Consider the following 285,953-nt stretch of genomic DNA (forward strand, 5'->3'; position numbering starts at 1 on the left):
GCCAGGGGTGCAGGGTCAGAGGCCCTCCTCTGTGCGACGGGCTGCTGTGAATTTGTGAGCAAAAGTCGTGAGTTTTCAGAGGTCATACAAACCCCAGAGGGACAGATGGTGAAACGTCTCCTGTAAAGCGTGTTCTTTCTCTCGAGTTCCTCGGGGGCTGGAGAGGGTGGGAGGGGAGTCAGAGGCTCCTGAGGTCGGGGTCTGGGCGGCAGCCACCAGGGCTGGCAGGGTCCAGGCTTGGCCATCGGGGACGCTCTGTGGCTGGACTCAGGGGGTCGTCCTGACTGATTCCCTGCCCTGGGGAGACGCTGACCCACCGCGGAGCAGACGCGTGTCCTGGGGTCGCCGTGGGCTGTGGCCTCTGCTGCCGGACGGAATCGACAGCCGGCGCTTTGCCGACAGTGGGAACGCTCAGCCCCCATGAGGGAGCCGGGCGGGCTCCGAGGCTGGGCTCTGTGAGGCTGTCCTCGGCTTCGCAGAGAGCTTGGAGAGCACACGGACCCACAGGTTTTGGCCAGTGACTATCAGTAAGAGTAAAAGCCGCCCTGATTTTTGTTGGCGTGGACCAGCCATTCAGGAGATGCTAAGCCTGTGTCATTTTGAGTCTCTGGATAAAATGAGTGAGGCTGGGCCTGCCTGTAATTCCCACATTGCTCGGGGTCCACAGGGCGGGGGGCAGCCGGGCTGGGAAGGCACTGCCTGACCCCCTCGCTTTCTAAAGCCCTGTTTGTTTACCCTTCACACATGGGTCTGTGCTGAGGCAGCCAGAGTGCGGTCTCACTTCTTTTCGCTGGAGAGTAAAAAGGGCCGACCTCTCATGTTTATTATTGTGGAATTTTTCTCAGCAAAGCTGAAGAAATACATCAAGATAGTTTGCTCTCAGGGGACAGAGTTCAGACGTTTCACAACATATAAATAATTGTCCTTAACGCGAGCCACTTATTCTATGTCTTCTTTGTTTACGGAGAGTTTTCCTTATTGAATGATAAGACGACCAATGCTCAGCGTGTGGACTCCACGTCCAATCCTAGATTCTTGACCTCCCCTCCCGCGTCTCGGGGCTGAGAAAATTCCTTGAAGGTGGTGACAAGATCTTTGCTGAGCCCGCTGCGTGCCCACCACACACCGCAGGGCCCGGGTCAGGACAGGCCAGCGATGCCCACCTGGGCTGGCCCTCAGCACGTCCGGCCCCTGAACTCGGGTAACAGCTATTCCACTGTGCCACTTGAATTTGGAAGCCGAGGGGCCCCCAAGGAGTAGATGCCGTGAATTACTTTCTCCTGGAGACCCTTAATCCCAGGTCTTTTATAACTCACTGGCCATTTAGTCCCTGACTTGGAGCTTCTGTCAGCTTTTCTCACACTTTCTGGAAAAAGGCTGTTCCGTGGCCACTCCAGCCTCCCAGATTCCTGCGTCTCACAACGCCCAGAGGCGAGTCTGAACCGGCAGAGTCTCCGTGTCAGAGGCAGGCCGGTTCCCCCAGAACTCACATGTTCTCTCCGAAGATGTGCAGTATCTCTATGAGTCAGCAATTTTGCAAAAGTCGTGATTTAATTTAACAACATTGACTTTGGTTGCCCTGCCCACATAAAATGAACATTTTCTGAGCTCTGAAACGATTCTGGAGGTGGTTTCCTCTTTGCCTTATTTCACTAACCTTTCAGACTCAGATTTGGCACCGAGTAGGTTGCCCCGAAAGGCGGTGCTTCGGACAAGGAAACCCAGGAGGCATCCCTAAGCGCTTAGGGTCTACAGGCTCCAGGTTCTAAACAACCGATTACTTAGAAACGTTTCGGAACCGATCAGACTTGGTCCCACTGTCGCCAGCTCCCTGTCGTGTCCCTGTCTTATCCTGGTGTCCTCTGGAAACATGGAGCAAATCGCCCAACTCCCAGGACTGGTCTGCAGCACCACCTGGTGCACAGTAGGCGCTCAGCGTGGGCGCACGGTAGGCGCTCAGCGTGGGCGCAGGGTAGGCGCTCAGCGTGGGCGCACGGTAGGCGCTCGGCGTGGGCACAGGATAGGCGCTCGGCGTGTGCACAGGGTAGGTGCTCGGCGTGGGCACAGGATAGGCGCTCGGCGTGGGCGCACGGTAGGCGCTCGGCGTGGGCGCACGGTAGGCGCTCGGCGTGGGCGCACGGTAGGCGCTCGGCGTGGGCGCAGGGTAGGCGCTCGGCGTGGGCGCACGGTAGGCGCTCGGCGTGGGCGCAGGGTAGGCGCTCGGCGTGGGCGCACGGTAGGCGCTCGGCGTGGGCGCAGGGTAGGCGCTCAGCGTGGGCGCACGGTAGGCGCTCGGCGTGGGCGCAGGGTAGGCGCTCGGCGTGGGCGCACGGTAGGCGCTCGGCGTGGGCACAGGGTAGGCGCTCGGCGTGGGCGCACGGTAGGCGCTCAGCGTGGGCGCACAGTAGGCGCTCGGCGTGGGCACAGGATAGGCGCTCGGCGTGTGCACAGGGTAGGTGCTCGGCGTGGGCACAGGATAGGCGCTCGGCGTGGGCGCACGGTAGGCGCTCGGCGTGGGCGCAGGGTAGGTGCTCGGCGTGGGCGCACGGTAGGCGCTCGGCGTGGGCGCAGGGTAGGCGCTCGGCGTGGGCGCACGGTAGGCGCTCAGCGTGGGCACATGGTAGGCGCTCAGCGTGGGCACATGGTAGGCGCTCGGCGTGGGCACAGGATAGGCGCTCGGCATGGGCGCACGGTAGGCGCTCGGCGTGGGCGCACGGTAGGCGCTCGGCAGGGGCAATCTGACACGCTGCGCCGTTTACGCCCTGCCCTTTCTGCCCTCCCCGTGTTCCACCAGATCTAGGAAGTCGGATCCCTCCACCGTCAGTCCCAGCGTGCTCACAGTCAGCCGACTTTTCCTCCAAGAAGGAAGGGAGAACGGGGACAGTTGGAGCCCAAGGCTTGGGGCAAGGCTGCAGGGAGCAGAGCTGGGTCAGGCTGAATTTCCTGACGGGGCCACTGAGCAGGGGCCCTGCCCCTAATCCGCAGCCCGGGAAGTCGGGGGCTCTGAGGTCTGTGCCTGGCTGGCTGATCTGGGCACAGAAGCCGGCTGACGGCGAGAGAATGGGAGTGTCCGGCCCCCAGGCTTAATAGGAGCAAGGGGCTCCGAGGCTCAGGGGGCTGGAGGGTTGGGGGGGATTTGTCCTGAGAGACCCTGGGAAGGCCCAGAGACCTGCTTTCCCCACGACGTGAGGAGTGGGCTTGTGAGGGGACCCCAGCATCCTTGAAGTCCCCACGGTGGCTCCTCTCTAAGGCTGGATCTCGCAGAGGGGACTGCAGCCCCTCAATTGGGAAACCTACATGTACGGGAGAAACTGGACTGGGGACCTCGGGGCCAAGCGGGGTGCATCTCCCAGTGCAGTGGAGCCCAAGCAGCAGTCAGAGCAGGTGGAACCTGTGGGCCTGGGTGCCCTGAGCTTCTGGATGCGAACGGGGGGAGGGGGATGCCAACAGAACTGCCCCTGATCTATGTAGGCTTTCCCACTCGAGCAGGCCGGGCGCCCAGGCGCGCGGGGCCACCAGCCCTCTGGGCCACCCACGGTGGCCATGCTGCCACCCTGCCGTACGAGGCCCCTCCCGGCTCTGGCCCCCCTGCCCCCTCAGGGTGCCCCACGAGGTCACTTGTCCTGGGCTGGCTCTGACTGTGCACCTGCCCTCTGGGGGTCTCCTCCTTTCTCTTCTTGCCCCGTTATTTTCACAGCGGATGTCACCGTCTGACATGCTGGGCACGTTTCCTGGTACTGACCACAGACTCTATGCTCGAGGAAGGTAGAATTCTTGTTTTGTTCACTGCTCTAAACAGTGCCGGATACATTCAAGGTGTCCACGATTAAATGAAGAAATCCTCACCTGTAATGGTAATTCCTCTCAACCAGAGAACAAAGCCTCTTTCCTTTAAAAAAAATATCCCAGGCTTTTCCCTCGAGATGAGCTTCTTATGTAGGACAGTCTTTGTCTCTTTTCTTTCTTTGGCCTTTAGTAGGTCTTTGATCCCAGCTCTCAGGGAACCAAAATGCAGACATTGGCAAAGAAGGAGGGCACACAGGGCTCAGAATGGCTGTTATCTCAGAGTTGAGGGCTAGCAAGTGCTGGTGAGGATGTGGGCAAAGGTGAGCCCTGGGTGCTGCTGGTGGGAATGTCAGTGTTGCAGCCACTGTGGAAACAGTACGGAGGATCCTCAGAGAACTAGAACTAGAACCACCATATGACCCAGCAGTTCCACTCCTGAGTTATCCTAAGGAAATGAAAACACCCACTCAAAAATATATCTCTTCATCGCAGCATCATTTACAATAGTCAAGACAGGGAAACAACCTAAGTGTCATAAATAGATGAATCAATAAAGAAAATGTGATACACACACACACACACACACTGAAATATTACTCAGCCAGAAAAAGAATGAAATCTTGCCACTTGCGACATCGTGGTTGGACCTTGAGGGTGTGATGCTAAGTGAAATAAGTCAGACACAAAGACAAATACTATGTGATCTCACTTACATGTGGAATCTAAAAAGCAAACCAAACCAAAACCCCAAAACCACCAAAAAAAAAAAAAAAAAGAAGGAAAACCAAGCTGATAGAAAAAGAGATGAGACTGGGGGTCACCAGAGGCGGGGGAGGTGGAGGAAGGTGGTCCAAATGTACCAGCTTCAGTTCCAAGGTGAATAAGGACCAGGGATATGATGCCAGCATGGCGGCTACAGTTAGGGCTGCTCTGTGGTGTACAGGAAGGTGAGAGGGGAAACCCTAACAGTTCTTGCCACAAGGAGAAAGTATTATTTTCTTTTTCTTTTTTTGGTATCTCTATGAAATGATAGATGTTAAGTAATTGGTAATTATTTCCCAATATATGCACGTCATGTCACTACTCTGTGCACCTTAACCTTATATGGTGCTGTATGTCAGTCACATCTCACTAAAACTGGAAAAAAAAAATTCAAGATGAATATAGCAAAGCTTTGTAACTCTTTCTTTCTAGGGGTATTTCCTGGTGACACCTAACCTATTAACACTTGTTAAAAATCATCCCCATCGCACAAAGTTTCAGCTATGTCTCTATACACTAACAATAAACGATCTGCCAAGGAAATAAAGAAAATTCTATTTATAATAGCATCAGCAAGAATCAAATTACTTAGGGAAAACTTAAGTAAGGAGGAGAAAGTCTTGAACAGTGAAAACTACAAAATACTGTTAGAGGAAATTAAAGAACTCAGAAATAAATGGAAAGGTTCTGTGTTCGTGGGTTAGGAGACAATATTATTAAAGTAACAATTTATTGTTAGTAAGTCAAATAAAATATGTCAATTCTACCCAAAGTATACGATGCAATCTCTATCAAACTCCCAGTAACTCTGCAGAATGAATAAACAAAATGCGGTATATACACCTGCTGGACTATTATTCAGCCATGAAAAGGAATGAAATCCTGACATGTACCATGGCATGGATGAAGCTCGAAGACATTTTGTTGGGTGAAATAAGCTGATATTTGTACAAAACACAAATAGTTTATAATTTCATGTATAGGAAATATCTAGAAGAAACAAACTCACAGAGACAGAAAGTAGAGGGTGGGTGCCAGGGTCTGGAGAAGGGGGAGGGGGAGCTTGTGTTTACCGGGACAGAGGGTCAGTTTGGGAAGACGAGAAGTTCTGGAAATGGAGGTTGGTGACGGCTGCCCAACGCTGTGAGTGTGCTTCAGGCCCCTGAGCCGTGCACTTAAAAACTGTAAGTTTTCTGTGATGTGTGTTTGACCACAGTTAGAAAGAAATCATCTCGTCCCTGCATGGGAACCACGGGACCCGTGTGTGGGGAGTTCCACCCATGACCGCTGGGAAGTCGGTCCACATGGAGCCCCGCCACACGGGCTGCAGGGGAGCCCTGGGGCTGCTGGAGCCTCCGCCGTTCTAAATAAAGCAGATTCACTCAAGGGAAAAAAATGAGCTGCAATTGCAGAAAATTTTCCTGAACACACGATTACTGTATTAAGTTCCCCCCAACCATGAGCTCTTATTACGTGAGTCCTTTGCCCACGTCTGGAACTCTATCTTGTGGTCAAAAGGGGAAAATTTTGTTAAACGTTTGAGGCTATATATTGCATATAGGGAGAAAGAGGCCAACTTTTAAGAAGGGTCTCAAATCACTTAAAAAGTCACTATTCCTCACCCTCAGAGACACTGGGCAGAAATCGCCGAGTGGCTTTGACCGAGGCCCCCTCTTTCCCGGGGGGGCTCCGTTTTAAACCGCGTGGCCTCGGGGTTGCAGAGTGGGCGGGGCTTATAAACACCCACATTGCAGCGGCGCGTGCGTGAGGGAGCGCTTCCCCTCTGTGATAACAGCGGCGGGCCTGCTGTGAAGCCGGGCTCCGTAGGGGATTGGAAGTGCTTCTCACAGGGGAACCGCCTCCAGCCAGGGCCTTCGGAGTGCCATTCCCATGTACTCGCTGGAACCTTCCGGAAACCGCATTCCTCTTCGGTTGGGTTGAGCAATGTGATCTCTCCCAGCCAGAACGCTTCCCAGACCACCTCATCGCAGCCTGGGAACGGAATGTGACCAGGACGGGTTAACTCGCTGGGGCTCAGGGCTCCATTCCAGGCTGGGCCTGCAAGAGAGGAAAGGAAGGGTTTTTCTCCTGAGAGCAGTGTGGCAGGCCCCAGCGTATTTCAAAGGATTCAAACTCTAATCTGGGGACCAGGGGCTGAATTAGGAACACAATGACATCACCTCTCCCACAGCGTGGCTGGAGCTGGCCTGGATTTTAGGTGAGGCGGCATTTGACAAGTGTCAGAAAAATCCACAGGACTCTTACTGTCACTTTCGGAAAAGCTCAGACCAAAGGAAAGTAACTGTGAAAGAATGAGATGGTGACCCTGTGTTTTAAAATGCAATGGGAGAAAAAGGGAGGGAGGGAGGGAGGGAGAAAAAGAATACTCTTTGAGAAGCAAGGTAGGGATTTTGAATATCGCATGGTTTTGGATAAATGACTTTATTTATTTTAAACAATGCAGTGAAGCGAGGCTCCACCCCATCCCATGCCGCGGCAGACGAGGCCAGGCAGGGCCCGGCACCAGGCCAGGGGCTCGGTGGGCGAGCCTCTGATCCTGGGTTGTCCTCATGTACTTGGTTGAGGATACGTGGGGGTGTTCCATAAGATGGAGGAGGGACAGTTCAAAGCTGGGTGGTCTCTGAAGGTCAGAGGTCCCACAGGTTTTATTTTTTCAGGGTATATTTGATCCAACTTCTATATGGTGTCAATTACAATTATTTCTCCCTGGACTGAATCGTAAACTGAAATCATGTTGGCTGTCAAAGATTTCTAGCCCAGAAGCCATGGAGAAAGCCCCGTTAGGGCCCGACATCCCCTGCGGTTGGTACTTTGACTTTGCGATCCGCTTCCTAGAATAATAACTGGAGACAGACAGGACGTCTGTGTGTAGAGTGACCGAGTCCAGCATGAGCTGGAAAGAACATGGCAGAGGGCAGCTGCTTCAGCCGCCAGCTCGGTCGGGTTTCCGCACAGGTCTTCCTCTATGATTTGGAGTTAGCCATTACTTATATTTACTCATGTCTCTCGGCGTCTCGGTCAGGGATGCGTCCTGCGTTTTTCTCGCTTTATCTCTCAGCGTCTCGGTCAGGGATGCGCCCGGCGTGTTTCTCGCTTTATCTCTCAGCGTCTAGGTCAGGGATGCGTCCTGCGTTTTTCTCGCTTTATTTCCCATCTTTTGAATGTAAGTCCTTTGGCAGTCATTTCAGCGAAGGCCTGTAGCCTCGTCTGAAAAAGCCTGTATCTCGCCCTCACTCCTGAATAATAGTTTAGCTACGCATGGAATTCGGGCCGATCATTTTCTCACAACACCTTGAAGAGGTGACTCTGTCCACTTCCGGTGTCTTTCTTCTGAGGAATGTGCTTCTATTGCAGCATCTCTTCTCCGTGGCTACTTTGGACAATTTCTTCCTCTCCTTCGTCTTTTGAACATGGCGAAGCGTGGATTTCTTGTTCACCTTTCTGGGTGGATGTGGTGAGATTCTTCCCCCTGAGTGTTTTCCTTTGGAGTTGAAAGCTCTCGGGGACCTTCTCTGTAAAATACTGTCTTACCTCCACTCTCCGTGCCTTCCCCCCCGCCTCCTCTGATCTCGTTTTATCAGCGGAGAGATGGCATCCAGATGCGTCAGATGAAACACAGCCTGACTGCAGCCCGAATGAAGGAGAGGCAGTCATTCTTTCTCGTGGGACGGAGTGTCTGGGAGAGGCCAGGCCCATCCCGTTTCACTTTCTGCTTCGTCCTTCATGTGTTTGGAGACGCCAGCTCCGGCTGTGTCCACAGCCACATGGGAGGAGCTGGGAGGAGAATCCTGGGACCTTCGGCTGGCAGTCCTGCTTCTGCCTCATTGGACAGAGCTGGCCCCTGGGTCACCGCTTCGCTGAGGGAGGCTGGAGGGCATTTCCAGCTGGGCACATCGTGACCCCAACAAATGCGGACTCTGTGAGTAAGGACAGCAGAAGGGGAACTGTGTCTGCAACAAGCAAACCCTCCCAGGTGCATCAGGGTCTGGACTCCAACTCGGGGCTGACGACGCTGCTTTACATGACCGTCTCCTTCTGTCTCTCGGCCCTGGGTGACGTCCTCGGACATGCGTTCAAGCTCACCAATTCTTTCTTCACCTACCTCTAACGTGGTTTAACCATGAATTTTACATTTTAATGACTGTTTCCCCACCGCCCCCCAAGGTTCTATTCTTTTAAATCTACCTATTCTTCTTTTAAAGTATCTTGTTATTTCTCTGTGGCTTCTATTCTTTCTGTGAAATTTTAAAACTATTTTTAACATTTAAAATATTTATTCTATAAGTTACTTGAGAAGATTGTTCTATCACTTCAGGTCTGCTGACTTGCTGTGATAAATATCTTCTCGTGTGTCGTGAGACGCTCCCGACGGAGCTTCTCTCTGCTGCCACCTGTGTGGTCTCGACGGAAAGCTTGTCCTTCTGAGCAGTCTTGTGCTTCTCGAGTCCTCAGGTTCTTGGACGTGTGGACCCCAGACCACAAAGGCCCTGTCACGAGGCCTCGTGGAACACCCAGAGTCCAGGCTGCGGGTGGGGCTGGGCGGGATTGCAGCTCATTTTGGCCCCTGTGTGGGGGCCCCCGATCCCCTCACATTGCCGCTAGCCCGTGACGATCTGAGTCAGCTGGGGCACAGAGGCTGGGGGGTTCTCAGGGAGAAAAAGTGCCGCAGAACATGGATCCAGTGGTGTATTCTGGGGAACAAAGTGAAGATGAGGTGAGGGACACGGAGCTGCAAACCAAAGGGGGCCAGGACACTCCCTCGTTTAGGCCCTGCACTCGGGACCAAGTTCCTGAACCGTCTCCTGCAGGGAGACATCTCAGGGATGCACAAGTAAGGGTTAATGCCCAGAATGAAAAATGAGGAACGTTTCGTCACCGTGACTTCCCTGTGTCTCTCCGAGCCTGTGACGGGCCCTCACCCCTGCCTCTGCCCTCTGACCACCCCCATGTCTGAGGCACCTGCTGGTGTGCAAACACACAGCAAGTCAGCACGACACGACCAGAGGGCTTGGGGGCCTGGGAGGGGGCCTTGGCTTTCACAGAGCCCTTCATGGGGACGGGACCCGGGCTGTGTCTGCAAAGACAAGCTCTGCTCCCACATGCTTCCTTAGCCCCTGCTGGCCTCCAGCCTGGACATCTGCTGACTTCTTTTTTTTACAGAAAGGAGATACACAATCTTTTTCTTTTAATGTTTACACATAATATCTCCAGAATTTATCCTCTCTGTCTTGAATGACTTGCGAAGCAAAGCAGCTGTCCCTGGCGCCCTCCTGGGTTGTGTCACTCGCTCTGGCTCTCTTCACCAGAAGAACCTCTGAGTCACTCAGCTCATGTCGCTTTTGTTTTGTATCATGCAGATGTGGAAGCATCTTTGAGAGAGAGAGAGAGAGAGAAGGAAGGAAGAAAGAGAGAGAAAGAGAAAGGAAGGAAGAAAGGAGAGACGGAGGGAGGGAGGAAGTTTCCACATTCAGAACAGCTGAATCCTTCCCGCTCCCACCGTGCCTCTGTGTCCATCACGTAACTAAGAAACAAGGTGACGCTTAGATCCCTCACGATTTCCTAGAAGACAAAGCGGGCGTCCCTGTCAAGCACCGACCCCTGGGGGTAGCCCTGAGGGCCTTGCTAGCAGTGAGTACTGACTCTGCACGTGAGCAGGGGCCTCACTTTGTCACCCCACGTGTGTCTTCAGAAGCTGCTAGATCTGCAGTAGAGACGAGGGAAGTTCGAGGTGGAGACGAGGGGGATTTGAGCTGAGGTGTGGGCAATGCTCACGAGGCCCCAACGCTGCTCAGAGGGACCTGGTTCCGGGCGTCTGTCCCCAGGGGCGTCCTGGCTTCAGGAGACCAGGTGGGTTCCCTGGCTCATCGGAGAATCTGGTGGGACGTGGTCATTCGTGTGGCTCAAAGGCTCCATCGATCCCTCTGCCTGAGAAAAAACAAACCCACCCTAATCACCTGGACCTAGAAGCAGGAGCTCCCGGAAGGAGAAAAGCAAAAGGCTGGTGTCCTCCACTCCCAGGAGAAAATCGTGGTCAGTCCCTTTCTCCTCTTTCACTGTCTTTCTTCCCGGGATCGTCCGCAGGTGAGCACATTTTAGGTCCCCTTGGCCAGAGGGCAATGGGGCCTTTTCAGTGTGGCTGGGGGAGAAGCGGCAGCAGCTGAGTAAGCCTGGGAGTCTCTGCTGGTGGAGGAGCTGGAAACGAACACGGACGCGATGGCAGGTGCCCCTGCGTCTCCTCCCCACCTGTTCAACAACCCAACCAATTTGTTTAAAGGAATATTTGGCAATTCACAAAGGAAATGTTTTACTTTGTCTACAGCTTAAAATGTACCTTCCCCCTGCCCCGGGAATGTAAGGTTCAGAGCCATCTTTGCCCGATGTGCACGTGTCATGATGGGTTTCCTAGAAGACAAAGGGCAGGGGCTGTGTCGTCTTCTGGGAGAAGAAATAATTCACGCTCCTGCATCCACCTGGCTGGACCCGGCGGGCATCGTGCTCAGAGAAGTAAGTCAGACAGGAAGACAAGCGCCCTGTGATCTCACGTATACGTGGAACCTAAATCACACAGCAAACTGGCGAACGTGACAAATCAGAAGCAGACTCCCAGATATTTATTGTCCTTAGAGAATAAGCTAGTGGCTCCCAGCGGGGAGGAGGCGATGGGCAGTACGGGGCTAGGGCAGTTAAGAGCTGCAAACACTATGTACGAAATAAACAAGCTCCAAGGACACGCTGCACAACAACGTGGGGAATGCAGCCAGCATTTTATAATAACTGTACATGGAGTAAACCTTGAAAAGCTGTGAATCACTGTCTTGTACAGTGATAACTTACAGGACACTGTACGCCAACGACACGCCAATGAGAACCCTCACCCTCTAGCTCCTCGGCCTTGGGAGGGTGCAGAGCCCAGGCTTCACGGGAGGAGCGTCGCGATGTAAATGGGAGACACACGGCCGAGGTGACTCCCAGATGAAAGGAAGGCGAAACAGGAAATTCTAGCGCAAAGCTCTGTTCTCAAGCCCCATTGAAGGAAAACAGCCCAGTTAATGAGAGAGCTGAGCCTGCTTCATCCTGTATTTATCTTGGCCAGACACCAGTCCTCTTCTCTGCAGAGATCGGAGGAATCTGGGGAACTCCAATTACGGGCTGAGGCCCCGTCGGATGGCCGAGGCCACACTGGGCCCAGCCTCTGTTCACAGCTCATGAAACAATTTCTTCCACATTCAATATTTTCATTTCGTGGTCCTTGAAAATGAAGTATGTTTTAATATAATTCTAGGCCTCGAGTTCAACAGATATGTTCTCAGTCTACAATGAAGGGATTGGATTCTCCGTGGAGCTGGTTGTAAGCAAGCATGTCCTTTACTGCACTTTAAAAAATATGACTTCTCTCCACCGAAGGGTGGCGAGTAAGGCATCACTCCTGGTGATTCGATGAGCTGTCTTATCTACCACGATTTCAAAGTGCTCAGAAGTACCATGTTGAACCAAAGGAAAAGAAAACAATATTGTATCTTCGAAAAGTTTTTATATGCGATGCAACCTCATTCCAGCTGACCATCTCAAGGCTCCTGAAGTGCAGGTGGCAAACCGCGCTCCTACGATCCTATGATAAATGGGGCTGTGAGTTAGAGAGAACCAAAGAATTTTCCTGAAGTCACATAATGGGAGCTCTGCCACTAGAACTTCCTGTTTCATTTCACATATTTCAAGCCCAAGGGGAGAGCCAATCCCCAGCACACAGATGACTTGTGCAGAGGAAATTTTGTCTATAAATACGATCCTTTAGAATTTCCCTCTCAGTTCTTGGTTTCTGTGTTTTTGTTACCAAACAATATAGAGATCAGTGGACGGAAAGTGTTGGTGACAAGAAGGCTGATTTTGGTCGTGTGACGCAGCCCTGCACGGGCCCAGGCTGCCCGAGGCCAAAGGCCCGCTCGCAGGAACGCATGAACGGCCACAAGGCCACGCCCGGGGCGTCGGTGCAGGGGGCCGTCCTCTGACACTGGAGACAGCAGCACGTCGTGGGAGGCCCTGGGAGGCTGACGCCACAGAGGCAGTGGGGGACGAGACGAACAGGTCACAAGGTGCTTGTGCTCACGGGGCAGCCCAGGGGCCCCTGCCGTCCCTGTGCCCTTCGTGTCCCGGGGATGCTGGGCCCATCCTGCTTCCGTCCCAGCCTTCGTCCCCTTGTGAGCGCAGAAGGAGGGGTTAGCGATGACGGGGCAGAGCGCCAGCCCGGCCTCAGGGAGGCCCCTGCAGGACCGGAGGGCTGGGCAGGGCGGGTGGGTGTCCTGCAGAGGCGCTGGACAGTGGGCGGGCCGGGTGGGTGCCACAGGCGATCTGCTGGGGAAGCCGGGGTGCCCCAGCACTGTGGGTACTGGCCCCAATCCCCCAACTCAGAGCGAGGCCCTGGCTACCGGGGGCTGGCAGGAAACAGCGCGGCATTCTGGGGAGAGTCTGGGTTTGGACTTTGGCCGCTTTCAATCTGGTCTCTGCCGTGGCAGTCTGTCCAGGCCTCCTTTGTAAACGGGGCTGACGGTGACGACCCCACGGGGTCGCTTGGACTCGAAAGAGACGTGGGAAAGCCCAGCTTGCACAAGCGTCCTGTGAACGCTGGACCCTCCCCATGGTCGGGGTGGGGTCTGCCGGTGCTTGGCGAGGGTCTCGGCCTAGGGGGACCACAGTCCAGCAGGGCTGGGGGGTCAGGACCGACGTGGCCCGTGGGTGGTCCTTCCTGCCCTGACCTCCTTGCTAACCCTGCAAGGCCAGCATGGTCCTCGGGACCCGTGTGGAGGCTGTCCTGGTGGGGGAGGGCATGGGTGGCAGGAAATGCTGTGCTGGGGGCCGTGCGGTTAGGGCTGAGTGTGGAGCTGGGACCCTCCCGGGAACCGAAGGGCCCACGATCGGGGAGGGGAGGGGAGGGGAGGGTCCTGTCAGCCTTCCTTCTCGGTGCCTGGAAATGCTCAGAGGGGCTGGTCTCTGGGTCCACAGCCCATCACTCGTAGCGTCGTCTTTGGTGCAGACTCTCCCTGGAAGCGCACGACCCTTTTAAATGTCATGTGCGGTTTGTCCAGAGACGGGCTGAGCAATGCTCTTTCCAGCTAATGACCAGGTTGAAGATGCCATCGCATGGCACGAGGACACACCTGCTCGGCCCGCAGGGTGCGGCCTTCCCCTGCAGCCCGGGAGAGGAGCAGGTGGGGCCGGCTCCTCCCTCACCCGTCACATCCTCCTGTTTGTGCCCACACGGCCCTCTGTTCTGCACGTGTTTACTGTCTGCCCACCTCCACTGGGGCGCAAGCTCTGTCCCACGGCGTAAGCGACATTTTCTGTTGTATTCAATGCTCAGACAGGACCCTGTCCAAAGTAGGAGGTCGACAAATATGAGCTGCATTTAAATGGTTTATGATGACCACTGGACACACAGTGGTGACGTGCAGCAAGGCATCGATCACCTAGGTGTCTAGGTTCGGGAGCAAGTCCTCCGGAAGAGGCCTCTGAGTCTGGGAGTGAAAAGCGCTCAGTGTCTGAAGTTCAGGAAGATGCTCTGTGCACGTGAAGCTCGACAGTGGGCGACTGGCTTCCAGGGGCAGGAACGTGCTGCGGCAGGTGTTGGGTCTGCTCCAGATGGTGGACAAGTCGGCAGAGGAGTCTCCAAGACGCACAGGATTGGGGGGTGACTTCAGCTGCATTGGGGGGTGCCCTGGGCTCCTGGTTGGGAGGCCCGGCTGGACAGGACGTGAGGGTTGGCTTCCTCCCCCTCCCCCAGGGGCTGCTCAGCTCTTCCATTTTGTCCTGAAGAGGCAAAGTGGTGCTGCCTTCAAAGTCCCACAGGAATCGATTTCTTTTTTAATATTTCCATATTACACTTCCGCTAAGTTCCTTAGACAGCTCGTGTGGATTCTTTCCCGCTCATAGACGGTTGCACTGGGAATATGCCTGCCTTTCCAAGAGAGACCCACACGTTTTCATCTTGTCACAGGGCTCTGAGCGTCTGGCACGCACACGGCTGCTCTTAGTTTCAAGTGCTTTTGTGTGAGAACACGAAGCACAAATGCTACATGGAGAACAGGGTGTTTCGAGCCCGCTTCTACTGTGTTACCTAAACTGCACTTGCAGATCTCGTAAGAGAGTCATCGGAAGGTGTTGGGAGCATCAGACACGTACGTGATTCCGCTTTACTTCTGGTGACAGAGCAAAGTCGGAAACGCAGGTGACATTGGAGGAGGCGGCCGAGGTAGGTCACGTGCCATTGTGGGCCGGGTGACGGCTCTGACCTGGCGCAGACGGGTTAGTTCCGGGGTGTCTCCTAACCGTGCCACCCTGGTTTCCACATTCGTGACCCAGGGAAGCCGAGTGTCTGATTGTGACGCAGGGTGGCTGCAGTCAATTGAGGGGCTGGACGGAGAGACCCGGGACCGGCCCGTGTGACAGTTACTCACGTTTGTTCCTGGATTTTGACGTAAAGCACGTCCTCCCCTTTGATGCAATTGTGGCCACAACCCCGAGGGGCCCGCATCTCACTTCCAAAGCCAACTTGGTGGGAAGTGGATTTGGAACCCGCCCCTCAGAGCCCCTTTGAATCCTTCATTCTCAAAACACAGGCTTAAGGCACAAATTGAACGTGGTGCGGCCCAGGGCTGTCCCCTCAGAAGGACATAAATGCTCTCTTCATCAGAAGATGGCAAAGCCTAGGCTTCCTAGCACTCAGACGACATCCCGGACGTCGCACATCCCGGCTAGGACACGTCGGCACGAGGGGCGGGCTCCTCCGTGGGAGGGACGGGCTTTGCCAGCCTCGTGCCCACCCCGGGCCTCACGGTGCATCCAGGGAGCGGCTCCGACCCGACGGTGGACCCGCGAGAGGGACGCCCTGTTTTATCCCATGATGCACGTCTCCGTCTCGCTGCTCCCTCAGCCGACTCAGGAGGTTCACAGAGAGGGAACCGGATGTAACCTTCCTGATTTACCTGTGGAGCAAGCGTGGCTTCACCTCCTCTTCCAGGGAGCCCGTCCAGCAACAGGGCTGACGGAGGAGAGACGCCGGCCTGGCTGAGGTCCCGCTCCCCGCGCCCTGGGTGGCGCTGTCCTTCAGTCCCCTGGTCTGTGACAGGCCGTCAGGCAGGTGTGGGGCTGGTGAGTTTGGGCCTGCGGCACGTGCTCCGTTAACCTGGGCAGGTCACGGGCGAGGAAAGGGCTCAGGATGCGAAATGACGGCCAGAATCACAGACTGGGCAGCTGGGCCCCCATCCTTGTCTTAGCCGCGGTGCCAGGCTCCCGGCAGGAGGAGCCTGACGCTGCGAGCAGGACCCGCGGTCGCCGTGTCAGGGCTGTCGTTCATTCCGACCTCGGTCCTGGAGTCTTTGCAGCTGAGCCAGAGACAAAGGCAGACACAGATGGACGTGGTAAAGGGGGAAGTGCCTCCCTTTGTACCCCATATAAAACCCACCAAGATAAAACACGTTTATTAAAATCACATGTCTATATCTCTCCCTAAGCACTAACTCGCTCTGAGGGTGAGTTCACAGCTCCTCGGGCTCATGTCTGGAGGGTCTGGGCCCCTGCCCCGCCCCTCGAGGTGCACGGGGCTCCCGTCCGGGTCAGCGGGCCCGGCAGCTGGTTTCTCAGCCCCGAGGTCGTGGCCTCCACGCCGGTCTCTCCCTCCCTGGAAGCTATGAGGTCAGGGAAGGTCAAGGGGGGGGCTCGGCCCTGTGCTGGGAGCGCCCTGGCCTCCGCCCACCGGGTGCCGGCAGCACCCCCAGCCCTGGCGGGGACAAAATGTGTCCAGACTTTGCTAAGATTCCCGGGGCAAGGTCACCCAGAACTGAGAGCCCCGTGTTCAGAGTTTGGGGTCCCTGGCCTTTCCAGGGAGACTGGGGTGGAGGCCCAGCCTGTTGTGCAGGTGTGGGGAGGGTACAAGCGTGTATTTGAACATGAACAGAGCCCACGGCGCTGCGTTGCCTGCACGGTTGTTCACGTGGTCTGGAACACGGCTAACGTAGCGCGTTTGCAGCGGTCTTGCGCATCCACGGGCGTGTGGGACGCTGTTCTCACTTTTGTGTGTGATGCATCTAGTCCTTAGCCGTGTCCCCACCACCTCTCTAGAAAGAAGCTTCGCAGAAGGGGAAGATGACGGGTGTGAAGGAGGCCGCGTCCCTCACGGCCCCCAGCGCCCTGCTGTGGCTTCCCTGCAGCCTGGGGCATGTGTGCAGGGCTGGGCCCACCTCCCTCCACGGCTCCCGGGCACAAACAGGACGAGCAATGGGCACGAGGTGGGAAGGGGAGGAGGGCAGGTGCCCCAGAGTCAAAGCACTGCCCGGGGTCCCTGTGCCAGCGCTGGGCCTCTGGTATGTGTGTCCCTGTGTGTGCACGTGTGTCTATGTGTCTGTGTCGATGTGTGTGTGCGTCTGTGTGTGCGTGTCTGTGTCCGTGTGCGTCTGTATGTCTCTCTCAGTGTGTGTGTGTGTCCTTGTGTGTAGGTCTGTGTGTGTGTGTCCATGTGTCTATATGTGTGTGTGTCCGTGTGTGTGTGTACACGCGTGTGCATGGTTTGGACCTGGCTGTGTAGGTTCTGGGTGGGCCTTCCCGTGCCCTCTGGGATCCAGAACAGAAGAGTGCCCTTGGGAACCACACGTAACTCACTGGGAGGCAGAGCTGCTTTGTGGAGCTCCTTTCAAATGGGTTTTGTTTTGAATCTACAAGTTCATTCACATCCAATGACAGCAAATTCATAGATTGTGATGTCATGCGATTGAAACCAAAAGGCTGGAGAGGATGCTTCCTCCAGATGTGCTCCTGGCCGCAGGAGGCCCCTCCCCAGCTTCTTGGCTTTGCTCTTGGGCAGGGCTCCGGGCTGCACTGACAGCCTCACTTCCCTGGACGGGTTCTTCTCTATTTGACGGCCCTCCAGCCCAAGGCAGCCCTTGGTGACTACTCACACTGATAGCGTCAATTTATTTTCACACTGAAAAGGGAATGTGTCCTTCCAGTTCTAGAGACACGTACGTCGTCTGGGGCGGGCGGGGGGACGATGGGGGGAGCTGGTAGATCAGGAGCTCAGGGACGTGGCTCATCGCTTATGGTTTTAAAGTCTCTCTCAGCCTGCAGGGGCAGGCCCCCCCCAGCCTCGGCACTGACGTCCCCTGGCCCCTCAGCAGACTGCCGGCCTCTTCTCGTCACCGAGGATGGGGCTGTACTTCAGTGGCCCAGCGTCAGCATCCTTCATTCAGGCAGCTAAAGGAAGGATGTGCTTGAGGCCGATTTAGGGCTGGGGTGGGGGCACACTGGGCCTCGGGCCATTTTGCTACAAGAAGGGGACTTCGAACCCCGAGGACGGGAGGGCGTGCACCCCGCACCCCCGAGTCCACGGCTAGCCTGGCGTCCATGCTGCGCTCTGCGGACAGCACCACCCCCTCTCGGGCCTGCCTCGGGACCACGGTCACATCCAGTTTCCAGTGCGGAGTATTTTACGGCCAGAGAAAACCAGAGCCCGCCTCCCCCTGGTGTGATTCCCGAAGGACACCAACGTGTGGGTGTGTGAGCTCAACCACCAGACACGCGGGGTGGGATCTCATGATCCCATCAGGACACCAACAGAGAAGTGGCTTAGGAGTCAGACCCACTTCACGTGTGTCTCAGGGTGGACCCGGTGAGCTGAGTTCCCGGGAGGCCCAGCTGCACGCGCGCTCCGCACGCGGGGCCTCGCTGCCCGGAGCCCGCGGCCGGCTGGCCCCCTGCTTGCAGGCACCGCAGACGGCGTCCCTGTGCTTCTGCTCCGGTGCTGCCCGTCTGCACTAAACGGCTTGTCCTCCCGAAGGAAGACGGGACTTCTTGGGATCTGCCTGCACGTTCAGCTCTCGGACTGATGACGGACTCGATGACTTGCTGGTGAAAACCTGCTGAGAAAAGAATGAAGAGAGAAGCGAGGATGAGTCCCTCCCGTGAGAGCGTCCTGGCCGCTCCCGCCAGAGTCTCCGTGTGAAGAGCTGCGTGGTGATGAACCCGAGCAACCCGGGCACAGCGGAGATGCGGCGACTTCCAAACACAGAACGACACGATGGGTGACGGCGCCGTGGTCCAATCGGAGCACATCTTCCGCCTCGTCCTTTCCCCCCGGCTCCCGTTTTCCACTTCTTCCCGCAGGAAGGACGATGCTCCGCCTTTCGAGAACTCAGCTTTATTTAATGGACAGCTACTGCGCTCCTGCCGTGAGGTGCACACCACGTGCTCCGTGGGAGGCTGAACACCGTGCAGGCTTCGGAAAGTTGCACGAAGCTCGGCCTCAAGCTGTGTGCCCGCTCACTTGCTCACTCACACCTCCGACGCCCGTGTCAGCCGCCCGCTGGGCCAGGAGCTGTCACAGGCCCCGAAGACACACAGCTCCATGATTCGGGGCTCTGTCCGTTTTCCAGGCAGAAAGTCCTCTCCCCCGGGAGGCCAAGGCCGAGTCCACGAGGGCTGTTTGCAGGTCTGGGCCCGTTAGGAGAGCAGCAAGGGACAGCAGGGGCCCGGGGAGGTGGGGGCAGAGGACCCTCAGCCGGCAGCCCCCGGCCAGCAGGAGGACAGGAGCCCAGCTCCGGGAGTGGGGCGGGCGGGGCATTCAGAAGGGCACCCTGGTCACGGCAGCAGGGTGACTGGCCTGGGGACGTATACTTGCCAGTGCGGCCCTGGCCTGGTGACCCCAGAGGCAGAGGAGGTGGGACCGGGCTGAGGGGACGTCCGACTGGAGGATGGAGAAGAAGCTGCAGGGGTGCCCAGGTGTTTCATTTGGCTGAGAAGAGACCGAAAATAGTGGGGCGACAAAAGGATGGAGGGATTCTGAGGGCAAGCTCTTCAGTCTGCAGTGCCCTGAGATGTCGGGAGTCACGGCAGCTCAACGGGGCTGGAGTCCTGGGAGGGAAGGTGAGGCTCCCCCAGCTGCTACCGACAAGTGGGCGTGGGCCAGGGGTCCTTGGGGAGGCTGGGAGGTCACTGGGGAGGCTGGGGGCGTCCCTCAGGAGGCCGTGGGTCGCTGGGGAGGGCGATAGACTTGCTTTGATTTTAAGGTTTGCCTAGAATTTACCTACTGAGAACAGGGAGAAGTTTACGCCTCCATCTAGGAATCAGGATCCGTAGAAGGACCACTGTCCAGGGCAAGATCTCAGAGAGGCTGCCCCCCGGGACACGGGGTCCCCCCCAGGGCACAGAGTCCCCCCCCAGGGCACAGAGTCCCCCCCAAAACAAAGTGCCCCCAGGATACAGTCCCCCCAGGACACGGAGTCCCCCCCGAGGACACAGAGTCCCCCCCAAAACAAAGTGCCCCCAGGACACAGTCCCCCCAGGGCACAGAGTCCCCCCCCAGGACACGGAGTTCCCCCCCCAGGGCACAGAGTCCCCCCCCCAGGGCACGGGGTCCCCCCCAGGACACAGAGTCCCCCCCAGGGCACAGAATTCCCCCCCCAGGACATGGAGTCCCTCCCCAGGGCACAGAGTCCCCCCCCAGGGCACAGAATCCCCCCCCAGGGCACAGAGTCCCCCCCCAGCACACGGAGTTCCTCCCAGGGCACGGAGTCCCCCCCCAGGGCACAGAATCCCCCCCAGGGCACAGAGTCCCCCCCCAGGGCACAGAGTCCCCCCCCAGGACACAGAGTCCCCCTCAGGGCACAGAGTCCCCCCCAGGGCACAGAGTTCCCCCCAGGGCACAGAACCCCCCCCAGGACATGGGGTCCCCCCCCAGGGCACAGAACCCCCCGGGTCACAGGGTTCCTCCTGGAGCGGGGATCTGTCTGCAGGTGAGGCTGTGATGGACAGGCCGTGGTGCTGAGGCTGCAGTGGCCCCACATGTCTCAACCGTGGGCAGGGCTGCCGCCCAGAGGTCTGTGATGGAAATCAGAGCAGACCCCTGAGAAGAGGAGGGAGTTAACTGGCTCTGAGCCTCGGGTCTGTGTCCTGGAGAGAGTAGTGTCGGTAGCCACTGCAGGGTCCAGTGGGCTGAGTGAGCTGAGTTTGGGAAGGAAGAGAATGCATTTGCTTGTCAAGGTCCTGCCTTTGCAACGATGTCTCTTTGCACCTGGAATAAAGCACCTGGGGCCCCAGGAAATGTCAAGATCACAGCTTTAAGTTTAAAGTCTTCAGTGTGAGCGGTTACACAAGATAATTGTGGAAGAGGACCGTGTGAGGGGGACAGACACCAGGATCTTAGCCTCAGGGTACGGCCACCATCGGGCGGGAGGGGAGCGAGAACCTTTAAAGGAAGGGTTGGGCCCGCAGGAAGTGGCGTTGGGTAGAGACGGAGGTGGGGTGATGGCCAGCTCCGCACACAGAGACATAACAGGAGGCAGCACAGGCTTGCCAGCCGAAGTGCGGTGTTATGTTTGAGTCCTGACTTCGGAGGAGACACAATCATCCCCTGGGAACCCCGAGCTGTGGGCTAAGGCAGCAGAGCAGGCAGGGCAGACAGGGACCAGCTCACGGGATTCTCCCATGAGGCTCTCCGGTAACCTTTCCACCGATGGACTCCAGAGCTCTGTGTTAGGAAGGGAAAGTCCTGCTGCCTAAAGAGTTTTTACTCTTTAGTTTCTATCTCAGAAGAAGGCACAGATAGAAGCAAGTGCCTTTCTTTAACTTCCGGGGTAATCTTCGGGTGCCCCGGACACACGCATGGGGATGTTTTGGGCTGAGGGGTAGGGCCTGTTCTTGGTGGTTCTATGAGAATTCCTCATCTCTTGTCTGGCTTAATGTTATTTTAAAATAGTGTTTGTGTTTAATCATGTTTCTGAGCTCTTGCTACCAGATTTTAACAGTCTGCTGCTATGAGCCAAGATAATTTGCTCAGATAATTGTTTCTGAAGCAGATCTTGTGCAAGACAGTTTGTGCTGGTGAAGCTGAGCTGTGCCTCTGCTGACTCGTGGCCAGACACCAAGAAGGACCCCAGCTGATGAGCAAAGTTGCACCCTTGCCAGGGACTGGATCTGAGGCCCATGTGGCCGTCCTCATGACTCAGAGGAGGTGGGACTCAGCGCTCGTGGGCGGCAGGGCTGGCGGGGCGCCGGCTCTCTGCTGCTGAGATAAGCAGTTCCTCTCTGGCCGGCAACATGTGCCCCTGGTCCCCGGGAAGGGGGCCCAGCTTCCTCTCCGGCACCCCTCCTCCCGGGCCCACTTCGTGGAGGCTCTTCCCTGGAAGAAGCACCGTCCACCCTGGGCTTTTGCTGCAGCCTTACCACTGGGGCCGCCCTAACTCGTCACCATTGGGTTGAGTCTGGAGCAGGGACAATAAAATTACTGAAGGAGGCCTGGGGGGCTCACCCAGACCCATCTCAGCTTGTGATGTTACAAGTTCTTGGAGTCGTGAATCTGGCAAAAAGCAGGGGAAAAAAAGAGATTTTAATCGGAACTACCATCAAGTTAAAAACAGTTTTCACCAAGCATGGCCACAGTCTGCTTGAAGCTGGTGGCTGGTAGGGACTTGTGCGAAAAAGAAACGGGATCCTGTCTTCTTTTTATTACAACTCGGCAGCGAGGACTGTGTAGGCGGCCGGCGATCAGAAATAAATGTCTGACTTGGATTCCACACAACTGGGTCCGTCTCCAAAACACACTGCCTGCCCACTGGCCCAGCTCAGGTCCTGCAGGCACAGCAGAGGGGTGCAGTTTGGGGACTGGCCGCAGGGGCCCTCCAGGGCTGCGCTGGGAACCTGCTGGTGTGCAGGTCCCCTTGGTGAGCGGCGGCCTGCTCCGGTTCATTGTATTCCAGGAACACCACAACAGCACATCTAGTTTCTTTCATGTTTTTTCTGGGGCATTTTATTCTTTTATTCCTTCTGCTCCCCCTCTTTCTCTTTCCCTTGTTTTTACAATCTCCCTGTAATGACTAATTGGCAGTGTTTCCCGGCTTTTTTTTTTATGTTTCTCTTGCTCTGGTTACAAGTCGTACTAACCCAGCAATATCCGCAGGGACCAATAGACAGCCAACATTCCCGGTGATATACTGCTCTCCCTCTTCTTTAAAGTGTAGCACATTTACAAGGAAATGCACACGGCACGGGGCCCACTCCCGGGGTCGCCTGAGCTGCGCGCCCGCCGTCCCTGCTCTGCGCCCCCCTCCGCGCCCCCCTCCCCGCGCGCCCGCGGTCCCTCCTCCGCGCGCCGCCTCCGTGCGCCCGCGGGGCCGCCTCGGTGCCCGTTTACTGCGCGCGGCAGCCACTCTGGAGCCGCCGCACATCTGGATGAAGTCAGGCCCGCGCCCGGGCCGGCGCCCAGCCAGTCCCCACCCGCTGGATTTCCTGATGTAAACAGAGCGAGAGCACAGCAACTCTGCTGAATGTGTCATGCCGCGCGCTTTATCTGCTTGGGGTCAAAACGGAGACTTGGAAAAACAGAAGTGTTGCTTTGAATTTAAACAGCTAAGAGCCAGAGCCGAGACTGGTCTGCAGGGGGGAGGGCCAGCGCCTCCAGACCCCCCTCCCGCTTGTGTGCCTACTTGTTCCACTTTATGGTGATTTGGGGCTAATTTCATTATCTACAGCCAAATTGGAAACAAGATGCTGTTTCTGTTAATGGTGCCGAAGGCATGTGTGAATCTCTGTGCAGCGGGGAGAACTTTCCGACCGCCTCCCCAGCCCCACCCGCGGCCCCGGGAGCCCGCCGGCCCGCACTGCTCTGAAAGCGCGTTAAGACGCCGATTTTCCCAGACGGAAGCCCCCTGCCCCGTTTCTGAGAGAACGGCGTTGCTTTCTGTCGCTGAGCGCCGGCCAAGAATGCATTTCCTTCCTGGGTTCCCAGAAAGGCTCAGGGCTTGGGGCTGAAAGCACAGGTTTCCGACGCTGCACAGCGGGATGGGTGTGCTTCCTCTCCCGGTTTCTCCAGGAGGGAACTGCTCGCCTTATGCTGTTGTCTGCGCCAGCGTGTCTGGCTGGGGTCCTCATCTTCTCCCAGAGCTTTTGGTTCCTTCTCTCCTTCTCTGGCAGGGGATGAAGTCTTAAGGATTTGGGGTTCTGAACGTTCCTTAACTAGAAATCAGCCAACTGTGAACCAAGCCAAAGTCATTTTGAAAAGATGGTAAGGAGGGAAAATAGAGAACGATGGCGGAGCTTGTGTTGTCATCACCAGCAATTAAAATGAAATGCAGCCGGTTTCCACCTCAGTCCCGAACCATTTCAGCTGCAGCATAGGAAGATCTCCATCCCGGCCCTGAAGCAGGGACTCGTTTTGCAAAGTCTTTCGGTGGAACCGAGGAGGGGCCTGCTGGCATGTCTGAGGGCAGAGCGGGCGAGGCTGGGGCTGTCCAGGTAGGATTCCTCAGAGCAGCTTCGTGGGGAGGTTGGTCTAAATGTTTGAGGTCATCGGGACCCAGATGGCTGGACGTCAGGGCACCGGAATGTTGAAGGAGCCTCCGGTGCATCACTGTGCTTTGAGTAGGCTACCAGGGCGCTCCTTTTCCGCCCACAGACTGTATCTTGATGAAGTTGCCAGAAATTGGGCCAAGACTCGTGGAGAGAACCGAGGTCCAATTTGGCAAGGTGGCTGTTAGCGGCTCTGCCTGGTGGTTTGGTAAGGAGAAGGGGCCAAAACCCAGAGTGAAAACGAGGTTCGTTTAGAGCCTCCAAAGGCAAATGTAGGGTTTGCCCCACCCCTGTGCTCTCTTTATATGTTGAAATGCTGAGGGTAGGAATCTTCGGTGACTTCCTGCGATCACGGGGGTGTCCTGGGTTGAGGAGGTCTGGCCGGCAGTGCAGGACCTCTCAGTATAAAACAATTGCTTCTCCCTTTTCACACCGTTGGAGTTTTACAGAAGTACCACGGGACAGGCAGCAGGTTCAAAAGAGAAGAGACCAGCTTGGCCCCCCGGTTACCTACCTACTCCAGCCTCAGTTTGCTCATCTCTGATGTGGGATAACAAAATCTGCTTCTCCAGGCCAGTAGACGTTAAACTAGGTAATGCGTGTGAGGGCCTATATCAGTGCCTGTTAACCAGGGTTACCACACGAAGGCTTGCAGGGAGACTTCTATCCTGCAACTCTATTTTGTGTTTCTGTCTTTGTACTTCCTGACTATTACGGACACAGGACTTGAGAAGACATTTTGACCTCTTGTCCTTGAAGAGACTTCTTCCAAATCATTCCAAACACCCATCTTGCATTTTCTAGGAGCTCCTTGATTTCAGTTTGTTCCATCAACAAACCCGTCGTCAGACCGTCATCCTGATTCTTAGAGCCGGGACCCGTTCACTGTAAGCATAGCCTTGTCTGTGTGACGGGCTGGAGGTCCTCACCGAGCCCGTGGAGCTGCTGATCACGCTCGTCACACCCTCCTGCTGTGCACACGGGCCAGCAGGGACTGGTGTGTGCGGCGCCCGCGTGTGTGTGTGCCCGTCGAGGCCAATCGCACGGACACTCTCACGGCCACAGCTGTTTTTCTTTAATTGAATTTTTTATTAAGATGGTTGCAGACTCACGCGAAGCTGAGGGAGGCCACGTACTCTTTACCTGGTTTCCGCCAACGGTAACATTTTGCAAAACTACAGAAGGATACTCAGCTCGGACATGGATATCGACACAACTCACTTACTACACTCCTGTGACTTGCACTCAGCGTGTGTTTATTTGTGCTACACGTAGTTTTATCCTGTGTGTGGGTCCTGTGGACACCGCTGCAGTCTGGACGCTAAAACATTTCCATCAACACAGGGCCCCTCCCTCTCTCCCTGCCCCTCCCCTCCTCCTGTCCCAATCTTTGGCAACCACTAATCTGTTCTCTATTTCTAAAATTCTGCCATGTGTATGATCTTTTCGGGATTGCTTCTCTCACTCAGTGAGAATTCCTTGGAGATTCACCCAAGTTGTTACATGTATCAGTAGTTTGTTCCTTTTTGTTGCTGAAGAATATTCCATGGTATGACTGTTGTGCAGTTTTTTATCCATTCACCTGCTGAAGGACATCTGGGCTGATTCCAGTTTTGGGCTATTACAAATAAAACTGGTATAATATTTCTGTACAGGATTTTGTGTGAACGTAAGTTTTCATTTCTCTGGTAAAAATGTCCAAAAGGACCACTGATGACTTGTATGGTAGTTCAATGCTTAATTTCATAAGAAAGTACCACATTGTTCTCAGGACTGGCTGCACCATTTTACATCCCTGCCAGCAATGTATGAATGACTCTGAGTTTCTCCACGTCCTGGCCAACATTTTAGCGTTCTGATAAGTGTGCGTGACCTCACTGTGGTTTAAATGTTCATCTCCCTAATGGCTAGTGACGTTGACTATCTTTTCATGTGCTTGTTTGCCATGTGTATATGCTCTTCAGTGAAACGTCTCTATGCCTTGTGCTCATTTTCTAATTGCATTGTTAGTTTTTTACTGTTAGGTTTTGAAAATTCTTTCCATATTCTAGATACTGATCCTTTGTCACATGCCGGATTTGCCAATGCCTCAGCCCCATCTGTAGCTCAGCTTTCCATCCTCTTCACATGGACTTTCACAGAGCAAAAATTTTTAATTTTGATGAGGTCCAGTGTACCCAATCTTCCTTTCATGGCAGTGCTTTTGGTGTCAAGTCTAAGAACTCGTTGCCTAACCTTAGATCCTGAAGATTTTCTCCTATGTCTTTTTATGAAAGTTTTATAGTTGTGCCTTTTACACTTAGGTCTATGATCGAGTTGGAATTAACTTCTGTATAAGAATCCCCTCCCCTCCTGTCCAGTTTCATCAGTAGCACTTCTTGAGAAGGCCGGCTTTCCTTCATTGAATTACTTTTGCACCTTTGTCAAAACTCAGCTGAGAATATTTATCTGGCTCTATTTCTGTGCTCTCTCTTCTGGTCCATTGATCCACGCGTCTTTCCCTCTGCCAATACCACACTGTGATTTCTGTAGCTGTGTTATAAGACTTAATGTCAGATAAAGTGCTTCCTCCCTTCTTCTTCTTCTTTTTTAAGATTATTTTACCTTTGCCTGTGCCTTTCTATAACAATTTTAGAATAAGGTTGTCTATCTACAAAAAGTCTTGCTAGATTTGGATAGGAATTGCATTAAACCTGTGGACTCATTTGGGGACTTGACATCTTTGGTACGTTGAATTTTCCAATCCATGAACATGGTATGTCTCTCCATTTATTTATGTCTTCTTTTATTGGTTTCATTAGCATTTTTAATTTTTAGCATACCCTTTCTGTACATGTTTTGTTAAGTATATATCTAAGTGTTGCATTTTCTTTGCAGTGATTACAAATGGTAATTTGTTTTAAATTTAGTTAATTAATGTTCATTGTTACTATGTAGAAATGTGATTGCTTTTTGTGGGCTGATCTTGTATCCTGTAACCTTGCCGAAGTTATTTTTTACTTCTAGGTATTTTTTTGTAGATTCTTTTGGATTTCTACAATAGACAGTCATGTCATCTACAAATACAGTTTAACTCTTCCTTCCTAATATGTATATCTTTTATTTTTCTTGCTATTGCAGTGGCAGAACTTCCAGTGCTATGCTGAATGCAAGTGGTAGAGCCTTGCCTTAGTCCTGATTTTAGTGGGAAAACATTCATTCTTTCATCATTAAGAATGTTAGCTGTAGATGCTCTTTATCATGTTGAGATAATTTCCCTCTATTTCTAACTTTCCTCTATTTTTATCATAAATGAGTGTAATGTTTTATTGAATGCTTTCTCTGCATCAAGTAATATGATTGTTTTTCTTTTGCTTGTTGACATGGTAGAATATATTGATTGATTTTCAAATACTGACTAGCCTTGCATACTTGGAATGATCCCACTTAGTCACTTTGTATCATTCTTTCTATATATTATTGGATTTAATTTGCTGATATTTCAGTGAGGATTTTTTTGTGTCTAAGTTCATTAGATATACTGATCTATAGTCTTATTTTATTTTCACTGTCTTTGTCTAGTTTTGGTTTCAGGATAATACTGGTATCAGAAAATGAGTTGGGAAGTGTTTCTTCCTTTTTCATTGTCTGGAAGAGATTGTGTACGATTAGTTTTAATTTTTCTTTAAGTGTTTGGTAGAATTCCTCCTAGTGAAACCATTTGTGAGGGAGATTGCTTTTTTTGTGTGTGTGGGGTGCAGCTTTTTAATTGTGAATTCAGTCTTTAATGGTTATAAGATTATTCAGATTGCCTATTTTGTCTTGGATGGCTTTTGGTGGTTTATAGTTTTCAAGGTCTATTTCTTCAAAGTCATAGAATTTATTTATATAAATTTGTTTAACAGTATTCCCTTATTATCTTTTAAATGACCACAGAATCTGTATTAATATTCCCTGTTTGTGATTTGTGTCTTCACTCTATTTTTTGTCAGTCTTGCTATAGGTTTGTCAGTTTTATTAGTTTTTTTCAATCAAATTAACTTTTTGTTTCATTGATTTTCTCTGTGTTTTCCTATTTTCAATTTCATTGATTTCTGTTTTTATATTATTTCCTTCCTCTTCTTCCTTCCTTCCTTTCTTTTCTTTCTTTCTTTCTCTTTTTCTCTTTCTTTCTTTCTTTCTTTCTTTCCTTCCTTCCTTCCTTCCTTCTCTCTCTCTCTCTCTCTCTCTCTTCTTTCTTTCTTCTCTTTCCCTAGTTTCTTGAGGTAGACACTTAGGCATTTTCTGGTTTCTAATGTAAGTATTTAGTGCTATATATTTCCCTCTCATCACTGCCTTAACTGCACCCTACTGTTTTGAAATATTGTGTTTTTGTTTTCATTCTGTTCTACGGTTTTAAAAATAATTTCCTTTAAGACTTGTTTTGACCCATGGATTATTTAGAAGGTTTTTTTTTTGAGAGTTCCCTGTTGTCTTTGTGTTATTGATTTCTAGTTTGTTTCTATTGGGGTGAAAGAATAGACTCTGTATGATTTTAGTTCTAAATTTGTTTTTTTTTTTTTTCCCAACATATGGATTATCTTGGTGAATGTTCCATGTATATATAAAAATTTGTGTTCTACTGTTGTTATGTAGTTTGTTCTATAGAAGTCAGTTAGATCGTGGTAGACTTTATTGATCAGATCCTGTATATCCTTTCAGAATTTCTGCCCAGTGTTACTACCATCTGCTGAAACTGTCAACCATGTCTCTGGATTAGTGCATTTTCCCCGTCAGTTCTATCAACTGTTGTTTCATATATTTTGAGGCTCTGTTGTTTGCTGCAAATGTAATTAGTATTATTATTCTTTCCTGGTAGATTGATCTTCTTATCAATATATAGTGTCTTTGTCTCTAGTAACTTCCTTTGCTCTGAAGTCTACATTATCAGATATTAATAGAGCTACTACTGTTTTTTTTTAAAAAAATAATGTTTATATGTCTATTTTGATAGTTTTTGCTTTCAACCTGCCTATGTCGTTAAATAAGAGAGGTTTTTTGTTAAGCAGCATACAGTTGGAGCATGTTTATTTTTCCAGTCTGCTAATCTATATCTTTTGATTAGTGTATTTGGACAATTTACATTTAAGGTGGTTATTGGTATGTAAGTGCTTAAAAGGACCATTTTATTATTTGTTTTCTCCAGCTCTTGATCCTCTGTTTCTTTCTTCCTTTTTTTTTCTGGTACATTAGCACTGTTGTAGGATCCAAACTTGACTTATCTTTATTATTTTACTGCGCCTCTGTGTATAGTTTTTGTAGTGGTTGTTCTGGGTATTCAGATACACATATGTGACTTACAGTGCTCGACTGGTATCAATATTTTACCATTTTCAGTAGTGGAAACATCACTTCCATTTAGTCCCTTTTTCCTTCCTTGCTTTTAAATATTGTTTTCTTATGACTGAGAACGTGTTATGATTTCTGTTTTCTTATCAAACATCATTTATAAAACCCATTAGGAAAAGGATAATCTGTTGTTTGTACCCACTTCTACTCTTTCTGTTGCTCCTTCTTGCTTCCTGATCCTTTCTTCTGTCATTTCCTATCTGTGTGAAGTACCTTCTTTAGCCAGTTTTTAAGGGTAGGCCTGTTAATGACAAATTATTTAATTTTCCTATATTTGTTTTTATTTCTCTTCCATTCCTGAAGGAAAATTTTGCTGGGTACAGATTTAATGGTTGACAGTTCTTTTCTTTTGTCCTTTAAAAATATGATTTGAGGTTTGTTCAGCTTTTTGGATCTGTAGGCTTGTGTTCTTTGACAGATTTGTGAAGTTTTCAGTTATTATTTCTTGAAATATTCTTCAGCCACCTCCCTCCCTCCCCATCATTTTCCTGTGGGACTTTGTTGATACGAATGCTGGGTCTTTTGTCTCACAAGACCTTGAGGCTCTGTTCATTTTTTGTTTTTAAATCTGTTTTTTCTCTATTGTTCATTTTGGGTGAATTCTCTTGTTCTGTCCTAAAGTTACTGATTCAATCCTCTTTATCCCTGCTTTACTATTGAGCCCATCAAGCTAATTTTCATTTCTATTATTCTGTTTTTCAGTTGTATCATTTCCATTTGTTTTTTCTTTTTTATAACTGAATTATCAGTTTTTTTGGTTTTGTTTTGTTTTAATTTCTTTATTTTATTTATTTTTTGGCTGCGTTGGGTCTTCATTGCTGCAGGCAGGCTTTCTCTAGTTTAGCGCGCAGGGGCTACTCTTCGTTGTGGTGCACAGGCTTCTCATTGTGGTGGCTTCTCTTGTTGTGGAGCATGGGCTCTAGGTGTGCAGGCTTCAGTAGTTGCAGCATGTGGGCTCAGTAGTTGTGGCTCACGGGCTTAGTTGCCCTGTGGCATGTGGGATCTTCCCAGATCAGGGATTGAACCCGTGTCCCCTGCATTGGCAGGCAGATTCTTAACCACTGCGCCACCAGGGAATTCCATTTGGTTCTTTTTTATAACCTTTTTTCTTTTCCGAGATTTGTTTTTTCATTTGTTTCACGAGAATTTGTAATTGATTGTTGAAATAGTTTGACGACTGCTTTGAAGTCCTCGTCAGATGGTTCTATTTTCTGATTAATATCCTTGTTAGCGTCAGTCTACTGGTTTTTTCCCTTCAAGCTGTGTTTTCCTGGTTCTTGATGTGACAGGTGAGCTGCAGTTGCATCCCGGATGTTTTGTCTGTTACACAAGGAGTCTCTGGGCACCATTTAAGCCTTAGTTTCAGCAGACAATTGTGCTTTTAGGTTTGCCACAGAGTCTTACACTACCGTGGACTGAGGCTCCAATGGCAGCTTCATTTTCGCAGTCTTTGCAGTGTTGTTTGGCGAGGTGCATGGGGACCTGTTGGCAGGGCTGCCGTGAGGGGTCAAGGCATCACCCACGCTGAAGCCTCAGGACATGTCTCCTACTGTCATTATTGTGTGAATCTTTCTTCCAAAGTGTAATATGTTATATGTGTCCTACACTCAACCACCTATTAGATATTAAGAAAACTCTCTTTCCTCGTCTTGTTCAATAAAAAGAAATATAAACAAAAGTGCTAACCCTTCCTTCCATGCTCGACTGGACTTTCTGGTGGGAGAAGTCCCTGGGCTGGCTGGCCCTGAGGTTGGGAACCGGGGGTTTGAGGCTGACCGGTGAGCAGGGCCAGAAAAGGGGGAACGGACAACTGAGGATAACGTAACAGGACGACGCAGGGTGTGGGGTCCGCCTCTCCCCATTAACGCCTCACCTCGGAGGTTGTCCCGACGCTCTTGGATAAGGTGGGAGCCGGGTGGGACTCAGCTCAGGTACCTGGATGTTGGAGAAAGTTGGGAGAAAAATTGAAAATACGTACACTAGAACATGAGTTATAGTGGGTTGGCCATTCCATTCTTAGTTATGCCGTCTTATCTCTGTGCCAGGGAGACACAGAGGCCGTCCTACTGCTTCAAGCCCAGTGAATTACTAATTCTGCCTGGTGCAGAAAGATCAGAAACCACCGATCAGAAAATAACAAAGTTTAATGGAAGTAGTGGGAGATTAGATCAAATAGTAACAACTTCACATCCTGCCTAAGAGAAGTATTGACTGCAGCATCTTTTCTCATAGGTTCTGCTCTCAGAACCGTGTCCTGCCGGGCCCAGTGGACGGCGGGGGCCTGTCCTCAGGGGAGTGGAGGAAGGGGCTTCACACTGTGGCTTTGCCAGCAACAAGCCACGAGTGCGGGCAACTGGCATCTCACTAGAGGCAGGGCAGATGGGCATCTGAGAAAGGCGGCAGATTCCGCCCCTCTGGTAAGGATTCAGAATTTCTTTATTAAAAGTATTAGTAACAGCTAAACGAGGCCACATGTAAGGCTCTGACCCGAGATGCTCATTAGATGATGTAAGGTCCTCACTGTTACTGCTTTTGCTGGTGACTCAGCTGCTTCCCACGAGGAAGGAGGGGAGCTCTTCCGGCTGCGCCCGAGCAGGGGATGAGGAAGGGCCCTCGAGGCTCTGTGGCCATTCCCTGGAGGAAGGTGCTTCCTGCCCGATTGGTGACTGAAGCCTTGCAAATGCTCCCGCAGCCTGAGAGGCGGAGGCAGCGCAAGGGACTCCTCTGAGCCTCCTCGTCGTCACGATGAGATGACGTGTAGGTTTCAGACGCGAGCGTTCGGGCGCTGCGAGCGTTCGGGCGCTGCGAGCTCATGGAAGGGTGAGTGGGGCAGCCCCGACTCCACGGCTCCCCACGGCTCAGGGTGGACTCACTGGCTGTGTGCATTGGCCAAACCCGGAGGAGCCCTGGGTGGTCGAGGACAGGCCCATCCATGCGTCCCCGGGGCCGGCTCAGGTATGGCTCGAAACTCAGGAGAAGGCAGAAGACGCAGCTTGCCCTGGGGGTATCCCGGGGGGGCTGGCAACCACGATCTTCTCCCTGAAACCCGGAGGCTCCCAGGGTCGAACCCGAGGAGGAAGCGCCTCTCACCCTCGGGCTGCAGCCTGGCACGGGGCCCAGAGATGCTGCTTACAGCGTGAGGCGGGGGGCGCATAGCGGCGGCCGCCGGTCCCTGCGGCCCTGGGGCCGAGGGCCGTTGCCGGGGGCAGGGGTGCCGCATTCAGCAGCCCCACGTCCAGCCTGGTGAGGAAGGAGCCCTGGACTTACACACCGGGCCCACTGGCGGGCCTGGGCCACCCGGCTCGGGGTGTCCGTTCGGGTGACCCCTGCTCTACTCACTCAGCCAGCCTCTCCCTTTGTGGGCTCCTTGCATCTGGAGGTGGTTCTGGGACAGTGAGCTGGGTTCGGAGCACGAGTCCTGGGTCCTGGGTGTGGACCGAGGCCCCTCACTGCCTAACGGCCCCGCCTCGGAAACTCCAGCTTCAGCCGCCAGAAAGAGGAATTGGGGGGAAATTTGTAAAATTGTCTGACACTGAGGAAGTGCTCAATGAAAGCAAATTAATTGTTTTGACCCTGCCAACCCCCAGTGTTGCTACGAGGTCTTCTAGAAGTTTAATTCCCAACTCCTGTTAAATAGTATGTTTATCACCTTTATCATTATCATGTTATTTGTATGTTATTTACAACAGTTTCTTATTTGAGACGCTCCGCCCATACTGTCCGGACACAGAACTGAAGCCAGCATGATTTCGTGCTAGTCCTCTGATTTCACAGGATCATTTTATTTTTCCAGGAATCTCTTGCCCAAGCAAATGGCTTGACCATTCCTCCCGGGAACTTCCATGGAAGCGTCCACAGTCTCGCCCCGAGGGTCAGAGATCCGTCTCTGAAAGGCCTGGTCCTGCTGGGCCATTTATGGACAAATCCCACATGGTCTCTCATCCTCACCGTCCCTGACCTGGGGACCAGGTCACACCTTCATTCACACCTGGGGACCCGGCCCTCTGGCCAAAGGACTCAGCTGGACAGGCCAGGCCAGCCCACCTGTCACCCTTGGCCTCTTCACAGACACACGCCTCCCGGGCTAGGGTCTCAAGGGGTCTGCAGCCTCCTGCCCTGGACGGTGGGGAAGCTCTGGGGGCCAGGCCAGGGGCCCAGCCCGAGTCTGACTCGGGGTCTCCTCTCCTGGGCCTTCAGAGGCACCCCCTGCTGGCGCTCCGTCTTCCTGGTGACGGTGAGAGACTGTTGTCCATGGCTGTGACCCCAGAGCCCCCAGATCGAGGAAGGGCTGCTTCACAGCCTCCCTGAGGGTTTCTCATGAAGCTCGTGGGCTGCAGCCCCTTCTCAGGCTGGCTGCCACAGGGCAGGTGTCCTGTAGGTGCCGGCGTGTCCCATCCCCAATAGCCTGCTCTCAGGAAGTTTCTTTTCCATCAGGAAGGACGTGCTGGCCCCACAGAGGTTGCCCAGTCTTCCTCCTCATGGCTTCTCCCGAGGAAGCACCGCATCTTCGTGCCAGAGGACGTCTGCCAGCTCCTCGTGTCTCCTGAGTCCCTGAGGGGAGGTGTGGGTCGGGCTGGGATCCTTGGCGCCTGCCTGACATGACCTGATTCGCTGACACGTGTTCAGCTGTTACGCAGGTGGCCTTTCTTGCAATGATGAAAGCATCCACACTGTCCTTCCTCTGTCTGTCTCTCCGTCCCTCTCTTTCTCTGTATTTTCCCAAGTCTTGTGCCATCAGGTAGCTATTAGGAAATCTGCTTGAGGAAAGCAGGCCCTTCTCAACTGTCATGAGTTTTATTTGGGTTACGTAACTTTTACTTGGGTCTTGGCCAAAGATCGCTTTTATTGGGAATAAGTTATTACCGCTAAGTAGTGCTTTCCTAATGCTTTTGGATACTTAAGAATCTTTATCAGAAGCAAACAGGACACCAGTAACTTTTGGTCCTTTCCAAATAAAATAACTTTGTCCAATTGAAGCAAGAATTTATTTCAGTGTTAGGACAAATTTTAATTGTGTTCTTTATAATCCGCTTATTTGTCCCTCAGAAGGGGTGATGGCCTGCAAGGACGTGTCACTAAATCAGATGTGGAAAACGTCTCCAGGTTTCGGGACAAAGGCATTTCCCACCCTGTTGGCATCAGGACCAAGGTGGGAATTTCGAGACGGGGTGACAGCAGGGAGGTCCCTGCTGGGCTCCTGGGGATGTAGAGAAGGGCCGTGTGAGCTCACCAGCTGGGACTCGACACCACAAACAGCGCATCCACCCAACAAAAACAAATCTCTGCTTTTGGAAACATCCTAAGTTATAGAACCTCCGTGGCATTGAAAGCGAATAAAAATCCTTTAAAGAACAGAAGGAAATGAATTTTTTTCCAAATAATATCTCACATGATATCATCTAAACATGCTGGGTTGGGTTGTTCTCCTTGGCAATGGAGTTAATTTTAGTTTTTAAAATTCGTGGTTCATCTCCGGATCCCTTTCTGTCAGTTCAGGGTATCATCCCTTTGATTTCTACAGAATTTCTAAGATTCTTCATTTCCGATTCCAGGAGTTCTGGTTATATTGCTGTAGAACAAAACAGCATTTGATGGATTTTTTTTTTCAAGAAATGTACAACCCATACTACATTCTTCCCCCTCATGAGTACATTCTCAGTACTTTGAGTTCAATGGCTGGGACTCTCTGAGTTGGAGGGAGCGGGGGCCCAGGTCAGTTGTGCCCGGGGTCCCTCCGGTGCAGGGTCAGAGGCCTGTTTCCCCGCCCACGCACTCACCACCCCTGGGGGATTAGATGTGGTGTCTGGCCGAGGCCTTGGCTACACGCGCACAGCAGAGCCCCTGCGCTGGCTGCTAAATGGAGGGCACCCCGGAAGGTTTACACTGACTGTGTGACCATCACACACGAGGTGCGTTGCTGAGAGCGGGGTCTGACTCACCAGCAGAGGCGTGGAGTCGGAAGCCTTTTCTCGGCGGCTTTGGACGGTCGCTTCGAAGGCAGCGTGACTGGGCAGCGTTGAAAGGTGCAGCCCCAAATGGCCGGACTGCGAGTTTGAAAGTGCCGCCCCCGCGGGACGGTGCCTGTTCAGATACACTCGACTGCTCCGTGACTGTTTGTGGCCAGTGTTGGATGGACTGTACACACGTCCCTGTCTTTACCCACAGTCCCGTCGGGCACAGGCTGAAGTGATGCCCTGACTACAATTCTTTCCTGCTCCAGTGAAGGGGCAGATTCGGCCACGCTGCACACCTGGAGGTGAAGATGGAAAGGAAGTGCGCTGGCGCACAGCCCCTGAAACCCCGACTCCAGCAGGAGTGACGGGCGGAGGCTGGGTGTGCTGGGGCCTCTGCTGGGGCCACGTCCTTCCGGCTGTGGGTCAGGGTGCTTGGCTCTGCCGGGGTCTTTGCCCGGCAAGAGACCCCTGTGGCTCCGCGTCCCTCCCCGCTGGCGCCCCGGCAGCCCGAGAGGCGGCAGGTGGGGGCGGCCGGTGACTTCTGTCTGGGAGGACACAGCATAACTGCACAGCGGGACAGGCTTTCGGCAAAGCAGAGGGAGGGGTGGCGTGGAGGGGTGATCGCTTAGGACCAAACGTAGTGGAAAGGATGTGCTTATCACCCACACTTCACGGCCCCGACTGCCCCCTCACATCTAAGCTGGGGGCTGACAAACGCTCCATTGTGCGGGAATCTGGGTTAAGTCACCGCGGGCAGCTGACTTGGCTTCAGGACTTGGAGATGGCATTTCTCACCTCCTCCACACTGGTCTTTTCAGTTGCTTGCCAAGTTTAAGGGGGAAAAAAATCCCTTAATTCTGGTTAGAAGTGTTTCAAACGTTACATAAAGAGGCGCTTGGCTGGTTAACTGGCTAACTTCTGCCTAAGTTTCATCTCAGGAAGCATCTGAGCGAGCTCCCTAGGGCAGCGCTGCTAGGAAGCACTGAAGCCCCTCTGCACACTCAGGCCTCCGCAGGCCTGCTTTACGGCCTCGTTATTCTGCCTAAGAACCACCAGCATAAAAAATTACAAACACATTGTGTTTGCTGAAATATTCTGGTCTACGTTTGAAAAGGAGCAATAAATTCCAGTTTGCAAAATAAAGTTCTCTGAAGAGGATAGTTCTCTTCCTGTGTTTCAGGTTCCGCACTTTGGCCGCAAGTGAAGCTCAGAGTCGCGTTGGCGCGTGGGAAAAGCCAGCTCACGCCCGCGGTGCGACACTTCTGACCCTAACACGTGAGCTGTTTCCATTTGTCTGTGAAATTAGGAAGCACCGTGCCACTTTCTAATGGTTTTTTTTTGGCTTCATATTTATGATTGTGTAGACAGAGAGGACAAATTCTACTCTCCGCTAACCATCTAGAGACCACGTTGAGATTTTAAACTATGAAAGTAGCTTTCAGTTTAGCCTGGTACCTGCAATTTGCAGGAAGAGTTGTGTGCCCTGTTCTGGTGAATTCAGGGGGTGCCACGATGGTGGGGAACACGGTTCCACGCCCGGCCTCAGAGCACGAGTGGAGAAGTTCTGCCTATAAAGAGGGTGGTCCCCTTGGAGGATGCCGCGTGACTGCCTCAAGTCGCAGGGTGAGCTCACCAGGTGCTGGGGTGAACCGCGCTGTGTCGGGGGAACGCTCTCTGGCTGCTGGGGCTTCGTGTCTGGGGCAGAGCCTGCTCCCGGGTGACGATGCCGGGATGCTCTCGCTGTGACGGACCCCATGCTTTCTGATACTCCTGAGCGGGGGGCAGGGGGCCGCCGTGTTTACACTCGGGGCGCCTGTCTCTCGCGGACCTGCCCGGCCACGCCCCGGAAGCTGCTCTGGAGCCACACCCTCCCGAGGCGCCGACTTCACCAGAGACTGTGAGGCTGGGGTGCGGCTGGTCCTCAGCCCCGCCTGCCCCTCCCCTCCTCTCCCCTCCCCCTGCTCTCCCCTCCCCTCCCCTCCCCTCCCCCTCCTCTCCCCCTCCCCTCCCCTCCTCTCCCCCCTCCCCTCCTCTCCCCCCTCCCCTCCTCTCCCCCCTCCCCTCCTCTCCCCCCTCCCCTCCTCTCCCCCCTCCCCTCCCCTCCCCCCTCCCCTCCCCTCCTCTCCCCCTCCCCTCCCCCTCCTCTCCCCCCTCCCCTCCCCCTGCCCTGTTCACCCTCCCAGTCGGGAGTTCACTCCCTCTAACTCGTTTTCTTGCTCTTTCGTTTAAAGCATGATTTGTTTTCTTAAGAATTCCTTCTGTAATGCTTGCAGCCTTGCGGCTAAAGCATCAGGCAGTGACTGCCGTGTGGAAAACTAGCGAAGGTAATTAAAGGCACACGAGTTTGTATTCTTTCCTCATAAAGACCAAATTATCCAGGCCCCTCTCTTTGGAGTCCCTGCATTTTCCTGCGGAGCAGAATGTTACACTGCAGCTCCGCAGGGCCTTCCGGTGAGTCGGGCCTGGGCCGGGGCCTGGGCGGGTGGATGGACCCCTGGGCACCCGTGTCCTGTCAGTTCAGATAAACTGCTAGGTCCTGGTCCCAGACCCCGCATCTTCAAAGCGCAGTGTCGGGTTACATTTTATAAGTAGAAAGTCAGATTCAAAGACTTGCAGAAGATAGCCCAGTCTTAACTCGACACTTAAAGACAGCGCTTTTGATATGCTTCGTTTTCACAGGCGCTCTCTGTAGGTCAGGGATTTAAACCCGGGACGGTTCCCGCCGGAGCCAGCCTGGATTCTAGCTGGGGTCACGGGCTCGGCCTTGCCACCCTCAGGGGCCCTGGGTTGGCCTGGGGACCCTGCGACTCGGAGCCCGTCCCCTCGTGGGAGCCGCTGCAGGGCCTGCGGGGTGAGCTCGTCTGAGCAGAGGCGTCTGAGGCGTCTTTACTGAAAGCCCATTTCACCCCAGCCCCCGGCTGGCCTCTCCACGGGGACAGAGACTGTTCTGTGGCCGAAGGGTCTCCCAGGGCAGACTTCGTTCACTTGGACGGATTCGGACTCCAGCCCAGCCCCTCCTGTTGGATGCTTGAGCAGCGTAATGGGATTGGATTGTGTGGTCCATCCTCTTCCAGAGAATCATGAGGCATTTCCCAGAACACTTGCTAAGACGAGCTTCCCCCTTAGCACTGCCGTGGGCTAAGGACAGAACTGGGGGGGCCGGGCACCCCGCCAAGCCCCTCCTCCCGCGGGCCCAGCCGGCTCTGATGCCCAGGGAGCCTGCCCCGCCCTCTCCTCCCCCAGCCCCCGCCCTCATTAGGGAAATGCCGTGTTTTCTTTGCATTCCACCCCCCCCCACCTTGTCCATTTGAGCATTTTGGAAATCTGTCGGGGACTGTGGCAGATGGGGCTGAGGGCTGCGAGGGGAAGAAGAAGTAAAGGGAGTAAGTGTCAAGGAACTCATTGTCTGCTCTCCACCTGTTGTTACTCTGCTCCCAATCAACCTGCTCGCCAGGCTGGAGCCTGCGGCCATCTGGAAGCTCTGCTCTGTTTATAAACTTGGCACACGGCGAAGCACTCCCGGGCCTGACCTCCCACACGGATCTGGAAACAATTAGAGCAAAGATGACAGGCAGGCGGGGACGGCCCAGGGAGGGAGGGCGGCCGGAGGCCTAGGTCCCTGCGGAGCCGCCCGGGGCTGGGGAGAGGGGTGCTGGGGTGTGCGAGGCCAGGGTGGGTAGGGAGGCCTGGGTGGGGGAGGGAACCCGGGGCGGGGGCGGAGCTGGGAAGCCGCCGGCGGCTGTTTGCAGCCCCCCTGCCCCCAGCCCGCCCCTCACTGGGAGCTCGGAACCAGCCCATCGTGCAGGCAGAGCAGCAGGCCTTTCTGGTCCTCGTGAGAAAAACGTTGCACAGTCTCAGGTCATTTTTTAATTTCAGAAACACGTTCTTGAAAAGCACTTTTTAACCACAGGAAGTTTAAGCAGTGTGCAGTTTTGCCGCGGAAAAACTAAGAGATGCTCAAAGTGCAGGGGGCCGTTCTCTAACGGGCAGCCCTGGCAGGTCCCCTGTTGGGAGCTTCGAGTCCGGGAGCCGATTCAGGCCGGAGTCTGGGCCTCACGAGATGAATGAGTCTCTTCCTCTTCACTCAAGAAACACTTTTTTTCTCTCTCTTTCCCCCGCAGTTTTGAAATGTGATTCCGGCTCTGAGTGGATGCTCTTTTCACTCTCAGCTGGGTCTCTAACTCCTGAAACATTAATCTGTGGGAGCTGCTGGCAAACCAGTCACTGGCACAATTAACAAGCTCCTGGTTGGCCAGACGGCCTTGAGGAGGGGAGGTCCGGGCTGGGGGGCTCTGCCGAGCAGCGGGCACCAGGAGAGGTGGCCTCCCGCCTGGCCTCGGGGCCTGCTTCTGCAGCACCGGATCGCCTGGTCTCCCTGGATCCTGGGCCCCGAGGGCGTTCGCTAAGATCTCTGAAAATCGATCCATCCTGGAGGCCGTGTCAGCCCACGCCCAGGCCCCCCCTCTCCTCTCCACCTGCAGACCGTCCCCGCCATCCACGCTCCCTGCGCTGTCTTCTTTGCATAAGCGTGTTCTTTCGCACGCCCTGCTTCTGAACCGCTGTAGGACATGCACTGTCCCACGATGTGAAAAGACCATCCCGTGAGGCCCTGAGCGGAGTGCCCTGCTGCCCAAGGGCTGCCCCTCCGGGCAGGCTCCATGAGGCCCTGGAGACGGCCGATTTCATAAGCCAATTTTAGACTCTGAGTCTTGCTGCAAGTAGATTCATTGGAACTATAATATAAAATACTGTGTTTAGTTAACCCCTGTAAGCCGATCTCCTTGGTCTTTGTGAACTGGCTGGGCAGCTAAGGACCCACATTCCTTCCACAGTTAATAAAACTCCATATTTTTCTCTGTATTCATAAATTTAATCACACTCAGACCCACTTAATCTACGTTAGTTTTTGAAACTTTACCTAGATTAAAACACACAGAGCCGCCCTCACCCCACCATGCAACACAATCGTCATCTTTAGGGTAAAAGACATAAATTGGAAATTTTGCCAGTTTCTTCCTCCAGAAATCTTTGCAATTTTCTGACCTGGGGATCGTAGAGATGTAAATTGACCTGGTTACAATTCTTCCCAAGAAATACATTTACACTTTAAGTGCCTATATTTGTTCAACTTTATTAAAACAAAACAAAACACCCACCCCAACCAAAACAAACAAACAAAAAAACCAACCAACCAACCAAACATAAAACCCAAGCCAGATCTAACTAACTTCATGCAGGACCCTTTGTAAATTCTTTGTAAATTCTTCACGACGCTCGCGTGTACCTGGGGAGAAACACCTTCTCAGAGACTGGAGGAGGTGGGCTGCCCATGGCCACCACGATGCTTCTTTCTGCTTCCTCTGCCCTCTCGGGGTGGATTTTGAAAATTAATGACATTTCTGTAAATCGTTTTGCTCTTTTTGATAGAAATAAATGCGGCTTCTCAGCATGAGAGCCTGGTCACCCAGCCAGCAGCCGACACCCCCTGCACTGCGGCCTTTCCTTGTCTGGAATCTTCTCCAAACAACAGTTATTCAAATGGTGCCTTAAAACCATCTTCCTGCTTGTAATTAGGAACGCCAAGCGCCCTCTTCGTTAAAACGTTTATTTTCATTTCGAAGCGTGGTCGTCTGTCCTTCCCGTCTGAGCCCTTTGGGAGTCGGAGTCATTCCCGCTCACGGATGCGTTTGCCAGCCTCCCTCCTGGCTACATCTTCTTGCACTACTTGCCTTCACCGTCTTTTTTCCTGCCAAAATGAAAAACAAACAAACAACAGGAAACCCGGACATATATTCTAAAGAGTTACTTTTTTCAATTTGATTGTTTCTTCAAATTTATAATACATTCTTACGATAACACTTTCCTTGAATGTTTGGTCCAAGGAAACCTTTAAGAAAGAGAGAGTTTTTGCAGCTTTCTCCTCCGGAATTAGCTGGTTTTCAAGTATCTGCTGGATCTGCAGAGGGAAGTGGCTCTGAAGCGACATCTCTTCCCCAGACACGCAGGTGAGCAGTGGGGACTAAGCTTCTAGAGCTGCGACCAAGCTTCTGTCTAGAACCTGGACCACGTTCTGGGCCTGCCGCATTTTCCCAGAGACGTTGCAGGGAGAAAGGTGGGTCCCGTCCCCTGTGTGTCCTGCGTGGTCTCTAGGGAATGTTTAGCCTTGAGATCATTTGACAGAGGATAGTCGTGCGCTCATTCCTCGGCTGGGGTGTGAAGCGGTGACCGGGCCTCTGCCCGGATGGACTGGACGTGGCCTGGGTCATTGCCACGCCGGCCGTGCAGCCCCCTTAGACTTGCCTGTGATGCTGACGAAGACGTCCGAGGGCTCGTGTAAGGGTGGTCGGGGCCTGGCTGGCACCGAGCGCCAGGGACACCCCAGACGAGAGGGGGGCGCCGGTGGTTACAGCAGGTGCAGCAGAGCCGTGTGAAGATGCCGACACAATGACTAGTGTGTCTCCTTGTCTGCCCTTCCGGAGGGTCCACGTCACGTCCGTGTGTCTGCACCGCCTGTTGTGGTCCCAGCACATGACCTGGGGAACCGCAGGCACTTACTGGGTATATATATATATGCTCCAGGGACAAATGAATGGAGGCTCAGGTAACAGAAACTGGGGAGTATCTTACAGCTAAGGCAGCAGGGGAAGGCTGGCTGTCCTAGAGGGACCGTGCGTTCCAATAATAACCCCCTGCGCCAGCAAAGGAGCTGAAACACAGTCATGGATGCTACTTTCTTTGGAAGCAGAGTCAGGCCCACTGCTTGTGGTGGGCCTGAGGAGTTTTGTAACCGGGACAAGTTTCCCAGATATATTGTCATATCTACAAGCCTTACAACCTTAGAAGACGCTGCTTTAGATTCTGCAGGAAAAGAGCAGCCCCTGAACGAGAAGACGTCTTGTTTTTGACAGTCAAATCCAAGTTTTATTTGGCAACTTAATTTGCTGAAAGCCAAGCTTTGTGGAGCGCGTGGGGGTGGGGTTGGAATCCCATAAGTTCTAAGTGCCTCAGCGCATCAAGGGTGGACGGCTCGGAGCTCAGGGTGTTGCCCGCAGTGAGGACGGTCAGGGTGCGGCAGCTCCCAGGAAAAGAGGGACCTTGCCCGGAGGTGAGGTAGCCTGGAAGCCGTGGGCTGGGTTTTCCTTGGAGCCCAGGGCCTCCCTCGGGTCGGCGGCTTTGGACATCCCCCCACGAGCAGAAGCCGCACGGCACATCCACGGGGACATGGGTGCTGCCCCTGGCCTGGCTGAGTCTTGCTGGAGGAGGGAGGGAGGGAGAGGGGGCAAGACCAGAAGGACTGACACCCCTGCCCCGAGCCCCAGTCACCCAGTTGGGAATGTTTTGAACAGCCCTGGTGGAGGTGCGCGTCAGCGGTCACAGACAGTGCTGTCGGTACTTCCCTGCTCACTGCTCTGGCCTTGACACCTTCTCACCCAGAGGGTGGGTCTCGCAGGGCAGGGACGGGCCAGCACGTGGGGGGGCTGCTCAGAGAACAAAGGCCACATCCAAGCTCCTGGGGAAATGCTGGACGCATGTCTGTGGGAACCAGCGAGGCCCCGACCGGCCCAGCGATTCCCTTGGTCTGGTGCCCTTCTCGGGGCCGCAGTCAGGCTTCCAGCATCCTCGTGCATTTCCGGTCTGTTTTCCCTGCCCCTCCTTTATCAGGCCAGTCATGACTTAGATTATGTGTGTTTGAACTTCTGGAGTCGGGTGGGCGTCTGCTCAGAGCCTGCCTGTCTCACAAGCCACAGTCCCTTTGGGAGAAGCGGCTCCAGTTCGCTGCCCTCCCCGAGAAGGTGGCTGTACCACTTGCCGCGTGACTCTAGTTTTCCCACTGGACGGTGGATCTGTGTCCCCACTGTCTGCGTCTGGGCTGTCCAGTGACTTGCTTGGTCTAATAGAATGTGTGCAATGTCCCAGTTCCAGGCCCAGCCCTCAAGGGTCTTGCGTGCATCCGCTCTCTGTCTTGGGACCCTGCCTTTGCCGTGAAGAAAAGGCCAGGCTGACCCACTGGAGCACAGGAGGCTACGTGGAGCTGAGCTGAGCCTGCCCAGCCCAGGGGACCCTCAGCTGACCGGCAGTGACAACAGATCGTGAGCCCACATTGAATCAGCTGAGCTCTGCCCGTGTCAGCAGCGTTCCAGCCACTCTGTGCACCCGTGACAAATGTGACTTGTTGCCTTTTGAAAGCATGGCGTTTTGGGGTGGCTGTCAGGCAGCGATAGCTGGCCGGTACAGTCAATAAACATCTTGTGCGGCTAAATCAGAAGGATCCTTCTCTCAGTCCTTGTAGCAGAGACTGTTATGTGTGCCCTTTTCATCGCGACGGTACAGCAGACGTTTCTCTCACCTCCTGGGCCACGTGACTGGTTCCAGCTCGTGGGATGCAGGCAGGAGGAATGTGGGCTCACCCACGCTTTCGGCCCCTGGGCTGGATGGAGAGGACACGTGGAGGGCGGCTGCTCCTCGGGGCGTCTGCCGCGGGCGGGGTGCGGGCAGGACGCTCACTCGGGCTGTGTCAAGTCGCTGAGCCCCTGGGCTGGATGGAGAGGACACGTGGGGGGCGGCTGCTCCTCGGGGCGTCTGCCGCGGGCGGGGTGCGGGCAGGACGCTCACTCGGACTGTGTCAAGTCGCTGAGCCCCGGGCTCTGCTGAGCAGCTGGGGCTGCCCCTCCCCGGCCCTGACCTCCTGGAACCTTGGAAGGCTCCCCCTCCTTGGTCACCCCCCGCCCCCTTGTTTCCGGGCCCGTACGCTGCAGTTTCCCCCGACACACGTGCTGGTGTGTCTCCATCGCTCTCGAGGAGATGAGGTCCAGAGGCCTTCTCTCGCTTTCCTGGACCATTTCCTGACGGCCCGCCTGACCCTCTGGCCCCCGCAGCCCCCACACTCCGTGCGTTTACAGAAACGCCCTCCTTCACTCTGACGGGTTCCGTCCGCTGTTCTCTCTGCTGGAAATACTCTTTCCGCTTTTGCTACCACTTTGGGTCGGGTCTGTCACCCATTTCAAGAACGCTGGCCCCGAGGTCGGGTGAAGAGCTGCCCGCAGGCTCCTGTGTCTGCCCCCATCAGAAGACTTCCTGCCGTCACGGCCCCGATCTCTCAGCAGCCGACCCCGGGCTCTAGCTGGGTCAGCCCGTGTGCTCGCATGCGTCTAAGTGCACACACGGGCGCATCTTCGGCGGGGAGCCTTGTAAGAGTGGGGAGCGAGAGTGCGTGACGTCCAGAATCAAACTCACCTTCAATGCCTGTAACTAAGGAGGACGGCGACCGGAAGGGTGGCCTGGCTCGATCCTCCTCGGAGATTCTCGGCACTCGGCCCCTCTGACGATTAGCTACTGACGGTTACAGGTAGGGAACAGCCCTCCTTCCAACGATGTTTCCTTCTATTATCATTAGTGATGAAAACTGGGTCTATCTCGCATATCACAGTGCAGGATCTGATGCTGTTTTCATGTGCACATAACCGCTCCGCAAAGCCTCAAGCATTTTCTCTGCTCGAGTCGGCAGGTGAGAGGTTACATAAACTTGTGCCGGTGGAGAGGTTCCCAAAACAGCGTTGTTGACGCAGGGGGAACAGAGGGCAGGAGCGTGGGTGTCCGAGTTCCTTCTGCGGATGGAGTGGGCCCGCTGGTGTCTGGCCTTTATTACAGGCTGCTCTCCACCCGCAGGATAGCTCAGGAAGGTCCGGCGTTCTGCCCAAGGTCACACAGCAACTTGGGCCTGACTCTGTCTGAGAGCAGGTGTGGTGGTCTTTGCCAGGACCCCCCCCATCTCTTGCACACCCTGTGCTCCTGGACGTGGGGACAGATCCCTGCTCACTCACCCTGACCAGCCCGGTGGTGACCACATGCCCAGAGGGTCTGGAGGGAGAGCATGGGCGCCCATCCTGTGGGGGGACTGTCCGGGCATCTGCCTCCCTGTGTGAGCCTGTCCTGCCTGTGTGCCGCCGCCCTGATTTCTGACCCCGCGGGGAGTGTCCGGGCACAGGGAATGGGGGTGGGGCGGGGGTCCCGCCGTCTCCGATGACAACGAGAGCAGCGGGGACCGATTGAGGGCTTCCTGTGCTCCCAGCGCGTCACCCGAACGGCCTCATCTAATCCCTGGGGGCACCACCAGGCAGGGGCAGGGGGTACGGGGTTCCAGGACCCCCCAGAACCCCCGCCCTCCTGCTCCCCTCCGGGTACCTGTCCGGGGGGGCTGTACCAGCGTTGACCCCCAGGCGGGCCCTGTGCGCGGAGCCCGGCCCCTTCCGCCCCCTGACGCCGGCTACTTCAGCTCCTCTGGAGACCACGTCTCACACCCTGTTGGGGCGGGCGTGTCGGCTGGAAGACACAGCAGGAGGCGGGACTGATCACACGTGGAGTAAGGGACTCGTCCTCGTGACCACAGACACGTGTGCTGGTGTCCAGTCATTGGTTTTCACTCCTAAATTCCTCACCACGTGTCTGTGTTGGTCACAGGCAGCGAAGGGCTTGGGAAGCGGAGGGTGAAGAGGCAGGGCCGCCCCCGGACCACATCCATCCCGCACGGGGAGGGCATGACCCCACCGCCATCCTTCCACTCTCGGCAGGCGGCCCTACGCCCCACGCGTCCTGTGCAGAGTCAGCTGAGATCCTGCAGAGTTTTCCTCTGCTTTTCAGCCACAGAACGTGAGGCGGAGGCCAGGAGCTGCCTGTCGGCCCACGGGGTTGTGGGGAGGCCTGGCTGCTGTCTGCAGAGAGGGGAGGAGGCCGGGCCAGCCCTCGGGTTGCCCACCGCCTGCCCGGCCGCCCGGCCGCCCTGTGTGTGTGGCCGCGGCGGGCGAGTTACTGGAGCCGTGGTCCCGCGGGCACCTGGGCACCGGTCGTGCCCCTTGGGCCCGGCCGCCAGGCAGCGCTGCTCCCGGATGGGCCCGGCTCCTCCCTGGGGATGGGCCTGACCCGAGGTCTCTCATCAGGACAACCTAGTGGCTCCTCACACGGGCTCAGGGCCCCTGGGCACCAAGCGGGTGACCTCGAGGAGTGATGCTCTCCAAGACTGGGCTTGGTCCGAGCATCCACACCAGCTCTGGGTCACGGCGGGGTCCGCGGAGAGAGCAGGGGCCACGGCTACGAGGAGCCTGGACACGCTGGGCCTGGCTCCGCCCCCAAGAGGCCGCTGCGAGGGTCCGGGAGGGCGCAGCGGCGTTGTGCACGGGGGCTGTTGCTGGAGATGGCGAGGTGCCTGAACGATGCTTCTGGAAGATGTAGCTGGCGGACTTTGTCGATGGAGTCGTCGTGGAGGATGAGATGGGAGAAACCAGGGTGACCGGGGCGAGGCTGGGGGATGGGCCGTTCCCAGCAGGCTGCGTCAGGGCCCCAGTGAGAGCTTAGTAGGAATGGGGTACGTGGATCTGGGGTTTGGGGAGGGGTGGGGCTGGAGGTACCACGTTCACCATGGAATAGTTTTAAGGACGTGTAGACGGACTGGTAGGTGTGCGTCCTGCCTTTGCTCAGGCATCTCCAATCAATCATCAGTTCAACTGTCCAGTCATCGAGCACCTAGTACATGCAGTAATATTCCAGGAGCCCCCAAACTACTGTGGAATGAAGTTACATGCCAGTAACTTATAACGTAACTCTTCCGCTCATCAAAATAGCTTTACTTGGAACCCAGAAGTATCTCAGCAGTCTCAGTAAGGAGGGAAGTTTTCTCATCACGTAAACGTAGACACACAGGCGCGCAGGACAGCCCACCGCGAGGGCTTCCCGGCAGCCGGGGAGGTCGGGCGTGAACGGCACGACGAGCCACACGCACGGGACAAAGCGAGGGCCTGGGGTCGGGGGCGCTGCCTCGGGACCAACCTGGCACCAGTGGAGCTGGACTGGCCTGGCTCTGCCCCCTGCACTCGGATGCTCTTTACTGATAAAAAGAGAGGCTGGCCGACCCCATAGGAAGCTGGCCATCACGTGGGCATGAGCCCTGGGTCACAGATTTTTCCGCAAAGAATACGTTTTTAAACGTTTTATTTTGGGATAATTAAAGAGTCACGTGCAATTGTGAGATAAAAGGCAGAAAACCCGTGCACCAGGGTAACGCCCCGTGAAACTATGGCCCCACAACTCCACGTCACAACATAAATACTGAGCTGTGCAGCTACTGATGTGCCCATCACCAGGGTTTGTTTATCTCTTTGTTTATCCCGTCACCAGGATCCCCGGGCTTCCCTTTGGGGTCACCGCCACCCCTGTCCCTGGCAACGGCCATCGCTTCTCCGTCTCTGTACGTTATACAGCAGGCATGGGACGTGTCCTCACTGAGCGTGATTCCGTGAGGCCCGTCCTCTTTGCCTGGATCTGCGCATCCTTTTCGTCTGAGCGCCTTCCGCGGTCTGGATGGAGCATCTTTTCTGCAACCACCATCTGCTGAAGGACCCCTGAGTTTGCTCCTGTTTTAGGCTCTTACAAAGAAAGCCTCTGTAAACATTCACGTACCAGTTTTCGTGTGAACATAAGTTTTCTAGGATTGAAAAAAGAAATCCTTTAAAACTCCTGAATACATGGTGGACGGGGCCCCCAGGGCACTACGGGAGGAGCGTGGAACCTGCCCAGGAGGGTCTACCTGCAGAGCCGCCGTCACAGGGAGTGGCCCCGTGAGCGCGTGCCTCTCAGCTTCTCTTCCTGTTGCCGAGACACCGTCCCCGGTGTCAACTGCGGACAGTCGGCCTGCGCTCCCAGGGCCCACGCGGAGAGTCGGCGGCCGAAGAGGCTCTTATTTCTGACTGCTCTGAGCTGGCACTGTCTTCAGAATGCCCTCAGGGTGGCAGAATCAAGTTATCACCTGAGGAAATAGTTCCTCTTTCCTGTGGCTCAAAAGTTTGAAATGTACCAACTTGAGATAGTAGAACGTTGGGGACGTGGCCTTTCGGATTCTGCTATATTTGTAACAAAAGAGCCGTATTATTTTATTATATTATTTTATAGTCACACCTGAGGCAAACATCCTTCTCTTCCCTGACGATGGCATTCAGACGAGATGACCCTCACTGCTGCTCAGACCACGAGGTGAGTGTCAGCGTCATTCCCATTTCACAGGGGACGTGGAGTCACTTTCGGAGTCACAGAGCTGGAGCAGGTGGGGGTGAGCTGGACCTGGGCGGCTTAAGGAAGGTCCAGGGAAGCCTTCCGTCCATGTGATGCCGGCTAGGACTTGCCGTTTGGATCCAGTGGTGGGATTCGCTGTGTAGGCGCTGCTGGGTGGCTGGTGTGCACCCGGCAGCGGGATCAGCCCCCTCCTGCTTTAGGACCAGGTCACCTCTCAGTAGTGGTCCTGAAAGCACAGCTACTTACATACCTACTGATACACAGGGCTCTTTGTCTGCCGAAAGGATATGAAAGTCAAAATACTTTTCCTGGAGCCGTCTGGTGGGTCGGCGTGGAGCGCACTGTGTCTCAGGACACGGTTCAGAGTTGCTTCCTCTCCCCTCTTGCCCCCATGCTGACCGCACACTTTCCTTCTCACTCACAGGAGGGGCTTCCTTCATGACCCGCCACTGCCCGTGGCATCCCCACAGCGTCCTCCTCCCGAGAGGGTTGCGGGCCCCCCCCAGGGGACTGCTTTTCTTGGAAATGGCTTCCACCTCGATTCTTGCTTCCCTGTTCCTCTGCTGTGTTGAGAGGATGGTAAGGGAGCCCTGGAGGGTGGGGCTCTGCTCTTAGGATGCTGCACGGCCTCGGGTCCGTGGCCTCTGCGTTTTTGCTCATCTGTCTGGGGCACAGGTACCTCCGCCCTGACCCGCAGTACCTGGGGCGGCTTTTGGTAGCCACAGGCCAGTGCTTGCGAGCCCGGACATGGGCAGCGGGGACCACCCTCCCCTCGCCTCGTGGTCCAAGCACACACCCATGCAGCCTTTCCACGCTGCCCTTCACCTGGACACTCTCGCCCCTGGCTTCTGCACAGAGGTGAGTAAACGGTCTGTTAGTGTTTGTCGGTAGAAATTAGCTACTTTCCACCCTGAGATGTGGCCTCAGGAGAATAAATACCCTTTATCTCCAAATCGTAAGAGAATGGGTCCCTGCTGCGTGGGAGGAATTTAGGGCCCTGTCCTGGAGGACCAGGCGGTGAACAAGCCCCCATGCTGCCCTTCTCACGGTTTCTTGGAGGCTCTTTTATCCCTGACTGTCCCGGGTGTGTCAGCGCTGAGCCTGGACACGGTTCTAACGTGGAGAACATGAAAAAAAAAGTTCTTGGCCAGATTAGTTTCCCAAATCCCTCTTTCCATGATGGAGAATAGTTTTGCTTTAACAAGCATTCTTTGCTCACGGCTCTGCTTCTCATCTGGCCCAGCCTCCCATGAAGTCACAACGTTGCGATATGGCGGTGGTTACCAAGATGGAAATGATTATGATATTGCAGGGGCGGCGAGCGTGCCCGCAGCGGCCAAGGCCACTGCGCCCTCAGCCACATCCCTCCCGTCTTCCCAGCCTGCCTCTGTCCGGAGCAGCTCGGGAAAGTTGCTCAGCCTCCCTTGATTCGGTTCCTGCAGTTTGACGGTTGTGGCCTCAAAAGTTTGGACGACGGTTTCTGGACCAGCTGTTATCTGTCGTCTCTGGGGATTCTGGGCTCCCTCTGGGAACGGGATGAGACAAGCCTTTCTGGGACACCTTTCAAGTAGGGAAACTGGAGCACATGCTCTGAGGGAAGCCAGCTGCAGGGAATCTGGCAGAAGTGACCGTGTGCTTTGCTGAGAACAGGAACGGGGCCTGGCCGTGTGCTTGGATGAGTGGGAAAGGAAGGACAAGCAGGGAGAACGGAGGAGGGCGTTTCTATATTTAAGGTTAACCTTGGGGGAAAGGCCGCAGAGGAAGGAGACTGTGGCCACCGCACATTCAAGTCATTAAACTTTCTAGGAGATAGTTTAGCTCAACAAATTGAACCTGTTGGACGATAGTCCTTAAAAGAAAACAAAAGATGAGGTTTTCGTCATGAAGTAACAAGCAATGGAAGACGTTGCCGCTCTTACTGTTCTAACCCGATCTGTTCCCACACCGTTGTCAGCATCGCCCTGGGCGACCGAAAACCAAAGCGGGCTGCTCTTCTCCTGGCCCCTGGGGTCTCCTTGCTCGAAGCCCCTCCGGTGGGTCTCCCTCCCGCCTCCTGGGCGAGGGCGCTGGGCGCCCACGGCTGCCTGAGCTCACAGCGAGGCTGGTTGTCCCAGCTCCTGGTAGAGCCCCAGGGCCACCTTCACACGAGGCTATTGCCCTGTACACGCCCCGCAGCCGTCGGAGACTTTCACAGAAACATCCAACTTGTTATCGACTGCCTTCAGTTGGATGAGAGGGGGGTTGGGACCACTGTGGACACACATTTGCTTCTCAGGTGTCCACTGAAGGGAACGCACAACCTGCGAGTTTGAGCTATGTTTTATCCTGGGACCTTCCTGAGGACATAAGCCTGGGAAGCAGCCTCTCAGTAGGTGGGAAGGACGCTCCAAAGAGGTCAGGGAGGAGCCAGGATGTAGAGGAGTCTTTGGTGAAAGAAGTCTAGTCAGACAGCAAAAGATTTCTGCTAACCGCTGAAAACAGACATCCCCAGTTAATGATTTTAGTGCTTTTCTAGGTATGGGAAGGTGTGAGGGTCTGGGCTCATTGGAATTACTCTTGAGATGTGCCTCTTCACTTTCTAGGGCCAGTATCTGGAGCACAGAACGCTTCCTGTTTTTCTCCATCCTGGGTTCCCCTCGGGAATTCACGCACTTTGGGGACCCGACGGCAGGCGGCACGTGGTGTTTACTGGAAGGGCAGGCAACATTCTTTGTCCGCACAAGTAAAGGGACATCAACAAGACTGTAGGACAGGAGTTTTGGGGGCGTCAGGCCTGGTTCGGGATGTTCGATGACTGTCCCCGTGGAAGGTTCTTTAAACCATACCGTGAAGGCACGTGGGGAGAGTTCCACTCATTTCACCTCACATGAGAATGAGTTTGGAGAAAATAACAGCCCTGGCCTGAGAAAACTGAAACATTGCTCAAGGACGTGGCAGATCTGTTTTCTGCATTGTCCTGTTGGCATATTTTGGTTCACATAGGCGGGGTGTTAGGACTCTACCCTGTTGCCTGTGGGCTTGCGTTTATTGAGCCCACTGCCTTGGCACTGGGGGGCCTCGTGGGGTGCAGGAGGTCAGGGTCTGGGGGCTGTGAGTTGCGAGCCTTATTTCATGCTAACGGATCACTGGTAGCCTCCGTAGAGAAGACTCACGTTGTCCACGTGAGTGGACACAGCGGTGGCTCCACATCGCCGTTGGGCGGGAGAAGCTGACCAGGAGGCCAGCCCCCAGCGTGGCTCACAGGCCCGGCTACGTTTGGGAGCTGCTGATGGGGGCAGGCCGTGTCCATCCTGGAGCTGCTGGGGCGCGTGTGCTGAGGGAGCCTGACCGCTGCTATGGTTCACGTGCTTGGTGTCTTCCTGAATGTCCGTCTGCTACGAACAAGTGGATTTGACTTCCACTTTGCAAGACGCTCCCTGTGTCAAAAATCATTGCTGCTTCCCATTCGGTGGCCCCGAGGGTCAAACTGAATTTCTCCTGGGGGGGGAGAGTTTGAACCATCTGAATATTTTCTGCCCGGTGGTCCTGAAGCCTTCAAGGACAGGGATGCTGTGACGGCCAGCCTGTCCTTCCCAAGGCATGTTGATGGCCAGATGGGAGGTGGCCAGAGGTTGTGGAAAAGCCCCCAATGGCAGAAATGCAGTTGGGGGTCCGATCACGGTGGTGGGAGTGATTTCACAGCCAGTGGCCGGCCTCTCCTGCTCAGCTCTTCCCGTAGCCAGGTGGGGACACCTGGTGGGAACACGACACGGGCTGGTGTTGAGGCTAGGCTCTTCCCGAGTGAACAGAGAAGGGAGTGGATTTCGCCTTGAGTTCAGCCTCAAGGGGTGGGCTGGGCTCGGGGGCAGAGGTCCGGGCGTCAGCAGCGTCTGCCGGGCGGCCAGGGGCTGGACCTGCCATTCCTGCCCATGTGCAGTTCCCAAGGCTGCCCTTTATGCCTTCGGGGCATTTCTCCTTTCCCTCAGAGTAGCATGTGGCCACCCCGTGCTGCACCATTGGCCCGGGCCAAGCAGCCCCTGTGCCCGTGGGGGCTGGGCACTCGGAGAAGCCCAGCGGATGAGCCTGGCTTCTCTGAGGACCCAGGCTGCCGGCTGGCCGGACGCAGAGCCCGAGGTGAGTGTCGCTCCCTGGGGCTGGACACGCAGTTCAGTGTCCAGAGACGGAAAGCGCAAAGTGACCTGTTCTACGCAGCATGTAGTCCGCTGCTCAGGCTGAGGCGTTAGTGCTTTAATGCCTCACTGTTTTACACCATTCGATGTCCACCTTCCCAGTGAGAAGCCACGGCCTGTATTCAGCCATTTCTTCCCGTGGTCACAGGTGAGACGACCAGTTGACCGAGGACGGATGTGGTTAGAAGGGCTCGTCTGCCACGTGGCTTCTCGAGGAAGGCCGTGCGTTGCTCACCTCCGTGGGAGCGTTGGGACCCCAGACGGTAGGATCGCAGGCCCTCCAGCTCTCGTGCGTCCGCGGTGGTTGTGGAAGCCGCGCTGTGAGTCTCAGCCGCGCGCACGCTCTCTGGCCCTGCTCCAGGCCCACTTTTCTTCCATCCCTCCCCGTCCACATAGGCAAGTGCACAGATATGCAGTGGAGGTCGGCACCCGGCAATGACCTCTGATGCCATTTTAGTTAATCCCTGGCCTGGGAGGGTGCTGGTGCCTCACGTGGGTCCGTCTCCTGCCCGGAGCTCGGCCGAACCTGCTCAGGACAGTGTCCCACACGGGCTGTCTTTCCAGTTCTTTTTTTTCCCTAAAAATATATTTCAAGCATCTCCTCCTTCAAATCTAAGGGGAGTAGCAGTTACATTTTTTCACAGTGTGCACGTCTTAGTTGTGTTCCAGCTGTGGACGATCTCAGAAAAGAGCACCACGTCCTCCAGACGAGCCTGTGCCTTTGTCACCCCCTCCACCCACTGGTTGCTGTCCTGAAATTACTGCTCCGTGGGTGTCAGTTTCCCGCAGCACCAGGTCCGCACCCCCCTCTCGGCATCAGTCACCCTGGGAGGGGTGTGCCTTGTTTTCTCTCTTTTCAGAGGTGAGTTAAACACCCGGGAGCAGCTCACCAGGACGTTAAAGACCATCCTTCTGGGGTCATCAGCTCATCACCCGCCCACTACCACCTTTCTTGGTTTTCTTTCCTGGAAAGCAGCCAGGGGTGGGCAGCCAGCCACGGCCCCGCGAACGAGTGGGTGTCCACGCTGGGGTCCCGGCTGCCGGCACAGTCACCCTCCTGCAGCCTGTCCCCAGAGCCCCGTGTCCCCGGCAGGCGCCCACCTCTGTGCCTCCACTACATCAGATCTGACAGGGTCTCGGTCAGGTTCAGGGTCTCAGGGCCGACCCGAGGGCACCCGAGCGCGTTCGTGCGAGGGTCCGGACCAGGCGCTGGCGTGCGCACTGCCTGAGGAGGTGTGACGTGATGCCGGGAACCGTCGGTGCCTGCGTTGTTCCTGCTCGGCCCCTCCCCTGTCCTAACAGGCCGCACACACGCCCTGACTGCGTTGGCTGTCGGTCCCACTGGAAGTTCAGTCCCACTGGGGAGAGGCCTTGTCTCTGTGGCCACGGTGCCCAACAGCATGAGCCACGGCAGGCGCCCGGGACGGCTCTGGACAGAACAGATCCTGCCACATGGTACCAGGACCACTGGGAAGGACCAGGCGACTCTGAACAGGGTCCAGGCAGAGGCTGGAGGACGGTTTTCTCAGGCGAGGGCAGCGCCTGGATGTCGTAGGTTGTGTGTTGAGACTTCTGGGGATGGGCGGGGCCTGGGGGGCTTTTCAGAGTCAGTTCTGGGGGGACATTGGCAACACCTTTGGTGTTAGTTGGAGACACAGAAGCTGGACGAAAGTCCCCCCAGGAATTCACGCCTGAGAGGAGCCAAGGGTGCAGGCAGAGCGAGATCCCAGGAGAAAGATGTTGCTGTCCATTCAAACCTGCATTGCGTCTGTGGCTGGCACGGAGGTCACGGGGCTTAGACAGGGTGCCCCCCACCCCAGGTGCTTATGGCCGACGTGGGAGAAATAGGTCAGTCACAGCCAATGACTGAGACGCAGCTTGAGAAGAACGTCTCATAATTCTGCAAAAACTCTGCACCCTCCTCCCAGAAGATGCACCTGTGAATGTGGATTTGTAGGCTATACGGGATTTCAGGGCCTCGGCCACACCCTGAAGGGTGTCCGGGCAGCTCGGGGCTGTGACAATGCAGCTTAATTCACGCCCCAAAGGCTCAGAGCAGCCCTGGGTCTCAGAGCCTCCTCGGGGCAGAGGGAAGGCCTGGTCGGAAGAGCTCACTGCGACCAGATGACCGGCCAGGTGCCACCCTGGGGGTGGACACCGCAGGGCATCCGGGGGAAATGGCCTCTGGCAGGGGCTCCACCGTACACAAAGGACGCCTCTGCGGAGGGCAGTCTGCTGGGCCCACCTGGTTCTTGGGAGCTGCTCACCCGCGGTCTCCCCTTCCAGGCGCCGGGCTGGCTCCCTGGAGACCCCAGGGCAACATCTCAGGCCCGGGTGTCCCGCGCTGCCTCTGCTCACCCTGTGTTCCTGGCCTGGCTCACGTGCCCACTACGTGGAGGGGCCCAGCCAGGCGGCATCTAGAAGCCCCCGTTCGTCCCCTGCCATCCTCAGAGCCCACCCACAGCCCACCTGCCCTCTTGGCGTGTCCACCAGGACACCTGACGGGAATTTCAGAGGTGGTCCCCCCCCGGAATTCCCATTTCAGGAAATGAGACCACCATCCACTCAGTCCACTCGAGCAGAGACAATAGGGCAGACGTGAGCCCTTCCGTCCCCACCCTGCACGCCCAGCCGCTGACCGACCCGTTTCCTCTCCCTGCCGGTCCCCCCGCGCATCCTCACCGCCCGTCCGCTGCTGTCCGCGGGCTCACCCCGCCGGGCCTGGCCTGGCCGGCCCCCGCCCCCGCCCGGGGGTCTCCCTGCTTCCCTCCGGCCATCCACACCTCACGTCCGCACCCTGCAGAGGGACCTTCCGAAGCCCTCCCTGATCACAGACCCCGCAGTCGGCCCACGTTTCCTGACGGCACTCGGCCTCCTTGGTGGCCTTTGTCCTGGCTTCCGAGCTCGGCACAGCCCCCGCTTCCCTGCCCAACCGCACGCCCGTTTCCTTCCCCGGAGCATCAGCTGGTCCACCTCAGGCCCCGACGGCCCTGCTCTGCCCGGCCCTTCGTGTCCCCAGGAGCCGCCTCCTGGGAGCGCTGCTCCGAGCCCCCGGGGCCCCGTCCGTGCTCTGCCCGGCAGCTCAGCACGTTCTTGCTGACTCTGCTCCGTTAGCATCTGCTCCCCGACGAGCATCCGCGCACGCGGTCCTATGCCAGCCCGGCCCCAGGACGGCACCTGGCCTTTCTAGAAGGGATGGCGAACGCCCCCCAGAGGCCCACGTGCCCACCTGCTCGCCGGCTGCAGCAGGCTCCTCCCGTGGCTGGCCGGCTGGAGCCCGAGGCCTCTGAGGAACCGGTTCCAGGGCCCCCAGGCCCAGGCCCCACATGGCCATGTGGTGGTGGCTGGCGTGGGCTGCAGGGTCCACACTGCCACCAGTGGGTCTGGGGGTGGGGCAGGCAGTATCTGTCTCCTCTGGCCCCCAGCAGTCAGGACGCAGTCCAGAGAGCCCAGGAGAAGCCCCCCTGGCCCCAGTCCACTTTGTGAGCAGGCATTTACATCTGGGGCTTGTTCCCCACTGGGGTGAAGTGCTGACAAGGGAAGACCCGAGTTTGAAACTGGGCGCCAGCCCTGTGCGTGTGCTCCTGTGCACGTGTGCATGTGTGTGTGCATGTGTCCATGTGTGCTCGTGTGCATGCTTGTGTGCATGTGTGTGTCCATGTGTCCATGTGTGTATGCATGTGTGCTGGTGTGCATGCTTGTGTGCATGTGTGTGTCCATGTGTCCATGTGTGCTGGTGTGCATGCTTGTGTGCATGTGTGTGTCCATGTGTCCATGTGTGCTGGTGTGCATGCTTGTGTGCATGCTTGTGTGCATGTGTCCATGTGTGTATGCATGTGTGCTCGTGTGCATGCATGTGTGCATATGAGTGCGTCCATGTGTGTGCGCACATGTGCTCCTGTGTATGCATGTGTCTGAGTGTGAGCACGTGTGCCACGTGATGGGTGAGGACTGCGGGGAGGGAAGGGGAGTGGACAGCACAGGAAGCAGGGCTCTGGGCACTGAGGGAGGCCAGGCCTTGACGAGGGGCATCTGTGGGCGTCTGTGGGAGCCCGGGGGAGGACATAGGGGGCGGGGGAGGGAGGGGATGGCATAGACCCTGTCCTCCCCCCTCCCGCATGCCTGCCTCCAGCTTCTCCCCCTTCCCCCGGCTTCATGGTCCCCAGGCATGCTTCGTGCTTTTCTACCTCCTCCTCTCCGCCTCCATGGACTTCATTCGATTTTATTAATCACATCCCTGGAATGTAATTTTCAGTAACTCGTTGACTCAGATCTTATCAAACATGGCACATCCTAACTTCACAGCTGTTACAAGAAGGTGCAGTTTAGAGCCCGTGAGGTGGAGTGGAGAGGTCTGGGGTGGACGCCGGGGGCTGCCCACTCGCTCTGACCGGTGGTGAAGCCTCCAGGTGGGGTCTGCTGGCAGCGATGGACGGAAGGGCCCAGAATCTCGTAGGCGAAAGGCTTTTGCCACCAGTGAGCTCTTTAGAATGTCCAGTGAGCGGAGAAGGTTCCGGGGGCTCCCAGATTGTTCCAAGCAAGAGCAGGTTTCACCGTATCCCCTGGCATCTCCTGTCCACGTGGCTCTCGCACAGTCTGGTCGCTGAGCCACCCCCGGCGCCCTGCAGAGTCGTAGACGCAGCCGTCTCTCCAGCGAGCCCTGATCCTGTCCTGGAGATGGCATTTAAGGCCAAGGTCTGGGGCCACTGGGGGACCTCTGCTTCTAACCCCTCTGCCCCCAGAGCAGGAAGAGTTGTCCGCAGTGACCCACGTACACGTGCTTGTCTGTAGGTGTGGCTGTGGGTGACCAGCTGTATCGTAGCGAGCAGAATGGGAGCTGCTGCTGGCCTGTCCAATTCCCACCCCCGTCACCTGCAGCCTCCTGAGATCCGGGTTCCCACGGTCTGCCGCCGGGCTCCTTAGCTGTGCTCCCCACACTGGATCCACCAAACTCCTGCAGACGTTTCGGCCTCAGGGTTTGTGTCTTCCCAGCTCTTTCTCCTTCTCATTGGCCCTGATTCCAGCCTCTTTCAAATCAAGCACCTCACCCACTCGTGCTCCCCACGTTTCCCGCGACTCGCTCACGAGATGGCTCACTTCTCCAGCCTCTTTGACACTCCCTTCTGCCCCCCAGGCTGTGGCCCTGGAGCTCTCCGTCCAGTGCAGGCCCCCGGCCATGGCGCCTGCAGAGCCCTGACGCATAGCTGATCCAAACGGAGGTGCTCTGTGGGTGTAAAGATGGTAAAACGGCTCACCTGTAATCTTTCTATTGGTTACCTGTTGAAATGGTAACATTTTAGACACACGGGGTGAATAACACTTAAAGCGGATTTCACCTATTATGTTTTCGCTGTTTAGCGTGGCTACTGGAAAGCTTAGGTTACACCCGTGGCTTGTGTGTGGCTCACATGAGATTCTGCTGGACAGAACCGCGTCTATCAGGCCGGACACGTCGGCCACCTCCTCCTTCGACACTTCCATTCTCAGTACCCCCTCTGCTCGGAACACACTCCCAACCGTTATTTATTTATGTACTTTGGCCTGAATTGCTTATCTTCCTAGGTTAAGTCAAGTAACCCCGTCTGAGTTTCCAGAGGTTGTGTGCTTACCTTCATCGTACCACTTATAGCACAAAGTATTTTAACATGTTTGTCTTTCCTGTGAACAGGAACAGGGATTGTTTTGTTTATTTTTATCCCTCACACCTGCTGCACGCACCTGACAGGCAGCAGGACGTGTTGCAGAACTGAATTGTGGAGCACAGCCCCGGGTCTTAAGCAGGAAGCGGGCAGCCCGCTATCACTTTGAAGGTCGTAAAAGTTAAACACCGAAGCAATTGAACTTCACTATCGTATTAGCTCTGACGTGTAAATACATACTCGCAGACTCATGAAAACTCAGTGAGAATTGATGATCCAGTGCGTGAACTAAGGCGTAGGTCTTGTTGACTTAATAAGTAAGTCAGGCACCAGCCTTTGTTGAGAATCTACGCTGTACACGGGGCACTCACTGGCCCATTTCACCTACTTTTTGCAATCCTTCTGCTTAGAGCTGTAGTCAATTGTGTGGGCTGATTATTCCTTAAGATAATCTTAATTCCTTTATTATGTAAAGCCTAGTTGCTATTATTTAATAACTATGTAATAAAATTTGGAATTCTTGGTAAGGTAAATGTCCAAACATATGAAAAATATTTAAGCATACAAAGCTGGTATTTTGTTAAAAGTCGCAGACCGCTAGGTGCGCACGGGAGTCTGCTACAAGGTGGGCCTCGCTGCCATTGAGTCTCCTGTGAAGCACCTTTGCTTCTCTCCTGCCCGTCCTTCTGCCTGACCTTTGGACGAGCCCCTCCAGCTTTCTGACGGGGAGGCTGCCTTCCCCCACTCCTGTCCTTTTGGGGCCAGCCTTGACTTGGGGGGATAACAACCTCAGACCTCCCCCATCACCACACTTTGTTTGGGGATGGGCAGAGGGCTCGAGTGTGACTCGTACACACCTGACCCCGAACTGGCATCGCAAACTCTGAGGGTGAGCTTGGGGCACCTTCAGCTGCTGTCCTTGCTGTTTACGCCACCTTGAGTTGGGTTTCTGTCACGTGCATTCAAAGAAGGCCCGTGTCCTTCAAGCACAGGGACGGGGTCGCAGACAGACAGCAGAGCAGTCAAGTTTCAGGTCTCAGACTCGGGCAGTGTCCTCGTCTCTAAACGGGGAGCAATCACAGAAGCTGCTTCACAGGTTTTCCTGGGGGTTAAAGGAGCCGATGGGTGTAGGTGCTCAGCAATGCTGGCCGCAGAGGTGACGACGGTGGTGACGTTCTGATCACTCCTAGGGCCATTTCTAGGGTCTCTGAAGACCCCGAATTTCCTGGTCCAGCGTGGAGACTGTGGAAGCGTCAGGCGTGTCTTTTATAGTTTTTTGTCCCCAAGCACCCCCGTATGCCGCGAATCAAGGCCGACAGCCCGTCAGCACGTAGGTCTGGAAGTTCACGCGCACCGCGGGTCGAGGCTCAGATGGCGAACAGGACAATCTTTAAAGTCCCTATGATGATTCTCGCTGCAAAATCCAAGCCCAGAGCGATGTTTTGGTCATACGGACCACCTTCTGAAGACACTGAGTTGTAAAGTCTCACAAGTGACCGATGGTTCTGGCTTCTGTAACGAAAGGTTTATATATAAACTGCCGGGTGGGTTTTGGGGACGTGAAGTCCTTTCTCCTTTTGCAGGGTCCCACCCTGAAGACAGGCAGCCGCTCCCTGCCTGTGGATGGGTGACGGTTCGCATCTTCTTTGGGTGCAAGGTCTCTGCAGTACCGGGAGCTGGTGCAGCACAGGGATGAAGGACATTTTTGCTTTAAAACGTCCAGTTAGACAACAGCTGCCTTATCACAGGGGAGGGCCGGGGACTGACTGTGGGCAAGTAGCTGTGAAACGCGCCCTTTGGAGACAGAACCGTTGCATCATCCCTGCTGACGGCGACCTGAACGAAAGCTCTAGAAACCGCTTGGTTTGAGAAAGACCAGCCCCCTCCCCAAAGCTGCTGAACTGCCTCTTTGTCTTAAGTCTGTCGTCTTGATAAAGCTAAGCAGGAATTCAGACTTTTCGAGAGTTTCGTGTTTTTATCTTTCGAGTGATTGGAAGCCCTCTGGAGCGTATGCCTGGCCTTGCTCTTTGAAGGCTCCACGAAGCCTTTCCTCTGCTTATCTCCCTGGGAAATGTCAGCTGGATTTCTCTGGGCTCTGGGATCCCTCAACGTCCGCCAGGCACCAGGCAGAACGTCCAACGCTGCAGGCTCTGGGCTCTGCTCTTAATCCCGTGGGGCCGGGAGCGCCAGCCCCGAGGGGCCGTGGCAGCACCACGTGGCTCCGGGCCGTCCCCGGGTTTGGACCTGGGCTAACATGGCGGCATCGTCCTGTGACCCCCTCATTCCTCGGCCGCGAGGTGGGCGCCTGGCAGACGTGCTGGGCACAGCTCCCGATTTCAGGGCCAGCCCGCTCCCCGGACGAGGCTTTAGGGACGTTTCCTGATGAGCAGAAACAAAGGGGGACGGAAAGAAAATACACAAAGGGGAGTTGAGACTTTGGCAAAGGACAGATGCTCTTCGCAGAATGAGAAGGAGACAGCTACCATTTCCCCTTGAACCTGCAGTGGTGCGGACACTGGTGCCTCTTTCACTTTCCAGACCAGGAGTGCGTCTTCTCCCCCCGTGGACATGTGAGCAGAGAGCGGCCGGGCAGGAGTCCCCAGGTCCGCGCAGCCCCGCGTGTTTCTGTGTGCAGGACACAAGTTACCTTACTCCTATGCACCTCATGCTAAAAGTTAATTCACCTTATCAGATTCTGTTTTCTGCTTTTTTTTAAAATTATTATTAATACAGCTGTTGGGACAGAAATTACATTTGCTCAAGCTCTGAATTCATTTAAACTTCACGAAGAAAGTCTAGAACTAAAGTGAGAATAAAATTACAGTTTTAAAATTCTTAAGACGGTAGAGCAAATAGGGGATCTCCTGGAAGCTGGGCCCCTGGTTTCTGAGACAGAAACCAACTTAGGGAAGAATGAATGACAATTGTACATGATTCCGATGACCGGCCCTTGGTGTGAGAAGTCTGATGAATGAGCCGCGATTTCAGTGAGTGCCTAAGGCATGAATGAGGTCCGCTGGGTGAAGCCCCGAACGGAGGGGGTTTCACGTGCAGAGGGAAGGCTGCTGCTGTCTGTTTTACACTTGATTCCTCCCTGGTTTCCTTTTCTTTTTTTTTCCAAACCAGATTACTTTTGCATCCTTACTTGACTCTCGGTTATGGTAACAATGCTTGCAAAACTACAATTTTCATTTTATAGAATACTTCCACGTATATTATTTACTTAATTCTTACAGGGGTTGTATAATGCAGGTAGTTTAAATCTTATTTGACAGATTAAAAGCCAAATTCAAAGAAAAGCGCAGGTTAAAAGCCCAAGACACAGAGTCGTACACTCCTCACTTTCTGGGCTGGTCAGGGGATTCGGTTGTTCAAGACCTCCATTTCCGCATCCGTAAGGTGGGCGTCACAACACTGCTTCCATCCTGGGCAGCTTAGGGGCGGTGAACCAGACAAGCGGCTGCCTGGCTGTCCTTGTCCACACGCGTCACTGTCCTTTAAGCAGATGTGCTGCACGACTTCCAGGTCCAAGGCTGGGCTCCTTCTGGCGAGGTGCTTTCCCCCGACCCCCCGCTTCCCTGTCCTGGACCCTGGGGCTGACCTTCCTCTTCCTCTGCCCTGGGAGAGGGTGTGTGTGTCTGTGGCGGCCACACCCCTCTGGAGACCTTTGCTGCGAATAACTTGTGGGATAGACCCCACGGGCAGCAAGGCAGGGTTTTGAACACAGGCGGCGCTTTTAGGACTCGGGGTCCCTCCTGGGGCTTGGCTCGCCCTGTGGGTGGGTGGGCTTCCTGTCGCATCTGTGTCCTGGCCTTGGGGGGAACCCAGGCCTGGGTGGGGGGCAGAGACACCCCACCTGGACATGTTTATGTGGAGACGATTCAACTCCTATCCAGCGGCTTATGTCCTCACAGACGAGGACGGTGCACAGGGACACCTTAGCAGCTGAATGATCGCATTTCGCTCGGGGCCTGGTCTCAGAAGGGATCCGTTCCCGCTGACGTCAGAGGAGGAAGTTAGGGCAACGGGGAGCACATGACGCACACCCTGCCCGTCTGTCCCCCAGGGTCCTCGCGGGGATGGCACAAGGCTGTTCCCAGGACAGACGCAGCTCATCCGCGGTTTCTGGAACCTCCCCCGCCCCAGCCCATCTCTCCCAGGACTCAGCTCTGCGTGGGTGCTGTTTGCACAAGCTGCCCGCCTTCCACACGGAGGGAGGTTAAAGCCGGGTCACGGGAGGGGCTGGGCCTTAAACCCGCTTGCATCAGAGCAGTGCCGTCCCCGAAGTGTGGAGGAGAGCGGTCATCTGACCTTCCTGATGCCCAAGGAGAACGGCGGGAGGTGGAGGCTGGCGAGCCTCCCTCCTCCAGACTCGGCTCAGGCCCGTCCAGCCCCCGAGCAGGGGGCGTCGTGTGCCCAAGCTGGTGTGCGGGGTGAGATGCCCCAGGCCCCCTTCTCCTGCCCAGCCCTCGCCCCAGCCTGAACCCTTAGGCAGCGACGACGGCCCTCTGACCCTCTGTCCCTACATCGGTCCGCCTTGGTCCCAAGCCTGGGTGGGCAGCTTTGAACGTCCAGCTGTCGGCATGGTGCCCGGCCCACAGCTCGTCCTGGAAGGTGTGGACAGAAGGAGTGTGGCCAAGTGACCGACAGGTCGCCCAGGGGGATGAGGCCGCCTGGCTGGTGTGGCAGGTAAGAAGGGGCTGGCACAGGTGCAGCCATTCCTCTGGGGACCTGGTCCCCTCTTCCTCGGGAAGGTGACAAGAAGAAGGTGCGGCAGGTGCCCGTCGTTCGAGGTGTCCCTCCCGCCGCCCCCCCGGCCCACCACTAACCCCCACACAAACCCCTGTGAGCGTTGGTGACGCCCTGGCATCCTCAGGGCCGCATCTGGGCTGTGGGGAGTGCACGTGTGTGTACGTGCAGGGGTAGGTACACGAGGCGAGGCCATGGGACAAGGGGAAGGTCGCAAAACTGGTGAGTTTTCACTTCTCTTCTGATTCCTCCGCTTTCCTCTGACTCTGGGCCATTCTTGGGTGTGCAGGTGTCCCTCTGCCCTGGCGGGACTGTGGCCCCTGGAGCCTCAGGTCAGGCAGGTTCCCTGCCTCTCCTGGGTCTGGCCCACTCGGTGGCCTGGGGCGAGCTGTCCCCCCGACCTTCCCTCCGTCAGGGTTGACGTGTCCACCGCACGTGTGGTTCTGAGAACTCTGCCCTCCCCTGTGTAAGCAGCGACGTGCGGTGCACATTCACACAGAGAACCTGCACAAAGGCTTCAAGACCAGGCTCGGGTTTTGCACGTGAATTCTTTTCTGATGTTGTAGCATGTGACGTGTGCAGCTGCTGTTATATTTAGAAGGTGACGCCACGTTTGCAGGACCCTCTGCAATAGGGTGGCTGTAAGGAGGTACAGCCAGGGGGAGGTGGCGGCGCCTTAGGACGCGGGTGAGGACAGAGGGACACGCTGGCGGTGGTCCTGGGTCCTGAGGAAGCTGGTCCCCTCCTGTCCCTGACGGGACGCCCGAACCATCTTGACTCCAGTTTCAACTTCCGCTCTTTCTTGCTGGTTTCAGGTGGTCAATCGCAGAGATCCAAAATTCACCCCAGAAATGCCAGGAAAAAAGCTGGGGGGAGGCTCGCTGGCCAGTTCATCGCCGGCTGGTCATGGCAAGAATGTGGGCGAGGGGTGCAGTTCCAGGACTCTTTCAGACTTCAGGATTCATTGAAAAGTTTAAAATCACACGAGAAGCCTGCTTATGGGAAAAGCCTGTCTCACGCCGACGCCAGCTCCAGCCAGGAGCCGAGGGGAGCCGGGGATGGGGGGCGACTGCTCCTCTGTGTTCCGGGTCTTCCTCACACACACGCGGTGGGCAGGGGTGTCCCGGACACTGTGCTTCTGAGAACAGACACAGGAGGCAGGGCGGGTGCTGCGTGGCTGTGGAATCCAGAATACAGGCCGCTGTGTCGGCTGCTAAGTCTGTACACTGTGGTCCTGCAGGCGGGAAGGGCCGTCCTCCATCCCTGGTGGGGTTGGCGGGGGGGTCCACACCTTGTGATGATGGATGGAGCTGAGTATAAAGAGTTTCCCCCTCCTCCCTCCCTCCTGCCCGGAGCCCGGGGGCGGGTGGCCGGAGAGGGAGTCCCGGGCTGCAGGTGGTGGGACTTTATCTGCTTCCTGAGTCAAGGACAGCAGGTGGCCTCCTCCTGCACAGATACTGGAGCCCAAATATTTCTTTTTAAGGAAAGCTTTCAAAGCCAAGCCGATTTGCTTCCGTCCCCCCGAAGGCCGGCGCCCTGAGTGCGTTTGCTACAGACTTTAATCCCACAGCCTCACGACAGCAGCACAATCCCTCGATTTGTTTTGGCTCAAACGTCCCCCTCAGTCAATAGTCTGAATCTTGGCAAGGAAAAGGGAGCCGGAGTCCAAGCCCTACGATTCGTAGTTTGCCACGCGAGGAGATGTGAGGTCTGTGTGCACGCCATGTGCGTGCGAGTGTGCGTGCACGTGTGAGTGTGCCCACTTACCTGCCGCCTTTCAAACAGCTCTGGAAACTGGGTTAGAAAATGCCTACTTTGAATATCTTTGGGGGGACGTGGGGGACAGGATGAGGAAGGACCAGGTGTCTACACTGGCTGCAGCAGGAGTGACCCTTGCATCAGGCTGGTGGGACTGGGCCCCCCCGAGCAGGGGGACTGAGGCATCGAGGGGAGAGGAGGTCCACACCCTCTGGGGTCCTTCACTCCTGCCATCAGCTCTCCAAGTCCCGCTGTCACCTGCCGACCTCTGTGCCGGTCAGACTCTGATAGGGACACGATTGCAGCCGATACTGGATTAGTTCCCTGAGCACTCGATCCAGCCACCGGATCCAGGAGAGCAGAGACGCTGTGGATGCACTCGCCACTGGGATGGAAGTCAGGGACGCTGGTCCAGACCCACCTTCATGAGGACCAGCGGCTCAGCCAGACTCAGGGACCGAGGCCGCGCAGAAAGGCGTTTGATGGAGAATTGACGGTGTGACAATTACGATGGCCTTGGCTTTTTAGTGCCTCAAGTCATCAGCAAGCTTTTATTATCTGGACTGTTTGCACATGCCGAAGTACCTTTGACGGAGCAAAACAAAACTTGCAAAGGGCTGAGGTTTGGTGCGAAATTACTAAAAGTGAAAAATACTTGGGAATTTTAGAAGACCCGTCAGAAAGCGGTCCTGTAACAACTGGTTTTATAAACTACCTTTGATCAGAAAGAAATATAGAAATATAGTATATAGAAATCTCAAGAATAAATTCGTTATTTTGAAATAATTTAAGGTCTCCATACCTACTTCTAAAATGTATCCAAAGACAAGAAACAATGTCCTCCAGTGAGATGAGAGGGTCAGGAAGGATTTCAAAACACCCATGGCTGAGTAGACCCACTAAAATCAAAGTAAAGACTGAATAATAAAATCACTATTACTTGCATTCCACTTTAAAGTTAAACATTCTTTAACATGCAAGTAAACTTGGGTCCCGAAACCAAAATTAAGTGGCGGCCCCACTTCTCTCGCTTTGTGAAGCCGTTTTTGGTGGTGTTGTTCTTTCTGATTGTAAAGAAGTAACATGTGCTATTGAAAGTTTAGGAAAGGCAGCATCAAAAGTAAGTTCAAATTCACTTCATCATTTTGAGAAAATGCACATTAGTCACACTCGGGGGATATTAATTCTGGACACACACACACGCACATTTTATTTGTGCCGAAGCGTGAACAAGCGTGTGCGTGTCTAACTATGGAATAGGAGTCCCTGCTTTGTCCACTACATCAGGCACGGTGTTTCCCGGGTCACTAGGTCCTGCTGAAGGCTGGGAGTGGGAAGTGGAGAGTCAGGACTCTGGTTTGTGGTGAGACGGAGGCCAAGCCCCCCCTCCCCACCGCTCTGCGTCCCCTGCGTCCAGCGTCCTTGTGACGGGGCCTTGTCCGTGGAGGTTGGGGAGACGTGGTGCGGATGGGCATGAGAGGCTCAGACCAAGCCTTGGACACTTGGTCCGGACGCTTGGCTGCGGCGACAGGGTCGGGGGCTGCACAAGGCCTCCCGTGCTGCACGGGCGTCGCTCACTCTTCCTTCTCCAAACCCCTCTCGCTTTCTGATATTTTTCTCTAAAACAAACAACACGCTCGCTGCTTTGTTTCCTTTACTGACCCAGAATGGATTCTGACACAAACCCACCGCAGGGAATCATCTTCGCTGAGCGTCCTCAGGTCACCTGCGTGGACAGTTCTTGTGTGACGACCGACTCGGACTAGCCTGCTGCCTCCCGTTACATTCCTGACCCTGCGTTTTAACAGCCTCACCCCTCTTCCACAGGGCCTGCTGGGCTGCTAGGGCTACATTCCTGCGATTTACACCTGGTTTCAGAAGCCGTTGGTGAGTTTCCTAACCCTGTGGACACAACACCGAGTTGGGGTCAGAGGTTTGTCCCGAGGGGAGTGCTGTGACCCCGTGGAATGGGTTCTGCAGCCGTGAGGGAGACGCTTAAAGGCCTGACCCGACGTTTGTGCGCCATAACCTTGCACTTTACTTTCCAGACGAGGATTTCCGGGACGAAGGAAATCCAGTCAGTATCTACCATGACTTAACCCTTGGAACTGTGTCATCTGAAGAGATCCGAGTCTAGTATGAGATTCTCACTGATGGTGAAACAAACAAAGGCTGAAGCAAATAGATGCTTAATAATATTAACCAATTGATCATTATTAAGAATATTGATAAGAAATACTAAATAACAATAAATACAAAATAATTGATATTGGTAATAAATAACATGCTAAGCACTGTTCTTTTGAAAATAATTATTCTTTTCATAAATTTTTTATTTTAGAAAGGTCTAGTCTTAAGTTTACAGAAAAGTTTCCAGCTGGGTCTCGATGACCCCGTAGACCCTGCACGTGGCACCCCGTCACTAACACTGAGCTGATGTTGGCGCGTTCTTCTCTGAAGCCCGTACCTTATGCAGGTTCTCTTAGCTTTTGCGTAATGCCCTCCCGTCTACAAGACCCCAGTTGCTCAGACGCCCCTTGTTTGCTGGCAGCTCTGGGGAGGGCTAGTCAGGTATTTTTGTAGACTGTCCCTCTTTCTGGATTTGTCAGGTGTCTTTCTCATGATTAGGCTGGGGTTGTGGATTTTGGGAGGAAGACACAGCAGGAAAGGGTCCGTCTCGTCCCGTAACACCAAGGGCACACCTGCGGGATGACGGACAGGCCGCCCCTGAGGTTGAGCTGAGTGCATGGGGGGGCGTCTTTGTTGAGTTCTCTGCTGTGAGGTTAACTCCCCGAGTTCTGCACTTTCCATCCCGTGCTCTCTGGAGGGAACTCACTCTGCAAAGCCCCCGGGAAAGGACGGGGATCTACCCCACCCCACTGAGGGGGAGGTACCTGCATAAATTCCTGGCAGTTCTTGTCTATGAGGCGTCCATCTGTTCTCCACTTACTTAGACCTGCAACCACTTTTTTACATCATTGGGGGTCACGGACGTTTGGTTTCTGCTTTGAGTTGTTCTGTGGTTTGAATCGTTCTGGCCACTGGGACTGTCCACGGGCTCCTGTGTTTCTTTCTTCATAGCCCGTCATTGTGTCTTTTGTGCTGTCTTTTGTTGTTTTCTCACTTCGCATGTCCTTACTCTCTGGGACACAAGAAGCTCGTGGCCTCGAGGCAGCGTTTCTGACGATCTCTGGCTCTTTCACTGAGATGTGAGAAACCAAGGTCTAGGCTCTAGGTGCACCCGGTGCTCCTGGGAGGTTACTGCTTCCAAACCCTCAGCTGCAGAGTAAGGAAGTGTGAGTGTGTAGTAACCCATGTCTGCAGACACGCATATTTCTATATGAAAGGGTCTGCATCTCGTTAAGCTAAACATGAGCCCATACTTAGGTCTCAGTCGGTCATCCTTTACCGTATGGAACATTCTAGGCTTCTCCCCTTGCTTGTCCAGTGGTGAGAAACCAGCCCCACGTCTGCCACCCACACTGTTCAGCTCCAGGCTCTGTGTGTAGCGGTTTCAGAGCTGTTAACCCGTCTGGGCTTCACTTCATCAACCAGAGCTCAGTTCTGTAACCAGAGAGTGTCTTCTACATTTTGTCTTACGGTCTCCGCTCGTTAATTAGGTGAATTATGTGAGCGCCACTTTTTCCTAAGCTCCTTTCACTGAAGTTGTTTTATACGTTCATAAAACACTTAGATTTGGGGGTCACATTCTGTATTTTGCCCTGAGATTCCCTGACCTCCTAAAGAGATTTTTCAAACTTCGCATAAACATTGCCGTGTGAATGTTCACTCCTGGTGCTATGAAATTCTGTGGGTTTTGATAAGTGGAGAGGATCATACACCCGCCAACGTGGCACCATGGAGAATTCGTTCTCCACCTCACAGCACCCCTCCCAGGATCCACAGGCTCACCTTCCTACGGTTCCTCCTCCCAAACAGCTGGGATGACTGACTTGCTTTCCGGGGCTGTAGGATTACTGCCTTCGAATTGCATGTAAAAGGAACTCCAAAGTCTACAGAGTTTTCAAGCTGGCTTTTGTCACTTAGAAACTCGAGTTTCATCCATGCTGCCGTGTGGGTTGATACTCCGTTTCTTTTATCACAAGTAGTGTTCCCTCGGGTGTTTGCACCACGTCACTTTGAGGAGCATCTTGGCTGCCTCCATTTTTGGCGATTATGGTTAAAGCTGCTGTAAATGCTTGTGTGCACGTTTCTGTGGGCACAGGTTTCAGTTCAGTAGAACAGTTGCTGGATTGTCCATAACACTGTGTTTACGTTTATACGAAGTTGCCAACTGTCTTCCACCGTGGCTGCGTCGCTCGCATCTGTGACGTGTGACGTGGAATTCTTGTTGCTCCGCAACCTGACCCTGAGTTGTTACTGTTAGTTTTTGTTTCTTGTTTTTTTGGGGGTTTTAACCATTTAAATATGTGTGTAGTGGTGTTTCGTTCCTGCTTTAATTTTCAGTTTCCTAATGAGAAAAGATATAGAACATCTCTCCAGCACTTATTTGCCATTTGAGTATCTTCTTTGGTGAAGTGTTCAGTTGTTTGTTTGTTTATTGTTGAATTTTAAGAGTTCTTGGTGTACTTCGGGAACAGGCCTCTGTCAGACACGCATTTTGCAAAGATTTTCTCCTAGTCTGTGGCTTGACTTGTTATTCCCTTCACAGAGTATTTTGCAGAGAAAAGGTAATTAATGTTGATAAAGTCCAGTTTCAAAAATTTTTCTTTCATGAATCATCTTGCATGTCTATTGGGTTTTGTCTCATGTATGTTAAAGCCCTTTTACTAGGTCCGTAAGTATTTGGGATTGCAATGTTCCCTTGATGAACTGAGCGACTGAAGAACATTCTTTATCATTTCTTGTGAGGCAAGTTGGTTGGTGATGAGTTCTTTCAGCTTTTGTAGGCCTTAAAAGTCTTTGTTTAGCTTTTATTTTTGAAAGGCTGCCCTCCCCTCCCCTGAATAGAATTCTACGATGACAGTCTTTTGTTTCAGTATTTTAAATATGTTGCTTCACTGTCTTTTGCTTGCATTGCTTTTGGTTAGAAATCTGCTCTCATACTTATCTTTGGTCCTCAAAGTAACATGCCTTTTTTTTTTTCTTTCTCAGTGCTTTGAAGATTTTCTCTTTATCAGGCAGCTGGGGGGCAGGTGGCAGCTGGGCCTTGGTCCTAATGGCCACACATGGCCACGGGAGCTGGGGCATCTCGCGATCCATGGCCTTTAAATTCAGTGAGTCGTGGTGTGTGCAGTGCACGTGGGGCAGCAGCGGCATCTCCCTGCTTGGTCTCAAGGAGGAAACGCTCGCTCCCCCGGGACTGGAGAGGAGCCCGAGAGAACCGGGGGGTGAAGCTGCTGGGCTGCAGCGTGGGTGCAGAGCTGTGCCCTCTCTCCCCGTTTCTTCGCGTTGCCTCCAGGGATGCCATTTTGTTTAACTGTATGATTTTGGAAACTAAACATCCCATGTAAAATTGGAGTCTCTTTTATCCCTTTTAAAATATTGAATTTTGAACCTCTAGCATCCAGTCTGTGATCTGTAAATACTATTTCCTAACAAAGGAGACCAGAGTTTCTTGGAGGATCAGCTGATTCCAGGTCTGGGGCAGGAAGAGCATGAGGTGAGGCCAGAAGACGTTGTCACTGAGGAAATCAAGGACATAAAGTCCCCTGGGATTGTATTGAGGGGCCCAGGGTCCAACCTGAAGATGGATGGTCCTTGGGTGGTTAGGGGTAGTAACTGTGACAGATAGGACCTTACCAGGCACTGCTCACGCCTTCTCCCCGACACCTGGGCTGTGACAGAAAGTCCTACTTGTTCTCTCAGTGGCTGAGCTCACTCCCCATCCTCTCTTGCCACCTGTGTCCCCAGATCAGCCCAAGAGCCCTGAAGGCGGGGATCCATCACTGGACCCTACATAGTCACTCAGCATATATGAGCTGAATGATAAGTAAGGCACAGAATAAGCCAGGATGCCCTGAGATGGTGACACCGAAGGGTCGAGGGGCTCTCACCCTTCCTTCAGGTCAGGGGACCCCTGGAGAGTGTCAGGGAGAAGCAGTCCTTTCCCTGCAGAAACAGTCACACGTTCACAGCACAGACACGAAGCTCCCTCTGCACCCACGGAAGGGTCAGGACTCACTGTGATCCATTCCCAGCACGGACCCACCAGCCACTTTCATAAAGCAAGAGTCACTGTGGCAGAGCTCTGCTACCCAGTCAAGCTGACACGTTAAAAAATTACCAAAAGAGAAAGAACCTGTGGAAGCGAATCTCTTAGGGTACGATTAGAAAGCATCTGATAAAAATGTCCTACTTTACCTTACGTGGTCCATAGTTTTGTCACATTTTGATGGATAGGTTAAAACTTGGAGCCTCTTTAAGTAACAGAAATCCCCGCTGATCTAGTGTCTTTATTTTTTTGCGATAAGATTTACTTAATTAAGCCTAAAGTTAAAATATGAAGGCTTGTCCAGAAAGCTTAAGCACGTTCCGTTTCAGCGAGGTTTTTTAAGCTACAAAATGCTCATGTCTTAAGTACATTTGCAGCCAGCTTTTCAACACACACTTAGAAAAGGGTGTGGTGTAACCCCAAGAGAAGCAGACTCATTCAGTCTAAATACACACCATTCCTACTCTTTCACCCACATCTTGCCCAGCTTTTCCCGTTTTCTCTTGCATCCGATGGTTTACTGCTTAATTTTGATCTTGAGGTGTCAGCTGTGTCTGACAGCTGAGTCTTTCCATGTGCAAAACTGAAAGTGTATCTCGTTGCCAGGTTTGTACTCACAGAACTTTATCTATTGAATACATTCTAGCTGCTGTTAACTGCTATGGAAGTGACATCAGAGAGAAGGGGCTTATTCACATCGCAGAGACTCAAAGTAGGATGATTACACGAAGCCGGATGACCCTCTGGGTGTCTGTGCAACACCCAGCAGCTGGGCCCTCGGGTTGACATTTCATTTACATCAAAGGCCTAGCCAAACCCAGAGCGATGTTCCCGGGTGGATGGCTATCCTTTGATAAGGGCGTGTGGGGCGTGTCCTTGGCTGTTACAGAGTGTGTTTCAGGGTGGTTTTATGGAAGAAAATTGTATTAGAACGTTAGAGGACGTGGTTTCAAGTCACATTAGAAGATTGTGACTTTTCCCGTTAAAGCTGGTGAAGGCCTTGGGCGGCCCTGAACCCAGGTGGGAGGTGCTGCTTCGGTGACCCGTTCACACAGAACAGTGACCTTGACCTTCACCCACTCAGTATCCAGGTCACTTGTGTTCGGTTCTCTGTCACAGCGTCACCTACAGACAGTCCCGGGAAGACACACAATGTGTTGAAGGAGAAAACTCAGCACGGTGATGTCCCGTTGCTCTTTTGTTTGGGGGAGGGGCGGGGGTCAGACCAGCGAGACCCCCCGCCCCAGTGTCTGAGGCTGTCGTGTGTTGGGGGGAGGACGGAAGCCGGTATGAGACACCTACCTGCGCATGGCTGCCTTTGACAGAGGGGGAGGGTCTCCTGAGCCTCACGACCGTGCCTGGGCCTGGGGGTTACTCCCCCCCGTCCCCCGACTTGTCCGTCCTGCTCTTAGAGGCAAACTTTGAATCTGCACGAGATTAGCGACGTGCAGTCCGAGCGCTGAGCCTTGAGGGTTGTTTTCTGACTGTTTCTCTCATGCTGCACCTCCGTGCTGGGCCCAGCAGTGCGGCCCCTCACGTAGTGCCTCTGCCCTCCGGCCCTGCGATGCTATGGGGAAGAACCAACATTCTTCCCGTTATTTTAATTTTTTCTTTCATGTTCAGCATGAAGATTATGTTAGCTTTCGTTTTGCCTTTGCAAAATGAGCCTTTCTGTTTTCCTTCAAGGAAGATGTGTTACAGTTGGAAGTAAACTGATTTCTCATCATGTCGCCTTTCTTTTGAGAAGGGGGACTGTGGAAATTTTCAGTTATTTATTTGCTTGGGCAACTTTCAGTCTTTCCTCTTCCCCCCATGTCTCCCACAGAGAAGGCTGACAAACTCTAGGGAAAAGACACATAAAACTTTTAACATTAAATTTCTGAGTTTTTCCCCTGCACTTAACAATCTTAGGATTGTTGTTCTTCGTGGGTTGATGGCCAAATAGTTCTTTAAAATTATAGCCTTTGCTTCCTGTTTTCCAGGGTTATCTGAAATCAACTCCTCAAATATAGACCAGTTGCAAAACATAGGCTTAAATTAGTCGGCTCGGGGCCCAGGGACGATACTGTCCCAGGCAGGTGGCCCTGCTCGTGTGCGCAGATGCTGGACCACGTGGAACGGCCCGTGACCTGCCGAGGGCTGCGTCTCTGGTCCTGAAGCTGTAGCCGACTCCCCCCACCTGGAAGGGGGGCATCCCCTCCTTCCTTGACAGTCGTCCTGTCTGGTACAAAGAAGGAGGATGTGGGAGTCCCTTCCACGTGCTCCCTGTGACGTGACCCTCCCTGGGCTGGAGGCGTCCTGGGGGTCCCCTCCGTGATATGTGTTCGTGGGGCCTCCTGCTGTGTCGGTGCCACGGGCAGGACACATTTCCATGTCACTAGACGCCCCCAGGCACAGTCTCAGTCCCGTCCGAATACAGTAGCTGAACAAGTTCCTGTGCGGACGACGCCAGAGACGAGAGGGAGAAGCGGCCGCGTGCAGGGGAAGCCCGAGGACGCGGCTGGGGGTGAAGCCGTGCTCTGGCCTGCCTCTATAGCCAGACACCAAAGAGCCAGCCGGTTACCTTCCTCCATTGGACACGAGAGCACTGGCGGGCTGGCGGAGTGGATGGGCCCGCACCACTCGTGGCAGCTCCCTTCCCTGATCGCACGGCCACTGGTCCAGCTGCAGACGGACACCGCCGACCAGGGACGGAAATGCACCTGCGGCCTTGCGGGCTCCTCGCCGCTGGTCTGCAGCACTTTGCTGCTCTGCGTCACGGGCCGCGTGCACCTGGCTGGGTGGTCCTCACACCAGACCCCGCCTGCCGATCACCAGGCTCAGGGCTCGGCGTGATGTGTGGAGGGTCCACTGGGCCACTGCCTACCCAGCACCCCTCAGCTCGGACACCCCACCCCCAGAGGGGCGTCCGTGTCCCTCACGGTCACAGAGCTGCGTGTGTCACAATGAGCCATCCTCAGCGGGGCTCTCGGCTAATTCTGGGAGATGGCGCTCAGCTGGGGACTTTTGGCAAGGCCAGTGGCCGTGCCGGTGGCCCGATGGCCGTGTTGGTGACCCCATGGCCGTGCCGGGGGCCCGATGGCCGTGCCGGTGACCCGATACCCGTGTCGGTGACCTGGTGGCTTGATGGCCATGCTGGTGGCCCGATGGCCGTGCTGGTGGCCTGATGGCCGTGTTGGTGACCCCATGGCCGTGCCGGTGGCCCGATGGCCATGCCGGTGGCCCGATTGCCATGCCGGTGGCCGATGACCGGAGCGCCCCTGACTCTGCCCCTCGGTGCCCACTGGTGACATTTTCACTTATTTCCATGATCTTGGAATCTAGCAACGGAATGCTTGTGTCCAAGTCTTTGCTTCCGATCCCTGGTTCATTTCTAGCTGAAAGTCTCAGGCCAGGAAGCCAGCAATAAACTCTCATGGTTCTGGGGGCCGCTTGGCCATGGGCGTGCCTGGCCCACCCTGCAGATGTGGCCTCCCACGATGGGGGTCGTCAGGAGCTGGCTGCCCCCCGAGGGCTGCCGGGAGGAGGAGGCATCTCCTTCCCTCCATTTCCCTCTCACCTGCCGGCCTTTGTGCCGCCTCTCAGGTCCCAGCCCAGGGGGACTCGGAGCCTAGGGAGGTGAGGCTGGGAGGGCCTCGCAGAAGAATTAGGAAGCCCTTGTCACCTCTCATCACTTTTAAGTAGTCCATTTCCCTGGAAACCCACGCATGTTGGACCAGACAAGCTGTCAGCCTCTGAGGGGCCTTTCTCTGATGCACACGGCCTCTCCGCTGTTTACTTAGACCCTGCCCGACGGTCAGATTCTGTCAGACCCAGTGGTTCACGGGTTGTCTGCAAACCCTGCCACTCCCCTCAGGGGCATCACTGAAAGAAATAATGGTGAGAAAACACTCAAGGATGTGCAGGTTGACTGACCCCACAGCCGGGAGGGAAGGGGGCTGTGGCGTCCGGGACGAGCCGCCCTGCCACCCCGGGACCGGCCATCTTCTGCAGATGGAGGGGGGCATCCAGCGTCTGGGAGGAGAAGCAGGCCATTTGCCGTGTTTACATGGAGGCAGGAGGTCCACCTAAAGGAGCACGTGTGTCTGGAAAGAGAAGGAGTCGCTTCTGAGTACCACGGCAGCGTCACTATAGTTAAAATGTCTGGCAGAATTTCCACTATAAACTCATTTTCAGGGGTTTAGAACTCTGCCATAAAGACTTCAGGCTAGAGCTTGGCATCCCGGGTGCACCTGGGAACAAAGCTCGCTCCCTGCCGTGTCCTTGCAGCCCAGCTTCTGCTCTGCTCCCACCCTGTCTGCATCCTGGGGAGCCAGGGGCAGGCCAGAGTCCCCAGGGCAGTGAGAGGGCTCCGGTGCCCAGGAAGGAGAGTCTGGCCAGCAGCCCTTTACTGGATGTGAAGCTTGGTCTGCATACGACGCTTTCTCAGACAGTGTAAGTGGCTCCTGGGATCCCAGGGACTAAGGTCCAGATACCACTGGACACGGACATAGGTGGGAAAATGCAATTAGCCCCAAAGGCTGGTGTCTGGGAGCTGACACTTGGTACAGCCAGCGCCTCCGCGGCCCGTCCCCAGCAAGGCTGCCGCCCCGAGAGACTGAGCTCCCCGAGGAAAGAGCGGCGCTTTGTCTTTGATCCAGAAAGTGAACGATCAAAACAAAATTAGCAAATTCGGCACAGGGTTACAGGAAAATGGTCAGAATACGAGCAGAGCGCTTCCAGAGTTAGTCTGCAGACAATCTTAGGCTAACAGAGCAAATTTCAAGGGAAATGTTTTTCTCTCATTTAATAAGAGCAGCACGTGGGGAATTTAATCAGCAAACACTCACGTTTGATGGGCATCAGCCTAAACTGAGGGCCAGTCTGACGGTGAGCAAACCCTCGGCTGGTCTCCGGGACCAGCCCCCCCACCCCCGGGTGGGGCCCCTGAGGTGGTGCTAGTGTGTGAGACCGCATCTCTTCTGGTCCCAGCAGCTTCTGCTCTCCCACCATTAGATCGTCTCCGCTTCTGTTGCGTTCCCGCACCAGCTACAAATGGCGCCTTTTCCTTGAGTAATGGGCTGTCACCAGAGACATCCTGAGTAGTTACGGAAGAAGAAAGATTCTTCAGACAATACATCAGGAAGGTGAACAGAGCCTAGAAAATAGAGCCGAGGGCTTTGAAATTAGAAGAGAAAGCCACAGGGAACTCGAGGCCGTGCCCAGCTGGACGGACGTGCCCAGCTGGACGGAGTTGAGGGTCCCAGCCGTCCACGGGTTCAGCGGCCGTGGTGAGTGGTCGGGGTGAGTCCAGAGGTTAAGGAAGGGCCTCAGTCCTCAGTCACGGGTCGTGCTGGTCTCCAGCTAGTGTCACCTCAGCATCACCGTGTCGTTCCTACACTGGTCGATTGAATCTTACCAAAGGGAAAATGACTAGCCATCGCCACTTACTCAATTTTGTCAGAAACAGGCCTGGCCTGATGTGCAGGACACAGGCTGGGCTCCCTAAGGAAGCAAGTCGCTGAGGAAATTGGCCCTTCGGTCTCAGCGGAGCCCAGAGCCTAAGAAAGGAAGAAACAAGAGGCGGGTCTGCTCTCCACTGCCCCGGCCTCAGCGTGGATCCCAGGGAGCAGTGAGGGCTGGAGATGTTGTTTTAACTGCACGTTTACCTTCCTCCCAGGCCGTGTAAACCGGGTGAGCTTCAAAACAGTGACATTCACAGTTCCCTTCCAGGCCAGGGTGTGATAGTCGGATGAATCAGAATATTTTAAAAGAAAATTAAGTGCATTGAAACACCCTCCTTATCTCATCAGGCACAAGGCTTTCTGGAACAGTGAGACGTTGGTCGAGTGTCTGTTTAGTTTTGTTTTGGAGACGAGTAGACACCCAAGGGGGGGCCCTGGGGAGTTGGCCGGACCCTCCCCTCCGACGATGCCTCCCGCACAGGGGCAGCTTCCTGGCCCTTCTCTCTGCTCTGCAGGCCCCTCATCATCCCGTAGGCACCATGGGCAGCAAGACCCATAAAGGCCCAGTAACTGTTACTTACAAGTGAAACAACAAGCCAGTGGACGAGGAGACGCCAGGCCGCGCCGGGGTGCTCGGCCACTTTACAGCTTGAACTGTTTCCTTCCCCGGTGTTAGAGGCCTGGGACTTGAAGAGACCCAACAGTTTGCAGACGCTGCCCTGATTCGAAAAGACAGCATTGCTGCACTTCCTTTGCACGTAACGATTGGTTCAGAAGCTTGCGGCTCATTCTGAAGGAAGAGTCTTCAAGAGGGACATTAGAAACCTTTGATTTCATCTTTAAGTCCCACAGATTTATATCAGCTCCTTGCAGCCAGTAATCCTTCTCTCCCAGATTAAACGGGGCACGTGTGCGTTGCTCAGCAGAGCGGCCGAGAACACACAGAGCTCCTCCTATGAGCGGGAGATTAACAGCTTCCAAACAACGCCTGCATTGACTTTTCCTCTTATTGACGTTGCTGGTTAAGCTCAGTCACCGTTGGTTTCTTTTTCTGTTTGGCTTTAATCCTGAAGTGTCCAGGGCCTCAGGCCATCCACAGTGGGGAAGATCCACTCAGGACTTTTTTTTTTTTTTTGCAGTACGCAGGCCTCTCACCGTTGCGGCCTCTCCTGTTGCGGAGCACAGGCTCCGGACGCGCAGGCTCAGCGGCCATGGCTCACGGGCCCAGCTGCTCCGCGGCATGTGGGATCTTCCCGGACCAGGGCACAAACCCGTGTCCCCTGCATCAGCAGGCGGACTCTCAACCACTGCGCCACCAGGGAAGCCCAGGATGGTTTTTAAATACATTTTTTCTTGTTAAGTCACCAAGCTGGGCACAGGGTGGGTAGTTTCATCGGGGGTAAAGTTTTAGCAGTTGTACATCTGCACCCAGTCATGGGTAGTGACTTCTCTCCAAGTAGGATGACGGGGTGGGGAGAGCCGTCTTGCTTTCAGGTAGAACTGACTGACTTAGGGATTGGATAAGAGTCCACATTTTTCACCCAAGAGCTGGGAGGGTGAGGAGGGGACGGGTGGGACATCCCAGTGCTTGACCAGAGGGGGCTTGTGGGTGTCAAGTTCCCACTGTGTTTTCTTTTCAATTTTAATGATTCTTATTTCTACTACACAACACGTCCCGTTTCACTTTGAGAACCGACCTGTAATTCTGTAATAAAGTGAAGCCCTTGTCCCAGGAAGGTGGCCTTGATTCCCAGAGCCCACCCCAAGCCCCCAGGGGCTGTGTCCCCTGCTCAGGACCCCGGCCTGTAACACAAGGGTCGCGCCACCCCCCGCTCGGCAGGCGTGGCCCAGCACCATCCTGGATCCCCCTCGTGACACCCGTACGCTCTGGTCCCCACAGGGCACGTGGCCCTGCAGCACACTGGCTCCACCAAAGCCGCCATGCAGTTATCTCCAGGGGCAGGTCCCCGGTGCCCAGGGCATGGTTCTCACGCCGGTGCCAGTGCTTCCTTGTATCTGGACGGGACCGTCCGCCACTGTTCTCCCAGGCTCACCTCCCCCTGTCCCAGCGCTGACTGGTGGCCATGCCACCTGTTCGCCTGTCTCTCCCCGACACACAGGCTCCCAGGCACTGATGGCAACTTGGGCAGTCACAGTCCTGCCGCAGTTAATTTTGTGCGGGTTTCTCTCCATCGCTGCCACACAGCCATCCTGTGCCCAATGCTTTGTGGTCACTGTCACCTGTCCAAGACACAGCGTGCATTTGTGGAGCAGGTGCGGAAGGGACTTCTGGGCGGGACGGGATGTGGGAGCTGGGTCCCACGTCAGTGATGGAGGCGCTGGACCTGGAAGGTTGAGTTCAGGTGCTCAGGCCCTGGGGAGCTTTGTGCGGACGTTGTCGATAAATGTCTCAGCAGAGCTGGCCGCACCCGTGAGCTTCGTTTTCTCCTCTTCTCGGACCCAGGCCTAAGTAGGGCAGACGCTCGGTTGGTTCAGCTGCATCTCTAGGAAGAAATGGTCCACACACACCTATAGAAAATTACAACATAAATGCTTTAAGTTTTCAGATATGAAATGTAAATTGCTTCCCTGGGAATCAGAGTTGAGATTAAGGATTGCATATTGCTAAAATATTGTGTTGTACCACGAATGTTTAATAATAGCTAATAATAGTTATCATTTATTTAGCCCCCCTTTTTTTTTTGGTGCGGTGGGACTTTTTTCTTTATATAACATCTTTATTGGAGTATAATTGCTTTACAATGGTGTGTTAGTTTCTGCTTTATAACAAAGTTAATCAGTTATACATATACATATGTCCCCATATCTCTTCCCTCTTGCGTCTCCCTCCCTCCCACCCTCCCTATCCCACCCCTCTAGGTGGTCACAAAGCACCGAGCTGATCTCCCTGTGCTATGCGGCTGCTTCCCACTAGCTATCTATTTTACATTTGGTAGTGTATATATGTCCATGCCACTCTCTCACTTTGTCCCAGCTTATCCTTCCCCCTCCCCGTGTCCTCAAGTCCATTCTCTAGTAGGTCTGTGTCTTTATTCCCGTCTTGCCCCTAGGTTCTTCATGACCTTTTTTTTTTAGATTCCATATATATGTGTTAGCATACAGTATTTGTTTTTCTCTTTCTGACTTACTTCACTCTGTATGACAGACTCTAGGTCCATCCACCTCACTACAAATAACTCAATTTCGTTTCTTTTTATGGCTGAGTAATATTCCATTGTATATATGTGCCACATCTTCTTTATCCATTCATCTGTTGATGGACACTTAGGTTGCTTCCATGTCCTGGCTATTGTAAATAGAGCTGCAATGAACATTGTGGTACATGACTCGTTTTGAATTATGGTTTTCTCAGGGTATATGCCCAGTAGTGGGATTGCTGGGTCATATGGTAGTTCTATTTTTAGCTTTTTAAGGAACCTCCGTACTGTTCTCCACAGTGGCTGTATCAATTTACATTCCCACCAACAGTTCAAGAGGGTTCCCTTTTCTCCCCACCCTCTCCAGCATTTATTGTTTGTAGATTTTTTGGTGATGGCCATTCTGACCGGTGTGAGATGATATCTCATTGTAGTTTTGATTTGCATTTCTCTAATGATTAGTGATGTTGAGCATCCTTTCATGTGTTTGTTGGCAATCTGTATACCTTCTTTGGAGAAATGTCTATTTAGGTCTTCTGCCCATTTTTGGATTGGGTTGCTTGTTTTTTTGATATTGAGCTGCATGAGCTGCTTGTAAATTTTGGAGATTAATCCTTTGTCAGTTGCTTCATTTGCAAATATTTTCTCCCATTCTGAGGGTTGTCTTTTTGTCTTGTTTATGGTTTGCTATGCTGTGCAAAAGCGTTTAAGTTTCATTAGGTCCCATTTGTTTATTTTTGTTTTTATTTCCATTTCTCTAGGAGGTGGGAGGTGGTTCAAAAAGGATCTTGCTGTGATTTATGTCATACAGTGTTCTGCTATGTTTTCCTCTAAGAGTTTGATAGTGTCTGGCTTTACATTTAGGTCTTTAATCCATTTTGAGTTTACTTTTGTGTATGGTGTTAGGGAGTGTTCTAATTTCATTCTTTTACATGTAGCTGTTCAGTTTTCCCAGCACCATTTATTGAAGAGGCTCTCTTTTCTGCACTGAATATTCTTGCCTCTTTTATCAAAGATAAGGTGACCATATGTGCATGGGCTTATCTCTGGGCTTTCAATCCTGTTCCATTGATCTATGTTTCTGTTTTTGTGCCAGTACCATACTGTCTTGATTACTGTAGGTTTGAAGTATAGTCTGAAGTCAGGGAGCCTGATTCCTCCAGCTCCATTTTTCTTTTTCAAGATTACTTTGGCTATTCGGGGTCTTTTGTGTTTCCATACAAATTGTGAAATTTTTTGTTCTAGTTCTGTGAAAAATGCCATTGGTAGTTTGATATGGATTGCATTGAATCTGTAGATTGTTTTGGGTAGTAGAGTCATTTTCACAATGTTGATTCTTCCAATCCAAGAACATGGTATATCTCTCCATCTATTTGTATCATCTTTAATTTCTTTCATTGGTGTCTTATAATTTTCTGTATACAGGTCTTTTGACTCCTTAGGTAGGTTTATTCCTAGATATTTTATTCTTTTTGTTGTAATGGTAAACGGGAGTGTTTTCTTAATTTCAGATTCTTCATCCTTAGTGTATAGAAATGCAAGAGATTTCTGTGCATTAATTTTGTAACCTGCTACTTTACCAAATTCATCGATTAGCTCCAGTAGTTTTCTGGTAGCATCTTTAGGATTCTCTATGTATAGTATCATGTCATCTGCAAACAGTGACAGTTTTACTTCTTGTTTTCCGATTTGGATTCCTTTTATTTCTTTTTCTTCTCAGATTATTGTGGCTAAAACTTCCAAAACTATGTTGAATAATAGTGGTGAGAGTGGGCAACCTTGTCTTGTTCCTGATCTTAGTGGAAATGGTTTCAGTTTTTCACCATTGAGGATGATGTTGGCTGTGGATTTGTCATATATGGCCTTTATTATGTTGAGGAAAGTTCCCTCTATGCCTACTTTCTGGAGAGTTTTTATCATAAATGGGTGTTGAATTTTGTCAAAAGCTTTCTCTGCATCTGTTGAGATGATCATACAGTTTTTCTCCTTCAATTTGTTAATATGGTGTATCACATTGATTGATTTGTGTATATTGAAGAATCCTTGCATTCCTGGGATAAATCCCACTTGATCATGGTGTGTGATCCTTTTAATATGCTGTTGGATCCTGTTTGCTAGTATTTTGTTGCGGATTTTTGCATCTATGTTCATCAGGGATATTGGCCTGTAGTTTTCTTTCTTTGTGACATCCTTGTCTGGTTTTGGTATCAAGGTGATGGTGGCCTCGTAGAATGAGTTTGGGAGTGTTCCTCCCTCTGCTATATTTTGGAAGAGTTTGAGAACGATAGGTGTTAGATCTTCTCTAAAGTTTGATAGAATGCGCCTGTGAAGCCATCTGGTCCTGGGCTTTTGTTTGTTGGAAGATTTTTAATCACAGTTTCAATTTCAGTGCTGTGATTGGTCTGTTCATATTTTCTATTTCTTCCTGGTTCAGTCTCAGAAAGTTGTGCATTTCTAAGAATTTGTCCATTTTTTCCAGGTTGTCCATTTTATTGGCATATAGTTGCTTGTAGTAATCTCTCACGATTGTTTGTATTTTTGCAGTGTCAGTTGTTACTTCTCCTTTTTCATTTCTAATTCTATTGATTTGAGTCTTCTCTCTTTTTTCTTGATGATTCTGGGTAATGGTTTATCAATTTTGTTTATGCGTGTAGGTTACCTGAGGGCATCTGTTCTTCACTCAGACGGGACGGGGTTAAAGGAGCAGCTGCTTCGGGGGCTCTGGCTCACTCAGGCCGGGGGGAGGGAGGGGTGCGGATGCGGGGCAAACCTGCGTGACGTTGCACCAGCCTGAGGCTCACCGTGCGTCCTTCCGGGGAAGTTGTCCCTGGATCCCGGGACCCTGGCGGTGGCGGGCTGCTCAGGCTCCCCGGAAGAGGGGTGTGGAGAGTGACCTGTGCTCCCACACAGGCTTCTTGGTGGCGGCAGCAGCAGCCTTAGCATCTCATGCCCGTCTCTGGGGTCCGCGCTGTTAGCCGTGGCTCGCACCCCCCTCTGGAGCTCGTTTAGATGGTGCTCTGAACCCCCTCTCCTCCCGCACCCTGAAACAATTGTCTCTTGCCTATTTGGCAGGGCCAGACTTTTCCCTGGACTCCCTCCCGGCTAGCCGTGGTGCACTAACCCCTTCAGGCTATGTTCAAGCAGCCAACCCCAGTCCTCTCCCTGCGCTCCGACCGAAACCCGAGCCTCAGCTCCCAGCCCCGCCCACCCCGGCGGGTGAGCAGACAAGCCTCTCGGGCTGGTGAGTGCCGGTTGGCACCGATCCTCTGGGCGGGAATCTCTCCGCTTTGCCCTCCGCACCCCTGTGGCTGCACTCTCCTCCGCAGCCCCCAAACTCCCCACTCCGCCACCCTCAGTCTCTGCCCGCGAAGGGGCTCCTAGTGTGTGGAAACCTTACCTCCTTCACGGCTCCCTCCCAGAGGTGCAGGTCCCGTCCCTATCCTTTTGTCTCTGTTTATTCTTTTTTCTTTTGCCCTACCCAGGTATGGGGGGAGTTTCTTGCCTTTTGGGAGGTCTGAGGTCTTCTGCCAGTGTTCAGTAGTTGTTCTGTAGGAGTTGTTCCACGTGTAGATGTATTTCTGGTGTATCTGTGGGGAGGAAGGTGATCTCCGCGTCTTACTCTTCCACCATCTTGAAGCTCCTCTCCCAGGTGGGACTTTTAATCTCATTTTTACACAAGAAAATTGAAGCTTTTTCTGGGTAGAAACTGCTTAATCAACTTTTTGCCCAGAATGGTGCTTGACATACGTAAGGTGCTCAGTAAGGTAGTTAAACAAAGGATGGGATTTTTAATCACTGTTGATCCTGATGTACTGTAAGAATTGAATTTTTTTTCCCTTGAAGTCTGCCTGTGTCTCCAGATAGATGGCCTCTTTGTAACATCTCAGGCCCTAGTTCTTGGAGTAGAAATTCAGTATTGATCTTCAAGTTTTATGAAAGATATGTAAAAAGTAGAGAAGATTATCAAAGAAAATCATAAGGTAATACGAATATTAGTAATCTGAATATTGGAATGTAGGTTGAGCTAATTGGAGTTGTTTTAACCTAAAGGAGGAAAGGCTAAGGTTGCTTTCAAATATATGGATAACAAAGTAATTTATTTTTTGCAGAAAGTAGATTAAAAGAGAGAAGAACAGATCAAAAATTAAAACAGATTGTTTAAGAAAATCTGGTGGGGCTTCCCTGGTGGCGCAGTGGTTGAGAGTCCGCCTGCCGATGCAGGGGACGCGGGTTCGTGCCCTGGTCCGGGAAGATCCCACATGCCGCGGAGAGGCTGGGCCCGTGAGCCATGGCCGCTGAGCCTGCGCATCTGGAGTCTGTGCTCCACAACGGGAGAGGCCACAACAGTGAGAGGCCCGCATACTGCAAAAAAAAAAAAAAAGGAAAGTCTGGTGGAATCTTCAACCTGGGCCGTAAGAAGAGAAGATACGCGATGGTTTGTCATTCTGATGAGGCCTTTCTGAGGTCTGTTCCAACACTAGAATTTGAAGATAGTTTTTGGTAAAATATTTTTTCCAGAAGAACGAATACAGTTTTCTTACATGTGGGTCACAGGCGATGATAAGTATTTGGTGGTTTCAAGACACAACCACAGTTACATTAGTAATAGTGGAAAAGTACACTTTTCTTACCCGAGTCATAAAAGCTGGAAAACTGCCAAGTACCTGTTAGCTGAGGAGGGAAGCTGATCCCAGGGCTCACTTCCTGCCGCCGGTGCCGTTTCCTACAGAAACAGAGGGCGCTGCCGCCTGCACGGCTCCTGGGCTGTCACATCAAGTCCCGGGCGGAAACAAAGACGATGCGCTGTTTGTTGATTTCTCTCCACCATCAAATGGCCAGTGGCCAGAAGGCGGCCCTGGCGAGCACGAGGAAAGGTTTGTGGTAAATAGTCCCCTTCCCTGCCCTGTTCTGACAACAGCACTCGCTGGGTTAGCTGGGGACGCTCAGATGAATAAGGTGTGCGGTCCGAACCGCTTTGAGTTTGTCCGAGGAATGCCACAAAAGTAAACTCTTGCTTAGTTGTTGTTGCTGTTTTTTTTTTTTTTTTGCGGTACGCGGGCCTCTCACTGTTGTGGCCTCTCCCGCTGCGGAGCACAGGCTCCGGACGCGCAGGCTCAGCGGCCATGGCTCACGGGCCCGTGAGCTGCTCCGCGGCATGTGGGATCTTCCCGGACCGGGGCACAAACCCACATCCCCTGCATCGGCAGGCGGACTCTCAACCACTGCGCCACCAGGGAAGCCCATTGCTTAGTTTTTAAACATTTTAAAAATTGACAACAAAATTTAAAACATAATACCTACCTTAAAGTATACAGAAATCATCCACAATTTCAACATCCCATAACATTTTCTTTTTTTAAAACATTTTAATGTCAGATATTAAGTTCTGAAGAAAAAAGATAATAAAATAGCTCAATGTTGGAGAAAGATTGCATAGACATTCAATGGATATGGATGTGGAAGGTTCAGGGCAAGAGAGACTCTGGCCAGTGTTGTGTCCTGCTCTCAGCAGCTTCCCGGGCTGGGTGGGTGGCCACCCTCCAACCTCGGGTGCTGCTGGGCTCACCCAGGCGTCGGGGCCGTGACGGAACGTGAGCGGATGAGGAGCCGTCAGGGGACAGAGAGCCGTCCAGATCCAGGCTGGCCTAAGGCCACACTGAGGCTGCACAGCTGGCCCTCAGCATCTGTCCCAGGGGATTCACAGACCACCTTTGACTAAAGAAACAGGGGCAAGACGGAGCGCCTGGCACGTGGTGCTCGGGAGTGACTTACAAAGAGTATCACATGTAAGGAGAAAAACTCAAGGTCTCATACAAATACGTTTCCATTTAGGCTCAATTACTTTACATAATTGCCTTTCTTGTCGAGGCATGTGAAGAAGTCATTGGTTTTCTTTACCGTTTAGGGACCTGAAGTTACAATGAGTCAATAGCTTTCAGGGACAAGAATATTGTCTTGTGCTCCCTCCACTTCTCTCCTCCCTAAAAGCCAAAGCCCTCGAACAGATGTTACTCAGATTTTTCCAAAATGTAAATAAGTGACCCCTGGAGAAGGAGAAAATCATAGCATGGAAAGTTTTCAGGGAAAACGCTTTGTTTTTCAGAAAATTATACATGAAGGAAAATAATAAATGGGATTTAGGGTGAAAATATTTATGCAACTTTATAACATTCTCTTCCCGGCAGTACCGTAATAATGCTGATTTATCCTTTTGCCATTTTTGCTTTTGGTCACATCAGAAACTAGTCTGTGATCATTTGTTTCTGGCTTGAAACTCTGTTTTACTTTATATTAAAAGACTTGAAAAAACTCTCTTGCTTCTCACCATATTCCTGTTTCCATGACTACATCAGAGGTTTTTTTAAGAAGTACCAGAATTTCTGAAAGTTGCACAGGGTTTTCAGTTGCACACCTAGGAAGCAATTATTGTTTTGGGAGAGGATTTGAAGCTTAAACTACCTTAATATTTGCCAGTAGGCTTTAAAATCTATGAATTCACTAAAAACCTTAGATATTATTTCCTCCTTCCTGAACATATAATTTTATTTTATTATTAGTATTTTTTAAATATTTATTTGGCTGCACTGGGTCTTAGTTGCGGCCTGTGGGATTTTTTTTTTTTTTCAGTTGCGGCCTGCAGGATCTAGTTCCCCGACCGGGGATCGAACTGGGGCCCCCTGAATTGGGAGCATGGAGTCTTAACCACTAGCCCACCAGGTAAGTCCCCTGAACATATAACTTTAAACTGTAGTCAAACTCATGTTCTCTATAACCTGCCTGCATGTGTGTCAGCATCTTACCTGTGGAGAGATGCCGGCTTGTAATAGGGAAATAGGAACTCGGAAAGACAAGCCGTGGTGAGGGAACCTGTGACTAATCTGTAGCAAAGTGAGTCTGATGGTTTGAGCTAACTTGTGTCTGTCCTCCCACTGCCCCGAGAGTTGGGCCACCAGGAGACGAAGACAGTGGGTCCAATCAGGAGGCAGGAACTCGGCGCTGGACCCTGACCACGCTGCCCTCACGGTGGGTGGTGTGCGCCCCTCAGGGGGGAAGTTGGAGGGACGGAGGGGAAGTAAAAGAAAGACACAGAGATACAAGAAGGGAGGAACCAGTGCAAACGAGCTGCAGATCACGCTGGCCGTTCCGGGTCTCGCTGACCTCGGCAGACTCGGAGAGTCATATTTTATGTAGACGAACGTTTTCAACTTCTCCTGCGTCTCAGGAACAGGCAAATGTTTTTCCTTGAGGCTTGGTCAAGGCATTCTTTATATTCCTCAAAGTTTTATCATATTAATAGATGTCTTGTGGTGTGCTTGAGTTAATTGCGACGCTGTATTTTTCATTGTTAAAGAAAAAGGCATCTTTAGTTTTTGTCTGAACGTTTGACCCTCTGGCCTCTGATGCGGAAGCTTTCCTGACGCAGTCTGCACACAGCCCCGCTATATTTCAGAAGTAGAAGAGCATAACCAATTGAGTGGATGGGAAGTCACCGCGTCAAATATCATTATTAAACTGGATGGAGCGCCCTGCGTGCCCCTTTACTGGTGGATTCCTGTAGGGAGGGGGTCACCCTGGCGGTGAGTCCACATCTGCACCAGGCAGGCATCGTGGTGATACCCTTGTCCTGACCTCACTTTCCCAGTCCTTATTGAGGGTTTTATTGATTTAGAAAAGCACACTCAGATGGAGTTAAAGATAAAGCGAGGGGATGGAAACACACTGCTCAGAGCTGCTCTCGTGATGACGGGTGGGACGGGGCAGCTCCCCACACGTCGGGCGGCCCTGGGCCCTCGTCCCCCTGTGTGGCCCCGGGAGCCCCAGTGAGGTCGCAGGGACCCCGGTCACCTGCCTCTCAGGCTGAGAGCACTTGCCGGACAGTAACAGACAAAACCCGCAAATCTAAACACCGGCACCAAGCTCGGGCACCCAGCACGCGCAGGTCTCCGAGGCCCTGCAGGGTCATCTCACGGGGCAGTGGCCACATTTCATTCAATGACTGTGGTGTTTAAGTGGGACCAATAAAAAGAAAGTTTGATTACTTAAAGTCGGGCCAAAAGTAGAATTAACAACCTTCCCATGAAAACAACATGAAGGTATAGAAACAGTGTCGAAGGAACTAAAACAGCAGAGAAAATGATATCAGAAAAGGATACACTGCTAACATCAGTCGTAACACAGATGAGAGCTAACAGCAGGCGCTGTGCTGAGGACACACCAAACCACGTGTATCACTGACTCTCCCCACAAAACAATCCTGGCAGCTCAATTCCACCTTCCCCAAGGTGGAGGCCCTCGCGGGGAGAGGAGATGGGGGCGGAGGGAGGGTCCTGGAGACACGGCCTTGGGCCCGGGCAGCTGTTTCAAGGCTCTTTCCAGGTGTGTCACCTTCTTTCTGTCCTCAGGTAGGGGCTGCAACAGACCGTCCTCTGGTGCAAAGCTGGCCCTGCCAACGTGCTGGTTGTTAATATTTTGATGGTTATTTAATTTTTTTTATTGTGTTTGCTTATTTTTTAATTGATGTACTTCCAGAGTCTTCTTGAGTTCTGCAGGTTTTCTCAAGTTCCTGTCCCTCTTCCTGAGCTAAGAACGAGGTCCTTGGACTCCATTCCTGCCTAGATTTTCTTTTACGTCTCCACGTGGAAAAAAGAGCAAAGCATGGAAGCCAGGAACCCCTCACTAAGTCCGATTCTCCACGACGTGCTGCTGTGGAGCAACCCCCACCCCCCGTCCACTCCCGGGTGCCCCGTGTGGCAGCGGGTCTCAGCTCTGTTCAAACAGAATCTGCTCTCCTCTCGCGATTGTGGCAGGGTGTTTTTCACTTAAAAAAGCCTGGGAAGCGTTCGCTGCAGTTTTGGGGGAGATGCTCCTCTGCGCTGGCGGCTGTGAGAAGAGAAGCTGCTCTGAGTAAGCAGGCAGAGACTTTGTCAGGAGGACGGTTTCTGCAGAGAAGCCTCGTCTTCCAGGCCTCTCCTTCCAGCAGGCTGCTTAGTAAAGAGACAGGTGTGTGTGTGCACGTGTATAGGAAACAAACTGAGCCTTGGAGACCCCGCTTCCAGGAAACCTCCTTGCTGTGCTCGATGCCGAGAGAAAGTGACCGCTGATCACCTCTGCGGCGGATTTTTCAGCTCCCAGTGTCTGAGTGCTGGTAATAATGAAGCAGCCAGTTCTCAGCCTTGAACTCCCCACAGCCCTTTGAGTCTTCCTGGCTGCTCCTTGCCGGGCGGGAGAGAGGAATGCGGGCAGGCTGGTGCCTGCTCTGTGCGCTGAGGTCTGCGCAATGGCAGCCGCGCCGTGCAGCCCCTTCTCTGCGGCTTCCTGGTGGTGGCAGCAAGAAGCTGGACGGGCTTCTGGGCACATCTTGCGCTCCAGTCAAATGAGTGATTCCCTTCCAGCCCTGTAGGTTTTCAGGCAGCTCCCGACACCGGCTCTGGGTCTGGATGGGAGCTGTCCATCTGTGTGAAGCTGGGCAGCCCGTCCCTCTGCTCTGGGGGCAGCTCTGCCTGGTCCGTCCGGGAGCTGGGAGCGGGCGCCGTCTGCCCTGCTGCCCCGCCTCCCAGACACCTCCAGGCACCTGGGCTCTGGTGTCCTGGGACACATGGGGAGCGCTCCTGGCGGGAGCTGTTGCTGCTTTTGACGTGTCCTTGTGGCCCGGTGGGCCGATGGCCGGGAGACGTGACTTTATAACATCTGGTGTCGTCTCTGCCGGGTGGGAACTAATGGCCGTGCTGGAATTGTTAAGCCTTTGTACCGGAGCACACGCTGCACCATTAAAGCAAACCTGATGATCCAGCGCGCGTTCCCAAGCCCCTGTCGCCCCAGAAGCTGCGGCGCTCGGGGAGCCCTGTGTCTCTTGCCCTTGAGCCAGACCCCTCCCAGTGGCCTCCACGCTCCCACATGGTTGCCTGTGAATGTCGCGGATCCTACGAAGCTGCAGTGACTCCAGGCCAGCGCTGGGACCCTGTCCGTGGGCGCCTCCCCGCGTGGCCCTTGCAGCTGAGGTCTGACCTGTCCGTGCCTCGGTTTACTCACCATTAATCATACCGTCTGCCTGTCCACTTCTGGGAAGGCTGTAAGATCACACGAAGTCGTGGGTGTAAAAGTGATTTGCAAAGTATAAAAGTGCCACTCAAATAACAAAAACCCTGCAGGTGCTGGGGTCAGGGCACAGGGTCAGGGAACCAGCCCCGCCGACTGTGACTGAGTGTGTGGGGCCTCAGCGAGCACTTCGGGGAACAGGCTTGGTTTCCTGCTGGCCGAGGCACCTGTGTAAGGAGCGTAGGTGCAGGGTGCTTGGACCACAGCGTCCTCAGACCAGCAGCGGTGCGCCCTCCTCACCAACACACACTGGACGCCTGTTACCTGGACGGCAGGTGCCTGTCGGTGCTGAAGCTGGTGAATACCAGCCCCTCACAGCCCTGTGTCCACCAGGCAGTGCCAATCTGGGAGTCAGGACAAAGGTGGTGTCAGGGATGCAAAGGACGGAGAAGGGAATCCCTGCCCACTTTCACTTTCAGTTTTGGTTCTTACTGATGCCTCTAGGGCCGCGGACCGTATCTGACGCATACCGTCGCGGACGGGTCGACCCTCCGTGGACAGAGGGAAGGTGGGTGAGCTTGGAGGATGGCTCACTGCCAGTGCCGATGTGAGTCACACTTTGGGGTGTGCCCAGGACGCCCTATTGCTTTGCAGTGTGCTCTGTACCCATAGTGCATGAGATGCGCATGTGTGTTGACTGTCGTTGCGGGAAAACCCCAGATCAACCTTAGATGCAACGTGGTCTTCAGGGAGCTGGTGGCCGCCTTGCGCTGCAGGTAGACGTGGTGGAGGTGACTTCCTCACGCGCATCAGCTCCTGAACGAAGATGTGGCTGGTTCTCCCATTTGGAGTTTGAAGCCTGTAGGGAAGGACCCAAATGGGTTTGGTTTTCTTTAGATCATAGCAATACTCGGGGGGTCCGACTTTCCGAGGATCCAGACAACTCGCTACCGTCCGCGAGCCCTGCCAGGCTGCTTCTAGAACCTTCATACCAGGTGAGAGATTAACACAGTCACTTACCGGCCTGGGGTTGCAGGCGAATGAGGTACCTTTTGTCCTTGGGGAGCCTGTCTTTTGTCGGGTATGGGCACATACCAGCAAGAACTTGAACTCTGTCGGGTTGCTGGTGACGGGGTGATGGGGGCCCCCGGAGTTGCCTGAGAGACCCGGACAGAAGCAGGTCTGGGCATGAGATGGAGTGACGCAGGTGGAGCAAGGGCGAGGGAGGAAGAGAGTAGACGGTAAGGTCAGAACCAGCTGGTGACCTGGGAGAAAAGGAGGCAGCAGGATGCGGTAGCAGATGTATGTGCAGCGCGGAAGGTAAAGTGTAACGAGACGCGGTCTGAGAGGCAGGCCCTCCGGAGGCCGTGTGCGGAGGTTGAAACAGGTGAGGTGAAGACTCCGGAGGAGGGGTGGGGGCGCTGCTCCCCGAGAGGGCGAGAGACAGACCGTCCACACGAATGTCTGTCATTCTTGGGGCAGGAGATCTGGATTCTGGGAACATTGGGGGAAATGTTAGAGCCCCCCGGAGTCCGCGAGTTTGGTCTGAGAACAGTGTTCACGTATCCGTCACGTCACTGGGGGTGGCCACCCCCAGATGAGTGCGCTGCCGTGAGTTACGGGCCCAGGGAAGTCAGTTGGCAGACGAGGGCAAAGCTGAGGAGTGGGCCAGGCAGCGGCTCGGGGCTGACCCCTCTGCAGGACCGGGTAGGTCCACAGGGAGGGGGACCCCGGTGGGAAGGGAGGGGAGGAGGCGTGAGGCCCCGCAGGCCCGCAGGGGTGTCAGCTCCAGGGGCCCCTCGTCCTGGCAAAGCCCTGCCGGGTGGCCTCTCGGGTGCCCCAAGTTGCCGGAACACCTTCTAACCGGCCACAACAGTGCGTGTTTCTGAGAGAGTAACACACCCGCCAGGGAAGGGAGGCTGTTCTCAGGACGTGTGGCTTCTACCAGGTGATTTCGTATCTTGTTTACCTGCACATTCTCTGCCTTTAAAAGTTAAGATTTTGTGGCCAGCCGCGTGCTGAAAATGTGTGAGTTTGAAGCCCTTGACCTCATAACTTTACCCGGGGCCTGGCCAGTGGGATCGCCGCCCTGGCGGCATAAATCCTGCAGTGCCCTCCCGCCAGCGGCAAGGCCTTTAAGTTTCCTAAGGATGCTAGTTTCTTAGCAGATTGTCCTAGGTTGTTCTAGTCCATAGAATAATCTTTATTGAACTCAAGTCATACTTACTATGTACTTTACTTGGAGTCTATTTACTTTTGCTCCATTTGTGAAGATGTATTCCATGTAATAAACTTACACTGTGAACGTCAAATAAAGGCACTCAATCAGCTAGTATTCTTCTCTGGGCAAAGACATACATACTCATCCTAGTGAATTTTCCAGGTGCCCAAGTGTCCCTGGTTTACTGCTTTTTGTCTCTGAGGGACCATTTTTTAATAGATTAAAAAAATTTTATTTACTTATTTATTTATTTATGGCCGTGTTGGGTCTCCGTTGCTGTGCGTGGGCTTTCTCTAGTTGCAGTGAGCGGGGGCTACTCTTCGTTGCGGTGCACGGGCTTCTCATTGTGGTGGCTTCTCTTGTCATGGAGCACGGGCTCTAGGCACGTGGGCTTCAGTAGTTGTGGCACACGGGCTCAGTAGTTGTGGCTCGCGGGCTCTAGAGTGCAGGCTCAGTAGTTGTGGCTTGAAGGCTCTAGAGCACGGGCTCAGTAGTTGTGGTGCACGGGCTTAGTTGCTCCGTGGCATGTGGGATCTTCCCAGACCAGAGATAGAACCCATGTCCCCTGCATTGGCAGGTGGATTCTTAACCACTGTGCCACCAGGGAAGTCCACGAGTGACCATTTTTAATTTTGTTTGGTGACCACCATGAAAGGTCGCTGCTGACACCCCTGAAATGATGGGCAGAATTAACCACTGACCTCTGGTCCTGATCTCCCACAGTGAGTTGTGGGCTGTCAGGGCTGCCTTGGACCTCAGGGAGATAATTCTGTCATACTTTACGCTGTTGGGTATGTACTGGTGTCCCAACGACTTTCTCAGGAATCAGCGTCACCCTGGGCACACAAACTCACACAGAAAGAGGTTTTCCAACAACACAGGCCTTGGGATTCAGTCATCGACTCATTCAGCGATATTTATTAAGCGCCAACTCTCTGAAAAGCCAGGAGGACAAGAGTGAATAAGACTGGTGAGATCTATGTGTTCATGGACGTACATTCTTGTAGAATGAAAAAAACCGTCAGATAATTAAATAGGAAATTAGAGAAAAGCAGAGACGGGCGGTGCGGTGGTGTGCGGTGCACTAAGCCCTGGCTTCCCTTCGGGGCGCTGCGGGGGTTAGTAACTGGTGCAGCTGCAGCAAAGGGGTGGCTGATGGACACTGTCTTCCAGGCTTTCATCCCTCCACTTAGCGCCACGTCTCCCATTTTCTCGCAGCGTAACTGATGGAAATGGGAAATCCTGCCCGAGGGTCAAAGGCCTTTTGGAGGCAGCAGAGGACTGGATGCGCATGTGCGTCAGGAGCACGGGTCTCTGTCTGGTGTCTGATGTCACATCAGGGAGAGGAGAGCCCTCCCAGAGGGCTGAGCGGCCCTTCAACAAAGAACCACGACTCCCCCCCCAGGGTGGGTGGGTGTGAACACGCGGTGGCTCCTGGGTCCGCCAAGGGGACTCGGGTGGCAGCTGGAGGCTCTGGGGCTTCTGAGCACGGGGCCGGGAGGCTGGGGGAGCCGCGTGCCCAGGGATGGCCGAGGGTGGACGGGAGGGTGCCGGTGCGAGGGCTGGGCGGGCAGCGCCGGGGGTCCGGAGAGGCCTCTGCCGAGAGGAGCCCCGGGCACGCCTCCGCCCACGCCCCGTCCCGGAGCCGCCGCGGGCGTCACCCCCGCTGCACCCCGGGACCTGCGGGCGGAGGGCGCTCGGCTGTTCGGCAGCCGCGTGGCTTTCCTGCAGAGCCAGGACGTGTCCCGACCGCACCTGCAGGGCTCCCGTCCCGGGGCCGCGGCACTGGCTGCGCTGCACCTGCCGTGGGCGCGCCTGCCGCGGGGCCGCATACCTGGCGCTGGGCTGCAGGCCCCGGCCTGCTCTGCATCCTGCTGTGCCCGCGGTGGCGAGACTCTGCACGGCCAGGATTTCCTAGCCGGCACGGAAGCGAGGGGGGGGGGGGGCTCCCCCTCTGCCTCCCCCCGTGCATGGCCCATCGTGACCTCACCTTCGTCCTTCTGCTGCTGTCAGCTCCTCTGCTTATCGCGGCTTCTCAAGAGCGAACTGCTCAGACCCTAGAGGGTGGCCCTGGAGGAGGGGACACCAATCGCCAGGGAAGCAGGGCTTTGCTGAGGCTCTTTGGGGGCAGCTAGTCGTGCTTTCCTATCAGAACCCACACACAAGCTTTATGCAAAGTCAAGTGCTGTTTGCTCCTGGACCTTGAACGTTTTGGTAGTTTTTCTGGGCTCTGAGAGACATCTCCAGGCATGGGCTTGTTCGGGGCGACCGGGGGAGGGGTGCTGAGATGGAAGGAACAGCACACACCCGGGGGCAGCGTGCATGGCCGGAGGGGAGCGGGGACGCCGCTGAGGCTCCGAGGCCACTCCGAGCGCCTGCCCCGTGGACCAGGATTTGGCTGCAGGGTTTTCTGTCGTCCTGCTTCTGTGATGTGCCACAGTGACAGAGCAGCGGGAAGGCTTTCTGCTGAGGACAGAGCACCTGCCACTAGCTCTTCTGACCACAGCGGTGACTGCCTTGCACACAGTATTCGCCAGTGGTGGGAGTTTAACATCTCGTTTCCTGGTTGCAATTTTCCATGTGGGCATTTGTATGTCCTTCGTGCTCGTTGGATTTGTGGGGGCTGCAGGGCGCTAGAGCCCGCGGAGGCTGGGCGGGAGCTGGGGCGGAGCCGTGGAGGAAGCGTCCTATTTCACCCCTTTCTCCAAACGTCCTCTTGCTGGTAACCCCTCACACAGGGACCCTGTGTGTGTGTGTGTGTGTTTGTGTGTGTGTGTGCTGTGTGTGTGCATGCGTGTGCGTGTGTGCGTGTGTGGCTGGGCCATGTGGTGGGGACCGTGCAGGCCGATGAGGCTGGAGGGGGTGAAAGTTGACACCATGATGTGTGTCTTGGGGGAGGAGCATTTTCTTGCGGGATTAAATCTCGGCTGGAGGACACAGCAAACGCAGGGCCCTGTGGCTCGGCTCCCAGGGGAGGTCGGGACAGTGTGGGGACGTCAAGACACACGAGGGGTTTCTGGGGCGTGTGCAGAGGCCCCAGCATCTCCGTGCTCTTCTGTGGCTGCACCTGCGGGTGAGTGGCCGCCGGGCCACCTCGTCCATGTGGTGCTCTATTGGGGTGAAGCTTCCCAGTGTCGGGTTTACTGGCAGCCCCTCGAGGGCACAGCAGCTCCACCCTCCCCCGTCATAAGCCCCCATCCCCCCACCTTCCAGTCCATCAGGACCATTCTCTTCGCTGTGTCTTTATTTTTGGCTGCGTTGGGTCTTTGTTGCTGTGCACGGGCTTTCTCTAGTTGCGGCGAGCGGGGGCTACTCTTTGTTGCGGTCCACGGGCTTCTCATTGCGGTGGCTTCTCTTGTTGCGGAGCACAGGCTCTAGGCTCACAGGTTTCAGTAGTTGTGGCACACGGGCTCAGTAGTTGTGGCACGTGGGCTCAGTAGTTGTGGCTCACGGGCTCAGTAGTTGTGGCTCATGGGCTCTAGAGCACAGGCTCAGTAGTTGTGGCACACGGGCTTAGTTGCTCTGTGGCATGTGGGATCTTCCTGGACCAGGGCTCAAATCCGTGTCCCCTGCATTGGCAGGCGGATTCTTAACCACCGTGCAGGGAAGTCCCCTCGCTGTGTCTTGACATAATTTCTGGCTGCAATCGATGCCGTTTTGCTTTTCAGAAAACGCCTTTGCGTGTGTGTACACTTAGGTTAACGTCTGGATGACTGTCCCCCGCCCACATTTTCTTGTTGCTGTTCTTTTAGGGCCCCTGCGATCAAATCAAACCTCAGTTTTCACTTCTCCAGGCCAAATACGTGATTCCTTTTGCCGCCTGTGGTGTGTTGTGAAATCCCCCCGGGGCCCCACTGGTCTCCAGGCGTGAAGCCGAGCGAGCTGCCCACACCTCGTGCGTCACTGTGGGACCAGCCCGGCGCGGCCGCGCGTCTGCATCCTAAGCAGCTTCCTGAGCTGTGGCCGCACCGGGGGCCATGCAGATGCTCTGCGGCCTCATTCCCCTTGCAGGCAGAGGGGCCGCCTCCCTCAGACCGGCGTTCGCTGGACCCTGGATGAGCCCCCGGGCCCCACACATGGCTCCCCGCACGGCCAGGCGCTCTGTCGTGCTTACCTGGGCCACTGCCCGTCACTCCTGCTGGCGCCGAGGGAGGGGCACGTCCACCCGAGAGATCTGTGCCACCTGCCCTGGGTTATAAGACGTGTGCCCGGGCTGGGGGGCCTGGGACCCCACTGAGCCAGGTGGCCCCGTCCTGCTCCCCGGAGCCTGTGCTCAGCTGCCCCTTCATGTCCCCCAGGACACGCATGTCCTCAACTGCCTGGCGGCCCCTTCCCCCGTTGTTCTCATCACTCAGTCCTTCCCTCCTGCCTCCCCCTCCCCCCATTCATCCTGCCCGCTGTGGGCTCTGGGGGATGGCTGTGCCCCCCCACCCCGGACCTGTTCACACTTTTCAGGGCTGAGGATTCTTCCAAGCAGAGGAATTCAAGGGACCAGCTCAGGACGACCCTGCTTGTGAGCCTCACTGCACGGGGTTGCCTTGTCCGTCCTCTCTGAGATCGGCAGCTCTGGGTCCTCGCGGGGCGGGACCTCCACCCGGGGGTAGAGCCGCTTCCGCGGGATGGCCTTGAGGGCGGAGGCTGAGCCCCAGCCCCCTCGCCCTCACCCTCTCCTGGGGGGACACAGAGAAAGGCGGGAGGGGATGCCTCTCCTCACACCTGGAGGTGCCCCCAGGACGCCAGGCGAGGGCACAGCAGGCGGGGCCGAGGGCGAGCGTGCCAGCGTCTGAGGGAGGAGGCCTGCTGGGGGGCGCAGGTGCACGTGCGTGAACAGGCATGCCTGCACACACAAACACGCATACACACAGACACATGCACACACGCATACGCAAGGCCACAGCTCACACTGGGACCAGAGACAAGCGCTCAGACCCACTCAGCAGTGACAGGGTCGGAGGTCAACGGCAGGTGCAGGAGGTTGTCCCTGGACGTCACCTGTCACCTGTGTGCTCCTGGGACGTGGCAGTGCTGAGGAGGGAGCTTGGGGAAGGAGAGTGTATCACCGTGTCGCCGAGTCACGTGCGGGGAAGGCATTTTCCATCCTGTCCGAGGATCCCACTGCCCCCGACACCGGCTCCTCCAGGCACCCCCCCGAGACGCCCACCCCTGCGGGGGCCCCTGCGAGTGGGTCTGCCTGCTGAGGGTGACCGAGGAGCCCCGGCCTCACTGCCCCTCCCGAGAGCCCGGCGGGTCCAAGTCCCGCGTGGCTGAGTCCAGGGCCGACCTGGATGGAGCGTCTGTCCTGTGCCCGGTGCTCTCCAGGTACACCCCATCTGCCCCCTCCCTGGGTATCCACGCCCTGCGGGCGGGCATCCCTGTGGCCCAAATGCGTGCGTGGGGTGAAGTGAGGCCCGGAGGGACCTGGGGCCCTGGGACCGGGTGCGCAGAGGGGCTCCTGCCCGGTGCCCGACCAGAAGCGCATCTGCTGACCCTGGGGACGCAGGGGAGCCCCGGAGCTGGCAGGGCGGGGGCTCAGTGCCCCTCCAGCTCACCTGCACACCCCCCCCCTCCCAGGCCCAGGCGCAGGGCTGCACCGCCTGCAGCTCTGTGTACTCCGGGAGAAAAGCCTCAGATCACAACCTCTGGATCCCGGGTCCCAGAATCGTCCCGATTTTGCTTTTCTGTGACTACTCACCCCATCTGTACCTGAGGGACGTGACCGCCTGGCATTCCTCCCCTGCAGCAGCAGGTCCCGACAGGGCTCGCCTGTAGCAGCCGCCCGGGTGGACCGCGGGCACCAAGATCACAGGGGGCGGGTGGGGCTGCCGGGAGACAGTCACCCGGCGGGGATGCAGCCCACCACCCCCGCCCTCTGGGGGTGCCGCTCTGCCCAGCTGCCCAGGTGCAGCCCGCCGCCGGGAGCTCAAGGGAGGCGTAGCGTCAGAGGAGAGACCCAAGAGGAGCGTGAGGCCTCCCCGGCCAGCGGGCCGCAGGGCGCGGGGCCTGTGAGGGGCCGGCTCTGCCCCCCCTCCTGCAGGCCCCCTCTGCCCAGCAGGCCTGCCCCTCTCCTGGACCTCTCCCGACACGGCAGACACAGGGCTCTGGGGCCCCGAGCTGGGCCACTCGGGTGGTTTGAAGGCCCGGCGGCTCCTGCCGCCTCGTCGTCACTCGCTGCCGTTGGGCGCCTTCTTTGCGCCCACACTTCCCTTCCCAGCCACTCCGTCCTGCCGGGGCCCTGGACCCAGCCCTGGAGCAGTTCCGCAGCCTCAGAGCCCCGTGGGATTTTTGACGGTGTAAGGTGCCCTGGCCATGCCCGCACCCTGCCCTTAGAGTCTAGCAGCCTCACCCCGGGGGGCTGGGAGCCCCCCTTCCAAGCGCTGGGGGTCTGAAGACGTCCCGCGCCTCCATTTCTGCCTCCTGTCCCCAGCTGTACTCGGTAGTTGCTTGTTTGCAAAACGGCCTCTGATTACAGGTCGGGATCAGGGCTGAGCGGCCCTTCAACAAAGAACCACGACTCCCCCCCCAGGGTGGGTGGGTGTGAACACGCGGTGGCTCCTGGGTCCGCCAAGGGGACTCGGGTGGCAGCTGGAGGCTCTGGGGCTTCTGAGCACGGGGCCGGGAGGCTGGGGGAGCCGCGTGCCCAGGGATGGCCGAGGGTGGATGGGAGGGTGCCGGTGCGAGGGCTGGGCGGGCAGCGCCGGGGGTCCGGAGAGGCCTCTGCCGAGAGGAGCCCCGGGCACCCCTCCGCCCACGCCCCGTCCCGGAGCCGCCGCGGGCGTCACCCCCGCTGCACCCCGGGACCTGCGGGCGGAGGGCGCTCGGCTGTTCGGCAGCCGCGTGGCTTTCCTGCAGAGCCGGGACGTGTCCCGACCGCACCTGCAGGGCTCCCGTCCCGGGGCCGCGGCACTGGCTGCGCTGCACCTGCCGTGGGCGCGCCTGCCGCGGGGCCGCATACCTGGCGCTGGGCTGCAGGCCCCGGCCTGCTCTGCATCCTGCTGTGCCCGCGGTGGCGAGACTCTGCACGGCCAGGATTTCCTAGCCGGCACGGAGGGGGGGGGGGGGACGTGCCGCCCCTTAACTCTCCATCTTACCTGTTTTCTTTAAAACAAATTCACGCGGTGAAAACGGTGCTCCCAGTCAGGGAATGCCCTCCCCCAGCCCCTTCCTCCTGGCCCTCCTATCCCTCCATCGCCCCCTCCCCTCCTCCTTCTTTCTGAGACAACAGAGGCTCCGATTTCCTGGACTCTGTGCTCCCTGCAGGTGGGACAGTGGGACTCTTCTCACCGGGCTTGTGGTCTGCAGACACCGGACCTGGGGCACCGTGCCCAAATCCAGCAGGATGGTTTTCAGAGTCCTCGGCAAGAAGGAGGTGCATCCGCTTCCCAGCTGATGACTGACCCTAGTTTCTAGGGCTGCTGTGTTCTTTCCTGAATTTTACGAGTCAGAATCAGCATCAAGTCATATTTAGAAACGCAAGGAGGCAAGAAGCCTGTTCTGCACTTAATCAAACTTACCCTGTCCCAGTTAGGAACGTGGCAAGCAGCCCCAGGTGTGAACTTGGCCGGCTCGAGCTCACATAACTTGGACGCAGCTCGTGTTTACTCAGTGGGCTTTTGGGCTCTTGTGCTTTCATGCAGACCTACAGCCTGTTAGTTCCTCTGTGATATCAGCACCTTAGAGCCGGCACCACAAGCACACTGAGCGCTGAGTGCGGTTTGTCAGGAAGAGACGTTAGCCGGACAGTGCTTGCTGTTTGGGGCTGGTGGCGTCTTGGGGTGAGAGGAAAATTCAAGGGGCTCGAATGTTCCTCTTGAAGGGAATGAAGTGCTGTATGTTTCTGTGAGTCTGTGATGAGGGTGGTGTGTGTGTGTGTGTTAATGGGGGGCAGTTTCGTTAAAACAGACTCCAAGCGTGTCATGTTCGTGAAAATCCTAGTGACGCTTCCTCTGGAGTTTTATCCTGGCTCCATGAGATTCATTTCTCTAAATACGTTAGATTATTGAAGGCATTTCTAGAGACATCCTTCATCTGCCTTTGGCTCCGTCACTTAAGCGATGCCCCACATTTGTCCACAGGGAGGACCCAGAGCTGGGTTCTTCAAGTCAAGGCTGCCTGTATTTTTTTTTTTTATAAACTTATTTATTTATTTGTTTTTATTTTTGGCTGTGTTGGGTCTTTGTTGCTGTGCGCGGGCTTTCTCTCCTTGTGGCGAGCAGGGGCTACTCTTCGTTGTGGTGCACGGGCTTCTCATTGCAGTGGCTTCTCTTGTTGCAGAACACGGGCTCTAGGCGCGCGGGCTTCAGTAGTTGTGGCTGACGGGCTCAGTACGTGTGGCTCGCGGGCTCAGTACTTGTGGCGCACAGGCTTAGTTGCTCCGCGGCATGTGGGATCTTCCCGGACCAGGGCTAGAACCCGTCTCCCCTGCGTTGGCAGGCGGATTCTTAACCACTGCGCCACCAGGGAAGCCCTGCCTGTGCTCTTATTTATTCATCACCTACGAGCCCCTGGTGAGAACACTGGCCCTCATGTCCACCACATACCTTTATTAACCTCGTATTCATATCACACTTTACAGTTTACAGAACGGCACTGTAGGCTGATCCTTACTCATTCTCAAAGACCCTGTGAGGTGAAATGGAGGCAGAGAGAGTAGGCGCTGCTCCCGCTTTACCTGAGATGCACTTGTGGGGTAATCTGTAGCCTGAGATGCACCTGTGGGGTAATCTGTAGCCTGTGGGTCGGGAGACCGTGGGCCCAGCTTTGCAGGACAGCCCCAATCACACGGGCCTGATAGGACCACAGCTTCCCCTCTCAGTCTCGATACATGGTGCACACTCTGGCCCCACCGTCCACAAACCACTCTGCGCTTCTGTCAGACGTTCAAGTCCACGTGGCCCGTGTCGGGCCGTCAGAGCATGACCGCAGGCGGGGCCTGGCGCAAACCCGCCCTTCCCCACAGCTGGGGTCCTTGGGCTGCTTCCCGGCCCTTGGCGAGAGCCACGTCACCACGTCTGCGTTTGCTGCTGGGTCCCGTGGCCTCGGCTCCTGACATCTGCTTCTCCGGATGGAAACCTCTCTACGCTGCCCTGGCCTCCGTGAGGGGCCCAGCCCCCCCATCCCACAGGACTTCTGCCATCCCCCCCAGCAGCCCACAGTGGCCTCACCTCTCCTCCCACCCCGCCTTGTGCGTGGCTGCCCTCGTGACTGGGCGGGGCCCAGCCTAGTGTCCTGACTGCTCTTTGTTCCGGAAACGGGTGCCTTTACATGTAAATTGGAAATTCAACGAAAGAAAGAACATTCCCAGGTGTTTCTGACGTGAAGAGCCCTGGAAAGGCCCAGCGGCCCCCTCTGCGCGCATAAACCACGTGGCGGCCCGGCCGCCAGGAAGGGAAGCAGGAAGCCCCTGCAGGGAGCTGTCCTCGGTCACCCTGAGCAGCAAGGAGAGTGGACGTCCCCTTCCGCGACCGTGAGGGAAGGTTTACCCTTAGATCCAGGCAAGGGCTGAGTGTGGCCTGGCTCTATATCACTTCGGTGCGCGGAGGAAGTTTCTTGATTTCCCTAAACCCTGACTCCCTCCATTGGAGGGACAGTGGATCTCGGATGAGACGGGAGGTCATGCCCTTGGTTGCCCCCAGGACTGAGTGGGAAGCGTGGGGTGATCGCGTAGCATGTAGCGTGACACCTCAAGCGAAAGTGCTCGTTGGGGTTTTGTGTGACGTGTCACTGAGATCACAGGGGCTGTTACTCCTCTTCTGACCCCGTTGTATTCTAAAGGTTATTAAGGGCCAGATGGTTTCCATTAGCCTCTGGACGGGCCTGAGCTCCAGGCTGACCGCTCCCACTAGGAGGCGGTGGCTCGGCCCCTGCTGCCACTGGAGACAGGACGTGCCCATCTTTCTGCCTGCTCCGTCCCTGCTTGCCGCCCTGGGCTCTGAGCCACTGTGCCGTCGTCCACACCGAGACTTGGGGGTGGGGACAGGAAACGGGTGCACAAGGTCCAGGGCAGGATGACCTGGACGCCACCCAATTTTGTCAAATGCCCTCTGGGTGGACAGCCTCTCCCGCAGGGGTGCCGAGTCCGGCCAGGCAGCAGGAAGTGGAGACAGACAGGGGATGCGGGTCTCGGGGGAGGAGCGTTTTCCTGGCGGATTCAGTGGGCGGCACAGGGCACAGGAAGCCACGCTTGGGATGCAGGGACCTTGAGCGCTGCATGCCTTGGGGATGCGATGTGGAGTCCCCAGCCCGTCCCCAGCCCGTCCCCAGCCCGGCCGCCCCTCCTCTTGCTGGGAAGTAGGCACCTCCTGGCTGGCTCTCAGGTGTGTTTGGGGACGGCTCCTCCTTCAGGGGTGACCGAGACTGGCGACGCTCCGGGAGGTCCTGTGCTCCACCTGGATGGAGCGCGGCCCCTGAGGTGGGGGACACATGCGACTTCAGCCCTTCTGGGCATTGCCAGGCGATTGCACAGTCAGTGCGTCGTAATGAGCGCTAGTCTGGGGACAAGCCTATTCCGTTGTGTATCTTTTACGGCAGCTGCATGTGAACCTTGACAACTGGGAGGGTTGGGGGCGGTGAGAAAACACATCAGGAAAGATACACTTGGAGGAACCTTCTCTAGACGCGGCTGTCTTCACAGTTTCCGAGCGTATGCGGTGGGAATTCCCTTGAACAATCTCCTTTCATTCAGTGACATAACTCGTGCTGGGCCGGGGGGAGGGGCTGTCGCAGGGATGCCTGGTGCTGTGGGGGCGGCAGGGGCGGCGCAGGGCGCGGAGCCCTCGTCGACACTGTGGACCGGGCGAGGCCAGGGGCTGACTTAGTCTTAGGCTGGGTTACCCCCCTTCCCGGCTTAGCCCGAGGTGGGACTCGCAGGCAATTGCAGGCTTGACTTCTCACAAGTGCAATCTTGTTCCCAAAGATATTTGCAGGTTAAGAATGCAGGACTACCAGTTTTCAGTGATAGCTTTCAAATCCTGTAGTTGAAAAACAAAAGGATTGTTTCCCAAACAGAATCTCTCTGTGCTGCGTGGAGGCCACGCAGCCCCCCAGAGGGGCCTCCCACGGGCGCGGGGGGCTGGTGGGAGGGGAGGGAAGCCCCACTCAGAGGAGCCAGTGAGAGGAAGTCTGCGTTCAGCTCTCCAGGTTATGACCGCTTCCCGCAGCCCGACCCTGCCGCCCGAGGCAGGCGCCGTGCCGAGCGGGCAGGATGGGCTGAGCCAGGGCGGAGGTCGGCAGCGGGGCCCAGCGCAGAGCTCGAGGACACAGGGGTCCTCAGAGGGACGTGGGTACTCGGATGAGCTGCCCCGGAGTCGAGTGACTCCTTGGTGCTAAACTCCTCTGAGTTACCACAGTGGTGGCATGAAGAGAGGCCGGGACTCTCGAGCAAGGTGCAGGGGGAGGCGACTGGGGCACATCTTGAAGAGGGGTTCAGGAGGCAGGGCATGCTCTGAGCTGCCCGGGGAGGCTGTGGCTTCTCCCTCAGGTGCTGGCATCCTCTTCAGTTCCACCACAGTTACGGAGAATTGTTTTAAAGGTTTTTTTAGTTTTAAATAAAGTCAAGTAATAAAACAGGGTTATCCACGTGGAAGTCAATTTGTACCCAACCTACAACACGATGTTTAGGGACAGACGCAAAGCATTAGTTCTTTGCATCATGAGTTCAAATCACGGTCAGTTAGGGCCCACGCGTTGGCAAAGAAGTTAAAAGACAGTGCGGCACAGGGACGGGATCTGTCCTCACGCGTTGGCCCAGCCGGCCTTCCCGGAGGGTGTGAGGTCACATGTGCTGGAAATCTCAAAATGATGCAGGCCTGAAAGCCAGCATTCCTACTTCTACAAAGTTACCCCAAGTAAGTAAGCGACGATGCACGTGAAGAGATTTATCTACAAGGACAGTTCATTTCGGGAAGTATCTGTAACAGCAAAAATGTGGCCATATCCAAGCGCGAAGGGCAGGGAAAGAGCCTCACAAGCCCTTCTTTCTCAAGCTGCTACCTGACGCCCAGGGGCACCTGCTGGAGAGTGGGGGGCAGGGGGAAGGCAGGGCTGTCTCCAGGGCTTCCTGGCCAGTGGGTGCAGTGGGATGTGACCCCAGACGAGGGGCTGCACAAGGGGAGTCCCAGGTGTGGGGGGAATGCACTGAGGGGCAGGGCGGGGGATGGGGACCAAGAATGGGGTCCAGGTGGAGACACAGCGGAGCCAGACAGAGAGCGAGCTCCTCATCCGCTGGCAAGGGCGGCCTCCGGCTGACTCCAGAGGGAAGCTGAGAGCCGCACCCGGGCCTCACCCCTCAGGTCCAGGGAAGAGCACTCTTGCCTCTGCCCACCCACAGGTGGGTTTGCCTCCTGGTGCCTCGTGGTACTGTGCATCCCTGGTGTTTACCCAGGGCCGCTCTGGGCAGCGGGCTGTGCCCTCAGACGCCTCAAACAGTAACACAGATCGTATGCACACAGGCTCCGTGTCTCTGAGTCTCCCTCAGGGCCCAGCAGAAAGACGTTTCAACGCTAAATGCCAGAACCGTTGTGCTCTGGGTGCCACCTTGATCATTTCCTGCTCCAGAGGAAACTCAGTAGTTTCAGTGATTTTGTTTTAACATCTTTATTGGAGTATAATTGCTTTACAATGGTGTGTTCGCTTCTGCTTTATAACAGAGTGAATCAGCTGTACGTATACATATGTCTCCGTGGGACAGGGAGGGTGGGAGGAAGACACAGAGTTTCAGTGATTTTTAAACGCGTGCCCAGCATCTTTCTGACGTGAGGAAAATAACTCATGATGATATAGTCTCTCTATTCATTTCATTCATACAAACATTTTATGACAGTTATGTGTCAACAGACAGTCTAGGTGATACCTTGTCTCCGCAGTGTTCACTCGTCTGGCCAAACCCAACCACAGCTAATAAGGAACCCCTTGTCTTCGTCTATCTTAGTGGCGTCTTACGCCAAAGTTGAATGATACACGTTAGTCAGCCCTGACCCCTCTCACCAAACACGCAATTCACAACCACGTTCCGAGCTAAGCAGGAAAAATACACAACACGGATGAGGCTCCTTTTCTACTCACTTGAGACAACAAGACATTTAGGAATTCACACCTCGTTGAACTCGTTTGGATCTTTGAATACTTGGGCTTCAAATTCTTTCTGGTTCTGCAAAATGAAAGTGTTCAAATTAGTACAGACTTTCAAAAAAATAAACAAAAAATGTTCCTTAGGCCTCCTAACATCCAAAGAGACGGGCAGTGACCGAGGAGGAGTGGGGTCGGGGACCTGGGAGGGGCTGCGTGTTCACCCGCAGGCGTGGACTCTGCTCCAGCCCAGCGCTGGTTCTGGGCCCACAGGGTGGGCGAGACCACATGGCCTGGCTCCCAGGAGCCCCTGCCATGAGCTTAGGCTCTCAGCCAGGAGCCGGGAGCTCAGCTCACTGCAGTGGGGGCTGCAGGAGTGTGAGCGCATCAGGGGTCCAGGGGGCTCAGCACGAAAGGGAGATGCCTCCTGGCTCGGGAGGCTCTGGATGGAGAGCAGGGGGTGGGGGAGGGACGAGGTCGAGCGAGACAAGAACCCAAGGGCCTACCGCCTGGGCTTTCTCAGCAAGGTGGGGGTGACCTTGGCAAGAGCAGTTGCAAGAGGGGACGGGAAGAAGCGATGGTCGTGTAGGTCATAAACATGGACAATTCTTCCAAGACGCTTGGCTGTGACAAACCAAGCCTTGGGCAGGAAATAGAAGCAGGTGTGGAACTAGGGGAAGTTCTCTCCTTTGCTTCCCTCCCTCCCTCCCTTCCTTCCCTTTTGTTTGTCACATGTGACAGGTTTAGGTCTGTTTAAATTCTGATGGGAAGGTTTTAGTAGTGAGGAAGGAGGTTGAAGATGTAGGGTAAAGATGAAGGTAAATGATGGAGTTTCTGAGGAGATGGAAGGACATAGATCCAGGACTCTCCCTCAGGCACTTCTGAGATCTCTCCACCCATCCATCCACCCACCTTCCATCCAACTATCCACCTGTCCATCCACCCATCCACCCACCCATCCACCCACCCGTCCACCCATCCACCCATCCATCCATCCACCCACCCTTCCATCCAGCTATCCATCTGTCCATCCACCCATCCACCCATCCATCCATCCATCCACGCATCCATCCATCCACCCATCCACCCACCCGTCCATCCATCCACCCCTCCACCCACCCGTCCATCCATCCACCCGTCTATCCATCCACCCATCCACCCATCCACCCATCCACCCATCCACCCATCCACCCGTCCACCCATCCACGCACCCGTCCACCCATCCACCCATCCATCCATCCACCCACCCTTCCATCCAGCTATCCATCTGTCCATCCACCCATCCACCCATCCATCCATCCATCCACGCATCCATCCATCCACCCATCCACCCACCCGTCCATCCATCCACCCGTCTATCCATCCACCCATCCACCCATCCACCCATCCACCCATCCACCCATCCACCCGTCCACCCATCCACGCACCCGTCCATCCATCCACCCGTCCACCCATCCACACACCCGTCCATCCATCCACCCATCCACCCGTCCACCCACCCACCCGTCCATCCATCCACCCGTCCACCCACCCACCCATCCACCCGTCCACCCACCTACCCACCCGTCCATCCATCCACCCATCCATCCATCCATCCACCCACCCCTCCATCCATCCACCCATCCATCCATCCACCCATCCACCCGTCCATCCATCCACCCACCCGTCCATCCACCCACCCGTCCATCCACCCACCCGTCCATCCATCCACCCATCCACCCGTCCATCCACCCACCTGTCCATCCATCCATCCACTCAACATTTACTAGGGACCCACCATGTGCTACACACTACATGTGAGGAAATATGGTGAAAACCTCCCAAGTTCCTGCTTTAGGGACCTTACATCTACATGTCAAGACAGACAATAAGTGAGTAAATATATTCTGTGTGACGATAAGAACTGTGAAGAGAAAGAAGCAGGGTCGGGGATGGAGGGGAGGAGAAGTTAAGATGATCAACAGCATCTGAGCAGAGACTGAACGAGGCGAGGTCTGGAGGGAACATTCTGGACAGAGGTCACGGCGAGCACAAGGGCACCAGGGAGGCAGGGCAGGTGGCCGGGGGGGCTCCAGGGGAAGAGAGGACAGGACACAGCAGGAGACGTGGCTGGAAAGAGAGAAAGGGGCCTCGTGCAGACTTCAGGGCCCGCAGGGGAGGGGCTCGAGCACCAGAGGGGCCTGAGAGCCTTTGTGTTTTTACATATCCTGGATATTGGGGAGGGCAGTCAGTAGGGGGACAGCAGTGGAAGCATGACCTGGGCTGGGTGACTGATGACAGCGACTTGATGGGGGCTGGTGGCCAACAGACGTGGGAGAAGAGATTATATTCAAGGGTTTATTTTGAAAGAGTAGCGAAAAGTGTTACGAGAGAGAGGTTAAGGATGACTCCTAGGGTTTTGACTGAACACCTGAGTGCGGGGGGTATCATTTATTGAGTTAGGGAAGACTGGGGGAGGGGCAAGTTTGGGAGAAAATCAAGAGTTTATTGAGATCATTTACTCCGTATGTTGAGAAGGCAGCTGGAGATACAGACTAGAGACTGGGGTGGGTGGGTATAGGGTAATATTTATATATCACATCCCTCCATCTGCCTAAAATCTTCCAACAAATCCTCGTGATCTTCAAGACAAAATCCAGCTCCGAGCTCCATGGACTTGGCCCTCTGTGTCTTCCCGCTTCATCATCAGTCTCATGAACCTAATACAGGTTCCTTTGTATCCCCCGCTTCCCTCGCTCATGCATGTCATTCTCTCTGCTTGGGCCCTTCTCCCCGGCTGACCGCTGTGTCCGCAAAGACCCGGGGACACTTCCTTGTCCTTCCAGCCATACCCCCATCTCCCTGCAGCCTGTTTCCGTGCTCCTTATTTATTTTTTTGGTTACACAGGCCTCTCACTGTTGTGGCCTCTCCCGTTGCGGAGCACAGGCTCCGGACGCACAGGCTCAGTGGCCATGGCTCACAGCCCAGCCACTCCGCGGCATGTGGGATCCTCCCGGACCGGGGCACGAACCCGTGTCCCCTGCACCGGCAGGCGGACTCTCAACCACTGCGCCACCAGGGAAGCCCCCTACGTGACATTTTGGTCACTGTTCTGTGAATGTAGTGCCGTTACCTTTGGGTCAGGAAGACACGGTCCAAATGCTTCCAGCAGAAGAGTCTCCTCCCTCACAGCCTGTTCATAGTCTGCGAAGGACAGCTTCCCGTCGTGGTCGTGGTCCTGGGGGCAACCGGCCACACCGCAGTTAACATGGAAAACATCACAAACACACACTGTCTTCTCATGGCCCAGTGTTCACAAAGAAGACGTCAGAAAAGTATGAGGCTAAGTACTGAAATTGAAAGGAACTGTCATATTATGATAAAAGAGCACAGTCCGAGTGCTGTCTTTCACCAGGCAGGAAACTGAGAGTTACTCTAATTTGAGTTCTTATTTCTACCCCACATCTGTGGATTTCACGAGAAAACTCTAAATTACCCATCGTACCATTTTCTTCAGGGTTATTTCCACCAGGTCTTTGATTCCTTCGTCGGGGTCCTCCTCGGACGGCTGCTTCAGGAGGCTATCCTTCAGCATGTGGAACATCTCCTCCTTCGAGATGAAGCCGTCGCCGTTCAAGTCAAACACGTCAAAGCAATCTTCAAGAAAGAACCGGTACGAATGTGCTGCGGCCAGGAAGGCGGCCTTGGTTCTGATGGTGTTCAAGGCCCAGGGCTCCAGTGGTGTTTACATCAAGCCTCGGGCCTCAGGGCAATCAATTCCCCTAACAAATGCCTGATGTCCGCTTACTGAACATACTCAACAATCCTTAGAAAGTTTCCTACACTTAGCCTCAAAGAGCAGGCCAAGGAGCAACGACTTAACATTCTCACCGTGAAAACCTTGGAAAACGGATTGAACTGCGCCTCTTAAACAGAGTTCATTGGGATGAATTAGGAATTAACTAAGAATCAGAAACTTGAATCGATGTTGTATGATGACAATTTGAGTAACAAAATATGTAAAGCACTTACCACCTTCATACGTAAACGCATGCGTACGTGGTCCGCACGTGCACCACCTGCCTGTGCGGTCTGGCTTGGCATGGATTCCGCCTCAGAACTTCTTGATTTGCCTTTTTATTAATTTTTTTCAACCCTTATTATTGACCTGAATTTGCTCTGTAAAAGAGGCTGATGGGAATTCACACCAAGCAAACAACACACAAACCCACCCCACTGGCTGGGCTGGAAGACATTGATGATTTTCACTCTTTCGAGGTACTTATCGTAAAGTGCAAACCAATAGGATAACACGAAGTCTTACATTTCATTTTCTCTTCCAGAGTTCCTCGAAGAAACACGGATAATCCATACACCCACTCTGATACAGTTATGCAACCATCATTGTCTTTGTCAAACCCTCGGAATACTAAAAAAAAAGAGAGAAGTAAAAAATGTGACACTTGTGCTGCGTTTCTATTCTCGGTGACGGACCCGCACAGGGCTACGCACTTCTGAAATTTAGGCGAAACCTCACGCCCATATGGTCCCATGTTCTCATTTGATAAAGGAGGAAACTAAGATGTCGTAACATCGGAAAACTCTTTTACTTAAGCGTTCACGTTTCCCTTCATACTTTGTGGGAACAAGTAAATTCTGAATAGCTAAATACATGAATCAACAGTGAACGTATACACATATAGGTACATTAAATTTGTTGATATATTAACATAAAACATATAATTTTATATTTTGTTACCCAAGAAAAGTACTGCTATTACATGATAGATAAGATTATATCTTAACTTTTATTGGAATACTCTTGATGATGTAAGGAAGTTTAAATGTCCTTTTAAAACGATTATTTATTGTTCTATTTACTAAGTAGGAATATAAATAGCTCGGGTTTTCTGATGTAAAGAAAGGAAACCTAGTTATTCAAGTTGACTTTGTCCTCTTCCTAAATCCACAGAAAGAGTGGTTGCTACCTTCTTCCCTACCGTGCTTCCCTATGAATGTAAAAATTAAACTTTTATGTTCAAATGGATTTGGAAACACAGAACGTGAAGCTTCCCGCCCAGAGTTTGTCCAAACTCCAAACTGTTTTTCCCAGTTATGGCTGGATTTGGCCCGTCTAGACACTGACGTCCGCTCACCTCTGTCCATGATCATGTCGTCCGTCATCCCAAATGTCACGTGCAGGATGTTCCGAAAGGCGTTCCGATCCAGCCCGACGTCCAAACCCTGCCGCTCTGTCACATCACCCACCAAGTCATAGAAAAGATTGATAAGGCATTTCACTTCAAATTTATTAACTGTGAAAGAATGAAATTGAGATGTAACAAAAACGCCTTTTAATCTTTAATGTCCAACTTAAACTTTGCACAAATGAGTTTTGTAGACAAACAACACTGGAATCATGAATGGGCAGCTGTCAACAGGAGACGGTCCTCTTTTGAGATTCATGACCCTCGAGTTACCAGAGGATGGTCACTACCCAGAAGTTCCCACTGAAGTGAGGGCAGCAGCCGTCCCTCCAAACAGATGTAAGTGCAGTCACAGTTAGAAAAAGGACGATAATGTTAGCCAGGTCGCCTGAATGCGGATTGTGGGGTCTGATTCTGAGTAACCATGGCGATGTTAAAAATGGTAGCTTTCCCCCAGCATTTTGATTATCGGCATTCGTGAGATTTGCAGTTTAACTCTTCCCTGGAAATAGATACCAGCCTCCCCCAAACCAGGCAACGACTTTCCTCTCACATTAGCCTTCGTGAAGCCGTGCGCCAGAGTTTGGAAAGCAGAGTCACCTGTTTTCCAATAAGGAAGGAGTTAAGCATATCCAGCACCCAGGAAGGTTCTCGCTGTGAGGGCTGGAAATGAACAGGCAGCCGTGCAGCAGCACTTCGGAGGAAGGACTTTTGTGTCTAAAGGGTGTGCACACACATGCCTGCTTGCACACACACGACTGCAGAGAGGGTGGTGCTGCTCACACTGAGCTAATTGTGTCCCATCGCTGTCCGAGGTGTGTAGGTGGAAGGATCAGTGTCTGGCATTAGAACATGAAGGTGAGTTTCAATACGAGGTAAAGGCGGAAGATGGGGAAGATCTTATTTCAAAACAAGACAAAATTAAGGTTGAGTATTTTTAAAAGCAAGGACGGAAGCTGTGTGCATGTAAAGGAAAACAGCCCAAAGAAATGGATAAATCCCACCTCATCTTACAGGCCAGGAGAGGCTTGAGGGCGAGTTCCAGTTTGGGGTGCCACAATTTAAGACGCACATTGAAAACGTTGGAAAACAAATGATTTAGTAAATAAATTGATAAATAGTAGAAATAGTGTAATGGTTATAATTTTAAAAAGAGCCTTTACTTGCCACAGAAAACGGTATGAATGGTATGTCACTTCAAAAAAAAATTACACATAGAAATACTACAGAATCCAGTGATTCCACTTCTGGGTATTTGCCCCAAAGGATTGAAAGCAGGGACTCTGATACTTGTACACCATTATTCATAGCAGCAGTCGTCACAACAGCCAGAAGGTGGGAGCAATCCAGGTGTCCATGGGTGGGTGAGTGGATGAATAAGATGTGGTCCATCCATACAATGGACCATGAGTCAGCATTAAAAAGGGAGGAAATCGTGACTCCTGCTACAACTTGCCTGACTCCTGACTACATCATGCTGAGTGAAACAAGCCAGATGAAAAAGGACAAATATTATTTGATTTCACTTATATGATGTACCCAGAGTGGTGAGATTCATAGAGACAAAAAGTAGACGGTGGGTGCCAGGGGCTGCGGGAGGGGGAAGTGGGGAGCAACAGTTTAATGGGGACAGAGTTTCAGCTGGAAAGATGAGAAAGTTCTGGAGATGGATGGTGGTGACAGCTGCGCAATGTGAATGGACTTAGTGCCCCTGAGCGGTGCACTTAAAATAATTAAAATGGTAAATTTTATGTCATGTCTATTTAACCACAATAAAAAACTCTAAAAATAAAAAGTGATGTTAATGGCTGGGGAAGAAAACCTTGCATGAAGAATGATGCAGTCTGATCACATATATGAAATGCTAGCTGAGGGGATGTTGATTAGCCATTTCCCATCTCAGCTGAAATAAAAATGAAAGAGTATTAGCTCAATTTATTCCCCAAAAGATCCAAGATGGGTAATTTTTCCACAGGAAAAATTCTCTTGCTGAAATGTTTCTTATATCATGCCGCAACTAAAAGATCCACGTGCCGCAACTAAGACCCAGCGCGGCCAAATAAATAAATAAATAAATATTGGGAAAAAAGAATACTAAATGAAATTAAGGAAATTCGAGAATGGATTTTCATCTTTTTGTAAGGTGTAAGTCTGCTGTGCAGATCAGATCTGCAGAATGGTGGATTAACTAGACAAACATTTAAGATACTTTCTTCTTTGATTCTACAAAATCTATCCATTTCATCTTGGTGGGATTATCACCTGGCAACTAAAAGGAAATCTGACTTTAGAAGAAAGGTCCTCTGTTTAAAGAAACTCAAAATTATTATAATGCCCATGATTAGTCACTATTTCTATAGAATTTAACTGGTAATCATCAAGGTTCTTAAGGTTCACTTTAAAATTTTTATGTAGGACAAAAATCAAAAGAGTTGACTGGTTTTCTTGCTGTGTTTTCGCTTATCTTTTCCTTTTATAAATTTATTTTATTTTTGGCTGCGTTGGGTCTTCGTTGCTGCGCACAGGCTTTCTCTAGTTGCGGCGAGCAGGGGCTACTCTTCGTTGCAGTGCACGGGCTTCTCATTTCAGTGGATTCTCTTGTTGCGGAGCACAGGCTCTAGGTGCGCGGGCTTCAGTAGTCACGGCGCGAGGGCTCAGTAGTTGTGGCTCGCAGGCTCTAGAGCGCAGGCTCAGTAGTTGTGGCGCACGGGCTTAGTTGCTCCGCATGTGGGATCTTCCCGGACCAGGGCTTGAACCAGTGTCTCCTGCATTGGCAGGCAGATTCTTAACCACTGAGCCACCAGGGAAGCCCTCACATCTTTTAATATGTTCACAGAATATCTGCAATACATTGCAAACTCACTTGAACAGGAACTAAATCAAATTCAGTGTTCGTTGTGTATAGCAGTTATTGCACTGTTTATTTAAAATGTTTACTAGATGTTTAAGATCTGGCCTTTTCCCACAAATGAAAGTATTTTAAGAAAAACAACAGAACAAAACTCTCATCAGATTGTAATAACCATGATAATATCTTAAATTATAGGATGACTTTTTTTAGACGTAACTTTTATTTCCAGCACCATCCTGACAGGATTTCCTACCACTCATCATATAAGATACTGAGTATGATTAGAAGGCACTAGATCCCATAATCTCTAGGACTACATGAGAACATGTTTGTTCTTTCTTTGCACAGTGGGAGTAGTCTTGGGATTATGGCTGTGGGATTATTGCAATAAGCACTCAACTTCTAAGATTTCTCGTCACATATCTCCCTCATCTAAGCCATATCCACAGCTTCCTTGCCCAAGCACAGTCCTGTTTTTCAGTCTGAATATAATTCTAAGGTTACCTGTGAAATTCTAGGACCACTTTTCAGACTATGTGTGAGATGGGAGCAGATGTCTTCAATAGGTGTCCATCTTGCCACCTGCCAAGTCTAATCCTTCACTTTGCTGGAAAGTTGGGTCTAGAGTTGGGAACAGATCCTTTACTGTGTGTTTAGCTTTGCTGAGCTTCTTCGATTCCAGGCACATTTCCTTGCTCTGAGATACAAGTTTCTGGGCCACTTCACCGTGTCTGTCCTAAGGATGTTCAACCCCTGATAACCACTTTCCCTTATAGGTCTCTTGGTAATTCCCAAAACTTGGACCTTGCCAGTTGATTTGCTCTAAGAAGAGCTGTTGGTTGGGCTACTTTTCTTGAGTTCGGTGGTTTTTAGTGCTTGTTTTCCACCTGTGTCTGAAGCTAAATCCACATGTGTCTCCAGGGTACATAAATCCCGTTTCCATAGCGTAAGGGTAAGTTAAGAGAAGGTTTGAGAAGCAAGTATGTGCGTGCGTGCGGGTACAGCACTAGATACCTGGATACTGGAAATGCGCCTTAAGATCATGGGCGCCAGGAGTGCCCGCCCCAAGGAGCTGATGTTGGTGTTCCCTTCCAGACTCCTCTTTAGGGTCGGGCGTGGAGAGGGCTCCGACTGCGCTCGGGCTCTGCAGGCGGAACAGTAGCACCGGGCAGGACAGGACCTGGCCCAGGAGCCTCTGCACACCCGGCACCTGATTCTTACTTACAGTGCTTGCAATTTTTAGTTAAGGAGTCCGTTAGCTTCTGCAGCTTCTTGCGGTTCATGCCGGCCGCTCAGGGAACCGGGTCGCGGCCCGTGTCCAGTGGGGCGGCTGCCGGGACCCTCGCGAGGCCTGGGCCTGGGGCTGCCGGCGAGTCTCCCCTGTGCGCGTGCGCGGTCCTAACACACGACGTGGCCATGGCAACGGCTTGGCGGCCGCCGATTGGCTGCCGGGCTGGGGTGGGCGTGATCCTAACCGGGCGACGAGCCATGGCAACGCCTGGGCGGCAGCTGATTGGCTCCCGGGCCGGCCGGCACTGTCTCCCTGGGAGGGCCGGCCAGGCGCGCTGCGACCGCGTTCCGACTGTGACGTCGGCGGGTGACCCTCCAGGTGTGGCTGGCTCGAGTTCACAACCCCTTTCATGAGATGCACCGTGAGTCCTCAGGGCTGAATTCTGTGGGGATGTCTTGGGTGGTGAGCGCGACACCAGGGAGGCTTCAGATCCTCAGCGAGGTCTGGGAACTCGGGGGTTGCAGGAATGAGCACGTGTGGTCCAGACGACGGCTTTTCGAGCGCGGGAGGGTGAGGGGCTCGCTCTCAGGTTGCCAGTCCTTTTGCCAGGAGGGAGTCTGCCACAGGATATCTTCAAGTTTTTGGTGATGCTGCAGAGAGCAAGAGGCGCTTGGAGTAGTTCCCCGCCCCCTCATTCATTCTTGAGGTGGGGCTGGAGGCTGTCCGTGGAGTCTGGGGAGAGCCCCTGGCAACTTTTCAGCTTGTTAAAGAGGCAACCTCCCAAATAAAGACGAGCTGACAGCTGACACTAGCTCTGGGGTACAGCCTGACCTTGCTTTTCTGGAAAATATCTCAGTAAAATGGATCTTCTACTTATTTGAAAGACAGGTTCTTTGACTGCAAAGGCTAGTCCTTACGTCTTTATTATGAGAGGACTTTCTGCTCTTAACACAGATGAAACACCCTCTTTGAATTAAGACAGCGATAACATGGGTCAGCTCAGCCAGGAGCAAAAAACCTACAATATTCTCCCACATGTCACTTGTTTTGCTTCAGAAGGCAAAATGCTTTTGAATACAAATTATTCTATAGTGTGTGTACTGTCATTGTTAAACTGAAAGCAGAAAAATTCTGCCAACGGTATGTAACAACCCCACATGAGGTCTCTGATTCTCTTTCCTTGTTTCATTTGTTTGTTGAATGGAGGACTGGGGTGCTGCTTGAATCCAGGGTCGAGGATGCTTGGGGAAGGCAGGCAGGCACTGTATGATCCTGAAGCAGATTCCCTGAGAACTGTTAATTAATATGAAGTGATAGTGAATGTGAGATGGCCACCGTTAACGGTTAAGCGGTATTCCTGTTCGTGCCCTTGTCCGGCAGGTGCGGCGTTTCTAACAGGACTGTAGGGGACAGATGGAGATGGATGTATTCTGACACACGCACTGCGAGACCTTAGTGATCTGTCAGATGCCAGAGCCGTGGCAAATATTTAGTCCTTAGAGATCGTTGGGGTGCTCGTTAGAAAGGCAAGCAGCCCAAAGCGTGGCTGTCTGGGGCTAATAAGGGGAGCCGCTCCCGTCCCTACCAGGTGTGCTGAACAGACTCCCTGCCGGCGTGTCTGGGGAGCAACCTCCTCTCTGGGCGAGTTCAGGCGTCTGGGCAGACCTCATGCACTGGAAGCTTCTCGAGCACCTTTGGGGAGCAAATCCATTCTTCCTTCCTAAGCTTCAGGCCTGGGCCCCGCCATCTGTGTTCCCTTAAAGTGGAAAAGCCAATGGAAGGGCAGTGCCACAGAAGGCTGATTAGGAGTCAGATCTGTTCTAGCAGCAGAGACCCTGCACCTGCCGAGAAACCTTGGTGACGCGTCCTACTCCCAGCTCCCTCTCCCCCCGGTCTTCCTTCTATGTTATTCTTTTAGCCAAAACTTTACAAATTCACCATAGCGTCTCTCTCATGTCTCTGAGAGCATTGTGGAACTGGCCTCACCATACGGTCTTGCAAACCTTTCTCAGGGAAAGCAGGCATTTACTAGGGGCGTCTTTTGTCCACATACTGGCAAACCTCAGAGCGTTCTCTACATTCTTGTGACATCCTGAACGTAATATTTTTAGACCCCAGAACGAGCTGTGGGCCTGATAGAGCCTGCTGAGTGCATCTCAGAGCCGGTGGTAATTTCTGTCCATAGACTTTGTTGCTTGTGGGGAGGAGATGCAGCATTGCGTCCCAAGGGCTTTTTCCAAGAGAGGCAATTAGGCCTGAACAGTTACCTCATATCGAATCAATCAGTAATAGAATAATCAAAAACTGGGCTGAATTTGTGCTGTGCATGAAGTGATCATAGAACTTTCCAAAGTTCAAGCAGCTTTGAGATGGGTGCTTTTGTGAACACAAAAGTACGTTAAAGTGACTATGAAAGTTATAACTGCTTCCTTTAATTTTGTGTGCAAACAGTTTTCTCTTAGACTCACAATTAATTGGAATTTTGCCATAATAAAGAGCTTGGGGATGAAATCAATTCAATTTCATCGAATTGATGAAAGTGTTTCCCTCAGTGTGGACCTTTTATGATGGAGGCGTTTGGAAGCTGTGGGAAATGACATCACAGAATTGATTTCCAAGTATATTACAAGTCTATTATGAAATTACTTTAATGAAAGGAAAATATAAAGGTTAGTTATCTACATAATTTTTATTCATTTGTACCAGTTTTATGTTGTAGGGCGAGTAATGGGAAGTTCTGTGGGGACTTGAGCCAACCTTTCGGGCAGGTGACCCTCCTCTGGTCTCTCACCGCTTTCTCTCCCCTGTGCCGCTCCCCCAGCCCCCTGACAGCGCAAGGGGCGTCTCCCTCCAGGACTGCTGCCAGGCCTTCACTCCATCCCCTGAGGCCCCTCTTGTGAGTGAATCCCTCCTGCCTCTGTCCTCCTGCTTTGCCTCGGGACTACCCTTCCAGCGCTTGCCACGCTGAGTGATGACTCTCCTTCTCTGATCTCTCCTCCCCACTGGACTGTGAAGTACATGATCCCTCTCTCCTCACATTTGTGTCTGTTTTTATCTCTGAATCCCTTTGTCTGGCACCTGTCTGTCATCCTTCTGCATTTGCCAGTACAGCCCAGGCTCCGTGGTCCACACTCAGGGAGAGGAGTCACCTGAGTGGGAGGAACCCCGAGCCCCTTCCTCCGCAGCCCCCCGTCCTGGAGACCCCTGTGAATGTACAGCAGGGCCTTGTACAGAGGGCTGGGGAGCGAAGAAGACATTTTCCGAGTATACACACCAAACACTCACTGCTCTTAACACGTCTCTAGGTAATTTTTGGGAACCTTAAGCAAGTGAATGGTGGGGAAGGCAGACACCCGAGGTCTACTGAGGTTGGGGCCCTCACGTCTTACATATGCTTCTGATGCTGGAAACTACGGAGTGGCCTGTGATAAGTAAGTACTGTGACAGCAGTAATCAGTCAGCAGGTTGAGTAAGGGAGCTGACCCTCCAAGCCTCACGGAGCTGCCCATGATGTCCTGAGGAACCCACTGGGCTTCCTCCTGTGGCCCGCTGGGTCCCGGGCCCAGAGCCTGGCTCTGGCCACTGTGCTGTCTGAATCACCCTCCAGGGACTTGGGATCTGCCCAGGGCTCCCTTGCACCCGGTCCTACTGGGTCAGGATTGCCATCCTTCTTAAGTCTGGTCATTAGTGGGTGTGTAGTGCAGACCCCTTGTGGTTTTCATTTGCATTTCCCAATGACTACTGAATTGAATTTCTTTTTAATAGTAGGTTGTAAGTGTTCTTTATGTATTAGGAATGGAACACCGTTATCAGAATAGAGTCTGTGACTTTTATTCTTTTACTAGTGGCCTTTGAAAAGCGAAAGTTTTGAGTTTTGGTGAAGTTCAGTCTACCACAATTTAATTTTGTGGTTCATGCTTTTTGTGTGCTGCTTAAAAATATTTTCCTAATCCAAAACCATAACGAGTTTTGTCCTGTATTGTTTACGTGGTTTATGGTTTTACCTCGTACATTTAGACCGCTGGTTTCCTTCAGTTAATTTTCGTATGTGTCTGAGGTAAGGGTTAATGTTCCCTATTTTTCATATGGGCACCTGATTTTTATAAAAGACTCTTCCTTTTCCATTGAATTATTCTGGCATTTTTGTCAAATACATCTCGTGGGCTTAGTTTTGGACTATCTATTCTGTTCCATTGATCACTGTGGCTGTTCTTTGGCCAGTATCACACTGTGTTCATTTCTGTAGTTTTATAGTGAATCTTCAAATCAGGGGGTGTAAATTCTGTAATGTTGTTCTTTTTCAAAATTGTTTTGATTAATTAACATTCTTTTCATTTCATATGACTTTTAGAATCAGCTTGTCAATTTCCAAAGAAACAAAATCCTGCTGAGGTGTTGCATCACACCTATTTGCATCACATCTATTTGCATCTATTGCATCTATTTGCATCTATTTGCATCACATCAATTTGGGTAGAATTGACGTCTTCACTAAGCTATTGCTTTTTCTGATCCATGGGCATGGTACGTCTCTCCATTTACGTAGGTCTTCATTACTTTCTCTCAGCATTGTTTTGAGGTTTTAAGTGTACACATCGGAGCATGTGTACATGTATTTATAGTATTTTTGATGCTAATATAAATGCAATGTTTAATATTGCAACTGTTCTTTGATAGTACATAAAATATAACTGATATGTGTACACGGATCTTGTATGCTGGAAACATGCTACACTCGTATATTCTTCCACTAGATTTTTTTTAGATTATTTAAGATTTTCTACATTGATGATCGTGTTCTCTACAAATAAAGGCATTTTTACTTCTTCTTTTCCAATCTGTACGCCTTTTTAAATCAGCATTGGGCACGTTCCCTCCAACACAGGGAACAAAGGGAGGTCCCTGCTTTTGCCCCCTTCCAGCGTGATGCTGAGGAGCGGTGGCGAGAGCGGACCCTCGCTTTGCTTCCTGTGTTGGAGGGAAGGTGCCCATTGTTCCGCATCACACGTGCTGTTTGCTGTAGCTTTCTCACAGATGTCCTACATTAGATTAGGAAGCGGTCATCTATTCCAAATTTCCTGAGCGTGTTTGTCATCAGTGGGTTGCTGAGTTTTTACTGCCCATCCACACCTCCCCCTGCCGGAAGTGGCACCAGCATCTGTTAGTTGAGCTGCACATCACAGAAAACGCAGGCAAAGCTGGAATGCCTGTCTCTGAGGAAAATAGATGACTCACAGCTCATCCTGGACCTTGAGAGTGTTTGCATTCTCTGCAGTGCTCTGAGCAGTAAGCATCAGTGCAGCACAGAAGGGTCCACCATCATGTCCCCACCCTCCCTCGTTGTGAATTATTGTCAAAGTTCCGTAGCATTTTAAGTCTCCGTTTTTATAAAGTTGACTACACTACTGACTTCGGTCATTTTGAACTGACTTCCTCACTGAAGCCTACAAATGACTGGCTTACTTGTCTGGTGCTGTCTCTATAGCCTCACTCAGGGGCTCTTGTTTTGTTTTTTCACTGTGGTCAGAGCTTCACAGCTTCACATTTTATTTTCAGTAGAACAGTCTTTTCATTTATTACTTCCTTTTGTGTGAGAATATACTTTCTTTGGCATTTCTATTATTTAGAGACTCAGCATTTTTCTCTTGAAACACAGTGGATCAAGCACCATAAGCTTAGACGTGTTAGACGTACATGGTGATGGTTAGCAGTGCACCCTTAATATTCCTCCTGGTCCTGTGGGGAGACCACCCTTCTCAGCCCTTCGCATCAAGACAGGACCATATCACCGGGTCCTGGCTAGCGGGACGCGGACAGAAGTGAGAGGGGCTGCCCCGGCCTGGCCACACCACTGATCTCTGCGTGGTCCCCTTCGAGCAGCTGGGCGGGGGTGGGGTACACATTTCCGGAGCCTGGGGCTCCGCGGTAAATCCTTGGAGGACAGACACTGCTTAGAGCGTCCTGGTCAGGGGCACCTTGTGTGGACACTGAGTGAGTGGAAGGTCTTCACTGCTCTACAGCGTTGGAGCTTGGGGTCGCATGTTACAGATCGCCTACCCTGAGCAATACACACCATCCAGCAAAGTGGGGCAGCCAGTCCCCCGACGGGAACGGGGTGCACGCCATCTTTAATGCTTCAACGAACATAGCTACTTTATGTGCATCTTCCGGTTGCGTTTGCTGAAGAATGAATGATTTATAGTCTTGACATCCTGTCTCCAGAAGGAGCAAGTGTTGCCCCAAAGCTATTGGGCTTTTTTTCTCTTACTATGAAGCAATAGACCCCAAGTGAGATTTACAAATATTTCTCGTTAAGTTCATTAAAAATAAAGTACTCTGTTGAGTATTCCCAACCCTTAAATATCTTAAAAAATTGTAAATATTATTCTCTCCATTGTACGCGCTTACTTTTAATTGTCTTACGCTCATGCTGTCATTAGTTTATATTGTAAATCCCAGCGCACTGTCAGTTCAAGCTTCCTCTCCAACGATTCATTCGTAATCTCATAAATGGGAGAATCTTTCTAGTTTATAAATGTGTTTCTTTGTGGCCAGCTTCTTGCAGATCTGACCAGATCGTCCTACTCTCGGTGGGAGAGCTCCATGGGAGGGGGCCGGGCTCCTCTGTTCCCTGCTCGTGGGCTTGTGCCTTTTGTGTCACTGTTACCCTCAGATCGGGGTTTCTGCGAAGAAATGATTTCAACCTACTCGTCCTTTTTTTCAGGGCTAGTTCAGTCAAAACCAGAGAATTTAATCCCCAACTCCGCTTAACCAGGCTCATGTTTAAGGGCAATGCCCGTGACACTCTGGAAGCAGGGAAACAAATAAAGGGTCACATCCTCTCCCGCACGTCTCAGAATACTGCTCTTAGGACACGCATGTGACTGTCCTACAAACAGGAGAGCACGTGGCCTTGAGAGCCTGCCCTGGAATACACGTTGTCACTTAAACAACAGCAACAAAAACTCATTCTAGTAATAACTCACGGTGGGACAGTTGTTTCTCAGTGACTTGTGAGAGCTGTTGCTACTTTTCTTTGTCCCTCTCGATGCTCTGAGGTGTCACACCTGAGCATGTAGCCTCGCCTATTACTTCAGACAGAAAATAGAGGTCATCCTTCACGAACTTTCTAAATTTTCACATCTTCCCCAGCTACCGTCAGGGAGTCCACCTACCCTTCCTTCCTGTGTCAGCAGAGGAAGTGTTTTCTCTCGGACAAGAAGAATCTTTATAATGTTTCCAAAAAGCACACCAAATTCCCTTCAGTTTTTTTAGCTTAAACTCACGTGTCCTTTTCAATGACATCCTTGAAACTTTGGAAATAGGTTTTCTATTTTTTTCATCCCCATTGTTTCTGAGCATCTGCCTACCTTGAACCGTATTGTATTCTGCGAGGTGATATCACATCCTGTGCTGAAGAGAGATCCAGTTAAACAATAAAGAGTCCCAGCTAGAGCTTCAGTTCTAATGACATCATGCGACATGTCAAAGTTTGGTTCGAGTTTGTAGATAATTAGTTTCCTACAATTTTCTGGCTGTTCGTCATCACTTTTTAGAGCTCGGTGGATTTCAGCCTCAAGATGAGAAGAACCTTCACTTTCTCTTTTACATCCCACCGTGGGTTTTACACCGAGTAGAAATAGCACAGCTTGCTACACTCGGAGGGTTAGAGCCAACGGATTCTTTCCTTTAATAAGATTTTACACATTTGAATTTACTTTGTTCAGGGAGCGCTTAGGAGGAATCAAATACATCCTTCTTCTCCTTCTTCTCCCCCTTCTCCTTCTCCTCCTCCTTCTTCTTCTTTGTTCATCCCTGGTGAAATCAGTTCCTGATTGAGGTCAAGTTCTGCTGCTGGCAGATCTCTTATAGCTCGCCTGACTGTTTGGGACTCACTGTAGGCAAAGGGCTCACGGGACCAAGCCTGCTGTTGATTCTGCTCCTTTCCCCAACGTCTCCAGCATTCGCCTATCAACTGACTCCATGTCAGTGAAACTTCACGATTGTTGTACTTTTTTGGATTCCCCTGAAACAGAACCATTCGGTTCAGACCTGGGAACCTATGAAACGAAGTGTGACTAACACTGATCTTAGAGCATGTGGTTAATGAGACCACTGTCTTAGGAGAGACAGGCTAAATCCCCGACTAAGAGCATTGTCTTATAATCACCGCGGCACTGACGGATTGGTTTTCTGAGGAAGGCAATGCTGCATTTGAGAAGCCGGCTTTGTGGCTGGGAGTGTCGATGCTGCTGGGATTAGGGATGGGATGGGACCAGCAGGAGCTCAGGAGAGGAGAGGAGACGTCAGTCTCAGTAGAAAGAGAGCGATTCAGGTCGTCTCCTTGCGGTGGACGGAGGGCTGCTCTCAGGGATCGGCCGAGCTCTGGCGCATTCATTTCTCATTCAGTCTGAGGACTGAGACGTGGCCTCTCTTCGGTGGTCGGAGAACCTTGCATTTAGACAAAAGTGAGCCGGTTTGCAGAGCCTTGCACATTGATTCAGTTCTGCAGTGCTCCTTCTTGTTCTGGAAATCAAGTTCTTAAAAGTCTCTGTTTCAAAGTCTTGTTTCAGTCGTGGATGTGTATCGTTACGTGTGTGTGTCCACATAATCTGGTAATAGATGGTCAAGTCAGTCCGTATTTAGATTTAAAAATGGTTCATCTCCCCACTTCCTTTCTATGAGTAAAGCTCTGGGTCATGGAGAAATGCCGTGCAGGGAAGGGACTCGGAAACGCCCTTGGTGATGCCAGGGTCCTGGTCCCAACTTTGTGGAAGGTCTGGTGTGAGGCTTTGCTGCACCAACAGGGCCAGCCCTAGTAGGAGAACTGTGAGTTTCGTATAAACAAATATATTCTGAGGCACTTTCGGAGTTGTTCTCTTAAGAGTTGCTGAAAACTTGCTCTTTGATGAGAACCGCAAAGGGCAGTCTCTGCTCCCACCAGAGGGGCGTCCTCTCCAGCTGGCCCTGGGGCCCTCACCGTCTCCCTCTCACGACAGGGCCCCGGCTTTCCTTCCAAGTGGGCGGTGGGCTGAACCGGCTGGTCCCCCGTTGCCCTGCCGCCTCTGACCTGCCGGGTCATCTCTGGGACAGAGCTGCTTGGATGCGGGCGCTGGCCCTCCTGCTCTGAGGCCGCAGCCCTCCGAGCCCGCTGGGTCTCTGCGAGGCCCCGCGCGGATGTGTTTACACTTACAGCAGCGTTGGAAAGAGAGAAACTGTGAAACAGGCCAAATGTTGCCTCTACGATGGTCACGAAATGCCTGGGTTTATTTTTCTCCTTGGCTCACTCGGAGAAACGCGGATTTCCCCCAACCCGTGTGCCCTGAGCTGGGGCTCGGTGCCTCCTTTGTCTGGCCCGGGTCACAGCCACGTTCCTACAGCCCCTGGACCCCAGTCTGCTTCCTAGTCATTACTTTATTCCCTCCTCAGCGGTACCCTCGGAAGCATTTCCTGATCTTCTGGGGGGAGAAGCCCATGGTCAGAATAATGCACAAACCAGCCAATCAGAGGCAGGGCTGGACCTGAGCCAGGACTGCTCTGCATCCGCTACGCTGTCCCCGGGGCCACAGCTCTGTCATCCCGACTTCCTGCCGGACGCAAGGTCGGAGGCTCGCGTCCCCTCTGCTGACCTCAGCTGGCCCCTGTGTGGTGTGGACCCATCAGCCACTCCTTCACGGCTCAGCTGAGCCTGGGAGGCCCCCCAGAAAGTGGTGCACGCACAGCCCCCGTCTCTCCTCTTTACTCCCTTTCTGGGATGGAGAGTCTTCCTGTTGCCCGGACCCAGCTCTGTGGGGACGGAGGGGAATTCACGTGGAGGGTCTCAAGTCTGAAGGGTCCCAGCTCTGCGGGGACGGCGGGGAATTCACGTGGAGGGTCTCAGTCTCTGAAGTGTCCCGTGGAGCAGAGCCGCCCGCGGCTGGGAGCTCACCTCGGATCCAAGGGAAACCACCGTGTCTGTTTTAACCCGGCGGGTTGTTTCTGGGTCTCTGCCAGCTCAGCGTGCGGGTGGTGCTCTAAGACCTGCAGGAGACCAGCCACAAGTCACACGTGCACCATGTGAGAGCCTGACGGGCACCAGGGCTCAGGGGAGAGGCCTCCCGGGAAAAGAGGCCCCAGGGAACAGGGAAGGCGTCTGGAGGACGCTGCAGAGAGGGGCAGCGGCGGCCGAGGCCCAGGCCTGTGGGGAGCGCTGCCCGGGGGCCGTGGGTGACAGCGGGGCTGAGCCAGCTGTGCCCACGACACCTTGCCCACGTCGCCATGGCTGAGAGCCGCAGCCCGCTGTCAGCTCCCGGGGCTGCGTTTGGTGATCTGGGCTCAGCTCAGCTCAGCATCCTCCCCCGTTTGCAAGAGCTGGAATGGGCGCCGCTGCCCCCAGCCCCGGCCACCCTGTCGCAGCAGGTCCGCGGCAGCACAGACCCGGAGGAGAAGTGGTACCTCCTTCCAGGGGACTTGGCCCTGCGGGGAGGGAGGAGGCAGGCTGGTGGCTTCCAGGGACCCCACGGGATGTGGTCCCCTGGGGCTCGGCCACGCACGTTAGGAAACCCCCGAGGGCGAGGGGAGATAGGCGGCCTGGGTGACTCTTACATACAGGGCGCTGGGCGGCTGCCCTCCCCCAGGACCGTGTCCAGGGCTGAGACCCTTTCGGCCGCGTCCCGTGGTGCAGACCCGCTCGCCGGGCGGGAGACTGATTCCCGCGCCGCCCTGTGACCCCCTGGGACCGTGTGGCCGCAGGAGCCGTGAGGTCACACCGTCGCCCTGGGGACACGCTCACTTCCTCCCGCTGTGGGCTGGTGCGGAGAGAGGAACTGCTGAAAATAACCGGGAGGGAGGTCACCGAGGGAGAGTCGGCAGGCGGTCCCCGTGCTTCTACTAATGTGGACTTTCTCGGGCTCGAGGAAGTACTTGGTCTCAAAAATAGCCGGTGCTTTTCCAGGAGGAGCCTTGGAGCAGAGCGGTCCCCTGGGCCTGTGAGGCATCGCTCTCGCGGCCGGGCTGCCTCGGCCCTGCCCTGCGCTGCCCAGCTATTTGTGCCTGGGGCAGGGGACAGGGACCAGCAGGAAGGGAGAGCCCTTCCTCTCCTTGAGGAGGAATCAAGGGTGTTGAGCATCTGGAAACACAGCCGAGGGCCTGGACACGTCGGTTAAGGATAAAGGTTTCCTGAGAACAAATTCTGAGCTTGACTAATCGGAGTTTGCCAGCACTTATAACCAGGGCAGCGTGTTTTGACAGGTAGAAGCCTGGAGGTGGAGGGTAGGCACCAGAAAGGTGGCAGGAAACATCTACATCTTGCTTTCAAGAACAAGCTACGCTTATTCAATACTGACCGTGTGCCAGACAGCACTCTTGGCATTTTATCTGTTTTACAGCATCCGACCTCAGGTGAGCCCTGGGCGGTAGGTTGTTTTCCCCTCTGAGCTGCACTGGAGGAAGCTGAGGCCCGGAGAGGTGTGGTTGCTTCACGCCGGGGGCAAAGGGTGAGCTTCACCTCACAGGGGCTTTGTGTCCTTTCCAAGCGCACTGGTGGCTGTTCCTGTGCCACACGCGCGTGCGTACCTGTGCGTGTGTGCACGTGGATGCGTGTGTGTGTGCATGGTGCACTCTTGTATGATGCTTCTGATGGGCGTGCCTATGCCGGCATGACTGCAGGCGTGGTTTCACTGGCTCGCCCATCCCCAGGGGCCGCTTGTTCTCTGGTGCTGGTGCCTCGTGTGTCACCTGCCATTTCTTACTGGCCTGTGGTCTCTGGAAAGCCTTTCCCCTGGGAGACGGATGTGGTGGATGGCACCTTCTGGGTAGAGAATGCTGTTTCCACAGGACGCACCGTGGAGTGTTTCCAGCGTGGGGGCTCACGGTGCAGCCTGGGTCCTGCTCCGAGCTGCTCTGTGGAGCCTTTGAGTTCTCGGCCGAGGGCAGGTTTAGTTTATGCTATTATATGCCTTGTCGAGCAGACTTCTTCCTGCCAGAGACGTTCAAGGCGAAGACCAGAATCTGAAAAGTAAACATCTATTTGTGAGGGCACATGAGCACACTTGATTACTTTGTATAGTTGATCACATTTTATATGATGTTTTAGACTCGACCTCACTTCGTGGCAAGGAATCCTCTTTTCTCAAACAGATCAAAAATTCATTGGTGTTTATAGCAAAACCTCATCGAGTCAGGCTGCCCCATGTCACACATCCTACGCAGTTACAATTTAAATTTCTAAAGATATGAAGAATTATTTGCTTAAAATGAACAACACACCCAAGGCTTGGGGCTACATAGACGCGTTTCTGTGTTCAGTTATGCTTTACGTGCAAATCTATGTGCTAATTACAGCACAGACTTAGTTCTTCATTCATATCCTCCAACCTTTTAATGGTTCAGATTACTACATGTGCAATTCCTGAAAAGATCTGACAGGAAAGCACTTTAAAGTTTATTATAATCCAAAATGTTTGTGTTTTGTATCTTACCCCTGCCTGTGGCCTCATCAGTGCCATTCATATGTCTGCTTTGGAATGCTTATCAGGTTCTATATTAATTATTTTCTTCTTATCTGCTTTCTCATAAACACTGTGACTCCATCAGTTATTCAGAAGGCCTAGCACAGTCCTCCCAGATGCTGGGGGACTCAGGGATCCTGCATCTTCCTGGCCCCTGGCAGTTGCTCAGACTTGGCTATTCATTCCGCCTGGAGGTGTAATTTGGTGCTTCTAGTTTCCAGAATAGATTTTATACAATCAATGTTAATTCTTCTATAAAGGTTTGGTAGCATTCCTCAGGGAAACTATCTGTGCCTGAAGAGTAACTTTTGGGGATGCTTTTAGTTACAAATTGGATTTCCTTAATAGTTAAGGAATAGCTTCCTTAAAAAGCTACTCAAATTCCATATGTCATAAGGGTAAGTTGTGGTCGTTTGTGCTTTTCAAGGCATCAGTCCACTCATCTAAGTTGTCACATTTATGTGTGTAGACTTGTCCGTGTTGCTCCCTTATTATCATCCTGATGTCTGCAGGATCTGTACTAACATCCCCATTTCATGCCTGATTGGTAATTTGTGCTCTCTCTCTCTCTCTCTCTCTCTCTTTTTTTTGGTAAGACTTATTAGAGGTTTGTCAGGATTGTTGATCTTTTCAAAGAAAAACCTTCTCGTTTCATGGGTTTTCTTTATTGTTTTCGTGCTTCTAATTTCATTGGTTTCTGTCATTTTCCTTCCATTTGCTTTGTTTACTTTGCCAGGTTCTCGAGGTGGAAGCTTAGATCACTGACTAAGTGGAAATTAGTCCACTAATTGGAAATTTCCCTCTTTTCTGAGGTAAGCATTTCGTGCTATGAATGTCCCTCCCAGCGCTGCTTTAGCCACATCCCACACATTTTATTATGTGGCATTTTCATTCAGTTCAATGGACATTTTATTTCTCCTGAGACTTCCTCTTTGACCCATGGACTATTTGAAAGTACACTGGTTAGTTTCCAAGTGTTTGGAGATATCCCCCATTTTGGATTTCTAGTTTGGCTCCATTGTGGGCAGCAAGCATTCTGTATGATTTCAATTCTGTTAGATTTGTTGGCTTTGTTTTCTGACCAAGATATGGTCTCTCTTGATGTGTTGACTAGATCCTGTTGGTTGATGGTGCTGCTGAGTACTTCCGTATTCTTGGTGGTTTTCTGAATAGCTTTTCCATCAAGTGCAGAGAGAGGTATGTTGAAGTCTCCAAATACTGTTGTGGGTTTGCTCTTTCTCCTTTCAGTTCTATCAGGTTTGTTTAAAAAATTATGCAGCCCTGTTGTTTGGTGTATACACATTTGGGATTGCTGTGTCTTCTTGGAGGCCTGACCCTTTTATCGTATTGCGCTATTCCTCTCTGTCACTCGTCATTTTCTTTGCTCTGACATCTCCATTAGCTGATATGAATATAGCTTTTGAGAGCTCCTTTCTTTTGATTAATGTTTGCATGATACATCTTTTTCTATATAGTTTCTTGAAGGCAATATATAGTTGTGTCACAATTTTCAATCCACTGGGCCAATCTTTGTCTCTTAGTGCTGTATTTACATCATTTCACTTAATGTAATTATTAATTGTTATGGTTTAAACCTACCATTTCATTTTTCTTTTCTACTTATGTATATTTTTTCTTTTCTCTGTGTCCTTTTTTTCTGGCTTTCTCTGGGTTAGTTGAACACATTTTGGAGTTCCATTTTGATTTATCTCAGTGTTTTTAAATGTATCGCTTTCTGCAAGTTGTTGTCATTGTTGTTTTAATCCCTGTCTACGGGTGTCAATATTTTCCAGTTTGAATAAAGTTTGGAAACTTTACCTCCCTTTATATCCCATTTATAACCTTGTTTAAAATACAATTGTATTGTATATTTTCTCTACATATTTTTAGAGGCACATCAGAAAGTGTTACAAATTTTTGTTTTAACCATCAAGGGTAATTTAGAAAACTCAGTAGGAGAAGGATATGTATTGTCTAGATACATATTTTTACTCTTTGCATTGTTCTCATTTCCTGCCCTTCCAAGTTTCCCTCTTTCAGAAATTCCTTTCTGTCTAGAGAACTTCACTTAGCTATTCTGTTGGGTTAGTTCTGCTAGCAGCAATTTTTTTCTTTATCTGAGAAAGTCTTTGAATTCCCTTCATTCTTGAAGGGTATTTTATGAGTATAGGAATCTAGGTTGATAGTTCTTTTACATCTTAAAAAATATTGTGGACTCTAATTTCTGGAGAGAACTTCACTCTCATTCAAATTGTTTTTCCCCTAGAGAAAAAGTGTTCTTTCTCCTGCTATTTTCAAGATTTTTTTCTTTGTCTTCACATTTTAGTAATGTGAATATGATGTTTCTTGGAATGGATGTCTTAGGGCTTATCCTGTTTGGGATTTTCTCAGCTTCTTGAATCTGTAGGATTATGTCTTTTGCCAGATTTGGAGATTTTGGAGTCATTATTTCATTGAATAGTTTTCCAGACACTTTCTTCCCCCTTTCTTTCAGGGACTCATGCCATGAATGTGAGAATTTTCTTTTAAATCTGCCTACAGTTCCCCGTGACTTTGTTCATCTTTTTCTTTTCTTTTTTCTACTTTTTTTGGTACTGTTCAGATTGGGTAATTTCTGTTGTTTACTGTCCAGTTAATGGATTCTTCCTTTGTCCTCATGTTGTTGAGTCCATATACTGAGTTTAAAATTTTTTTTCAGTTATTGTATTTTTCTATTCTAAATTTCCTTTTGTTTTACTTTGTATCTTCTATTTGCTAAGACTTTCTGTTCTTTCATTTGTTTCCAGTGTGTTTGTACTTGCTCATTGAAGCACGTTTATGGTGGCTGCTTAAAAATCTTTGTCAGATAATTCTAACATCTTGGCATGTTGGTGTTGGTGTCTGTTGACTGTCTTATTTTTTATTCAGGTTGAAATTTTCTTGAGTCTTGGTATAATGAGTGATTTCCAACTGAAATTTGGACATTTTGGGTATTATGTTATGAGATCTGAATTTTATTTAAACCTTCCATTTTAGCTGCATCACTCCAGCAGGGGGAAGGGGCCTCTGCCTGGGTCCTGCCAGATGAGGTTAGAAGTTCAGGGTCCCCCCTTGGCCTTCACTGGCACCTTCACTGGCACCAAGGGGGGAAAGGCTCCTTGTACAGCTGGTTAAATGTGGGAGTCTGGCTCCCACTAGGCCTCCAGCGACACCAGCCTGGCCTGGATGCTGAGGGTGCCTTGTTACTGCTCCCCACTTGGCTACACTGGCATCACCCCACTGGGGAGTGGGGGGGGTCTTCATACCCCCATTCAGGATGCAATTCCCAGCCCACTCATTACTTGGCCTTTTGTGACACACCCTGGCAAGGTGTCCAAGGCATCTCATTACACTTGGATGGAACAGGGAGCAGGCCCCTCCCTGTGCCTTTGCTGGTGGGGTTGGGGCCACAGTTTTCCTCTGGTGTTTGGCAAGAGTGGAGCACTTGTTGTCTAGACACTTTCCTTATTGACAGGCTGCCCCTTTTCCAGCCCCTTGGCTGGAGATGGCAGGCTTTCCTTGGGGCTTTTCTGGTTTGTGCCTGTTCACACTTCTGGGTGGCCGGTTCTTCAGCTCCGGGGCTGGGATACAAGGCAAAAAGGAAACCCATGGAATTCGCCACCGTCTCCCTTGGGTCCTGAGTTCTTGAGCGGCGCACCTTCTCCGCTCTACCTTTAGGTTTGTGTTGTGTATACTGTTTATTTTTATTTGTACTTAGCAGGAAGAAAAGGGAAAAACATGTCTATTACATCTTTCTGGAAGCAGAAGTCCAATGGAAGGCTGCTAGATTTTTAGTTTCTATTTTAAAAATTTTACAAGCATCTTACTTATAGAAAGATTTTAGGACTCAGTATATTTGTGCGGTTTTCATAAAATGGCAACTCTCTTTTTCACACTCATATTTCCTCTGTGTGTACATTTAATGTCATGCTATGTAATGCATATAGTAGTATATTACATAATGTATTACTCTATATGTATAATACATAATATATAATTATAATATGTTATACATTAATTATATAATACATAGCTGTATTACTTTATATAATTCCGTATGTATTTTATGTAATACATAGGCCACTACATGTATTTACATTATTGTGTATTATATATAGCAAACTGAGTCACGAATAAGCAGGTTTTGAGCCCTCCTTTGCCCGAGCTAGGAGCTGGGTGTCACAGAGCATGAGAGGCAGTTTGTTTGCCGGGAGGCCGTAACAATTGTCACAGACGTGTGTTTTCTCGCAGTTCTGGAGGCAGGAGTCTGAGATAAAGGGTTGGCGGGGCAGGCTTCTCCTGGGCTCATGGCTGGCCGTGTCCTCCTGCATCTTTACACGTCTCCCTCTGTATGTCTGGGTCCGAATCTCGTCTTCTTACAAGGACACGGTTCATGTTGTGTCAGGACCCACCCCCAGTGACCTCACTCTACCTTAATCATCTCCAAGTCATCCCCTTTGAGGTCCTGGGGTCAGGACTTCAGCACTGAGTGTCCAGGGCACCTCCGTCGGCCCCTGACGGGAGCCTGGGACACAGACAGCACAGGGAAGGCCGCAGCCTAGCCTGCCCACTGCTCCTGACTTGGACGCGGCGGCCAGGCCCGGGCTGCAGACAGGCTCCTGGCGGAGGTGGCCGTCAGGGCCGGGGCTCGAGGGAGGCCGGGCTGGCGTCACGAAGGGGCGAATTCCAGGCTGGAAGGGGCCTCTGCTCTCACTTGGTTCCACTTCCTGCTCCAAACAAACCACGACTTCTAACCTCCAGAGAAGGGAGCTGAGCCCCCAGGGGGTGTCCCCCCTACGGCGAAGGCTTCTGGAGTCCTTGCCTGTCCAGCAGCGCTCACGAGTGTGTTTCATGAAAGAATGATGGCTTCTTTTCACAGATTTTTAAGGAAATCGATTCTTACATTTTAATGAAAGAGAAAACAAATGATATGGTACATTTCAATAGACCTTCGTGTTAAGAATTCACATATCCTGGAGATATATTCTTGGTTGGTTTTTTTAATTGTTGTTTTTTATACTTAACATATGCTCTGAGATTTACCAATTGAATTTTCTTTGACCTCAAAAACCCACGTAAACCAAGACTCCGAGCACGAACTGCTTTTCTTCCTCCCCACTTCAAACAAATACACATCTTCTGTTGAATTCCAGCAGCCCAGTGGATTCTCCGAGCAGCAGTTGGTAGGAAAAAAAGAGCGGCATGAAAGCCTCCTACCAGACATGTTTAGCAAATGCTTTCTTATTTTAATTTCATCATGATTTATTGAAGCGTTCAAAGTTTGTCCTGGCGATGGGTCCCAGCCACCCCGGCCCAGGATATAGGTGTCCTTGCTGACTCCCCCTGCATTTGGCAACCTGGTCGTGGCTCAGTTCTACTGCCCACCCTGCCCCCACCAAGGAAATAAGAGCACTGTGTATTCTAGGAAAAAAACACTCCTTTCAGAGTCTCCTCCTCCTGCGGCCTGTGCAGCGCGGGTGCTCTCGGGGGCCGGGAACAGAGTGGCCTTCTGTGGGCCACCAGCCGCAGACTGGCTGTCTGCGTGGGGAGTTCCTGCTGCTCCGGCCCAGCTGCCAGGCCCCTCCTGCTTGGCTGGGGAGCTGAACTGGCAACTCGGGAGCCCAGAGCAGGAAGAGAGGGGCTTTCACTCCCTCCCTGATTGGACACACAGCTCGGCCTCTGGACGCGTGCTTCCCTGACGGCTCTCCGAGCAGCGACGGAGCAGCAGGCCTTCCTCCTGAACCAGCTGCCTGGGGAAGCAGATCCCAGAGGCGGGGCCGTGGCTGGGGGACTGTGCGCGTGCCTCCCCCTTGCTGGGGGTTCTGGGCACCGGTGGGGCCTTGTTCACGTTGGGTCTGCACGGTCCACCCTGGAGCCTCGGCCTGATTTCCAGGGCTGGCCGCCTGCGTGAGGATGCGGGGCTGCAGGGATGCGGGGCTGCAGGGATGCGGGGATGCAGGGCTGTGGGGATAGGGAGACACAAGGATGCGGGCATGTGGGCCCTGAACGCGGCCCTGCTCCATCTCCATGCCTGGGGCTGGGGATGAAGCCCCGCCAGCCCCTCTGCAGATGCCCGGCTCTGGGACTGGACCTCAACCCCGATGGCTACGGCTCTGAGCTGCCACTGGTGCTTAGCTGGCAGCTCCCTGGATTCTAAGGAGCTGGTGGGACCTGCATCAGAGCCTTCCTCGCTCCTTAGAACCGTCAAGGCCCCCAAGCCCTGACCCAGCAGGAGCTGCCTCTCACTGGTGCTGGGGAAGCCTCGGGAAGGGCATGTCTTGAAGGCTCCAGGTGTGGTTCTGGAAGCATTTATTTGGTGAATTCTGGTGTTCCGTGTGGCTCTGATACACGGGTGACTGGGAAGGAAAAGGCCAGAAGAGGAATACTGAGTCCAGCCTTGCATCTTCCTACTTGTGACGACACCGGAGCCCCACGGGGTGTGACCTTCGTTCCCACGGGACCCTCTCTGTCTGGACCTGAGGCCGGAGGAGGAACCAGAGGCAGGACCCTCAGCATAAAGGCTGAGCACCTTCACGGCTCAGCTAACAGTGCACCCCAAGGAGTCTTTATCCTGCCAGCCTGAGAGACCTAAATTCCAGAATTCTCTGCAGAGCCTGACACCTTGAGTGTCGAAAACACCTTTGTTAAAGTGAGTTCTTCCCCTAATCTCGTTCACGCACGCTCTGGGGAGGCACCCACGTCACATGTGCTGGACGTTTCTCTTACCTGCACGTGGAGATGAGGTTGTGTCTTGGGCAGGAGCCTCGTTGTTGGATGTGAATAAGCACATATGATGTTCACTGGTCAAATTTTAGTAGGAAACAGAGTCATTTATACCTGCCCTTGAATGCCCAGGCAAAAATAAAAGAGGCAGACAAGGTGGCCCTGACCAGGCATGTTACCTGTGAGGCCCGCTGGTACGTGGGGACCCCAGACCTAGGGCATCTTGGCTCAAGTGTTTCACTTATTTATTCATTTTCTCTTTGTTTATTTGCATATTGCTTATGTGACTTGTTTGTTTAGGGGAGCTGGGCTGAGCTAATAATGAATTTGAATCATTTATTTAGGATAGATTGGTTGAATTATTAGCTTATTTACATGATGCCTCTCTGCTTCACTCAGAAAATCGGGAATTCATTCTGAGACTGGGAAAATATTAAGTCTTTACTTCTCAGAAATGCTGTGATTCTTGTTTGCAAAAGAACAAACTAAACCAGACAATCAAAAAGCAAAACCAAAACCTGCCCTGACTGTGACCAGAGGAGAAGGGTGGAGAGAGGAGGAGGCACTTTTGCTTTCAGGATAAATTAGACGCACTTTTCCTGTTCCTCCCACAAAGTACAGCTGAAATCGATGGGCTTTAAATGTCTAATACGTGAAGGGAGACTGAAAGTTGGAGACAGGTGGGTGGACAGGTAGGGACTTGGCATCAAGTCTTGAGAGCATCAGGGAGCAGGGGCCCCTGGTTTCCCTTCTCCTCGTATCCCAGACCTGGGGCAGAATAATCCAGAACCTGAGATGCAGATGAGGATCAGGGATGAGAGCCTTGCAGAACAGAGAGCTTTTAGAGGGCAACCACTGATTCCGCCCACACCCACACACACCAGCAAATGCTGAGAAGGGAGTCCAGTTGGAGGGGCCAGTTCTGAGTCATCAGAGTCCCAGGAGGACTGAGAAGCAGGGCAGGATGGAGGAGAAAGAGTGAAAATGTGAAAATACAGTGTGTTTTCCTTCTCTTATTGAGTTCTCCAAATTGTATTTGACAGTCTAAGCAAAAGTTATAAAACTTCTGCATGTGGCATTAAATGTGAGAAGAAGAAATATTTAAGATGATTATATTTTTAGTGAGGGAGGAAAGGGGATATAAAAATGATGTGACCTTTTTACACGTCACTCAAAAGTAAAACATCTACCCTGGGAGACTGTGGGAATTTCTATACGCCCACCACTGAAGGGCATACAAAGGGATACACTGCCATTGGAATTCTAAAATTAGGTTTAAGTGACCTACAGGAAGGCAGAAAAGGGAAAAAAAAAAAAAAAGAAAGAAAAACAGAATAAACTGAAAGAAATAAAATAACAGGCTTAAGGCTTAACAGTTCAATAATTGCATTAAATTTAAATGATCTAAGTGCATGAATTAAAAGAGATTGACACAGTGATTTTTAAATGATCTAATTATATAATCCCTGCAAGAAACTCATTTCAAATGGGTGATATAGGTAAATTGAAAGAAAAAAGATGTATCATGCAAACATTAATCAAAAGGAGCTATCAAAGCTATATTCATATCAGTTAATGGAGATGTCAGAGCAAAGAAAATGACCAGTGACAGAGATAGTGCACTATGATAAAAGGGTCAGGCCACCAAGAAGACACAGCAATCCCAAATGTGTAAGCACCAAACAACAGGGCTGCATAATTTGTGAAACAAACTTGATAGAACTGAAGGGAGAAACAACAACCCCACAACGGTATTTGGAGACTTCAACATGCCTCTCTCTGCACTTGATGGAAAAGCTATTCAGAAAACCACCAAGAATACGGAAGTACTCAGCAGCACCATCAACCAACAGGATCTAGTCAACACATCAAGAGAGACCATATCTTGGTCAGAAAACAAAGCCAACAAATCTAACAGAATTGAAATCATACAGAATGCTTGCTGCCCACAATGGAGCCAAACTAGAAATCCAAAATGGGGGATATCTCCAAACACTTGGAAACTAACCAGTGTACTTTCAAATAGTCCATGGGTCAAAGAGGAAGTCTCAGGAGAAATAAAATGTCCATTGAACTGAATGAAAATGCCACATAATAAAATGTGTGGGATGTGGCTAAAGCAGCGCTGGGAGGGACATTCATAGCACGAAATGCTTACCTCAGAAAAGAGGGAAATTTCCAATTAGTGGACTAATTTCCACTTAGTCAGTGATCTAAGCTTCCACCTCGAGAACCTGGCAAAGTAAACAAAGCAAATGGAAGGAAAAGGACAGAAACCAATGAAATTAGAAGCACGAAAACAATAAAGAAAACCCATGAAACGAGAAGGTTTTTCTTTGAAAAGATCAACAATCCTGACAAACCTCTAATAAGTCTTACCAAAAAAAAGAGAGAGAGAGAGAGAGAGAGAGAGAGCACAAATTACCAATCAGGCATGAAATGGGGATGTTAGTACAGATCCTGCAGACATCAGGATGATAATAAGGGAGCAACACGGACAAGTCTACACACATAAATGTGACAACTTAGATGAGTGGACTGATGCCTTGAAAAGCACAAACGACCACAACTTACCCTTATGACATATGGAATTTGAGTAGCCTTTCAACTATTAAAGAAGTCCAATTTGTAACTAAAAGCATCCCCAAAAGGTAATCTTCAGGCGTAAATAGTTTCCCTGAGGAATGCTACCAAACCTTTAGAGAAGAATTAACATTAATTGTTTAAACTCTATTCTGGAAAATAGAGGAGGAAAAAATTCTTCCCAATTCATCATACTTAAATCAAAACCAGACAAAACAGTACAACAAAAGAAAACTACAGACCCATATCCTTCATGGATACAGACTGAAAAATCCTCAACAAAACTGTAGTAAATAAAATCAGAATTATATAAAATGAATTATACACCATAACATAGTGGAGAGGCAGAGCTGGTTCAGTATTCAAAAATAGATCTGGATTATACACCATACTAACAGGCTAAAGAAGAAAAATCACGTGTATATTAGTTGATATATTTAGAAAAAGTGGTGGTTTTGTGCTTTGGTTTTCCAAGATGTTGCGTTGGAGGGACTGCCTAAAGGTGCACGAGAACCTCCACGTTATTCCTCAGAACTGCATGTGAAGCGACACTTATTTCAAAATAAATATTGGCATTTAGTCAAAGACTGGTACTCTGATCAGTGCCAGTCCTTCCAACTCTGCTTTCTGGAGAAGCTCGGACTCACGTGTCCGGTGCAGGTACCTTGGCCGCAGGGACAGTGCGTGTTTTCTGAGTCATTAGGGAGCTTTTGCGTGCAAGTTAACCCTTGATTCAACCCTCATACGATGAGAATTCCAGAGGTCAGCTGCACTGACACTGCAGGTGTACCAATATCCAGGCCGTTTCCTTCTCCCTGATCATTCTCGGCATTCGTGTTACAACGTTCATCTTGAGCTGTCAGGTCCGGAGGGAGTCAAGGGCTGATGCGCCCTCCCAGTGTCTTTCCCTTAGGAGACAAACTCCTGTTTCCAGAAGCTGCCCCCGACCTGCACCCAGTGGCCGCTACGGGGTCCCGAGCCCTTGCCGGATTAGGCCAGCGGCCGTGTGCAGGAGGGTGGTTGTCAGAAGTGCCTCCTGGGTAGGCCAAGGAGGAGTTTGACGAGAGAGGGGCCTTCCCCGGCCATGGCCCCGGTGCACGCTAAGCGCCTTGCCTTTGGGCCTGCAGCAGTTTCGTGGGTGAGCAGGTGAACCGCCCAGTTTAGGCAGGAGAGTGAGTGTCACCGTGGGTAATGCAACAGCCTCCTGGGGCCAGTGAGTGCAGGGCTGGGGTCTGAAGAGAATTTAAAAGCAGAACCGTCTTTTCTTTCAAAAGCCTCACTTTTGACAGGGGTTATTTTGTGGATCTGCACTGTCCAAGTAGCTGTTTTATTATATTAATTAGTTTGTTTGTTACTTATTATTTAACGGAAGGTAAGGCTTTCGGCTAGTGGGACTACTTGCTCTGGTGTTGGGACGGCGTTCAGATGCCTGGCCGGGTCCTGGGATGCTCAGCTGTTCGGAACCCAGGCTTGTCCTCTGGCCCGTGAGCAGCCCGGCAGCACGGACACGGGGCCAGGAGTCTGGCTGGGGCTACCTGCCCTGCAGAATCTCCATTTCCCTCTTGGTCTTTGAGATTTGTGGGCAGGGCCCTGACCACCCACGGATTCCCACACAGAAGTCCCTTTGTGGGCAAATAGCTAGTTATTTATAACTGTGGTCACAGATTTCTCAAAGAAGAATGCCAAGCTGTAGGACCCCTGTCTGGAAGAGAGAAAGGAAGCTGGGAAGCATGGGAAACGTGGTGAAAACCGTTTCCTTACACTGCATGTTAAGCAGAATATTGCATTTTATCCCACCTGTATCCCAAGCATTACCTGTCTGAGAGACCCCCGAGGAGTTGCTGGTCGGTTGGTTTGTGCATGGTATGCAGTAGGCACTCAATAAATGTTTGCCAGGCAGCTTGGGGGTGGGCCTGGCGTTTTTCTCATGGCACCTAGTTATTATGGGGACTCAGAAGTGCAGACACTGCAGACTAACCATCATTTAAAAGCAGCAAAAGCCAAAGTTAACCCAGTTTTCTCTTATTATGCTCTTCAAAGCAGTTCTGGTTTGGCATCCGCATCTCTTATGGGAAAGGGTTTGGATGAAATCGTATTTTATCTGTAATTCTCCCCCATCTTAGGTTTGCAGGCAGGGCCCCCAGTCCCTGTGGGTCTCTGCCAGCCTAGCCTAAATAGGGCCTATTGTAGGTTTAAAACATGCATCAGAGCTTCAAATACAAGAGGAGCAGGAGAGACGCTTCTAAATTCTCATCAGTGTCTAAATGCATTTCAGTTTTTAAAAATAAATATAACGTGCGTGTGCGTGCGTGCGTGCGTATGTGTGTGTGTGAGCTTGTGCGCGCGTGCGTGCACCTGAGGAAGGGGCGGAAGGGACAGCCCCGAGACTTTCCGTCATTGGATCAGTCACCATTCCGTGTACCTGGTGATTAAACTATCACAGCACGACCCGTAGGGCGAACGCTCACGTCAACGTCACAGCAGTTTCTTTCTGAAAGTTTTCATACAAGGAAAAGTTGTTTAAGGCTGAGCCAGGTTGCCCGGCATGTTATGTATGTCTTCAGTTTTATTTATTTGTTTTGAATTTCATAGCTCCAGGGACCTCAGGCATTGAGCTAATTCCTAAGAAGGCCAGTGTGTTTCTCTGAGGGTTATTTCATGGTGGGAGAAGATTCTTAATAAATGGCGCACTCTGTGAAGTGTCTATGTTGTTGGTGGGCATTGAATAGTATTTTCACCCTCCTCAGAACTTGTTTCTCGTTTCAAAGCTGCAGGTCAGGCGATGTGCCTGATTCTCTCATCCTTTCACTCGTCTCCCTGCTTCTCAGGTAACACACAGGGGCCTTTGTCTTTGTCCTGTTGGTCCTTATCAGCACCTTAATTATTTAAATGAGGAACAGCAGTGTTATCTGGAAGGGACTCGTCAGGGTGCAATTCTTAGGCAAACCAAGGAAGGACAAACACTTCAGGGTCCTGGCCTAAGACTAATTTTACACAAAGAAATGTTTCTAGTCAAAGAATAGAAAAGGTATGTGTATGTATTTTCAAAGACACATGATTGTTTTTAAGATTTAAAAATAATTTTTAATTAATCTATAAAAGGACAGTGGTTCCATTTTACAAATACAGAGTGTGGGCAGCGTGATGTCATGTGACTTGCAGAAGGTCAAGCATGCACCAGCCCTGAGGGGGCGGCCGCTGGGTCTGTGCCCACCTGCACCTGCCAGGACCCTGACTTCCTCAGGTTTGCTACCCTCTGTGTAGAATACCGAGTCCCTGATTTTGTCCTAAGAGCTGTCACTTCTACCGTAGGGGCGTTTATTGAAAAGGCCCACATTGCACCCAGAGCGCAGCCTGGGCTTCAGATGCCGCCTGAGCCCAGGTGACCGGCGTCCGTCCACAGCCCGCCCCGTCCACCCAGTACCTGGGGATCTGTGCCGCCGGTGGCTCCCCACTGCCTGTGTTCCGCCTGCTTTTCTGCTGCGACACACAGAGCCCCCTGTCACTGGGAAGGCTGAGCTGCTGTGGATGGTTCCCCGCCTGAGTCCTCAGCTGCAGAGCAGGGGAGCTGCTCATTCCTGCTCCTCAGACTTGGGGTCACTCACGGAGTGACCAGCACAGGACCTGGAGCCCAGTGAGTGACTGACACGCAGCCCATCGCACCTGGAGGCCCTCAGCTCACCTCGCAAAGAAATGCTTCAGGCGGTGACATTCCATTCCAGAGATACTGCAATTCAAGTTCTAAACGGTTTCAAACTTCTCAGCATCCGTAGCCTCTTTATTGCCAAACAAAAACATTACACACGGAAAAGTATGAAATTGAAAGACCATAGCCAATAAAAATGACAATTTGTATGTCATTATTCAATAGTTTCGAAAGATGCTATCATTTTAACAGTCAGTGTTTAAAAATATCTTTCTATATACAGAGAACTCAATTTTCCTAGAGGTTTTAAAAGGACCCATAACTACAGTTTCTTCCTTATGTGGCTTCATCAGCTATGTTTTGGTCAACTTATAGATGATGTTTTTCAAATTATCATAAATTCTTAAAATTGTTTCTTCTCTTGTATGTATGTCAGAAGTTTAGCAAAATAATGCATATTCAAGTTTGTGTGTGTGTGAATTTGTATAGAAATGCCAGGAAGGAGACATCTGTGTGTGTGTGCCCTTTTGAATTGTAAAGATGTCACATGAGCTTAAACCTCAAACTAACTCAGCAGGTGTTATAACTTTTGGATTATTCAGAACTCTGACTGCACTTGTAAGCCGTCTGATCCATCGTTATACTCGTTACAACATCCCAGTAGAAGCTTTAATAAGCTCTGTATAACCTGACTCATTTCTTTCTTAAGGGCTATGCAGCGAATCGGAACAATCTTACAAACTCATTTTGACGAGGTTTGAATTTTGTATACATTTTCAATAATATTAAGCCGTGACTTCTTTGCACATTAGAAAGGTGTTTTAAAAACTTTTTACACACCCCAGGCAGATACCCTGGAACTATTTTGTAAACTTTCACAGTACACATTGCCGCGAGGACTAGGGTTTTTTTCCTCCCATCTTCGGGTATGTTTTGCCATCCTTTCTTGCCGTTGACTTGGCTGGAAGGCCAGCATCCAGCCTGTCATTTCACATGTTGTCACTGTGGTCCACAGCGCAAACATTTAATTTAGTTAATTTAATGCAGTTAATTTCATATTAAGCTAGTCGAGAGCATCATGTCTGTTTTTATAATGTCTCTTAAATATTGTTTTTAACCAGCAATTTATTACTAGTTTCCAAAGGAATTATTTTGCACCCAAATTGACGACACATTTCTTTTTTCTTCCTTGCTGGTAAGTATTTATTTATTGCAGTTTAGTTGATTTACAATGTCTTGTTAGTTTCAGGTGTACAGCAAAGTGAGTCAGTTATGCATAAACATATATCCATTCGTTTTTAGATTCTTTTCCCAAGTAGGTTATTACCGAGTATTGAATAGAGTTCCCTGTGCTTTCCAGTAGGTCCTTACCAGTTACCTATTTTATATAATGTAGTTGTGTTTATATGTTGATCCTGATCTCCTAATTTTTCCCTCCCCCGTTTCGCCTTTGGTAACCATAAGTTTGTTTTCTACGTCTGTGACTTGATTTATGTTTTGTAAATAAGTTCATTTGTACCATTTTTTTAAGATTCCACATGTAAGTGATATCCTATATTTGTCTTTCTCTTTTTACTTCACTTAGTATGATAATCTCTAGGTCCGTCCATGTTGCGGCAAATGGCATTATTTCATTCTATTTTATGGCTGAGTAATATTCCATTGTATATATGTACCACATCTTCTTTATCCATTCATCTGTTGATGGACAGTTAGGTTGCTTCCGTGTCTTGACTATTGTAAATGGTGCTGCTATGAACATTGGGGTGCATGTATCATTTCGAATTATGGTTTTCTCCAGATATATGCCCAGGAGTAGAAATGCTGGATCACATGGTAGTTCTATTTTTAATTTTTCACGATACATTAAAAGTGCCTTGCATTTGATCTTGATTTACTCTAGAAGGTTGTGTGTCGGCTGGTTATTACACAGACCGCTGCTCAGAACATGCCTGGAGAAGGTTTCACTCCTGAGAGCAGCAGGGTGAGGACGTAGACTCTCAGTGCCTGGGTGTCCTCCTGGCGGGCAAGTGGGCAGTGAGGCTGAGCTGGGCAGGGACTGAGGGCCTCCAGGGGCCCAGGGCAACCCACCAGGGTCCCCAGCGTAACCTACCAGGGTCCCAGGGCAGTGCACCAGGGAAATGCACAGTCTGAAAATTGTAACCGGAGTATATCAATTTGTTTCAACATGGCAACTAAGAAAAACAACGGGTTCTACTGGAATCAGCAAAGGCTGGGGCATCAGATCCAGGTTCAAATCCTGCCTCTGTCACTTCTAAATACAACAAAATGTTTACATTATTATAATTGTTTTAGTTGGTGGATTGCATTTACCAGCCCATCCGAAATTTACAGGGTTTGGAGTATCAAATGAAGGCTGGCTATTCAAAACAATAAACAAAAACCATAAAGTTAGAGTGGTTTGTTACTAGTAAACAGAACTTTTGATTTTATTGATAGCCAGGTCTCTCTAAATACAACTGCTTCTTGTAGATACTTTGTCTTAAGACAAGCATTTAGGTTGTTTACATTTTGTGGGTTATTTTCTTTCCATTTTAGACTTGAGTTTATCATAGAAACAGAGCTAGAATGGGGGTTACTAGGGACCAGGAAAGTAGGGGAACAGGGAGAGGCTGGTGAAGGGCATAAACTTCCAGCTAAAAGCAGAATAATTTCTGAGGATTGAATGTAAAGCGTGGTGACTACCGTTGATCACGGTTTTGTATCGTTGAAATTTGCTAAGAGAGCAGAACTTAAAAGTCCTCACACACGAAGATACACGTGAGGTGACGGTTGCTAGTTAACCGCGTGCCGGAAGTCCTTTCACAGTGTACACGTGTATCAAATCACCACAGCGCACACTTTCAATATCTTACAGTTGCGTTAATTGTACCTCAATAAAGCTGAAATTTAAAAGACCAAGTTTAAACATCAAAAGAGAGACGAGCAGTATTGAAGCTCCTTCAAAGAATCGATGTTTTACGTGAGACCCTCACTCTACAGAACGGCTTGTAAACACCAGCTAAAGCAGGAGGCGTCTCTTTCAATTATTCCCAAAATTGTCTTCTTTGTTGTTTTTGCTCTTCATTTCCAAATTCTGTCCTCTGGACCGACCAAGGTCAAAGAGCACCAGGGAACAGACCAGCACTGGGAACTGGCTGGAGGAGAAGGCCTTTCCTGGGCACGGCTCGGTCCCAAGATTCACGGGAAGCTTTGGTTTCTTACACCTCTGTCACCCTCTCTGTCTTTCTTCAAGTGCTACCGTAAACACTTTAAACCCTGTGTCCTTCCTTCTCAAGTTTGCCCAGTTCCCACAGTTTGTCACCTTCTGCGCTTGTTTTGCTGTTGACCTTTGTCTCCTGGACTTGGGAACAAGAATCTAGGAACTCGAAGAAAGAACACAGATACTTTATTTTGCATCTTTCATTAAAAAAACCCTCAAAACATAATCTACTCTGTTGTTACCTTAAAAGCTTAAGGTGCAGTTACTATAATTGAATTTATGTAATTTAAATTAATCAGTAGATTGGTTTTTCAGAACGTAGTCCATCTAAGTGGCATGTGGTCTGCAAGGCACTAAAGGAAATGGACATTTATCTTTCAAATGCTGTGTAATGTTCCCCTGTAACAGCTGAGGAGTGGCCCCGGGCAGGGCTCCTGCGGCCGTGTTTAATGCCTGGGCCCTCAGATATACCTCTTCTACTATGCGGCAGAAGAAACACTGGAAAATTCACGTCTAGTTTCGGGGGGACTACGAAATGGAAACTGTGTCTAACCGTTCCTCTTATTCAACCACAAAGGGTGTGGATCGCTATTTCATAACGGTCTGTTTGTTGGGTCAGAATCCCGTCCCCGGCAAGGGAAACATAAAATAAGAGCCATGGAGCATAGCCACGGAGCTGATGTGTTTATTCTGTGTAATACAATCAGTTCAACAAGAATTTTGAGCTGTTTTGTAAAATGTGGCCACTGTTTTCTTCTATTCCAAGTCTTCACTTCGGGGCTCTGTTTCCCCTCTAGCCGGGGTGGGGATGGAGTCTCTGCCGGGGGACCTTGGGCGCGTCACAGTGCTGTCCGAGGCTCTGAGCCCCTTCCCAGTTTCCCGTGTATCCGCGCGCCCTTGCGCATCTGCCCTGTCTCGCGGCGGCGGGCACCCTGGCCTCTGCGGTCGCCACCGCCGCCCCCAGAACAGTTTCTCCTGCATTTCCTCAATCCTGGAATGAATCCAGGGGACCCTGGGAGCCCTGGGAGCCGCTGTCCTCACAGCCGCTGCTCTCTCCAAATCAGGAAGGCTCCCCATGGCCACACCCCACACCTGGCGCGGCCACTGCCGCGCCTGGCAGGAGCCCCCAGGGTCCCCTTCGGAAGCTCCCTCTGCCCAGCCCGCCCGCTCCCTGCAGCTGTGCTCCGGCTCCGAGCTGGCATGGCTTCCCCAGGCCACGCTCTGCCGGGCCGCCTGGGGTCCCCTGGCCCCGCGGAGCTGCGCCCCTACTCCTGCAACCGAAGTGCCTCACGTGAAGGACGCTGGGAGCACCGCCCTGACCACCGGAGCAGGCAGAGTTCCTGGTAATTTGGTCCATCTGCCTCTCTTCTTACAATGAACGTACCCATTTGGAATAATCGGATGGTCTGCTCTCTTGCTGAGATTAGATCTGCTGGGGTGCTGGGCGGCTCTCAGTGCAGTTTGGATTTTCCAGGTGGTGGATAAGGAGACTCCAGGCGCTGTGGAGTCTGGGAGTTTGGTGGACGGGGTGGTACTGGCAGGTGCCAGAGGCGCTGAGGGCTGGGCTGCGGCTACGGGGCGTGAAGGAGGCTGCCGACCCCCTGAGGTCAGGGAAAAAGGCTAGCAGGTCCTGCTTTTTCTCCAGGGCCCCCACCTCCCCGGGGGACCCAGCTGCCAGGGAAAGTCAGGGGTCCAGGCGCTCGGTTAAGGCACGCAGTTGTGGCCTTTCCCGAGCCACGATGTCTGTCCTTCGAAGGTGAAACGGCAAAGGGAGTGGAGGCCTGAATGGAAGGCAGCTCTGCTCCTCAGAGAGCGGGGCCCAAAGGATTCGCCAGCTCGAGGGGACACAGGCGTCTTAGCTAGAAAGGAAACGTATGGTTAGAGGTTTGCCTGGCGAGTCCTCTTACAGTGGGAAGCACATTTATTTCACGCTCAGGATTTCTCATTTTACTGTCCGTAGAGATTTTTCACAATGACCTGATGTAATCGTGGTCATACTTTCCTAGCGTGTTGGCGCCTGGAGTGAAGTTGCGCACAGAATCATGTGTTGACTTATGCGTTCTCTCCAGATTTCTCATTTGACAAACTCCCACTTACAAAAAGACTATTCTTTTGCCCAAAGAGCCAGATACTCTTCGAAATACCACATTTTCTGTCCTAATCACAGACAACCGGTCTTCAGGAAGAGGCAAGAGAAATTAGTGGAGACTTTACTTGTTTCCCAGATAGAGACACACACTTAGGGCTTTGCAGCGTTCAAGGACGCAATGCCTGGCAGCAGTGTGTGCATCGTAAGCGTAACCCTGAGTTGCTTTCATGCCAGGGCTGTCTTCCAAGTCACTGTGTGTTGACCATCCATCCTGCTTCATATTTGTTCTGCTAGTTTTAAAGCAACATCCTCCTTGGAACACGCACTCGAACATTTAAAAGTCAAAGGACACGTGCAAAGGAGAAAGCCGCTGATCTGGATCGTCATAAGGAAAACAGCATGCACATCACAGCCATGACACGGGCAGAGGCTGGGAGCCTGGGCTGAACACGTGACCTGCACGTTCCGAGTGCGAATTCAGCTCTCGGCCCGGGGAAGGCAGCATCGCAGCCTCAGCCTGTATCCCAGGACAGGTGTGCGTGAATCTTCTCGCTCGGGGGGTGCTACAGAAGCAGTTTTCTTCTCAATGGAGACTTAAAAAAAGAGGCAGATTTTCTCCCCTTGTCACAGAAAGACACTGCTGACATGTGACTTTTGGAATTAGGACCCAGAAGAATGAACAGAGGTCAAATGAATGGAACTGGAAGATTCCATTCTGGCCTTTTTGCCGCCTGAGCCATTAAAACAAATCCTTTTTTCTTAAAATTATTTGCAATAATCCACTGACTTCATGGAAGTTCAGCTGCTCACAGGCTTTATGGTGCTGTAAGAAAACAAGTTCATCACCTTCCTCCTTCAATATCACCTCACTTCCAGGGTCTTGTTTTCTTTTTCCAAACCTCCAGAGTGACCCAGGCAGAGATGTTTGTACTTTGCTAGGTCACGTGCAGCCTCTCTTTAGCTCTGTGGTGCGTTGTTACTTTCAAAGGCAATGTGTTGTAATTTCCTGCCTAATTCAAGTTTTATGAACTTTTCGCAGTCTTACTCTTTTGTTTCTCAGATATTTCAAGTGTTTCTCAAATAAATAATGTTAGAAAAAGAGAGCATGCGCAAACTTAGCTCCTTTACTGTCGCCGTGGTGCGTTCCTGCTGCAAGTGCAGCTCTCAACCCGGAGCAGCTTCTCTTTCTCGTCTGGAGAGAAAACCTGAAAATCTCCAGGTCTGAGAAACTTCAGGTCAAACATTTAAGAAAGAGTTTCCGTAAATATATTTTGATGAAGAGTTTCTCAAAGCTCTTTATACGTTTTCGAGAGAACCATTTCTTACAGTCACTAAGGCAGACTTTGTTCAAAGCTCCTCATAACTTTGCAAGACAAGGAAGTCGCTTTCACAGCCACGGAGGGAGCTCCCGGAAAGGCCTCTGACTTGGAGAGTATCACAGGGGCTTACTGGGCACTGGTTGAGGGCTCTGGTTTTAAGTGGACTCAGACAGGGCAGCCGGCTTCATCCCAGGTGCACACTCTCCCTCTACCTGTCCCCCACCTGTGTGGCAGCAGTATTTCGTTTGCTGGTTCATTATTTTACCTGGTTCCAGCGGGGGCTAAGGCGGACAGGCAGGCCCCGGCAGGGCAGGTGGAGGGGCCCGATGGGCTGGCCTCTCGTGCCCTGCTCACTGGCGATCGCTTCTCGGACCTGGGCTGGACTGGACTCTTGACTGAAGCCACCAATAGGGCACAGACCTAAGAAGCCAGTGATGAGAAAACGAGTCCAGCCCGGCAGACGGCAGCAGCCACGGTGGAGATGGGACTGAGTCAGCCTGCGACCTGCCGCCGTCTCCCGGCCATGGGACCACGGAGCTCAGGCTGGGAGAAAAGTCTGCTCAGACATTGATTTTGCTTTTCTCCCCAGTACTTTTTTTCTTCTTTTTCACGTCGTAGATTTAATTCAGGGGAAACACATGTAAAAGTTCCATGAGATAATTTATTATACAATATGCAAAACAGATACTATGTTCTTTTTCTTGCTGAAGCGCTTGCGTCTCTTATCTAGACTCACTGAAGATCCTCTGCAGTGTAATAAGTAATTACTTTTTAAGAATCTGCAAGTGATCGTCTACAGCTGCATAGTTGCACATATGTACCTATATGTATATAGAGTTAATATCTGCATGCGTGTAATTTCAAGGAAGAAGAATCTTCTAATCACGTTTATAAATTGAAGGCAGTAAAAGATGTTTAGCTAAGTTATCAGAGTGTCTGGCTCACCATACAGGAACCACTTCAGAAGGACTTATGAAATGAATAAATATAGTCACCGGTGGGGATGAGACAAAGCATAAGCATTTCTGTTTTCAATTGAAATTTTTCTGTGGTGTTTATTTGGTGACATAGGAAAGCTTTTATGCTAGAATAAACAGTTAAGGGGGTATATTTGCAGGAAGAAAAAACATTCTACTTATTAAATGATTTTCAAGGGTCTGGAATCTCACAGGATGAAAAACATAGAGACTGTTATTCAAGAAAGACACCCACACCCTCTACGTTATGTGTTTGCTGAACAGCTTCTTTCTGACATTAAAATAAAATCAAGCAAAAAACACGTGTAACAAAAGAGAGCGGAAAAGCAGGCAGACGGAGAACAAGACGCCACCTGTTGCTTAGGGAGCTGTTTCTGTGCGTTTAGCCCAGAGCACGTCTGCTGAGCTCGACTGCGTGTGACAAAAGTTAGAAAGATGCAAGTTCACTGCCTGGCTGCTGTACTTTGTATAAATGTGCCACTTGTGTTGGAATCTCAGGATTCTGCATGAAAAGGGACCTAAAATATGAATGAAAAGCTTTGACGTGGAGGCCTGTCTGGCACAGGGCTTGGTGCCTTCAAGCATGAATGAGATACTTACCGAGTGACGGAAGGAAGGAACGGCCGGGCTGCCCTCCTTTCACTCCGTCCACCTGCTGCCCCTGCGTGTGGACGTCACCCCCGCAGCCCCCCACCAAGCCTGGCGGTCATCCTGGGCGTCTGCGTGCCCAAACCCTCTGCCACCTTCAAGTTCCCCCAGAATTCCTCCCCTCCCATTGCCCAGCCTGGTCGGGAGCTGCTGTGATGCTTTCCTGCAGAGCACAGATCACACTTTGCAGTGAGGCGTGATGTCCGTGTCATTCGAATAATGCCATTTTACGAGCATGCGAGTCTCACGAAGGCAGGATGCTTTGCTCTCTGTTGTTTCTCTGGCACTTAGCACAGAGCTAGGCACATAGATCGTGCTCAATACGTATTTAAGAACGAATGAATGAATAAGATTGCTGTACCATTAGGGTCAAATTACAGTGGCCTGAGGCTCTTGCTTTCCCAGGCCCCTGGCAGGGCTACCTCAGCTCGTGGGTCTTAGCCCTCAAGTCTGTAAAAAATATCGACTGAAAAACAAGTTACAGGGCTTCCCTGGTGGCGCAGTGGTTAAGAATCCACCTGCCAATGCAGGGGACATGGGTTCGAGCCCTGGTCCAGGAAGATCCCACATGCCGCGGAGCAACTAAGCCCATGAGCCACAACTACTGAGCCTGTGCTCTAGAGCCCACGAGCCACAACTACTGAGCCCGTGAGCCACAGCTACTGAGCCCACGTGCCACAACTGCTGAAGCCTGTGCGCCTAGAGCCCATGCTCTGCAATAAGAGAAGCCACCGCAGTCAGCCTGCGCACCGCAAAGAAGAGTAGCCCCCGCTCGCCACAACTAGAGAAAGCCCACACGCAGCAATAAAGACCCAATGCAGCCAAAAATAAAATAAATAAATTTATATAAAAAAAAACAAGCTACAGCTAACACCATACTTAGTGGTGAAACATTAAATGCCTTCTTCCAACGATTGAGACTAACATGAGGATATCTACTCTCATTACTTATATTCAACCTATTATTGGAGGTTGTAGCCAGTGCAGTAAGAAATATAAACACAAGGCGTATGATTGGAAAGGAAGAAGTAAAATTATTTCATTTGCAGGTGATGTGATGGTGGTTTACACAGATATACTAAACCTTCTCTGGAACCCATAGTGAATTCAGCAAGGTCACAGGATAACGCCTGGTTTTCAAAAATCAATTACATTATTTACCAGTAAGCAAAGAACTGGAAAACAGAACACAGATATCCCGTGTACAACACCAACACACCAAATACGACACAAGAGTAAGTTTAGGAAAAGACATGTGAATCCACCGCTGAGAGGAATGACAGAAGCCCTAAGTAAGTGGAGAATAATGCTCATGTTCATTGATTGGAGGACATTCTGTTGTTGATTTTCCTCAAATTGATATAGCGATCACACAGTCACAATCAAAATCTCAGGGGGCACTTTTCAAAAGAAATAGATCAGCTGATTCTAAAGTATATTTGGGAAAACACAGCACCTAAGAAAATCAGCACAAAGCCGACACGTGAAAACTATTGGAGGACTGACACTGTCTGATACGACTTTTCCTGTAGCTCTGTATTAATCGCGGTGGTGTGCTGTTGGCTTAAGAGTAGGCAGTCAGTGAAGACAGCAGAGAATTCAGGAGTGCGTCCGCCTGCACATGTCAACTGCTGTTTGACAGAGATGTCGAGAATATTCAGTGGGGGAAGTGAGCACTGGGGAGGGGTCTCCCGCAGGGTGGGCAGTTTTCTTCCTTTCCACCGTTCAGCCTGCCCCGTGGGGGAAGTGAGCACTGGGGAGGGGTCTCCTGCAGGGACGGGCAGTTTTCTTCCTTTCCACCGTTCAGCCCTACCCGTGGGGGAAGTGAGCACTGGGGAGGGGTCTCTTGCAGGGTGGGCAGTCTTCTTCCTTTCCACCGTTCAGCCCGCCCCCAAGCGCTCACGCCAGCCGTGGGGCTGCTCGGGAGATTTGGGCCGGAGGCAAAGCGAACCGTCAGACCTGTTTCCGTTCTGTTCTCCTTCCGTGTTGCTGACTAGGGCAGGTCTGGGGGTGCTGGTCACCCCTCTAACGGGGTCCTAAGCAGAGGCCAGGACGTGTTACTCTTTTCCTCTTTCTAAAATTCATCAGATTCTGACGGTTTTATTTATTTATTTATTTTATTAAATTTTTTTTTTTTTTTTTTGCGGTAGGCGGGCCTGTCACTGTTGTGGCCTCTCCCGTTGCAGAGCACAGGCTCCAGACGCGCAGGCTCAGCAGCCATGGCTTACAGGACCAGCCGCTCTGCGGCATGTGGGCTCTTCCCGGACCGGGGCACGAACCCCTGTCCCCTGCATTGGCAGGCGGACTCTCAACCAGTGCGCCACCAGGGAAGCCCCTATTTTATTAAATTTTTTGATTGAAGTGTAGTTGATTTACAATGCTGTGTTAGTTTCAGGTGTACAGCAAAGTGATTAAGGTATACATAGACATATATTTTTCAGGTTCTTTTCCATAATAGGTTATTGCAAAATACTGAGTATCGCTCCCTGTGCTCTAGATTCTGAGAGGTCTGATCTCATAACTTTCCTGCCTGGGCTGTGTATGCCCGTTCCATGTGCTTCCATGACCCCAAGCTGCTCCTTTTGGTGAAAATCCTTACGTTCCTGCTTCCTCTGAAAATATCACCCTGATTATATTTCTCTAAATACAACTTTATTTATCCTGCTTTCTTTTTAAAAAACTGTATCTTTTTTCTAAATGCAACTCAGAATATCATGTCTGTCAAATCCACGTGATCCAGAGTCAAGCTGGCGTCCATTGCATTCACTGCTTTGCCCCCAGCACCTCGACTGCCTCCCCGACATCTCCTCTCCTGGTCACTCACCCACTCCCTCACCCGTCACCTGCGAGTCCGTTCCATCCTCACCGCACACACCCCCCGTCGCCCAGGTGGCGACGGGGTGCCTGTCTTTGTGCAGAATCTCAGCTTTCTCGGGATAGACCAAGCCGTGATGACTTCATTAGCAGGCACCTGCCGTCGTGTAAACAGTTAATGAGTCTTCACTGAAGGAAGGAAGGCAGGCAGAGTACTCAGCCGACACCACCGGCGCTGCCGGTGGCAAAGCCCTGGTGTCCTGTCCTGTGTGTAGCACGAGCTGGCGGCCCCTCTGTCCCTCCCTTAGAGGCCAGGTCTAGGCTCCTCTGGGGTCAGTGCCAGGCTCTGCATAACCCCGAGAGCCTGGCATGGTGTGGATTTGCCCAGAGGTCAACGCCCTTGTGCAGCCCCGGAGTCAGCTCGTCCCGTGTGGGGAGAAGGAAGGATGCTGACCATCTTCCAGGGAGCACGGGGGCCTGCGGGGAGACCCGCCAGGTGAGGAACAACGACGGGCACTTGGTAGAAGCTAACGTCTCCTGAGATGCCAAGGAGGCTGCTGAAAGGTAGCTGGCGGCTTCTGAAGCAGCTTTGGCCGCTCCCCCAGGTCGTCCGTTAGACTGAAAAATGAGGATGTTCACCCGTCGTCGACTCGCCAAAATGGCAATTTTGTAGACTTTACCCTCATTTTTACTTTCTATTTTTAAACATATTTGTAAATAAACTCATTGATTGTAATTGATTGATTGAAGTAGAGTTGACTTACAATATTCTATTAGTTTTTACTCTAATGTTTACTTTCCAGGGGTGAAACGACTCACAGAGTACCTGAGCTATTTTAAGGCTTAAGGTATAAAAGTCCCTTTATCTTAGAAAGAAAAAAAAAAAGAGAAGGAAAGAAAAGACAAAAGAAAGAATGAAAGTGAATCGTTAGAACAGGAGGGAGCTCTGGCCCTTTTCCTGCGTGTGGCTTGGAGTGAGCTTCGAGCTGAGGCAGGAAGCTCTAGCGCAGGCTCTAGGGCTGGGGCACACGCGGCCTCCCTGCTTTCCCCGCCGCCCTCCTGGGCCCCAGCGTCCAGGAGGATGTGTGTCCTGTCTTCACATCTGAACTGTTTCCTCGAGTCTAGGGGCCCGAGCAGGGTGGCTGGGAGTGGGCAGAAGTACCAGGCCAGCCAGGACCCGGGTGGCGGCAGGGCCTGGGTGTGCCCGGCATGTTCCCTGACGGCTCCTGCCACGGGGCCTGCTCGCACAGCCAGGACCCGGGTGGCGGCGAGGCCTGGGTGTGCCCGGCATGTTCCCTGACGGCTCCTGCCATGGGGCCTGCTCTCGGTGGGTTACCCTGAACTGCGCCATCCTGGCTCACCCTGCAGTTTCCTTTTTGAGTCACTTTTCAGCTCAGAATGAATCACTCTCCTCCCTGCTTTCTCAGCCTTCCGTGCCTGCAGGCTCCGTGGCCAGTGGGAGGCAGAGAGTTTTCTGTGCGAGGAGAGCAGTTCAGCCAGGAGCCCCGTCCTCAGCTGCCAGCCGTCCAGGCCCCTGCGCACACGCCGTCCATGCACGGGGGTCAGCCTGGGGACAGTGCAGGGGCGGGTGGCCCAGCAGGCTCTGGGCGGACAGGAACACTCCCCTTCCCGTCTGCGTTTTTCTCTCAACTGAAAAGTCAGAAGCTCGTCCCCTGGGCTTTGTGAGAGGCGCTTTCAGTATCCTGGTGCCCCCGGGTGCTGGCTGTGCTCTGTCATCAGAAAAACGAGATGTCCCTAAAGTCAGTGGTCACTGGATTTGACCACAGGAATCTCCAAAAGCCTTGTCCATTTTCTCATAGTTTTGAAAAGTATATACTTACGAAGAATTTGGCTTTGAGTTGTTGCGTCCAGCTGCCTTTCTTTTATTCTGTTTCCCTCAGCTTTTAGCCCACAGACCCTGGTCAAAACTAAAAGTGCTGTTTCTACAAGGCAACTGCAGACAGGGTGCTCGCGGCCGGGAGCACAGAGGGCTCTTTGTGGGTCCCCGGCTCGGGTGGGTGTGACGGGGCGGCAGAGCCGGGACGGGCCTGGCCCTGGCTCGGCCCGCGGCAGCTCTTCCAGCGCCAGCGTCCTCAGGGAGCAGGGCCGGGGCCTCGGGCCTGAGAGAGGATGTGACTCATCCTTGGATCTGGAAGCTGGTGCCTCTGCCCTGTTGTTTGGCCAGTTCACGGGCTTTGGGGCTTCCCAGGGGAGCCGTCGGTGCTGAGAGGGAAGCGTTCTCGTGCTCTCGGCCCCGGCTTTCTCTTCCGAGTAACTGGGGACCCCCAGGAGGAAGGCAGCCTGCAGCCGCTGGGAGGGGAGCAGGGCACAGAGTGTCCAGGCCAGGCTCCCTCTCCTCTCCCACCACCCGACGACACTCTCTGGGTCCTGGGGAATGCTCCATTTGGGCAGGTCTCCAGGGGTTGTGTGCTGAGCGTGGGGCAGGCTGACCCCCAGGTGGGAAAGCCCGGGACACAGTGCCCCAGGGACTCTGAGTCTCGCTTCCAGCGGGTCCAGATCATCTCCAGTGCCTGTGCCCCCCAGCAGACCCTCCGCGACCCCAGCGCCGGAGGCAGAATTGATTCACGTTCGCTGGACTGGACGGGAGCTCTGCGTGCCTGCGTCCTCGTCTCCTCCCTGCCCCTCATTCTTCGGGCCTGACTTCCTTTCCAGTTATTTCCATGCCCCCCCTCCTTTGCCAGTTGTTGAGATCTTAACCATTTTCCAAAGCCCATCTACTTCACAAGACTGTTGCCATCGCTCGGGTCAACGCGATCCCGTATTTGTTTCTTCCCCTTGGCGCCCGGGGTGGCCGTGCTCGCATGGGGGCAGGTGCGCCGCAGTCAGCTAGGTGAGGCCCCACGTACCCACCTCCTCTGTTGCTTGGAGCACAGGGCCCGGAACCTGGGAAGAGCTCCATCAGTGAGCATCCACGTGCCGGCCCAGGTGGCAGCATCCCGAGGACCCCCCAAGGAAAGACCAGATTTTAGCTTCAAAGAGGCAGCTCAGAGGCAAAACGAGCCTCAGGGAGCTAAGAGCGAGGGACCAGATCCTAAAGTGGCCTCCTGGCCGGAGGTGGGATGCTCACACACACACACACGTGAGCACACGGCCCCCAGGCTCCTCCCTGGCTCTGAGATCCGTGGTGGAGGACCCCTGTGTAGGAGGCACATGGTCCAGCTGAGTGTCACCCGCTGGGATCTGGGATCTGCCATTTGTCTTGAAAGGCCAACACGATAGAGGCCTGGACCCCTGAACTTCGGGGGGCCCGACAGCAGGGGCACCGAGTGGAACAAAGGGCCTCCAGACGTGTGCGGGGGCTGCGTTTTGCCCACCTGGTGTCACGTTCCAGCCGCAGCAGGACAGACAGATGCCCGGCCAGGTGAGGAGATGCAATCTGCTCCCCTGGTGCGTCTGTTCCTGGATCGTGTGATGGGAGCAGATGCTGAGGCAACACGGCCACAGGTGCAGAGAAAGGGGGAAAGCCCAGGCTCCGGAGTGAGTGCTACGGAGCCCAGGGCCTCCAGGGGTGGCTCGGTTTTCTAAGTGATGGATCTGAACTTTCTCATGGCATAAACCCTCATCTGAGGGGCACTGTGTGTAAGAGGAAGCCTGGGCGGACCTTGGCGTCTGCAGACAGTGGCCCTCCCGGACCCCTAGTCTTTGCATCCTCCTGCGCAAGGGGTCTGCCCTGAGGCTGCCCCGCTCACCCTGATGCTGACGCTGATACTGTTGCTGTGGGCGGTGCCTGGCCGGACCCCACTGGCAGACGGTCTCGGTCAGGCAGGGCTGGGGGCTTATGATTCCTCACGCATCTCACCTGCACAGGAGGCCTGAATTTGCTCCTGAAGCAAGCCCACGGTTGCGTCCATGAGGGGTTTCACGCCCTGCCCTTTCCCTCGAGACGGCCCAGTGTCAACTGGACTGCACAGCCCTCGGGATCAGAGTTCAAAAGTTCCCTGATTGTCTCTCTAGTTGCTTTAATTCAAAAATTATTATTTAGCATCCTCTGCCGCTAGTCAGCACACTGTATGCTTAGGTGAGACGGCTTGCCTCTTGCATCACTTAAAAATACGAATGAAATTATTGAAAATAAGAAGCTGTTCCCGAGGTGAACCCTGGCCTCCAGCAGCTGCTGGGAACCCTCAGAGGGGAGATTCTAGCTCCGCAGAGGTGTTGCGTCTGGTCCCAGCAGGAACGCGGCCGCCTCCTCCTGCCTCTCCGCATCCTGCTTCTGTTTATGAGGGTCATTGCTCTGCTGCGATGAACTGGCCCGTCCTTCCACCGTGAATGTGCCCTGGTTCACGTAAAGGCCGCGCTCAGGCCCCGAGGCTGCTCCCGCCTGCCTTCCTTGCTGCTCCCGAGGGCATGCTCTGAGGAGCTGCTCAAGATTTTTAAATGAAAATTCTTATTTCCATGATTGTAGACTCGCATCGTAGGCCTTATCCGGTTTCCCTCAACTTATAACATTTTGCAAACTCTAGTTCTGCGACATCACAACCAGGGTGGTGACATTGATACAACCCACCAATCCTATTCAGATTTCTCCAGTTTTACTTCTACTCGTGTATGTGTGTGTCTGTCTGTATGTGCATGTGTGCATGGTGTGCGTGTGCATGTATATATGTGTGTATATGTGTGTATGTGTGTGTGTGTGTGTGGCTGTATACGTGTATGTGTGTATATGCATGTGTATGTGTGTGTGTTTGTTTAGGTCAGGTTCAAAAAGGTCACACCCGTGAGTAGAGAGATGACATGAACAAGGACAAATATAAAGAAGGACAGGACATAGAACGTCAGATTTGAAGGTGACACATACACCGAGGGAAGAAAACAGGAGAAACGTCAGACAGAGTCCTTAAACAAATACGTGAATCAAAGTGGCTCATGAACCGCACTTACGGGCGTCCACCAGCGCCATTCTGCAGTGGGTTTGCGTCATCACCCCCATTCTTCAGAGCAGAAGATGGAGGCCGGGAGAGCCAGGTCTGCCCATTGGGTTCACTTCGAGCCCAGTTCTGCTGCTCTAATGCGGTTCTAAAGCTGCTGTCTAAGGACCAGAAGAGCCGTAGGAGAGCTCAGCCAGGGTTCAAGGTCCTCCGTGGTCCACCTGGTCGTCCTTCCCTCTCCCTAGCCCCTGATACTTTTACCGTCTCCGTAGTTTTCACCTTTCCCAGGATATCATATTGTTGGAACCGTACCGTGTGTCGTCTTTTCAAATTGGCTTCTTTCCTCTGTGTCTTGCCGCGGCTTGAGAGCGCCTTTCTTTTTAGCGCTGAATCACATTCCATTGTGTGGACGTCCCAAGGTTTATTTATCTCCTCACCTCCTGAAGTTCAGTGAACGTCCATCATCTCATATAGAGCCGGAAAAAAAGTACTTCTTTTTCCCCGTGATCAGAACTCTTAGGATTTACTTTCTTAACAGTCTTCATGTTCCATACCGCAGTGTTAACTGTAGTCACCACGCTGTGCATCCCCCGTCCTTATTCATCGCATAACTGGGCGTTCGTGCCCTTTGACCACCTTCCTTCAATTACCCTCCCCCCCTCCCACCTCTGATAACCACGGATCTGAGGTTCGGATCTCTTTTTCTGTGGATTTGGTTTGTCTTTCTTTTCTTCCATTTTTTCAAGACTCCACATATAGATGAGATCATACAGTGTCTGTCTTTTTCTATCTGACATTTCATTTAGCATAAAGCCCTCCAGGTCCATCTGTGTTGTCACAGATAGCAGGATTTCCTTTTGTATGGCTGAATAATATTCTGACACACACTATCATCTATCTGTCTATCTCACATCTTCTTTGTCCATTCATCTGTTGATGGACACTTAGGTTGTTTCCGTGTCTTGGCTCTTGTGATTCATTTTGAGTTAATTTTCATGATGGTTATAAAGTCTGTGTCTGGAATCTTTTTTTTTTTTTTTTTTTTTGGCACACGGATGTCCAGTTGTTCCAGGACCATTTGTGAAAAGACTATATTTTCTCACTGAATTGCCTTTGCCCCTTTGTCAAGGATCAGTTGACCACATTCATGTGGGTCTATTTCTGGGCTCTCTAACCTGTTCCAATTCATCTATCTGCCTGTTCTTTCACCAATACCACACTGTCTTGATTACTGTAGCTTCACAGTAAATCTTGAAGTCAGGTAGTGTCTATTCCCAGACTTGGCTCTCCTTCCGCACTGAGGTGTTATTTCAGATCTTTTGTCTTTCCATATAAACTTTAGAATCAGTCTGTGAATATCCACAAAATATCTTGTTGGGATTTTGCTTGGGACTGTATTTGGCATGGCCTTTGTCAAGTGCTGAAAAAAAGAATTGTCATCTGCAAATTCTATATCAACCAACTACTCTTCAAGAATGAAAGCACATGTTCAGATATATCAAGACATATTGGAAGAAGTAAAGCCTAGAAGAATATGTTTCCAAAATATAGTGGCCACAACCACTGTGGAAAACAGTCTGGAGGCTCTTCAAACATTTAAAAATAGAACTACCTTAAGACCTAGCAATCCCACTTGTTGGTATAAACCCAAAGGAAACGAAAACGGTGTTTCAAAGAGGTATCTGTGCCCTCAGGTTCATTGCAGCATTATTCACAATAGGCAAGATATGGAAACAACCTCAGTGCAGCCAGTGGATGGATGGACGGATAAAGAAGATGTGGTGTGTATACAATAGAACATCAGCCATGAGAAAGGAGGAAATCCCAGCTTTTGCCACAGCATGCAAGGACCTTGAGGACGTTATACGTCCTCAAGGTGCAATAAGACCGACAGAGAAAGACAAATACTGTGTGATATCACTTATACATGAAATCTGAAAAAGCTACACTCATAGAAATAGAGTCTGGAATAGTGGTTTCCAGGGACTGGGTTTGGGGTGAATGGGGAGATGTAGGTCAAAGTGTGCAAACTTCTAGTTTGAAGGTGAATAAGTTCTGGGGATCTAGTGTACAGCACAGGGATTATAGTTAAGGATACTGTATGATAGACTTGAAAGTTTCTAAGAGAGTAGATCTTTAATGCTCTCACCACAGAAGAGAAATGGTAGTTATGAAACATGATGGAGGTGACGGCTGGCACTATGGTGGTTATCATTTTGCCACATGTAAGTGCATCAAATCAACACGTTCTACACCTGAAAGGTATGCAATGTTACATACCAATTATGTCTCAGTAAACTGGGGGAAAAAGGCATATCTTGAAGCATAAAACTAGAAGAATATGTTTTCAAAAGACATATCCTAAGGAACGACTATTAGGAAATTCTCTAAACAGAAAGGAAATGATAAGGAAGGAAACTTGGGGCATCAGGAAGGAAAGTAGAGCACGGTAAGAGCAAAACTATGGGTACGTACTGTAGGCTTTCCTTCTCGTCTTGAATTCTGTAAATTACGTTTGATGGTTGAAGCGAAGACTTTACCACTATCTTATGTGGTTCTAATTTTATGTAGAGTACACACATCAGATTATTCAATTGTGGAAATTAACACAACATTGTAAGTCAACAATACTTCAGTAAAATTTAAGAAAATAATTAAATTGTAAACGTGGGAGGATAAATGGAAGCGACGTGAAGCAAGCTTTCTCCACATCACGGAACTGGGCAGGTAATGGCACCAGCGAACTGGGACGGTGTGCAGTATGACATCTGCAATGACCATTAAATAGATACACTCAAAGCCACTAAAGATAAATAAAACTGGATTCCTAAAAAATACCCAAGTAACCCAGCGGAACTCAGGAAAAAGAAAACAGAGAAACGGGCTGTTGTGGACCGAGTGTTTGTGTCCCCACTGGCCCCAAATTCATACGTTGAGATCTAATCTGCACCGTAATGGTATTTGGAGGTGGGGCCTCTAGCGGGAAAAGAAGTCATGGCTGTGGGGACTCCTGGTGGGATTAGTGCCCTTGTAAGAAGAGGCAGACAACCTGCTCCCTCTGCTCCTCCCTGGTAGGCACACAGAGGGAAGCTGGCCGTCTGCACCCTGGAAGAGGGTCCTCACTGGAAGATCACCATGCTGGCACCCTGATTTTGGCTTCCCCGCCTCCAGGACTGTGAGAAGTAAACAAACAAATAAGCCACCCAGCCTATGGGACTTTGTTATACCAGCCTGAACCTACTAAAACACAGACAGTCACCAATGACAACAGGTAACCAGAGAGAACAAACAGAAAACAGAAAATAAAATGTCAGACTTACCCCAAGAACAGAAATTACATTACAGTTGATTGGTCTAAATACACCAAAGACAGACATTGACAACGTAGATGAAAAAACATGACCAAACTATACACTGGATATAAGAAACCTACTTCAAATATAGCAATATAGGCAGGTTGAAAGTAAAATGATAGTAAAGATATATCATGCAAATAGTATCTGAAAGAAATGAGGTTATATTAGTGACAGATATTATACTAATATCAGATTATATTGTATTACTATCAGATATATCAGACTTCAGAACAAAGAAGATTACCTGAGGTAGAGGGAGTCACTATGTGACAGAAGAACCACCAGAAGTCCACCAGGAACACATCTCAATTCTGAATTTGTTTTCAATTTCACCAGTGTTGCTAATAATCACATAGCATGTCTTTTTCTTGTCAAAGAGAACTGAAACCCTTTTTTCTTCTCCCTCCCTCCCTCTCTCTCTCTCTATATATATATGCATATGTAGATATGTAGTCTTCTATATATGTATCAGGATAAGCCCGTTTTTTATGGAGGAAGTAGGCATAAATATTAGATCAGTGATCTGTATATACTTAGTGTGTTTAAATAATTTTGAGCTCTGGCTTTACATCTTTAGAAAATGGTATTGTTTCTGTAGACCAGCATTTTTTTTTGGTTCCAAGTATTAGTATAAGATATTTCTACTACTTCAGTCCTGTATGGGGGTATGGTGTGCACGTGCACACACTCTCACACCCACATATTGGAGAATTCTTTGAGTTCCACGGTTGCTACCAAGATCCAGGGTCCAGACCACACGGGGTCTATATTATGCTGGCCAAGTGGATTGCTGTCTCTGACAGTAGGAAGATTGACTTTTAAAGAGAAAGACATCAAAAGGCATGTGGTCCCCTTCTCTCAAAACATGTTGAATATAGTTAGTGCACAAGGGATGAATGGAAATGAGTTTCGGGACTGATTTACCTTCAGTCTTTCTAGAAAAAGAGACATTTCGGCCATATTTGAATTGAAGTTAAATCAGCCCCACTCCCAAAACTCATTCATCTCACACACACACACACACACACACACACACACACACACACACACACATTTTTATCCTCTTAACAAAGATTTATACACCATAAGCCTTCTTACCTAACAACTAACCTTGTCATAGTTTCCTAGTCATTTATTTGTGGATCAGGTTACCTGTTCAAGGTAAGACTGGACCAGGATGTCTTGATGAAAAATTGAAACTTGACTCGATGTATTTGAATCAATAAAGGAACAGGCATCAACGAGAATGTTGATACCTGATGTCACTGCAATTTTACGTAATTTTCCTCCTAAAATGCCACTAATAACTTGATAAGTATGTCATATTATGTGATGACAATGACGTCCTTACTTTCATTAAAAACAACCAAACTTCTTTATTATAGAATTGTCGTAATATTACCATTGTTGCTTTTACCTCTTGATCTCCCTCCCCTGTCTCTCTCCTCCCCTCCCCCCTTCTCTGTTTCTGCTCTGCTATGTTTGCTGGCTGCTTTTATCTCTTAGATTCCACGTGTAAGTGAGATCACACAGTATTCGTCTTCCTCTCTGACTTATTTCACTCAGCATAATACCCTCTAGGTCCATCCATGTTGTTGCAAATGGCAAGGTGTCAGTCTTTTTTATGGCTGGGTAATATTCCATTGTGTATTTATACACCACATCTTCTTTATCCATTCATCCACTGATGGACACTTAGGTTGCTCCCATGTCTTGGTTATTACAAATAATGCTGCTATAGGGGTCCACGTATCTTTTCAAATTAGTATTTTCATTTTCTTTGGAAAAATACCCAGAAGAGGAACTGTTGGATCGTATTACGGTAGCTCTATTTTTAACTTTTTGAGGAACCTCCACACTGTTTTCCACAGCGGCTGCACCAATTTACATTCCCACCCACAGTGCACGAAGGTTCTCCTTTCTCCACACCCTCGGCGACATTTGTTGTTTGTTGTCTTTTTGATGACAGCCGTTCTGACAGGTGTGAGGTGGTGTCTCATTGTGCTTTTGACTTGCATTTCCCCTGATGATTAGTGATGTTGAGCATCTTCTCATGGGTCTCTTGCCATCTGTGTGTCATCTTTGGAAAGATGTCTATTCAGGTCCTATGCCCACTTTTAAAATGTATTCTGTACACGGTTCACTAACAACAAACAATCAGAAAGAGGAGTAAAGAAAACAATCCCATTTACAATCATACTGACGGGAAAAAATTACCCAGGAGTAAATCTAACTAAGGCGGTAAAAACCTGTACTTGGAAAAGGATAAGACACTGACGAGAGAAATTGAAGGCAACCCTAATGGAAAGATATACTGTGCTCAGATTTTGGCATTTATTGTTGTTATTAAAAATGTGAGAAGAAACAAAACTGGAAGGAGTATTTCTTTCATCTTTTGAAGAGAAAGGTGATATTAACCTGCAGAACAACCCAGAGTTGGAGTTGACGTCAAGAACCGCCTTCCCCCTCCCCCTTGTGTGACCTTGACCTTGTGCAGGTCACCTGACCCTGTAGGTGACAGTGATGGTGCTGAGGACGCAGACAGGACAACCATGAGGACTGAGAGAGGCCGGGCAGCCCTCATCACCAGATTTATCACCGCTTTGAGATGCGCAAAAATTGGTCCTTCTTTCACCTATTTCTACCCAAGCAACTATGGTGGCAAAACACCTTACTTTATGTTTTCACCATTTTTACCTAATTCAGGGTGGCTTTACCTGATTGTATTCCAGCTTTCTGTAGACTTGTAATTTTCATTTCCGGTACTGCTTACATATTCTTCACCCTCTTGGCTTCGCCATGCATTTAATGGCTACCTGACTGGAAACAGAACAATCGTCCAGGGAACGGTAAAGTGGATGGTCAAGCAGTTTAGAGACTGACTTTCTACTGCATTACCCTGGTAAAATGTCAGATTTTCTCAAGACACGCAACACCTCCATTTCATGGACTATTAAAAAGGAAAATGTGCTTTCAGTCATCCAGTTTCCTGTGTCCTCTCGTGCAGGCATGTCGAGCCATCGATCATTCCCTGCGGACGATCCCGGGTGGAAAGACTCGTGGGCGCTCGGGGACGTCCATCAGGCCGTCAAGGGTGAGGAGGAGGTGGGGGAGATGAGGGCCCGGCACCCTCCGCTTTGTAACAGGGTATGACTTCTCACGGTGTAACAGCGCACATTCATCCTGGGATGAATTTAACTCTGCTCTTTGTAGCAAAGAGGAAAGATAACCGTGGCGTGCCCCTCGCGTCTCCAGTTCCCAGACAAGGATGAGGCTGGCAGCTCGGGCGGGAATGTGGTTTCCTGGCCCCTTTGCCTCGACTCTAGGGAGTAACAGGAACGTGGTGTCTTATTCACGACCCGTCATCCAGGTTGTAGCAGGAGATTTCTTCCGTAGAGACGGCTCCTGGAGGAGCCCTGACCCGTCAGCTGCCCTCTGGAAGAGCTGAGTGAGCGGAGAGTGAGCTGCCGGCTGGAAGGCTCCTAGGTGAGCCGTCGGGACCCTCCGACGTCAGCGCCGGGGTGGCGCCTGGTGGCCCCTGGTATGTGTGTGCCCCATGGACAGAGACGGATTTCCTGGTGTGCGGCACCCAGCGTGGTGCTGGCTGCTGGGGCCACGCGTGCCTTTCCTGCGTGTCCCTGAGGAGTCTGAACGATTGGAGTGGAATTAGGGTCCAGGGGCCAGGGACCTGCTCATCCTCTCCCAGAAGCTTATACGCTCATCAGAAAGGTGGAACAATGTGAATGGTTAGAGATCTTCAACTTTCAAAGCCTCCCGTCCTCAGCAAGGTCAAGCGAGGCTGTGACAGACACCGGCATCTCCAGCTGGCCCGGCACCCACCAGTGCTGTCCACACCTCCCCGGGAAAGGTGTCCTGGGAGGAGAGGGCAGAATTGGCTGCGTGCCCTACAGCCCTGTCCCATTCCCCTCAGCCCTTCCCTGCCTGGGACAGGGAAGTGGTCCCGGAGGTGCTGAGTCATCACGAGGTGCTGCGGTGCAGGGGCGGAGGGTGCAGGTGGCCCAGGGGTATCGATCCCACCCTTTTCCCGTGAGAAGTAAGTTCATGTTTGCGTGGCCAGCTTGCCTTGTCTTTCTCTTCCTTGCAGCCAGACGCCTTCCTAAGGGTACAAGGGTCCTGCCTCAGCTGCTGCTTGCCCTCCCGTCCATGCTGTCTTACTGCAGTGTAGACGATGTGAGTTGTGCACGTGCATACACACTCACTGCCCTCCATCCTGCTGCAGGGTTCCCAGTGTGGACAATGTGGGCTGTGCAGAGCCCTTGCCCAGTGGTGTCTGGTGGCGCTGCCAGCCACTCTGGCCTTGGTTCTGTGCCGTTTGCAAGCCCATCTCGGGCGATGTCTTCACACACTCCTCTGCTGTCTTGGAACGGCTTCTTCCCGCCCCTCTCACCCCCGCCCAGCCAGCACTTTGTGGCCTGGACGACTTCTCCTGATTCCCCGGAGCCTCAGTTTCCCTGTTGCTGTCAGGAAACGTAGACACAGAGCTCCCCGTGACCCTTGCTTTAAACTCTCACAGCAACATTTATTTTCCTTCAACATGTTCATCGTAGTTATAAGCAAATAATCCTTTGCGTGGTGGAAAGGTGATTGTTTTCCTTGTGCTTGGCTGCAAGAGAGCATGGGGCACGTGCTTTCGTGGGTGTGTTCGTCTGGCATGTGGCAGGGCACAGGGCACGTGAGGGGGACTTGAGAAGTGCATCAACCCGGGAGTAGTGGATCAGCTCGTGTGCAGTGAACTCGGCCACGTGTTCCTTAAACGCAGGGACCGCTGGGCGGACCTAAGAGCAGGAAACCAGCGCGAGTCACTCGGGCTGTGACGTTCCTAGTCTGCCCCCAGCGGGGCAGCTGACCTTGCCAGAGGCCGGCAGCCTGGGCACAGGGACAGGGCTCTGGCGGCAGGGAGGCCAGGGAGCGTGGGCCAGGGAGCTTCACGGGTGCAGTGGAGGAACACTAGACCCGGGCAGGTTCTCACGTGCTCACCTTGCGCCCGGTGGCCCCCTCCTTCCTGCTTCCTTGCTGACGCCTCCACAGCTGGGGCCGCCGTCTGCACTCTCAGCTCAGCTGGCCAGGGGGCCGCAGGGCTGCCCCAGGGCCACCACCGTGATTTACACCGCCACACATTCGTTCCACCTTCTAGGGAAAGTGGGATAGGATGAGACATAAAGAAACATTATTTCCCGAAGGTGGACTCCATTTCTTTAACCATGCATAAGTGTCAAAAAATAACTTACGACCCCTCGGGGGCTGGTATTGTATTTCAGTGACTCTCCCGCTGTGACTGCTGTGTACACCCTAGAGCATCCCCCTCCCCCATGGGCGTACCCTGTGCACGCACAGCTGTGTCCGCGAGCGGCAGGGCGGCGGGACGCCGTCACGCCGGGGGAGTGTCAGCGCGCGCCGCACGGGGTGAGCAAACCGTCCCGTTCGTGTTGTTCTTGTGATTGATTAAATCTGGCTTTTGTGAGCGCATAAAAAGTGAGGCAGTCGGGGGACTCTGGGCTCAGTGCAAATGTGAACTACCTCTGGCAGGTGCTTTCAGCCCTGAGAAGTCTGCCCGTTAACACGCAGGACGGCCATCCTGTGATGCCGCGATGCTCTGTCTGGGCCCCGGGGACAGAGAACGGGGCCTCCGAGCATCCAAACAGGCGTGGGGACCACGGCGAGTCCTCCGCTTCCCCACATGCAGGAGCTGTCAGGGAAGCACGAGGTAAGATAAAATTGCATGTTTATTCGTTATTAAAAGAGACCAAAGAGTCTAGTCGCCGACTGTAGTTTTTATTATGGTATGGCAGTATCGTTTAGCCTTATTGTATCCGCTAATTGAAAGTTTTCTTACGTTTTCCGAAGGGGCAGCCCCAGAGAGTGCCTGGCCTGGATGTGAGACCCCAGGGGAGGCCTGGGGTTGTGGAGGGATGGGGGGGTCACGCGGTGTGCCCGGACAAGGGTGAGGCATGGTATTTAAGGGGACCCCAAAGAACAGACGACCCCCCTCAAACCTGGAGCCAAGATAAATAATAGTTAATGCAGTATTTAAAAAAAAATTCACGTAGGCAAACTACGGTGCGCTGGCCAGTCGCCTGTGGTTTTTTTTGTATTTTTATTTATTTATTTTTTTTCAGTCATCTGTTTTTGTAAATAAAGTTTACTTGGAGCCCCAGGGCTGGGATGAGGGTGAGGCAGGGCCCTGAAAATGCAAGATGGGAGCCTGTCTTTATTCTAAGTAAATAGAAAAAAGTTTTCTTACATTTTCTGCTCTGATGGTGTTGAAAACAGGGGCTCTTCTGAAATTTTTGTGATTTACTTTAAAATAACCACGGGACAGAATCAAGAGCCCAGAAATAAACCCTAAGCACCTATAGACACAACTAGTGTTTGATAAGGGAGACAAGAACACTCAATGGAGAAAAGGCAGTCTCTTCTGTAGATGGTGCTAGGAAAATTGGATATTCACATGTAAAAGAAGGACCCCATCTTACACAAAAATTAACTAAAAATGGATTGAAGACTTAAATGTAAGACTCGACACCGTGAAACTCAGAAGAAAACATAGGAAAAAAATCTCCTTGACATGGGTCTTGGTAATGATTTCTTGGAAATCACACCTAAATCACAAGCAACAAAATAAAAAAGAAACAAGTGGTACTACATGAAACTAAAAAGCTTCTGCACAGCAAAGGAAACCATCAACAAAGTAAAAAGACAGCCTACCAAATGGGAAAAATATTTGCAAACCATATATTTGATATGGGATCATATCCAAAATATATAGAGAACTCATACAACTCAATAGCAACAAGTGAAATAATCCAATTAAAACATGGGCAGAAGATCGGAAGAGACATTCTTCCAAAGAAGGCATGCAGATGGCCAATAGGTACCTGCAAGGACGCTCAGCATCACTAATCATTAGGGAAATGCAAGTCAAGACCATCATGAGCTGGCACCGCACACCTGTCAGGATGCTCATCGTCAGAAAGACAAGAAATAACAAGGGCTGGCGAGGAAGTAGAGAAAAGGGAAGTCTTGTACAACGTTGGCGCAGCGACTGTGGAAAACAGTGTGGAAGTTCCTCGAAAAGTTAAAAATAGAGCTGCCTTAGGAGCCAGCAGCCCCACTTTGGGGTATTTATCCAAAGGAAAGGAAAGCACTAAGTCGAAAATATATACGCACGCTGATGTTCACTGCAGCACCGTTTACAATAGCCGAGACATACAAACAGCCTAAGTGTCCCTCAGTGGATGAGTGGATAAAGAGGGTGTGTGGAGAGCACGTACACAACGGGACGCTGTCCCGCCACGAGGCAAAAGGAAATATTGCTGTTTGTCACAACATGGATGGGCCTTGAGGGAATTGTGTGAAACTAAGTGAAATAAGTCAGAGAGAAAGACAAATACTGTGTGACATCACTATATGTAGAATCTAAAAAATAAAAATTAAAAACCTCGCCGAACTGCTAGTGAGATGAGATTTGCAGTCTGCAGAGGCAGGGGAGAGGAGAGGGGTAACATTGGAGGAAGGTGGTCGGAATGAACAGACGTCCGGTTGCAGGAAGAATAGGACGAAGGCTGTGATGCCCAGCGCCGTGACCATAGTTTACACTCTGCCCTACGGTGTAGAGGAAAGCTGCTAAGAGAGGACATCCTAAGAGCTCTCATCACAAGGAGAAATGTAGTTTTTCTTTTTCTTCCTTTTCTGTGTCTGTATGAGATGCTGACTGTTCAGTAAACTTACGTGATGATCATTTCACAATCTACGTACGTCAGGTCATCACGTTGTACACCTCAAACTTACACAGCAATGCGCGTCAACGATTTCCCAGTAAAACTGGAAAAAGTAAGATAAAAAGGAAATCTGTCCTGTCCCCACATCTAGTCCCTTCCTCTCTCCGCAAAGCGTCAGACCCGGTCCCCTCCTCCGTCAGCCCCGCCAGTCCTCCGCGCGCCCTGAGCAACCCCAGGAGGCCCAGGCCCCTCTGAGGATGCGCACCGGCAGGCTTGCGCCCTGAATCTCTGAAAGCTCCACATCTTATCTAACTTTCACAGAACACGAAATATCACGTGGCTGTGAACTTGGGTCTGAGCCACAGCCCTGGCGTTAGGGATTCCACGCCGTGACAGAGGGAGAGAATTCCACCGTGAACGCGCGGATTCTGAGCAGATGCGGGAACAGCTGACCCGGGAGCCCGGGCTCCGAGCAGGTGGCGGATGCTCTGGACGCAGGGAGCCCGGTCGGAGGCACAGTGAGAGCAGCGGGTCAGGCCCTGCAGCGCCGGGCGGCTGAGTCCACGCCTGCAAGCCGCTCCCCAGTGGAGCCCGGCCAGGGCGGATGGCTGCCAGACAGCCGGGCGGATGAGTCAGCCCCGGAAATAATCCGGCTGGGACCCAGTGGGACAGCAGAGAACAGAAGGGTCAGGAGCAACAGGTGGGCCGGCCCTCAGGAAGGGTTCAGGGACTCACAGCAGGTGGCGGGGGAATGAGGGCGGGGGGGGGATGGGCACGTGGTGGGACCCCAGGAGGGGGGATGGGCAGGCGGCGGGGGGTGGGGGGGGTGGCAGGTGGGCGGGCCCAGCGGGTGTGGGACCTGCAGGCTTTCCTCGTGATTCTGGCTGCAGGTGCCTTCCCGGCACGTGAAGGCCAGTGGGGCCAAAGTGCACCTCATTCTTCCAGGTTATTGATCTGCTTTTAAAGGAAGGGGCTTGGGACACTGGACCGATATTCACTTTAAATTAACAGTTTAGGGCTTCTCTGTGTGATTTTCAAAGTGTCAAAGGGAAGCGCAGAGGATCAAGTTGTTCCAAAGAATGATGGGGCACCAGAAGAGCATAGGAAGGGCGGCCTGGACGGCGGCGGGGGTGGGCACTGCGCGCAGGTGCGCTGGCCGCTGGGCGGGCCGGGACCGTCCCGCGTGGGCTGGAGCTCGGGCGAGCACTCCGGTCTGCCTTCCACCCGAGCGGCTGCACGTGGCTGAGGCCCCCAGGCTCACTCTGGGGAGGGGCTGGCCCCGCCTGGCCCCATCGGGCAGGCCCTGCCTCGCCCTGGGGGGCGCGGGGCTGGGCAGGAGTTCGGGGCACACGGCCCTCAGCGGTGCTGTCTGCTCCGCCCCTGGAGCCCTTCCACGACCTGCTCAGCCCTGACTATGGGGCAAGAGTTAGTCTGCACCCGAGTCCCGGCATTTGTTCAGGCTTGCGACCTGCATGAGCTCCCCTGTCCTGGGCTGACTCCGTCTCTGCACTACAGTCGGGGCAGAGGAAGGGCTGGTGTTACTGGAAAGAAACCCTTTCCGGATGCCCAGCCCCGGCCCAGAGATGGTGCTGGTGTTCTTTCCTCCGCCTCGAGTTCCATCCACTTCAGCACGTGGCCCCTGGGGGCGGTCCAGGCCCCTCTGCATCCCTGTTGTAGCGTCGTCAGCACTGCCCAGGGGGCAGGGGGAGACAGGGTGAGGACGGTGGGAGAGCTGGTCCTGGGGTCGGGAGAAGGGGAGCGGCAGGAAGGGATGTGGGCGTGCACACATCTGCCAGAGGTGTGTGTCCTGTCTTCCAGACGCCTTGAGTCTGTGTTATCCCCATGGTGCTGGGCGAGGGCTCCTGCTTCAGGCCTCACTGACCAAAGGGTTTGAAGGATGCTGCAGCCCAAAGAAGGCCACTTTTCCAAGGAAGAATGAGGGGACTTGGGTGGCCAGCAGCGTCTGGAGTCAGAGGTGTCAGAAATGGCACCTGGGGGGCTTCCCTGGTGGTGCAGTGGTTGAGAATCTGCCTGCTAATGCAGGGGACACGGGTTCGAGCCCTGGTCTGGGAGGATCTCACATGCCGCGGAGCAACTAGGCCCGTGAGCCACAACTACTGAGCCTGCGCGTCTGGAGCCTGTGCTCCGCAACAAGAGGGGCCGCGATAGTGAGAGGCCTGCGCACCGCGATGAAGAGTGGCCCCCACTTGCCGCACCTGGAGAAAGCCTGCACGCAGCAACAAAGACCCAACGCAGCCAAAAATAAATAAATAAATTTATTTTTTTAAAAAAGAAATGGCAGCCGGACCAGGACTCCAGGGAAGCTCTGGACAGAGGCCGGGTCTGGGTGGCCCAGAGGGAGGAGTGGCCCGCAGGGCTTGGCCGGGGCGCAGGCAGGGCCAGAGCCATCTCCTGGGGCAGCGCTGGGCCAGCTCTGTCTCGGGCCCGCCTGCAGATCCAAGTTTGCATTTTGACGGAACACAGGCCATCTCCTCCACCACGCAGTCTTCAAGGTCCCGTCCTCTTCACAGGTGTCCTTTCCACGCGCTCTGTCCCTGTGTCTGGCTTGTATTTACTCCTTGGACCCATCCTGGTGATGAGTGAGCTCAGCGAGGTGGTGGAGCTTCCATCCTCTTTCTTTGCTTTTCCTGCGTGAGGCGGAGTTGGCGTTCAGCTTGGACCCGCGCGGCTCTGCGTGACTTTCTCCAGGTGATCGTAGCTAGGCTTGTGGGATATCGGAGAAGGTTGGAGAAAGGCAGAAAATCCGTGTGGAGTCCCGAGGTGCGTTCTGGGCTGCGATGCCGGCGGCGGTGCCGCTTCTGTCCCTGAAGCCGCGGAAGGTGTTACAGAGCCTCTTCCTTCTCCCTTGTTCCCGCCTGCTCACGGCCGCGTCAGTAGTTTCTGAAGCATCTTTCCACTTATGACCCCTCGTCCCGAAGCCTGTGGAAGGGGTTTGACGGAATTAATCTTCCTTTGTGTTTTGAAGGTTTCCGCCCTTTCCTGTCTTGTTTCCTGTTCTGGGTCCACGTCTCTCTCCCCGCTTCTTGCCTTCGGCGTCTTCTAGGCGGTTTTCGGCAATTCGTCTTTGCTTCCCAGTCTTAGCGAGCGTGACAGCGCACGGGGGGATGTTCAGGGAGACTTCGGGGTGGAGGGGAAGAGGCTGGAGGAAGGAGGGATGAGGCGTGGCCACCGCGGGTGGCAGAGGAGGGACGGCCTTCCGGGTTTGCCACGTCTGGTCGCAGAGTCACGTCGGGGTCCTGTGGGCCGTGGGCTCAGCCCCGGGTGAGGTGGGGGACTGGCACCTGCCAACGTTCCCTTTGTTCCTGCTGCCGACTCCATCTCCAACCGTAAGAAACACAAATTTTTAATTAGAAAGAACTGCATTAAGTAATGATCCTTGTGGGGGAAAATATCCGACTTTTGATTTTCATACATTTTCCAGAAGCTTAATTATAAGGAGTGTTAGCTCTTCGGGAAAAAACTTAGTAAAAATTTGAAAATATACCGGGTTTGCTCCCAAAGGCCCGGATGGAAGGGGCACGGACCTCAGCTCACCCTGACGGCCCCTCCCACCCCCGGGGGCCTGTCCGAGATTTCCGCCTTCTCGGTGCTCCGGGGGCAACCCGGAGAGAGGAGCCTTCTAGACCAGCTTATAAAATGTGGATCCGCGTTACTGATCGATGAGTTTAAGGATTTTCTGACCGCCCGCGTCGAGCGTTGAGACCGCGTTTTCACGCCGGTGGTGGGTGGTGACTCACGCAGGCACAGGGGGGCGGCTCCAGGACGACAGCTGGCTGAGCCGTATTCCGCAGGGACACCGCGCGGGTCCATCTGGAGCGCGGCTCAAGCCGAAGTGGAGGGAGCCAGGTGTGGCTGTGCCTGGGAGCCAAGCCCCACGTTCACACGTGTCCGTGAGCTCCGGACTGGAGCGGGCAAGCTTCCTTCCCACCACACCTGGCTACGGGGCACAGGAAAAGCTGCACCTTGTCGCACAGCTGGGAGGTGGCGGCCCGTGCAGTTGCAGGACGTGGACCCGGCAGCGGCCACCTGGTCATCCCTGACCGCAGGGGGTCTCTGTTAGACTCTCCGCAGTTATGACACAGTGACTTCCCGGGCCAAACTTGATGCCAGAAATGTTCAAAATAAAGGGTCTGGAAGAGCCAGAATTTGATTTAAAAAGACCCGTGAGATCCGGTGGAGAGCACTGAGCAGGGACCTAAACGCCCCTAGACTTCTCCGGCTGCCCACGGTGAGCTTTCCTAATAAACGAGTGTATGTAGCAGTGCCGTTCCATGATTTTACCTTAAAGTCTTAAATGTATTTTGTGTAGCGATGCACATGAAAGACACCTTGACAGAGGAAGGTGACCTAGTGGAGGATCCGTGAGGAAAGGCGGGGAGACGCTGTGCAGACGTGTCATCTCGCGCGGGCGTGTGTACCTGCAGGACTACTGGGCTTCTGTCGCCTGAGATGGGGGAACCGACAGGCTGTGTCCTGTCACCCCTCCCCTCGTGGCACCGAATGCACGTGACTGTCCCCGCAGGACAGAGAAAAGCCCCCCGACCCAGGGCACCTGCCTGCAGAGTGACAAGGCCACGCTGAAGGGCCCCCGGCAGGATAATCCCCCGCAGGGCGACATCCCCGCTTCCTCCCCTGAGCCCGCTGCTGCCGGAGGAGATGCTGGGTTACGCAGGGGTTCGGTACGATGTCCTGACACCTTGCTCTGAAGGCTTACTGGCCCCTGGCCGCTCCAGGTGGCTGGGAGGATGTGGGTCAGGCAGGGACAGGCATTTACCGCAAGACAGCGAGGGTGATGTGGACGGAAACGTGGGCGGAAAGGGGCTGCGCGACATGGAGGACATTGATTTTGCCTGCTCCAGAGGCTGCAGCGTGGCCCTGGTGGGCGGGGGCAGTGGCCCCAGCAAAGCCCATTCTGGGAAAATGTCCCGTCCTCTCCAGAGTCACCGGCGTGCCGGCAGGTCTCAGAGCAGTGCCCTGGCCAGCGCCCAGCCTTGCGGCTAGACCAGCAACGTGGCTGCGACCTCCTGTGCGTTTGTACTGGGTCCCACTGACTTGCCATCCAAGATCGGGTTTGAAAATGTATTTTTACATAATATCATCCAATCACTGTCTTCTTAAAGGTATGCGGCATCAAAGAATGCCATTGACTGTGATTTATAGCATGACGTTGAAAAAATGCAAATGTATTTGTACCTCTACTACTGGCTTGCTCTTTTCCTTTACACATAACGAGGGGTTCCGGGGGTAAGTGAGGGGGAGTCGGAACAAGAGACGGACCTCAAGGGAAGCAGAGTTTTCTTGATAACCAGAAATATTAGAACTTGGATCTGGGATTAATTATCTGAATCTTTTGAAAAATTATCGTTTTGATTCCTCATCTGAAAATCCTGAAATTCTACGGTCCCTTGAGGGTGTGAATCAAATAAGCAAAATGAAGTGGGTAAAACTCTTCGGATTTCTTGGGGAGAGAGGGCTGAGAAGGGCCTGCTTCCTGAAGACTCAGCCCCTCGGGGAGCGGCAGCCCTAATTCACAGCTGCCCTGCACCTGCCCCCAGCTGTTTGTGCTGGAAATGGTATGAACTAGTGACACTCAGATTTGTAACCTGGGGACTCGGGGGTGGGGGGTTAATTCTGTCCCTTGAGGGCTGCAGACACGCCTTTTTCTCATCTCCTAGCTTCCTTTACACTTAAGAGAAGATCACCATGTGCTTCTTTAAAGGAACCCTGGTCCAGGCGACGTAGCAGCTTCCCATTATGTGGCATCCTTCTCTGAGGCTTCTGTATCCCGTCATCATTGTATCTCTAACCTGATGACTTGATGCCAAACTTCCTAAAATGTGGCTTTACTCCCAGAATTTCAATGCAGTTGAGGCACTTAGCATCTCTTAACTCTGTTTCTACCATCTTCTTGTTCATCTGTTTTTGCCAGTATTTAGGAATAACAAAGGGTAATTCGAACGAGTGATGCTTGGTGTATACACATGCGGGGGAGGAGAACTGGAAAATAAATAGAACATGGACAAGAGGTGACAGGAACAGAAACATCATTCTTTACCTCATGTGACGGTTTTGGACACCAGCGGCGTCAGTCTGAGACCTTGGACCGAGGTCTTGGATTCAAGGTTCTGTCTGCAGTTTCTAGACATTTGGATAGGTTTTATGATGTTATACTCTTCAAGGAATCGGGTCAAATTTCTTTCTATGCCACAGAGTCTATGTGGGAGTAGTTTATTCCCAAATACTTGCAGAGTGCCCAAGACAGCCCTTTCTTTTACATCTTAGAGCTGGCATTTGTATCCTAGAGATGGGTACGTTGAGGAAGGACAGAGAGGAAAGTCCAGCTGATTGGCCTTCGTGTGAGCGCGTAGAGCCTGCGTTGGGAGGAGACACATGTACGTGAAGCTATAAATATTCATGGTTTTTAAGTTTATGCCGTTTTTTTGTTTGTTTGGATTTTCCACATAGTTGATCATGTCAACTGTGAACAAGGTGGTCTTATTTCTTCCTTCCTAATCTGGCTTTATTTCCCCAGCCCCTTGGGGTCAGGCTGGCTGGAGCTGGCTGGATTTGGGTCTTTCCCTTCCCCCGGGGCAGTTGGTCTCTGATAAACCCCAGCTGGTTAGACTCTGGTTAACTAGTTTTCCTTGAGGCCAGGCCTTGTTGAGAAGAACAGGGTGCTCTGGTGTTTTTCAGAGAGCTTTCGCCTCCCCCTTCCAGAAGCCCAGGGGACTTTTCTCTGCTTTTTACCGTGGGAACCCGGCCAGGATTCCACCACATCATGAGGCCTGGGGCTGGGGCCCCCTGGAGCGTTAACTCTCAGACTCGCCCACGTGGGGCCCCGGCTGTCCTTTCCTTGCGATCCAGGTCCTACTCTGGATCCACGGCAGTGTCTGCTCCTGTGCTCTGCTCCGGGAAAGAATGACCACCACGCTGGCCTGGACTCGCGCCGATGCCGTGTCCCCGCGAGGGATCCACGAGTACTTGCCATCCTTCAGTCTGTTCGGGTTGTCACTTGTACTGAGGATGGAGCCATGGCTTCCAAGGTCCTCACGTGGGAACCTGAAGCTGGAGGCCCGGGGGGCGGGGGGTTTACGTGGATTCCTGCAGCTGGTTAGTTTTCTGGACCTCACCCAGGCGACGCTCCCCTTCCCCAGAATTTCTAGGTGTGTGTCAAGTGCAGGACTGGTTCTTTCCCCACGGAAGCATGATAACAAGTTCAGTTAACACAGTGCTGAGCACACGTTCCTTCCTTCCTTCCTCCATCCGTGGAATGTGGCTCCTAAGTGCAGGCGCCGTTCTGGGTTCTGGAGTCATTGTGAGCAGGACAAACACAACTTTGCCCTCCAGAGGGGTCGCCCTGGTGGGTGGTGGGCAGCGATCACGGCGAATGAGGAAACACAGAGTGTGTTAGGTAGTGACACCTGCTACGAAGCAGAATAAATCACGGGGAGAAGAGCAGGTTGGAGACCAGGGCTGTTCGGACCAGCCAGCCAGTGACACTCTGTCCACAGGATGGCTCAAGCCACTCCTGAGAGCACGGAGGGGAGTGGGTGTGGGTGGGGGGAGATCGGTCATGAGGCCCATGGCCGGTGCCAAGACAGCCCGTGCAGGCTTGGAGCAGAGCGGAAGCAGTGAAGGTTGTAGGAAGAGGACAGACTCTGGACGAATGCTGGTGGTGAGGATGGTTGTCAGGGATGCAGCTGCCGGCAGGGGCAAAGCCGTGCAGGTAGGGATGGGCAGGGACGGACTGCCTGTTACACACCTGCTCAGGTGGAGGCTGCATGGCGATCGGAACTTTGGAGAATTCTGCCCTTAAACAGCCGTCCAGTCACGCAGACCCGTGGACGGCAGGCCTCTCCTTGGATCCACGTGCAGGATCATTTCAGACGACGTGACCAGCCGGGGTCAGGATGCCCCTCCGGAAACCGGCTTCAGCGTGAGTTCTCCAGGACGTAGCTATCGTCTTCTTGTTCTGCACGCCCTGCTGTCCTCAGCGTCTGCCCAGGACCAGCAGATCTGGCTGGCTCTGAGTCCTGCTGCCAACGAGGCTGCAGCCTTTTCCCTCATTTTAGAGGGACTGGTGTGGGGGGGCATTTGTCCCCAGGGCATTGTGTCAGCTTGAGTGACGAGCCCGGGGGATGGTGACCTCAGAAGAGGACCCTGTGCTTGCCGGCTTGGACCGGGGTGATTCCGCCGCAGGCATGTCTGGGGTTGTCGCAGCTGGTGAGGGCTGGCGCCAGAGCACAGAGGCTGAGGACGCTGCTGACCCCGCTGAGACGCAGGACAACCCCCTTGAAGCATTACCTGCCCCAAAGGCCAGAAGGGACGAACCTGAGAAAATCAGGGCTGACCTGAGACGAGGTCCCTGCTGACCCCCTCGGAGGACAGACGGACACCTGAGACTAGAGCCTATCTGGGAGGAGGGCAGAAGGGGGGCACCCACGTCTCCCACAGGCCTTCCTGCTGCTCCTGGCCACGCAGTCATCACTTCTCTCCAGACCACTGGGCAGCCTCCACTGGGCCCCCCTTATGCCCACCCCATAGGTGCCCGACGTCCACCTAGGAGGCAGGGGGAGACTCCCTCAGGTGCAGCTGAGAAACATTGAATAGCCTTCCTTTGAAGCTTCGAGCTTGGTTTAATGTCTACTGTGGAAAAGTGCAAGACAGAGACTCGGACCTTCAGCACCTAGGGCGTCTGTAGATGTTCCCAGGGGGATTCTCTCCAATCCAGGGGACGCAGTCAAATTCCCGAGGGCTGATTTTGACCCATCCCTCGCTGGATGTGACTCCACCAAAGCCAGGAAACAGCTGCTGCCTGTGGTGCCTGGTGCCTGGGGAGCTCTGGAGAGCAGTGGGGAGCAGTGGGGAGCTCTAGGGAGCAGTGGGGAGCTCTGGGGAGCTCTGAGGAGCAGTGGGGAGCTCTGGAGAGCAGTGGGGAGCAGTGGGGAGCTCTAGGGAGCAGTGGGGAGCTCTGGGGAGCTCTGGGGAGCAGTGGGGAGCTCTGGGGGGCTCTGGGGAGCAGTGGGGAGCTCTGGGGGACTCTGGGGAGCTCTGGGGAGCAGTGGGGAGCTCTGGGGGCTCTGGGGAGCAGTGGGGAGCAGTGGGGAGCTCTGGGGGGCTCTTGGGAGCAGTGGGGAGCTCTGGGGGTTCTGGGTAGCTCTGGGGGACTCTGGGGAGCTCTGGGGAGCAGTGGGGAGCTCTGGGGAGCAGTGGGGAACTCTGGGGGCTCTGGGGAGCAGTGGGGTGACCAACTTCACCTCCTCTTCAGCACTTAAAGGTTAAAACCTGTAAATGGCAAGATTTTTCTTTCTTTCTCCTTCTGCTTATTTTCGAAGTGATGCCATGATGGGCACGCGGGGCCTGGGAGAGGCTGCTGGCTGGAGGCCGAGGGCGTCTCTGATGCAAACCTGAGGGCCTCCAGCACCTCACGCCCTTCTGCAAACATCAGCGCATGTCCAGGGCCATGTGCCCTGTTGGCTGGCTCTCTGTGTTTGTACTTTCTCACTCTCGACTGTGTTTTCTGTTCTGCACGGGGCTCTTACTAGCCGAAATGGAAGAAAACTATTTAGTAAGCGTTTTACCCCGGTTCTTCCAGAAGCAATTTGCGTCTCTGTGCTATTAGCTCGAATTCAGCTGAAGTCATTTGCCATCGGGGTTATTTTCCTGTTAACTCAAGAGAAACCCAACACTCCGGCCCCTCTGGGCTCTACACACCCCACTCCCTTGTTCCATGTTTAAAGATGTCAGATAAATCGTCCCGAGATCAAAAGAAATCAGCTGATGAAAACAACTCGATTTTGGTGAATCAATCTGTATGAATGACACAGAGAAAAATGCTAGACTTGAACATTTCTTTTCAGGATTTCATGATTCTTCCCTTTTTCATTTCCTAGGACTTCTCATCATGCTCTCGCTGCCGTAACATCATGATAATCGTTCTCATAGAGATGAGGTTTTATATCCAGGTCAGCCAAGACTCCCAAGCCAGTTGTAAATGCAGATGTTGCCCAAATTGTAATAGATACAAAAATAATTAGAAGGCGAAGCATAAGGTCTCGAAGGCAGAAAAGAGGAGTGCGGAGGACACAGTGGGCAAGAAGGGAAGGCTTCTGGAGAGTGTGCGAGCTCTGTCTCTCATCGTCACATCCTGGGTTTCCAACATCTGGAGGAAAGCTACTTTTCAGAGATTTATGTCTCTCCCTCTTTCTCTCTCTCCCTTTCTTCCCCCCTCTCTCTCTGTCTCCGTTTTTATATATATAAAAAAGAATTAAAAAGGACTTGAACATCTGGGTTTCCAACATCTGGAGGAAAGCTACTTTTCAGAGATTTATGTCTCTCTCTCTTTCTCTCTCTCCCTTTCTTCCTCTCTCTCTCTGTCTCCTTTTTTATATATATAAAAAAGAATTAAAAAGGACTTGAGATGACACTTTCTTTAAATAGTTTTATTTGTTACTTTGGATTTGAAAAGAAGTGCTGTGCTAAGCAGGACTGGACAGCATCTTGGAACAGGTGTCAGAGGCCGTAAAGGGAGAAGGTTCACAGCAGTCTGATGGGCAGCGCGGGGCCCCATTGGGAAAGAACAGGGAGGAATTGTTTAAAATCCCAAGAAAAAAAATAAACCTACCTATCTCAGAGGACTCAGGGCAAGTATTTCATTAGCTTTTTTTGTTCAGAAATATTACTTCTCACTCGATTTCATTCCCACCACTTTATTTTTGTTCAAAGTTGAAAGCAAACGAGTGCCTCTCAGTGTAGAGAAATGGAGTAGAGTGTAAGTCCCTGGATCCTGAAACAGTGCAGGTGGATTTCTCCTCCGATGAACTGTTCAGAAGAACACTGACACCTCACCAGGACTCAGCGGGTCCCCGTGAGCCCCGAGGGCATCAGAGCCGCGGACGAGGGCTCTCTGACCCTCAAACTGTCATGTGACCACTGGATCAAGGAAATCCTTCAGAGACATTCATTTAATAGCTGTAATTACAACTTAAAATGCAATAACACTGGGATAGTTTCCTAAGAGACTCAGTTAAACGTATGCTAAATTAATTGCATAAGTTGTAAGACTCTGAGTGCAGACTTTTATGTCAAATCCCAGTGCTAGGAATTTTGGGGTGATGGTGGACAGACGCAAAGAAAAAAGGCATAATGTCTCTCATTGAAGGAAGTTGGGTCCAGCAGGCTCAGGCCTGGGGAGGGGCTTCAGGGGCCTGGCAGGAAGAGACCCTCCCTTTCTGCTCTGTCCTGGGACAGCGTCCCACCCAGAGGCGGGTGGACGGGAGTAAAGGCCAGAGGTAAAGGCAGGAGGTCTGCACAGGGCAGTTGTCAGCCCCTTTCAGCCCCCCGTGTGCTGTCCTCCTTGGCTGGGAAAATAAAGCCTCAGAACGGCTGGAAATGAACACTTGGCCATCGAGTTGAATGAGAACTCTGCTGAAACATTGCCATTTTCCTCAATAATGGAGATTCCAAGTTATAATAAATGACTTTCCATTGCATACGTCAGTGGGAATGCACTGGTAGAAACTGGGTACAATAGATAAGCCACTGAGGAGGGACGTTTGACAGTCAGGCCCCAAACTGAAGAACCATTTCACCAGACTGCAGTTCCGTTCTGTGCAGACATTGTAGATTTGTGCAAATTATGATGATAAAATGTGCTGAATGAGACACCTTCAAATTTGTGTAAAGCAAGCATATTACAAAAAGAAAGTTTTGGGGAGTTTTGAAATTGTCTTTGTGAACAATGACTAATGACAGGAAAAGGAAAATGGCGGTCGGAAGGAAATACCCTCATTTGCCCAGTGATGTTTCTTTTTGGTTTGGCTTGAAATATTTCCTTAGTATCACCTATAAGATGTTAGAAAATATCTACGTCTGGTTAAATTCAGATTTATTCGTGTGTTCTTCTTCAGTTTCCAAGAGAATCCGTGTATGTAGAGAAATGCATGTTTTCCTAGGCACGCATCACATCCGCTCTCCGCGAGGTCTGTTTCTCAGCGATCTGCTTTAACTACGCGACTAAAAGTGGGAGGTTTCAGAGCAAGAGACTCAAAATTTCCTCCTCTTGACCTTGTCCCTTGACGAAGGCCTTCGTGGTCTGTCTACCAACCAGCATCCTCGTCTGGTCTTTAGAACATCACATGGTTCACATTAGGACCCTTGACAATGTTCCTGAAGCCTGAGAACTCTTAGGCCTGGGTGTTTCTCTGAAAAGCAATACACAGCCACCTCCCAGAAAGGCCCTTAGTAACTTGGGGCAAAACTGAGCTCGGATAGGGACCGCTCTCTCTGTCTCTACTAGGCCAGATGGCGCTGGGGAGCCTGAGCCAGTTCTGATGCAGAAAAGTGAGACCCCTGAGGACAGTCCCCGCCACTCCCCACAACTGAGCTTTTAATTGCTGTTACCCAGGGTCACCCAGCAAAAGGCAACCGCTTCCCCTCAGATGCTGCACACTTCCCTCTCCATGGTCCCTCCCCCTCTGGAATAACCCCCTCAAGGTTTTACACATGCTGTCTATAAATCTTGTTTTATTAGTTACAGTAACTAACATGTTTTTACTTTAATTGGATTTTTTATAGCGATAATTATAGATTCAAATCTGGCTGCAAGAAACAGTACAGAGAGATCCTTTCCACACATTTGTTTTTCCCCAGTGGTACCATTTTGGGAACTATAGTCTCTTATCCCAAGCAGGAGAGAGTGACGTGGATGCAGTCACCCATCTTACTCCCACTTCCCAGCTTCACCCGTGTTCCTGGTGTGTGTGCGCTAGGCTCCGTCCCATCCTATCGCTTGTGCGGCTTCTCAGCCCCACTCCTACCTGCCCACCGCCGTCATGGACCCACACGACCCCTCCTGTGGCTCTCACAGAGCCCGCATGACACCCACAGCCTCCTGCACTCCCCACTTCTGGCTCAGCCTGGGAAACAGCCATGTGCCCCACATTTTTCAGGGCTATAAAAACGGAATAGATAAATGCCTTGTGCACGTGGGTTGTATGATAGCTGAAGGTCCAGTTTTATAAGAAGCCGACACGCTGTGCCCCGAGTGGCTGCACACCCTCACGTTCCAGTAGCAACGTGTGAGGGGAGCGCCCTCCCTGGGGCTTGGGGCTGTCACTGGTTTTTATTTTAGCCACTCTGGTAGGTGACCTCTCACTACGGTTTTAATGTGTGTTTCCCTGAGGGCTAGGGATGGGCTGATCTACCATCTGTAGGTGGTCTTCAGTGGAATGTTTGTTCACGTCTCTCACCCAAACAACTTGGACTGTTTGCTTTAACATTGAGTTTCGAGAGCTTTTTATATATTCTGGATACAATCGTTTGTGGGTTATGTGTCAACATTGCTTCCAAGTCTTTACCTTACTGTTGTCAGCTCCCTCCTGGCTGATTGTAACTCGCCTTACAAGCTGAGTTAGGCATGACCTCTCCAGAGAAGCCTTCCCTGACCCTCCAGGCTGGGGAGGTGCCCCTTCTCAGGGCTCTCCCGACGCCGAGCCCACCGTGGTCTCTGAGCCCCGCCGACGTGGCCGGCTCCCCCAGGGCCGGTGCCACAGCCGTCATCCCCGTCGTGTCAGTTGCTTATTCGCTTATTTCCTCACTTAGATTATAAACTTTCCGAAGGCAGAAATTATGATTGACTCATTCCTACATCCCCAGAACTCTTTAACTATCAGACATGTAATCTTTGTTGAATGGCTAACTGGATTAATATAACCTCTCATTCAGCTTTTTTCTTCCCTTTCAAATTTCTGTCTTTTCCTGATTTGTTCTTTTCTTTTTGAATCTATTTCCTTTTATTTCCTCGTTACTGAATAAGGAATTCAAGAGAAGAATGAGATAGATATTTTTTTGAAAACCATTCTTCCTGTAGGAACTTGATTCAGGGAATGTATTTCCTAAAGATATACTTCCATTTACACACAATGAACAGTGTTCGCACCGTTCAGATAGGAAAGCTGGATTCCACTGGAGACCTTCTCAGGGACAGTCATCCAGGTGGGAAGGGGGTCTGCGAAGAGGCATAGCCACGCGTCCACGTCAGATGTGGATGTAACGTAAGGCCGTTTACTCAGAAGTACTTGCTGAGCGCCTTGGTAAAGTGGAGGTTAGAAAGGAAACGAATATATACATTGTCTATTAATGACACTTATAATGACTAAGTCAACTTCAAGCAAGTTTTACAGTCATATTCTTCAAATATGCATAAAGTCAGGTTAATTTCTCACCACGTCACATAAATTATGCCCAGAGGTCTAATAGGCTAGTTCTTACCAAGACATAGCTAAGAAAAGCAATAAAAGAAAACAAGGTTCTCTCACACAGTAAGTAAGTTTAAACGATAAACTTAAGCTGTCCTTTGTTTTCCTCAGGAAGGTCAAGGAGTGATGATTTGAATCTCCTCTCTCATGCCCCTTAAGTGTTCCCTTTATCTGTGGAAATGTTCTGGAAAATGACTATAGCCAGTCATGGAGGGCACTCGAGGGTGGTTTGTGCTACTTCAGTGAAGAACCTGATTGGTAAACTTCAAGGGAGGACCCTGGCCCAGAACTTTGAGGGCCGACACTTCCCGGCCTCCTGACCTGCTGGGGCAGTGGGTCCAGGAGGCCCAAAGCCAGCTCTGGGCAGATGGGAGACAGTCCCAGAATCCAGGGCTCCAACCGGGCTTGTGGGCCCTTGGGGACCTCCCAGCCCCGTCCTCGCACCCGTCAGCTGAGTGTCATCAAACGCTGGCGGGGGGCGGGCTCTCCAGGGTGGCGGCGTGGAGGGGGCATTCCTGCTGCTCACGTGAGGCCCTGCCGGCTGGAGACCCAGCCCCTACACCAGCTGTCGGCTGTTCTGAATTAAACTCACGCACGATGTTCCATAGACGCTCAGGGACCCTGGACAAAGTCGAGTTTGGGGGACTCGTCTCTTGATTTTGCAGTTGGAAGCATTTTGCAAACGTAATTTAAAACTGCAAGAAGCAGGCGATCCCTTCCTAACAAGCCTGAAGCTGTGCTGCTCCAGGGGACGCAAGATTCCACTAATGACAGAGGAATTCTGGCATCGCTTGCGGTATTTTTCAGATTTTTGGACTTGGAGCGAATTCCTAACAATTTGCTAACCTATTGATTGTTCGCATCCTGCCGTTCAGGAGAGAAATCCCTCCAGAGCACCACCCTGGCCGTCCGGGCCCCGTGGACACGGCGTGGTGTTTGTCGCTGGCGCCTTCCTTCCACGGGCCCGGGGCCAGTCCCCCAGAGTTCGCCGGCCGGGCGCTGGCCGCCCCACCTGTCACCCGGAGGCGTCCTTGGAGAGAAGCTGTCAGTGCACCTGCCCCTCCCCCCAACCCTCCCGGTAATTCACCTCCTAACCCAGCAAGAAAGGGCCTGAACCAACCGCCAAACATGCCTGCAGGCCATGGCCCCTGTCCTAACACAGGCTTTGAAACAATTCCCTGACACAGGGTTCCCAGGCTGGAACACAGCCAAGTGACTAAATTCATATAATTTAAAGAGCAGCGTGAATGACTAAGTGCAACAGAGGTCGGAAGACAGCAGCCCACACTGAGCTGCAAAATCCAGTGAGAGTCCACTTCCTGGGTGAGTGAAGCGAGCATCCTCGGGCAGGGCTGGCCTGCCGCCGCTGGGCTCTGAGAAGCATCAGGAAGGTCTGGGGCAGACGGGCCGGTGACGGGGCCCAGGGCCTCCCGGCCACATGGGCACCTTCCTCCAGGGAATCACCACCCTGTCGGGATCTGCTCAATGGCTCTTCCCGCCCAGCGATAGTAAAATAGCTGAGAATTATTTTCTAAAGCGTTTAGGTGGAATTGAGCATAAGTCGTTCTCGTGCTTTTAAAGGATAATAAGCGATTTGATTTTGTGTTGGACGTCGGGCTGTCGTCACCCCGAGATGCCCCCTGCTTGGGCACCCGAAGCTTGTGCGTTCTGCCTCGTGTTCCGGTCTGCTATAGAAGGCCTTTCATTTTCCCGAAGTAGGCTTCCCTCCCCTTTTCAGGCAGGTTGAGACTTTCCCCTTCTCCGTTCCCCAAAGGCCTTGCAGGTACCACGTGTCAGCACCTTCCCCTGTGCCCTCCCACCCACCCAGGAGGGATTTGGTATCTGCAACAGTCAGCAGTGTTCAAACACTGAAGAAAGGGAAAACGCTGACATCTGATCCTTAAATATTGATACTCACTTGTTGATTCTACCTAGATTTCATAGTCTTTAAACTTCAAACCCAGAGAACCAGAATAGACTCCCAAAGAAGACATACAGATGGCCAACAGGCACATAACAAGATGCTCAACATTAATCATCAGGGAAATGCGGTCAAAACCACACTGAGACACCACCTCACGCCTGTCAGAATGGCTGTCATCAAAAAGACAACAAACAACAAGTGTAGGTGAGGCTGTGGCCCTGTGCACTGTTGGTGGGAATGTAAACCAGTGCAGCCGCTGTGGAAAACAGTGTAGAGGTGCCCCAAAAAGTTACAGCTAGAGCTACCATACCGTCCAGCAACTCCACCCCGGGTATTCATCCGAAGGACATGAAAACACTGTCTCAGAGAGACGTCTGTATCTTTGTGTTCCCTGCAGCATTATTCACAATAGCCAAGGTATGGGGACAACCTAAATAGTACTTCCCAAAGTGAAAATGAAAAAACTTGGAAGCATAACTTTTACACAGAAGTCATTTTATGAGCTGCGAAGCGAGTTCACCACGGGACCACCGACCTCTAAGACTGTAGACTGAATTTGAAGTCATCTCTTACTTATGTAGTACTTTCATAACATCTCAAACACATTAGGAGAATGAAATTAAAATGGAATCAAAGCTTCAGTGATCGCCCAGCTGTTTGAATACATCTAAACCACGTGCTCCTTCATTCCTGGTAACAGAAGGGTGAAGGCTGCTCGGTTTTGGCCTCGGAGGAGGGGGGTTGCTCCAGCTGAAAAGCAGGGGCTGTGAGCAGAGCGGAAGGGGACGGGCTCTGGTTTTGGACTCGTCAGCTTCGAGGTCTCTGCAGGCACGTGCTCTGGGTGGTCGGGGGCCCAGCTGGTTGGGGTGGAGCTGGCCGCAGCCCAAGGAGACAGACAGGCGCCTGGGGGCTTTGTCAAGACAGAGCGGACAGAACAGAGACTCGAATTGGAATTTGCATACACTGAGAAATTTGACATGGACGTGGAAAACAATTCACTTTCCACAGATTGCACTGTCCATGAAGAAAGGAAACTGAAAGAGCGTCAGGAGTTTATTCGTCGAAAGTGGAGGCCGGTGTCCTGGATTCACTCCCTGGGGGACAGTTCTAACCTCCCTGCAGGTCCAGCTCGTTGTGCGAACTGACCGGTGTGTGGCCAAGACGAGATCTCCGTCAACCTGTGCCTCTAATCAGTGATATACTGTGGGGTTTCCGGGGGAAACTGAAAGAGAGAAGGTGGAGACTGTAATATTTTAAATGCATCAGAAAACTAGGCCTAGGGATCTCACTGATGGTCTCAATAGTCTGCTTCCTCTGACCAAGGAAGCAATTCTCTAATCCCTCAGTGGCTCATGAATGTAACAAGAAATCTAAACTTGACATTGCAGAGAAAAAAAGGCATTTTTAAAGGAAACACAGGAATTATGCTTTTTATAATACTGGACTTACTCGCTAATATATTGTTTAAAATCTTTGTGTCTGTCCATGGGAGAGATTGGTCTGAAAATGGCAACACATTTGTCGGGTTTTGGTATGAGATTTATGCTGGTCTCATAAGATGAGTTGACCGCTAGTCTCTGTTCTCTATTCTTTGAGAAAGTTTATGTAAAAACTGATGTTACTGCTCCCTGAAACATTTGCAAGAAATTACCGGTAAGTGGAATAACCATCAATCTCAACTTGGGCCCTACCTGGTTCTTTGCACTGAAGGAATTTGCCTAATTTCTGTGAGCCTCTGTCTCCGTATCTGCAAAGTTGATTTGATACCTAGTCAATTTCTGTTTAGACTCGTTGTGGAGATAATAAGTCCCTCTTGCTTTCCCTTACCTGTGGAAGCTTGCAGAGTGCCACGGAAACATGTCATAAACCTCTGTGAGGTCCTTGACAGTGTTTTGTTTTTAAACATCTTAATTGGAGTATAATTGCTTTACAAAGGTGTGTTAGTTGCTGCTGTATAACAAGGTGAATCAGCTATACATATACATATGTTCCCATATCTCCTCCCTCTTGCATCTCCCTCCTACCCTCCCTATCCCACCCTCTAGGTGGTCACAAAGCACCGAGCTGATCTCCCTGTGCTGTGCGGCTGCTTCCCACTAGCTATCTATTTTACATTTGGAAGTGTATATATGTCCATGCCACTCTCTCACTTCATCCCAGCTTACCCTTCCCCCTCCCCGTGTCCTCAAGCCCATTCTCTACGTCTGTGTCTTTATTCCCTGACAGTGTTTTACACAAGAAGGCAAGTAAGTAGACAGCAGAGGTCAGGAAGTCGACTCACAATCTACGGAGGGAAAATGCGTCCTTGGAAGGAGACAAATAGGAGTCGAAAGGGACCCTTGGCGGCAGTTGGCTGAGGACGCCGACGGCCTCCTTGCAGGGAACTGAGCCGGGTCCCCACTGTCCTGCTGGGTTCCTGAAGCCGGCGCCATCCCCTCCCGCCAAGAAAGGGGCCCGTGGGGACGCGTCCAGCCTCCGCGGCCCCCACGGGCGCTGAGCTGTCTGTCCCCCGGGGTCTGCGCGGAGGTGACCCCAGGACCACCGGCTGCTTCCTCTTTTGTGACTCTCCTCTTTTTTCTGACTCGACTTCCTACCTCCTCAGCATGTGTGGGGATCACATCCGAAGTCAACTCCACGCCCCGGCCCCGGCTCTGGGTCCGCCTCTGCGGGACCCGGGGTAGGATGTGCGTCCGCGCAGGGCAGGGCCGCCTTGGGCTGGGGACAGGGCGCCCCGCGTGGCCTTGCCGGCGGCTCAGGACTTCCTACTCTCTGCTCCGAGGCCACCCGAATGAAGGCGGCCGACTCGGGCGAAGCCTTGGTTGTTAAGGGATGTTTAGATTGAGCTCAGACTTGATTTCAGTTGGAGTGCCCCATCTTTAAACAAGTAACAGCTGAAAAATTTCCAAATGGATTGTTTTCAATAACTTGTAAACTATATCTCACAAATGCAGTTTGCAAAGGAATTTGCTAAACAGAGGTCTCTTTTGTTACCTCGGGAAAAGCATAGAGTTCACTCTGTAGAGTGTAAGATCCGTGAAATCGAAGCACGCCCCCCCCAAGTTTCCCTGCGAAGAGCTGCCCTTTCCACCAGCTGCCATGATTCAGCCCGAGAGGGATTATTCCAGAAAGCGCGTGCTGGAGGGGAGAGGCTGCAGGGAGCACGTCGAGGATATCTGCTCACTCAGTTGTTCATCTGTTCACAGGGCATTAACTGAACTCCGAGTGTATGAAAGGTTTGGTTTCACTCAGATTGTGGGAAGATGGTGTGACGTAGTTTTGGGGACTCAGCTGGTTTGATTTATGCTGTCTGTTTTGTTTCGTTCTGTCTTATTTTCTGACCCACTAGTAAGCTGACTTGGAGGACCAGTCGTCCTGCAATTTGTCGCTGGACCGGAGAAGGGAAGGGGGGCCCTTGGCCCACCAGTTAGTGAGAGGGCATGAAAAGGGACCCTGCTGCGAGGACCGCCCCTTCCACTGTCGGGGTACGTGTGCCTGCCTGTATGCACGGTGCCCTTCTGTGGTAGGGTGGCATCGCAGAGCAAGCCATGTACGAGTTCTCGTGAGTTTGGGGCTGGGGTTGAGAGGATGCGGTTGGTGCCCTGCAGACCCGGCACCAGACTAGACTGGGGGGCCACCCGGCTGTCCCCGGTGCAGGGGTGCAGGGGCTGGGAAAACAGCCAGCTCGGCTCACAGCCCGGGAGGTGGCAGCTTGCCCCAGACAGGCTGGGGAGGTCCCCAGGGGCCCTGCCACGCTGGGCGCTGGGGCCAGCAGCGTCCTGAGATGTCAGCTGTGGGTGACAGGGAGGGAGAGCCCTGGCAGGTCTTGTCCTAACAGTTACATGTTTGTCTGGGACTCATGACTCAGAGGGTAGAACAATTACGAGGTCTCATCCGCCTAAGAGAGTGTCAAAAGTGCTCTCCTCTAAGGGGCAAATAGTAAGGACCACACCAGAGAGCTCTCTCTCTCTCTCTCTCTGTCTTTTCTGGGGGGTGGTGCTGCGAACTTGACCAGAATTGTTGGGCACCTGTTACCATGAGGGTGCACGTTACAAAAGGTTTTCCTCTCTGACCTCTGGAAAGATGGTATCTGTTGATAATACAGAGTTTCTGGAAGCATCTAGATCATTCATTTGAAGAACACTTGGACATGAGCAAGATATGTAAGAATGTTAGAATTTTTATTCCTGTACATTTTTCCTTTTAAAGGTGAATAAGAAAGTCTCACTGTTCTAAGGGAAAGAACAATGTTTGCTTTCAGTAATTTGATAAAATCGCTTGATTCCTTTTTCAGTGCTGAGCTAGACAACATGCCAAGAAGCGTAATTAACTGAATCAAGGGACACAAAGGGAAAGAATAAACATTTGTTCTGAGCAGGTGTTACGCAATCTGGACGCGTGCTGTCCACCAGGCGGGCGTGATGCGTCTTGTTGAGGTGGGTGCAAGGAACAGACTGTGGGTCACCCCGAGAATGCTGCTGCGCTCACACTCCAAAAACTGCAAGTATTTGCAAGGTACCACTCGGGCTGCGTACGTAGCAGCAGCATAGCTAGACTTGGAATGGAAATAAACCCTTATCACACAAGTACGCGTTAGTAAGGCCCAAACATGTTGTCGCACGTTTATTTGGTTTTGAGTCAGCGTGTGTGTGTGTGTGTTCGTAGGATCTGAGATTGCCTGACAACCTTTGGAGATTTAGACTTTTTCCAGCACGTTCTGTAGCCGCGCTCGTTCGAAGCAATGGCTTGCTTTCTTAAAGAGATGCCTTTCTGCTGGTTGTGCTGTAAGTTGGGCCCAGAGGACCTCAGCGCAATTGTTCTGTCCTGCAGGGTTACATCCAGGCTTTTCCTTGCAGGACATTTTGTGTGCAGACCTTGTGTTGGAGAGCAGCCCGCACAGGACCAGGCTCCTGGCTCCTGAAGGCCGGGGGGGCTGCCGCAGACGCCCCGTCTGAAGGAGGCCTCACGACTTGGCGTTGGAGCTGCCCCTGGCCCCGGATGAGTCGACGGGACCCGGCAGAGTGTTTTGAGCGGCCCCCGTGTCTCTGTCCCGGTCGGCTGTGAAGCGTTCATTTCAGGACGGAGAGCCTTGCTCCTGAGCAGCTCTTTCCAAAATGTCTTTTAGTGTTTGGCAGGTGGTTGTACTGACTCAGGGCCCTCGTAAGAAAGTCGTCACCGACCCAGGGTGAGTCCCAAATGGAACCGAAGCGTATTTCAACATTGTTCTCCTTCCAAGAGGAGCTGGACGGCCTAGCACACGCATGTGGACAGCAGCTTGAGAGCTGAGCCCGGGAGGGAGCTGGGGTCCCGGCGGCCGCGCCCTGTGCCTGGCCTCTGACATAGCCTCTCCCCGGGCAGGTACCACCCAGGTCCCTCACCCAGCGTTTAACACTTCAGGTGCTGGATGTGACGAGCAGCTTCCCCCTTTACTCGCTGAGGAATGGAAACACGGTTTTAGCCTCACCTATGCCTCTGCGTCCTTATCTGAAGAATGGGTACGATGACAGCATCCAGCTGATAGGACGGAAGGGCTGGTGACGAATATTATTTATATCATTATTCTAGGGAGAAATGTAGTGTGATGACTGATAATGGGCTGCAAACACATTCAGTAAATAGATAATCCCCGACTCGTGATGATGCGACTTAGGACTTTTTGACTTTATGAGGGTGTGAAAGTGATAGACATTCAGTAGAAACCGTGCTTCAAATTTTGCTCTTTTCCAGGGTTAGTAACGTTCTGTGGATGCTCTCACGTGAAGCCGGGCGGTGGCGGCCACGGCTCCCAGGCAGCCCGCAGCCGCTTCGGATGCTCTGAGCACAGTTCACGCGGCCGAGCTGAGCTACGAGGTCCAGGAGGTCGGGTAGTAACTGCATTTTTGACTTACAGTGTTTTCAACCTTTGATGGGTCGGTCGAGATGTAACCTCATCGTTAGTTGAGGGAGATCTGTACAACTAATTATGACCTTTTCCAAAGCTCACTCTGCACTGCCAATCTTTAGACCTTGTAATAGATAACATCGAAGTTCAAACATGCATTTATATTTTAAAAAATACTTCATACTGATGGGGCAACATATAATAACTTTCAGATGATTAGACTGTTCTGCTCGATCTAATAGATTTACAAACTATACATGAATCTTGCATTCTATCAGTCTGAAATGTCAAAGGAAATTCAGAGAGATTCGCACCTGAACTAATCTAAAATTTCATTGTTTTGAAAGATAAGATATACTAGTTGGAACTAATACTAACTACACACGTACAGTTAGTACTCCACTGATGATAACTCTACTAATACTAAATTCAATTGGAGGATTAAAAGATAAAAGTTAGTATGAGGGCTTCCCTGGTGGCGCGGTGGTTGAGGGTCCGCGTGCCGATGCAGGGGACACGGGTTCGTGCCCCGGTCCGGGAAGATCCCACGTGCCGCGGAGCGGCTGGGCCCGTGAGCCATGGCCACTGAGCCTGCACGTCCGGAGCCTGTGCTCCGCAACAGGAGAGGCCACAGCAGTGAGAGGCCCGCATACCACAAAAAAAAAAAAGTTAGTATGAATACTTTGACACCAGAAATTATTTTCTTTTCCTTTCTCCTGGAGTCCTGAAAGCTCTGGATTGACTTCTTTATATAGAACTAATCTTAACTCCTGGAGGCGATGGAAATTGCAGCAGAAACGTGAGACGTGGAAGGTGAGGGGACACGGTTTGAAGCAGCAGAGAGGGTACTGCTTCCGTGTCCCCGAGGCCGCAGCACACGGTGGGCAGAGGCGGCGAGAGGAGCAGAGGAGATGATGAGGTCTGTGGGGCACACCGGCCACTGCAAACAGGAGCTCAGTGAGTTTGCCCGGATGGGAAGCGGGTGTGTGGGGAGGGCGCAGAACAGCCCACGATCTCCGCCAGACGGGCAGAGCCCAGGGCTTCAAGTCAGCAGGTGCACAGATGATGTGGACCCAGGTGTGGGAGAGGAAACCTCCCACAGGTGAGAGCCCTGACCTGACGGACTCGCCCGGCTGTCATCATAGAAAGCACTGCTTTCCAAACCATTGTCATTGCTACTCCTTACTTGTATGTGTCTGTTTATACCTGGATGGTCACCATGAAGTGAAACAACAGCAATTCACATAAGAGGATGTGAATTAAGAGGATTTAAGTTGTAGGCTTTTTTCTCGCGGGTTCTGGGTTGTGTAAGGGTCTTACTTTATAATTCCTACACGTTGACTCTTATAATGACAAAAATCTACTATGGGGATTAAATCAGTGTGGGACATATATGGTAGGTTTCAGAAGAATCCAGTTCCTCGATCTTTAAATATATATTCAAATCTAATACGTGAACGGGGGACCCTCTGTTCTGACAGGCTCCCAGTTATGGGGTGGGAACTTCTACTGTGTAGAAAAGACATTAGATTAACGAGTGACATTTTTTCTCGCTCTATTTCCTTTCCTCTAACTCCTCTGTCATGGAGATGCTGACAGGATATAGTGATGTCTTGTGATGGGAAACAACCAGGGCTAACGTTATCTCTCGTCCTGAAATACAACAGAAAAATCTCACCGTGGAGCCTTTCGGAGCAGAGCTTTGGGGCCGTGTCCACGCAGCAGAGAATGTGACTCCTGGGGGGGATTTCCAGCCCGGGGACATAGCAGTGCTGACCCCCTGCCCTGCGGGTGACCGGGGCCACCGGGTGATAAGACAGTCGCTCTGCACAGAGCTCTCTCCTCTGTACCCATCTCTGGACTGTCCCCTGTCACCCTTTGTGCTCTTTGCTTGGAGAATTTTGAACTCAGAGCAATTTCCTTTTAGCGGAAGTTCCCTGAACCCCTCTCTCTCTTTCACTCCTGAGTTGCCTCCTGAGGCAGAGGTGGGGACACTCTGGCCACGTGTGTTCCTGTCTCGCTGCCCCCCTCAGGGCCAGCAGCTTCTACCCACAGCTTTTTTTTTTTTTTTTTTTTTTTGCAGGGGCCTCTCACTGTCGTGGCCTCTCTTGTTGCGTAGCACAGGCTCCAGATGTGCAGGCTCAGTAGTTGTGGCTCATGGGTCCAGTTGCTCCATGGCATGTGGGATCCTCCCAGACCAGGGCTGGAACCCATGTCCCCCGCATTGGCAGGCAGATTCTCAGCCACTGTGCCACCAGGGAAGCCCGACCCACAGCTTTTAAAATAAATTCTCATTAATGTTTTTTTTTTTTTTTTTTTTTTTTTGTGTTATGTGGGCCTCTCACTGTCGTGGCCTCTCTCGTTGCGGAGCACAGGCTCCGGACATGCTGGCTCAGCGGCCATGGCTTATGGGCCTAGCCGCTCTGCGGCATGTGGGATCTTCCTGGACCAGGGCACGAACCCGTGTCCCCTGCATCGGCAGGTGGACTCTCAACCACTGCGCCACCAGGGAAGCCCTCATTAATGTTTTGATAGAAGCTCCAAAAGGAGGAGGTTGGTGTCACCAGCAGAGAACATCCGTATCTGGTGAAGGAAATAGTTGGATTTTTCTTTGTAAAAATTGTTTTGATGGTCTAGCGGAAAACATGTTACTATCTTAAGAGAATTCATTATGTTTTTCATATCATGGGCTAGTTTTGTTAAAGCACGACGTGTATCAGGGTTTTTTTCCTGATATGACACCGTTGTTAAAAGCACAGCCTGCAGGTCTGCATGGATCTGAGTTCAGTTCCTGGAGCACCTGCTTATGTCTTGTGTGAACGTGGGCAAGTCACTTCCATTCTGAAATGGGATGATAAGAGATTTTATCCTGCTGGGTTTTAGGAAATGAGACAAGATGATATCTCTAAATTGTTAAGCACGGATACTGGCGCATCATAAGCCGCAGTCAACGTGAGACAACAACAGAACAGGTTTCCCTTTCCTGCCTTTTCAGTAATAGCCTGTATCTCCACAAGATGCTTCGCAATGACAAGCATTGTCATTATGATGCTTCTTTGCCTCCAGAGCAAGTTACCATGACACCGCTCATCTCTCCCTTTTATCTCCTGCGGTGACAAACTACAGCCGGGAAACCTGAGATATTTTCCATTGATTTCTGAGAGTCTAGGGTAGAAAGAAAACGTGAACTGAGTACTTATGAAAGGGGAGGTACGTCTGGATTTAGGGTCGTGCCCACCAAGCCGCATCTCCATCAGCTGGGTGACCCCAGCAGCTTCACACTCTGAGCTTTAACTTCTTCATCTGTGAGAACAGAGGAGAAGACCTCTTTTTCCAAATAAATGAAATTACATACATGAAAGCAGCCAGCATCACACTAAGGCACAGGGGGATTTTAATAAAAATTTCTTCCGTCCATCCACCTACCTATCCACGTATCCACTGAGGGACCTCGGTGGTATTCAGGGAATATCAGGGACTCTGGAGGACATCTGTGCCCCGTCATCCCACCCCCACCGTGAATCAGAGGCTGAAGCCGCCTGAAAAGACACATCAGAGAACAAGAAGGTAAAACAGACTGTGACAGGCAGAGCGACGGCCCAACTGTGCCCACGTCCTGATGCCCTGAACCAGGGAATATGTTATCCTACCTGGCAGAGGGCCTTGTAAAATGTGAGGGAGGATCCTGAGATGGAGAGATTCTCCTGGGCTGTCCTGGGGAGCCCAGTCTAATCACAGCCCCTTCAAAAGCAGGGCCTCTTCCCCAGCTGCCGTCAGAGAGAGACATGGGGAAACAGAGAGCCCGGCAGGAGCAGCGTGAAGCGCGAAGGGCTTGACTCACCATTGCAGACACCTGGTCAAACCCAGCCTTGATGTCCTGTGGAGATGTTTTAAAAATGTGATCTATAAATGCCCCTCTGCCATGTGGGTGGGCCTCGTCCAATCAGGTGAAGGCCTGACGAGAGAAAAGACTGAGGGCCCCCCTCGGGCAGCAGCAGCAGCTCCTCCCTGGGTCTCCAGGCTGCCGCCAGCCCCACACAACCAGGACTAAGCAGCCTGTCCCTTACAGCACGCCTGCCTTCCTGCAAGCGAGAAGGATGCCCCTGGTCCTGCTTCCCGAGAACCGGAAAGGGGGCGTGGTCTGGGGGAGCAGGGATGCCTTCTCCCCGTCCGGGTCACAGGAGAACCAGAGCCGGAGTGCAGGCTCGGAAGCCCGGGGCGTCCAGCGAGGTGAGCACCATGGGTGGGGACAACAGGGCCTGAAGTCCCAGAGGGAGTGTGGGCGCAGCCTGGGGCCACGCACGTCCAAGCTGCTGGCCCCCAGACGGCCCCGTAGGGGTCGGGGCCCCCAGAGATGCTGGGGAGCTGACCCAGCCCCGCGGCGAGTCCTGGTGCCCGGTACGGCGTGGCGTTAGCACGAGGCACCTGTCCCGGAGCCACCCGCCACCCCATGGCCACAGAGAAGGGTCCCAGCACAGTTCAGTGGCTGGCTTTGCACTTGGAGCTGTTTGGGGCAAATGAGAGCTTTCCCCCAAGGCTTTTAAGAGGCCCGGGGCGGGGCCACCTTCCCACGGGAGGCCTTCCCCACAGAACAGCCAGGCCAAGGGGTCAGCGCAAAGCCCAAGGCCTGGGGACAGCACGCGGTGTGCAGGGCTCTGGGACCACAGACCACGGACCACAGACGGCAGCCCGATTTCTCCCACCAACACGCCCGGCCCAGACACCCCACGCTGCCTCAGGGCACAGAGGCCTCAGGGCACTCAGGCCAGGCCCGCCTGCTTCCAGTGTGGCCCCGGGGGCAGAAGGGCTTGGCGGGGCCAGGCCGGCTCTGGGGGACTGTTGCGGTGAGGAAGCCGCAGTGCCCCCCCGCCCCGGGCACAGGACATGTTCCACCCGCCGACAGCACCCTGGATGCGGCCGCACGGAGAATCTGCTTGGGGACGTCTTGTTTAAGGTCTCAGTGATGCCCCAGGAGGTTTGAAGAGAGTGGAATGTGCTTTCTCCACCCAGGCTCTATATCCACCCAGGAAAATGGCCTTTGACATTTACCAGCATAAAGATTTGTTCAAGAAATAGCTGGAAAAAAATGAGATGTGAGGGCAACGCTGAAGTTCATGCAAAGATGATGTTGGCGGCAGGCTGGGGGCCCGGGGTCTCCCTGCAGAGGGTGGCTCGGTCCAGCCCTCACTCTCCGCCGTCACCCCGCTCCCAGCACCATCAGGGCACCGCCCCCCGGGATCTCCACACCCCCCTGCACCCACCTGCCTGAGGGGAGAGGAGGGCACGTCCTCCTCAGAGCTGCCCAGGCTCTGGGTGGGTGACCCCACCACTGTCCTTCTGTCCTTCTGTCCCTCCCTCTGCACACAAGTCAGGCACCTTCTGGAGACTCGCATGGGGTTGCTTGAAGCCATAGGAGTGTGTGTGTGCACGTGTCTGTGCAGGTGTGCGCCATGCATGTACGCACACGTATGCGTTTGCACGCGCATGTGTGTCTACACATGTATGCGTGTGCACATGTGATTGCACGTGTGTATGCGTGTGCAAGCGTTTGCGCGTGCATGTTTACATGTGTGTGCTGTGTGCGTGCATTGTGTTTACGTGTGCGCTGTGTGTGCACACGTTTACGTGCGTGTCGTGTGTGCGTGTGTTTACATGTGCACGTGTGTATGAATGCATGTGTGCCTGGGGAGGGCCCCGTGCCATGTCCATGACAGAGGGGCTCTGGGCGGATGCACTGGGCCGAGACCGTGGCAGCCCCTTGGCTGCCTCTCCCGGTCCTGCTTTAGCTGCTTCCATCCTGACTCTTTTCCTGGAGGAAAGGTGGAGCCCAAAGTGTCAGATTCCTCGTGGGCAACAGAGCAGCGCTTTTTAAACAGGTGACACGGCATCACCATTCAAACCAACAACAGGGGATGATGGTCCTGCCGTGACATCGGCACATGGGAGGAGGGTCCAGTAGGAAGGACCTGGCCACTGGGGGGATCGCATCCTACCCGCAGGGGCCAGCTTCCTGCCGCAATCCCGGGGCCAGAGCCAGGCCCAGCCGTGACCACACCCCCTTCCCACCTGGAAGATCAGGTGACAGGTGACTGTTCTTCTCCGCTCTGGCCTTCCCAGGGGCCTGCATTCCTCAGCACTGTGTCACCTCCTGGGCCAGGTAGGGTGGCCGCCCTGCTCTGTCTGGGCTGAGTCAGCGCTGGGCCCGCCCTGTGGCCTCCTGTCCCAGCCAGGCAGACTCAGGCGTGAAGACCCGGGGGTCCAGGTGAGCTCTCTGAGAAGGACCAAAGTCTGCCCCCTTGGACTCTGATGACAGTCTTTAAAGTTTCAGAGGACATTAGCATAAAATGCCGGTGACCTTTCATGCAAACCTGTCTGAGGGTCGGTGGTCTGTACACGCCTTCTAGGAAGTTGGGGTCCTGGGGGTCCTCCACGTCCCGGCAGCCCCTCCCTCGACGACTGTGTGAAAGCAGCAGGTGCACTGTGTCCCCCCAGAAGGAGCTGACAGTGGCACCAGCCCCTCGCTCTGAGCTCTGGTCGTCAGCGAGCTGCCCCTCGTCTTTCCGGGGGGCGTCTTCCGGGGTCTCCACGCTGGATGGCCCATCCACCACTGTCAACACCCGGCTCAGCGCCCACGACCGACCACGTCCTTTCCTCGGTCCATGAGAAGATGCTGCCTGCTGCCCGGAGGGACGGGGAACCTTCTTTATTGCTGCGCCTGGGCAGTGCCCTGATCACACAGAAGCAAAGGCAACGGTAGGAAAGGGAGGGCTGCAAGGACCAGCCTTCCAAATGGCTACACAAGAAACGTCCCACTGCCCCAGTGTGGCATCCAGGCCGTGCACTGCCTGGTCACCTGTCCCCAGCCTTCCAGCCCACCTGTTCCCCCGCCTTCCAGCCCACCTGTTACCCCCTTCCAGCCCACCCGTCCCCCACCTTCCAACCCACCTGTTACCCCCTTTCCAGCCCACCTGTTACCCCCTTCCAGCCCACCTCTTACCCCCACTTCCAGCCCACCTCTCGCTTCCCTGCACCCTCTCCCGCCCACTCTGCTCCGTTCTGCTCTCTGAAACCCTTCGCACCACATCTTGGTCACGTCCCTCTTAACCATCTGAGATGTTTTCTTAATAGTCTTTATTATTTAGAGCAGTTTTAGATTCACACCAAAATTGAAAGGAAGGTACAGAGATTTCCCAGGTGCCTCCCACCTCCTGCATCCCCCCCTGACCACATTATCCCCCAGTGTCAACATCCCCCCTAGGTGGTACATCTGTTACAATCCATTGACAGGTCATCATCGCCCAGATCTGTAGTTTACACTACACGAGGGCTCACTGTCGGTGGTGCACAGTCAGAGTTAAAACACCATGGCCTGGGACGTGCTTCAGGGCACCTCAGCTGTCATCTGCGCCAAGTGTCAGCAAGTGTTTGTTAGTTTGACTTTACTCTGTCTGCCCGCACCTTCCCCACACCTCCTGCTGTTTCTCCTTCCACACACAGTGTTGTCACTTGGGCCATCCAGATCTTAATCCCTTCCGTAACCCCATCGCACTCCGTAGATGAACTCTCTAGTGTGGTGGCCACTTGCCATAGGTGCTATCTCACTCCAAATAAATTAAAATTGAATTAAATCAACAATCTATCTCCTCAGTGGGACCAGCTGCATCTCATGTGGTCAACAGGTATGCGTGTAACAGCTACCGCATTGGTCAGACCATTCACATCACTGCAGAAACTTCTGTGGGGCAGCTTGCCATATATATATATATATATATATATATATATATATCTTTTTAAATTTATTTATTTTATTATTTGTTTATTTATTTATTTTTGGCTGCGTTGGGTCTTCGTTGCTGCATGTGGGCTTCTCCTAGTTGGAGTGAGCGGGGGCTACTCTTCGTTTTGGTGTGTGAGCTTCTCACGCGGCGGCTTCTCTTATGGAGCACGGGCTCTAGGTGTGTGGGCTTCAGTAGTTGCTGCATGCAGGCTCAGTAGTCGTGGCTCATGGGCTTATTTGCTCCGCAGCATGTAGGATCTTCCCAGACCAGGGCTCAAACCCATGTCCCCTGCATTGGCAGGCGGATTCTTAACCACTGCACCACCAGGGAAGCCCAGGTTGCCATATATTTAAAGGTTACTATATATCATGATCTCTTAAAGGTGGCAGACAGATCAAAGTTTCCACATTCACCACCCTAGACAATGCATTTTAATATATTCACTTTCCTTTTTAATGTTACATAGTTAATAGATTGCCTGACAGCAGAATTTTTCTGGTGAGAGAGTGACCCTTCCATTTTGGTAGCATTTTCTTTCTTTCTTTTTTTCCTTCTTCTTGTTTATCAAACTAAATGAAGAGTGGTAAAACCTAAACGGTGTTTGTGCATTAAGTCCATACTTTAGAGCAGATGAAAGTTCTCTCCTAAAAAATGGGAAGACCAACTAGGAGCAGAGGCCATGGACGGACGCCGGGGCTTCGGGGCTGGAGAGGAAAGTTCAGACGTGTTTATTATCAGTTTGTAATTATTTGACTTCTGCTTTCACAGAGAAGTAGAAAGCAGCCCCCTTTTAAAGGAAGATGTAATTCACTGCAAGCTCTAAACTCTACCAAGCAGAAACAGCTGTGTCCACATGTTGCTTAAAAAGTATTTTCTAAGTAGTGACGCTAAAATTAAACTTTACGTTGGAAAGAAACCCACAGATGACTGAGGACCCTGGGCTTCCTCCACGCAGAGATGCCTTTGATTCCGCGAGAGCCATGAGGTGGGGAAGGGGCTCGCGTTGGCCACGGTGCCATCGGCCTTCCAGAGGTGGGAGATCGTGGTGGTCAGTGCAGAGTGAAGGGGATGGGTCCTCTTACTGGCGGTATCGCCAGCCTGACAGACCCCCTTACTGCAGGGGAAAGTCAGTAAATTTCTGAAAACTAGCTAGCACTCTTCTTATACTTGACATCTTAAGAGTTAGGAGACTGGGGCCATTTTTTGTAGTTTTTCTTCATTAAGATTAAAGTTACTTTCCTTGGGCTTTTGTACTGGGTTTGCTGCTTGTACGGGGAGGCTGGCTTTAGGAAGCACTGATCAAACGTGCTCAAAGGAGTGGATTCTTCGCCCCGTCTGCAAAGTGCTTCCCCAGGTCATATGGGAATAAACAGGTTTCGGTTGAGCAGCAAAGTGGCCAGGACGTGATATCATCTCTCCCTTTCACATCAGTGGCCCGGCAGCCACTTGTATTTTCTGTGGTTCTGCAGGGACTTACGAAGACCAGCAGAGCCGGGGTTACGTCACGTGTGGTCACTTAATGGACGATAATTTGTGGGGTTTGCAGGGCAAGGGCTTCACATGAAGATTGAAGCCCAGCTTTTTTCTTTTGCTTTTTTTTGAGGTTACCAGTCCAGGGACTTGGTATTTCCAGACATACTTAATCCCGTCTTTTCTATTCCTGCCCGATTCACACACAGACGGCACGTTTAGCCTCTGCTGGCAGTAACTCGGCTCCTTTCGGCGTTTCCAGATAGTCTCAGAGAAGGACAGAGACAGAGGCATAGAGACCTGGTTTCCCAGGAAAACAGCTAAAACACGTAAGAATTAGCAAAGAAAATACACCCAGAACACCTGCTCCTCCAGGGTGGGTCCTCGCTCCCACCAGTGATATTCCATAAGCAGCAACTTTGCTGAGACAAAATCATTATTCACCGAGTTTTAATCACTGGGATTTCGCAGTTGATGAACTCGTCGTGATCTCAAAGCTGAGTCGTGAGTTGGTTGTTTAAAGTCAGGGTTCTTTTCCTCGTGGAAATGAGGTTGCCAGTGGGCCCAGTGTACCCCCCCAGTGAAGCAGGACTGGGCTCCCAGCTGCGCCCAGGGCCCCGCCACCAGGGAGCACCCCTCCTCTGAGCGCCAGGCCGGCAGCGGACTGGGCTGGGAAAGGGGGACCAGACGGGAGTCCTGAGGCCAGGCCCCTTCCAAGCGCTCCCAGAGCCGGATCCTGGGGAGGGGACCGTGGCGGGCTCCCTGGTGGCACTGACTTGGGGCTGGGTCTTGCCTGAATGGGTCCCTCCATGAAATGAGCTCCTAGGCCGGGTGGCCCGGGCCCCTGGGGGAAGAGGCAGCGTCCCCAAATCCCTCTCTGTCCCCTCCTGTCCCTCCCATGCCTCCGGCACTCCCTCAGAGCACCCTTCTGAAGCAGGCAGGGGAGGGGTGGACCCTGGCATCACACACCCCTCCCCCAACCCCAGCCACAAAGACTAAGAAAGTGTTAGAGAGAAAAGACGAAAATGAGCTTATTTGCCAGAAGGTTAAGGCAAAATCTTCATCCAGTGTAAATGAGAAGCATATTTTAAGACGACAGCTACAAAAATTCTACGATGAGAATTCCTTGTCATACTCCGATTGATTAGAAACCAGTGTGATGACCACGGCACTGACTGCTCGCGTGTAGAAGGGATGCTCTGTACTTTCTTACACATCACTCTCTCTACAGGGGTTGCCTTGGCTCTTCCAGGTAAGAGTGGAAATGATTCCAGGTATGAAGGTTTCCAGGCAGCTCTCTGAGCCCACAAGCAGGACAGGGAGGTCCCTGACATGGGAGCCCACCTGTGCTCAGACGTCCAAGGTGGGTGCGGACTGGCTGGGCCACCACCCTCGGGCCTGTGGGAGGAGAGGGTCCTGAGTCGGCCTGTCACGATGAGGCAGGAGCCACATCCACGACCTGACTGGGGGCAGGTGAGAAGGTGGGGTTTACAAGGGCCAGCCGACACCCTGGTCCGCTTGGCCGCTCTCTAGGGACTGCAGCCTGTGCGAGTGGATGGACAGGAGAAGAGAGCCGTGTGTGCTTAGAAATGCGCTTACGTCTTCCCGTTTCCTTTATAACTGGCTTTCTGGATGAAATCCACCCGCACTGTGGAGGAGAAGCACGGAGGGGGCTCGGGGCCCCTCCCCAAAGGAGGAGACCCAGGTGTGCTTATTCCCCCCGGGATGACACAGGCAGAAGGAGTGGCAGAAGTCCTGCCGACACCAAGAGGCCAGGGTGGGGCTGTCCTTCCCTCCCGCTGCCCCGGCGGAGACACCGTCAGAACGGTGCTCGCCCGTGCGGGCGCTGTGTCTTCACAGGGCGGAGACCCCTTCCCCACCTAGAGGCACGTGGGACCTCGCAGACCCTCCGACAGGCGCCCAGACCTGGCAGTGCTCTGCAGGTCCCAGCGCAGGAGCTGCCCCGGCACCTGCACACAGCGGGCCGTACATTCAGCCACAAGCTACCACTCACCCCGGGACACGTCCCCTCTTTAGGGACAGCGACAGCGGGGCAGCAGCTGGGCTGTCTCGCCACAGTGCTTGTTGGCCTGGGACGCGTCCTCTGTCCCAGAATCCCTGAGGCCCCTCCCGTGCGGGGGCCCCTTCTGCACCCTCAGCCACCCCAGAGGGGTCGGGGCCCCAGTCGCCTCAGGCAGACCAACCAGACCAAACAAAGGCCACAGGGGCTCTGAGCTCAAACTGTCCTTGGAGCCAGAGCCAAGGACCTACTCAGGACCTGCTAGAACGCAGGGCTTGAACAGGACCCAGAGACTCCTGGTACCACAGACAAAACTCCAGGGAACAGTCCAAAGTCACCTGTCACACAAGAACCAAGAAACGCCACAAACCGAGGGAGGAAGGATGACCGACAGAGGCCGACACAGAGCAGAGGCCGACGTGGGGAGCAGCTGAGGAGAGATTAAAGTTGTCGCCCTGAAAGCGCTTCATGGGCCATTTCAAATCCTTCTGAAACTGATGAAAGGTAGAAATGGAAATTCTAGAAACAAAGAAAGAGAAGTTCTCAGTGGAAATTAGGAAGCCGAAAAGTGCAAGCAGCAAAAAGCTAAAACCACCCCGAGTGGGCCGAGCAGCACGGAGGCGACAGAGGGTAGAGGAGCCGCCGGACTTCGTGACGGATCAATAGTATTTGCCCATCTGCTCAGAGGAGCGAAAACAAATAGAAGAAACGCAGAGAGTCTCGGGAACCAGAGAACACAGCAAAAGGTCCAACATCCATATTATCCGGGCCCCGGAAGGAGAGGAGGAGAGCGGGGCTGGGAGAGTTGCAAAGCAATAACGGTGCAAACTTCCCAAATGTGAAAAGTGAAAGGCATAAACCTACATTTTCAAAAAGCCGGGAAAACCTGAAATCGGAGGAATGCGTGGAAACCAATGCCGGGACAGATCACATTATCAAACTGCTGAAAACAAAAAGCAAAGAAAAGAGTCCTAAAAGCCGCCAGAGGGAAAAACCAACTGGCACGAGAGCAGATTTCTGATCCGAAGTCCTGGAGACCGAGGGGAGCTGCACAGGCTCCTGTAATTGCTGAGAGAAAAGAGCGGAGACTACAACTTCTGTTATCTGCCAAAATGTCTTTCAGGAATGAAGGGGGATGGGAAGAAAACTCAGAGCACGTGTTGCTAGCAAACCAGTCCCTCGAGAGTGGACACTGAAAGTTCCCCAAGCGGAAGGGAAACGGTATTAAGAAATACTCAGAGCTTTAGAAGGAGGGGGTGAACCTCAGAATGGGTAAAAATGGAGGTAAATGGAGTAGATAATTCTTCTTGTGATTTACCTAAATCATACTTAATGATCGAGGCAAATTTTATCAAACCATCTGACAGGTTGAAGTAACACCTATGAGAACTGCATTGAAAGAGTGAGTGAGTCAAGGGGCCTGGGTGGAAGTGTGGCTTCCCCACTTCCCTGGAATTGGTACATTGTTGCCTCTGGCTGTGGCTGAGACAGCTTACCCGTGCAGATCGTGAGACTTGACGGGCACCCCCGAGAAAGACGTACAAGACAAAATCCTAAAAGTCACTCTGAAGAAATCAAGAGGAATTGATAAATTAGGCTTAGTCAAAATTAAGAACTTTTTTCTCTGTCAGAGACCCTGTGAAAAGCAATAAAAGACAGGATAACAATTTGGGGAAAATATTTGCCGCAAATGTTAGTATCTCGAATAGATGAAGAATTCTCAAAGCTCAACAGTAAAAACATAACTAATCAGATTAGACAACTGGTAGAAGATATGAAAACACCGATTCAGGGAAGACAAATTTGCACATGACGAGATGTCCCACATCACTAGCTATTGTGGAAGTCAAACCACAGTGAGGTTCCCTATGAACGCGTTAGAATGGCTAGAACACACACCTGTGAGGACGTGGGGAGGCTGGCCCCTCACGCATCGCTGGTGGGAAAGTCCAGCCGCGCAGCCCCTCTGGAAACAGTGTAGCGGCTTCTTACGGAACTAAGCTTTCAACTGCCAGGCCGCCCAGCAAAGCCGCTCTTGGAGAAATGAAAACTTTTATCCACAAAAAATCTGTACCTGAATGTTTATAGCAACGTTACCTGCAATAGCTGAAAACAGGAACATCCCAGATGTCCTTCAATGGGTGAATGATTAAACGCACCATGATCCGTCTATACTGTGGAATTCCACTCAGCCGTGGAGGAGAATGAGCCACTGGTACGTAGAGTAGCTTGGATGGGTCCCCAGGGAATTGTGCTGAGTGAAAAAGGCGAATCCCAGCAGATTACACACTGTGTGATTCTATTCCTAAAACGTTCCCGAAATGGCAAACGTATGGAGATAGAAATATGTTAGTGATGGCATTGGGCCAGGGTAGGGGCAGGCGGAGTGTGGGGCGCGTATACAGATTACGCGGTGACGGGAGGCAGTGTCCCTTCAGTGAGGGAACGTCTGTGTCTACACTGTACTGGTGTCGGCATCCTGGTCCTGACACAGTATCTCAGTTTTGCAAGCGGTCACCTTTGGAAGAAACAGAGCCAAGTGTCCATGGGAACTTCCTGTATTATTTTCACAACTGCACATGAATCTACAATTATGCAAAATATTTAAGAAAAAGGATAGACCCAAATTTAATCCCAACTTAATAAAATTAATGGACCCAAAGTTTCCAACGCCATTAAGCATCTGGCTAGTATTTGCATCTTCTGTTAAAATCTGAATGCTTGAATTAATTTCTAAGCTGGTCGTATATAGCAACACATTAAGACTTGTTTGCTGTTTAGAAAACTACATTTTGTTTATAGATTTTTATATTAATAACTCATCCACTTGGGCAACATGCCACATGAAAATTACACCTACAAGACAGCACTTAGAACAAGGATGGAAACAGTTAAATGTATCAAACTGTGCGTGGTCAGGGTGGTCAGTAGAATAAATATTGGGGTCTGAATTTCTTTTTTACAAGAGAAACACTTTAAATAAAAGAGGAAATTTAATTCGATTTGGAAAATATGTATCTCTTCAGTAAGATCCGTGCTGTTTAAAGCAAGAGTAAGGTTTCACTGGAAGGATTTTTTTCCTGCTTTGGCCCCATGACATTCAGTTGAAAGCATGACACACAGTATGTGGCAGTCTCGGAATCCAACGTGCTGTTTCTTTAAGCAACATACGTACGGGAGAAGGATTTGGCTAGTTGACAGTGAACCGAGGTAACAGTCAGTATAGTTTTGTTTATAGATGGAAACAGAAAACTTAAAGTGATCATTCGGTTGATGGAGTTTGATCAGTGTCTGAGGCTCACGTTTAGCTCTGGTCACTCCTTCAACCTCATTGGTCAACAGTGGCTGTACCTGGGGTCACACCATCCTCAGGCCCAGGGGTGGGCAGACAGGGGCTCACCCTCAAGTGCCCAGTGTTTCCAAGCTCACGTCAGCAATTTGTGTCACACACACACACACACACACACACACACACACACAGAGTCGTGTCTCGGCCGACTTTCCTCTTCCAGCCAGCTCCACCACCAAACATTTGAAGACCGTGGCTACCGTAATTGAAAAGAACAGACTGGATGTATCAACTCAATGGGTTTTTATTCTAAACTGAGCAGTTAGCATATTACTCCAACCTCTTGTAGGTAAAAAGAAGCTATTTTTATATATAACGGTTACTGTTATAACCGTTGCATAACTGTTACTATTGACTCTTATTCGTAAGGTCTTTGCCCGGGAGGACTCAAAGGCTCAAGGAGAACGATCTATAGCAAGTTACATGCAAATTCGGCTGGCGGGTCTCACTGATTAACCAGGACCTCACCAAGGAAGCTTCCTCAACTTAGCAGCCAAGATTTCAAAAGAAAAAACATGTATACATAGCACAAATTCTTGCAGCATAGAATAAATATTATTTTAAAAATAATTTAGAATTTACCCCTTTAGCTCCATTCCCAAATGCATTAACTTTGAACCAAAATCATTAAACCTTCCAAAGTGATACGTAAACTAAAGATAACAGGAATTGGGCTGATTTGTAATCATACGCATCTGGGGATTTTCCCTGAGTCTTTAGTATACACTGACTTGGAAAGAAAGGAGAAGGGCCACCCAAAGAAGGATTTTCACGTTTAGACCCAACTTGCCTATTGGCTTTTCTATCCAGCATTCGTTCTTAATGTTTTATCTTTAAGGTAAAGAATAGTTTTGACTACTTCGGGCCCCTCTATGAGTTTTTGTCCCTGCACCCTCTCCTGACCCACTATTTCGTGTTACCATAAGAGGTGAAATGAGTGGAGCGATTGACGAAGTGTCTGGACATCCTCCTTCTGTCCATGACTGCATCTCAGCACTCAACACCTGCTCAGGAGAAGCCAAGGGACAGAGACGGAGGGCTTGGCCGGGGTCACTGGCTGCTCTCAGTGTCTGGAAAGCAGCATGGGTCCCGAGACCATCTTCTGATATCCGCCACTGAGCCCACAATTATTTTACATGGAAAACGTTTACGTGGTGCCCTGGCTTTGGGGTCTGGGAGCACACACAAGGGGCCTGTCCCCACCACCAGGTGTCTGCAGCATAGGTGACATGACGGCCCAGCAAGGACGCATCCCACACCCTGGGTCTTGAAGACGATGGAAAAATGGTCAAAACTCCCATAAGTTGCAAGGAATGCTACTTTTCCTTTTAATCTTCCCACCCATTCTTCAAAGGGAGGTGGGTGATGACCTGACCAGAAAGGATGCCGAAACCTCAGGGGTCCCCAGGCCCAGGCAGGCAGAAGGCGCCAGTGACGGAGGTTGGAGTGACACCCCGGGAAGGTCAGGGCCTCCGGGGCCGGGAGCTCACGCCGCTCTGAAAACTCTTTCAGTGACGTTTCGTAACAGTGTAGAGTCCAAGCAAATCGTGACTCCGAACAAGATTTCATATGTGGCCCTCACACGACCAAATCTCGATCCCTGTTTTAAGCAAAAACAGAGCAGAGAACAGTTTCACTGCCTTCGTTCACTCTCCCCACGAAGCAGCCCTGTATCATCACCGGCACTTTTACGTTTAATCCGAACAAAGTCTGAGAATGAAATACCGCCGTCTGCCTTCTACTGATGCAGAAACCAAGGCTCACAGGCAGGCGCGTGGCCTCGGTCCTACAGCGAGGAAGAAGGAGCTCACCCAGCGCAGCCTCCACGTTCTGGGCTCCGTGCTCTGCCTCAGCTCCACAGAGCGCCGGCACAGGGCTTGGCGGCCCGCAGGCACTGACCTGCTGCTTTTAAGGGGGGCAGTCTCAGCGGGGGACTGGGTCCTTGGGATCCTGAACCAGAACCGGATGGCCCTGAGCTCCCACCCCAAGCCTGGCTGCCTGGAGGCCAGGCACGTATTTATCCCTCAGCATCTCATGCACAGGTGAGGGCCTTGGTCCAGGGCAGCCCGTGGACCTGCTGCCACCTGGCCATGACCTCTGCGGCCTTTGAAGAGCTGTGGGTACGGCCTGGGCTGCTCCTGGGGCGCCAACCAGAATCAGCTTTGGTCCATGCTTTTCTACCTCAACACTGAGTGCTGGAGTCCAGGGGACCCAGGATGGGCTCTGAGCTCTGCTCTTTACTTGCTGTGCGACTTTGGACAGTTTAGTCAAATACTTAAAATCTCGATGCTCTCAGGTAAAGTGGGCCTAGTTATATTTCCGACTTCCTTGGATTGTCGTAAGGGTGAAATGAGATAATGCTTACGTTACTGGACCTAGGGCAGGGACAACCCCGTGCGGGTATAACCCAGAGCAGGTACGTAGCTCAAATAGGGTTTTCTGTAAACTTGATTAATAATAACAAGCATCAATAGAATTGATTTTATTTCACAGCCCATTCGGATCAAAGTCAGTCTAATTTAAGACCTATCTGCATCTACTCTGTTTCATAAGTAAAAGAAAATAAACCTGAATTGTATTAAGCATCTTACGGGAAAATGGTATCAGACATAAAAATGAATGCAGCTAGTTCTTGTTTTCACTCCACAAATCTTAGTTTGCACACTCAGGCCTCAGCGGTCTCTATTCCGACAGTGTTTGCTCCTTGACAGGTACGCCCATCACCCCAGCCCCTACCTCTGCTGCCATGTGGGCTTCTCCCTGTGTGTCCGTCTGTGTCCAAATGTCCCTCTTCTTATAAAGACACCAGGCATATTGGATTAGATCCTGCATGACCCAGAAAGACCTCATCGTAACTTGATTACGTCTGCAAAGACCCTGTTTCCACCAAGGTCCCAGCCACAGTTTCAGCGTTAGGACGGGCACACATCTTCCTGGGGTCACAGCTCGACCCACAAGCAGCAGACGCCCGACCCTCTTGGCCTCTAGAAGCTGTCGTTTCCCCTGAAGTGCGCCTTGTTAGGTGTTGAGACAGCCATGCCTGCTTGCTCCTTTTATTATTAATGTCGCATGGCCTGCCTTCTCCCACCTTTTAAGTTTCACGTGCCCAGGTCGCTGTATTTGGAGTGAACTCATTACTGTTAGTCTGGGGGCTTACAGTGATGAAGGTTACCCATCACTCCTCACACGTCTGGCTGGGGGCCGGGGCGTTGCTCCGTGGGCTCCACACAGAATAGGGCACGTGGTCATCAACATGAGAGCGGCCCGGAGGCGCACCGGCCACTTCTCTGCACGGTGCCCGGCTGACGCACGCGCGTCCGAACAGCAACAAGGTTGGATGGTCTCATCCCTGCGCTGTGGGCTGCAGGGCAGCTGTGCTCTGCTCCCCACGTCGTCTCCGTCCTGGGGTCCGGGCTGAAGGGGCAGCCTCTCCCGACACCTGCACGCCACCCTCCAGGCCTGGATGTTGCAGCGAGCTGACGTCTCACCTCCTGCCCCGCACCTGGACGTGTGTATCCAGTTCCTCGGGATAACTCCAGGGCTGTTGGCCCTCTGTGCTCTCCAGGCCTGGTCGGTGTGCCGAGCAGCCCTCCTCTGCGATCGGGAGCTTGGCGGGTTCTCTGAGAATCCTCTGTAGGCCTCTCTCCCCTGCTGTTTGCTGGATGTGAACAGACACGGCTCTGTTTCGGTGAGTGGCTGGATCCCCCTGCAGCAGCACGGGCAGGCGGTGGACCGTCTCCTGGCTTCCTGCTGAGGCTCCACCGGCCCGGCAGGCGGCTTTCCACCCAGGAGACAGGACCCCGGACCAGCTGCCTCCTCACACAGCCTGTACCTGCTCTGGGGAAGCCACTGGCAGCCTCGCCCCAGAACATTCTGGGGGCGTGAGGAGAATTTCTTGTAGATGGCATATTGTTGGATTCTCTCTGTATCCTTTCTCGCCAATTCTGTCTTTTGTTGGGACCCTCAGAACCCCTAAGGGCTGTCATCCATGTGCAGGGCTCGGTGTGCCATTGCATCTGTTTCTCATTCCTTGGTTTGCCTTCTCTTGCCTTTCTGTGGGTCACAAGAACACTTATAGGACTCCATTTTGATTTATTTATACTGCTCTTGAGTGTGTGTTAATTGCTGTAGTTATCACTGTACACGTAACAGATCGCGCCCACTGGCATCGATCTTTCACCACCAAGGTGAAGTGTAGGCTTCCACGTGGGTCCCATCCACTGGCCTCCGCACTTTCACCCAACAGTTGTCTTCAGTATCACCTCCACACAGCCACTCAGCACCATATCACATGGAGGTTAGCAGACACGATTTAGGATCCCTGTGCTTACTCATTCCGGTGCTTTCTTCCCTTTCTGGTGTTACGAGCAGCCCGGTCCTGCCGCACTGTTTAGAGAACGTTCTTTACCTCTTCTTCAAGGGCTGGTTTGCTAACAGTCATTTCCCTATGTTAGAGAAAACCTAAGTTGTTTCCCCTTCATTCCTGAAGGCTGTTTTCACTGGACATTGAATTCAAGGTTCACATTTATTTTTTTCCGGTACTAAAAAAGGTTGTGTCAGTTCCTCTGACCCCCACGGTTCTGGACAAGAAGTCCGCTGTCATTGGAAATGTTGATACTTTGTAGACACTGTTCCCTCCTCTGCCGGCATCCACATTGTTTCATTCCTCTACTCTTCAGCAGTTTAACGTGATCTGTCCCGGCATTGGTTTCCACGCATTCCTCCGATTTCAGGTTTTCCCAGCTTTTTGAAAATGTAGGTTTATGTCTTTCACTTTTCACATTTGGGAAGTTTGCACCGTTATTGCTTTGCAACTCTCCCAGCCCCGCTCTCCTCCTCTCCTTCCGGGGCCCGGATAATATGGATGTTGGACCTTTTGCTGTGTTCTCTCTGGTTCCCGAGACTCTCTGCGTTTTTTCTATTTGTTTTCGCTCCTCTGAGCAGATGGGCAAATACTATTGATCCGTCACGAAGTCCGGCGGCTCCTCTACCCTCTGTCGCCTCCGTGCTGCTCGGCCCACTCGGGGGGGGTTACCTTTTTGCTGCTTGCACTTTTCGGCTTCCTAATTTCCACTGAGAACTTCTCTTTCTTTGTTTCTAGAATTTCCATTTCTACCTTTCATCAGTTTCAGAAGGATTTGAAATGGCCCATGAAGCGCTTTCAGGGCGACAACTTTAAATCTCTCCTCAGCTGCTCCCACGTCGGCCTCTGCTCTGTGTCGGCCTCTGTCGGTCGTCCTTCCTCCCTCGGTTTGTGGCATTTCTTGTTTCTTGTGTGACAGGTGACTTTGGACTGTTCCCTGGCACTAGGAGTCCCTGGGTCCTGTTCAAGCCCTGCGTTCTAGCAGGTCCTGAGTAGGTCCTCGGCTCTGGCTCCAAGGACAGTTTAAGCTCAGAGCCCCTGTGGCCTTTGTTTGGTCTGGTTGGTCTGCCTGGGGCGACTGGGGCCCCGACCCGTCTGGGGCGGCTGAGGGTGCAGAAGGGGCCCCCGCACGGGAGGGGCCTAGGGACAGGGCCCTGGTGGGGAAGGAAGCCAGCTCCCTGCTCAGTCCTGTGGCCCCTCCCAGCCCCACAGGCAGGATGGGATGTGGAAGACCAAACACCCTTTTGGCCAACTGGAAACACAGAGACGGACGGGGAGAAAGTGGTGTATCCTCTGTTGGTGTTTGCCCGCCCTGGAGGACACGTTTCCAAAATGGTTTTCCGTCGTTTGGCCACCCCCTTCCAGGTTCTTGGCCGGGAGAAACCAGCCTTTACTGGAATTCCTTTTGTGCTGGTGGTGGTCCTGGACTGGAGGCCTCAGAAGCACCCTTTCTCAGAGGCTTGGGAGGCAGCGAGGGGGCCCAGGGGACTCCTGCCGTGTTGCCCTCGGGTCCTGAGCTTCTGGGCCGAATTCCTTTTTCCTTTCACCTCTCAGAGTCCTCATAGGCTTGTTTTTTGTGTAATGGCTTGTTTTTACCGGTGGGAGGGAGGGTCTGGTAGGAACAGGGCTTCTCTCCCTCTCTCTCTCTCTGCCTCAGAACCACTGACATCCCTGGGGCTGTTTTGTCCTGTTTTGCTCTGATAACCAACTATCCTGACATCCTTTGAGATGCCCTTCGCTCAGGTAACCGGGCAACAGCGCTCGAGTCTGGGAGGTGCGTGGCTGTGTTGGGGTCAGGTGGGGAGCCGTTCATCCGGACGTCTTTCTGGGGGGAGCAGACGCTTCCTGTCTGCCAAGTGCTGGCTGCGGGGAGATCTCGTTAACGGAGGGAAATGAAGCCCTGACCACACACAGCTCACGAAGGGCTCATGCAAACCAAGAGTGTGACCCGATGCAGCCGGCAAAAAGTGAGTCGGGAAGAAAATAAGTAGGAAGGGGCTTTGGGCTTGGGCATCTCCTGAGGGCTGGAGATGACGCCGTGTGGCTGAGTTGCGTAAAAGGAAAATGCATGTTCTGCCCTCTGGTACTAGGTCTGTGCCACTGAGCACAGCGGCTCCAAGCCCTTTGGGACTTAGGAAGAGAGAGACATTTACACAGGACCGTCTGGTAAGGACACACTACGCGCTTGGGACCAAGTGAAATAACCAAGCACAGGGAGCTCAGGCGCTGTGTCCCTCCGGCCGCCACTTGTCACTGGTCCTCCCCGGGCTGAGGCTGTTCTTCTACAGGGAGCCTCTTGGTGGGGCAGAAGAGGAGGAAAGCTAAGTGAAGGGTAGACACCCACACGGCGATGGACAGATGCCCGTCGGCTTGTCGAGGGCTCGCTCACCTCTCCCAGCTTTCAGCAGCGTTGCCTGTTGAAGTCCTCAGGGATGTCCCCAGTGGTCTGGGCTTAGACACCGCACAGGACACGAGGACACAGGAGAGAGTGCTGGGGCCTCCATGAACTGGACCATAAATACTTATGCTCTAAAATGACAGGCCTACACTATCTAAAAACTTGCCTTATTGCACCTATAGCCAGTGCTTGGAAGTCACTCAGAATTCCTGCAGCGATTTTCATGATTAACTTCGCAGTATCTGTGACGCACATTTGCTGTGACTGTTTGATTTCAAAGCTGGGAAAGGAGCGGCCTCAGGAGGATTCAACGCTGCCTCTGTTCTTCAGGTGGCCTTTCCTGAAAGTGAGAATGACTGATTTCATGTCATGCAGGGTACAAGTTACCAGAGAGTAAAGGAAATGCTACTGTGAGCATAAATGTCATTAAGCATAGTGGCCATAGTGTGTTTATTGCCTGCAGGCCACTTTACATACATCTCTAATTCTCATAATTACTGTGCAAAAATAGTCATTTTTATGCTTAGTAAACAAATTCGGAAACAAGGTTTTGGGGAGAGTCAGTTACCTGCACAACAGCTAACAAGTGTTCAGATCGCAGCTCCAACCCGTGCATTTCTGACTCACTCCCGCTGTCCACACCCCAGCCGGCCCCTCCTTCCCTTCCTTCTTCTCTCCCCTCCTTCTCTCCCCTCCTTTCCAGCAAATCAACCAATCAATCAGCGAAAATCTACTGAATTGCTGATGTGATCCGAACACCACGTCAGACTCTTGGGATAAAAAACGACGACTACAGTCTCACTTTATCTCTCAATGAATTCTCACTCTAGTAGAGGACACACATGAAGGATAATAATTTCATTAAAATATCCACGTTAAAAAAAGGATAAAGTAGGGTGGTGGCTCAAAGAGGATCCCAGGTGGACAAGGAGAGGCGTGAGGAGGGTCCAGGGAGACCAGCTGCAGAGGGGAAGGCGCCAGCCTCACAGGAAGAAGGGGAGCGAGAGGCGGCGAGTGGGCGGGGGCAGTGGCGCGGCGCACGGCGGGTGGGAGCGAGCCTGGCCCACGTGGAACGGGCTGGGGTGCCCCGCCCCGTCCCCGCCTGTGACCAGAGGCATCTTCCTCCTCGTGCTTCAGTTTCCTCATCTGTCCAGAGGGGACTGTGAACAGCGGCGCCCGCCTCACAGGCCGACACAAAGATAAGCGAGTATCCGTAACTCCCTTGGAAGGGGCATATGGTACTTCGCGCAGAGAGCTTGGATTGAAAGGGTCTCGGCGGTCTGCAGAGGCTTTGTGGGCCGGGCACGGGCACAAGCACTCAGACTTGGACCTGGAAGAAAGGGGAGCCACGGAAGGGCTTATCCAGCGGGCTCAAGGCTCAGCCCTGCGTTTCGAAGACGGCAGGCCCGGGCGCTGGGAGTGGGTGTGGGCTGCCGGCCTTCCCAGTGCCCACCCGGAGGCTGCGCCCATCGTTACTTAGTTGAGAGTCTCCTCTTTTTGTAAATGCCCAAGTTTCCCCAAAATGGCCAGTTTAAAGGACGGCAGCCGTTTGGATGTGTGACTTAAACGCCACTTCGCGTACCCGTGTGGTTTCATGCCTCTCAACATCTGGAAAGGAAAGCTTGCCCGAAGACATGTTCGCCCTATTACAAACCTCCCCGGGCTTCAGAGTGTAGCAGAGAATTCAATCACATCCACGCTGAGACAGTGTAAGAACCTCTCTTTCATAGTGATGCATTTCAATGGAAAAATATATTCGTAAAGGAAAAGTTTGCTTCTTAAGCAAGTTACACTCGGCTTAGTTTTTAAAGTCAATTCTCAAACGAGTGTCCTGGTTCTTCTGAGTCTGTAAGCCCGAGTTGCTCTATGTCTTTCTTTTAACAGGGACCACTTTCAGAAAAAGTTTGGTATTACCTACAAAAAATGTCACCCCACAGAAATGCATCCACACGGCAGCGAGAGATTTGTTCAAGGATATTCATAGCACCGGCGTTTGTAGCAGCTCCTGGTTGGAAATAGCTCAGAAGTCCATTACAGCAAAATGGATATGTGCTTTGTGGGATCTGCACGCAGTGAGGTCTAAAAAAGCACTGAAATAGAATGAACAATAGCTACATTCAGGAGCGGGGTGAATCACAAACTGCATGTTGAAATAAGGAAGGCAGACACACACCAGAGAATATATACAGTACGATTCTATTTATATAAAGTAACAAACCAGGCAAACAAACTGGTGTTATAAATGTGGATTGCGGTTCCTTTTCGCGAGAAGGAGGTCGTCGTGATGGGGCAAATCACAGCGGGGGTTTCGGGCTTCTTGCTCTGCTCGGGGTCTGGATCCAGGCAGTGGTCACGTGGCTTTTCACTCTGTCCTCCCCGCTGACTCTGTCTCTCCCTGCGTCTCCCTCCGTCTTCATCCCCATCCCCACCCCGGTCCCATCTCCATCTCCATACCTTATCTACATCTGTATCTTTATCTGTATCTGTATCCATATCTGTGTTTTCACTCTTCTGTGCTTTATTTCAACGTTTTTTAAAGATAACATTCTAGTGATTTTATGCACATTTTTTAAGATTGTGAAAATGAAACCTGTATACACAGTGTTAGAAGATTAGAAAAAAGTCATAATTACTGAGCTCAAAGAATATTTTAACTTGATAGTTCAACATAAATTGTCAGCTCTCGAATGGCTGTAATGTACTGTAATTATACAGGAACTTTAGAATTGTCATAGTTCAGCATTCGACTCCATCTCCTTTCTTTCTTAGGCAACATTCTTTGAATAGAAAACAAATTCCGTAAACTGCTGGTGACTTATTACATTTTAAGTAAATGAACTAAAAAATATGAAAACATCCATCGCTCAGAGCTGAGACATATGAACTCTTTCCGTGTATGCAGGTCTGAAGTGTTAATATAGAGATCTCCGGTGTATACAGTGGTACATGGACGTCTATGATGTGTACACTGTGGTGACAGTGTTGTGACAGTATGTGTCGTGTTGCTCAGGTCACAATTACATCAAAGTTGCCCGCCCATCACAAGTTTTGGGCTAGTCTTTTTTTTTTTTTTTTTTGCGGTATGCGGGCCTCTCACTGTTGTGGTCTCTCCCGTTGCGGAGCACAGGCTCCGGACACGCAGGCTTAGTGGCCATGGCTCACGGGCCCAGCCGCTCCGCGGCATGTAGGATCTTCCCAGACCGGGGCACGAACCCGTGTCCCCTGCATCGGCAGGCGGACTCTCAACCACTGCGCCACCAGGGAAGCCCAGGCTAGTCTTATACTGTTTGTAGTCTAAGCCAAATTAATCACATCTAGAAAGGATGAGAGGACTTGAATTTTGTGTGATCAGTTTTACACACACACACACACACACACACACACACAGAGGAAAACCATCTCCAAATAAATGTACACGTGATTTAAACACAAGCGTTTGTCCAGGCATGAAAAGATTTAGGCTGTGGCATAGATAAAAAACCCATAAAGTTTCTATCCAATCCATGTTTTAAAATACAGGCTTCACTATAAAGAGCGTTTGTCTCCTAGACGGATTTGGTTTGCTCGAGGGTTCTCAGAGTGCCACATCTGGACCACTTTTGGTGTTCCTGATCTTTTTTAGAGCCATTTTGAGAGGTGGAGAATAGTAGCTCACTGAGTGATTAGTTTTGTGCTTTTATTTTTTAAACATGTATTATGGAAATTTTTAAGCATACACTGAAGTAGAGAAAACAGTATAATGAACTCGATTTTCCCAGCATGCAGCTTCAACGATTTTCAATATGTTGCCCATTTTATTTCCTGTGTGCCCCCTCCTCTTCGCCTGCCCGGGTTGCTGTCCCAGACCTCAGGAACGCCACCCTTCAGCTCCGGCATACGAGGCACCCTGTGCTCGCGGCTGCTTCTACCTCATCTCCTGAGTAATCCACTACGTGTTCTGTGAATATGCTCCAACACGAACAACCTCAGACCTGTATGCATTTGCAGGAAAATACAAATCAAGAACTTTAGAAACCTCCCAAAATATTGAGTCTCAAATTTTTTTTTCACATTAATAGAAAGTGTTTCTGGATTTTTGCTCGGTAACTTGGTTGCTAAGTCCAGCATATGCCCTTTGTAATGGTCTTCACACAGAGCTGATAGATTTAAAAAACTGACTTTTTTTCTAGGCTAAAAGTGAATGATGCGCATTTCACAGCATGGAAATAACAAATTACCCGTGGCTCCCTCTGGAAATATCCAGTGTTCACTCTTTATTATGTTTCCCTTCAGTTGTTTTTGTGAATGCATTTTACATAGTTAAGATCAGACTTCGTGTTCTATTATTTTTCAAAACTTGGATAATACCCAAGTTCTCCCTTTTAAAGGAAAAATGTGAGCCACCCACGGTATGCAGAGCCCCCACGCCGGGGCCCTAACCCTAATTACTTAAAAAACTAATTTGAGAGTAATTTACTTTAGCAACTAAATTTTTACCCTATGAATGTATCTTTCAAGTCAAAATTTCACTACGACAAAGAAGTTTTTATAACAGCGAGCATATGTTTTTAGACTCTAATCAGAAGTGAACTTCACTGAAGGGTGCCGGGCTCAGCAAAGCGCGCTTTGGAGACACTGGACGAGCCGCCGGGTAACTCATCACAGATGATTAAAGTTTATCTCCACCTTGAACCTGACCTTCTTCTCCTCAAGTAAACTCTTAGCCAGGCAGAAAACACGGCAAAGTGCCCTGTCCCGGGGCTGGGGGTCCGTGGAGGACCACGCCAGGAGGCGATGCCTCGCTGGGTCGTGGAGGGGCGGGGCTGCCGGTCGGGAAAGGCCGGTGGTGGACCAGGCTGGCCGAGGTCAGCGCCTGGGACGGGCGCCATCAGCCAGCCCGCGCGCGGGGCGAGGTGGGGCTGGGCACCCGCTGGCAGGCGAGGCGTCCTGCACTTTCCTCCGAGCCGACGCAGCGGCTGACTAGCTTCGCGAGAGCGTGGTGGCCCCCGGCAGGGGTGGTGAGGGCGCTCCCCCCAGAGCCCCGCCCCGCCCGGCCCGGCCTGGGGTGGGGGGGGGGCGGCCGGGGGGGGGCGGTTGGAGTCACACCCGCCCCGGGGTGCCCACAGCGCTCCGCGGAGGCGCAGCAGCAGGGCCGGGCCGGGCGGGGCGGGGCCCGCGCGCCTCCTTCCCAGCCGCTGCCCCGAGCGGGGGGCGGAGCCGCGTGAGCTCGCGAGAACTCAGGCTTGGCGACGGTCTGGGCCCCAAGGCGAGAGCCCGCCGCAGCGTGGGGCTGGGGCTGCGGTTGGGGCTGCGGCGGGCAGGGCGCTCCTCCCCGGTGGGTGGGTCACTGGTCCCTCCGGCTCAAGCACACGGCCGCTGTAGTGGGGGAAGCAACGCGCGGGCCTGAAGAGCGAGCAACTGCCTTCGCACAACGCCTCCCGCGTCGCGGGCGCCCCTGGGCCCTTGCTGTCGGGGGCCGCCGTCTGGCACGTGCTGGAGCCGGGCTGCACCGCTCCTGGGGACAGAAGCCCTAGTTTGAACGAGCGGCGCATGCTTCACCATTTTCAAGGTTGTTTGCGTCCGAAGACTTTGAAAGGACCCTTTGTTGGGTCACGGGGGTGACTCGGTGTAAACGCCGTGTGGGGCTCAGCAGTGTGGCCGCATCTTCCTGGGCCGTCCTCCTGATGGCGTCAAAGCAGAGCCGGGAACAGCGTGGCCGTTGGGAACGGGCCTGCCTCTGGCCCCGGGTGGCCCGGCGGGAGGACACCGGCAGTCCCGGGGCGGGGGTCTTGTTGGTTCCGCGTGCCGGTCAGCAGAGCTCCCGTCCGTCCGCAGGCCTCGGGGTGGGGGGGCGGCTCCCACCCCACCGCCCACCCCAGCTCTGTGGGCCCGTCCTGGGATGATGGCCGTCCCCACAGCGAGGTTGTAAAGGGGCACAGTCACCGTGGAAAACAGTGTGGGGCGCCTCAGATGTTACAAACAGGCCTCCCACGCCGTCCAGCAGCTCCGCGCCTAGGCACATGCGCAAAGGAGACGAACCCTCTCCCTCAGAAAGTGTGTCTGCCGCACCCCGTGTTCCCAACAACCTGTGTGGAAATACCTGTGTCCACTGGCGGATGAATGGGCACAGAAGGGACGGTATATATATCATGGTATATAGATATATCATGGAGTATTCTCAGCCATGAAAAGGATGATGGACACAGAAGGGACGGTATATATATATCATGGCGTATTCTCAGCCATGTAAAGGATGATGGGCACAGAAGGGGTGGTATATATATTTCATGGAATATTTTCAACCATGTAAAGGAAGGAAACCTTGTCATCTGCGATAGCATAGAAGAACCTTGAGAACATTATGCTCAGTGAAATAAGTCAGAGAAAGACAAATACCTACGATCTCACTTATATGTGGAATCTAAACAAAACAAAAAAACACCAAACTCATAGAAAAAGAGATCAGACTTGTGGTCACCAGAGGTAAGGGGTGGAAGGAGGGGGGTTGGATGAAGGTGGTCAAAAGGCACAAACTTCCAGTTACCAGGTAAAAAAGTTCTAGGGAAGTGACGTCCCACATGATAGACAGAATTAACACTGCTCTGTGTTATATGTGAAAGTCGGAAAGAGGGTAGCTCCCAAGAGTCCTCATCACAAGGAGAAAGTATTTTTCCTCTTTTCTTCTTTCTTTTTTATTGTATCTATATGAGGCGAGGGATGTTAGCTAACCCTGCTGTGATCATTTCACAACGTGTGTGAATCAAACCATCAGGCTGAACGCCTCAAGCGTATGCTGAACGTATACAGTAATGCACGTCAGTTATTTCTCAATGAAACAGAAAAAGGGCTGCTGTGTTGTAAAGCTCTGCAGCCACACGTGGTGCTAACGTGGCAGGGATGCTGGAGCTAAGGGAGGGGCCGAGGCACTCCCCACCCCACCCCCCCACCCCCCACCCCCGTTTCCACCTCCCACTGAGAGGCGTGAGGAAAAGGAGCGCATGGGCCCCAGTGTAGCCAAGTGCAGATTCCCATGGGACCGGGACCAGGGACCCTCTGCGGATGTGGATCTGCAGTCAGACGTCCCTCTGCAAAGACGTGTCCCGAGAACAGTCATGTCATGTGTGCAAACGCACTGACCCCTCATCAGCCCATCACCTTGTTCTTGCTTCTTGTCAGTGGAGAGATTCACTGAGATGTGTAATTCAGTATCAGACGCAAAGATAAGGTATAAGGACAAGCCCACCAGCTTTTGGGCTCTGCAAACTAAGGAAGATCATTTCTAAATAGTAATCTTGCCACTATTTATACTGAAAAAAAGCGCATTCTAAAGAATGAAGGCACCTATGCGCTGGATAATCTTTCCGTTAGGTAAACAGTGTATTAAATTTAGAGTGAAAATATCAGGAAGGACATGCAGTCTGCTTCTGTAGAAAACGAAGGTAGAACACAGCTTCTTTTTAACGAGCTGCAGACACAAATTCGGCTGTTACGATATTGCACATTGATGGTGCTGTTGCTTTATAGGGTTATGAGTTGATCCACGTCACATGTGACTCCGTGTAGAAAGTGACCTGTGCAGACAGGCTTCCAAGGGGCCGGATGAAGCTCTGTGCAGGGTCCTGGCATCCGCATTCTGTGCAGAGCTCACTCTGAAGGCGATCAATGGAATGCAGGACAGCCTCCGAGCCTAGATGCCTGGTGAGAACCGTGCTGGTTGAAAGTTTAGGAAGTTACTGAAGGGTTTCCTCAGAATTAGAATGTGGACAGGAGGAGGGGATAAGGTGAAGAGGAGAGATTTACCTCTGAGGTTGTGTTCTGCACTCCTTGGTGTCACTGTGTTCCCAGGCGCTGCCTCAAAGCAGCTTTAACACGGTCCCACACCAGCCTGTTACTCTCAGGGCACCTTTCAAAGTGAGAGTCACAAAGGAGATGTCCCACCTGCGTTCGGTTCACAGAGATTGCAGCCAGTTGGCCAGTTGGATTCCGTAACTAACAATTTCCTGGAAAAAAAAAGAGCCATGTTAGTATGTAAGAACAGTTGTCCTGTAAAAACACTGATGACAACAGGAATCTTCGGAAAGCGCATGTTAATTCTCTCAGAGTAGTAATTGCAGGGGGTTGTCTGTACATCATTCACTATTAGGTTTAGAAAAGTATCTCCCAGGAGGGATGGATACCCAGCAGGGGCTGGAAGCTCCCTACGACACTTCAGTCTGGGGCTGTGATAGAAAAGCCCGGGAAGGTCTTTTGCTTTTACATCTAGGATTTTAGCAGGTTTGTCTCTGGCTCAGGCTTTTAGAGTGTAAAAAAATGTTTCTCAAGTGAATCTAAGTATCTACCAATCTAGTTCTAGTTCTAAAATGTTATCAAATTTCTTATAGATACATAGATAAAGTTAAATTATTTGTCTTTTACCATCTAACAAATGAAAGCCTGATGTGAAAAGAGGAGGTTAAGTAAGCCTTCTCCATCTGCATATGAAGACTAGCCTTGGCACGAAATTCCTTTCCCTTTAAAGGTTTCCCGGGGCAGGTCTCTCCTCCCTCCAGCTTCGTGTGGCCAGGCAGGCAGGAGCTAGGAGACCACAGGCAGGTGGCAGTTCACTTCTGTCTTTGGTGGAGTCCCAAGCCCCACAGGGTGCAGGGGTCCAGGAAAAAATGTAAAACCAGCCACCCAAGTCGAATGGAAAATTTCAGGAGGGTCGAAAACCATCAAGATGCAGACAGTCGACGGCTGAGGTGATGACTCAGAATGATCTTTCTGTTTACCTGTTTACCCAAAGCATTTTACCCATTCCTTAAGAAAAAGAAGAAAAAGGAAAATTCACAGGAAAAAAAAACAGTTGTTGATCTATTTGACAGACTGGATAGAGTATCAATTTGTTTAATTTACATCCATAGATTTAGCACGACCTATGTGAGCCGTGTGACACGATCTTGAAAGTTTCTTTTTTCCACTCCTTTTTCTTTGTGTCCTTTCTCAGAAATCATTAAAATGCCCATATTTACAAGGAAGTGGAAGCCATTATAGAACTCGAAATTGACTGGAGGGTAAATATTCAGATTCATTTGAGAAATATGTGTTCCCAGCGAGGAAGAGATACCCGTCATTCAGTTGCTGTGCGCTGTCATTCTGCTGAGGGATGCAGGAGGTGATGGCAGGATGTCAGCAGAGCTTCTGTGTTGGATTCTTGGGCTGCAGAGAGTGCCCAGGCACTGGCATTTACTCTTACGGACCTCATCGCTGGAAACGACCCAACGTAAATGTACGTGGGTTACTCACATCCCTACCCTCCCCCAGCCTCACGTGGGCCCCGAGTTACTGTCCTTCCTCCCCACCTTCCCAGCACCCCTCTTCCTGCAGGCAGTGGTCAGATAGGTCAGGGGTTGTTCTCCCTGAGGTCTTTCCCCGGGGAGAGCAGGGGCTGGCAGCCTACAGGACATCTCATCTGGCAGTGACCGTGACCCAGAGAGGCCGTGGGGTGTCCAGATCTCTGGTGTAAGAACTCCTGTCCAATACAGTAAAGAGACCATGAGAAGATTCAGTCTACATCGACGGGCCTGGGACCAGTGGAGTCTTTGTGAAGCATCTGAAGACACCTACTTTCTGGAGCACAGTGTGGGGGCCAGGAGGCGGTGTCAGTCTTGCCCGATGAACTCCAGGGGGGCGTCTGGAAAGAAGTGCAGGCAGCATCCGGGCCCATTTCAAGGAGAATCTTTCTCACTTGTTTCTCACACAGCTGGCTCTTCAATGACTAAGCTTTTCTTTGAAGAAAGGTTTCCTTGACCAAAAAAAAAAAAAAAAAGATTCTAGAAATATTTGTGGATGCTTGGGACTGAATCTCAATGTCAGCTATTTTTTCCCCCTGGCTTTGCTGCTCCTCAGACTTTCTTATGGTATTTTTGGAATGAAACCACAGAGTCAGACTCCAGTGTGAAATCTCAAAGCCAAAATCGTCTGATACTTTTTCCCACAAGTGCGTTAGAACCACAGCAAATGAAAGGACTGCTCTTAGCAGGAGATGACCGAGGTAGTGGGACAGAATGTGAGGAAGATGAAGGTAGCTCGATGCCCCAGGGAGTTTGTCAGCTGGACGCCAGGCTGTCCTGGGCAGAGCCTGGGCTCCTGAATCCCCTGCGAGGGGCACCTGCAGGCGCAGCAGCTGCGGTTCTGTGAAAATGCACTGCTGTCTCCCTGGAAGGAGGACGCATGGAAAGCTGTGATTTTTAATCACAGGCCCAAGAAGACAATCAAGTGTGAAATTAGAACATCAGCCTGAAACCTTGTGTTGATACTGCATTATCCTAAACGTGCAGACCACAGACATGCATTATTAGGCATAGGTCTAAATTATTATTTGAATTTAGCAAAGGGAAACCAACAACGGCTGGTCAGTGTGCCTGCCCAGGGCCCCTGCCTGCCATGGTCCTTGCCGCTCTCCTGGCCCGAGTTACCCCGGAAGCCCACCCACTGGGCCTGGTGGGAGGGGTAGTTAAGAGAACTCCTGGTAGAATGCTACAAAATCTGTTTTTTTCCTTAAAAAGTTTTTTTTTTCTTCTTTAGTTCCTTTCTCTATAACTTGCTCTGGGCAAAATCCTCTCGTCAGGCTGTGGGATACATTCAAAATGAGCAGCAGAAATGACAACTTATCTTTATTTCAACATGGAAATGTGGTTTCTCCAGATGTTTCTAATGTTCCAAATAGGGATTTTCAAAGACTGAACGTTGCATCAAGGCTGCCAGCCTGAGAGACTCTACACAGTGACGGCGCTTCTGCAACACACACACACACGCACACACACTCATACACACGTGCGCACACACACGTACACGCCCCTGAAATGTAGATAGGAACTTAGATCTGTGCGCAAGTAGAGATGACTTGAGGGAGACACACTTTTTCTTCCTGGATGTAGTTCGACAGACACTGGGCAGCTGCATTTTTTGAAGAACCATTAAGTGCACGAAAGAGCCTTAAACAATCCAGAGCATGTAGTGCTGGGTGAATCATCCCGAAAGCTGGTTTCCGAGACCACAGAAGGCAGGGGGACAAGCTGGGAGAGGCGCAGAGAGCCTGCAGCACACCACAGGAAAGTCCCATCTGCGGTCCCGCCCCCGCATGTACGGGGGAAGGAAAAGGTGGCAAGAGGGAGAGGCTGGAGACAGGGAGATAGAGCAGGCACGCGGGGCTGGAAACATGGCTTTAGTTAGAGCGTTTGCCGTTGTTTAATCATGATGAACTTTTCTGCCGGGGGCAGACCTGGAAACGGTGACCAGAGCGTGAGGGTTTGAAAAATGCGCTGAGGTTGTGACAGCTGTTGGCTTCCCTGCCCCACGGGAGACAGCCGCTGATCGTGCATCGATGTTCATCTGTGATCTGCGCTGCTTGGCTTCAAGTGTCTTAGAATACCTTTCCGGGCTTACAGTGAGAAGCTAAGTTATTCTCACAATCACCAGGTCACGGCTACCTTGGGACAAAATAGTCCTCCGTGCAGTAAAAACTTTCTGCTCATCTATTCGGCCCCAGGAACATGTAGGGTGTTGGGAGGTAAAAATGTGGTCCCAGTGTCGACCCTTAAAGAATTCACAGTCCGGTGAGGAGACGGGCACAGAGGCAAACAACTGTCGCGTGAACTGTGTGCGGTGTGCCGTGGGGATAAGAGCCCCGTGCAGGTCTGGGAAAGTCAGAGGAAGCTCTTTGGAAGAGGAGGCAGTTGAACTGGGTTCCAAGAACATGTGGGAATGAGCCAATGGACACAAGGTAGGAGGGGGACCAGCGGCAGGAGGTACAGGACGTTGCAGGGTTTAGTCTGTTTAGGAAACTATAGGAAACTGTTCAGTATTTCTGGAGCACACAAACATAACATCAATCATTTAGCCACTGAGCAATCAGTAAAAGGTTATGGCTTTGGGTCGTGTCTCATGTTCAGAAGTTGCCTTTGGTGTCACGTGCTGAGGAAAGGTTTTCTTTTTCATGACTGTATTTTGCTATATCAGAGGCAGATAGAGAGCCTTCTCTGCCATCCTTTCCCCTGGTTAAAGAGCAGGGTGGGCTCTTTCCATGAGAGCATGGCAAACACATGATTGCTCATTCAATGAACTCATGTTTCCCCTGGAGTTGGGCCAGTGGGCCAGAACTGCTCTCATGTTAATTTTTCCTCATTCATGAGGATGGCGCCTAAAGCCACAGCCGTATCAGATAGTCCCCGTTAGAGGGGTCCAGGCTTGGGTCGGAATTACTTGAATGTCCCCACATGATCCCCAAGTAGACAGTTGCTGGATTTTCGAAGATTCACTGATCTTGGGGTACAGGGTCTCCCATCCTCTTTCGGTGAGTTGGGATTCTGTGAACTATTGACAGATTATCCAACATGGCTGGTGAATTGGCCATGGTGTTCTTGTGGTAGAAATGTCAGTTTCCTGGGATCTCTTTGTATATATTTAGTAAAAGCTATTTGTGACGACATATGAATTAAACAGCAGCTCACCACTTCTTCATGGTCTTCTGAGTGTTTACTTATTACTTGACAAAATGCAATATTGTGATTACTGGATAGAAAAAGCTCGTTTGGCCAATAAGAAACGGTATTGACGTGTTGATATGGTTTATCATATCATGAGCCCTTCTTTTAGCTGACGTCTTCTACAGATGCGTCTGGGGTTCGGATCCCACTGTGTTTGGTGGGATTCATGGCTGATAATGTTGAGCATTGGCTAATCTCAGTGTAAAAGCCATGAATAGTTTTATTTTTTTAAAGATTTATTTTATTCAGGTATAGTTGATTTACAATATTGTGTTAATTTCTACTGTACAGCAAAGTGATTCCGTTATACATGTATATACATTCTTTTCCATATTCTTTTATTTAGTTTTAACTTGTTATGGGAAAGAGAGTAAAACAGGGACCTGAACAGGTACGCGTCACGTTGTTTCTTCTCTTGTGAACAGTAAGGGTGGGAGGATGTCACTTCGCTGGATTAAGCAGGTTGGCTTTTAGGAAAAAGCCCAAATGGACACCAAGGATCACAGTATGTCAAACTCCAAGTAGGTTTGCTGCCAATGGTCAGCTCAGCTGCGCTGGTGAAGGGTGTGCTTGGCTTGGGAGGAACTCAGAGTGAAGCCCGTGGCCCGTGGGGCCTGTCGACCACCTCCGGAAAGCAAGCGGGCCGGCCCTCAGCCCTGCCTTCTCCTGGTTGGAGTTTTCTGGCGCCGGAAATGAATAAAGACTTTCTGAAGATGGAGTCATCTTCGTTGCCATGGCAGCTGCGCACGTGCTTCACTTCCAACCCAAGTGTCAGTATGTGCTGGTAACTCACTGCCCTTGTGCGGCGTCCAGCAAAGGCGGGGGAGGGTTGTCAGGTGGAATTCACACATTCGTGAAAAAAATAAGTGAGAAACCCATTTCTAATCTTCCTTTTCAACTCTGCTTCAAAATACTTCCCTCCTGCACATCATTTTAATCCTCCTGATTGAACGAAAATGATTTTGGTATTAAAAATCACTTTATCTTTTTTTTTTTTTTTTTTTTTTTTTTTTTTGCATTACACGGGCCTCTCACTGTTGTGGCCTCTCCCGTTGCGGAGCACAGGCTCCAGACGCGCAGGCTCAGCGGCCATGGCTCACGGGCCTAGCCGCTCCGCGGCATGTGGGATCTTCCCGGACCGGGGCACGAACCCGCGTCCCCTGCATCGGCAGGTGGACTCTCAACCACTGCGCCACCAGGGAAGCCCTAAAAAAATCACTTTATCTTTGACATAGACCCAGATAACAGGTAAAGCACATGGAGAGAAAACACAACAGGAAGAGTCAGACTCGGTCACAGTGTTCTGTCCTTTGATTTTCCAAAGTGTTGATTTCTTTCCTGTTTGCAGAAGTCATCTATTCTCACATATAAGTGTGCACATTATATAAGGGCATCAGACAGGAGGTGAAAAGTTTCAAAGCTCTTGCCAAGCTCATTGGATGAAGAGCTTTTTGTATGTTTCTGTGGTTTTAAAGTCTGAGAAACCTCATCTTGACTTCTCAGCTTCTGGCATTATTGTGGGTGGGGCTTTGAGGCTGGTGGGCCACTAGCTAGAGACCGATCCGTGATGATAAAAGGGTAGGTGCTCTGATCACATCCCTCTAAGGTGACTTTATTAACAGTGTGACAAGAGCAGGTGAGAAAGGCTGATGAAGAGGGAGGAGTGTCTCTCTCTAACAGACCCAGAGAGAATCACATTCTCGTTGACTTTCTTCTTCAAGTTCAACTCGAAGAAAAAAATGTGCTGAATCCGCTGTGCGCTCCTTACCCATCCGGACTCAGGAGCAGTCCACGCCGCAGCGAGGCCACATGTGGAGCCTGGACAGCCGGGCCCAGAGCCCCGGGAGCCCCACTGTGCTCTGTGCTGGGACCACGGACCAGAACGGCCTCGATTACAACGGGGCTGTGGCTGTCAGTTCTTTTTAAAACGTCATAACATTGATGTTTATGTTGTCCAACATCAATTTCCGAAGGACAAATGAAAAGGCAGCCCCTTCCTTGTTTAAGATCTGAAATTGAAAAAAGAGAATGGCTGTCTTTAAAATGGATCAGGACACCTTCCTGGAAAGTCGCCTGGGCTGTTCCACGTTGGCAGGAGAGAGGACCAAGCTGGCGTCCCCTGACGAGGCTCCCGCCCTGGGTCCGGCCAGCACCCTAGCAGCAGCTCCACCCCGGAGGCCTCCAGATCTTCCTAAATTGTAAAACTCCAAAAGTTACACTTTAGAATTGCCTTTTCTTCTAATTCTTTTTTATTGCCTCAGGAAAGCAGTAACACAAAAGATCCTTTTACGTCTTCGATTTAAAACACAGAATCTAAGAGGGGCTTGTCTGGCTGGGTTCATGGAGGGAAATCTGTAGCTGATCAGTGTTTATCCCACCAGTAAAAGCCCAATTATTCCAAACGAGTTCATTCATTGTAGCTTATAAACGCAAGAAAATGATTTAAAAATACTAATACATGGGGAAAGATGCCTGGACTCTCACCCAGTTTAATTTTATAAGGAAATCTTTGCAGCGATGGTAGCTATCCTTTTCTTTCTCTTTCATTCCGTAAAATCGTTGCTATCGTGCAGGGAAGCTCTGCTCCCACCTCTCCTCCACTCTGAATTTTATACCGTATCTTTTCAGCTTGATTTCAAACTCTTTGAGAGCCGCTATGCTGTAGAGGAATTTATAAAGAGTTTGGAATCGTTCAGAACAGGTGTGTGCTGTTTCCTTCTCAGCTTTTCACTGGGAGGTCTTCTCCGATCCCCCTTTCTGTCAAGTGCCTAGTTCCTGCATTGCTTGGCGAATTGTAGGACGCAGTGAACGGCAGTGAGAGAGAGGATTCTGAACTCGTCCACGACCTGCAGCAGCCGGGCCTCTGACCCCTCCCTTCCCGGGACCCTGCCCTCCTCAGAGGTGGTCCCAGACCACCTGCCCCAGCCTCACCTGGGAGCCTGGGAGAAATGCAGGCTCTTGGGTCCCCTGCCAGCCCGCTGATGCCGAGCTCTGGGGGTGGGACCAGCAGTTTGTGTTTCCACCTACCTGATTCCGATGCTCTCTCAAGTCTGAGAGCCACCAAGCAGCCTGTGCTCCCCCAACCCTGCCACGGCCCCTGGAGGTTCCTTACACTCTGTCCACCTCACCCCCGATGCTGCAGAGACACGGGCTGGGCCTCTCCGTCTGTTGGTCTTCAGGACACGCGGAGGCTGGAAGGGCCTCTAGTTCCCCCAGAGCTATGGCAGATCCAGACATCACCCCCATTCCTGCTGCAGGAGACGGGAAGGGGGGCCGTGGTCAGCGTGCTTCAGTGGGGGACCAGGTGTGCGTTTTAGACCTGGACTCAGCAGAATGCCTTTACCCACAGTGCGTATAACTTACGACTGCGAGCAGGGCAGAGGAGCAAAGCCCGACGCGCACGCGGGACAAGCACAACTGGAGAAGGGCAGAACCGCGCAGCTCCACGGACGTGCTAACACCCAGGCGCCCTCTCTGCCTCTGCCCCTGGGTCAGCCCGCGGTGTCTGTCCCACCATCGGGGGGCAGACCTCCTAGCGACCAAGCAAAGCTCAGGTTAAGCAAGATGGGGCTGTCTGGACCCGACTGATGGCCACCTTGAAGAGGACGCCCACACTGGGCCAGTGCAGCACCTGGTGATGCTTTATGGCATTTTGCACGGTGTCACCCCCCGAACCTGACGTTGCTTCTTACCTATTTCTTTAGGTAATTCCTGCTGAATTTGCCCTGTTATGATTCAAACCTTACTTCATTTACATTCTATAGGCTTAGGACGACGTGATCTCCATTCTATGTTGTTTTGACAAATAAGGTTTTAAAACAAGTTTACTCTATAAAATAAGAGAACCCAAGGTCATCAGTACATTGTCAATAATATGAAATTTCTTCACCAAACAGTAACTAACGTAAGAAATAGGGAATCCTTCATTACGCATACAGCTAACCCTTGAACAACGTGGGTGGAGGTGAGGGGTGCCGAACGCCCCACAGGTGAAAAATCTGTGTGTAACTTCACAGGTGGCCCCAGTACCTGTGGATTCAACCAGCCGCAGATCGTACGGTGCTGCAGTGTTTAGTGAAAACTATTCACTAATAAATGGACCCGTACAGCTCAAGCCCGTGTGCTTCAAGGATCAGCTGACTACTGTTACACGTTACTCATTCCACGATACACTTCGCAAGGAAAACAATCCTCAACTTAATTATCTATCATCCTTTTATTGTATTTTGGATAAGTTTGGGTATTATGAAAGAAAAACATTTAAGAGAGGAAAGGGTTACTTGTCATCAGTTCAGAGAAAATACTTTTCTCCTAAGAATGTCTATTTGCAATTTTACATAAACATTAATCAGTAATACAGAATTAACTTAAAATGACATAGTAAAGGTAACGAGAGAAAACTAGAGAAAAAAATCCGTCAACTAATTTCCACTTGGCAGAAAGTCAAATACTTTTCAAAGATACAAGGTAATCAGGCAGGAAACGCCTCCGTAGCTGCTCCCCGAGGTGGCCACAGGCATCCCGGGAGGAGACCCGGGGAGCTGCTGGGTGCTGAGGGCGCCCAGGCTGGACCCCACCTCTGGGTCCCGGGGGCCACCCCCAGGTCAGCCTTGCCAGTGTGGTTGCTTTTCTCCCTTTGGGGTGAAAGCACAGTTAGAAGCCTCTCTGCAGAGAGCAGGGCCCAGCCTTGGGGTGTGAGTGGAAGGAGCCGGTGTGTGCTTCTGGGCCCAAAGGTGGAGGAGGACTGAAGCCATAGTCAGAGCGTTAGAGCGTCACTCGCTGTGCAGATCAGGGGGCAGGTGGGTGGTATGGGCAGGGCGGCCGGGAGGAGAGGCGCCGCTTCCGTGGACGTCGTCTGCCGCCCTCAGCTTGTGCGGGGAGCGGGCGGGCCGGGAGCTGAGCGTGGTCACAGCCCGGCTCCTCGGGGTGAGGTTCCAGGATCAGCCTCGTGTCCATCACCTGGAAGCTGGCTCGAAATGCTCAGGCCCGCTCCCGACGCCCCACTGAGAGCCAGGGTGACCCCCCGCACACGGAGGTCTGACAGGTGGGGGCTCCGATGGGCCTCGGGGCCTGCAGCTCCGCGAGATTGTGTGGCCCGAGTGGTGGCCTCTTTCACCGTCTTTTCTGCCGGATCTGAATAAAAGCGCCGCACGCCACCGGAGAGCGCTAACCCTCTACGCGTCTGGTGGGTCGCTCAGAACTATAATGACCATTCGCTGTCTTTGTTAAAAGAGTGTCTCGCAATTTCACCTCATTTGAGTCTTTCCTTCCCACTTTTTAGAACCAGCCCTTGCTCCCTCCTGACTACGTAGGGGCACAAGTCCTTCCCTGGGAGGGCGGGTGTGGGGAGGTAAGTTCCAGCCCAGAATAAACCCCTGGAGAAAGTCATCCATCCTTCCCTGCCGCCCTAACTGTCCCTCGGCCATTGTCTAAGAAAACTAGTTAGTGATAACTCGCAAATCGTCTCTACAGGTCATCTTCCCAAGCAACTGGCCGAGAGGGTTATAAGCACAGGAGCCTAATTAAGTGAGGGAGCGCCCAGAACATATAAGCACGCCGTCTCCTGCTGGCAGAAGACCTTCCACTCACGACTATAAATGCTTCGCCAGCCCCTCTGGGGTCCCGGGACGGGGACGTGGCGCCATGTCCTCCGCTGAAGCGCTCATTGTCTGCGGCCTGGACGAGGGCCAGGGCGGAAGGGTTGCCATGCGCGCTGCTTTTGACGCGCACCCGCCCACAGGGTAGCGATTACTTCCTGGACGCCCGAGGGGCCGGCCCCTCGCTTCGCACATAGCTCTGGCCCTGTGCTCGTGGACACACATTTATCCCTGAAAATTAAACCAGAGGGTTTCCCGTCCACCTGTGTCCGTCTCAGGTGAGTGGAATGCTTCTGTTCTCCATCTGCCTCTGGTGAGAAGATAAGAATGGGGGAGAAGCCGTCTCACTGGAGAACTCTTGCTTCCCGTGATGACAGAACACTCATGCGTAAGTGAATTTTGCTCACAGTGTTTCCAGTATCCGAACCAGGGACAACTCCTCGGAAGTGGATCTTAGCCAGAAGAGCCTTAGACTTTTCACAATTATAACTGCCTCATTACCCCAGAGTGTGCACATTTTAGTGGTGAAAGAAATGGTGCTTGACTTGGAAGCCTTTCTCGTCTGGGGAGATAAAAGCCGGGGTAAGGAACGTGGGTGTATGAGGGAACGGCCGTGGCCTTCAGAAGATGAAGTGTTAATGGCCCAGGATGGAGGCCAGCTGCCTCTCAGCTCGGGCGAGAGAGGAAACGGGCTTGCGGGGCCCCAGGAGGGCGCAGGGGAGCCGTCGGGGAGCGGGGCCTGCCGGCGGCCCTGGAAGAAAGGGGCCAGCAGGGCTTCTCGAACGGAGCTAGACGTGGTTGGGTAATTCCTGAATTACACCGGCTCCTAAAGGCAGCCCTGCACTGTTGAATCTGGGGGCCACGTCATCTTGGTCTTCTCAGTGGCCTCTGCTGTGTGCCTGCATCGTGGTGGCCGTGGCCTGTGTGGCCCAGCGGGCCCTCCCTCCCCACAAGCAGCGGAAGAAGCAGGGTCTTGGGAGCCGGAAGAATCTGGGTTTGGATTTCAGTTTTGCAGCTCAAGGCCTCTTCTAACCCTGGCTCCATTTTCCAAACTCTCTGAGTTCAGTCTCTTTACCCGTAAAAGACCAGCAGCACCGAGAACCCGTGGCCGTTGGATGTGACCCAGGTGAGGTGGCATCAGGCTCGCGAGCAGGTGTAGCTCAATGCTGAGTAATAGCATCATGGGCTTGACCCTGTGCTGTACAAGGCCTGTCCGTGTCCGGCACTGTCAGTCCTGAGCGGGGACGCTAAGGATCCCGTCCTCTTATACACTTTAGGAAACAGGGCACTGAGGGGTTAAGTAAGTTGCATAAGGACATAAAGCCGATAATACAAACATATATGTTGCTTTTTAAAGCTGGAGCTCTTCCTACTGCACCACCCTGTCTCGTATTATAGGAAACAAATTCCAGACACTGAGTAGGCTTATTAGAACACGTCCCTATTACTAAAACCACAGTTTCCAAAGCTCAGGCTCTCAGAATGTCTATCAGACCTGGTCCCTGTGCCCTGCATTTGCCCTTTATCCACTGTTTGGCGCATCCTCCCTACTGGCAGCAGGATGTCATCACTAAGTTAGGAGACACACCAGCATATTTGCTTAGAGGAGCTCTCAAAAATTATCAAGACTCTTTGCAATAAAGGGGAATATGTTAAATTTAGTTTAGATCTGCAGGCTATATGTCACCAATTTCTATTATTTTATTCATTTATTCATTCAACAAACATGTGTTGATGTCTGTGTTCCAGCAGATGTGCTGGTTACTGGGAAATTATGCTTTAAGATGTTCTGTCTAGGGCTTCCCTGGTGGCACAGTGGTTGAGAGTCTGCCTGCCGATGCAGGGGACACGGGTTCGTGCCCCGGTCCAGGAAGATCCCACGTGCCGCAGAGCAGCTGGGCCCGTGAGCCATGGCTGCTGAGCCTGCGGGTCTGGAGCCTGTGCTCCGCAACGGGAGAGGCCACAACAGTCAGAGGCCCGCGTACCGCAAAAAAAAAAAAAAATTCCTATTCGGGACTCCCCTGGTGGCACAGTGGTTAAGAATCTGCCTGCCAATGCAGGGGACATGGGTCCGATCCCTGGTCCGGGAAGATCCCACATGCCGTGGAGCGATTAAGCCCATGCACCACAACTACTGAGCCCACGTGCCACAACTACTGAAGCCCACACGCCTAGAGCCCGTGCTCCACAACAAGAGAAGCCACCGCAGTGAGAAACCCGCACATCGCAACAAAGAGCAGCCCCCACTCGCCGCAACTAGAGAAAGCCTGCGTGCAGCAACAAAGACCCAACGCAGCCAAAAATAAATAAAAAATTAAATCTTTAAAAAAAAAAAGAACAAAACTGCCACGCAGTGAGATAAGCACCACATCGTAAATGATATAAACCTCTCAGAAAGGGTGAATTTGGAAAAGTATTCAAAGTATGTGACATCTGAGCCACGTCTTATGTATTAGAGGACGTGTAGTCAAAGACCTTGCAAAAATGCTAAAAGATCTAAAAAATGACTGAGCTGTATTTGTAGAAAATCTCAGTGTCTGATTGATGTCCCGTAATTCAAACTCATGTGACCTTAATGAAAGTAGAATATTTAAATCATGAATGAAGTGAGAATGGTGAGGACAAAGCAGAAATATATTGCAAAAATATTACCACTAATGCTTCACTAGGAAATTAAACGAATGAACAGACTTTTCCCTTTAGAAAATTATCTGTTTGCGTTTTGGACACTAAGAAACGACTTGCCTGTAGCTCTACTGACGAGGAAAGGAAAGTGGGCTGATGTGGTTCCTGGGAGGACGAACCAGATGTCTGCAGGGATGTGACTCACCCACACGTGTCCCTTGTGGGATATTTCTACGTATTACCTGGCCTGCAAACTTCCAGGTATCATTTATATGCCATATACACTAACTAAAGCCGTCTTTTTTTGACTTTAGATTGTCCCAGACAAGCTACCAGCCATTTCTTTTACATTTATAAATTGCTCTCCAAATAATTTTGTCTTTGAGATATATATCCTGAGATATGAAAAAAATTAAGCATAGAGTATTAAATTGAGGGGGTTTTTTTTTAGTCACATGCACCCTCCTTATATATGTTGACTAAAATTTAAATGTAACACATAGTGGAATGTGTGTGAACATTAAGGGAATATATTGGTATTGCTAACATCTTTGAGATACTAGTTCTAGCTTTTATTTGCATCACAAGAACATTAGAAGGAAAAATAATTCTCCAAGTTCTGAGCAAACCAGAGAGAAGTGATTAATAGTGAAATAACCACACCACAGGTTTGGAGTTTGGGTTTAAACACACAGCTTGGTGGTTGTCACAGTGCCTGCGACACTTGGTTAACATCTTGACTTGTGAGTTCGTCCACGGCGTTTGGTAAGCATGTGCTTGTATGTGGTCTGGCTGGTCCTGCCCTGTTTGATTCAGTGCACGTTGGGTGTGGGTGGTGCCTCTTCAAAATACCATAAAGGGAAACTTAGCTCTGCACCGCTCAGACTGCAGCTTAGCTCATCCCACTAGACGTGGGGTTTCTTTGCACGGTTTAATCTTCCAACTTGTATAATTTATAATAAATCCATTTTTTCCTGATCTTTTCAAGCAGAAGTTCTATTTTTCTTCTTATATATCATTAAATATTTCTTTTAAAATCCTTAAACTGTTCTAGTGGCCTATGTGACAAGCACTGATTACAACAAGTAATTGTAATCTGATTTCATAAAGCCAAAACAATCAAGTCATCAAGAAGAAAAATTTTTGAAAAATATTCTTGACTATTAATAAGGAGAATATTTTTAGCACTCAGAAAGCATGATTTTTGTTAAAGAGATACTGCTAACAAACTCCCATTAGGACGTGGTCTTTCTGAATGTAACAGTATTATCTTAAGAGTAAAGAAAAAATACTGACCGATTGCTTTGCTATAATCAAACACATAAAACGACACTCACATGCATAATGAACACTATTCACTTTTTCTCTTATTAACAAACGAAACAGTTCTTCATGCAGCTCTTTGGTGGTACTAATCATGAAGTAAGCAAAGTCTCTGAAAGTATACAAACAATAGATTTTAAATCAAAAATGTTTATTGTAAAAAAGAACCTTGAAAATTGTTTTTTAAAAAAGAAACGTGAATTTCACAAGTCTTCAGGTTGTTTATAGGCATTAGCTATAGACAACTTCTCACTTTCATACAAAACTCATTCAATCATATAAAAATAAACACAAATTTACATGGACTCATCAACTATACAATTAATTAAAAAGGCAGTTGCAAAGAGTGCTGTGTGGATTGCATTTCTTGTATGCGTTTAAAATAGTTTAAGTACATCACAGAGTTTCTAAAAATCCTTTGTTGCACTTATTCCCATCGTTAGAAAATCATTAAAATTTAAAAAATTAAAATTTTTAGAAAATCATCAAAAATTCTTTAAAAAAGTATGACATGGAGCATATGCACCAGGAATGTTCAAAGCTAGTCTTTCCCGTCTCCCCCAAGGCACGTATAGTTATTGGCAAAAAAAAAAAAAAGAACAAAAACCCCCACTTTTAATACATTCTCCTGTGTTTTTTCTTCTTGTTCTTTCTTCCTCTCTCCCCCCCCTCTCCCCCTCCCTCCCTCCCTTAAAAACACAGTTTAAAGCATGACCAGTAATCAAAACAGGCTTTAGCTCGAGGATGGTGACCTGACATCAGACACGTAATGAAGTAAACTCGGAATACTTTCTAAGGCACCTGAGATAGGGTCTGGCAGATTCTCCTCCTATAGGAAGTTCTATTACAAATTCCATTACAAGGCAACACTGTTCTTTTCAGTGAAATGATTTGGCAGCGATGTAAATCTTTGAATTCTTTCTTAGTAAGAAAAGATGCACAATGTGCTTTTTGCTTCATCTCTGAAGAGAAAGATTCTTGTCTTTTATCCTCTCCATCTAGCTGTCAGTAAATATATAGTAATGTTAAACTTCACATGGAAAGGATTAACTTGACACACATGGATGCCCGTGCTCTTGAAGCTCTGTGTGTGTGTGTGTGTGTGCGTGTGCGTGTGTGTGTGTGTGTGTATACATATTCTTTGGTCGGTAAGCACAAGAGAAAATGCCTTTGGACTTTTACTTGTCATTCGGAGGCGGAGTGAAGAAATGCCTTCTGCTTGAGTAAACATGGGTTGTGTCACTCAGTGTGCCACACAGCAGCCCGATTCCTCGTGTTTGTGCAGAAGAGACATTCGGGAGAAGGTTTTGGAGCAGTTCTTGCACTGGTATTTCTTGACGTCCGAGTGTGTCTGCAGATGAGCCCTCAGATTTGACCTGTCTGCAAAGGCCCTGCTGCAGTGAGAGCAGGAGAAAGGCTTCTCCCCTGGGGAGTGGGACGGGGTGGGGGGGCGGGCGGGGGGAGAAAGAAAGACAATCAGTGTTTTCAGAGGAAACGCAAAGCCAGATAACGTTTATGAGCAACCACCACCTTTAGCCCAAAGCACGAGAAACAGCCACACTTGGTTCAAACCCTCCAGAACAGATACTTGTTTTAATATCTGGCCCTTTAAGACAAATGTGACTGTTGCATTAAAAAAAAAAAAATCAAATTAAAAAAAACTTAAGAATACGATTCCTGCCACCAGTCACGCAGAAATAATTCCTGTCGTCCCAGGGCTTCGCTTGTCAAGGCTCTCTGCTTCAGCAGGTGCAGCTAACGGTCAGCTCCTCCCCAAATTTCCCAACCTTTCCCCTTTTCCCTCCTTTCTTGTATGACAAAGCCTGGATAAACGCCTCGACTCCCTGAAGGGTAATTTTGTGCTAGGAATAGAAAATTCGGCAGCAAAAACAAAACAAAAGCAAACAACGGAAAGCAGTTCAGCTCTAACCATCCAGCTTGCTGTGGGGCGAGAGACAGCACAGCAAGAATGAAACCATCCAAACCCCAAACCCAACGCCTTCATCTCTCTGTCCCCCTGATCAATTGACCGGGATAGCGCCGTTTGTACTTGCTGACTCTCGGGAGCCATTTCACAGAACACACATTCAAGCACATCTTTCCTGTTTTGCTAACTGATCTTTGAGACCAAACCTCCTGGATCTACTTTCCAAAGTCTAAATGCTTGTTTGCGGTCCCGGGAGCGGAGGGTGTTAGCAAGCAATGGAGCCCTTGGTGCTCTGACGATTTTTCGAGGCGTCAGGCAGTAGCTAAAAATGACCATCCATCATTAAAGGCCCCGTGTCGCCACTTAATGCAAATCCGACAGCCAGCCCAGAGCTTCCTTCGGTCCATCAGTAACGTCCCTGACTAGGTTTTCTCTTACCAGTGTGAGTTCTAATGTGCCCTTGAAGTAGCCAGGGTCTGGAGAACGCCTTGCCGCAGATCTTGCAGACACAAGGTAACGTGTGGGTCCGGATGTGCATCTTGAGGGCGCCCAGGCTCACATACTCCTTGTCACAGTATTTGCAGCTGAAAGACTTCCTTGACTGGGCGTCACAGTGCAGCTGCTTGTGTTTGCCCAGCCCAGAGAAGGTCGAATAGGTTTTACTGCATAAATTGCACTGAAACTTTTCAGCTTCGATGGCATGGGGGTCTGAAAGCTTGGATTGTAATCTTTCCTCTTCATCGCTAATGGGGCTTTCGGAGCCGCTGTGGTCCTTGGAAGAGGTGTCAGATGGCGGAGGGGGGCTCACTCGCCCCAAGGATGAGGGGTATCCCGACAGAGGAGAGAGGCCGGTGGGCAGCGGGGCGTGGAAGGGAGCTGCTGTGGTCCACACGGTGATGGGGCTGTAGGCTCCCGAGCTGAGGATCTCCGGCTGGGGGATGACAGGCACGGGGTAGCCCTCATAGAGATACGGGGAGATAATCACTGGGGAGGAGAGAGGAGGGGAGAGGAGAGTGAGCTGAAACGTAGCTTCAAAAACGCACGAAGAATCTGCTTGGCCACACGCGCGGGGCGTGCTTATGAGAAGACAGACTCTGTAAGAGGCGCAGGCGTTGGGAGGACATTTCTTTTCCACCGTTGCTGCTCGCGGCCACTGTCCTTAAGGCACGTCTGTGTCCCCGGCACACTGCGGTCAGCGAGCGCAGCCCAGCGAGGGGAAAACCTACCCACTCTTTTCAGAGATACAGAAAAGCTCTCTTCCATTTTATGCGTGGGCTGGTCGCAGGGCTTACGCCTGTGAGTACAAAGATCGGCGTAAATCACGCCGCTTTCTGCAGGAAAGGAGCCTTATTACATGGGGGAAAAAGCAGTAATTCAACGTTTACGCAGCGCTTCACCCACCCTCCACGTACTCATTATGCAAGTATGTACACGCTTTGGAACAGGACGATGGACGAGCCCAAGGAAGTTCACCTAGCCAGTTCAGAGTTTGAAAGTTTTGAATTAAACCTGAGCCTGGATGATCAGAGGAATGACCGCTGTCTCGCGACCCTGTTTCGAGGCAAACAGCTCGGTCTCCAGCTCTTTTGTAACAGAAGCTGAGCGGACGCGCGCCCCTGCGTTTACCTATTTATAGATAGATGGAGATGCAGACATCGGGCCCCCCCTTTACCTGTGTGTGTGTCTAGCTCGCTGTAGTTGGGCTTCTTGGAGGCGTTGAAATGCTTCTTGACCAGGAATGAGCGCGGCATCCTGGCGGCGGCGCGGGGCGCGGGGCGCGGGACGCGCGGTCCTACAGCATCGCGGCCCCGGCAGGTGCGCGTGCGGCGCCGCCAGGTCGCGGGCTCCTCGCGGACTGAGCCCGCGGTGGCGGCGGGGAGGCCTTTTTTTCCTCTCTTTTGCGAGAAGGGTCCAATCACAGCCGAGAGGTTCAGATTTCAGCTCCTCCCTCTGGGACAGCTGTGAACAGAGGAAGAATCTGTTGTCAGACTAAGTTATTCTGGTTCCAAACGGGCTGTGCCCCGGATTTCAGTGGAGAGGAAAAAAGTGCTCGAGTCTTTTCAGCAGAAGTCATTTTCCTTCTTGCGCGCTAAGCCGGGCGTCCGTGCTCCGGGCGCGCCGGGTCCGCCTGGCCGGGCCTGACTTCCAGATGTGGGCTCCGCGCTGGCCGGGGAGGCCGGCCCCCGGGCCCTGGAGAGGTCCGGCTAGCCCGGGGACGGAACAGTTCGCTCCTGGCTTTTGAAAAGGGAAGGTAGCGGCGAGGACAAAGCCCCAGTGAGTGAGCGGCGGGCCCCGTAGGGGGCTTCCCGGGGCCTCGCGCTGAGGATGCGCTTCGCGTCTCGGAGGCTCTGCCGAGCCGGACGCGGCGCTTCCTCGGGAAATGGAGCGGCCGTGTCACCATGTTAGCCTCGGTGCCTGAAAGAAGCGCTTTGTAGCCCCTGAAGGACCCGCGTTCGGGGAGAAGTGGGGGCACCGCAGGGATGAGAGGGAAGGATGGGTGAATCTTAACATCTCCACAAAGATACATCTCTTGTATCTTTTCATGCATCACTATGTTTTTTTATGGGAAAAAAAAAGCCTGAATGGGCCCTTAGAGACAATTGTTTCAAACATTTACCTGCTTTTATATGGTGCTGTTTCTTTCAGTATAAAGCCATCAAACTTCATGTCTGCTGCTCCGCTGCATGGTGCTTTTAAAGAAAGGGTGCTTTCATGAGTACTGCTTGGTTAAGCTTTTAAGCTGGTCTAGTAACCAGCAAAAATACCTTGATTTTGTGTATGGTATTCAATCTGAAAATACTCTAAGGTGGCTCATTGTAAAAATGACATTTCAACCGTATTTTCAAACATCTCTGTCCCTTCCAGATTTTCTCCCCACCTTTTGCTTAGAGATTAAGGAAGGAACAAATTTGCAATCAGACCACCCTACTCCTGATTCGAACAGGTGCCAGGAGAAAAAAAAAGTGAAAAAATAACAGTGTGAAGTCAAGACTTGTAAGAGGGGAGCGCGTGGCAGGCCGCATAACTTCTTAATCTCGGGGCGAGGCAGCCGTGTGCGGGGCGGGGCGGGCACTCCGGATGCAGGAGCCCATTTTCAATGATCCCCCCCTCTTTTTTTTTCTCTCCCGACAGTCACTAGTTTAAACGCCAGAGAAAGGAATTTAGATGAATCTTTATGTTAGAAGGAGCGGTGTTCGTAGGCGCCAGGAAAATGTGAACATGCCTCAGATCTCTGCACAAACGGTAGACTGGAGGGGCCCTCACAGCACCGTTTCTGAGCCTCTGCTTTGGGGAGGGCCTGGTTTATTGGGGCAGGGGCCCTCCTCGCCCTTCCCAGCTGGTTCCTGCAGAAGCACTTGTGTTAGAGATGCGACCCCCTCGGGAAAACGCAGATGCCACGTGCTCTCCCGTCCTCACCGAGCTGCAGGTAGAGCCCGCGCACAACACTGAGCTGCGAAGGGCATCCGGTGTTCGTTTGCTGGTAATTACAGCACGAGATAACCTGCTAAAGTTGTGTATTCGAAGAATCCATTTTAAAAGCTGAGCAGCAATTCACTCTGCTAGGAACCCCCTGGAAGCTGGGTTACAGAAGCCTCATCGCGCGGACACCAGGCAGAGTCGGGAAGCGTTCCCGCACCCACTGGCGGGGAGTAGGGGTGTCAGGACCATCTGAGGAGCATCCTTACGCAGGTCTGCGGGCCCCGTGAGGCGGGGCCGCGCTCAGGTGAGTCAGGGCACAGGTGCTCCGCTCACACACCCACCGAGGGGCCAGCGGCGCCAGGCGAGGCAGTGAGGATGGAAGGATGGAGGCAGGCTGCCGGGACCCCCCCCCAAAGAACAGGACCCCCTAACAAGGAACCCGCTGCGGGGCTCTGCCACACCTGTGAAAGGTCCCCTCCTGTCGGCCAGCATCTGGCCTCGGTCACTGGCTAAAGGTGCTCTGGCCCAGGCATGGACTCTGGGCTTAAATGTGTCACTGGGGCAGCACACGCCCAAGTGTGTTTTGTTCTGCAAGAAAGCAGTCCTGGGTGGACGGCTCAGACTCTTGGGAGGAGGAGGAAAGACACTGGGGCTGAGATGTTACTGGGCCCAACAGTGTGTGTGTGGGGAGCTGGGGGCACATGTCAGCCCTTTGTGGGGCAGACACGTGAGGGGAGAAAGGACGGCCTGGGGGCAGCTTCTAGGCTCCCGGGCCCGACTCCCCCCAGGATCACGGTTCTCCTGGAGGAAGTGGGCCCTTAAAAATACCCCTCCCTGCGACTGAGCCCGCCGGGGGGGCTGCGCCTTCCCTGTGGTCTGTGGGACACGTGGGACCTTGGAAGCCCACGTGATCTAGTTCCTTAATTGTCGGGAAGGTTATTAGGATGGGCCCTGATGTGACTTACCTGACAGTCTCTTCTTTGCTCTGTTTTCTGAAGATGCTGACAGAGGTGACTTGTAGACCGCTTTGTAAAGGACAGGTCTGCGACCCCACGGTAGGGCCAGCCCTTCCCCGCAGGCTCCCCGTGCGGGTGGGACTTCTCCCGGACCCCGTCTTTTCCATGAAAGACATATTCTTGCCTCGCCGGATTGGGGAATAAATCAGATTCCTGAGGTTTGGGAACGCACCTCCGGTGTGTTAACTTTGCACAGGGACTTGTGCACATGGAGGTACGTAGGCATGTGGGGAGCAGTGCAGATCTGACTGAGTTTAGGAAACAAGTCCGGCACCAGAGGAAACCATGCTGGGCCGAGGCAGAGAACGGGCTCCGGAGACGGTCGTGTGTCTTCTGGCTTCAGTTTGTGGCCGGCACCCTGGAGCGGGTGGGGGAGGGATAATCTCCCTTGAAAGATATGCAGTCATGGAATGTCGTTGGTTTGACTGTGCTCTCTGGAGAATATGATCGTGCCTAGCTAATTTCTTAACTATTTAGATAGCAACAAAGTGGCTGTGATATGGAACTTTGAAGTCTGAATGACAAAGGCGTGAGGCCGCTCCTGGTTCGGCACGTACCTGTGTTTGTACACAGATGTGTATGCATTTGTGGTCCTAATTCATAATTTAACTCAGCTTCAGATAAAGTCAACCAGCCCCTGAAAGAGAAATAAGTATTTCCTTGGGTACCTGGGTATCTCTGTCTGTAAATTATGTTCGATACTCTTTCCTTATTTCTTTTCCAATGATATGGGGACAAATATTTCCCAGTGCAGAAGGGGAAATAATCAGAGTGAGTGTAGGATTCTGCTAATAGGTTCTGAGCTTCATGACATCCTCTGGGGATGTGGATAAAACTCATGTACACACGTATGTCTGCTCAGCGAGGTCAGCATGAGCCTCTGTGTGTGTGTGTGTGTGTGTGTGTGTGTGTGTGTGTGAAGGCAAGCTGCCAGGGTGTGCTGTATGGTGTGATGGCGCTCGTTCTTCCTGGGTGTCTCACAGCCGCGGGTTGTGTGTGTGTCCGCCTGGCTCCAATGCGGTGAGGTCAGAAGGGGCGCGCATCTAACACCGAACACAAAACCTTGCTGAACGCGGGAGCAGCTTTTAATGAGATGTATTGAATACTTTGTGTCGAATAACTTGTATGCAGCACCTCGTCTCAAGGCGCGGTTTTCGAACCCCCTTTACCTCTGGTGGCTGCACTGCAGTTAATGTGCCATTCAAGGTCAAAGACATCCACGCCCGCAGCGTCCTATCCGTACTTGCGGACGGGGCAGTTAGAGGAGCAGGAAGGACGGCAGAGAGCACGCTGGGGCTCCAGGATCTGTGGGCGCAGAGAGACACCTACTGGTGGAGTTGGGGAGACGCCCGGTTTCCTTTCCGATCGTCCTTTTCCATAATTCTCTGACAAGGCTGCCACCTCGGGGAAGGTGGACGCTTGGTCCGCACACCCAGGGCCTGAACCGAACTTCATTTTGCAGTTGCCCCAATTTCAGGCGAACATTATTTAAACCCTGAGTTTTTAATCTGTTCTTAATTAACAGTGACTTATTTGTGTTTGTAGAAACGCAGGTGATATTTACAAACGCACTATGCCGCTTAAAGGATGGTGAGTGAGGGGGGAAGACTTTTATCAGGCTGGGCCGTCGTGAGGAAAGCATCGTATTGGAAACTCAGGGGCACCTCGGATGGTTGTTCGCTGGGCCCCTGATGACCCACAGGCAGAGGCTCAAAGGCGGGAACGAGCATCCCAGGGCATCAATGGCCACGATGGGGCAGATTCCCACTGTGCGTCCTCCTTCACGGCTGGGCACTCCGCTACCCACCTGGTCTGCTAAGTGGGCGAGACCCTGAGGCCAGGCAGTCTGTGGAGTGGAGGGTGATATACAGGCCGCGGTTCTAGAAGGTTCCATGTGAGCTGCCCACCGTGCTGGGCACTGCACACGCGTGGCTCAGTTATTCCCCAAAGTAGCCAGCCCTGCAAGGGCAAGTGAGGAGAGGGAGATGCAGGGGTCAGGTCACACTGCTACTAGGGAACTGGGGCGGGGGTGGGCACTCGTCTCTAACGTGCTTACGTTCAAGCCCTACCTATCCCACTGCTCGGTTGTAACCATTTCTATCACAGGACTGAGTCAGAGCACGAAGAGTGTCTTCCCACAGTCTTCCTCCCTAGGGAATGTTTATAATCTTCCTATTTATCATCTTCCTGTGTCCGTTCCACCCACCACAGTCTGCGCTGTGCGTCTCCCTTTTTTCCTAAGTAACACCGGGGGCACAGTTGCTTCATTTCAAACTTGATATCATTTACCCCAGGCCTTGGGTGTGGCTTCTGGGAAGACATTGGACCAGAGTCCTGAGCACTTAGCTAAGGAGCTGCCGTGGTCTTTGCCCAAAAAGGAGACAACACTGATCGTCATTCTTATCCTATAAGCACCACGTGGCTTTCAAAACTGGAAGTGCCTGGAAGGGACTCCAGTCTTTAATGGGACTTTGTTGGGGAAATAAGCCCACCCGTAAAGAAACAGTGTTTCCAGCTATAATGGGGGTGCCCCACAGCCGGGAAGTCCTCTTTCTCTCCCTAAGTGTGCGCGCACGGGAGTGACACGCCCTCCTTGCCCCCAGCGTGGGGCGCTGCCGTGTCGTGGACATGGCTTGCTTGTACACGTGTGGGCAGGTTGGTCTGCACCCGCTTACTAGAAGGACTGAGGTGCTTCCTCGGGGACAACAGGGAGCCGGGCTCCCACTGGGAGCCTGTAAGAAACCCTGGGTCCCCGGGGAGGCTTCGGGCCACAGCCCAGTGCCAGCCAGGCCGCAGGAGAAGTGGGGGAGCCTGGTGGGTGGACCTGGAGAGGGACGGACTGGGAGGCCCTGGGCTCCTGAGGGAGGCGGAGCTGCTCCGGACCCGCCAGCGCAGAGCAGTTGAGGAGGTGTGAGCCCCGCTCCCGGGTCTGGCCGAGGACCCCACGGTGTCCACGCCTGAAGGGGTCTGGGCGCCGACTCCAGTGGGGGCCCGGTGGGAGTGCAGGCGCAGCTGGGGAACGAGGGTCTACCGGCTCTGGGGGCTGAAGTTGTCCCCAGCAGAGGCGGCGGCGAACAGACAGGCTCAGGGAGCCAGAGGGGGAGCGCCCCGAGTCCCCTGGGCACCCACCCTGGCCCCGCAGAGCACACAGTAGGTCCGCAGAACGCCTTCCAGGTGCTCAGGTCCTGGATCAGCGCCGGTGTCACTGACATACTGAGCGGGGGGGGGCAGTATGTGAGTGTCGCTGCCCGCCCGCCCCTGTGCCCAGATGCCCTGGCTTAGCCCCGGACCCGAGTCGCCCAGACATCCACCTGGGTATTCACGCCAAATCCTTTCAAAGAGCAGACTTTTCAAGACGATTAGAGACGCAAAGTCTAAATCACGCTCTGCTTATGATTTTCTCCCTTAATCGAGATCTGGGCCCACCTCCTGGCGAGCCATTTCCCTGAAACACGCGTCTGTCAGATCACGCGGTTGACACGAGGGTCCCGCCAGCTTCCCTGACACCTGTCCTCTGCGCCAGGACAGTGGCCGTCGCCAGCCAGGAAGACCCGGGCACACTGTTTGCAAGCCCCTGGGAAAGACACGTAGAGCCTTGTGGGCACTTGGGTCCACTGCTGACCAACTAGTTTGCCCGGATGGAAACCTCATTTCATATGCGGTGATTTTTTCAAAGTAGACATTTTCTTAAGTTATACCTGTTTCAAAAGAAACACACACATACCACGGGCAGAGCAATCTTTTCTAAACGTGCTCTGTGACCTGCGTTTAAAAGTAAAAGTCTTATCCTGAAGCCAGCATCATAATGGTGCTCCCTCCTCACCTTCAGACCTCGGGTGGAAACCTCTCGCTGGCGCTACGGAGTGACCGGTCCCCGTCGCCCACTGCCAGGGCAGGTGGTGGTCCAGTTCACGGGCAGCAGGAGAACGTTAGCATCTATTATTAACTAGTATTAACACTGGAGCCTCCTTACTGCGACTCTGCCGCGGCTAGAGACCAACAGCTGATTGAAGAAGCCTAAGGCCTCTTAGAAGCCGGGTGGGTGGGGTTCTGCCCTCCACCCCCTGGGCAGCCACACGGACCCGGACTCTACGGGGGGGATACATCACGAGGCAGAGGCACTGCGCAGCCATCTAAGGTGATTATGGGTGGACGTCAAGGGCGTGAGAGTAATCCCGAGACGCCATGTTGTCGCGAACCTTTGGAATTCTGTTGTTGATGCTGAGTGATGACCCAGACCAGGAGCTGTGCTTCGGAAGGGTGACGGGAACTGAGGCTAGAGAGGAAGCTGAGGTGGAGACTCAGGGTCAGGGCAGAGCCTCGGGGATGGGGGGCCGCGTGCGCCCTCTGACTCTGGCCGGGAAGGCGAGGAGAGGTGTGAACCTTCTCAGCCTCACAGGGGATGAGGTCTGACACTACTGCTTCCTGGGGTAAAGCCCTGGCGGCAGCCTCCACAGCGCTGGGGGACAGGCCACCTTCTGCTGGGAAATGTAAGCCAGCAGCCTTTGCAGACTCTCCTCGAAAGCCGCTAAAGGCGTCAAAGTAGAAAGAAGGAACCGTTCTCTACTTCCAGGCTCTGGTGAAATCAGTGTCCTGGCCTCTGCTGCCTTCTCCGTCCCGGAAGCCGTCCAGTTTAATGCCTCTGCGTGGGCATCCCCTGCACATTTAATGTTGGTTTCATCCTTCCGCTCCCGTACATCAGGACAGATGTCCCCGTGCTTCGCGGAGACTGTGGGAAACAGCAGGTTCCGCTTAAAATGGCAAATGCATCCTCCACCCCAGGAGAGACCCTCACTCATGGAAAGGGGAGGACAGAAGGTACAGGATGTCTTGGTTTCAGTAGTTTTAGACCAAAGTGCAAAGGGAGACTTGGATCCCACACGCTGGAACATCCTCCACCTGGGGGAGAACTTACACAAGAAGGACCACAGTTCAACCTGGTTCCCCCGACGCTCGGTTTTCTCTCTGTGGTCGACTGAAAGGTGGCTCCCCTTGGCTCTAAGCTGCATTGGGGGAGCTCTGGAAACGGCCTGGTGGGTCTCCCCAGTCGGTGATACTCCCTGGTGTCAGCGAACGTGGGGATGAGGGTGATCGCAGAGGTGTGGGCGTGGTCCTGCTTCCCGCCACAGAGCACCCGACAAACCTGCGACTTTACAGGAACAGCCACTGGCCACGTGAGCCGGGGCGCATCCTCCCATCGACGGGACCCCCTCCGCCCAGTCCCTCCTGGGGGGACCGTCGGGCACCTGCAACCGTGCTGACTTCCCCGGGTACAGCACAATTCTCCCTCGTTTCCAAGATGAGGGTCAGCGTTTGTCAAGTTGCAGTAAGGAAGAAAAAGGACACAGGTCCCTGGGAGCCACGATCTTTAAACACACAGGCTGAGGCGGGGCGCCCTGAAACGGGAGGGCTCAGAGCCAGTGGTCCACGTCGTTCCCACGACAAGGATCCAAGCCACCCGTGTGTCAGGATAGAGACTCTGCACTGGAGGAAGATCACCCTGAGCCCCAGGAAGGCCCTGACTTGACACAACAATGTTGAAAATCAACATGGGTGACGCCCCAGGATTAAGTGTCGGACGGGAGGGGTGGGTGCCGTGCATGGAAGGTCCCCAGGACACAGAGCCCAGGGAGGCCTTCCCTGGAGGAGCCGGGGGGTGGGACCCCTCCCACAGGGAGTGGAAACCCAGCCACTGAAGGGCGGTACAGGGAACTTGAACGCACCGCTCAGCTGATGGCAGAGAACAAGTTTGGAAGCTGTGTACTGTGTGTTGTCTTCTGAGGGTGGGATTTTGCTGCTTTTTTTCCCTTTCTTTGTACTTGGAATAGAAATGTTGGCTACTTCCATCAGAAGTGAGTCAATGGATTCCAAAGTGAACTAAAAAATAATAATCTGGAAATTATAGGAAATGCTGTGCTCATCACCGTCATTTTCCCATGAGAACACGTGAATTGGTATGTTTTCAGGCGATTTCACCAGATACACCCACAATCAGCTCAGGCAGATGAACCGTTCAAACGAAGTATCAGCGTGACCGCTGGCACGTTAGGGTGAGGAGAGGCTCAGTTTTTGACTTGAAAAGGACGATTAAAGACGATTCATTATAACCCTTTGTTTTTAGGGGGATTATATTTTCTTAAGCTGTGTCAGCCTGGGGAGAAAAAGGGGTTTGAACAGAAGCACTTGAAGAGCGGTTCTCCTGCTTTGTCTCTCAAGCTATGTAGACAGGCTTCCTCTTGGAGAGCCCAGCTCCTGCCCGGAGTCCTGGGGCGCCTTCTTGTGCCTCCGTCTTGGTGGCCGTGTCCATGCCTCCAGTGTCCATTGAGGCCACTGACCACGCCTGCAGGTTGTGGAAGATATGGTGAAACTCCCTGGATGCCCCCGGCTCCCCTCCTGTCCGAGCCAGACGCGTCCCATTAGACGGCATCCAGCCTTCTCCAGTCCCAGTCCCGAACCTGGCCTCGTCTCCGCTGCGCAGACGACACAGCACTGGACGCAGCAGCCCCGGGCCTGGGGTTCCCCGCAGCCTCCCGTTTTCCATGCCCTTGACCCAGGCCGGAGAGGTGAGGGCGCGGGGGCTGCTCAGAGGACAAGCAGATGACACACGCAGTGCCCAGCGCCAGATGTCCTTTCCTCCAGCGCACTGCACCGGCGCCTGCAGGTTCGCATCCTTCAGTTCTCTGTTCCCTGGAGGCTTCTTGTCCTTGATGCAAACAGACACCTGGAGGCATCCCTCCCGCCAGCAGGCAACTCCTGGTGATTGAGTGCCAAGATGGACAGAGCCCAGGGCCCTGAATCCCGCCTGCCATCCCTCCTTCCTTCCTTCCCTCCTCCCTCTATCCCTCCCTATCTTTCCTTCCTTCCTTCCTTCTTTCTTTTTTTCTTCCTTCCTTCCTTTCTTTTTCTTTCTTTCCTTCTTTCTTTCCTTCCTTCCTTCTTTCTTTCTTTCTCTCTCTCTTTCTTTCTTTCTTTCTTCCTTCCTTCCTTCCTTCCTTTCTTTCTCTCTTTCTTTCCCTTCCTCCCTCTCTCCCTTCCTTCCTTCCTTCTTTCCTTCCTTCCTTCCTTCCTTCCTTCCTTCCTTCCTTCCTTCCTTCCTTCCCTCCTGGCTTCCTTCCTTCCTTCCCTCTTCCCTCCATCCCTCCCTATCTCTCTCCCCTTCTCCCTTTCTTTCTTTCTCTTTCTTTCTTCCTTCCTTTCCTTCCTTCCTTCTTTCATTCTTTCTCTTTCTTTCTTATGGATTTTATATCCTTATAAGAACCTGTGTATATATACATGCATATGTATTCTTTTTTTAAATAAGCACTTACTGAGTGCCTACCTTTAGCCAAGAACTGCACTAACTATATTTGTGAATCTTATTTAAATCTCCTAACAACTCTCTAGGATGGGTATATTTTACTACTTCACAGCTGATGACATTGAGAACTAGACTTCATACATATGGCCGCTGTTTTAAGTCTACTGGTTTGTATATTGCATGTTAGCAGAACGACCATTTATTGACCTCCAAGTATTTGGAAATCAGACAATAATAGCCCTCATGCAGACTGGGGTAACTGTGTTTGGTTAAGCGTGTAATAAAGGGTAATATGACCCAGCCTGAGTGCCCATTAAATGATGCAGTTTTTGAGTTCAAAAATGACTGCGGACTCTGAAGTTCAGTAGGTCTGGATCTGAATAGTGACTAGTGTACATACTAGCTGAGCGGCCTCGAGCTAGTTGTTTAATTCCCATTTACTCTTTGGTGAAATGGGAATATTGATGATTCTCTCTCAGAGTTGTTGTAAGGACTTGAGATGGTGCAGGTAAGGTGCTCACACAGTATTCAGCACATAGCAGTAATAACAAGGAAGGTCCTTTATTAAGTGGTTACCATGAGCTAGATATTGTGGAAGCCATTCAGCAGGTTTTATTTTGGTGAATCCTCTCCTAATCCCTTTAATCTCATCCTGATAAAGTCAGGATAAAACCCATTTTGCACATGGGTTGCCCAACAACCCATTGGTCCCGTAGGCAAGACTCGAATCCAGTTAGTCTGGCACGCCCTATGCTTCTCCTACCGTGATACCCGCTACGGAGCAGTCGAATGAACAACCACTGCTGTTGTTAGAGCTCACAGTGCAGCACGCTTAAAAATGACATCACTTTTTGTTATAAAAACATTTTTAAAAGGAACTACTCTGGCCGTTCAAAAATCCAGCAACAGCAGTTTTGTTTTAGAAACACGATCATTGACCTTTTGGTGCCGTGACTCTAGGGTGACCCTGGGTTCCTTTTGGTTTTGTTTTGTTCTGTTTTGAAGCATCTTCTGACAGGCTGTGGTAGAAGTAATTCTGGGGCTTCTTTTAAATAAGGTCCTGCCTCCACTCCTACCGCCTTGGGTTCTCAGGTTGGTGTTTTTCTTACTGCACAAGAGGGCAGTGGATCTGAGCCAAGGAAAGCTATGGAGACCTCTGTCATTTCCCAGCCAAATCTGAACAGTACAGTAGATCCTTGTTACGACATGACTCATCCATGGATTTGGATATATTGCTGGTCAAGCTAAGTCTTCCAAACATAACAACGATACCTGCCAACGTCTCAAATAATACGGTTAGTCTATGATTCAATTATTAGTCCTATTTACTGGGGCTGGAGGTGTGACAGCCCTGAATGCATTGTTGGAATAGAGTTTCTTACACTGTAGTAAATCAGGTGGAGGGGGTAAGGGAGGGATAAATTTAATTTCCCCTTTGCTCTAACTTTCAAGGATGGAATTTATACTTTCTACATGAAGAGGTGTGTGGGGCTTCAGAAAGCTTGATGGATATATTAGTTCCTTACTTATTCAACGACTATGGCTTAGATGGCCAACATGTGCAGGGCCAGGTGTGAACAGTGGGGAGCAGAGAGCAGAGCTGATGGATCCCTGATCTCATGGGGCTTACGGTTTAGAGGGGGAGGGGTATCTCTTGCCCCTCAAGCATGAACTACAGATGAGGGCAGTTGTGGTGGGTGAAGGATGCTACAAGATTATTTAGCAGGAAATCAGATCTTCTTGGGAGTCGAGATACTTCTCTGCTGAGGTGATGTTTGAACTGAGTTCAGAGGGTTGAGGGGTGCCAGCTAAGTGAGACAGGGAAGGGGAGGAGGACATTCTGGAAGGACTAATAAGTGGCAGGGAGCAGACTGAACATCCAAAAACCAAAAGAGGCCCCTGTGTTGGAGGAAGGGACAGAAGAAAAAGCTGCAGATGAGGCCGAGTCTAGGGCCATTGTCCTGAAAGGATCATCTATATTCTGAGATAAATGGTACGGCATTGGAGGAAAATTTGTGTGTAAATATGTATGTTGACATTTCGATAAACTATAAAATGGTCTTATGTTTAGAAATAAGCCACATTTCCAGCAGGCTAGCTTGATTAAAAATAAAAAGTAAAAGCCACCACCCCGACTTCTCTCTTCCACCTGCGCTTGTTTTTCTGTGTTGTTGGACATTCTGTCTGTGAGAGATGTCTTCCCAGCATCACTCATTGAAGAGGCTGTTCTTACCCCATTGTACATTCTTCGTTTCTCTTTCATAAATTAATTGACCATATATGCATGTGTTTATTTCTGGACTCTTTACTCTGTTCCATTGTTATATATGTCTGTTTTTTTATGCCAATACCATGTTGTTTTGATTACTATATATCTAGAATATAGTTTGAAATCAAGGAGTGTGATACTGCAAGCTTTGTTCTTCTTTCTCAGGATTGCTTTAGCTATTCAGTGTCTTTTGTGGTTCCATACAAATTTTACAATTGTTTTTTCTCTTCCTGTGAAGAAAGCCATTGGAATTTTGATATTAATTGCACTGAATCTATAGATTGCTTTGGATAATATGGGCATTTTAACAGTATTAATTCTCCTAATCCATGGACATGGAATGTCTTTCAATTTCTTTCATCAGTGTCTTATAGTTCTCATTGTACAGCTCTTTTACCTTGTTAGTTAAACTTATTCCCAGATATTTTATTCTTTTCAATGCAATTCATCTACTCTAGTTTGAATGGCATTCATGCTGTGCATGTAATTCTATGTTGACAGGTTTTTTTCTCTCTATTTTTTAGTAACTTACAGTTGTCTTTTTCGTTTGTTTGTTTACTAGTCAGATAGAAATAAACACCTGTGGTGTTGTTTATATTTTTAATACATCAAGCTAAACATACTCTTAACTAACAGTGAATATATTATTGATACAATGAACCAGTTCAGTTCAGTTAAAGGGTAAAGAAATGACAAGGCTGGTGGAAGGAAAACTCAGACGACTTGATACTTTGAAGTCTTTTAAGATTTAAGAACAGGTCTAGGGAGTCAAATGGGTAAGAAGTTGAAGGGATGGGGGTTATAATCAGAGGGGGGAAACTTGGGTTAGTGATTGTGGAGAGGGGTCTCCATGCCATAGTGTCCTCTCCGTGGGGTGGGGTGTGAGCACAGTGAGGAACTGGGGGGGTGGGCAGACTCCCTGTGCAGCAGGAGGTGATGGGATTATTTGAGGATTTTGAGATTTTGGTTCTCTTGCTATTTATTATTTTGTACAAAGAATGACAGTAGCATCTACCAGGCAGACATTTGGATAGATTTGAGTTTTCTACCATGCTGTAGTTTTCTCTTTCTTTTGGCAAGTCTGTTGTTTCACTAATCAATTTGTTTTTAATCTGCCTTACCATCATGAAGTCCTCAAGGGAGTAAAGGAATCACTGCCAACACCACTACTTTTTTCCTCTTTTTCTTGAGAAATATTTTTGGAAGGAGATACCTAGAAGGGAGGTTGTAGGTATTTTCCATCTTTCCATAGATGCATGTAGCTTTTGCTTTTTTAAAAAAACAGTTTTATTGAGGTATATATTTTACATCTCATAAAATTCAGCCATTCAAGGACTTTTAATAATCTTGCTGAGTGCTGCAGCCTCCGCCAGAAATCAGGCTTGCTTACAGCGTTTCCACACTCCCAGTAAGGGCTCTCGTGCTCCTGCCCACACCCACGGCTCCAGGCAACCCCCAATCTGCTTTCTGTCTCTAAGTTTTCCTTTCATGGGCATTTTGTAGACAGGGAACCACACCATATGCTGACTCTCGTATTTGCTTCTGTCACTTCACATAACTGTCTCCGAGGTTCATCAGTCTCGTAGCATGTGTCAGTACTTCATTCCTTTTTATTGCCAGAAAATATTTCACTGTAAGGATACAACAAATGATTTAGCCATTCATCAATATGCTAACGGGGAACAGCTTAGAGCACTGTTTTGGGAACACTCTTTTCTAATATGGGCATTTAAAGCTAGATTCGAAAGCTAAGCCCTGTTTCAGTGTTTATCATAAATGCTGGTATGTTGTATTTTCATTCAGATCTGCGTTGTCAGTTCGTTCACCTGTGTGTGGTGTGTGCTGTTTAGCAATCTATTGTTTGATTTCCAAATATTTGTGCTTTCCCTAAATTACCTTCGCTTTTTGATTTCTAATTTAACTCCATTGTGGTCAGAGAATATACTTTGTGTGATTTCAGTCCTTTTACCTTTATTAGGACTTGGTTTATGGCCGAGTCTAGGGTCTGTCTACTCTGCGACTCTTCCACGTGCACTTGAAAACAATCTGTTCTAAGGTGTCTGCTCCTTCAAGCTGGTGTTCCTCTGCTATAGCTTTGCCAACTGTTAATTTTGCTGTGTGTGGGACAGAGTGTCCTGTTCCTTTGTGCGTCTTAAAATGTCTTGGTGAAAACTGGACGTTTAGATATGTCAACTGAAAAAAAAAGCATAACCTAAAAGTTGAGAAATACGTTTTATTCAGTGGGCTTTCTGAGGACTATAGCCCGGCAGGCAGCCTCTCGCTAGCTCTGAGCGTCGGCTCGAAGAGGTCAGGGAGGAACCAGACATCTCAGGTTTTCTGTGCACGGGAAGAGAAAATCTGCTGTGATTTTAAAATCTGCTTTTAAAATCTGCTGTTTCCCTGCTTCCTGGAGCCTTGTCTTCCACTTTCTCAACGGAGCCACAGTTACTTATGATCTTATTTCCCTGAGACATTTTGTCCACATAAGAAGATTTATTTGGTGCCAACGTTTTCATCGGTCATTTTACTCTAAACACCTCACTCCGTCCTGATACTTAACAGCTCATGCGGCATCTATGCATTGACATAGTTTTGTATGATGTTCACAGCCTGGGTTCGTCAGCAGATTCCGAGAACATTTCTGGTGGGAGTGCTGCCGAGGGGGTTTGCAGCCGTCCAATGGCAGCAAATCAGGAGATATAACACCCGTTTGTCTCATTAGTGATACTGAGTTTGATCACTTGATAATCATGTCACCATTTTAAAAACACCTTTCTCACTTGGTGGGCATCTGTAGGGGGCTCTCTGTGCAGAGGGCAGGGAAAGGAAAACGTCTTCCCTCTGCTCTCCTGGGTTCAATGACTGGGGCCTGCAAATCAAACTGATATAAGACAGATTAGCAATAGAGTTAATAGTTTTAATCGTTTTAATTACGTGTGTGCACCAAGAGTGAGCGGCTGGAGCTTGGGGCCTTTTGTGGCATCTGAGGCTGCACGATGGAGGGGCATTTTGGACTCTGGTCGGGGAAGGGAGGTCAGTTACCGGATGGGGTCAGGAACTGTGTGACAAACAAGAATTTTTTAGTAAGGTTTGTTATGCAGATTTGAGCGTGTGCTTTCCATGAATATCCCTTAAAAAAGGAAACTTAGGCTCTGTTTTCAGAGCTTCTCCTGCATCTGCTGTTTCTCAAAATAATCAGCTTAAAATAATCCTTATGCCAAAGAGGCATATTTTGGGGGACATATTCTGGTCCCCTTCAAGGGGGGCCATTCTTGATTAAAGGAAAGCAGAAGTATCCACCCATATGTGAGCGTGTGACTTCACATGTACAACCTTCATGGCTGATGGGTGGTGAGCTGGTGGGTGTGCGCCATTCTGGCTGCAGCGACAGCTCCCAGCTGGCCAGCCTGGGGCTTTGTGACAGGGCAGGGGCTCACGAGAGGAGACTTAGGTGCACAAGCACTTTCCAAGGCTCTGCCTGGGTGTAGTTTGCTACGGTCTCATACAACATGATATATCTAATCAAGTCAACACTAATATTAAATATGAATGGAGTAAATAATCCAATCCAAAGACAGACATTGCCAGAAAGGATAAGAAAATATTTAACCGTGCTCTCTAGAGAAGACGCCCTCAGATTCAAATGTGTGTAGAGGTTGGAATCTAAAAGATGGGAAAAAATACAGGATGCAAACAGCACCCATAAGAAAACTGGAGTGGCTACACAACCATCAGACAACATAGGCTTTAAAACAAAGACAGATGTTACTGGATATAAAGACGGAAGTTTTATTATAGAAGTGGTCCATCCATGCAGAAGTTATAGGAATTATAAATATATATGTACCTACCAACAGAGCCTTTACAGAAGAAGTGAAAGCACTTGACAAAATCCAACACCTTCTTATGATGAAGACATGCCACAAGCTAGACATGGATGGGATTTTCCTCAACACGATAAAGGAAATCTATTAAAAACCCCACAGCGAACATACTTAGGATGAGAGAATGGCTGTTTTTCCCGTAAGATCAGGAGCAATACAAGGGTGTCCACTCTCCTCACTTCCGCCCAACGTTGTATGGAGGTTCTGGCCGGGAAATTAGGCGAGAACAAGGCATCAGGATTAGAGAGGAAGAATTAAAACTGTCTCTACTTTGAGATGACATGATTTTGCTCCTAAAAAAATCCTAAGGAGTCCACCACAAAATAATTACAGCTAGTAAACATGTTTGGCAAGCGTGCAGGACACAAGATCAATATACAAATATCGGTTGTCAATATACAAATAGTCTGTCTGTGAACCATGTGAAAATGAAGTTAACTTCATATTAGCATCAAAATGAATAAAATACTTGAGAATAAATAAACAAACAAACAAAAGACCTACAAAACGTTTACTCTGAAAATTACAAAACATTTTTGAAAAACAGAAAATCCCTCAATAAATGGACAGGTATTTTACTGTGAAACCATGAAAAGAAATATCTATTTGCGTGATATGTCTAAGCAAATGTCTGAGGACAGAAGATACACTTCCTAGGGCTGGAGGGCTTGAGGGTCGGGGATGACTGGTAACGAGAAGAGGTGGTTGGGGACAGTGCTGTAAAGTGGACCATGGCTGCACAACCTGTGAATACGCTAAAAATCATTAAACAGGACACTCTGCATGGGTGAATTGTGTGACATAGGAATGACATCTCCCTAAAGCTACTATGCATTTTTTCTATATTATAAAAAAAGGTCACTCTAAACTAAAAATTTTTAGTAAGGAAATGTTACGTATAAATAAAAAAACTATTGAATATTTATATATAGGGTTATAAACTCATGCTGGGAACATGCTTATTTTATTTAAAATGGTCTTGAAAATTTGAAAAGTACAGGAAACTTAAAATACGTATGATGAACATAACTTGTAATTTCTCTCTTCTCTCGTGCTCTGCACTTTCCAGAATAAACTAGGAACCAGGATCAGGGATGCTATTCTGTCTCAGGGTGTCCATGTCTGAATTAGTTTTTCTGAATACATAAATAGATTTAGGAACAAATGGAAATCTCAACTGATACCAAAAAACAGCACTTGAGAAAATCAACACGTTACCATGATAGAAACTCAGGACGGACTGGGCTAGAGGGAGGTCTCTTCGCCCTGGTAATCATCAACCATGGGAAACCACAGCTGACGGCGTACCTGATGGCAGATGACTGAGGGCTTCCCCTAAGAACAAGAATGCAGGGCCTGAAGCGTTTCCTTAGCACCCGGACGCGGCTGACCCACAGACCTGCATTTGGCAACTTCCGTAAGATGAGAAAAGAGTAGAATTTCTCGATTTCACGATTGAGCCACAGTGTTGATCCTGATTGTAATTTATTCACAACCTACTAAGTTCTGTCAGGATTTAAATTATGTTCTAAGAGAAGGGCAGATGTACTCAGATGGAGACTTTGTCATGTGTTTCTGCGTTTCATCCCATGGGGGCCCCTGCAACCGGCACGGGAAGCCTGCCCTCGGGGTCCAGCCCGCCCAAAGGTCCTTCAACCACTGGACATGGCCAAAGGAATCAATTCCAATCCGATTTTCTTCCAGTTAAGATACGTTTTGTTTTTGAGTTTATTCTGAACTTTAAAAATCTTCCTACAGGATCAAGGCTGTGTTACAAATGCAAATATCACAAATATCACACGCAGGCAGGTGCTGTAGGGCTGGCGTCCAGGGACCAGAGCCACTTAGGTTCAGATGGAGTCAACGCAGTCCTTCCCACTGTTGGGTCTAATCCTGGTACCTCGTTGCTTTTGAGGGTTGTTCAAGGGAGACTGAAAGAATAGTGAAATCTTCGCAGGTACATCGCATCCGAAGGGATGGGAGTTTTGTATAGAAGGAATGGGCTCCCCAAACACTTTGCACATTATTTTCAGCTTATCAGCTGGACGCACGGCAGGCTTAGCAAAACCGCCAGCCCTGGAGTTTCCCTGTTTGCCTTTAAAACAAATAAGTAACTACCAAGTGGGTTTCAGCTGGATGTCACTACTGTGACGAAGGCCGTCCCAAGTGTTTAATACGAAATCATCTGTCCTTCAAAAGGCTGGAGGACAGTAACATTTTAAAAGTAACCATTTTCCTTTTACGTTTTGGTGTATTTATTCTTTTATTTTGTTGTAATCTCTTGATGTATTAAGAAACCCTAAATTAATTGATTCCGATGTTAAGCAGCCCAGTGATATGTTTTCTGGATGTACTGTTTTTTGTTTATTTATTTGATGTTTTGTTAAAGGCTAAAAAATACCAGCTTTTAATGTTTTCCCCTAAAGCTAATAGTTTTACTGGGGATTCTTAGAAAAGAAAAAAATGCTACAGTCTATTATATTTATAAAAGATAAACTGTATTACATTTTTTTAAAGCATTGGCATTTTTTGAAAAATCTGAGAAATGGAGAAAAAATCTGTTACATTGCTATTAGCAGGCTAACAGAGCCTTTGTTAAATGTTTTTTTTTTTTTTTTTTTTTTGCGGTACGCGGGCCTCTCACTGTTGTGGCCTCTCCCGTTGCGGAGCACAGGCTCCGGATGCGCAGGCTCAGCGCCCATGGCTCACGGGCCCAGCCGCTCCGCGGCACGTGGGATGTTCCTGGACCGGGGCACGAACCCGTGTCCCCTGCATCGGCAGGTGGACTCTCAACCACTGCGCCACCAGGGAAGCCCTAAAATTTTATTGTATTAATTTTCAAACTTCTTTCTATGCACAATTTATACATGTTGAAATAATGCTGTCCAGGCAGAATTGTGTTCTGCTCTTTTCTTTAGCATCGCATCCTAAGGCTTTTCCTGCTATTCAGTCACCCTCAGGATCATAATTATAAATAAGAACACAAGATTCCATCATGTGGACGGATCCTAATGTGTTTTAGTATCTTCTGTCTCTGGAAATTTTGTTCTTTCCAGATGTTCACTGTTACAAATGATGCTACAATAAATATGTTTGATGACGTAGAAAATAGTCCTGGAAATGAAATTATTAGGCCACAGGCTATAAACATTTTCGTGGCTCATGATACAAATGTCATTTCCAGATACAAAACTGAAGCCATCTGTGTTCAGAGATGCAGCTTGTGGGCAAGTTCCTGCAGCCACACCGCCGTCCATGTGGGACAGTGTTGCTTTACAGCTGATGCTTCTTTAGTATACAAAAAATGCATATCGTGGTTTAAATTTTTATCAGATTCATTTAAGATGTCCAAGGCCATCAGCTAGTAGCAAAGTCGAGAATAGAACCCGGGTGTTTCTGATCACAGGGCTTATTTTATTGAAAACCATGCTGTATTTCTTCTGTGATCATTTCTATCCTCATGGATGAAATTGAAATAATAAACCTCGCCAGGCTGTGATAAGATGCACGAGGTGATATGTGTGGGGCTTTAGGGAGGGTCTAGGGCATGGAAATCCCTCAAACGATGGCACTGATTATTATTTTTGTGTGCAGCCCACTCTCATGAATATGTATATTTTCAATTTTCTCTATTTGTTCCAAAGAAGTTAGAAGCCCTTTGTTATAGATCTCTTTTATTATTTTTTTTATTAAAAAAAATTTTTAACATCTTTATTGGAGTATAGTTGCTTTACAATGGTGCGTTAGTTTCTGCTGTATAACGAAGTGAATCAGCTATACGTATACATATATCCCCATATCTCCTCCCTCTTGCATCTCCCTCCCACCTTCCCTATCCCACCCCTCTAGATGGTCACAAAGCACTGAGCTGATCTCCCTGTGCTGTGCGGCTGCTTCCCACTAGCTATCTATTTTACATTTGGTAGTGTACATATGTCCATGCCACTCTCTCACTTCGTCCCAGCTTACCAATCCCCCTACCTGTGTCCTCAAGTCCATTCTCTAGTACGTCTGTGTCTTTATTCCTGTTCTGCCTCTATGTTCTGCATAACCATTTCGTTTTTAGAGTCCATATATATGTGTTAACTATGCAATGGAGCCAATGTTTATTGAATGTCTGCTCTGTGACCTTTCCCTGGAGATCTCAGACTCCACAGCTGGGCCACGTGCTTCTGTATCCTGCACTTCCCCTCCATGTGAGAGCCCTGCCTCCTGCCTGTGTGAAGTGAAAATATGAACAGACCAATAACAAGCACTGAAATTGAAACTGTGATTAAAAATCTTCCAAAAAACAAAAGCCCAGCACCAGATGGCTTCACAGGTGAATTCTATCAAACATTTAGAGAAGAGCTAACACGTATCCTTCTCAAACTCTTCCGAAATATAGCAGAGGGAGGAACACTCCCAAACTCATTCTACGAGGCCACCATCACCCTGATACCAAAACCATACAAAGATGTCATAAAGAAAGAAAACTACAGGCCAATATCACTGATGAACATACATGCAAAAATCCTCAACAAAATACTAGCAAACAAAATCCAACAGCACATTAAAGGGATCATACACCATGGTCAAGTGGGGTTTATCCCAGGAATGCAAGGATTCTTCAATATATGTAAATCAATCAATGTGATACACCATGTTAACAAAATGAAGGATAAAAACCATATGATAGTCTCAATAGATGCAGAAAAAGCTTTTGACAAATTCAACACCAATTTGTGCTAAAAACCCTCCAGAAAGTAGGCATAGAGGGAACTTACGTCAACATAATAAAGGCCATATATGACAAACCCACAACCGGCATCGTTCTCAATGGTGAAAAACTGAAACCATTTCCTCTAAGATCAGGAAGAAGACAAGGGTGCCCACTCTCACCACTGTTATTCAACATAGTTTTGGAAGTTTTAGCCACAGCAATCAGAGAAGAAAATAAATAAAAGGAATCCAAATTGGAAAAGAAGAAGTAAAATTGTCACTGTTTGCAGATGACATGATACTATATATAGAGAATCCTAAAGATGCCACCAGAAAACTACTAGAGCTAATCAATGAACTTGGTAAAGTTGCAGCATACAAAATTAATGCACAGAAATCTCTTGCATTCCTATACACTAATGATGAAAAATCTGAAAGAGAAATTAAGGAAACACTCCCATTTACCACTGCAACAAAAAGAATAAAATACCTAGGAATAAACCTACCTAAGGAGACAAAAGACCTGTATGCAGAAAACTATGACACTGATGGAAGAAATTAAAGATGACACAAACAGATGGAGAGGTATACCATGTTCTTGGATTGGAAGAATTAACATTGTGAAAATGACTATACTACCAAAAGCAATCTACAGATTCAATGCAATCCCTGTCAAGCTACCAATGGCATTTTTCACAGAAGTAGAACAAAAAATTTCACAATTTGTATAGAAACACAAAAGACCCTGAATAGCCAAAGCAATCATGAGAAAGAAAAACGGAGCTGGAGGGATCTGGCTCCCAGACTATACTACAAAGCTACAGTAATCAAGACATTATGGTACTGGCACAAAAATAGAAATATAGATAAATGGAACAGGATAGAAAGCCCAGAGATAAACCCACACACATATGGTCACCTTATTTTTGATAAAGGATGTAAGAATATACAATGGAGAAAAGACAGCCTCTTCAATAAATGGTGCTGGGAAAACTGGACAGCTAGATGTAAAAGAATGAAATTAGAACACTCCCTAACACCATACACAAAAATAAACTCTAAGTGGATTAAAGACCTAAATGTAAGGCCAGACACTATAAAACTCTTAGAGGAAAACATAGGCAGGACACTCTATGACATAAATCACAGCAAGATCTTTTTTGACCCACATCCTAGAGAAATGGAAATAAAAACAAAAATAAACAAATAGGACCCAATGAAGCTTAAATGCTTTTGCACAGCAAAGGAAACCATAAACAAGACAAAAAGACAACTCTCAGAATGGAAGAAAGTATTTGCAAATGAAGCAACTGACAAAGGATTAATCTCCAAAATTTACAAGCAGCTCATGAGGCTCAATATCATAAAAACAAGCAACCCAATCCAAAAATGGGCAGAAGACCTAAATAGACTTTTCTCCAAAGAGGATATACAGTTTGCCAACAAACACATGAAAGGATGTTCAACATCACTAATCATTAGAGAAATGCAAATCAAAACTACAATGAGGGAGGTATCACCCCACACCAGTCAGAGTGGCCATCATCAAAAAATCTACAAACCATAAATGCTGGAGAGGGTGTGGAGAAGAGGGAACCCTCTTGCACTGTTGGTGGGAATGTAAATTGATACAGCCACTATGGAGAACAGTATGGAGGGTCCTTAAAAAACAAAAAACAGAATTACCATACACCCAGCAATCCCACTACTGGGCATATACCCTGAGGAAACCATAATTCAAAAAAAGTCATGTACCATAATGTTCATTGAGCACTATTTACAATAGCCATGTCATGGAAACAACCTAAGTGACCATCGACAGATGAATGGATAAAGAAGATGTGGCACATATATACAATGGAATATTACTCAGCCATAAAACGAAATGAAACTGAGTTATTTGTAGTGAAGTGGATGGACCTAGAGTCTGTTATACAGAGTGAAGTAAGTCAGAAAGAGAAAAACAAATACCGTATGCTAACACATATATATGGAATCTAAAAAAAAAAAAAAGTTTCCGGAGAACCTAGTGGCAGGACAGGAATAAAGACGCAGATGTAGAGAATGGACTTGAGGATACAGGGAGGGGGAATGGTAAGCTGGGACAAAGTGAGATAGTGGCATGGACATATATACACTACCAGCTGTAAAACAGATAGCTAGTGGGAAGCAGCCGCATAGCACAGGGAGATCAGCTCGGTGCTTTGTGACCACCTAGAGGGGTGGGATAGGGAGGGTGGGAGGGAGACGCAAGAGGGAGGGGGTATGGGGATATATGTATATGTATAGCTGATTCATTTCGTTATACAGCAGAAACTAACACAACAATGTAAAGCAACTACACTCCAATAAAGATGTTAAAAAAACAAAAACAAAACCAAAAAAAAAACCCTCACCTTCCAAAGCAGTTTCCATGGAACCAAACAAAGAATAAGAAAGGATGCATATATACTCAGCTGCTTTCGGGGACAATGTCATAAGTCCACAGTTTTATATTCTGTTTCAGTTAGAACTCTTTTAATATGTTGACTAGGAAAAGCATTCGGGCCAGATACAGACCCTAGAATATGCTAACGTGTCTCCACTTGCGGCCATCATGTGCTAAAGATATTCATTCACTAACAAATATTATTGAGAACCCAATACATGCCAGTGTTTGAAGGTACATCGGTGAGAACTGTGGCTCAGAGAAGAAGGAAGAGAGAGGAAGGGACGGCCTGTGAACCCGAGCTGCGCCCACCAGGAGGCTGGGTGACCCGCGGGCAGCGTCTTGCTCCGTGAAATATGTGTCATTAGGCACACGTTGTAAGGATCCCGTGTCACCTGCGGTTTGGAGATGAGGACGCTGAAGGTGAGTTACAGAAAATATTTGCCCGAGGTCGTGTTTTCAGAAAGCAAGCTGACCTACGAGTTTCAAATCCCAGCTGCCCATCACCTTCTCTTTCAACTGTCCTGTGACATCTGTATCAAACTCGAAATCAGTGAATGAAATGTCCATCCTTTTTGGTGGATGCAATCCATCTGGCGAATCAGTGGAATATAGGGCACATCTTGGTGATAGACCTTATCTTATAATTATATAAAATGTATAAAATTTTTGTATATGAAAATATATTAAATGGAAAATAAAAAACATGAAGTAAAAAAGTGATTTAAAATATATGTGTAATTTGGGGGCAGTTCTTCCATTGCACATATTTTGTTATTTTAACTTTACATCAGTGACATTTTGACAAAAAATATCCTAAGAAATATACTAAAGACTGCCTTTAAGTAAGTAGCCCTGCTTAAAAATTAAAGAAATAAAAAGATAAAAATTAAAAAATTGAAAGTTTTGTTTATTGGAAAGCAAATGTCAGAAAAAAACCGTCATTCACTAGGGGAACAAAAGTTTATTTTCTGGGGAATGTTGGGTTCTTCACAGACTCTGCAGGTTCACATCCATTTTTAATGTCAGGCACACAGTGGCCAGAAGAGGGAGGTATGGGTCTACAATTAGTCCCAAACCAATAAAAATTAAGGGAAAATATTCTCACTCCCTTAATCCAAAAATCTATGCTGTAGTAGGTGAAATCTTTAAAAATATTTGTATTATATATATTGGGATCCACGATATTTGATTACTTTATTATGACAACGTATAGGAAATTTTTTTATAAACATGGATAATCTGTGTTTTAGGAAAAAATTAGGAAATGAGTGAGCTGGAAGAAAATGCTCTCTTTGATTTCTACAAGAAAAAATCCACTTTAATCCGGCTTTCAGGGCTTCAAGAGGCTTTCATTCCTGACTATTTCTGATAAAGTGTATTTCTATGAACAAAACAGTTCTGCGTTTGGTGATACTAAGCTAAGCAAGTGTGTCGAAAGTTGTAGAGAAGAAAACTGTCATAGCGTCATTTTATTTTTGAAGAGAAGAAGGAAGAAAACAAGAGGAACTTGGTCTCTGTGGTGATTCCTGCTTAGGCCCTGCGATGGGACGATGGGACGTCGCCGTGGGGTCTGCCTGGGGCTGCAGCTCTGCTGCAGTAGCGTCCGTCACCAGCCCCTGGGGGCCCTTCACTTCACCCACTCAGCCCCAACATCCGGAACTGTGTCCTGAGCACAGACACACGTGGCAGCGGCCAGGATTCACCAATAAACAAAAACGGACCTGCCGGCCTGTATGACTCCATCCTCAGCCTCAAGCCTCAAGTTAAAACAGAAAAAAATCAGGTAGAGGGCAGGAAAAATCCATTGTTTTAACAGTGTATATGCAGATGTGTATATGCAGATGTGTATATGCAGATGTGTATATGCAGATGTGTATATGCAGATGTGTATATGCAGGCTGATGACGTCAGGTTGGCAGTTATTTGCTCAATATACAGAAATAAGAAACAGTTATGAAACTGGAGCCTTTTACAAACCACAGCTTCAGGGAGCATAAGGCAAAATGACGATGGATGGTCGGACCACTTAAACTGGTCATTTTCTTCCTTTAATTTACAGAAATAGCATTTTCATTATGTGATAAAATGGACTTCCTCTGTTTTCAACTTTAGAAATCATTATCTTCTGAAGGGTTAATATAAAAATAATTTAAGGTCCTGGATATGTTTTCACCATGGTGTAAAATAACAAGAAATGGTTTGTAGATTGTATATATTTCAGATGATAAACTTAGGTTTCCTCTGAAGTCTGTGGTTGAATCTGTATTTCTTCAGACACTGTAAATAGATTCCAAAGGGAGAAGCGTTAAAGATACAATTACTCATCACTAATCATCAAATATACATATTCATGTAGCTCTTTTGAGAAGCTCCAAGCACTTCATTCATAATATTTTTTATAGTTTTTGATGTTACTTAAAGTTTTGAGAAGTACTAATGTGAGACACAGGTTGCTTTTTTTTTTTTTTAATTTCAAAGATACAAAGTGAAATATTTTCTAATCCAATCACATCTCAGTTTACAAGGCAACCAGTCAACTGGGTACGATTAGAAATGTGTCTGTTCCAAAGCGGTATCATATTTCAGACCCCAAATTGCACACTGAGTCATAAACATCATTTTATCATAAGACATTTAAAGATTTAACCACCAAAGAGAATCCAGAATGTCTGAAAGTACATCGTTTAAAATTAATGTTTATTATAAAAATAACTTTGGATGGATCTTACATCTAAATGTGAAATGTAAAGGTATAATACACCTAAATAAAAAAATATCTTTACAACCTTGGGATAGGCAAAGATTTCTTAGTGGGAGTACAAAAAGCACAAAACATAATTTTCTTAAATGATTAATTAGTCTTCAACAAAATTAAAACCTTCAGCCCACCAAAAGACATGATTAAGAAAAATTGGAAGGCAGCACAGAATGAAAGAAAATATTCACAAAGGAGAGAAGAATGTGTTCAAAATTTAAAAAGAGCTCCTACAAATCAATAATGAAGGGCAAACAACCCAATTACAAAGGAGCAATACACTTGAACAGACACTTTCTTTTCAGAAAAGAAAATACGGGGCCCATAAGCACAGGGAAAGGTGCTCAGCATCATCAATCATTAGGGAAATACAAACGCAAAGCATAATTGATACCATTTCACACCCAGTAGAATGGATAATATTAAAACCCCCGCCAATAACAAACACAAGGAAGTCAGCAGTTACTGGGCTCTCAGGTGTCGGAGAGAGTGTGAAATTTTACAGCTAGTTTAGAAAACTGGCTGCTTCTTATAAAGTCAAACACGTACCTATTCCATGACCTGGCAATTCCGCTCCTAAGTATTTAGCCAAGAGAAATGAAAACACTGATCTACAAAAAGACTTGTAAACGTGCGTTCTTAGCAACTTCACTCATAACAGCTCAAAACTGGAAACCCCGAAAAGTCTGTCTACAGGAGAATGGACAAACACACTGTGATCAAATCACAGAAGGGAATGCTCCTCGGCAAGAAAAAGAATAAAGAATAATAAAGAAAACAAATAAAAGAATAAACTAGTTACACATGCAACAAAGTGGATGCATAAAAAAAGTGCTGAGTGATAAAAGCCATACACAAGAGAATACTTTATGTATGTCTCCATTTATATGAAATTAAAAATTATATGAAATTAAAAACAGGCGTCGCTAGTCTGTGGCGATGTCATTCTGAGCAATGGCTGTTTTGGGAGGATAGGATCAATTTGGGATGAAGGAACTTCCTGGGGTGATGGAAATACTGTATGTCTGGTTGGAATGGTGCTTACACACGTGTATACATTTACCCAAACTCATCCATTATGCACTTAAGGTATGTGCATTCCACTGTACATACATTTTACCTCAATACAAAGTAATGAAACTGAAAATAACAAAAACAATGAACATGCATCATTTCAACTTTCCCCAACTATAACTGTTAAAATTTAAAAACAGGTTTGAAAACATAATTATGCTCTTGAGCTTAGATTTGATTGGAGCAGAAGGTCTTCAAAATACCCTACAGGAGGGACAGGAAGGAAATGGCTATTTCTTAGCATTTATGCACCAAGTACCATGGTGGAACTTTTACGTACACCATCATGAGTCATGTTTGCAGTAACCCAGGGCAGTTCCTTTGCTGACCCTCCACCCACAGATGAGAGGTAGCATCATGATGAGGTCACCTGCCAGAGACCAGCCGGCCAACGAGGGAACATTGGAATTCCACCTCACACCCCATCTCCTTTCCACGACACCAACGCCAGCTCCTTCCTGCTCCAAATAAGCCGCAGTTGTCGGAATCGCTGTGTTCCAAGAGAAAAAATATGTGTCCTTACATCCCTCTAGAACTCCTTCCTTTCTCTCTCTTTGGACCACCGTGAAACATTAATCTACCCGATCTCCTTGCACAGATTTGGAGCCACGCTGAAGACGTTCGGGAGAAGCTAAGACCAGAGCCTTCAACGTAACTCACCGTCATCATTCAAGAAGCAGGTGTCACGTGGATGCCAATGGATTCTCCCAGCTTTCCTCCTAATTTTCTGGGGCAGGTTCCTTTCGTCCAGTGCGTTCTTTGAATGTTGGTGCTGGTGTCGCCTGTGTGCGTCCTTCCAGCCCTGGCTGGAGGCCCGTTACCCGTCTCCTGCCGGTGCCCTGTGTGCTCCAGGCACCTCCATACAAATATGTTTAAAACTGAACTCATCGAATTTTCCTAAAATGAGATGGTTTCTTTGTGTTTTCTACTTGGGAAATGTCTCGTCCTGTGAGCCATCCTTGGCTCCATGGTCCGTTGGTTTCTGAGCCCCACAAACTTCACTTGTTAAAATGCTCTCATATTACTTCCCTCCTGAACACCCCCATCGCTGTTCTCATTTCCCTACCGAGCCCCCGCCAAGCCTCGCCCGGACCTCCGGGCACAGCCATCAGTGGCATCTGTACTGCAAACTTGTGGTTTCTGTTCTGAAGCCATGGACACATCCTCTTTCTTCCCACCTTTCTTTTACTTTGCTCCTCAAAAGCCACATCTTCTACATTCTTCTACTGTGCTGCTGGCACAGAGCCCTTCGGCTGGATTTCTAAGTGTGGACAGAGCTTGCCCTGGGCTCAGCCTTCCACATGCTTTGCGCCTCTCTGCACACATGTCACCAGGTAACCCCAGGCAGGCTCTTGGTGTTAAGTACCATCTTCCATGAGTGACATCCTGAACTAGCCTCTCCAGCCCCAGCTCTGGCTCTGTCCTGAGCTCTGAATGACTGTGTCCCTCAGCAGTCGATTGTGCAACAGGCATCTCAGGGTTGTCCGGACTAGAATCTGAGCACAGGTGTGACAGAGATTGGAGCACTTCATCCCCCTGGCTCCATACTTTACAGTTAGCATGTTGCTTCCAGTGGAACTTCTAAAAAGTTACTTCAGCTACAAAGGTTTTGTCCTTTCATCACATGAGAAGGAGCTAGAAAAGAAAAACATTTTTATAATGTAATAAAGAGCCTTAAAGAAATCGCAGCCTCAGAAACCCCTTTATTCCAGGAAATTCCCTTCATGGGCTCCAGGGCGAGACACTCCCTCTGCATCTCCTCACACGATGAACCAAGGGTCTTCATCCTGAGCTTCCGTGAATGAGATGATCTCGACCCGTTGGACCATAAATAACCTTGGAGATATTCCTTCATCTCCTCACTGTGTCTCGTTGCCCAGTCGGAGTAATGATGTCAACAGAACAGCTATTATTGCGGCTCCGTCAGAAATGGACACGGTTCCGAGGACAGTGTCTTTCACCTGCTTTGAGTTGCATGAAGGTGGTGCAGACTCTATTTCCTGTCTCACTTTGACCCCTACACTTGTCCTCCTGTTCCCGGGTCCAGGTATATCCCATGCTGCTGGGGGAAGGGAGAGAGGGCAGAGTAAAATAGAAGGAAAACACTAACAACTTCGGCCCTAAATAAAGTGTGGATAAGCGTAGAGTGGTCACGAGGGAATGAGTCAGTGAGAGCAAAGGGGCCTTGACCAGAATTATGGAAACCTCAAAACATCTGCACACTTCCACTGGTAATCTGAAATGAGTGTGGATTCATGAAGGAGTCCAGAGTTTACCTTTGAGTTCAGTACTATAGATGCAAAACTAGAAGTTGTACCATAGATTGAAGCAATTCTGTTTTCAGCAAAAGTTTCACCAATATTTTCCCGAGATTGCAGGTAACACTATTGTTTTACAAACATTTACTATATAAGCACCTATAAGTCCACAACCTCTGCATGTTTTTGTGATTGAGGGCCTGCGTTTAAACACATAAAGATGTAATACTTTAGAAAAACACTCTGTGACTCACATAACATTAACCGCTTGCGCCTTTCCGTATTTAATTATTTATAAATTGCCTTGAACGACAGATCTTGATTACATAAAACGCTGTTATAATGTCATGATGGATTTGCAATGCAAGTAAGTTTTCTATGGCTCCTGGCAACAGCTTGGGAAAGTTCTGCCAACAGTACTTTTTTTCTCCCCTTCCTTTCTGGTGATGAAATTCATCAAAATACTTTGCCTTCCTTGGCTGAAATTCAAAATCCACTTGAGCTTTGGATCATCTGATAAAAGTTAATACTTCATCTGAAAGTTCAACAGAGTTTATTCTCATAAGAGAAAAAAAAAAAACAGATGAGAAGTGAAAAAACACCATATTTGGAAACTATATCCTCAATTAGGCATGAAGAGTGAAAAGTACAATAAAATAAATACCACTGTTAAAACTATTCTTTCTTTTTAGGTGTAATTCTCAGAGTTAAAATTTTTATTTCAAGTAAAGAATACACAATCTAATACTTTCAACATGCTGTGTTCATTTGGACCCTTTGATAATTACTATGAGATGATTAAAATTGTATCTTTCGTCTCTACCTCTAAAGCTCATTGCTTCTCTGGTTTTAATTCTAAATAAGAAACTGTTTTGTCTGAGTTTAGTTGAAGGATCAGTGAAAAAATGACTGCAGTGTATGAAATTTTATGTCAGAAACTATGTATATTCTACTCCAGCAACAGCAGTGCCCAGATTTATGGGTAAAGATAAATCAAAATTGATATAATTCAGGATATTCAATTAAAGAGATAATTCATTCCATGTCTGAAATTAAAATTTTAGCGCTCAGCATACACTTTGTGTCTGGAATCTCACTTCACCTGGTAAGTTGTCTGAGTGATCTCGTGATGTAATTGATGAGACTGATGGTTTGAACAGGTGATGCTCAAGGCTTCCTTCTGCCCCAGAAATGTCCCCATGTGAGTCTCAGTGTCTGCTTCCCAGGGAATCCAGCCAAGGGCAGGACGCCAGCAGGGCTGGGATTTCAGAGCTGGACCCCCCTTCAGCTGGCAGGCAGCTGTCTGGACCCCGTCTTTGGTGATGGGTGGAGTGCCCACATCACCTGGGAAACTCTTGCAGGTTGATATGGGCTGAGCTGTGTTCTCCCAGAATGCACATGTTGAAGTTCTAACCCCCAGGACCTCAGAGCATGATTGCATTTGGAGACGGAGTCTTTAAAGAAGTAACTAAGTTCAAATGTTGTCTTTAGGATGGGACCCTCATCCAATATGAATGAGTTCTTATAAGAGAGCAGATTAGGACACAGGCACACATGGAGGAAGACCCTGTGAAGACACAGAGAGAAGCTGGCTGTCTACAAACTAAGGACAGAGGCCTCAGAAGAAACCAATGCTGCCCCCAGAACTGGGAGAAAATAAAGTATAAATTTCTATTGTTTAAGCCACCCTGTCTGTGGTGCTTTGTTACAGCGAGTCCAGCAGACTGAGACCTAGGGCAACTGTTACAGCCTCTACCTGTGAGGACCTGGTTGGGGGGCCGTGTGGAAGGTGAAGCTCTAGCATCCCTGGCAGTAGATTGTTGGACCTCGGAATGAGCTGACTGCAGCCGGATGTCATTCATATGTTGGGGAAACTCTGTGAAAGGAGGAGAGTGACTATTAACCAGTGTAAGTGGGATGGTAACAGGCAGCATGTGAAGGGTGTATCATCTTCTGCAACCGCCAGGCAGAGGGAGCTGAGGTGGCCGGGGGTAGGACGCTGGTGGCCCCGGTCCACAGCCCTTCTCCGGCACCACTAGACTCCGATGCTGTGAACTGTAAGCTCATCCTTCAGGGACTCAGGTAGGTTTCTTTTCCCGGGAAAACTCACAGGAGGAAGGTGAGGGGAATGGAGGATGATTCCCACCACGGCCAGGACCCACGCAGACTGCGTGCCTTTGGGAAGCACCTGCTGCACGTGTTCATTTGCAGCTATAGTTGTCAGAGGTGCCCAGTGTGTTTAATATGACATGTTCAATGGCCTGGATGTTACCGCGTGTTTGAGATCCCTGGCATGCCGTGTGCACACGCAGACATTTCATATTTCATGGCTGCAGCCGGGAATGAGGCAGAGGCGGTGGAGTCGCCCAGGTCTGCTCTCACGCTGCGCACTTGGTCAACCGTCTGACAGCGCAGCGTGGTAGGAAATCATCTACCAGCAAAACTCTCTTTCTTGCCACGAATTTCCATGCTCTACAGAGCAGCAATCAGATATCTATCTACTACTTCATCCATCGTCAATAAACCCAGGAGGAGTAATAGTGTCTCCCATGTGATAAATAGGTCACCTTTCAGAGAGGCTGCCGTTGACTTTAATTAGTACTTACTCTTTCTTAAGCCTCCCTTTCTCTTCCCTTAGTGAGGCATCCATTAGGTTTGAAGGGTGTCCTCAGAGTCGGGCTCTCTTCTTGTTATGATCGAAGAGAAATGTTTGCATAACTTAATTCTAGGACAAAAGACTTAGTGAAAATGTGGATGGACCTCACTTTAATACTGAGCTATTGAAAAACGACGTGACTCAGAAAACAGTCGGGTAAAAATTAGTCTCGTTACGTCATGCTTATGGTGTGGAAATCTGAGCCCTGTTATAGCATTTTAATTATTAGCCAAGGATGTAATTCTCATTACCATGCACAGGAGGAATAATACATTATTTTTTATCAGGTTTTCAGAACACGAACTACTGTATGTGTCAGGTTTTGTACTGGGTGTTGCTAAAGGGAAAACGAATAGGGTACTCCCTGTCTTTGAGAAACTCGCATTCTAACAAATAACTAAGTAAAGTGTGAGTGGTGTTACAATAGAAAGTTACAAAAACTAGTGTCAGGTGGGTAAAACCTTGGTGCCACCAGCCAGGAGAGGGGCGCGGCGTAGTGGCCGGGGTGGTGCAGAGCTGGTGAGGAAAATGAGAGTTGTCTCCCACTCACGTGTCTGTGACGGCGTCCAGTCCCCCGCAGAGCCCGGCGGGGTGCTGTCCCCAGAGGGGCTACTACCCGCCCCGCCCCCGTCAGACCAGCAGAGCCGAGGGCAGCGCCACATCCGGGCCCAGTCCTGCCGGGCCCAGGCCCACCTGGCAGGCTGGCATGGGCAAGCAGGGGGCCGGCGTGCAGGGCTCCTGCGGCTCCGCCTGCGGTGGCCTGGTGCCCACCTGCGTGTGCTCGCAGCTCCGCTCTATGCCTTGCAGGCGGTGAACACCCCTTCCCCTGCCGGGCAGCTGGTCTGTCCCGGATCTCGGCCAGTCGGCCCTTCCACGGTGTGCCTTTTCTGAAGAAGCTTTAGAACCACGTTTACCGTAAAGAAAGGTTGGAGAAGGCAGGCGGGTGAGTGATTGTCACAGCTGTGTTCACACTTCTTCTCTGACCTTTAGTGTTTCAGGTGGAGCAAGCTGTAGGCGTTGTTATGGTACTTGGTTATGTATTTTTTTCTTGTCTTTGCAAAGCAATTGCATGTTGTGTTCATTGCAATGTATTGGCAAGTTTGTGTAAACTCTTTAATTCTCTTTATGAGACTTATTACGTGGTAAATTATGCTGCGTTACACACACACACACACACACACACACACACACACACACTCATGGGAAAAGGAAATTTCAGCGTTTTGTCACTGCCCCTGTTCTGCAGGCTGCTGGTCACCACTTCACTGGCCCTGCTCAGGGGACAATGGCATCGGCGCCTTCCATTGGATGCCTCTGGCCCCAAACCAGTATTATCGAAGTAAGTTGTACCAGCACCGGAGGGTACCCCCAGAGAATATGATCTGAGGAGATGTTTGTGGGATATTATTAACCTATGTATCATGTCCTGCTCAGAACTTAAGGGAGAAGAATGACAATTATTTGTCACAGTGAAGAAAACAGGAATAGACCTCATCAGAGACGGATCCGAATCAATGCGGTCAAGCCCCACTGCTTGCTTCAACTATGTTATGTTACGTCCATGAAACCACTGACACATAAATAAGTGACAATAAGCTTTTACTTCATAATTATGTTTTAATTTCATGTACCTTGCATTTAATAGGATATGTTAAAAACGGAAAATTTCACATAAATAAAATATTCATTTCTTAGAAAAGAGGAGTCACGTGACTCTGCCTCAGAGATTTTCTCATTTCCATTTTCTGCTGTGGGTAATAGGTCAGCTTCTACCTGACCAGTTTTTTTTTTTATTTATCTATCCATCTGCGATTATTTATAGCTAAATAGAACATTGTAGCTTCTTAAAGAAATTTCAGAAATTTCATAAAATGAAACAATCATTTCAGAACCGAATTATCATTTAAGGGATGTATCCCAGCATGTAGAAAACTCTTATTTCAAGGGTTGTTTGTAGATAAGAGTTGGACACATTTATTGATTTATTCTTTTCACGGACAACAAATTTACATCCTTAGAAATTATTTTTATATCCTGATCTTTTAAAAGACTTACAGGTTTAAAATACAAGTATGATATGACAAATAAAATGTATATACCGTACAAATTAGTGTATATAATATACAAGAAATATTCCTAATATAGTACAATAATATTCATTCTTCATTTTGTGCTTCCTAAGATTTTGATTTTGATAACATTTATGATATATTTTAAATTCTACATTTAATCTGTGGAGAGAGAGAGAGTTGTCCACCATGGAAAGAAATTTACTTTATGAATACAAATGTAATACGCATTATTCTGGAGGACTTTTAATAGGCTGATAATTTAATCAGATTTTCAATTCATGAATTCATGATCAGGATTAAATGATTTCAAACCATGCTGCTTGAGCGTTTATATATAAAAATTTGTGTTTGTTGTTTACTTGCTTGTTTATTATCCTCTGTTTCCTACAGAATCCAGTGTTTCTTCAGGCACCTCTCTAACTGGCTCTGATTCTGTTCACTTCGTAGATGATGACAAATCCCAGCAAGGTATGTCGTTTATTTCTTATCAGCATCGCCCTCATTATTTCGCTTCGTTTTTCATCTCTCAAATGTGTTTGATAAGGGAGTAATGTGAATTTTATTTCATAGGGTTACCTGAAGTGGCAGAATCCACCTGGTGGTTTAAATCCTTTTTCCAGTCTGAACAGGCAGAGAAGACCAGTTTGCTTGTGGGTAAGTTTTAGCCTTTTCTGATAAGGATATTTCCTTTTCAGAATAGAACAATACGTGTCATAATTATCATGATAACCAATAAGGATAAAACCTAGTTGTCTCCTGGAAGGTAGTGAAGGCTTTGATATGAAGCGTACTTGAGGGTAAAGGTGGGGAAACCGTTTCTCCCTCCTTCTAGTTAAGCATCAGTCAGATCAGAGCACACTTTCTAATTCTATCTGTAGAGAAAAAACTGAAAACTCATATGCCGATTACCATGGTTTAGTGGGAATGGATCGGAGGCAAGGTTCTAAATTTGTTTTTCCAATACCTACAGGAACAAATAACAATTATCTACTCCAATATAAGGAATCACAGCTCCTCGGGGAAATGGCTGATCCCAGGACAGGTAAGAAAGAGTAAGAGACAAGCCTGGACTATTTCATGATGCCAAAAAGATAGAAATGCCCCTGAGATGATGGGGATGTGTCAAAATGACACAGGAATGAACTGGGTAAATCTGGGACTATTTCAGCAGTAAAATAATGATAATAATAGACAATTGCCTGTAGAATAAAATAAAGTCCACTTATCTATTTAGATATAAAAAATACTTGAATGAACAAATGAGAATGAACAAATGAGATATAAAAAATACTTGAATGAACAAATGAGAGAGAAAGAAAAGCTCTTTCTTGCAGTGGAATTCCAGTTTATAAACGTAGAAGGAATGATGGAGAATCGTTACATGACAAACACACCAGCAACAGTTGTTCCAGGCAAGAATTACCCCAGGGCTCTAAAATAAATGGGCACAAATGTGAGAAACAAGATATCACAGGCTCTCAGAGTATCTCCCCATAAAGTACCTAAGAATCACAAAGGGGAAAAATAGTAACTTTCTAAGGGAAAAACCTGTCAGACGAGCCTCAACAAAAACAAACAGAAAACAGTGAGCCAGTTGCTGGCTGTCCTAGACAGTCCTGCTAGGTCCCACTGCTGGTCTGGACTGGGCTCTGGGCGCCAATTACCAGCCAGAAGATGGAATTTGTGCGTTTGTACACAACACGTTTTGAACTACTCTACTGAATAGCACAGTTGTTATTCTCATGGTTTCTAAAAAGTGACTGTGTTGATTTTTACACCCTTTACTAATGACTAGCTACTAATTGGGGTAAAAAGAGTAAGTAACAAGGCAGTCCATAGATTCTAATGTTAAAACATCAGTGTCTTGATACATTTTCCACAGAATCAACTAAAGAGGATACTTTGTATAATCAAAGTAAGGCCAGTTGTTGAAAAGATGTATTCTTTACTCTATCAAGTATAGTGACTTGAATTATTTAGGTAAGAGTTTCATTTATTTTACGGTTTACCTCAATTGTAAAGACAACTTACAAAGAAGCTTTTCTCAGCTAATCACCTTTGACTTTGCAATTGAGTGGGCATTGTTGTAATAGCTGACTCTTCTAGGCAAAGAATTACTGTTCTTTGTAATTCTATGTAACAGCTAATGGGTGTTCCATCTGGCCGGCAGACCCCTCTCCTGGTCTTCTGACCAGATCAAGCAGATTCTCCTGGGGCTTTTTGTTTATTTGTTTATCCCCATTGGTGCTTCCTGACCGCTGTTCCCTCCAGTATTCAGTTTAGGATATATTAGGGAAAAATAAAACCAAGGGAACTCAGCTCTGTGTCCTTCCTACCATCTGAGGACCCCAGCCATTCCTCTCTTAGAGACTTCCGGTGCCTTTTCAATATATAATGTCAGGGGTTTTAGTTTTACTTACATCTATTCCATCAGAAGTCTTTCTCTCTGTACTTTTGTCTTCAGAAATTTTCTACTTTTGCTTTTTATGTCTCCATATGAAGTTTGAAAATCTAGCCTTTTCCCCCTTATTTTTTCCAAAATGTTGTTGCTCTTCCATTGTGACTGCATAACTTTCAAGATTAACTTAGGGGGAACATTCATTCCTGTTGAATTAATTATTTTCCCCAAGATTAATGTGCTTTTCCACTGCTCGGGGCTTCATCTGCACCTCAGCTTTGTCTCAAAATTTTCCTCACATCGATCTGCATTTTGGGGGATGGTTGTGTTCGTAGATGTTTTATAATGTGTTTCCTTCCATCTCCGCCTCTCAATGTGTGGGACTCGAGGGACATTGTTCCAGCTAATGATTAAGAACTCTCCAGACAATAGGGGCTTCTTAGACAATGGGTGAATTTCCAGGATGTCCGGCCCCCTTCCGAGGAGGGAGATAACAAAATGTAAAAAAGGTGTCTGTCAAAGACCAATCAGGCAGCTGGGGACAAGTTCCCTCTCTGGTCCGAGCCTAAGCCGGGACCAATCAGCAGGAGAACACAACCAAATCTATAATTTACATACGGGGAAGTGGGAACCTATAAAACTGACATATTCGCGCCCAAAAGGGTTCCTTCTTCGACCTCCTGCGTGAGGACCAAGGAACCCCGGTGCACCGGCCTTCAATAAACCTCTTGCGTTTTGCATCGACTTCCGACTCTTGTTGTTTCCTGGGCGAGTCGAAACTCCTAGGAGACCGCGCAGGTCTAACATTTGGGGGCTCGTCCGGGATTCCACTCGCCCCGGACCACAAGAACACCGGGAGTTGGAGGTACCAGGTAAGCTCGAGCTTGATTGTCTGTTTGTCCCTTGTTCTTTGTGGGCCATTATCGGAGGAAAGCCGTAAGAATCGGCTTATTATGGAATCTGTATCGGACCTCTGGCTAGGCAGACGTGCTAATAGCCAGCGTCCATGAGCCCTAGGGGACGCCCTAGTGGCTCATCTGGAAGGAGAGGCAAACTCTGTCTCCCCTTCACTCGGTTTCGGCAGTTCCCTTGGTGGTAACTGCCATCTGAAGAAGTTTCGGTTTTGAAGCGAGCTCGCGGTGGCCCATACGTATATGTGTTTCGTGGAGTTTTAACTGTTTCTGTATTGTGGTCTATTCTTCTTCTCTGACGGACGACAATGGGACAAACTATGACGACTCCTCTTTCCCTTACCCTAAGCTATTGGACCGAAGTTCGGGCCAGAGCCCATAATTTTTCGGTAGAGGTAAAGAAAGGAAAGTGGCAGACTTTGTGTGCCTCTGAATGGCCAACATTTCAGATAGGATGGCCCCCCGAAGGATCCTTTTTATTAGACAAGATTAAGCTGCTGAAGTCTAAGATATTTAATATAGATCCCCACGGACATCCAGACCAAGTACCATATGTCTTGGTCTGGGAAGATTTAATTCTCTCCCCACCTCCGTGGGTCCGGCCCTTTGTTTCCTCAACAGGTACGTCCGCGCATACATCAGCAGCGTCGGAGATATTAGCCTTAAAGAAAAACCCCAACACGGAGAAGCTACCCGACGCCCCGGATCTACCGAAGGCGATTTATCCTGACCCGCAGTCCGATTTGCTTCTTTTGGATTCCCCACCCCCTTATCCTCCGGCCCCGAATCCCCTACCACCTAGAGGACCCCCAGCTCCACTGCCCTCGGCACCAAGGGAACCATCCATGATGGAAGAAGAAAGGGGTCCCTCAGTGGGCACTAGGAGCCGGAGGGCTATCTCCCCGGACTCCACTGCCCTACCTCTTAGAGAATATGACCCCCGCGATGGCCAAGGGAATAGACCTCTCCAATATTGGCCCTTTTCCTCTGCAGATCTTTATAATTGGAAAATGCATAACCCAACTTTTTCCGAAAATCCACAGGCCCTTACCGCTTTAATAGAATCTCTTGTTTTCTCCCACCAGCCCACATGGGATGATTGTCAGCAGCTGCTCCAGACTCTCCTAACGACTGAGGAGAGGCAACGGGTTCTTTTGGAAGCCAGAAAAAATGTATTAGGCGCCAATGGGCAACCTACCCAGCTGCCTAACGAGATTGATGCTGGTTTCCCACTCGTCAGGCCAAACTGGGATTTCAATGCCCCGGAAGGTAGGGAGCGCCTGAAAATGTATCGCCAGGCTCTGGTGGCGGGTCTCCATGGAGCGGCCAGACGGCCCACTAATTTGGCTAAGGTAAGGGAAGTAACTCAGGGGCCCCAGGAATCGCCAACTGTGTTCCTGGAACGTTTAATGGAAGCCTTTAGACGCTTTACCCCTTATGATCCAACTTCGGAGGGACATAGGGCTACTATAGCGATGGCTTTCATAGATCAAGCGGCCCCTGATATTAAGAAGAAATTACAAAGGCTAGATGGCTTGCAGGGATTTTCGCTTCAGGAGTTAGTAAAAGAGGCAGATAAAGTATATAACAAAAGAGAAACAGAGGAAGAGAAGGAAGAAAGAAAGCAGAAAGAGCAGGAAGCCCGTGAAATAAGACGGGATAAGAGACAGGAGAGGAATTTAAGTAAGATACTGGCCACTGTGGTTGGAGGAAGAAATATAGGGGATAGAAGTAGGCAGGAAGGGCGAACGGCAGACAGAAGGCAGCCATTAGACAAGGACCAATGTGCCTACTGTAAAGAAAAAGGACATTGGGCGAGAGAATGCCCTAAGAAAAAGAATGGAGGAAGGCCAACCAAAAACAAAATCTTAACATTGAAAGAAGACGACTAGGAAAGTCAGGGCTCAAACCCTCTCCCCGAGCCCCGGGTAACTCTTAAAGTGGAGGGGGAACCTGTTCAATTTTTGGTAGATACCGGAGCCCAGCACTCCGTCCTTCTCCACTCAAAAGGTCCTATCTCAGCTAAAAGGTCATGGGTACAAGGAGCCACTGGGAATAAACAATATTCATGGACCACACGAAGGACAGTAGATCTTGGGATTGGACGAGTAACCCATTCATTTTTGATTATTCCGGAATGCCCCTATCCTTTGCTGGGAAGAGATTTACTCTCCAAAGTAGGGGCTCAAATCCACTTTCAGCCAGAAGGTCCCACCATAACTGATAATAAGGGAAGGTTACTTCAAATATTGACTATGAAATTAGAAGATGAATATAAATTATACGAGCAGCCTTCATCCTCACGAGTTAATGTTACTGATTGGGTAACTCGGTTCCCTCAAGCCTGGGCAGAAACTGCCTGAATGGGGATGGCCAAAAATCGGCCCCCGGTGCTAGTGGAACTCAAGGCAACTGCCACCCCAATAACAGTCCGTCAATACCCCATGAGTAGAGAAGCCAAAGACGGTATCCGTCCCCATATACAGAGGCTACTAGACTTGGGCATCTTAATAAGATGTCAATCAGCATGGAACACCCCTCTCCTGCCGGTAAAGAAACCAGGAACAAATGATTATCGGCCGGTGCAGGATCTACGAGAGGTAAACAAACGGGTGGCAGACCTCCACCCCACAGTTCCAAACCCTTACAACCTCCTGAGCACTCTTCCACCTCAACATACGTGGTATACTGTTTTGGACCTTAAAGATGTTTTTTTCTGTTTAAGACTCTCTCCCCTGAGCCAACCCTACTTTGCCTTCGAATGGAAAGATCCAACATCGGGAATGTCTGGTCAGCTGACATGGACACGGCTATCTCAGGGATTTAAGAACTCCCCGACCATCTTTGATGAAGCCCTCCATCAGGATTTGGCATTATACAGAGAATCAAATCCCCAGGTAACATTACTCCAATACGTTGATGATATTTTATTAGCTGCTGAGACCCAAGAAGATTGTATCAAGGGTACTGAAAAACTGTTAACGGAACTTGGAACCCTGGGATATAGAGCCTCAGCCAAGAAAGCACAAATATGCCAACAACAGGTCAGTTACCTGGGGTATCTATTAAAAGGGGGGCAAAGATGGCTCACGGAGAGCAGAAAGGATATGGTGGCCCAAATTCCGGCTCCCAAAAACGCCAGGCAGGTTAGAGAATTTTTGGGGACGGCCGGATTCTGTAGACTATGGATTCCAGGGTTTGCTAAGCTGGCAGCCCCATTGTACCCCCTAACCAAAAACAGCACTCCTTTCATTTGGGGCGATAAGGAACAACGGGCTTTTGACCAAATCAAACGAGCTTTACTTTCAGCTCCAGCCCTAGGACTGCCAGATGTAACCAAACCTTTTCATTTATATGTGGCCAAAAATAAGGGCATTGCAAAAGGAGTATTGACTCAGAAATTGGGTCCCTGGAATCGCCCAGTTGCTTATTTGTCAAAAAAATTGGACCCTGTGGCATCAGGATGGCCCACCTGTTTAAAGATAATTGCTGCAGTGGCCGTTCTAGTCAAAGATGCTGACAAACTAACTTTAGGACAAAATCTAACGATAACAGCTCCTCATGCCCTGGAAAATGTAGTCCGTCAACCACCGGATAGGTGGCTAACTAATGCCAGGAAGACCCATTACCAAACCCTGTTGCTAAACTCAGATCGCATCAAGTTTGCTCCAGCCACAGGACTCAATCCAGCCACCTTGCTACCTGATCCTGACTTGGAAGGCTCCACCATCATACATGATTGTCAGGAAGTACTAGCCGCAGCACACGGCAGTAGGCCAGATCTGATGGACCTGCCCCTCCCTGATGCTGATTTCACCTGGTTCACGGATGGGAGCAGTTTCCTGGAGGAAGGTAAGCGTCGAACTGGGGCAGCCGTGGTAGACGGAAATCAAGTCATATGGGCAGCGGCGCTACCACAAGGGACCTCAGCCCAACGAGCTGAATTAATTGCCCTGACGAGGGCATTAGAGATGGCAGAGAATAAAAAAGTAAACATCTACACAGACAGTAGATATGCGTTTGCTACCGCTCATATCCACGGTGCCATTTACCAACAGAGAGGGCTACTAACTTCAGGTGGCAAAGAAATTAAAAACAAAGACGAAATCGTGGCTTTGTTGACTGCACTCATGCTTCCTACTAAAGTCAGTATCATCCACTGCCCTGGACATCAAAAAGGAAATACCCCAATAATTAGGGGAAATAATATGGCTGACCAAATGGCCCGAGAAATAGCATCGGGAGAAGTCATTTTAGGACTGTCACATAAAGTTCCTGAAAAACCAGGCCGCGATGAAGAAATCATCCCGGCCACAACAAAAGGAACTTTGTCCCCTCAGCAAGCAGAATCCATGTTACAACAGATGCACAGATGGACACATTTGGGGACTAAAAAGATGGTAGCCTTGTTACAAAAAGCCGGGTACGAAACCCCTGGAATGACAAAATAGCTGAACAAATTGTGCAGGAATGCGTCCCATGTCAACAGGTAAATGCTCACAAAGGGAAACTTGAAACTGGAAAGAGACTCAGGGGGGACCGCCCAGGAACTTACTGGGAAGTGGACTTTACCGAAGTGCGTCCTGGAAGGTATGGTAATAAATACCTTTTAGTTTTTGTAGACACTTTTTCAGGATGGATAGAGGCTTTCCCAACAAAGAAAGAAACAGCTGCTGTAGTAGCCAAGAAGATTTTAGAAGAAATTTTTCCTCGATTTGGAGCATCAAAGGTAATAGGGTCTGATAATGGTCCAGCCTTCGTCGCCCAGGTAAGTCAGGATGTGGCCAGATATTTGGGGACTGATTGGAAATTACATTGTGCCTATAGACCCCAAAGTTTAGGTCAGGTAGAAAGAATGAATAGGACTCTAAAAGAGACCCTAACTAAATTGTCCTTGGAGACTGGCGGTACCGATTGGACGGTGCTCCTTCCTTTGGCCCTATTCCGGGTTAGAAATACACCTTCCCGATACCATCTTACTCCTTTTGAAATATTATATGGTGCCCCGCCTCCCCTCCTCACTTTAGGAAAAGAAATAAAACCTGATTGTCAAAATAACACTGACTTATATGCTAGGCTACTGGGACTCCAATTGGTCCAGAAAGAAATATGGTCCCAACTCGCCAAGGCCTACCAACCGGGAACACCGGGAGAAACTCATCCTTTCCAAGTCGGAGACTCCGTATACGTCCGTCGGCATCGAACCCAGACGTTGGAACCTCGATGGAAAGGACCATACACCGTCCTCCTCACCACCCCAACGGCCATAAAAGTGGACGGCATCGCTGCCTGGATCCATGCTTCACATGTGAAGGCTGCACCAGCGACGGCATCATCAGGATGGCGGGCCCAAAGAACCGACAACCCGCTCAAACTCAAGCTTCTACGAACCTAAGACTTATAATTTTGGTTTTACTGCCTTTACTGACTGTAAGTGATTTTAGCCCTCACCTCCCCCAACGTTTAACTTGGCAGGTAATTTCTCAGACTGGAGATGTAACCTGGTCCATTAGTCATACTGCACCCCCCTGGACCTGGTGGCCAGATCTTTTTCCTGATGTTTGTAAATTGGCTATAGGAGCACCTTATTGGGATACAGAAGGTTGAGATTCCATGATTGGAATCAATAGTCACAAGAAAAAGGGGGGAATGTGGGACTCGAGGGACATTGTTCCAGCTAATGATTAAGAACTCTCCAGACAATAGGGGCTTCTTAGACAATGGGTGAATTTCCAGGATGTCCGGCCCCCTTCCGAGGAGGGAGATAACAAAATGTAAAAAAGGTGTCTGTCAAAGACCAATCAGGCAGCTGGGGAGAAGGAGGGAGATAACAAAATGTAAAAAAGGTGTCTGTCAAAGACCAATCAGGCAGCTGGGGACAAGTTCCCTCTCTGGTCCGAGCCTAAGCTGGGACCAATCAGCAGGAGAACACAACCAAATCTATAATTTACATACGGGGAAGTGGGAACCTATAAAACTGACATATTCGCGCCCAAAAGGGTTCCTTCTTCGACCTCCTGCGTGAGGACCAAGGAACCCCGGTGCACCGGCCTTCAATAAACCTCTTGCGTTTTGCATCGACTTCCGACTCTTGTTGTTTCCTGGGCGAGTCGAAACTCCTAGGAGACCGCGCAGGTCTAACAAATGCTTGTGTTTAGTGTGTTGCAGACTAAAGATTTCTGTATATTAATTTTCTATCTAGGTATGTTATGAATTCTCTTGTCACTTATAATAGTATTTCAGTAGATTTTTTTAAATTAACAATAAACAGTCATATAACCTGCAAATAAATTATTGTTTTGCCTTCTACCTTCTGGTTTTCGTATCCCATTTCTCCCTCATGTCCCGTTGTGTCGGCTGGTATATCCAGAGCAGTGCCAAATAACACGACCTTTACAGCTGAACTGCATGAGCTGGGGAGAGGATCTTTCACACTGTGTCCTTGAAAACACACTGACTTGCAACACTAGAACCCTTGGAGTGGCCATCAGGAAGCTTGTGGGCCTGTGACGGCCTGTGCCAAATGCTTTCTCACTAAGAGGGGAAAAAGCAAGAGACAGCCTTTCAGGAAAGCATGTCTGTATTTAATTGCTTTTTTAAAAGAAAAATGGATGCTAATGGTTTAAGTGCATTTCAAAATCCATGGAGTTAATTTTAATCCATGAGCGTATGACTCAGTTCATTTAATTATAAAATTGATCTATAATTTTCTTCTCTTGTGATACCATTTTGGAGTCCTAATGTTGGCCTTATGTCTTGTAAAGAATTTGCGATATTCTTTCTTTTTCTAAGTTCTGGAAAAGGTTAAAAGTGTTGGCATAATCTTTTCCCTAACGATTTGGTGTAATTATCCAGTAAAACCACCAGAAAGTGCAGCTTTTCAGAAACCACGTGAGGTTGCCAGGGGGCAGCTCTCAGAACAGTTTCTGCATGTCTATCCTCACTTCATCATCCTTACCCACTTCATACAGGTCATCACATTTATTTGCAGACAATTGATCAAAATAATCTCTTGGAATTCTTTTTTTTTTAAGTTAATTTATTTAATTTATTTATATTTGGCTGCGTTGGGTCTTCGTTGCTGCGCGTGGGCTTTCTCTAGTTGCGGCGAGTAGGGGCTACTCTTTGTTGAGGTGCGCGGGCTTCTCATTGAGGTGGCTTCTCTTGTTGCGGAGCACGGGCTCTAGGCATGTGGGCTTCAGTAGATGTGGCTCATGGGCTCAGTAGTTGTGGCTGGCAGGCTCTAGAGCACAGGCTCAGTAGTTGTGGCGCACGGGCTCCATGGCATGTGGGATCTTCCCAGAACAGGGCTCGAACTCCTGTCCCCTGCACTGGCAGGTGGGTTTTAACCACTGCGCCACCAGGGAAGCCCTCTTGGAATTCTTTTAATTTGCAGGGTTGTCATACTCTCTCCATCATAATATGCCTTATTTTTAAGTATTTTATCCTTGTTTTCTTCACTGGATGGTAGATATTTGTATATTTTGTTGTTTATCACAAATAACCAGCTTGCATTAGGATTTTTAGTCCTACCCTTTCTATGATGATCTTGAATTCAGAAATATTTTCGCTCGTATTAATTATTGTTTTGATTTCCTTGTATTTATTTTGTTGTTCTGCTTTTTTAAAAAATTCTTCTGTTGGCACTTAGCTTATTTATTTTCATTCCATAAGAAAATTTTAAATATGGTGAGTATTTTTTAAAAATAAATTTATTTATTTATTTATTTATGCCTGCATTGGGTCTTCTTTGCTGTGAGCAACTGTGTAACGTATTGCTTTCATTTTCCTCTTGCAGCATAAATGTTACCACAAGTTTGGCAGCTAAAGCAACACCAACTCAGGACGTCCCAGTTTTCTGGGGCAGGGGTCTCGGCAGCAGGTCCAGTGTCAGGGTCTCACAGGTGGGCCGTCCGCACTTCTGGAATCCTCCAAGCTGATGGAGACGCTTGGCAGAACTAGGCTTCTGTGGCTACAGGACGGCGGGGCCCCGTCTTGAAGCCACCTGTAGGCTGCGGCTCCATTTCCTGGTCCCTGGCTCCCGACAGCCCGTGAGCCTCACCCGCTTTGGGCCCCGTGCTCTGCGCCCCGGGCGAGCGGACACAAGAGTCCTCACTCAGTCCCGCCCTCATCACAACAAGGCCCTGGTCCCGGCTGTCTGAGGCTCTTTCCCACCAGCTGGGGACGCTTGTCCCGTTGAGAAAGGCTCTTGATGACCAAAGGCTCGATGACGTGGGTGACTGATAAACCTTTTCCTACCCTCGTGGTGGGTGTCATCTTGTGGCTGATGGGGGCTCATCCTACTGGTCCAGGTGGTGGCAGAGGGCGCCGTTAGCAGGTTGCTGAGTCAATGACCACTGCTGGTTTTTTCTGATCCTGCTTTGGCAGCGGACAGGCTCTGCCGTCTGAAGTGGTTTGTGCCTTGAGCGGGCGGTGCTGCGTTGGTCCAGCCCTTCCAAACCCCTATCGTAGCTTTAGCCCACTTATGTTGGGGGTTCAGTAATTCACTGGGATTTAGGGACAGAAGTATGGAACCAGGACCCTCCTCCCAGAAGCCCTGGGTCACGTCTCCTGGTCTAGAACTGTCTGTGTGTCTGTGATGCTTGACTTCACGTGCAGTTTGACTGGGATGTGGGGTAGTTTGCGGTTACACGTTATTTGGTCAAACATTATTCTGGTTGATCCGTGAGGGTGTTTCTGGATGAGATGAACATTTTAATTGATAGACTGAGTAAAGCATCTGCCTCTCCCCCATGCGTGGGGCCTCACCTAACACACTGAGGGCCTGAGTGGAACAGAGGACCGAGGAAGAGAGAATCCTCTCCCCTCCTGCCCTGGCCTCAGACGCTGGTCTTTTCCTGCCTTCAGACTCTGACTCACATGGGAATGTACGCCGTGGCCTCTGGGGCCTCCAGCCGACCCACCTGCAGGTCCTGGGACTTCTCAGCCTCCATATTCAGGGGGCCAGTTCCTTATTATAAGGAAATAGATGTTAAAAATCCTTTGCTGCTTCTTCTTTTTTTTTTTGGCTGCGTTGGGTCTTAGCTGAGACACGCAGGATGTTCGTTGAGGCATGTGGGATCTTTCCATTGCGGTCCATGGGCTCCTCTGTAGTTGCAGCACGTGGGCTCAGTGGTTGTGGCACGCAGGCTTTGTTGCCCCTCAGCATGCAGGATCTTAGTTCCCTGACCAGGGATCAAGCCCATGTCCCCTGCATTGGAAGGTGGATTCTCTACCTCTGGACCAACAGGGAAGTCCCATAAATCCTTTGCTTCTGTTTCCCTGCGGAGCTCTGACCAGTACAGGACTCTCAGCAGGCTCAGGGGAAAACTCTTACCGTGTGACCAGCTGCTCGTGTGTCCTAACCGGGTGTTGGCCCGTCCACACAGTGAGCAGGGGACAGACTACGCTCTGTGGAAGGTACTGGGGGTGGCTTGTGAAAGAGCAGTCTTGCTGGGACCCTAAATGCCTCTGCAGTGGCCTGTGCCTGGGTCCTGACCCTCAGGGTTACAGGGTCACAGAAACACCCTTGGCATCCTGTGGTGCAGCAAAGGGGTTCATTCAAGGCTGACTCAAGCCCAGGGTCCTTTAACCCTATAAAGTACCCACTGCCTTTGGGGACACGTCTAACCTTGGGGACACGTCTAACCTTGACGACACTCATTTGAGGTTCTTGTTGAGTAGAGAGAAATCCTCCTGAAATATACGAATAACAACAACCACCGAAAAATTTAAAAGAGGGAAGAAAGAACAATGAAAGAAGGGAAGACACCTGGGTTCAGCAAGGAAAGCAAAATACTGAAACAGGTCCACATTTTGACTCAGTTAAAAACACAAAACTTATTAAAAGTCTTTGCTGAAAAGATCAAAAGCCTCTTCCGGGCTCCTGCGCCCCGCCCCCCGTGACGCAGATTCTGAATGAGATTTAATACGTGGTCCGATGCATCCAGCCTTCTTTCTGGGTCCACTTCAGTGCTCAGACTTACGGCGCTCCCTAAAACTTTAGGGGAGCTCCTGAATACAAAGTAGAAGACAAAGAGGATGCTCGTCTTAACCGTCGGGACTGTCCCCGTGGCTATGACACGCACGCCCCTGAAATCCCCCGCAGTGGGCATGGTTGCTCCCATGCAGTGAGTAATGAATAAAAATTAAACTAAGTCTTTGGCTGGAAAAACACAGGCGCCTTACAGCGGCGCACCGTAACCTCAGCACTGCAGCCCCTCGGGAAGGCCTCAAACACAGTGTTACTGAACTACTGACTCGGGTCCATCAGCGAGGGAAGATGTTCTGCTCTCACTGCCTCTCTCAGCCTCCCAGAGGCAGCCGCCTTCACCACTGAGCACACACCTGCGTGGTACCCACGGGAGCCCCCAGCTGGCACGGTGTTGCAGCAAGGTCCTACCTGCATCCACTGTTCAGACAAACAAATAAGAGGAGCTCATTGTCACTGTAAAGTGCCCTTTGTAACAGATATTTGTTTTCTTATTTCCAATCCTGAATTCAACCACTTATTTTATTAAGGTTACAATGCCTGTAGTTTTGTTTGTTTTCATTTGTGTGGAATGTTTTTTGTGCAAAACTTTTTGAGTTTCTTTGTTTTATGGGTATTGCTTATCTACCACTTAAAGGTAGATTTTACTTTGAATTCCAATTTGTCTTTTAGCATATGAGCTTAGCCCAGTTACTTTTTTTTTTTTCTTTGCGGTACGCGGGCCTGTCACTGTTGTGGCCTCTCCTGTTTCGGAGCACAGGCTCTGGACGCGCAGGCTCAGCGGCCATGGCTCACGGGCCCAGCCGCTCCGCGGCACGTGGGATCTTCCCGGACCGGGGCACGAACCCGTGTCCCCTGCATCGGCAGGCGGACTCTCAACCCCTGCGCCACCGGGGAAGCCCTACATTTGTTTATATACAGTGGATAGTTCGATGTTATTTCTTAGCTCACACGTTGGGCTGTGACTCCTGCTTTCCTAGATTTTAAAATAAATTTTACGTCAGTGGCTCACCGGATTCCCTTCTGTAAAAGTCTGCTCTGTGTCACTCCTTGCTCTAACGGCTAGCTAAGGCAATCGCAACTTTCACTGATGCTGTTTAGATGATACCTATTTGCTTTCTACTCTATGCAATGATGGAACTCATATAAATCTTCCTTAGTTAAAACCCGTGGGGCCACATGTTCAGAATTCAGCATTTTTAGAATTTTAGATGATGGCATAATGCTTACCTATGCATTGTATGCCAACATACAGACCTGAGCACGTTAATATTACAGCACGATCACACAGTGCAGGAAAAATGAGATTATAAGTAGCATCCCATTCAGATCAAGTTCTGAACTGAATGATTATCTAAGTAAGTTAGTATCTTGAGAATCAGGAATTAAGAATTTCAGAAAAAGGATTGTAGACCTTTGTACAATATCTTCTTCTGTTCTTCCCACCAAATGTATTTAACTGATTATGCTATTTTTCTTTGGTTTATCTTTATAATGTCAAATATACCTATATTTCTACTGTAGGCTTAGCAGCATTTAACTGTATCTCTGTCAGTCAGCTATTTCTAAACATTGAGAAAACCAGAGCTATACAGAAACTCCTACATTCTTTCTCTTTCCGATTTTAGCCATTTTATATCATTTCTACATGGCTAAGATTACAATTCTTACATTTTTTTTTCTGTAACCATAATTACCAAATTTATTTCAGACTTTAGTCAAACAATTCACGTACTCAATTCTCAATGCTGGAATTTTGCCCTAATAACTTAATTCACTAATTGGTTGGCTGAAGTTCGTTCTCTGATAGTTTTCTGAAGATTGACTTGTAGGAAAAATGTTCCCTGGGCACTCGCACGCCTGTTTGTAACTCCGCCTTCGCACTTCCACTATCGTTTGTCTGTGCTTGGAATTCTTGGACCATTTTCCTTTCCCTGAGGACTCTGGCCATTGCTCTGAGGTGGCCTAGGCTTGAAGAATGTATGTATAGCTGAATCCTGCCTGTCTCTTTCTTTATAGGAAGGGTAACATTTTATGTAACTGTTCAAATTACTGTTTTTAAGTAAATTCATGAAGATATTTTTACAGTTGCTTGTTTTGTGTCATTTTACCCTCCTACATACACAGGGTTTATTTTAAATGTAAAGATTCCGGTAGTTCTTTACATCTGGAGATTGTTTTCTCATGGCTTATGAAATCGTGTTTTTGTTTCATTGTTCTAGTTCTTTCCTTGGACACACATGGATATTTGAGTTCCATTTTCCCCATTATTTTCATATTTTCTCATAATGCTTTTCCAAGATCAAAATATAACTTATATACCGTAAAATCTTCCCTTTTAAATTGTACAGTGAATTTTAGTATATTGACAAAGTTGTGTGACCATCACCACTCCCTAGTTCTAATTTCGTCACCCCCAAAATAAACCCCATACACGTTAGCACTCATCTCTCCTCACCCCGTCCACCCAGACCTTGGTACCTACAAATCTACCCTCTGTCCCGATGGATTTGCTTACTGGGGACATTATAAATGAGGGATACAATATATGAACTTTTGTGTCTGGCTTCTTTTACTTCTCATAATGCTTTAAAGATTCTTCTATATGGTTAGATGTATTTGTACTTTCTTCCTTTTTATGGCTGAATGTTACTCTATTTATGGATGGAGATACCAGTTTGTTTATTCATTCATTTGGGCTGTTTGCACTTTTTGATTATGAAAACACTACTATGAACATGCACGTACACATTTTTGTGCAAACATATGTTTTCATTTCTCTTGGTCACATACCTAGGAATAGAATTGCTGGATCATATGATAACCCTATGTGAAGTGGTATCTCATTATAATTTTGATTTGCATTTCCCTAAAGACTAATGATATCAACCATCTATTCACATGCTTATTGGCCATTTTT

General features: G+C 50.7%; 3 protein-coding genes and 1 long non-coding RNA gene across 5 annotated transcripts; 2 read left to right on the forward strand and 2 right to left on the reverse strand.

Moving 5' to 3' along the window:
* Positions 1-104,218: 104,218 nt before the first annotated feature.
* On the reverse strand, positions 104,219-114,099 carry CLXN (calaxin). The gene is made up of 6 exons (XM_060035133.1): positions 113,949-114,099; positions 109,822-109,980; positions 108,990-109,094; positions 108,171-108,322; positions 107,799-107,903; positions 104,219-104,767 (listed from the first exon to the last, which is right to left on the reverse strand). The coding sequence occupies exons 1-6, from the start codon at positions 114,004-114,006 to the stop codon at positions 104,708-104,710; spliced, it is 639 nt and encodes a 212-aa protein (XP_059891116.1). The 5' UTR covers positions 114,007-114,099; the 3' UTR covers positions 104,219-104,707.
* Positions 114,100-114,276: 177 nt separating this feature from the next.
* On the forward strand, positions 114,277-214,707 carry LOC132440429 (uncharacterized). Of its 2 annotated transcripts, none has more exons than XR_009522570.1 (3): positions 114,277-114,375; positions 188,394-188,530; positions 213,770-214,707. It is a non-coding gene; the product is annotated as an uncharacterized lncRNA (long non-coding RNA). The 2 variants fall into 2 exon arrangements; XR_009522571.1 differs by having other exon boundaries at positions 188,394-188,525.
* A 17,380-nt stretch (positions 214,708-232,087) lies between these two features.
* On the reverse strand, positions 232,088-235,745 carry SNAI2 (snail family transcriptional repressor 2). Its single transcript, XM_060035366.1, has 3 exons — positions 235,573-235,745; positions 234,339-234,884; positions 232,088-233,398 (listed from the first exon to the last, which is right to left on the reverse strand). The coding sequence occupies exons 1-3, from the start codon at positions 235,649-235,651 to the stop codon at positions 233,217-233,219; spliced, it is 807 nt and encodes a 268-aa protein (XP_059891349.1). The 5' UTR covers positions 235,652-235,745; the 3' UTR covers positions 232,088-233,216.
* A 33,201-nt stretch (positions 235,746-268,946) lies between these two features.
* PPDPFL (pancreatic progenitor cell differentiation and proliferation factor like) lies at positions 268,947-270,398 on the forward strand. The gene is given in 4 exon segments (XM_059995451.2): positions 268,947-268,971; positions 268,974-269,000; positions 270,124-270,201; positions 270,304-270,398. Coding segments are annotated over 4 exon segments (225 nt in total).
* Positions 270,399-285,953: the final 15,555 nt, after the last annotated feature.

Source organism: Delphinus delphis, chromosome 17, assembly GCF_949987515.2.
Source record: "Delphinus delphis chromosome 17, mDelDel1.2, whole genome shotgun sequence".
Classification (NCBI taxonomy): domain Eukaryota; kingdom Metazoa; phylum Chordata; class Mammalia; order Artiodactyla; family Delphinidae; genus Delphinus; species Delphinus delphis.

Excerpts from the sequence above, each read along its gene's own strand:
- CLXN (XM_060035133.1), bottom strand. The coding sequence starts at position 114,006 with ATGAACCGCAAGAAGCTGCAGAAGCTAACGGACTCCTTAACTAAAAAT. Across the intron at positions 109,981-113,948 it reads AACTAAAAATTGCAAGCACT|TTAATAAATTTGAAGTGAAA; the intron begins GTAAGTAAGAAT and ends ATTCTTTCACAG. Across the intron at positions 109,095-109,821 it reads CGACATGATCATGGACAGAG|TATTCCGAGGGTTTGACAAA; the intron begins GTGAGCGGACGT and ends CTTTTTTTTTAG.
- SNAI2 (XM_060035366.1), bottom strand. The coding sequence starts at position 235,651 with ATGCCGCGCTCATTCCTGGTCAAGAAGCATTTCAACGCCTCCAAGAAG. Across the intron at positions 234,885-235,572 it reads CGAGCTAGACACACACACAG|TGATTATCTCCCCGTATCTC; the intron begins GTAAAGGGGGGG and ends TCTCCTCCCCAG. Across the intron at positions 233,399-234,338 it reads GCACATTAGAACTCACACTG|GGGAGAAGCCTTTCTCCTGC; the intron begins GTAAGAGAAAAC and ends CCCACTCCCCAG.